Source organism: Eptesicus fuscus, chromosome 8, assembly GCF_027574615.1.
Source record: "Eptesicus fuscus isolate TK198812 chromosome 8, DD_ASM_mEF_20220401, whole genome shotgun sequence".
NCBI classification, from domain to species: Eukaryota; Metazoa; Chordata; class Mammalia; order Chiroptera; family Vespertilionidae; genus Eptesicus; species Eptesicus fuscus.
Genome location: NC_072480.1, coordinates 10000121 through 10267500, shown reverse-complemented (window position 1 = coordinate 10267500; position 267380 = coordinate 10000121). Strand labels below are relative to the sequence as shown.

The 267380-nt window shown below is 40.1% G+C and overlaps 4 protein-coding genes across 12 annotated transcripts in view; 1 reads left to right on the top strand and 3 right to left on the bottom strand.

Annotated features, from left to right (window-relative positions):
• Window positions 1–23832: 23832 nt before the first annotated feature.
• ZC3H13 (zinc finger CCCH-type containing 13) lies at window positions 23833–169015 on the bottom strand. Of its 6 annotated transcripts, none has more exons than XM_054719763.1 (20): window positions 168679–169015; window positions 164112–164237; window positions 163688–163797; window positions 159436–159492; window positions 159099–159210; window positions 134007–134115; window positions 120431–120570; window positions 119658–119818; window positions 116966–117163; window positions 95145–95455; window positions 91745–92209; window positions 64013–64204; window positions 56372–56921; window positions 50785–50888; window positions 49238–50437; window positions 47841–48353; window positions 43915–44067; window positions 42426–42626; window positions 30607–30770; window positions 23833–24668 (listed from the first exon to the last, which is right to left on the bottom strand). In XM_054719763.1, the coding sequence occupies exons 2-20, from the start codon at window positions 164226–164228 to the stop codon at window positions 24498–24500; spliced, it is 5028 nt and encodes a 1675-aa protein (XP_054575738.1). In that variant the 5' UTR covers window positions 164229–164237; window positions 168679–169015; the 3' UTR covers window positions 23833–24497. The 6 variants fall into 6 exon arrangements, with proteins under 6 accessions (XP_054575738.1, XP_028017133.2, XP_054575739.1 ...); XM_028161332.2 differs by lacking the exon at window positions 159436–159492 and adding an exon at window positions 57264–57347; XM_054719764.1 differs by lacking the exon at window positions 64013–64204.
• A 1340-nt stretch (window positions 169016–170355) lies between these two features.
• CPB2 (carboxypeptidase B2) lies at window positions 170356–234613 on the bottom strand. Its single transcript, XM_054719762.1, has 12 exons — window positions 234540–234613; window positions 203625–203700; window positions 201787–201911; window positions 198607–198715; window positions 196551–196652; window positions 194105–194209; window positions 191462–191464; window positions 191187–191297; window positions 188155–188248; window positions 177060–177262; window positions 175125–175212; window positions 170356–170540 (listed from the first exon to the last, which is right to left on the bottom strand). The coding sequence occupies exons 1-12, from the start codon at window positions 234611–234613 to the stop codon at window positions 170356–170358; spliced, it is 1275 nt and encodes a 424-aa protein (XP_054575737.1).
• A 5548-nt stretch (window positions 234614–240161) lies between these two features.
• On the top strand, window positions 240162–242445 carry LOC129150037 (vacuolar ATPase assembly integral membrane protein VMA21-like; the record flags this gene model as incomplete). Its single annotated transcript, XM_054720225.1, has 2 exons — window positions 240162–240432; window positions 242429–242445. Coding segments are annotated over exons 1-2 (288 nt in total), but the record flags the coding sequence as incomplete, so codon positions are not given.
• A 23453-nt stretch (window positions 242446–265898) lies between these two features.
• The window catches only part of LCP1 (lymphocyte cytosolic protein 1), a 69420-nt gene continuing 67938 nt past the window's right edge, over window positions 265899–267380 (bottom strand). For all 4 annotated transcript variants that reach the window (XM_008152057.3, XM_028161330.2, XM_054719760.1 and 1 more), the window contains one exon: window positions 265899–267380. This exon is cut by the window's right edge and continues 378 nt beyond it. The gene's annotated coding sequence lies outside the window, so the exon portion shown is untranslated.

Below are 267380 nucleotides of genomic sequence, written 5' to 3'. Positions count from 1 at the left end.
AACTTTGAGAGATATAAGATACAGTATCTAAGATTAAAAATCACTGATCGGAATTAACAGATTAGACACTATGTAGGACAATATCAGTAAATTCAAATACATAGCAATTGAAAATACCCAAAATGGAAAAAATACAGAAAAACTTACTGAATAATCAACGGAAACCTCACAGGAGAGAACCCTGATAATTGAGGACCGAAAGTGGAGACCACATAGAGACTGGTAGGAGGCGTGAAAGGGCTGGCCGGGCACCCACAGACAGCAGCTAAAGCTCCAGAGCGATATCTTAGCTGTGGGGGGTTGCCACTGAGAACTCTGAGTCTAATCCCCAAGCTGGGCCCCCCAGCAGAGAGCACCAGAGCTGAGAAGGGTACCCACATAATATCTGGCTGTGAAAAGCAGCGGGGTAGCTGTCTGTCAGGGAGAGATGGCTGGAAATTCAGAAAAATACCCAAAATGAAGCACAGATGAAAAGAAAAGCAGAGCCTCAGTGACTTACAGATCAGTATCAAGTTGTCTCAGATGCATGAAACTGGAATCATAATAAGAAGGTTAGAAAATGGGAACAGAAAAAAGATTTGAAAATGTAATGAATAAAAAATTTCCAGATTTGATGGCACTATAAATCTACAGATGCAAGAAATTTATTTATTTATTTTACAGACAAGATTAAAACACTATTTGACAAAACTTTTGATTTTAATAAAGAAATGGCAATCAAAATATTTTCACTGAGCACCAAGTAAATAGTTCCTAAACTTTTCACCAAGAACATCTTTATTATTGAAAGACTGCATGAAAGTTATTAAGTTTATTTAGGTTTTTAATCAAGAAATCTAAAGCTGTCAAGCAGAGCTTCTAATTAGCATGAGATGTCCAGGTTAACAGTTTTAAAGTCATATGATATGAGATAAAGACAATTTTTAAACTTTGTTTAATGTAAACATTCTTATTGAGGGGATTTGTTGGCCTCAACCTGAATGCCATACATGCACAAACATGAGTAATAAGTATTATGTTTAAAAGGTAAATAATACATGGTCTCTGTATATTCAGATGAAAATAATGCCTAATTCTCATGAGAGGCACAGAGACAGATACAAATTACTAATCCTCATGGCAGACCAAATAAGGTTCGTGGGGCTGCAGCAGAGAGCATGTGGGGACCTCAGAGACGAGGTGGCACCTGCACAAGATGGTCCTGTGAGTGGATGTCAGTGCTGTGGAGAGGTGTGGTGAAAAGAAAGTGAGCCTTAAGCGTGGAGAAAACAAAGGGAGCCACTGTTCAGAAAACAGTGGATCATTTGTTTTAGGTAAAAAGGATCTAATCTAATAAGAGAATGTAAACAACTGAGAAAAGAAATCCTCATCCAGGGAGAGCCAGACACAATGTGAGTCTGTATTTCTCAGCAGCCCATCAATAGTCTGTCACCAACAAGAGACTAAAAAGTCTTCCCAAGTACCAAAGCTCTACATGCTCTTTGTGGAGGATGGATCTCCCAGGGTGACCCTGTAGCCCACTCCCACCCAAGACCCTTGGAATCAACACCATCTCTTAGCCAGAACCTTCCTTAATAAAAAAAAAAATTCTGCTCCAAAACAGCAAAACAAAAACAACACAGCAAACAAAACTCAAAACAAAAAGAGCTAAAAATAAATAATAATAATAGAGACAAAAAGGAATCATAAAAAGCAAAACAAGTATGTATACTAATAAAAGGGTAATATGCTAATTAGACTGGACATCTTCTGGGCGTCCTTCCAGACAAAGCCGCAGTGGCTGCGAGGGCCCAGGGCAGGCAATCATGGCGACTGCTAGGGCTGAGGGCAGGCCGCCAAGGAGGGCCCATTGGCAGCAGCAGAGGAGTGATGGGGGCGTGCCTTCCCTTGATCAGCCTGGTCACCTCCCACAGAGGGAGGCCAGACTGTGGCTTCAAGGAGCGGGCCTAAGCCATCAGTAGGACATCCCCTGAGGGCTCCCGGACTGTGAAGGGGGCAGGCCTGGCTGAGGGAACCCACCCCATGTCCCGGGTGCCTGCGTGTAGGGAGCAGTTATAGAGTTAAGCCTCGGACTGACCTGTTGGCAAAGCCACAAAAGAGTCCCAGCTTAGAGGGCACAGCCCTCTTAGCATAATTAAGCTTGACCTTATGACGCTCCCTAGATCCTTCCTAGGTAGCTAATGGGCTGTGAGAGGTGCAGCAAGTGCTGCCAAAACAAGTGAAACTCACAAGAACATTGTAACTATGGTGACCACTACCTTGTTTACCTCTGACTATAAAATAAAGGCTCAGCTTGCCTTCTGGATCTTTCTCTGTGGCCTTAACCAGGCACAGGAGATCCACCTAGACCCAGCTTATTCTCTTTGTCTGTCTTTTCTTCAATCCTTTGCCGTCCACTCCCTCAGGCTCACTGAACCCTTGGCTGTACTGGCACGGCACACCTGTGGATGGACAGAGGAAGGAAAGCCCATGTCCTGGGTGCCTGCGGCCATCCAGAAGAGGGAAGCCTGGGTCCCGGGTGTGTGGGCTGAGTCAGAAGTGGTTAGGGGTGATCAGGCAGGCAGATGAGTAGTTAGGGAGATCAGGCAGGCAGGCAGGTGAATGGTTAGGATCCAGCGGTCCCAGATTGCGAGAGGGATGTCTGACTGCTGGTTTAAACCGGCAGTCAGACATCCTCCAAGGGGTCCCAGATTGGAGAGGGTGCAGGCCTGGCTGAGGGACCCCCCCCCCCAAATGCATGAATTTCATGCACCAGGCCTCTAGTCCTATATAATAAAAGCCTAATATGCTAAGTGTCTGGTCTTCCAGTCAGCTGTTCAACCAATCAAAGAGTAATATGCTAATGATATACTAAGGCCTCTCAACTGTTCCCTTTGACATGCACTGACCACCAGGGGGCAGACAGTCAACCAGTTGCACTATGACATGCACTGACCACCAGGGGGGCGAATGCTCTGACCAGTAGGTTAGCTTCCGACCAATCAGGACTGACTGAGCGAGACAGGCTGGACATGCCCTGGAGCCCTCCCATGGTCCCCTCCCAGATGGCCAACTTCCCACATCCCTCCCTGGTCCCGATCATGCACTGGTGGGGTACCTCAGCCTGGCCTGCACCCTCTCACAATCCAGGACCCCTCGGGGGATGTTGGAGAGCTGGTTTCGACCCAGTGGCGGAATGACCAGTCGCTATGATGCACACTGATCACCAGGGAGCAGACACTTAATGCAGGAACTGCCCCCTGGTAGTCAGTGTGTTCCCATAGGGAGAGTGCCGCTCAGCCAGAAGCCGGGCTCACAGCTGGCAAAACTTAATGGTCCTGGAGGAAAACTGGCTGTACCAGTTTACATACCTACCAGCAATATATGAGAGTTTCTGTTTCTCTACATCCTTGCCAAGACTTGGTATTTTCAGTATTTTTTATTTTGGTCATTCTACTCCATGTAGAGGTATATCATCATGGGTTAATATGCATTTCCCTGATGACATTTTCATCTCCAGTTGGACTACTGCTGGGTTTGCCTGATCTTATGACTGACTGGGCCTGACATGATTTATATTATAAAGGGCTCTTCAGGCCACATGGTCATTTAATGTCTCATGACCAGGTGCTCCATTTCTTCTAGAGCCCAATAGCATGCTAGGAATTGTTATTTATTTATTTACTAGTGGCCTGGTGCACAAAATTCATGCACATTAAAAGGGAATTAATTAGAGGAAATATTTTAATATTGCTATTTGCCCTTTTTCTATAATAGAAGTGTCAGAGATGAAAGAAAATTAGTAAAATGTATATGAAAATCTCCCTCCTGTCAGAGTCTGGGGTGTGCCCTGGAACCTAGAGTCAAGTCCCTGCCCACCACCCTCACGTGTTTCGAAAATGCAGGAGACCCAGACCCGGCCGGCCCCACCCCCATTGGGTGAGATCCAGACCCGGCCAACCCCACCCCCATCATGCCCCTTCGGGTGAGGGATGCAGCCTCAGGTCCCCCGGCCCTGCACCGGGTGGGGGGCACAGCCTGAGGTCCCCCATCAAGCCTTGCCAGGTGGGGGGCGTGGCCTGAGGTCCCCTGTCAAGCCCTGCAGGGCGGGGGGTGCAGCCTGAGGTCCCTTGCCCCGGCCAGGCGCCATGCAGCCTTAGGTCCCTGCTATTCAGTAATGACGTTACATCGTCCCAGATAATTTGCATATTCCTCTATTATATAGATAGATTTTTTTTTTTTTAAATCCTCACCCAAGGATATCTCTCACCTAAGGATATTTTTCCATTTATTTATTTATTTATTTTTTGTTTTAGAGAGAGACGGGAGAGGAGGGCAGAGGCAGGCCGGGGGGGAGAGAGAAACATCAATATGAGAGAGACACATTGTTTGGTTGCCTCCCATTCACACCACAACTGGAGTTGGGGACAGAACCTGCAACAGATATACATGCTCTTGACCGGGAATCAAACCCAGGACCCTTCAGTCCGAGAGCTGGACTACTGAGCCAAACCAGCTAGGGACAGGAATTGTTCTTTAAAAGAGTATGGTTCTCCACTGCAGATGACATGAACTTGCTTTAGAACCCCATTTGTGATTTTTTTTCATCTAGGCTTTCTATAAATTCCATAAGGCATCTTTTCTGACCATTGAAATATCTGTTACCATAACTCTGCCAGATCACATGGTTCAAGTGGTAGGACTGCTTACATCACCTGATGCCATACTCAAAGCTTTATTGTAAGTTATTTATATAGGTCAGAGCAATATTTCTAGATGTAGAATATGCTGCTTCCCAAACCTGAAAATGCCTATGAGGCATTATGCTTCTTTCTTCATGGAGGATAGAGTAAAATGCAATACTTAGACTCTTACTTGGAGGGGATGACTCAGCACATTCCTGACCATTAACCATCTAAATATTTTATGTAATTGGCTTGCCCCTAAATCTTCATATGGTTTATCTCTCATACCCAGGAATGCAATATTTTCCCCAGACCTCTAGTATTAGTCCTTTTTTAATCATCTAGATTAGCCAACATAATATCATTGATGTTATGGATTAATGTGAAGTTTGGCAACATGTTCAGATCTCTTTGGCTTGTATTAGAACAAAGGGCAGGAAACTTAATGGTCCTGGAGCAAAATTGTAAATGTATCCTCTTGTCCATTCCAAATGAATGTAATCTGTTTCTGGCCATCTTTTCTGAATCAGATAAAAAGAATGCATTTGCCAAATCATTGATACATAATCTAATAAAGGGTTTGGCAAACTTTTTCTGTATAGGGTAAGACAGTAAATAGATTAGGCTTGGTGGCCACAACCAGTCTGTCTCAGCAAGATGTTTAGGGCAGGATTCAGGTAAGATTTCCTGACCTTTCAGTTCCTGGTTTAATCCTCTGTGCTGCATCAAGCAGCATCCTCTATTTTGATTTTTTAATTGATAGTCCTGTTTCTTGTGTTCTCAACTCTCCTAGGGTGGAAGTCCTGTCTCATAATGAAAATCCTTCTGTGCTCAACACCCTAATTCTTATAAAGTGATGAACAAGAGTATGCAAGGATAAATTCAAAATGAATTAAAGACTTAAATGTAAGATTGAACTCAATAAAACTCCTAGAAGAAACAGCGTTAGTATTATCTCTGACATTTCTGTTAGTAATATTTTTTTCTGATATATCTCCTTCGGTAAGGGAAACAAAAGAAAAAAAAAACAAATGGCACTACATCGAACTAAAAATTTTTGCACTGCAAAGGAAACCATCAACAAAGTGAAAAAATCTACTGAATGGTAGAAAATATTTGCCAATGATACATCAAATAAACGGGTAATATCTAAAATGTATAACGCACTCAGATAACACGACACCAAAATATTACCAATCCAATAAAAAAAAATGGGCAAGAAACTGAACATACACTTCTCCAAAGAGGACATACAGATGGTCAATAGACATATGAAAAGATGCTCGATGTCACTAATCATCAGAGAGATGCAAATTAAAACCACAATGAACTATCACCTCACATCTGTTAGAATGGCTACCATCAATAAATCCAGAAATGACAAGTGTTGGCAAAGATGTGAAGAAAAGAGAACCCTTGAGTACTGTTGGTGAGAATGCAGATTGGTGCATCCACTATGGAAAACAGTATGGAGTTCCCTCAAAAAATTAAAAATGGAACTGCCTTATGACCCAGCAATTTCACTTCTGGAGATTTATCCGAAGAAACCCAAAACACTAATTCGAAAGAATATATATACCCTTATGTTTACTGCAGCATTATTTACAATAGCCAAGCTATGGAAGCAATCCAAGTACCCATCAACAGATGAATGAATAAAAAAGTTGTGATATAGCCCTGGCCAGTGTTTCTCAGTGGTTTGAGCACCAGCCCACACACCAAAGGGTCTCGGGTTTGATTCTCAGTCAAGGGCAGTGCATAGGTTGTAGGTTCGTTCGATTCCCAGCCCTGGTTAGGGTGTGTGCAGGTGCAGAAGGCAACCAATTGATGTGTCTCTCTCACATTGATGTTTGTCTCCCTCTCTCCCTGCCTCAATTTCTCCCTTCCATTCTCTCTAAAATTCTATTAAAAAAATCCTTGGGTAGCCCTAGCTGGTTTGGTTCAGTGGATAAAGCATCAGCCTGTGGACTGAAGGGTCCGGGTTTGATTTCAATCGAGGACATATGCCTGGTTGTGGACTTGATCCCCAGTAGAGGGCGTGCAGGAGGCAGCCAATCAATGATTCTCTCTCATCATTGATGTTTCTATCTCTCTTCTCCCTCTCCCTTCCTCTCTGAATCAATAAAAATATATTTTAAAAAATATCCTTGGGTGAGGATAAATAACAAAAAAAGTGGTGATATGCCGGAAGCTGCCCATTGTCCTCACTATAGAAAGATGTGGACAGGGAATCCGGAAGGGTGGTCAACCTTGAAGCTCTGAAAGGTCAGAGCCAACCACTCATTGTTTAGTTGAGACATTGGTAGCTGAAGCAGCCTCCACCTGTTAGTCTTATATAAATTCTTGCTGATTGGCTATTACTGGAATTGCCTGCCTAAAGGCTATGGGTGTATCCCATAGTCTTAATAAAAGGGATGGCAAGGCCAGAGCGGGGTGTAGTCCTCTCTTGGGCTTCCGCCTGGCCCCCATTTCCCAAATTAATATTTTTCTAGTCTCTTTCATTTGTGTGCAGCCTCCTCCAGAACCCGAACCCTGAACGTGGAAAGGGGTTTCCACAGTGGTACATACACACAATGGAATATTACTCAGCCATAAAAAAAGAATGAACTCTTACCATTTGTGACAGCAGGGATAAACCTAGAGGGCATTAGACTAAGTAAAAGACAAATACCATATGACTTCACTTATATGTGGAATCTAAAGAGCAAAATAAAGAAACAAAATAGAAACACATTCACGAATACAGAGATTATACTGATGGTTGTCAGAGAGGAGGGTCTTGGGGGCTGGGTCAAAAAGGTGAATGGATTAAGAAGTACAAATTTGTAGTTACAAAATAGTCATGGGTATGTAATGTACAGCATAAAGCATCTATACTAATGAAAGAGTAATATGCTAATTAGACCAGGAGACCTTCTGTACATCCTTCTGAACAAAGCCAGGGGCTTGGCCAGCCTGCAAACCACCTCTAAATGGCCCTCAGCCCCTCGCCCAGGCCAGCCATGCCCCTCAGCGGGGACCCTCACTCTGATGGGGGTGTGGCCAGCCTGCAAACAGCCCCTTGCCTCTCGCCCAGGCTGGCCACACCCCCCAGCGGGGACCCCCACCCTGATGGGGGCGTGGCCGGCCTGCAAACTGCTACAGCCCCTCGCACAGGCCGGCTCCACCCTCCCAAGGGGACCCCCACCCTGATCCAGGACTCCCTTCAGGGCAGACCAGCCGGCCCCCACTCATGCACCAGGCCTCTATCTATACTAACAAAAGGTTAATATGCTAATTAGACCAGGAGACCTCCAGGAGACCTTCCATATGTCCTTACGGACAAAGCCATGGTGGCAGGACTGAGGCAGAGGCGGTTAGGGGCGATCAGGGCAGGAGGGGAGGGCAGTTGGGGGTGATAAGGCTGGCAGGGGAGGGCAGTAGGGGGAGAGCAGGCCAGCAGGAGGGGGCAGTTGGGGGTGAGCAGGCCGGCAGGGGGGGCAGTTGGGGGCAAGCAGGCTCACAGGAGGGGCTGTTAGGGGCGATCAGGCCGGCAGGGGGGGCAGTTGGGGGCAAGCAGGCTCACAGGAGGGGCCGTTGGGGGCAAGCAGGCTGGCGGGGGGGGCGGTTGGGGGTGATCAGGCCTGCAGGGGGGGCAGTTGGGGGCAAGCAGGCTGGCAGGGGGGCAGTTGGGGGTGATCAGGCCTGCAGGGGGGGCAGTTGGGGGCAATCAAGCTGGCAGGGGGGGCGGTTGGGGGTGATCAGGCCGGCAGGGGGGGGGCAGTTGGGGGCAAGCAGACCGGCAGGCAGAGTGGTTAGGGGTGATCAGGCAGGCAGGCAGGTGAGCGGTTAGGAGCCAGTGGTCCCAGATTGCAAGAGGGATGTCCGACTGCTGGTTTAGGCCCGATCCCCCAGGGGTCCCAGATTGGAGAGGGTGCTGGCTGGGCTGAGGGATACACCCCCCTGTGCATGAATTTCATGCACCAGGCCACTAGTATAGTCAATAATATTGCAATAACTATGTATGGTGCCAGAAATATCAGGAGGGGAGAACCACTTTGTAAAGTATATGATTGTTTCACTACTCTGCTGTAGACCTAAAACTAAATGTAATTGAAAAATAAAATTAAAAAAGAAGAAAAATTATCTAAATGTTACTGGAAAGGGGACCTGGCCCTGAGTAGGTCTGCTTAGGCCAGCTGGTAGTATGTGGATTCTTGGCTTCATGCAGGAAAAATTTTACAGCAAAGCTAGGGACAACAAAATAAGAATGGGCTTAGCATAGAAGAAGCAGCAGGAAAGCCTGGGCTGAGCTGCACTAGTTCTATGGGAAGTCAGACAAAAGGGGCCTGGGGGACAGATTCAGGGGATTAACCTGGGATGAGCTGCTGATGCCCATTGCTCCCCTGGTTGCAAGCCTCATGGGGTCCTTTAGAGCAGCGGTTGCCAGCCGGTGGTCTGCGGACCACTAGTGGTCTGTGAGGTCCGAAAGGTTGGCCACTGCTGCTTTAGAGCAAAGCATGTCAAACTCAAAGGCTAACACGGGCCAAATAAACAAGGGTTAAGTTTATGTGGGCCGAAACAAAACAAAAGCTTCAATTTTCATAGAAATGTAGGTTTATTTCAATAGAGACATGCTGACTACAAAGGGCTGAAATAAATGAGTAATCGTTAACATCAAATAATAGAACATTTTAATAAAAATATTTTTTCTTGAACATTAACTTACCAGACACTGAATAACTCCACAAATTAATAGGCATAATACAAATAAACCTATTTTTCTTGTTCTCCAAAAGCAAAATACTTCCTGTTGCGCACACCAAACAAGTCAGTCTAGAACTAATGACATGGCAATCGGCTGCTAAAACATTCGCCGCTAGTATTAGTGGAGAGAAATGGTGCGCCTGCGCGTAAGGCAAATGAATGCAACATGATTATCAGTCATTAGCGAATGTTGTAGTTCATTATTAATAATTATGTATAGCAGGATATTGTAAAAATTAAGTTATGAAATTTTTATTAAAACGTTTCTTACATACCGTTATATTGTCTAGGTTGCAAAAATATTCGTTGTGGGCTACAAGCGGCCCATGGGCCGCAAGTTTGACATGCTTGCTTTGGAGTTTAGGAGATGCATGCCTGTGAGGAAAGAAGGGAAAGGGAACTGGCTGGGAGGGGAGGGGAGGCTGCTCCCCAGAAGGAGAGCTCTCTGAGTCCTTTGTCTTGAGGCTTTTATTTCTCTTGCAGGCAGGAATCTTTGGGGAGGTCACAGGGGAGGGTTTTTGCAGAATGTTCATCAGTTTTCCAGGTGTGCTCCTCAGGGTCATAGTCTCCACTGATCGGTCAGTGTCAGGGGAGGGGGTCGTTAGTCATTGCAGCTGGACCTGGTGTCACCCATCTGGTTTTGCCGCTTTTCTGGGTCTGGAACTGAAATACAACTGAGGCCCAGATGTGATCTCTGGGGAGGTGACCTTCTATGTCTATAAATTGCTCTGTCAGTTTGTTCAGCTATCTCTCATTTTCCCTATTCCACTTGTCCTGGCTTACTGGCCTGTCTCATAAATATTTTTCCCTACTATTTTCGCAGCAAACAGAGATACAATGGTCATAACCACCTGACTCTAGGTCCATAAAATTTTTATGATACCTTTTGTCTCCCAGTATAAAATAATTTAAAAATTAAAAAAATTTTAACTATAAATGTCTCATTGCTTTTAATATAATTAAGATTTCAATGTTGACATTGAAAAGGAAGATACATAAAAATATGTATCCAAACAAAAGCAACGTTGATAGTGTTTTTATATTTTTAAGTTAAAGTTTAAAAGATACATTTTCAATATCTATCACAGGAAGCTGTATAGTCTAGTGCTCATAAGATTCTGAAACCAGATTGTTTATGCTTGATTCCACCCTCACCACTATTAGAGTTATAAACTTGGGCAAGTTCTTCAACCTCTCAATGTTCTTATTTATAAAATATGCATAATAAAAGCACCTTAGTCATAAAAAAAGAAATCCTGGAAATAATTGACAAGTGATATGTAGCAGCCTTACAAGTAACAAGGAAATCTCTATGCTAACTGATAACTAATAAAGGTAATTAACTGACTCATTCACAATAAATTGATCAGCTTCATTCTTTGAGACTGTCTGGCCTCTACTCCATCCCCCACCAACTGTGGACGTTTTCTTGGGGCCAGGTTGGGGGTGAAGCTGACACGCAGCAGGGCCTGGTCCTCTGGAACCACCTGCTATTTTAGGAGTGAAACCAGAAGCATGGGCTGTAACCTTGGAGGTGCTGGGGTGGGGCCACCAGGAGGAGCCGACCTTTGACCTGCAATGAAGACTACATCAGAGGTGACTGTAATTGCTGGAGCAGAGGTTACAGCAGCCCCTGGTTGCTATGGCTACTGTGCTGCCCAACATGAACCTTTGACTGTGAGGCTGAGTTGAGCATGGAGGTAAATCTGCTGGGACAACGGACCAGACCGGGGCTGGGCCACCACCTCCCTGCAGAGCCTTCCCACATCTTTGCCTGTGGGTTGGACGAAAGACCGTCCTCGTATGAGGGCTCAGCAGCCTCCCCTCAGCACCCCACAGCCCTGCACTGCCCAGTCACCCCCACCTACGCCTATCTTGGTCCCTTTCAATCCTTTGAGCCACTTATATATGACTAGAGTCCTGGTGCATGACATTCGTGCACTGGGGGTTGGGGGGGTGTCCCTCAGCCCGGGACCGCTCTCATAGTCTGGGACCCCTTGGGGAGCAGGCCGAAATCAGCAGTTGGACATCCCCCGAGGGGTCCTTAGTGCTGCTGCGGAGGCGGGAGAGGCTCCCACCACCTGTGCTCGCCAGCTGTGAGCCCGGCTTCTGGCTGAGCTGCGCTCCCCCTGTGGGAGCACACTGACCACCAGGGGGCAGCTCCTGCGTTGAGCGTTTGCCCCCTGGTGGTCAGTGCACATCATAGCGACCAGTTGTTCCCCCTTGGGTCGATTTGTATTTAGCCTTTTATTATACAGGATTTGTCACAGCCACAGACCCCCTCTATCCCCAGTTCTCTTTCTTACATTAACTCCGCTTGATTTCATGAAAGGGTTTTTACTTCTCAAGGTTCTACACCTTCTGTCTGTCTGGCATTAGGAAAAAAGTTCTTCTGACCACCTGGGTGTGATTTTGTTTTGCAGGATCCTGTTCAAAATGGGGTGGCTTCTCCAGCCACCACCGGAACCGGAAATCTAGGGCAGAGACAATACTTGACTAGTAGGCCCTCCGAAGAGTAGAAAGGTGATGAATTGAAAAACGTTGGCATGGTGAGAAGAGTAGCCTATTCAAAACAAACACCCTTTCTCCAAGGAAATCTCAGTTTTAATTTACAGTCACCCATTTATTTCCTTTTTAAGTTTACTGGTATGAAAACTTGACATTTTGTGTACCTCCTACTCCTGGTTAGTGCTGCTGAGAGATTCTGCAATTTTTCAAACATGAAACAAAGCGGTCTAGTTTATGAGGATTTATACAGTGTAGTGGAAAGAGCAGACACAGGTAGGAGTTAGTGATCCTGTAGGCTTCTCTCCTAGGGTGAGGAGAGAGAGGTAGTAGAATTTTTATGGCCCTGTACAGCAGTTTCGTATTCGGTTCCCAAACAGAGTGGTTTGTTTTCTTCACGCTCAGTTTCAGGCACTTGCCTAAACACTCAGTTACTTCATCTCAGTTTCATGGTAACCATGAGATAACTACTTTTATAATTTTCTCTGATTTTTTACTTAAAGCAGAAATACAGCCTGATTCATCTTATTGCTGTGAGACTTATGCTTAACATATTGTCATGCAAAGACTTCTTTCAGCCTTAGATAGAATGAAGTAATTTTACTGCTCTAAGGAGCCTATTTATTTATATTGAATTCATTGGAGTGACAATGGTTAACAAAATTATGCAAGTTTCAGGTGCACAGTTCAACAGCGCATCATCTACACACTGTATTGTATGTTCACCACTCTAAGGCAAGTGTCCTTCCATCACCACTTATTCCCCATGTACCCTCCCCCACCTCTCCCTACCTGCCAATAAATAAATGGGACTACAACACAATAAAAATGTTTAACTCAGCAAAAGAAACCATTAACAGAGTGAAAAGACAACCCCTGAATGTGAGAAGATATTGCTGATACATCTGATAAGGGGTTAATACCCAAAATTTATAAAGAACTTATAAAACTCAAAACCAAAATATAGCAAACAATCCAATTAAAAAATGGGCAAGGGACTGGAAAAGACACTTCTCCAAAGAGGACATACAGATGGCCAACAGACATATGAAAAGATGCTTGACGACACTAATTATAGAGAGATGCAAATTAAAATCACAATGAGCTATCACCTCACACCTGTCAGAATGGCTATCATCAAAAAATCAATTCAAAAGTGTCGGTGAGGGTGTGGAGAAAAGGGAACCCTCATGCACTGCTGGTGGGAATTTAAACTGGTGCAGCTACTGTGGACAACAGTATGGAGTTTCCTCAAAAAACTAAAAATGGAACTGCCTTATGACCCATCAATTCCACTTCTGGGAATATATCCAAAGAAATCTAAGACACTAATTTGAAAGGATGTATGAATCTTTATGCTCATTGCAGTGGTATTTACAATAGCCAAGATTTGGAAGCAACCCAAGTGACAATCAGTAGATGAATGTATAAAAAAGCTGTGGTACATTTACACAATGGAATAGTACTTGACTATTTAAAAAAAAAAAAAAAAAAGGAAATTTTACCCTTTGTGACAGCATGGATTGACCTGGAGAGCATTATGCTAAGTGAAATAAGCCAGTCAGAGAAAGACAAGTACCATATGATTTCACTCATATGTGGAATATAATGAACAAAATGAGCTAACAAGCAAAATAGAGACAAACTCATAGAGAGCAGGGTGACAGCTGTCGGTGGGGAGGGCAGCTGGGAGGAGGGTTAGAGGCATAGAGCAAAAAAGGAAAAAATAAAGAAGAAGAAACTGCCGAAACCGGTTTGGCTCAGTGGATAGAGCGTCGGCCTGCGGAATCAAGGGTCCCAGGTTCGATTCCGGTCAAGGGCATGTACCTTGGTTGCAGGCATATCCCCAGTAAGGGGATGTGCAAGAGGCAGCTGATCGATGTTTCTCTCTCATCGATGTTTCTAACTCTCTATCCCTCTCTCTTCCTCTCTGTAAAAAATCAATAAAATATATTAAAAAAAAAAAAAAAAAAAAAGAAGAAGAAACTCATGGACACAGAAAATAGTGAGGTGATTGCTATACTACAAGGCCATAGTAGTCAAAACAGCATGGTACTGGCATAAAAACAGACATACAAATCAATGGAACAGAATAGAGAGCCCAGAAATAAACCCACACCTTTATAGCCAATTAATATTTGATAAAGGAGACAAAAACATACAATGGGATAAAGGTAGTCTATCCAATAAATGGTGTTGGGAATATTATACAGATATGTGCAAAAAAGGAAACTAGATCACTTTCTTATACTATACACAAGAATAAATTCAAAATGGATTAAAGACAAATTTCAGACTAGAAATCATAAAAATCCTAGAAGAAAACACAGGCAGTAAAATGTCTCAGGCATTCCTTGTGGCAATGTTTTATCTGATACATATTCTCGGTTAGGAACTTTAAGTAGAATTAGTCTCAGTCCCTTAATTTTACAATTAAAGAAATAAAAGTCTAGAAAGTGTCTTACTTAACCTCTGACAACAATTCTATATAATAATCTTATATAAGAAAGAGGTAATATGCAAATTGACCATAAATCCAACACATAAGATGGCCGCCCCCAGGTGGTCAAAGATGGCCACCACAAGATGGCCAGCAGGGGAGGGCAGTTAGGGGTGATCAGGCCTGCAGGGGAGGGCAGTTGGGGGGGACCAGGCCTGCAGGGGAGGGCAGTTGGGGGCAATCAGGCCGGCAGGGGAGGGCAGTTAGAGGCAACCAGGCCTGCAGGGGAGGGCACTTAGGGGTTACCAGGCCAGCAGGGAAGAGCAGTAAGGTGCGACCAGGCTGGCAAGGGAGGGAAGTTAGGGGTGACCAGGCCTGCAGGGGAGGGCAGTTGTGGAGGACCAGGCCGGCAGGGGAGGGCAGTTAGGGGCAATCAGGCCAGCAGGGGAATGGTTAGGGGGTGATCAGGCTGGTAGGTAGAAGCGGTTCGGGGCAATCAGGCAGGCAGGCAGGCAAGCAGTTGGGAGCCAGCAGTCCTGGATTGTGAGAGGGATGTCCCAGATTGGAGAGGGTGCAGGCTGGGCTGTAGGACACCTCCCCCCCCCCCCCCCCCCGCATGCACAAATTTCGTGCACCGGGCCTCTAGTATCTATATGTAAGAGGATATGTGTGTGTGTGTTTTTTTTACATTTCCTAGTAGTAGCTTAACTAAAAAGTGAAGTTACATTTGCTCATTTTAAAATGTGATATTTTGGTTGACATAAAGACTTATTCAGTGGGATTTTAATTTTTTGGCAGATGTAACTATTTCTTTTCTGTGGTGTAGTAGAAATGTCAATTATAATAAACTAGAGGTCCGGTGCACGAAATTCGTGCACGGAGGGGGGTTGTCCCTCAGCCCAGCCTGTACCCTCTCCAATCTGGGACCCCTCAAGAGATGTCCGACTGCCCATTTAGGCCCGATCCCAGGGATCGGGCCTAAACGGGCAGTCGGACATCCCTCTCACAATCCAGGACTGCTGGCTCCCAACTGCTTGCCTGCCTGCCTTCCTGATTGCCCCTAACCGCTTCTGCCTGCCAGCCTGATCACCCCCTAACCACTCTGCTGCCAGCCTGTTTGCCCCCAACTTCCCTCCTCTGCTGGCCTGGTTACCCCTAACTGCCCTCTCCTGCAGGGTTGATCACCTCCAACTGCCCTCCCTTGCAGGCCGGGTGCCTCCCAACTGCCCTCTCCTGCTGGCCATCTTATGGTGGCCATCTTGTGTCCACATGGGGGCAGGATCTTTGACCACATGGGGGCAGCTATATTGTGTGTTGCAGTGAAGATCAATCTGCATAGTACTCTTTTATTAGATAGGATAGAGGCCTGGTACAGGGGTGGGGGCCAGCTGGTTTGCCCTGAAGGGTGTCCCTGAGCAGGGTGGGGTTCCCTTGGGGCATGGGGCGGCCTGAGCGAGGGGCCTATGGTGGTTTGCAGGCCGGCCATGCCCCCTGGCAATGCAAGCAGAGGCCTTGGTATCTGGAATTTATTTTCCTTCTACAATTGAAACTTTGTAGCCTGGAGCAGAGCCAAGCCTGGGGCTCCCTCCGAGGCCTGAATCCATTTGTGTTGGGGTTATAATTGAAACTTTGTTGCCTTAATCGGGTGGGCCCGGCCAGGGTGTGCAGAAAGCTTTGCTTTCCCTGTTGCCGGTGGCAACCCTGGCCTGCTCTCTCAAGCTCCATTCTGCCGCCATTTGTTTGAATTTGTTTACCTTCTATAATTGAAACTTTGTAGCTTGAGTGGAGGCTTAGGCCTGCAACGGCTGGCAGAAAGCTTGGCTTCCTCTGTTACCTAGGAAACCTTGCTCTCTGTGGCTGTAGCCATCTTGGTTTGGGTTAATTTGCATACTTGCTCTGATTGGATGGTGGGCGTGGCTTGTGGGTGTGTCGGGGGTATGGTCAATTTGCATATTTGTCTATTATTAGATTAGATTGGTAATGTCATGACATCTTTCAGCTGGAATATTGCCCCAGGAAGATAGACACTTTGCCAAGAAGGAGATGATGCTAATACAGAAAGTAAATCAAGATGTATTGGGTTGAAAATATTAATCTTGAGTACAATATAATTTAATCATGGTTAATTGTTAGTTTTTTAATACATTGGCTTGTTTTATTTACTAGTGAATTTAGTAAAATCTTAGGGTAGGGAAATCTGTTATTTTTTAACATTTTAACCATTTGCGTCTGATTTTTAAAAAATTATCTCACATCTCTACACTGCACTTACCTTTGGATTATTAAAATCAGAATTATTAAAAACAGGTTGTTAAAGTTAAGCACCTTTTTTTTTTTTTTTTTTTTTACTGCATTTAGATTGTATATTCTTCTGAGTCAAGCATTTTTTCTAGAACAGTCAGTTGAATGTTAGAGACACAAGGTTGTGAGGCCAAAGAAGGAAAAAGAGGCCTAAATAAAATAACAAAATATTTCTATATACAGATTATGTGTCATAGAAATGTACACTTGAAAGCTATATAATCTTATTAACCAATATCACTCCAATAAATGTAATACAAATAAATTTCTATTTCTGGAAATTTGAATTATATTTATTTGCTGAAGTGAATTGACTACATATTTAGTTTTTCTTTTTTTAATATTCCAAAAGGATGGAGATATTACAATCCTTTTTAGTTTGTGTGGGTTAGTGTTTAAATTTCCATTTTTTTAATTGCCCAGCCTAAAGGCCAAGATTATTTTTTTTTTCTTTCTCATTTTATTTTAAATCTTTATTGTTGAGAGTATTACAGATGTCCCCCTATTTTTCCCCCCATTGCTCCTCTCTACCCTGTTCTGGCCTTCCCTAGGCCTTCACCGCCCTATTATCTGTGTTCACAGATAATGCATATATGCATATAAGATCTTTGGTGAATCTCTTCCCATCCCCCTCCCACCTTTGCTCTGAGATTCATCAGTCTGTTCCATGTTTCCATGCCTCTGATTTTGTTTTATTCATCAGTTTATTTTCTTTTATTAGACTTCTTTTTCACTTATATTGATTTTTAAATTCAATTGTTGATAGATATATATTTATTGCTATTTTATTCATATCCTTTTCTTCTCCTTTTTCTCCCTCTCCCTCTCCCTTCTTCTTTTCCTCCTCCTCCTCCTCCCTCTTCTTAAAGAATACCCTTCAATATTTCATGTAATACTGGTTTGGTGGTGATGAACTCCTTTAGCTTTTACTTTGGTGGTGATGAAGCTCTTTATCTGACCTTCAAAAATTGATGGGTAATCTTTGTTGTAGGTCCTTGCTATTCATCACTTTAAATATATCTTGCCACTCCCTTCTGGCTTTCAAAGTTTCTGGTGAGAAAGCAACTGACAATCTTATGGGTGCTCCCTTGTAGGTAATTAACTGCTTTTCTCTTGCTGCTCTTAAGATTCTCTCTTTGTCTTTAGCCCTTGGCATTTTGTTTGATTGTTTGTTTTGTTAATCCTCACCCGAGGATATTTTTCCATTGATCTTTTTAGAGAGAGTAGAAGGATAGGGACAGAGAGAAACAACAATGTAAGATAAACATGTCAATTGGTTGCCTCCTACATTTGTCCCAACCAAGATCCTGAAACCAAGATACGTGCCCATGACAGGAATAAAACCTAGGACCGTTTGGTCTGCAGGCCGACTCCCTATCCACTGAGTCAAACCAGCTAGGGCTAGCCCTTGGCATTTTAATTGTGATGTGTCTTGGTGTGGACTTCTTTGGGTTCCTCTTATTTGGGACTCTTGTGCTTCTTGGACTTGTAAGTCTATTTCTTTCACCAGGTAGGGGAAATTTTCTGTCATTATCTCTTCAAAAGGTTTTCAATATCTTACTCTCTCTCTTCTCCTTCTGGTACCCCAATAATGTGAATGTTGGTGTGATTGAAGTTGTCCCAGAGGCTCCTTACACTATCTTCATGTTTTTGGATCCAGTTTTCTTTTTGCTCTTCTGATTGTGTGTTTTTTGCTTCCTCATATTCCAAATCATTGATTGGATTCTTAGAATCCTCTACTCTACTGTTGAATCCCTGTAAATTATTCTTTATTTCAGTGAATGTATAATTTCTGACTGGTCTTTTTCATGTCTTTGAAATTCTCACTAAGATTCTTATAAGTCTCACTAAGTTCCTTGAAGCTCTCATTTAGTCCCTTGAAGCTCACATTAAGATCCTTGAGCAACCTTATAACCATTGTTTTAAACTCTGTATCCAGTAGTTTGCTTGCTTCCATTTCTTTCATTTGTGACATGTTTTATTGTCTTCACATTTTGGCTGTTTCCCTGTGTTTGTTTCTATGTATTAGGTAGAGCTGCTTTGTCTCCTGGAATTAGTAAGTGTCCTGTAGGGCCAAGTGGCTCAGCCTTCCCAGTCACCTGAGCTGGGCACTCTAGGTGCACCCCTGTGTAGGCTATGTGCACAGTCCTATTATAGATGAGCCTTAATTGCTGTTGGTGTACCTGGGAGGAGCTGACCTCCAGGCCAGCTGGATGTGAGGACCAGCTGTGACTACAGCAGAAGAGCTGCTGTGACACCCAAAGCTCCATTCTGGATTGCAACATGGGGATCCCCTTGCATCTACGATTTACAATTACACAGAAATTCCCCCTTGCTCACATGAAATCATTCCCCTAAAGGCTTATTCCATACCTCATGGGTTAGTAGTTACCAAGTGCAGGTATCCAGGGTGCTTTGAATAATGCATACTCAACCTTTTCACTTGTGTGAAAAGTGATGAGAATAAGACCTCATTTACAATGTTTATTTCTGGAAAAATGGGTCCCTCGGTTTGCAATCAGAGCAGTATTTGGCTGCCCTTGCTATAAAATAAAGAAGAAAAAGATTTTCCAACAACATACGACCCTTGGTTGCTGAAAACGGCTATGGCTATAAGCACTAACAATTTATAAAATGTGCCCCAGAAGGTTATACATGCATATATAGTTCATAGGGCCTACTATGGGCCTATAATTGCTCATTAAACAAGACCAATGTAGATGGGAGAAACCAAGATGGTGGCATAGGTAAACACCTGAACTTGTTGCCTTGAAAAACCACTTCAAAACTACAACTAAAAGACAAAACGGACATCATCCAGAACCACAGGAAGGCTGGCTGAGTGGAAATCCTACAACTAGAAGGAAAGAGAAAAGCACACTGAGACTCAGAAGAGGAGCTGCAGAAGTAAAGTGCAGAGGTACAGAGGTGCGCGCGGAGAGGGCTGGCAACTGAGTATGCAGCAGGCTTTTTAAATCCACAGGGAGATACAAGCTCCCAACTGCTCTGAACTCCAGTTCTGGGCGAGACTCTGGGGACCCAGACTCATACAGGGAGAAATTGGACTGTCTGGCAGTGGGCGGAACTCGAGGGTGGCTTTCTCTCAGAGGTGCTTGCAGCGATTACCTAGGGACACTGAGACCCGGGGGCCTCTTAGGGCAGGGCTGATAGGAAGCCATTGCTGTTTGCTCTGCCCTGAGTCTCAGCTCCACCCCAGCAGTGTGCAGAGGCTTTTGCATAGGAATGGCCTAGCCCTTTGCAATCTAAAATTACCTAACAAACTGCAGCTGAGTCAGAGAGACCCAGAACATCCAAAAGAAGGCCCAAGGCCCCACAACAGCTTGCATTGCTTCACAGCTAGGCCTCATCTGGGCACCTCCAAACCGAAAACAAAGAAGAGGAATATGCAAATCGTTCTGTAGCTCCTGCTGGGTAGCCTCAGGCAGAGGCTAAATTAGCACCTCCTTGGAAATACAAGAGCCAGTGTAACCAGGGGTCACAGTGGGACCATCCAGATTACAACTCCTCAGATCCATAAGGGACACACTCAGGGGGCAGACTCAGTGAGCACCAAAGCTCCACTGAAGCAAGTGTTGCCTCATAAAGGTGTCTCCAGCACAGAAGTTCTCCCATCGTAGACACAGCTGATCCTCACAGCCAATTGGCCTGGAGGTCAATTCCTCCCAGTGATATCAACAACAATCAAGGCTTAACTACAGCAAGACTGCACACAGCCCACAAAGGGGTGCACCAAGAGTGTCCACCTCAGGTAACTGGGGAGGCTGAGCCACTGGGCCCTATAGGACACACAAAGCTACTCTATCAACACAGGAAGCAGCCAAAATGCAGAGACAAAGAAACAGGTCATAAATGAAAGAAATGGAGGAAAGCAAACTACTGGATATAGAGTTCAAAACCATGGTTATAAGGTTTTTCAAGAATTTTCTAGAAACTGCCAATAAATTTAGTGAGACCCTTGAGGATATGAAAAAGGATCAACTAGAAATTTAGCATACACTGACTGAAATAAAAAATAATATACAGAGATCCAACAGCAGACTAGAGGATCGCAAGAATCAAGTCAAAGATTTGAAATACAAAGAAGCAAAAAACACCCAACTGGAAAAGAAAAAAAGAATCCAAAAATATGAAGATAGTGTAAGGAGCCTCTGGGACAACTTCAAAGCATACCAACATCTGAATTATGGGGGTGCCAGAAGAAGAGAGAGAGCAAGATATTGAAAACCTATTTGAAGAAATAATGACAGAAAACATCCCCCACATGGTGAAAAAAATAGACTTACAAGTCTAGGAAGCGCAGAGAACCCCAACAAAAGGAATCCAAAGAGGACCACACCAAGACACATCATAATTAAAATGCCAAGGGCAAAAGACAAAGAGAGAATCTTAAAAGCAGCAAGAGAAAACAGTTAGTTACCTACAAGGGAGTACCCATACGATTGCCAGCTGATTTCTCAACAGAAACTCTGCAGGCCAGACGGAAGTGGCAAGAATTATTCAAAGTGATGAATAGCAAGAACCTACAACCAAGATTACTCTACCCAGCAAAGCTATCTTTCAGAATTGAAGGTCAGATAAAGAGCTTCACAGATAAGAAAAAGCTAAAGGAGTTAATCACCGCCAAACCAGTATTATATGAAATGCTGAAGAGTTTTCTTTAAGAACAGGAAGAAGAAAAAGGTAAAGATAAAAATTATGAAAAACAAATACATATCTATCAACAAGTGAATCTAAAAATCAAATGAATAAAAAATCTGACGAACAGAATAAACTGGTGAATATAATAGAATCAGGGGCATAGAAAGGGAGTGGACTGACAATTCTTGGGGGGAAAGGAGTGTGGGGGGTGCAGGAAGAGACTGGATAAAAATTGTACACCTATGGATGAGAACAGTCGGGGGGGGGGGTAAGGGCATGGGTGGGGTGGGAACCGGGTGGAGGGAGCTATGGGGGGAAAAAAGAGGAACAACTGTAATAATCTGAAAAATAAAGATTTATTATTAATAAAAAAAGGTATTAAGTAACTGAGGAGACAGACATCAGGGAGGGGAAAGTCATCAGATAGGAGAAAGGTGGGTGCAGGTGGAGCTGTGATGTTTGAGGGACAGGAGCCTCTGTATTTCTGAAGGAAGAGGGTGGGAATGACCAACTTATGACTATATTGTAAACTAGAGGCCCGGCGCATGAGAATCATGCAGGGGGGAGGGGAGGAGGCGGTCCCTCAGCCCAGCCTGTGCCCTCTTGCATTCCAGGACCCCTTGGGGGATGTCTGCCTGCCGGCTTATGCCTGATTCCCCCAGGGATCTGGCCTAGGCCAGCAGTCAGACCTCCCTCTCGCAGTCTGGAACCCCTTGCTCCTTACTGCTCACCTGAAGCGGAGGCAGGAGAGGCTCCCACCATCACGCTGGTCTCACCAGCTGTAAGCCCCGCCAGCCATGAGCCCGGCTTCTGGCTGAGCGGCGCTCCCCGTGGGAGTGCACTGACCACCAGGGGCAGCTCCAGCATTAACCTTTTGCACTCAGATGTCGAGTGTGACTCGACACGGTTAGCATTAGAATAAAGGAATCGAGAAAAAGCGAGTGCAAAGGGTTAAGCATCTGCCCCCTGGTGGTTAGTGTGCGTCATAGCAAGCAGTTGTTCAGTTGCTCGGTCAATTAGCATATTAGGGTTTTATTGTATAGGGTGGTGCTGGCTTAGACTGTTATATGTTCAATCTTGTCTTTCTGGCTAAAACTAAACAATCATTGAGCACAGAGAAGGTGTCTTTTATGCTAATTATGTTCCACTCAACACCTTACATGTAATAAAACCTTGAACATAGTTTCCCAGGCACGTAAACTGATTGGTAGCATTTCATTATATAGGTGTCCCCAAAACATGTATACACACAATGTCTGTAGACTCTATTACATTTTGAAAAGGAAATGTATTTTAATAAACACTGCCTTCATAATTGGTCAAAAAAAATTCTATGACTAGGGAAACAAAGGAATGGTTCTAAAATTTTCTTTCACAACATAAAAAGATATTAAAACTGAAAAGGCAACAGATTTGAGTATAAGGCAAACTTAATAGATACTTATGAGGGCTACGTCCTGATAAATACGTCCATAGTAAGTTGAAAATGGATTTAGCCTCCCAAACATCATAGCCAATTTCTACTGAATGTGTATTGCTTTGGCACCATCATAAGGTCGAAAAATTATAAATTGAATAATTTAAGTCAGAGACCACATGTACACAATTTTTATTCTATAAATAAATAACTTGAGAAATAAAGTCAGTGGACAAAAGAGGAAAACCACTTGTTATATTTCACAATTCTGAGAACTAGAATTAGAAGTTCTAGGATTTTTAAATCTTTATATTACAGAGCACAATATTGCCCATTATAATAAGGAAGTTCCATTCTCCAGAGTCATTAAAATTTTTTTACCTTTTTTTTTCTTTACTCAAAACGTTTACTAAATGGAAAAGGAAACTAGATCTAAGAAAATAAATTATTTCCTGTTTGAAAATTTTCTTATATATGCTTTCAGAGTCATTTAAAAATAAGACCATTTCCTTTGCACAAATTAAGTTCAAATAAACGTTTCTTGAAATGAACAGAAACGCTGTTACCTTTGGAGAAGATACAAAACTCCTGACACAGGTATCACAGGCTTACAGTTTTAACAAAAAACTACGAGGCAATGACCAAATTACAATTTTTATTGGTTTGCTTTATTATTATTATTTCTATCTCCCCCAAAACTCTGCAGCGTAGAGCCTATTTCAAATTCTTCTAATGGTCTACTTCATGAGTTAAATATGTACATACTGAATAAAGCAGATATACTGTAATTTTTAAGAAGTAAATCACTTTACATATTATAGGCTAGAGGCAGTTTAATGTAATGAGGTTCTTATTCTGAAAAATCTGATGGCAGTATTTTAAAGCTCAGATTACACAGGTTTGTTAGCTCTTGGTTTGTTTCAAATATTACTGAGCTATACTTGAAATACATCTCCAACTCCACATTATTTATAGCTGTCCAATTATAAGGACTTCAGCAGTAAAATATGTGAAGAATGAAGAAGCATGTAATGTTGGTGACAAATGCTTCAGAACTCCAGGAATAAGGTTACCAAAAAGCAAAGTAAATCTAGAACAAGGAAAGGGAAGAAGGTACATTTATTTAAAATAAAAATAGCAGACAGTCTCTGATAATAAACAAAACCATTTATATTCCAAGTACATTCAATATACATTGCAACAATGCATATATATTTTAAAAAGCCAAAACCCAATAAGTAACTTTATTAGAACTTTAGAAAGAAAAAAAGTATTTTGATTCCCTTCTGCTAGAGGTGTGCCCACAAACACAACATGCTGGATCCGCATGCCCTTTCCAGTGTTCTGTACAGCACAGCATTGCACAATACGTGCATTCACTCTGTAAAGACAGTCTCTGAATATAGCTGCAGTTTCCTTAGGGATGATCCAGAACATGTGAGTGGCTCCATTTAATAAAAATCTTCGTAGGCTGGAAGAGCAGTGACAACCGTTTTCCTCGGTTTTAACAAAACGTACAAAATAAACTACTAAATCTAGATGCTTTCACATTATTTTGCATGAGTATTAAGTACAGTGTAAAATCTTGAGTTAGCCAAAACTAATGTTCTTTAAACTTTACATCAAAGTTTTTCTTCATTCTTTTAGCATGGCTGATAAATGTTTTCTGCCACTCACTACTAATGCTTGTGAAACCAAAGAACTTTGAAAAAGAATATGCACTGCTGAAGAAAGATAGTTCCAAAAATGTCACTGAACTTCAGTCTTAAGATACACACAGTTCCTGTTGGACAATGGACTGTGAGAGTTTACTATCTTCAGTCTTTTCATGTCCTGGGGCATGGCAAGTAGTCTTCCGCTTAAATAACCGCAGACTCAATCGTAATAATTCATTGTCTACCATTGGAGTACTCGTGTAAGCTTGTTTTACCGTGCCCTATTTGGAGAAAACAAAACAAAACAAAAAAATGTACATTATTAGTTGACAATAAAAAAGATTAACTTCTAACAAAAATATAGAAGTTATAAAAATTAACTGGGGATGGATATTAGCTGTATTGGGTATTTAACAGTAAAATTAGGAAATGTTTTCAGACTTGAGAAATCTTATGAAAGAAAGCAATCTTTATTTATTTATTTTTTATTGATTTCAGAGAAGGAAAGGGAGAGACAGAAACATCAATGATGAGAGAGAATCATTTATCTGCTGCCTCCTGCACATCCCCTTCTGGGGATCGAACACACAACCTGGGCAAGTGTCCTGACTGGGCTTGAACCGTGACCTCCTGGTTTACAGGCTGACGCTCAACCATCGATCCACACCAGCCAGGCAAGAAAGCAATCTTTACAGGGCACCTGGTCTAACTTCTTACCTAATGTAGGAGTCTTCTCAACAATCCCTGACAGGTAACTGACTAGTGTTTACTTCATTTCTGATGAGGAAAAAAAAAACAGAACAAAAACGCACCACACTGTACAATCTAAGTTGAACAGTACTACTACTTCTATATGTTGAAATAAAAATCTCTTTTATGGAGCTATACACTAACTCAATCTTACTTTTACATGATAATCTTTCAGTTCTCTAAAGAGAAGCACTAATTCTTCTACACTCCTTACTGATAAGTTAATGCTCCCTAAGATGTGGGCTCTAGAACTGAATAAGTCTCCCCTGAACTAAAATGTATATCTCCACTATAGTAACTTAAAGCTACATTAGCATTTTTGGAAGTTATTGTTATAAAAGTTTGTTAAATGTTCTCCAACCATGTGTATAATGAAGTAAAGTTTGAATATCTCCAGCCTTCTGCAATTTATTTTTTTGCTAGGATCCTTAAAGGAACAGTGTATTCTTTGATTACATCTGCATTTATAAAAATACAGAAAAACTGACTTTTTATGCATAGTTCTGTGAATTATTACTCATGCAAAATCATGACCACAGAGACATTTCATCACTGAAAAAAACTCCCTTTGCTGCCTCCTTGTATTCACACCCTCTTTAATCCTTAACCCTTGACAAACAATGAGTATGTTGTTATTGTTCCAGAACATCTTATAAATGGAATCTTACAGAATATATGATCTTTTAAAATTAGTTTCTTTCACTTCATCATAATGCCTTAGAAATTCTTCCATGTTGTTGATAGTACTAAAAGCTTGGTTATTTACTACCAATTAGTAAATCACTGTATGGAGGTGCTACTGTTTATGTATTAGCCAGTTCAACAACACTGGGCTTATTTCTAGTTTTGGAGATTATAAATAGAGCTGCTATCAACTTTTATGAAAAGGTTTTTAAATGAATGTAAGTTTCATTAAACACACACACACACACACACACACACACACACACACACATGTTTTTATTGATTTTTAGATAGAGAGGGAGAGAGAGACATAGAGACATTGATGAGAGAGAAACATCTATCAGCTGCCTCCTGCATGCCCCCTATTGGGGATTGAGCCTGAATCCCAGGCATGTGACTTGACTGGGAATCGAACCAGTGAACTCTTGGTGCATGTGAAGATGCTCAATCCACTGAGCAACACTGGCCAGACAAGTTTTCATTTTCTAAGGTAAATATATAGCAGTGGGATTGTTAAGTAAGTATACATTTATCCTTATAAGAAATAATGAAACTCTCTTCTAAAATAGCTCTACCATTTTGTATTGTCACCAGCAATACATTGGAGTTTCAATTGCTCTGCATACTTACCAAATTTGATTTTTTCAGTTTTTTTAAGCTATTTGTAATAGGTTGTTGATGGTATCTCATTGAAGTTGTAACTGCATTCCCTAAAGCTAATGATGTTAAACACCTTTTCATGTGCTTATCAGACATTTCATATATCCTCTCTGATGAAGTGTTTACTCAAGTCTTCTACCCACTAAAAAAATTGGGTTGCTTGTTTCTTACTGTTAATTTTTGAGTTCTTTATATATTCTAGATACAAGTTCTTTTTCAAAATGTGATTTGCAAATATTTTCTTCCAGTATACTTGTCATTACATTATCTGTCACAGAATAAAAATTTTAAACTTTGAAAATCAATTATCTCAAAATAAAAAAGTTTTAATTAAAAAACAACGGCTTTTAAAACTCTCTCCCCCCAGTTGACTGGTCATAAGTGTGTGGGTCTATTTCGGGATTCTGTTTTATTCCATTGATCTAAGTGTCTACCCCTTCACTAATACCACACCATTTTGAGTGCTGTGGCTTTATAGTAAATCTTAAAATGGGGTAGTGTGAGTCTTTCCAACTTTATTAATCTTTTGTCATCTTTAAAAATTATTTTGGCTATTCTAGTTGCTTTGACTTCCCATGTAAATTTTAGAATCAGCTTGTCTATATCTACAAAAAAACCCTGCTGTAATTTTTACTAGAACTGTGTTAAATCTGTGTATCAACTTAGGAAGAATCACAATCTTAACTATATGGAGTCTTCCAATCTATAAATACAATATCTCTCTCCATTTATTAGGTCTCCTTTGATTTTTTACATCAGTGTTTTGTAGTTTTTAGCACACAGACCCTGAACATTTTGTTAGATTTATACTTAAGCACTTCTTTTTGGGGGAGCTGTTGAAAAGGGCAATTTTGTTTTCATTTCAGTTCCTAGATACAGAATACAATTGCTTTTTGCATCCTGATTGTATCCTGTATCCTTATTATCTTACTTATACGTTCTAAGAATATTTTTTAGTAAATTACTTTAGACCTTTTATATAGGCAGTTGTCTGTGATTAAGACAGTTTTATTTTCTTTCCAATCTGTATGCTTTTATTTCTTTTTCTTGCCATACTGAACATGCTATGCCTTCCAGTACAATGTTGAATAGGGGTAGTGAGAGAGAACCTCCTTGCCTCACTCCTGATCTCTGAGGGAAATCTTTAAAAACTTTTACCATTAAATATTACTATGTTAACTAAGGTTTTTTTTTATAGATACTCTTTATAAGGTTAAGACTCCTTCTTATTCCAGCTAGTTGAGAATTTTTACTGTAAAGGAATGCTAAATTTTGTCAAATATTTTTTTCTACATCAACTGATATTGTCATGTATTTTTTCAAGTTTAAAATATTAAATCAGCCTTTCATTCAAAGATAATGCACACTAGGTTGTGGTGTCGTATTCTTTTTATACATTGCTAAATTTGATGTCTTATCATATTTGAGGATTTTTATGTCCATGTTCATGAGAGATATTGATCTACTGTTTTCCTTACTTACGATGTTTCTGACTGGTTGCAATATCAGACTTTTTCTGGCCTCATAAAATGAGTTGGAAAGTATTTCTGCCTCTTCAGTTTTCTTAAGAAATTGTACAGAACTGGTGTTAATTTTTTCCTTAATGTTTGGTAGATTTTGCCAGTGAAACCATCTGGGACTGCAGATTTCCTTCTCAGGTTTTGAACTACAAATTCAATAATAATAATAATAATAATAATAATAATAATAATAATAATAAAAAGACATAACACTCTTCAGGTTATCTATCACTTCTTGAGTAAGTTTTGATAATTTGTAGCTTTTAGAGAAATTGATTCTTTTCTTCTAAATTGTCAAATTTATGTGCATAGAGTTGTTTACAGAACTGACTGATCCTTTTAATATTTGTGAGATTTGCAGTGATATTTCCTCTTTCATTGATATCGATAATTTGTGTTTTAATTTTCACTTTATTATTATGGGTAGGGGATTGTCAATTTTATTCATCTCTTCAAAGAATCAGCTTTTGGTTTCATGAATGTTCTCTAATGTTTTTCCAGTATGAATTTTATAGATTTCTGGTATTATTTCCTTCCTTTTGCTTGCTACAGATTCTGTACATTCTTTTAATACTATGATGCAGCTAAGAATTCTTTTAGTATCCTTCACCTATCTTTTCTGCTATGAACTATAATTTAGATACTTTAAAAATCCTCCTCCTGAATATACATGCAATTTATGGGGTGTTCAATGGTTTTCTACTTTCTTTTTGTCACTTGGTACCACTTACCTCCTATTCTGTACTTTTTGTTCATAGTCAATGGTCTGTGCCCAGTATGAAGGACTATAAGGTTCTGAGCAATGGTTCTTATGCAATTTTCAGGGGCATTTTTGGTTATCAAAAAATTTGAAGCCATTATGGCATATTAGAGGAGGAAAACAGGAAATGTTACAAAATATTTTTTAATAAAAAGGGGCAGGCCCTGGCCAGGTGGCTCAGTTGGCTGGAGTGTCACCCATACACCAAAAGAGGTTGCAAGTTCAATTCCAGGTCAGAGCACATACCTAGGTTATGAGTTTGATCCTTGGTTGGGGCACGTATGGGAGGCAACCAATCGATGTCTCTCTCCCTCTATCTCTGTCTCTCTCTCTCATCAATAAAAATATACCCTCAGGTGAGAAGAAAATAATAAATAAATAAAAAGACACACAATTTTGATTAGATTAAAAACCATAGAGTCTTTCTCAAGTGGGGTTCCTTACATGGACTAAACAAAAAATAATTTGAGTGATTATTTCTCATTTAAATACCAAGGATGATATAACTATTACCATTTTAGATGCATAAGAAATTGATTCAGCCCTAGCCGGTTGCTCTGTGGTTAGAGCATTGGCCCACGGACTTAAGGGTCGAAGATTTGACTGCAACACCTCGGTTGCAAGCTCATCACCACCCTGGTTGGGGGATTACTGTTTCCTTCAATGTGTCTTTCTCACATTGATGTTCCTCTCTCTGTCTCTTCCTCTCCCTTCCACCCTCTTTAAAAATCGATGGAGCCCAGCTGGCATGGCTCAGTGGTTTAGCGTTGACCTACGAGGAGGTCACAGTTTGATTCCCAGTCAGGGCATATGCCGGTTGCCGGCTTGATCCCCAGTGTGGGGCATACAGGAGACAGCCAATCAATGATTCTTTCTCATCACTGATGTTTCTCTCCCTCTCTTTCCCCACTCTCCCTTCCTTTCTGAAATCAATAAAATATATTTTTTAAAAAATCAATGAAAATAATATCCTCGGGTGAGAATTTAAAAGAAAGAAAGAAAAAGAAGTTGATTCAGTATATACAGGTTTAGGGCACTAGTACTTGATTCTCACAGAGAAATTTCCAGTAGAGGAAGGCTGCAAGGAGAGATGAGTACTTAAGCAATGGAATAAAGAGTACTAGGGATATATTGAAATGGGAGTTCAAAGGAGAATGATTGTAGCAACTCTGTCGAAAGTAATTTTCAGTCAGGTCTTTAAGCAGAGAAGACTTTAAAATTTTCCTATTCCTTATATCTGTTTCCATTTTAATCTTTAGAGATGAGTTCATCCCTCTCTTTCTCGTAATTTAAAGTCCTCCATAAATCTGAGTATTTTCTTTAACTAAGTATCCTTTATTTAGTAATGCTTTCCTTAATGTTTCCAAGTAAAAAGTTAACAAATTAAATGTTTATCTAAATTTTTAGGATTAACTCTCTTTTGTCACACTACCCATGCCAAACAAATCACATCTCCAAATTAAATCCCAGTTTCTTAGCTTCAAAAAGTCTAAAATATTTTCAATTTCTTATGATCAGATCCCTTCTCAACCTAAACTAATTTCTATTTCTCTCATATTTCAATTCCTTTTATTCTTCTGAAGTAAATGCTTACATATAATCACTTGTATTTATTTCCCTCTCTTCCAACTTGATACACTGTCATAAATAATATTTCTATAAATATTCTCACCATATTCTGGGGAATATTTTTCCTTAACCCTCAATTTAAGTAAATTTCTAGTATGTTTTATTATCTAAAGAAACTTTTTGACAATGAAATGAAAAATATTTAAAGGAATCAAATGAAAAGTATGTAATTCATAACACTCAACAAACACTGCATTTGTACCAAAACAGTAATACCTTCTCATTTTTAACAAGCTGCTTCCGGATTGCAGAGTCCCGTCTGAAGCATAACGCTTTACAACATGGCCCGAGATTACTAAGAAGACTTGCTCTTTCTTCTTTCCGTAGTAACGCAGCCATATTGAGAGCCCCCAATTCATGTTCAAAAAGATTGTCTGCATCTTTCAAAAACCAAAAACACACATTAAGTTTTCCTAAAATATAAAAATAATCCAACTGCTTAGATGAATATTCTACAGTCTGTACTTTATCAAAGTTACCAACATTGATGAAAATTATTTTATATTAAAGGCAATACATTTTCTGTGAAAGTCATTCAATGTGTAGTTTTGTTGCTAGCCTGAAACAAAAATAAACATTCTGACAGCCACTTTAAGTTTAAGGTACAAGAAAAGCAGACTCGGGAGCAAGAATTTAGACAATGATTACAACTATAACTGGGAAGAAAAGTTCAAGTTAAGAATTAATGAAGTCAAATTCAGAATACTGCATACCATTAACTACTACTTAAAGTTCTAGATTTCAGGACCTTACTGTAGCAAGATTCAAATGTAATAATATGACTACAGTCTGTGACCTCTTAAAAAACCAGTTAGGAAGTGATTAGGTGTTAGACAATCTGCAAATTTTATCCTACATTTTGGTCACTATAAAATCCTGGACAATGTATTAAGTTAAAATACTTAGTTTTAAGTCAAAACATGCAAGATAGGGAAACATTATAATAGAGCCAGTCAATAATCAAATAAATTATAGAATAAGCAATAACTTCAAAGCTAGCAATCTAAGAATTGGCCAAGAGTGCCAAAGGTACCAGGTACTGCTATAACAAGATGATCAAATAGATTAATGTTGGAGCCCACAAAAGAAAGCAGTAAATAACACATAAGTAAAAACAAAACAGACACATTTGATTTTTCTGAACTGTAAAGCACAGTGAGATTAGATAATTAACAAAAACCTAGTCTGAGAAAATATACCTAGTAAATAAGTTATATACATAGTCAATCCTATATAATAAAGAGGGAATATGCTAATTGACCCTCATGCCACCACAAAGATGGCAGCATCCACAGCCAATAAGGAGGGAACATGTTAATTGACTGCCCCACTCTCAAAGATGGCAGCGCCCGCAGCCACAAGATGGTAGTGCCCAGTCCCCTCAGCCCTGCCGGGGCAGCAGGCACGTGGCACAGCTGGGCCCACCCCCAGGTGGGTCTAGCCACTCCACGCATCTGCCTCTGGAACCCCCAGTCCCCTCAGCCCCCCAGCTGCCCAGGGCTGGCCCGAGGCCCAGGCAAGCCTTGGATGGCGGCTGCCCAGCTTCCCAGGGCCGCCCGAGGCTCAGGTAACCAGGGCCAGCCGAGGCTTGCGCTGCTGGCAGTAGAGGTGTGATGGGGCATCACCTTACCCTGATCACTGGATCGCCTCCCACCCGAGGGCTCCTGGACTGTGAGAGGGGGCAGGCTAGGCTGAGGGGACCCCCCCTCCAGTGCATGAATTTTCATGCACCAGGCTTCTAGTAGGTATATGATATAAGAAAAGCTTAAGTAAATATAAAGAAAACTCAAAACTAATTCACAAACGCTGTTGTCTATGAGAACTATCTGAGGAACTTTCTAAAACACAGTGCCAGATCTATAGAACCTCCAGGTCTAATTGAACCTCAAGAGCTGGACCAGGATCCCTTACAGGCAAAGAAGGCAGTTCCTCAGGTGATTCAGAGATACAGATGTCTGAGCCAAACAATGACAGTCACATATGTATACCATTAAAAAAACAACACACACACAAAAAAACACCATTAACTACCATTCCATTATAGAAGAATTTGCAAGGAGACCATGCCATCCTTGAAAATTGCTCAAGACAAATTTCTTTGTATTAGAATTCTTAGCATATACTTGTAAACCTCCCTAGAATGATTAAACACATACTTAAATACAAGCAGAACATAGGAAACAAAATAAGTGGAAAGGTGTAGCTCATAAGAATTTAATCACGTTTTGTGTTTGTTTGTTTTTTGCTTCTGTTTTCCCTCAACTTGCTTGATATTAGTTGTTGTTTGTAGTTTGCATTAATCTCTAAGTACTTGTTGCTGGCATTTGTTGGGATTAGTGGCTGTTCTATTGGAGTTTTCTCCCCATATATATAGTTTTTTCCCCTCTTCTTTCTTATTATTTTTTCTCTCTTACCTTTTTTCCTTTTCCCAATTTCATTTTTGCACTCCTTTCCCCCCCCCTCTTCTTTCTCTCCTATCCTCTAATTCGCCTTTCTCTGGTGGTCACCTTTATTTGGGGTTATTAATATCGAGGACACATTTGTGTTCAGTGCCTTGTGCATTGTACCTTGTTGTGTTGTATTTCGTGCCTTTAAATCTATGCAGGAGAGAGAGAACTACATAACCAGACACCGGAGAAGAGAGATCATGGGGAGACAAAGAAACAGCCTGCATATGCAAGAAAAGAATAGGCACATTATAATTAAATTGGCAAATACCAACAACAAAGTAAGAATATTAAAAGCAGCCAGAGAGAGACAGAAAGTTACCTACAAAGGATCCCCATCAGGCTAGCATATGCATCACCAGAATAGGAAGTAAACGAAATGGAGGCAAGCAACTTGTCAGAGAAAGAATTCAGAGAAATGGTCATAAGGTGGCTGAAAAGAATGGAAGACAAATTCGACAATATGTGTAAGAACCAAGAGGAAATTAAAAATGACATCGCTGCTGTAAAGAACTCAATAGAAAGCATTAAGAGTAGACTAGAAGAAGCAGAGGACCGCATCAGTGAGCTAGAAGACAAGATGGAAAAAAATACCCAAGTAGACCAGCTTCTAGAAAAAAAATTAAAAAGCAGGAGGAGAGCCTAAGGGAACTTTGGGACAACACAAAACAAAACAACATCAGCATAACAGGGGTGCCAGAAGGAGAGGAAACTGAGCAAGGAATAGAAAACCTGTTTGAAGAAATAATGACAGAAAACTTTCCTGATATAGGAAAGAAGAAACTCACACAAACCCAAGAAGCTCACAGAGTCCCAAGCAAAATGAAACCAAAAGACTGACGCCAAGGCACATTATAATTAAATTGGCAAACACCAACAACAAAGTAAGAATATTAAAAGCAGCCAGAGAGAGACAGAAAGTTACCTACAAAGGGTCCCCATCAGGCTAGCAACTGATTTCTCAACAGAAACACATCAATAATAACTTTAAATGTAAATGGATTAAATGTCCCAAAGACACAGGGTAACGGATTGGATAAGAAAACATGACCCATATATCTGCTGTCTACAAGAAACCCATCTCAGAAAAAAAGACACACACAGACTGAGGGTGAAGGGATGGAAAAAGGTTTTTCAGGCGAATGGAAATGGATAAAAAAGCTGGGATAGCAATACTTGTATCTGACATATTAGATCTCAAAGTGAAGGACTTAAAAAGAGATAAGGAAGGCCACTACATAATACTAAAGAGAGCAATCCAACAAGAAGAAATAACTCTGGTAAACATATACACACCCAATACAGGAGCACCCAAATACATAAAAAAACTCCTGGAGGATATCAAGGGAGAGATTGACAGCAATACAGTCATAGTAGGGGACATTAATACCCCACTATCACGATTGGACAAATCCTCTAAACAAAAAATCAGCAAAGAAACATCAATCCTAAATGACTCACTAGACCAGATGGAATTAATTGACATCTTCAGATCATTTCACCCCAAAGCCACAGAATATACATTCTTCTCAAGTGCACATGGGTCATTTTCAAAGATAGACCATATGTTGGGACATAGGCAAAGTCTCTTCAAATTCAAGAAGATAGAAATCATATCAACCATCTTCTCAGATCACAGTGGCATAAAACTGGAAATCAACTACAATAAAAACAATCCAAATAATCAAACACATGGAGACTAAATAGCAAGCTATTAAACAATGACTGGGTTACCAGAGAGATCAAAAAAGAAATAAAAAACATCATGGCAACAAACGACAATGAAAACACAACAATCCAAAATCTATGGGACACAGTGAAAGCAGTCTTGAGAGGGAAGTTATAGCTCTAAGAAGCCTATTGCAAAAAAACAAGAAAAAAATGGTAATAAATTACCTAACCCTACAACTCAAAGAGTTAGAAGGAGAGCAACAAGAAAAGCCCAGTGTAAACTGAAGGAAGGAAATAATAAAGATCAGAGCAGAGATAAACGACATAGAGACCAAAAAGACAATACAAAAGATCAACAAAACCAAGAGCTGGTTCTTTGAAAGGATAAACAAGATTGATGAATCTCTAGCCAGGCTAACCAAGAAGCAAAGAGAGATGACCCAATTAAACAAAATCAGAAATGAAAGAGGAGAAATAACAACAGACCACACCAAAATACAAAGGATTGTTAAAAAAATACTATGATGCCCTAACTGGTTTGGCTCAGTGGATAGAGCGTCGGCCTGCGGACTCAAGGGTCCCAGGTTCGATTCCGGTCAAGGGCATGTACCTTGGTTGCGGGCACATCCCCAGTGGGGTGTGTACAAGAGGCAGCTGATTGATGTTTCTCTCTCATCGATGTTTCGAACTCTCTATCCCTCCCTCCCTTCCTCTCTGTAAAAAAAATCAATAAAATACATATTTAAAAAAAAATACTATGAACAACGCTATTCCAACAAACTGGACAACCTGGAGGAAATGGACATATTCCTAGAAAAATACAATCTTCCAAAACTCAGTCAGGAAGAATCTAAACATCTCAATAGGCCAATAACTATGGAAGAAATTGAAGCAGTCATCTAAAAGCTTCCAGCAAACAAAAGCCCAGGGCCAGATGGCTTCACAGGGGAGTTTTACCAAACATTCAAGGAAGAACTAAAACCTATCCTCCTCAGATTATTCCAAAATATTCAAGAGGAAGGAACACTTCCAAGCTCATTCTATGAAGCCAGCATCACCCTAATACCAAAACCAGATAAAGACAACACAATGAAAGAGAATTACAGGCCAATATCCCTCATGAATATAGATGCCAAAATCCTCAACAAAATTCTAGCAAATCAGATCCAGCACTACATCAGAAAGATCATACACCATGACCAAGTAGGATTTATCCCAGGGATGCAAGGATGATACAATATCCCCAAATCAATCAATGTGATACATCACATAAACTGAGAGATAAAAAACACATAGTCATATCAATTGATGCAGAAAAAGCATTTGACAAAATCCAACACCCTTTCTTGATAAAAACTCTCAGCAAGGTGGGAATAGAAGGATCATACCTCAACATAATAAAAGCCATATATGATAAACCCACAGCCAACATCATACTCAATGAGCAAAAACTAAAATCATTTCCCCTAAGAACAGGAACAAGACAGGGATGCCCACTCACACCATTCCTGTTCGACATAGTACTGGAAGTATTAGCCATTGGAATTAGACAAGAAGAAGAAATAAAAGGCATCCAAATTGAAAAAGAAGAAGTAAAGCTGTCCTTATTTGTAAATGACATGATATTGTACATAAAAAATCCAAAAGACTCCATCAAAAAACTAATAGACTTGATAAATGAGAATTCGGCAATGTAGCAGGATACAAAATTAACGCCAAGAAATCTATGGCCTTTCTATACACCAATAGTGAACTTACAGAAAGAGAGACTAAAAAAGCAATCCCATTTACCATCACACACAAAAAATTAAGATACCTAGGAATAAACTTAACTAAGGAGGTGAAAGACCTATATGCGGAAAACTACAGGACACTGAAAAAAGAGATAAAGGAAGACATATGAAAGAACTAGACCTAGAAAGAACTCTCCAAAAATTCATCTGGAATAAAAAAAGACCCTGAATAGCCACAGCAATCCTGAGAAAGAAGAACAAAGTAGGTGGGATCTCAATACCAGATTTCAAGCTGTATTACAAAGCCACTGTTCTTAAAACAGCCTGGTACTGGCACAAGAACAGACATATAGACCAATGGAATAGAATAGAGAACCCAGATATCGACCCAAACCAATATGCTCAATTAATATTTGACAAAGGAGGCATGAACATACAATGGAGTCAAGACGGTCTCTTCAATAAATGTTGTTGGGAAAATTGGACAGATACATGCAAAAAAATGAAACTAGATCATCAACTTACACCATACACAAAAATAAACTCAAAATGGATAAAGGACTTAAACATAAGATGGGAAACCATAAAAATACTAGAGGAATCCACAGGCAGCAAAATCTCAGACATATGCCAAAGCAATTTCTTCATCGATACCGCTCCCAGGGCAATGGAAACTAAAGAGAAAATAAACAAATGGGACTACATCAAAATAAAAAGCTTTTGCACAGCAAAAGAAACTATCAACAAAACAACAAGAAAGTCCACTGTATGGAAGAACATATCTGCAAATGTTCTCACTGATAAAGCTTTAATCTCCAACATCTACAGGGAACTTATACAACTTAATAAAAGGAAGATAAATGATCCAATAAAAAAATGGGCAATGGAGCTAAATAGAATCTTTTCGAAAGAAAACAGAAGGAAGGCCAAGAGACATATAAAAACATGCTCAGTCACTAATTATCCGAGAGATGCAAATCAAAATGACAATGCGGTACCATTTCACACCTGTCAGAATGGCAATCATCAACAAATCAACAAACGACAATTGCTAGCGAGGATGCGGAGAAAAAGGAACCCTCGTGCACTGTTGGTGGGAATGCAGACTGGTGCAGCCACTGTGGAGAACAGTATGGAGTTTCCTCAAAAAACTAAAAATGGAACTCCCATTTGACCCAGTGATCCCACTTCTAGGAATATATCCCAAGAAACTAGAAACACCAATCAGAAAGGATATACGCACCCCTATGTTCACAGCAGCACAATTCACCATAGCTAAGATTTGGAAACAGGCTAAATGCCCATCAGCAGATGAGTGGATTAGAAAACTGTGGTACATCTACACAATGGAATACTATGCTGCGGTAAAAAAGAAGGAGCTCAAACCATTTGCAGCAGCACGGATGGACCTGGAGAGCATTATGTTAAGTGAAATAAGCCAGGCAATGAAAGAAAAATACCACATGATCTCACTCATTTATGGAAAATAAAGAACATTATAACCTGATGAACAAAAAGATAGATAGAGAGGCAGTAAAGCACTGAAAAGACTGTCAAATTACAGCGGGAAGGCTGGGGAGTGTTGAGGAGTGCAGGGAGGGGAAAGAGATCAACCAAAGGACTTTTATGCATGCATATAAGCACACCAATGGACACAAGACACTGGGGGGGTGGGAGGTGGGATGAGGGCATGCGACAGGGGGTAGGGGAGGCTGGAGGAAGGTCAATGGGGGGAAAAAAGGAGATATATGTACTACTATATGTAATACTTTAAACAATAAAAAGAGAATTTATTCATACTACATGAGAAAACCTATAAAAAAGCAATTTAAATTGACCCTTGAACAAGGTGGGAGCTGGGGGCAGGGAGTGTCATTCCGCTACACAGTAAAAAATCTGCCTATAACTTTGACTCCCACAAAACTCAGTTGTTCCTTAGAATCCAGAGGGGAATTGGTTCCAGGATTCCCCACAGGTACCAAAACCCAGAGATGCTCAAGTCCCTTATATAAAACTAGAGGCCTGGTGCATGAAATTTGTGCACTCACAGGGGTCCCTCAGCACGGCTTGTGCCCTCTCACAGTCCAGGAGCCCTTGGGGTACTAAAATTAGTCCTTCAGGTTCAGTAAACTTTAGGCCTCATAAAATCTGTTAGTCCCTGACGGTTGGGGTCCCCAAAATAGTTTGGATTAATTCATTATATTTATTTGCTCCTTTTAATTCTTGTTCTAGAGGGAGAGTGAGGACAGTTTTTTACTCAGTAATTTTTATAATAAGAATTATATTCGAACCTGCTCCTTCTTTGGCTATTCACGGGTTTACCTTATTGGGAACTCAGAGACTTTAATCCCTTTGAAGATAGGGACAGAGCTGTTTTGTGTTTTATAATACAGGCACAAAATTAATACAACTTTTATAAATATCTGTTGAAGAAACAGATAAATTTCAGTGCCATGAGGCATTACTTTTCCTTCTGCTCCATATCTTTATTGAGACTTTTGTGCAAAGCATAAGGCTGAGGGGGTGAGCAGGTAGAGCGGAGTAAAGTTGCTTTTTCCAAACCCTAGATCCCATATTTTGATTTTGCATAGTAGATGCATTTCTGAATAACATTTTGAATTGTGCATATTAGATTTTGCTAATATCAACTCCTTTTATATTCATAAAGATTATTTTTAATGATGTTTAAATGTTTCGTACTATGAGGTACAAAATATTTTGCTTATTTCAAGAATCTCTGTGCATTCTTTCTGTGGTAAAGTGAATTATCAGCATGGTAAGTCTATTTGGGGGGGGGGGGGAGTCTGCTTAAAATGGGGCACACCAGTACTAAATTTGGCTTTACCAATGACTAATTCTCACACCACGTGTGGAGTTAGATGGCTGTTGGACATAACCATTTCTTTTGGTCCCTTTGCTCCCACAGCACCTGCTTCACCTGGAGGCTATGTCTTGACTCCCCCCCCCCCCCCCCATGACCTCTCTGTCATGGCGTCTGTGGGGTGTCTACTGCCTGAGGCCTTGGCAGTCAGCTGGGCATCGGCCTTCCCAAGATGGCGGCAACCCGGAAGAATGCGCATCGGGGGCAGGGACCCGTTGGCAGAGGTGGGGCTGGGAGAGCTTTTGGGCAGGCCAGCTGAACCCAGTGGACTTGCACCAGCAGCTTCCCTCCTCCTCTCCTTCTGGGCCAGCGGCCGGATGGCTGAGGGGAGTGGCAGCCGCTGGCAAGGCCAGGTGTGGGCTCGCGAGGGTGGGGAGCCTGAGGCGCCGGTTCCAACCAGGCACTTTTTCCCTGGCTTTCGGAGGGGGTTGGGGGCGGGGATGCATCCCAGCCTCTGCACTGGGCTGGGGCCTAGAAAGGAGGGAGGTTGCCCCCTCCCCCACTGCTGGGTGGGACGTTGCAGGGAGGGGCTGTGGATTCCTAGCCCAGACCCACGCTCCCAGGGGCCGGTCATGGGCTCAGGCACTGCTGAGGCCACTGGACCCTTGGGGGCAGGAAGGAGAGTCTGGGCCCGCCCTGCAGTGAGTCCCTGGCTTGGGTGTCTGAGCAGCAGGCAGGCAGTGGGTGACTAGAGTAGGAAAAGAAACTGGCCTCGGGCCTGATAGGTGAGGCCCGGTGTACAAAATTGTGCACTGGAGGGGTGTCCCTCAGCCTAGCCTGCACCCTCTCCAATATGGGACCCCTCAGGGGATGTCCGACTGGCCATTTAGTCGGACATCCCTCTCACAATCAGGGACTGCTGGCTCCTAACTGCTCTCCTGCAGACCTGATTGATGCCTAACTGTTCCCCTGCTGGCCCAGTCACCCCCAACAGCCCTCCCCTGTCGGCCATCTTGTGACAACGTGGGGGCGGTCATCTTGTGATGACGTGAGGGTGAGACGCCACCTAGGCTTCTATTAGTATAGATGGCGTAGAACAATTCATCCATGGATTCCTAACTGTGGATCAAATATACTGCTTTTTCACCCAAGGTGACTGTATGTACATTGAAAAATCGACATATAAGTGGACCCACGCAGTTTGAACCCATGTTGCTCAATAGTTAACTGTGCATACAGTAAGTTTTATACTTTAAATTAAGAATTTAGGTTCCTGGAATATTTTTAAAAGTTACATATGGTGTTGCCCAGCTGGTGTGGCTCAGTGGTTTAGCATAGACCCATGAACCAGGAGGTCAGGACTTGATTCCTGGTCAGGGCACATGCCTAGGTTTTGGGCTCAATCCCCAGTGAGGGGCATGCAAGAGGCAGACGATCAATGATTCTCTCTCCTTATTGATGTTTATGTCTGTCTGTCTTTCTCCCTCTTGCCCTTTCTCTCTGAAGTCAATAAAAATATATTTAAAAAAATTGCATATGGTGCCCTAGCCGGTTTGCTCAGTGATTAAGAGTGTCGGCCCACAGACTGAGGGTATTGGGTTTGATTCTGGCCAAGGTCACCACCTGCCTACGTTGCAGGCTCGATCCCTGCCTACGCTGCAGGGCACATGTGGGAAGCAACTAATAGATGTGATTCTCTCACATCGATGTTTCTCTTTCTGCCTCTCTCCCTCCCTTCTACTCTCTTAAAAAAAATAAATCAATGGAATATGCTCAGGTGAGGATTAACAACAACAACAAAATTACATATGGAATGTGGGGATTGGAGCACTGAAATAGACCCAGTAAAATAGAAAAATTGGTATAAATTATTTCACAAATATTTATTGAATACCTACTATGTGTCAGGTAGTTTTCTAGGACATATCATTAGACACTGGATAAAGCAGTAAACAAAACAAAGTTCCATTTCTTAGAAAACTTATATTCAGCATATGTCAGTTCTCTAACAAAGAAATCATAGCAAAATACAGGACTGACTGGTAAAGAACAGTCAAATCCCTCTCTACAGTGTGTATTTTCATTATTGAGAGTAAGCCAGGGTCAAACTGTACTAGTATATTATAGTTAGCAAAATTAAACTAGATTTTAACTTAAAATGCCATTTGCAAAAGTCACAGGAGTCAATAACATCAGAGGTGGATAAGACCTTAGGGGTTTCATTTCATCATTTTTGTCCATAGGAGTTACTTGCTTAAGATCACAGAGCAACCAAAAACAGTAGAAAGAGTAGAGCAATAACCTAAGACTTTGATCACCTGTCAGGCTATACACACTCACAATTATAATTTATATATGTTTCATAAACATACATTCTATGTTTACTGAAAAATATTAAAATCAAGAGTTTTACTGATTATGCTAGCAGCTGAAAGGACATGGATTCATGAAATTCTTAAAAGCATTTTTTATATTAATAAAAAGCTTAATTCTTTTAACTAAACTTCTTTATTCTCATGAACATTATATAAAAGTAAATAATGTTACTTTCATCTTTTACCTCCTTTCCACATGCCCTCCTCATTTTTGTCTTGATAAGGTCTACAATCAATGTGATAAAATAGTTTCAAATTAAAGAGTAGCAGTTAATATTTACTGAGTGTTACAACACATCAGAAACTGTTCTAAGTATTTTACTTCTAATAACTCATATGTTCCTCCTAACAATCATATGAAGTTGGTGGTGTCATTGTTCCCAGCTTAAGATGGTGACACTAACACAGAGAGATGAAATAATAGCTAGTAAGTGCCGTGTCTGTTGGAATCCAGACCATTTGGCCTAGAGACCCAGTTTTTAACAACTTTGTTCAAGGTTCAACCTACACAACTGTATTTGGGTATAATTCCCCATTTCCCAGAAAAAAGGGTTGCCAAGACATCCAATTTGCTTAGATATGGAAATATCTAGTCTACTTCCCTAGGCTCTGCTTCATTTAGCCCTGGTTAAACCACTGAGCATTTTGTTCAAAGTAATTTTGATATAGAAAGATAATTATGCTATTTTTACAACTTTTCTATGAGCTTAAGTTTTTCTCAAAATAAATTTTAAAAAGAAATTCTTGGGGGATAAGGACACATATGTAATACCTTAATCAATAAAGAAATTAAAATGCAAAAAAAAAGTAATTCTCACCATGAGAATTAAATAATGAGTAAGTGGTTCCTCAAAAAAAAAAAAAAAAAAGAAAAGAAAAAAGATATGTCCAATATTATTAGTGCTACGTAAGAACAGAACATAATCCTTTTCAAAGGCATCTTAGTATTTATCACACATAGTGTATAATCAAAGTAGAATAGAATTACCTTTGGGTTTTTCTAAGAGTCTCTGACATGTTTCTTTGACTTTAGTAAAGAGTTCAGAACCTGCCAGCTTTTTAGAAATCCCAACTCTCAGCATAACAGCTCCAGGTGTGAATTTTAAGAGTGCAGCCCCAGGCTCTCGTGGTTCTTTTGGATGCTTTGGCATAAGACCAGACCAATCCACATCTATCACATCTAATGGATCTGTAAAAGTTAAAGAACAGGACTATTTTTACACCAAGAAATAGTATTCTTGTTATCTAGAGAGAAATATAAATTGCAAAACATGAAAAACCATTAAATAATACTTTAAAACAAAAATGCCATATTCTTGGAAGATGAAAGCTTTCTATAAACACTCATATTTAGAATCTAAGGACCTTTACAAAAAAACAACAAAACTTTCTCACCAAAAGAAAATAGGCAAGCAAACAAAAACCCAAACAAACTCATTCCTACAAATTGCTTGAGAGATCCCAATGAAAGAACTCCATTATTTCACAAAGAATAATAGGTCTGACATTTTGAAACTTGGTATCAGAATCCTTTCACAAGTTAAATCTAGGAATCTATTTTGCATTCATGTGCACATACACATGCATGAACACAAATTTTACTTTTTAAAAACAAATAATTCATTATGAAATTACTTTATAACTCGGGCAGTTGCTCTTATAAATACTAAGAACGAATAATCCATCTATGATAAGGAGTAGTTGAGCAAATTAATAATGTTCTATTTAGAAATACACAGTAGCCAGTAATAAAGATAATAATCATACATACCTTCTACATTAGAAAAAAGAAATTGTGAAATATAAGAGCAAATTAAAAAAAATCAAATGTAATATTCTACATTCTCAGACAAAGCAAAGACCCTCACTATGATTAAAAACAAACAAACTCCAAAACTTGTTATTAACAACCAGACTAAATGGGGTGATTGATATAGTCAACAGAGTAAGCTCTGGCAAGGCATAAAGTGGTGTAAGTGGAAATAATTACTGAATTTAGAAAACTGTGGAAAGAGATATAGAAATAGTGCTCAAATATAACTTCAACTCTTATAAATTTCCGAACAGTCATTTCCAAAGTTTGTTTATGGCACCACAGTTGTGAAGCTCTGTATCATATACCTACTATCTAGAACACTGCCAGAAAATCAGGACTATTTGGCTAGATTCCAAGTTATATAAAATATGAATCTTAAACTCTGAAAAGGAAATCTTACAATTTTGCTATTTTAAATGAGGCCTTTCCCAATTCAAAGGCAAAGTCTACTTAAAAATGAATACAGCATTTTTATTGACTATAATTATTGACAATTACTTACTACAATTTTCATTTTATTGGACTGTCAATGTTACTTAAAACATAAAGGGGGAAGTTCAAACTGACTTTATTCAATTCTTATAGCATGAAAGGGAACAAAAATATCTTCATACCATAAATCACGTAATTTTTGTGATCAACCACCTCTGCAAATGATTACCTGGCATCTTCTCCTCATCCTGCTGGTCTTCCCTCTTTTCAGCATCACCTGCCAGAATTTCATCTAGTTCATCATCACTGATTGGCTCATATCCTTCTCCAGCACCTGATCCTAATGAATGTGCATCATCTAACTTGGATTCATCATCTCCTGCTAATTAGAAAAATTAATCTCATGTCAAAGAGAGTGTAAATGGGAAAGGATGTCTAAGTCAAACCAAAGATGTAGAGGCTGTGTCACTAAAAAAAACAAAACAAAACAGAAAAGTATTTTCACTAGAAAATGACATTTTTTAATTATTCAAAACACTTGAATAAAAAAACTGAAAATAGTAAAATTTAATTTTAATGGCAAGAACACCATAGGGACAGTCATATCAAAATAGGTTAAATATGTGAAATAGAAGCTAACATGTTAATGTTGATTATATAACATAATTTTATATAGTAAAACTTTAAGTAAATCCAGACAAATAGACTAACTTCAAAAGGATGCATTGAATGCTTTACTTAAACTCATATGTTTTTACTGGTTTTTAGAAAAAGCAAGGGGGAGGGAGAAACATTGATGAGAGAAACATCAACAGGCTGCCTTCCCACATGGGCCCTGACTGGGGATCGAACCTCCAATCGAGTTCTGTGCCCTGACCAGGAAATCAAACCTGCAAACTTTTGGTGACACTCAAATCAACTGAGCAACCCGACCAGGGCAAAACTCATTAGTTTTTTAAAAACTTGCAAATCTGTTAATAAAATTTAGTTCATATAAATGACTTTATAGCAGTGAAGTAAAAATGTAAAAGTGCTATTAATTCTCCCCTATATCACAATTCACCTTCCCTATCCCAACGTTATTCTTTAATGAACATAATTTTATAAAGAATGCTGTAATATAATTTTAACACATTTTTATTAGTACCACTGGTATATATTCTACTTCTTGATTTTATCAACTTTTCTCAACCACTTACACCCCTATTGAGTTAGTTGTGAACTTAAATTACATTTCATGTTTCTAATAATTATTTATCAATATACTTTATTAAGTTTACAACACTAGTTTTCAAAATGCAACAGTATGCTTTATAAATATTTGCAGCAAATAAAATATAATAAACTTTGAGATGTTTCTAAGCATTCTAATAATTTTCTATTCTATTAAATTCTGTAATAATCTCTCCATACCCTCACCAATTCACTTATAAGATAACCAATTTTACTTATTTAAAAAAATATATTTTATTGATTTTTTTGCAGAGAGGAAGGGAGAGGGATAGAGATTTAGAAACATTGATGAGAGAGAAACATCGATCAGCTTCCTCCTGCACACCCCCTACTGGGGATGTGCCTGCAACCAAGGTACATGCCCTTGACCGAAATCGAACCTGTGACCCTTCAGTCCGCAGGCTGATGCTCTATCCACTGAGCCAAACCAGTTAGGGCAAGATAACCAATTTTAATAACTTCATTATATAAATACTAGTGGCCTAATGCATGAATGAAGATTTGTGCAAGAATGGGCCTTTGTTCCCCTGGCTGCTGGCACCGCCTTTGCTCTGGCCAGAGCAGCCTTTCTGCCTTCCCATGCTGCCCAGAGGCCCCCAGTGGCTGGGGTGGTGTGGAACGTCTGTGTCGTCACCCACTGGGTGCCTGAGCATGCAGATTAACCCACCATCTTTGTTGGGTTAATTTGCATACTCACTCCTGATTGGCTGGTGGGTGTCGCGAAGGTATGGTCAATTAGCATGTTACTCTTTTATTAGGTAGATACATCTAAACAAGTGCGAATGATAGGATTTTTCAATTTTCAAGTTTATCCAACTCATTTTCCTACTATAGGTGAATAAAATGTTTCATCTCACAGTAGGTAATTCACCTATATATTTCTATGCTATGTTATCAATGACCACAACCAATGAATGATATAGTTTTAAAAAAGGGTCACAAGAGAACTATTATCATCATTAGTTTAATTATACTCAATTACATACCTCCATTAGTATTATGGCTCCCAAACTGATGCTATTTGAACTCAAAATTGAGAGGAAAATGTAATTGAAGAATGTTGAGTGTTTTTGTCAAGTAGAAAAATGTGTAACAGATGACATATTGGAATATTAATTCAGATAACCCAAAGATATAAGGATGTTTCATTTTAAAAGAATGTGAATTTTACTCTGGGCCCAATGCTACAAGATGGCCAATAAAATATTACTGTTTATATACTAAGTATACCAGAAGTTTCTTTGGGGACTTGAAGTAGACAGGTTATGAGAGAATGGTGTAAGCACTGGTATCAGAACTAGACAGTGCCATAGAGATATAATTTCCAGGAGATTTCTCAGGGGGAGTCATAACTATTGTTACCTAGGCTATAATTTACCAAAGGATAAAATGTTGGGCATGTATGTATACTCAAAATACATTTTCACTTATCTACCATTTATTGTGTCCTTGCTATAGTATCGAAGATAAAAAAATGAAAAGCTAAGGTCCTTTATAATTCTGGAGAGAAATCCAAATAATTATAAAATAATTATAGTACAGTGCAGGGATGCCATAAAAGATGTATAAATAAAGCGCCATGTCAATTTTAAAGAGTAAGACTTTAGCAGAGGAGGCTTCTTAGAATAAATAATCCACAAACTGGGACTTGCAGTTTGAGTTAAAAAGAGAAGATAAAAGGGAAAATGTCTATGAGACAATGAGAAAAGCAGGTACAAAGAAGGCTAAAGAATGCAACTCTTTCAGAGAATGCAGAGGCATGAGTCAGTCTGTATGGTAGGCTGGGTGTGAAGGACAAAGAGTGATGTTCCATACAGCGGAGGCTGGTTCTGAGTGAGCTAAAGGGCTGATGTGAACTTTTCAGGGTTTCACATTCTAGGAATGGGGAGCACAAATAGTATTCTATAGTCCATCTGTCATTAAATGCTGTTTCAGGTAGTGTTATTTTCATATATATTTCTTCTTAACTGCCATAGAAACAGAAACCACTAATAGTTTTTTTTTAATCCTTTTCAGAACCAAGAAGTCCCTTCAATTTTTATGATTTCTTCTATTTTTTTTTTAAACATCTACAGACACTGCAACTAAGTAATCTTTTATTCATTTGGGTTTATTTGAAGCAAGTCTGTCTTGATAGTATTATGAGAATAGATTTTTTTTCTTGTTATATTTTTCTGAGGGGGCGGGGAGTGGGAGAGAGAGGGAAAGACAGAGAGAAACACTGATATGAGAGAAACACATTGACTGGTTGTCTCCTGCATGAGCCCTGACCAGGGCCTAGGCCAGGGAGGAACCTGCAACCAAGGTATGTGCCCTTGACCAGAATCGAACCTGGAACCCTTTGATTCACAGGCTGACGCTCTATCCATTGAGCCAAACCAGCTAGGATGAGAACACATTTTAAAAATATGCCTTATAAAACATTATGCTAAGTGAAATAAGTAGGTCAGAGAAAGATAAATATCACATGATCTCACTCATTTGTGGATTATAATGAACAACATAAACCAATAGACAAAAACAGATCTAGAGACAAAGAAGCATCGATCAGATGCTCAAACCTCAGAGAGAAGGTAGGGGAGGGTGGGGGAGAGCTCAACAAAAGAACTTGGATGCATGCATATAAGCATAAGCAATGGACACAGACAACACGGGGTGAGGGTGAGGGCAGGATTGGGGGTGTGTGAGATGGGGGGGCAATGAGGGGATAAGGACCCATTTGTAATACCTTAATCAATAAAGGGGGGGAAAAAAGGAACATGAAAAACAAAAAAACAAAAACAAACAAAAACCCTATGTTGCCTTATGAAATATATTTTTCCTTAAAACAATGGAGTCAGTAGGTTACCTTTTAAAACAATGGTTTTCTATAAAATCTGAACAGGAATGGAGCAGTATAACAGACAATAAGGTGTGACTCACCTTCCAGACTCTCAGTTCTTCCAGCTTTATTTATATCTTCAAATCCCTGTATGGAAGCTAGATCTTTATCCATTCTTTCTTTATCCAAAGCTACAGAGTCTCGAGAAGTGCCTTCTAGGTCTCTTTCATGTTCAAGCTCCACTTTTGCTTCACTGCGTTTTACAGACTCTATTTGAGAACTATCAAAAATTTTGTCTCTGTCTCTGTCCCTTTCCACAGAATCAGAAATTAGTCTCTCTCTTTCCCTGTCCACGTCTCTCCTTTTGTCTCGGTCTCTCTCTCGTTCCCGTAATCTATCTCGGTCCCTGTTACGCGACCAGTCTTTATCAGCATCTCGATCCCATTCTCTCTGCCTTGTATCTCTCCTCTCTCTTTCTCTGTCTCTATCGTGCTCATACCGATCTCGTTCTTGAAGCCGATCTCTGCTATCAAATGACCCAGATCTTGAATGAACCTGTCGATCTGACTCAGGAGAACTTCTTCTTGAACTATGGCTTCTTGAATCTTGGCGATCTAAAATAAATATATCATACACAAAGAGTTAACATGATAAAATAGTAATAATATGCTTCATTTTAGGGTCCTTTAAAGCTTACAATTTATGTTTTTCTTTTTAAAATATATTTTATTGATTTTTCACAGAGAGGAAGGGAGAGCGATAGAGAGCTAGAAACATCGATGAGAGAGACATCGACCAGCTGCCTCCTGCACCCCCCCCCCCCCCCCGCCAACCAGGGGATGTGCCTGCAACCAATGTACATGCCCTTGACCAGAATCGAACCTGGGACCTTCCAGTCCGCAAACCGACGCTCTATCCACTGAGCCAAACCGGTTTCGGCACAATTTATGTTTTTCTATATTTATTCCCACTATCCAAAGAACTCATTTCATAAGGAAAAACTGATCTCTCAAAGTGCTAACTAATATGTAAAACACATGTTTTCTTGTCTATTATCACTATAACCACAAAATATCTTCAAAGAAATAAGTACATAAAATGATTACACATTAACAGAATCATCACTTCATTATCTGATCTCTTCCTATCCCCCTACTTTATTCTCTGTGGTCAAAAGAAAATGAACTAGCTCTTGGGAGAGCAGAAAGGTTAAAATTTTAGGCATGAAAAAATGATTTGAATACGTAAGCCCTTTCACCAAGATATACTACTAAAATCTTGATATTAAGCAGACTGACATCACTGAATGTACCTTTATTATAATATTGATATTAACGTGGTAACAGGTAACATTTTGGAGGGATGGTTAAACTTCTAAGTTCCTTGAAATTTAGGACAGTGAGTGAAGTAATAAATTTAGCATTTACTTTAAAATTATAATTTGTACAAAATATGCTAACACAGGAATCACTAGCTAAACTATATTTCAATTTATTACCTGAAGAAATACTTCGACTGGGCTCTCCACGCTTTAACTGATCAATCCTTGATTTTCTCTCTCCTGAGACTTCCAAGCTTTTGGTTTTTTCTCTGTCTCTTGAGCCACTATGCAGTACTCTCTTTCGACCACTTTGGTCATCTCCACTTCGATGGGCCGAATCACTGGACGGAGAACGTAGACGAACAGACGTATGACTCCGATTACTCCGATTGCTCCCAAGGCTGCTGCTCCTCTTTTGATCCACTGGTTTGCGATGTGATGCATCTTCCATAGTAACATGAGGTGCCTCTACTTTTTCGGCTCGTGTCTTATGGCATTTTCTATGAGAGTCTTCACTTGTATTGGTGGGGATGACAGAAGTGGAAATGGTGGTGGTACAGGGGCTGAAGGTGCTGATAGCAGTAGCAGTAGTGGCAAGAGTAGCAGAAGCAGTCATAGTAGGAGCTGTAGCCACAGGCGGAGGAGGAGGGGGGAGGGAAGATGGAGAAGAAGTCCTTCCAGGAGCAGCAGCTGTGGCAGCATGCTCTGATTCTGTCAGCTCTGCACGGTCAGGCACATCCTCATCAGACCAGTCACTAAACGCCGTATCTTCTTTTCTCTGAGGATCTTCTATAGTCAAATCCTTATCATTGGAAATTTCAACCAATCCCTCTTTGGTTGTTATAGGGGGAGTCCGGGGGCCTCTTTTCTTCTTACTCTGCTGGACTGCTTCTTCATCAGAAATATCAGAATCACCTCTGGATCTCTTATGTTTTTTTTCAACACTTTTCTTCTTCTGTCCTTTTTTTGGTGAAAATACTTGACCATCTTCAGATGCTATCTCTGTGTTAGTCCTCTCTATTCCAACATCGTCCTCTTTCTTTTTCTTAATAGGTTTCTTTTGAAATTTTGCTTTTTTCTTATTTTCATCATGAGCTCCATCAGATGTATCACGGTCTTCAGATGGGTGGTGTCCTAGCATGTCTTGTGCTCGAATTCTTGAGCTTTCTGTGATTTCTGTCTGTTCTCTCTGCTTATCTAAAGAAGAAACTTTCTCTTTGAGCTCTTGCTCTTCATAGCGCCTTGAACTCTCTTTTCTTTCTGGTTTACGATCTTCCTCTTTCCATCTACCCTGCCTGTCTTCTGGAAAGTGTGATGGACTGAGAGAATGAGATTCTTGAGGTCGTACAACCTGGCTCAAGAGTCTGTGTCTTTCATCTACTCAAACAGATAAAAGTAATTACACTTTCACCAAATTAACAAACTTTCAGGTAACATATAAGTAATAATAAGCCAATCTCTTATTTTCATTTTAAAACTTGAAAAATGGCAATCATTTTAATAAAAATTAAAATATGGCTTTTCTGCAAATGGTAGAAAATGACAGTTCCATTGTGATAAAATAACTATCTCTAACACATACTTTACTCACACTGAAGACATTCAAAGGCAGCAAAAGAAAAAAATTTATATCTGAATTCATTACTTCCTACTAATGTCAAAGAGAAGTCTTATGGTTACAAATGAATATGAATATAGAAACATAGAAAACAGACTCTGCTTACTTTTATCATCACCACTGTTGTAGTTGTCACTGTCAGGAGAATGTTCTCGTCGCCTCTTAGGTGACTGACGAGGGCTAGGACTCCCTTCATTTCTATAGCGCTTCCTAAGTTGGACAAAAAAAAAAATTCATAAAATTATAGGAATTGTAAAGAGATTACTTTAATATGTTTTTTTTAACTATTATTTCTTCATTATCTTATATAATAAAGAGCTAATACGCAAATGGTCATCACAGCCTCAAGGCTCAGACACTTAACACTGGGGAGAGAGGAATGGGGACCAGCCAGGCACAAATGAGCTCGTGAGAGAGGAATGGGGACCAGCCAGGCTGTGGCCCGGGGAAAGGGACAAGCCACCTACCCCACAGTTCTGGGAGCCAGTGGCTGCACCTGTGCCTGCGGCCCAGTCCAGGGGAGGGATAAGCCGCCTGCCCCACGGTCCCAGGCGCCAGTGCCTGTGACCCAGGAGAGGGACAAGCCGCCCGCCCACAGTCCTGGTTGCCTACAGCCGGCCAGTGGGAGGGAAGCCCAGGTCCCGGGTGCCTGCAATTGGCCAAAGGAGGGAATCCTGGTTCCCAGGTGTGGGGCGAGGCAGTTAGGGGCGATCAGGCCAGTAGGCAGAGGTGGTTAGGGGTGATCAGGCAGGCAGGCAGAGGGGTTAGGAGCAATCAGGCAGGCAGGCAAGCAAGAAGTTAGGAACCAGTAGTCCCGGACTGCGAGAGGCAGTCGGACATCCCCCTAGGGGTCCCGGATTGGAGAGGGTGCAGGCCGGGCTGAGGGATACCCCCTCCCGTGCACCGGGCCTCTAGTACTAGAATAATTGTAGGATAGCAATATTGTCAGCGTTACATCATACAGTCAGCATTTTTTTTTTCCCCCCAAAATGTATTTTATTGATTTTCTACAGAGAGGAAGGGAGAGGGACAGAGTCAGAAACATCGATGAGAGAGAAACATCAACCAGCTTCCCCCTGCACACCCTCTACTGGGGATGTGCCCGCAACCAAGGCACACGTCCCTGACCGGAACTGAACCTGGGACCCCTCAGTCCGCAGGCCGACTCTCCATCCACTGAGCCAAACCGGTCAGGGCCATACAGTCAGCATTTTTAATAAAATGAAAAACTTCATTTGCTACGATTTATAATTGTGAACTTAAAAAAATACATAGCAACACATCTTCCTTTCTTCATTATACATGTAGGATCACTCAACTGAAAATCACTAGGTATAAATACTGCAAGATGGAAAGCATACACCAGAGGAATCAAAATTTTCACAAGCCCTCTACTAAAATTTATTAATTAATTTTATACTTTTATACTGTTGGGAAGCCAAATGAAAACAATATTAGCTTTAAAGTCAAAAGACGAGTTAAACTTATAGCCATGTTACTTATTATGCATCCTTAGGTGTATTCCTTAAAGTCGTTGAATTTTAGCTTTCTCACCTGAAAATGTGGGGGGAAAACAAGGGTTCATACCATAAAATTGTAATGAGGAATAAATTGGTTATGTCATAAGTCCAGTACCAGGCATGTTATGTAAAAACTAGAGGCCCGGTGCACGAAATTCGTGCACGGAGGGGGGCTGTCCCTCAGCCCAGCCTGTACCCCCTCCAATCTGGGACCCCTCGAGGGATGTCTGACTGCCCGCTTAGTGATCGGGCCTAAACGGGCAGTCGGACATCCCTCTCACAATCCAGGACTGCTGGCTCCAAACTGCTTGCCTGCCTGCCTTCCTGATTGCCCCTAACCACTTCTGCCTGCCAGCCTGATCACCCCCTAACCACTCCCCTGCCAGCCTGTTTGCCCCCAACTTCCCTCCTCTGCCAGCCTGGTCACCCCTAACTGCCCTCTCCTGCAGGGTTGACCACTTCCAACTGCCCTCCCTTGCAGGCCTGGTCCCTCTCAACTGCCCTCCCTTGCAGGCCTGGTCCCTCTCAACTGCCCTCCCTTGCAGGCCTGGTCCTTCTCAACTGCCCTCCCTTGCAGGCCGGGTGCCTCCCAACTGCCCTCTCCTGCTGGCCATCTTGTGTCCACATGAGGGCAGGATCTTTGACCACATGGGGGCAGCTATATTGTGTGTTGCAGTGATGATCAATCTGCATATTACTCTTTTATTAGATAAGATAGAGGCCTGGTACAGGGGTGGGGGCCAGCTGGTTTGCCCTGAAGGGTGTCCCTAATCATCACCCTTGGGGTTGATCACCAATGGGGTTCCCTTGGGGCGTGGGGTGGCCTGAGCGAGGGGCCTGTGGTGGTTTGCAGGCCGGCCATGCCCCTGGCAACCCAAGCGGAGGCCCTGGTATCTGGAATTTATTTTCCTTCTACAATTGAAACTTGGTAGCCTGGAACGGAGCCAAGCCTGGGGCTCCCTCTGAGGCTGGCAGCCATTTCTGTTGGGGTTATAACTGAAACTTTGTAGCCTTAAGCGGGTGGGCCCGGCCAGGATGTGCGGAAAGCTTTGCTTCCCCTGTTGCCGGGAGCAACCCTGGCCTGCTCTCTCAAGCTCCATTCTGCCGCCATTTCTGTTTGAATTTGTTTACCTTCTGTAATTGAAACTTTGTAGCTTGAGTGGAGGCTTAGGCCTGGCAAGGGCAGGCAGAAAGCTTGGCTTCCTCTGTTACCTAGGAAACCTTGCTCTCTGTGGCTGTAGCCATCTTGGTTGGGTTAATTTGCATACTCGCTCTGATTGGATGGTGGGCGTGGCTTGTGGGGTGTCAGAGGTATGGTCAATTTGCATATTTGTCTATTATTAGGTAGGATTAGTTTCTTTCCTCTTCTTAGAACTAAAGCACTTGCTTGGTGAAAATTAATAAAATAATTCATATGTTCATTACCTTTCTTGTTCTTCCATTGAATTTTAAATGAGTAGTGATTTATATCTCTGAGTACTTAAGTAATTCTGGTGTTTTCCTATATGTTCATTAAATTTTGACCAACTATTTTTCAATAACATTGTTTGTTAATAAATTCTATGTTCAAAGTTGTGACACATATTATAGCACAGTTATTTCCTTGATAGCTCATTTTTATAAATGAGCGACCAGGTGGAGAAGGAGGCCTCAGATGTAGTATGACAATTTTCAAACCCAACCTTGTGCAATTCATTATCTGAAGTGCCTCCCATCTTCAGGCAGTATACTTTCCCATTCTTTGAATCTAGGCTGGCCCAGTGACTTACCGTGACAAGAGAATGTCGTGAAAGTGACACTGCGTAAGTTTGGAGAGATAAGACGCAAGAGGCCTTGCAGCTTCTGCTTTTGCTGGCTTGGTATGTTTCTACCATCATATGTAAAAGCAGAGTTTAGGCTATTTATGGATAAGAAGTCATATGAAGGAAAAATGAGATGGCCTAGCAATTGCCAGATATGAGAGTAAGGCCATTTTGGAGTCATTCAGACCCAAGTGAACTGCCATACTGACTGTAGAAACATGCCTGATCCTAAGTGAAACCAGCAGAACTGCTCTGCTGAGCCCAGCCAAAATTGCTAATCCACAGACTTATGAACAAAAAAGTTGTTGTTTTAAACTAAAGCAAGAGATAACTGGTACACTAGGATAAAGTGAAAATTTAAAACATGTAAAACATAGACCTTAATTTCAAAACAGTATCTACAGAAACAAAAGTAAAATAAATACTATGGCAATTCTGCAAATCTTCTATATAATAGTGGTTAAAAAAAGTGCTGGATAAAAGTTCAACTACTGAGATGACAATACAACTGATGAAGACATCAACTTATTAACTTCATATAATAAGTAGTTACTGAGGTCCTAATTAATGATTGGATTGTCTAGTCACAAAAAAACAAAAAACCACACAAGAAATTTGTGCTATTATAAGCAGAGAACAGAAGCATGGAAAAATATTAATCAAAGCATAGGACTGCATATTAAGCACAAAATACATTTCAGAATTTTAATATTAGAAAAGAGCTAAAGAGGTCAAGGAGATATGAGAAGTAATCTGTATTGTATGCTACATGTGTTAAAAGTAGTATATGAATTTTATGTTAATGTAAGATTTTTTTTAAAAAAAATGAGGGTGAATTACAGAAAATCTTGGCTGCACATTGAAGGGAAGCTAGGACCTAATGAAAGAGGCCTTCACTTCTGTGCTATGTTGTTTCTCCATAACCATAATCCATAATAGTAATGATGAAAAAGCCTAAAGCATTGAGTTGGAGTCTGTCTTTATCAAGAGGCAAATGGCTGGAGGTAGGACCAAAGAAAATAAAGATATATAAAATATTTCCAGTTTATTTTAGCAAACATAACCATACCTTTTTCTAAGTTAATACTTTTTTTTTTTTTTTTACAGAGAGGAAGAAAGAGGGATAGAGAGTTAGAAACATCGATCAGCTGCCTCCTGCACACCCCCCACCGGGGATGTGCCCGCAACCAAGGCACACGCCCTTGACCGGAATCGAACCTGGGACCCTTGAGTCCGCAGGCCGACGCTCTATCCACTGAGCCAAACCAGTCTCGGCTAAGTTAATACTTTTTACAAAGCAGTTAACTCCCAATTTGGTTTTGTGCCTCTAAAACCTCAAAAATAACCAATCAGAATCCAAAGTTCTCATGGCCAAAGTGATTCGCTTGGTTCCCTTGTCTGCTCCTCAACTAATAAAAGCCGCAATACAGAAGGTTGTTAAGCTGACTGGTATAACCGTGGGGCTGTCTTAGCCATTATTTGGAGAAAACCTTTCTGAGATTGGAATTAGCACAGAAGAAAACAGTGCAGGAATGAAGGTATACCATTCCTGATGCTTTGTTTGAGAATGTGGATACATCAGAACAAATGAAAGGTAAGCCTAGATTTCCTAGATACTTGAGCAAATAAATTCATTTTGGTTAAAAAAAAAAAAAGGGAGAGGGGAGAGAAAATGCCTTCAAGTATATTTACGAATAAGAACACATTTTTGTCCCTAATTATCTCTAGACTCCACATCTCCAAAGAGGATACCTCTCTCTCTTTTGCCTTTTTCTAGCTCTGCAGTGGTTACAGAAATGTCCTCAGTTCACTGTGAATGTTTCAGTAGCCTGGAAGTAGTGACTCCAGATTTTCAGTACGCAAATCTAATGAAGAATTATTAGGAATAGCATAGGCAATATCTCTTAGTAACTGATCAACTCCATTAACTAGTTATAAAGTGGATATGATGGGATAAAATTAAGTTAAATAATTTTATCACTTTTATATTGGTTTCCTATTAAAAACAAGTCTGAAGCTATGTGCCATCAAAAATGTAATTTAAATAAGAATAATTTAATTATAGCCCCTGGATTAAGAAGTTCAAGAATGAAAAAAAACTTATTTTTTCCAGATAACTCAAAAATTTATAAACACAAAATCATATAATTAAAATTAAAATACAGAAACATGTAGAGAGGAAAAAATTAACAAGCCATTAGGGGCACACTAAAAAGCATTAAATAAAACATTTGAAATTCTTTACTGTGATGTAACTTAAAAAACTGATTCACATCTCTCTCTCTCTCCCAATTTTTTGGGGGGAGGCAACCAAAATTTTTGGTGGCCTAAAAAGAAAAAACAAACAAAACTGATTCACAATCACTCTTACTTTGATTTTCTCTCATCGTGTCCATCTCTCAGATTCCTGTCTTCTCGGACATCTTCTCGCTTTTCTCTGCGGTCCTCTCGTCCTTTGTCTTCCCAATCCCTCTGACGCTCTCGTTCTTTATCCCTTTCTCTTACTCTTTCTCTTTCCCGCTCTCTCTCCCTCTCCCTCTCCCGTTCTCGCTCTCTCTCCCTCTCCCTTTCTTCTCTCTCTCGCTCCCGTTCTTTTTCCCTATCTCGCTCCCTCTCTCTATCTCTCTCTCGATCATGGTCACGATCTCTTTCACGGTCTCTCTCTTTCTCTCTTTCTCTTTCCCTCTCCCGTTCCCTAGCCCGCTCTCTTTCTAGTTCTCTTTCCTTTTCTCTTTCTCGATCCCGCTCTCGTTCCCGATCTCTTTCCCGCTCTCTATCTCGCTCTCGTTCCCGATCTCTTTCTCTAGCTCTTTCATCTCTTCTATCATCCACTCTATCTACTCTTCGTTCCTCTCTTCTTTCATCACGCTCAAGCTCGTCATTCCTTCCCTGATGTCGAATTGGTGAGCTTGGTCTTTGATCTACAATGAAAATCAAGTTTTGTCAGTGATTAATTTGACAGATAACCTATTGGTAAGACAGTATGGCAAATTTTAAATTTTATGTGTATACGGTCACAGTGGCAATAATATAAATCAGATACCACCTTTATATTTAATTTAATCATCCAAATAATCACCCCTAGATGTTTAAAAATATTTTTTCTTAAAGGTATTTTTTTTGCCCTCTAACTAACATGTTTTCTGCTCCCCATCAATCCCCCACCCCCCTCCCGCTGATCCACCTTTGATCTTTCTCTGCATGCTCCTTACCCTACCTCCAGCCCACTGCTCCAACCCCACTCTGCCATCTCTACCCTTCACCTCTGATCTTCTCTGTCCCCCCAGCAGGACCTGAGAACACTGGTGGCAAAGGATAGGGGCAGCAGGAGGTGTAGAACATAGGAGCTGAAGGAAAAAAAAAATTTCCCTCGTAAGTCACACCTCTAATTTCAGGCAAAAATATATACACATAAAAGTGCAGCTATTATGTGAGGAAAAAATAGTAGAACAAAACAAATATTTGTTGCTGCAATATCAATTTATCATAAACTAAAATATTAAGGGTACTGACGCTTAGCAATCTTGAAATAATCAAATATAAAAAGTGTTTCATATACGTGATATATTTACAATTAATAACTAACTACTAATTAAAGTTTTATTTAATCACATAACATTACTCAGATGAAGAGTTGTTTTCTTAAAATGAGTTAATAATCTCATTATGTTACATATATGTATGTATATTTTTTGATACATAAATCATATAAACAGAAAATTAATGCTTGATGCTCAAATGCCTAGTAAAGCAAAAAATTATTCTGGGATCAAAAAATGTATAATAAAATGGCATGCACTCTTCCATAGAGATAGCCACTTTCATATTATATAATAATATTTACAGGTTAATTATAAAGTCATACTATAATATGGCCAACAGATTTATAAGTGGCATATCTAACATCAACTTATTAAGCAGAATAATTTTAGGATATTTCTAGGGAAGGGCTCAAGATAGTAATTTAAATTTTCTTTCTTACCACATATGAAAGATAATAATTATCCATATATTCTCATTAGAAGTTATAGATTGACATAAAAGTTCATAACATTTTAAAGCTAAAACAAAACCAAACCTTGTCCTGCCCCCTTCCTCTTTTTCCTCTTAAAAACACAGAAATTATGCTCCAGAAGTTTGTCAGTCATAGAGATGGTAAATATATTAGGACAGTAGAATTAGAATTCAGTTCTCTTAAATCCTTTTTTACCTTTGCTGAAACTATTTAAAAAGGTTTTATTATATTACACTTCTGATTCCCAGAATCTATATGATTGTCTGAATTCCTGGTTTGAGGGTCATAGTAATGTCACAATGATTACAAAATGTTGAAACAAACTCAATACTGCATTTTATAGTAATAAGGGAATACCAGAGATAGGTAACCTTTTTTCTGCCAAGGGCCATTTGGATATTTATTATATTTTCGGTCTATACAAAGTTATCAACTTAAAAATTATCCTGCTCTATTTGGTCAAACACTTAATTAACTCATCCCTAATGCTTGGCAGGGCCGGACCAAAGGATTTCTCAGGCCGTATACGGACCGTGGGCTGGATGTTCCCCACCCTTGGGATAGACTATTTTACCCAGACACTATTTTGACGTATAAAAAGTATTTTACCAACAAAATGACAATCTTCCTTACTTCAGAGAAAATGGAAAAAATATAAAAACACCAGTTTAACGTCTAAACTATCTTCTCTATCTTTTCCCCTAAAATGTGTTCTTTGAAGATGTGCTTCTTGTTATATATTTCCTTTATCTTAATGAGTGACATACCCATTCATGAGAGTTGGAAATCTCTAAATCCCATCATATTCAACTACCATCAATTAATTTCACTCTCAAAATATATCTTCTATTTCCTCTCTTCAGCCCTACAGTTAATATTATTAACTCAAACTTTGATAAGCTCTTCTTAGATAGCTATGTCATCAACAGTCTAACTGGTTGGTATCCTTGGTCTTCAGTCTTTCCCCAGACTCTCATAGTTTTGATGAAAACTCTGTTCTTCCAGCTGCTTAAAGGATATATGCACCCCTATGTTCATAGCAGAAAAATTTACAATAACTAAGATTTGGAAATAGCCTAAGTGCCCATCAGCAGATGAATGGCTTAAAAAACTGTGGTACGTCTACCCAATGGAATACTATGCTGCTATAAAAAAGAAGGAGCTTTTACCATTTGCAACAGCATGGATGGAACTGGAGAGCATTATGCTAAGCGAAATAAGCCAGCCGGAGAAAGATAAAATATCACATGATCTCACTCATATGTGGGATATAATGATCAACATAATTTGATGAACAAGAATGGATCCAGAGACAAATGGCAAGGGAGGGGGCGGTTTAGAGAGCAACCAAAGGACTTTCATGCAAGCATATTAGCATAACCAATGGACACAGACACTAGGGCAGTGGGGGCTTGCCCGGGGAGGGAATGGTGGTGGGTGGTGGTGGTCAACCAGGGAAAAAGGAGACATATGTAAAACTTTAGACAATTAAAAAAAAAAAAAAAAAAAAAAAAAAAGCAGTGAAAAGGCAATTAAATACAAAAATTTCGGCCTGACTTATAAACCTGAAAACCTGGCCTATCAACTCTGATCAATCCTTTTTCCCAGTTTCTTTCCTTTTCTACCAAATACAGCATACTTCTACTCCAACCTCATACTTCTTTACTACTTCAAAACATGTTTTAGCCTTGTATGTCTGCACATGCTGCACCTTCTCCCTGCAAAGTGTTTCTTCCACCGTTACTTTAGGCCAGTGATGGTGAACCTATGACACGCATGTCAGCACTGACACGCGTAGCCATTTTTGATGACATGCGGCCGCATGCCGAGGATGAAACATTTGCTGCTCCTGAGGATGAAACATTTGCGAAATAATGTTTTTTCCTCAAAGTGACACATTACCCGAGTTATGCTCAGTTTTTTGGTGAAGTTTGACACACCAAGCTCAAAAGGTTGCCCATCACTGCTTTAGGCAAACTCTTACTATCCTTCAGACCCTACCTAGTTCAGCTGTTCCCTATTTAGGAAGCTTTCTTGGATTTCCTCAGAATTCTGTTTGCTCCTTTGTCTTCTCATAGAACTTTATATAGTAGTTGCATTTATCACACTTCAATTGTCAATTTGTACCTACTAGGTGTACTGGTTAATAATGCAAATTTTTCAATAGATGGTGTTACACATATGTTCATATATATGCGAATTGATATGTATTCTATTTTGTTGTATTGACAACAAGCTTCAAAACTTCATATGTCACCCTAACCGGTTTGGCTCAGTGGATAGAGCGTCAGCCTGTGGACTCAAGGGTCCAGGTTCGATTCTGGTCAATGGCATGTACTTTGGTTGCGGGCACATACCCAGTAGGGAGTGTGCAGTAGGCAGCTGATTGATGTTTCTCTCTCATCAATGTTTCTAACTCTCTGTCCCCCTCTCCCTTCCACTCTGTAAAAAAATCAATAAAATATATTAAAACAAAACAAACCAAAAAAAACTTCATATGTCAAATTTTCTGAAGGTGTTAACATCATAGATATTTTGACACTTGAAAATGTCGAATTTCATGCCAAAAAAAGAGCATTTGCAGAAAGTTTTAATTCATTATTTTGAAGAAAAGTGCTGAATACTTCGGGAAGTTTATGGTGAACATGCTCCATCTCAAGATTCTTGTGAACGCTGGTTTAAATGCTTTAAAGTGATGATTTCCATGTGAAAGACGAAGAACGCTCAGGTAATTGAAAAAGTTTGAAGACCAATAATTGCAAGCATTAATAGATGAAGATCCGTGTCAAACTCAAAAACAACTTGCAGAAAGATTCAACAGCCCTGACTGGTTTGGCTCAGTGGATAGAGCATTGGCCTGCGGACTCAAGGGTCCCAGGTTCGATTCTAGTCAAGGGCATGTACCTTGGTTGCCGGCACATCCCCAGTGGCGGGTGTGCAGGAGGCAGCTGATTGATGTTTCTCTCTCATAAATGTTTCTAACTCTCTCTCCCTCTCCCTTCCTCTCTGTAAAAACATAAAATATATTAAAAAAAAATTTTCCACCTTTGCTACACCATCAAAATAAATAAATAAAAATTAAAAGAAAAGATTAAATATTGCTCAGCAACCAAGTTCCAATCATTTACAAGCAATGGGAAAGATTTTAAAGGAAGGAAAATGGGTGCCACATCAACTGAACGAAAGACAAATGGAAAACAGAAAAGTCATCAGTAAAATGTTGCTTTAATGGCATGAAAGAAAGTATTTTTTTGCGTCTAATTGTGACTGGCGATGAAAAGTGGATTTATTTGGAGAATCCCAAATGCACAAAGTCCTGGGGTTGATCCATCAACATCAACAACGACTGCAAGGCCAAATTGCTTCGGAAAGAAGACAATGCTCTGTGTTTGGTGGGATCAGGAAGGTGTGGTGTATTATGAGCTTCTAAAACCAGGTGAAACCGTTAATACTGATCGCTACCGACAACAAATAATCAATTTGAACCACCCTTTGATTATGAATTGACCAGAATGGGCCAGAAGACACGGCAAAGTAATTTTGCTTCATGATAATGCACCATCACACACTTCAAAACCAGTTAAAGACACTTAAAAGATCTTGCCTGGGAAATATTAACCCACCCGCTGTATTCACCAGACCTTGCTCCTTCAGATTACCACTTGTTCCAATTCATAGCACATGCACTTTCTGAGCAGCACTTCAAAACGTACGAAGAAGTGGAAAATTGGGTCTCTGAATGGTTTGTCTCAAAACAAGAAAAGTTCTATTGGGATGGTAGCCACAAATTACCTGAAATATGGGGGAAATGTGTAGCTAGCGATGGACATTACTTTGAATAAAGCACTTTTGATGTTTCTCTTGAAATTATTGTGTTTTCTTTGATTACAAAATCCGCATTATTAACCGATACACCTAATATTTAGGCTATGAAGAACTAAAGGGAAGATTTAAATTCCTGAGCACAGAACAAGGTGCCTGGGCGCATCTCTAACCTCAACCTCCTTTAATCTCCCTACTGTCACCATACGTTAGTCACATTGATCTTCTTTCAAACTAGGACATATGAAATTTTCCCATGGCATATACTCTTCTCTCTGCACAGAACGTTTTTACCCTCAATCTGTGCAATACTAACATCTCTTGTATTTATTTCTCTGCATAAATATAACTTCTTTAAAAAATTTCATAAATACTCTAGATAAAAAAATCTCAATCTCTTAAACCTTTACTTCTATATTTGAGTCCCTTGCTTGTTTCCTTGATAGCACTGAATCATTGTTTCTTTTTATTTTTTGGGGGAGGGGTGTGGTTATCTTCACTTCTATTAAGTTTTACAAGCACAAGGACTATTGTACTGTAAGAACCTAGCAAAGTGCATGGGGACTCAGTTAACATTTGTAGAATATCATTAACCTCAAAAATATATTTCTACCTCAGTCATACGAATGATATTTGTTGAAATAGTTATAGTAAAGTAAAACAGAAAAAGAACAAGACTTGCAGTCAGAAGACCTAAGTTTGAATTCCAGCTATGGAACTTATTTCTCTGTAATATTGGAAAAATCACTACCTTTCTCTCGGTCTAAATCTCCTAAATTATAAAACATGGATTTTATATCTACACTTACAAGGATATTTTGAAAGGATTTTATGATTTTTAAAAATATACATATGTTCTTTGATTTAATATTAGAAAAGGATATTAAGTCAGAGAATACATATAAAGCAACTATCAAACTTCTTGGTAACTTAATGCATGTGGGATTGAACTAAATATAAAATTGAAACCAAATGCTACTACTGAATTCAGGCATGACATGAGGAAAACCTGAGCAAGAATATGAAACTAGAAAAAAGAAAAAAAAAAAAAGGAAAAAAAATGATATAAAAAAAGCATTACCAGGACACAGTGAGAAAGAGAGTAAAGAGAGGTGAATCAGTATTAGGAAAGAAATAATTTTAGATATAAACACAGAACATATAAACTCCAGCCTCATCTGTGACTAAAGAAATCATACACATCATCTTTTAACCTAAATATTAGGCTTACCCTAACAAACTCAACCTAACCAGCACTAATTTCATCTACACTCCCTAAAGTACATTGTGTCTTAGAGACTTCTTTCATTCTCCTCTTAGTACTTCCATATTAATATACTGTATTACCTCTTTGATTTAGCTCACTGTGAAGCATCAATATTCAATTCTCTACTCCATCAAGTTTTGTACTATACTAATCTCAGCATTACAGCAAACCTTACTTTAGTAACCAGCCAAGGTTAATAAGACCTTCATAAAATCTTAACTATTTATGGCCCTAATATGTACAGGCAATAAAAGCTTGTTAAAGAAAATACTTAATACCCTTCTTAATTGCTTTCTAGTAGCCTTGCTTCAAAATTTATTTAAGAGATCACCTAATAGAGTAACAGAAAATGTTTAGATTAAGATATATAAGAATCTAAAATTAGCTAAAGCAAGCATTACATATTCTCATGAAAGAACATAAGTAAAATGTTTCTCTAGAAAAACCCAGTCCTGTAATTATCATTTTGTTTTTCTTGTTCCTCTACCACAGTCCTTACAGAACTTTGTTTATCACTGCTAGTGAAGGAGTGGCCAGGATACTCAGATGAGAAAGTTTAAGTATCTCCTGAATCAGAAATGCCAGAATAGTACCCTAAATCTACATTTTTTAAAGGGTTATGAGCTATTTGGTTAATGTGAGAGACATACAACAGTGCACCTCAGTTCTTTGAGTGTGCAACTACCAACACTGTTACCCAACAGGTCATGGTAGCTAGTTATTTACACCCTCTCCCCTAAACTAAGTATATAAGAAAAGATTATATGAGTAAATATAATAGCTTCAAATGTGTCAACAAACAAAAATCTAAAAGACATCATTCATTAAAAAGTAAATTGATAACTACTTAAAAAATAATTTTCCCAATCAATGTTAGCCATTATTTAATAATATTCCATTTGACAAACCTCTTTCTCTGTTGTCACGACGGTCTCTTTCTCCATGTCTTCTCTCAAAGGAGGAATCTCTTGTTTGATCTCTATTGTCTCTTTCAGGATATCTGTCTCTTTCAGGATAACTACTTCGCGTTTCCCAGCTTTCATGATAGTTGCTACTACTACTGTGACTATCAATTTGAGAAGCTCTTGTGCCTCGGCTTCCTAAAAAGGATATTCACACAAATGTTTACTTACACACTTCATTCAACAAGTTTTATCAGTCACAATTTTCCCTACCAAAACCCATACAGATAAAGGTGTTTTACTTAATTCAAAAGTGTACTTATCATTGTTGAAAAGAATATTAGTTGTTAGATCAGAACACCTAAGTTATCTTATGGATATATATTATTGCTTTGATTACAGTTTATAATGAGTGAAAACATTCCAATTCAGAACCAAGGCACTTTGTCGACATTCAGTGGTACTTAAAAATTTATATTAAAAAATGTGGGAAATGAATGGTCATAGTAGCCTTATTTGTAATACCAAAAACTGGAAAGGACCCAAATGACTTTCAATGGGGGCCTGGTTAAAACAGTGGCACATCCAAACCATGGGATACTACAATAAGGAACAAACTATTGACACATGAACTTCAAGGAAATTATACTGAATGAAAAAGCCAATTTAAACAGGATACTTGCAGCATGATTCCATTTATGTAACATTTGTGAAATAACAATTATATGATAGAGGACATAGTGGTTGCCAGGGATTAGGGGCAAGGGATTTAGGCTGTGGCTATAAAGGGATAACACAGGGAGTTTTGTGATGATAAAGTTGAGTATCTAGATTGTGGTGATGGTAATGCAAGGTTACACAGTCACTAAGGAAAACAGTAGAGGCTCCTAAAAAAACTAAAAATAGAATTATCATATGATCCAGAAATTCCACCGCTGGGGATATGTCCACAGGAACTGAAATCAGGATTTGGAAGAGATATCTGAACTCCCATGTTCATTACAACATTATTCACAACCAGAGAGGCCTGGTGCATGAAATTAGTGCACTGGTGGAAGGGGGGGTGTCCCTCAGCCCAGCCTGCACCCTCTCCAATCTGGGACACCCCTCTCACAATCCGGGACTGCTGGCTCCCAACTGCTCACCTGCCTGCCAGCCTGATCACCCCCTAACCACTCCCCTGCCAGCCTGATCGATGCCTAACTGCTTCCCTGCCTGCCCGATTGCCCCCAACTGCCCTCCCCTGCCGGCCCGGGCACCCCCAACTACCCTCCCCTGCAGGCCTGGTCGCTCCTAACTGCCCTCCCCTGCTGGCCTGATCGCCCACAACTACCTTCCCCTGTTGGCCATCTTGTGGTGGCCATCTTTGACCACACTGGGGTGACCATCTTGTGCGAGGGCGTGAGGGTCAATTTGCATATTACCTCTTTATTATATAGGATAGCCAAGAAATGGAAGCAACCTAAAGAAAATGTGGTATATATACAATGTAATATTATTCAGCCTTAAATAAAAAGAAAATCCTGCCATTGGCGACAACATGAATGAACCTGGTGGACATTATGCTTAGTAAGATAAGCCAGACACAGAAAGACAAATACCACATTATACCACTTATATGTAAAATCTAAAACAGTCAAACTCATAGAAGCAGTGAGCAGAATAGTGGTTGCCAAGGACTGGAGGGAGAGGGAAACAGGGAGGTATTAGTCAAAGGGTACAAAATTTCAGTTGTACAGGATGATGAGTCCTAGATATCTACTGTATGTTATAGTGCCTATAGTTAGTAATAATGTATCAGAAACTACAAAATTTGGTAAAGAAAGAGAGTAGATCTTATGTTAAGTATTCTCATTATACACATCTATACTAATAAAAGCCTAGGTGGCCCTCATGTGCGACATCATCATAAGATGGCCACCACAAGATGGCCAGCGCACAGCGGAGGCGGGGCCTGGATGTCGCTCCATGTGGTGAGGGCTGCAAGTCCCGCGGCTCTGCGTGGTGCAGAGGAGGCCAGTCCCAGCGTCTCCGCTGCCTCGCACAGAGGAGGCAGGCCACGGCAGGGGAGGGCAGTTGTGGGGAGTCGGGCCAGCAGGGGAGGGCAGTTGTGGGCAGTTGGGCCCGCAGGGGAGGGTAGTTGTGGGTGATCGGGCTGGCAGGGGAGGAGGGTTGGGAGCAATCGGGACAACAGAGGAGGGCAGTTGGGGGCGATTGGGCTGGAAGGGGAACAGTTAGGCGTCAATCAGGCTGGCAGGGGAGCGATTAGGGGGTGATCAGGCTGGCAGACAGAAGCGGTTAGGGGAAATCAGGCAGGGAGGCAGGCGAGTGGTTAGGAGATAGCAGTTCCAGATTGTGAGAGGGATGTCTGACTGCTGGTTTAGGTCCAATCCCACAGGGCCTAAACTGGCAGTCGGACATCCCCCGAGGGGTCCCAGATAAAAGAGGGTGCAGGATGGGCTGAGGACACCCGCCTCCATGCACGAATTTCGTGCACCAGGCCACTAGTCCTATATAATAAAAGGCTAATATGTAAATCCACCGAAAGGCGGAACAAGTGGCCGCTATGATGAGCACTGACCACCAGGGGACAGACACTCAATGCAGGAGCTGCCCCCTGATGGTCAGTGTGCTCCCACAGGGGGAGTGCCGCTCAGCCAGAAGCCGGGCTCACGGCTGGCGAGCACAGCAGTGGTGGCCTCTTCTGCCTCCTCAGCAGCACTAAGGGTATCCAACTGCCAGCATAGGCCTACTCCCTCTGGGCCTCTAGTCTATATACATAAAAGCCCAGCGACCAGCATGGCCAGAATGACCGAACGACCAGAATGACCGGTGGCTATGACATGCACTGCAGCAGCCAACCAGCCTGACCCGGGTCCTGATCGCCCCCCCCCCTCCCCAGCTGGCCCAGCCCCTGATTGGCCCCCAACACCCCAACTGCGGGCAGGACCAGCCACCAACTGCCTGTGGCCCCCCACCCAGCTGGCCAACCACACGTGGCTCCTCCCTCTGGCCGGCCCCACCCCCAATTGGCCCCCAACACTCTGATTGAGGGCAGGGCCGGCTGGCCAACCGCCTGTGGCACCGCCCCCTGGCCGGCCTGATGGGCCTCCATCAGGGCAGGCCGGCCGGACCTCACCTGTGCACAAATTCATGCCGGGGCCTCTAGTACACTAATAATAAAACAATAAAGAGAGCAGGATGAAATATTTTTACAGGTGACAATTATGTTTCTGGCACAGATTATAATTGTCACCTGTAATTATATAGTATAATTCTGGTATATACTTATCTCAAAACTCATCAAGTTGTATACATTAAATGTGTATAGCTTTTTGTATGTCAATCATACCCCAATAAAATAGTTTTTAAAAAAAGTTCCTGGAGCCAAACACACACACACACACACACACACACACACACACACACACACACTACACATAACAGGCTTTAGGAGCACTGAACAAATTATAGCATAATTCTAAATACTGGAAGAGAGTATTTTAATAATCAAAATATTTATAAAGAACCTACGCTAATAAAAGAGAAATATTAAAATTGACCATTACTTCACAATGCCCACCAGCCAATCAGGAGTGAATATGCAAATTAACCTGACAAAGATGGCGCCCCCCCCCCCCCCCCGCAAGCTGCTCCGGGCCTCTGGGCAGCACACATGCAGGCACGGAGCGGCCGGGCGGGGTGGGATACCTGCTATGAGGGGGAGGGCAGGGGAGGCAGAGGGAGCTACAGGACCGGCGCTCCAGCTGGAGCAAAGACTGAAGGCGGCAGCGGCCAGAGCGAAGGCCTGGATCCCAGGTGCTGGAGGAAAACCGGTGCCGGCAGCCAGGGGAGGGAAGGCCTATTGCATGAATTTTCATGCAATGGGCCTCTAGTATTTTAATAATTAAAGACCAAAAAGAAGAAATTAAAAACATAGTTTAAAATACTACATAAAATCTCTGGGAATGAACAGGTTAAATGTTGGATTAAATGGCACTAAGAGAAAATGAGTAAAAAAAGATTACATCTGAGAATACAACCCAGAGAATGAAAGACAGACAAAAAGATGAAAAATTTGAAAGGAGAGTTAGGAGTATAAAAGATACAAGGCAAGATTCAAAATGTGTCTAACATATGTCTAACTATATACTGTTTGGAGTAATTTAAAACAAAAAGATACAGAAAGCTTGAAAGTCGTATCAAACAAATACTAACCAAAAGAAATCGGTGGAGTGACATCAGAGAAATGGCAGTGTGAGAGGTTCCACTGGTCTATTCCAACTGAAGTTACAACAATTTGAACAGCTATAATTCATCAAAGGATTCCCTGCTCAATGAACAAATACATTTGAGAGATCCATGCATTGAAAATCTGAAGGTGGGCAAGTAGGTTAGAGTAGAGAAAGAGGGAAGGGAGAAGAGTAGAGACAGGTGTCAAGGACACAGCAAGGAGCTCATTGTGGGTAACGGAAGTGGAGAGAAGTCAGGTTGCTGTCTGCACTCCCTACAGCCCAGAGGAGCAGAGATACAACGAGGCGAGCATTTTTAAAAAAATATATATTTCTTTATTGATTTCAGAGAGGAAGGAAGAGGGAGAGAGATATAAAAGCATCAATAATGAGAGAATCATTGATCGGCTGACTCCTGCACTCCCCCCACTGAGGATCGAGCCCGCAACCCTGGCATGTGCCCTTGGCCAGAATCGAACCTGGAACCCTTCAGTTCGCAGGCCGATGCTTTATCCACTGAGCCAAACTGTCTAAGGCTGAGGTGAGCATTCTTATAGGAGTAGTTGGTACGTGCTGTGGCTAAACCCAGTGAGCTGGGCAGAGATGGAGGACAGAGGTGTAGCTGTGGTTGTCAGACGGTTGCCACTGGCAGCAAAGGTCTTGCAGTTGTCATTATTGGGAGGAGAACAAACCCACAAAAGCACCAACCAGCCTCTCCCAGCTTTCCCTACCCCCACCCGTCATGGTTGGACTGCTGGCAGTGTTTGGTTGCAGGGACAGCACTGGGATTTCCCCAGCTTTGAACCCCATTGCTACCACATTCCCCCACAGGAACCATGCCCTGAGATGGAAGGAACTTTGTCACAGAGGAGATGCTCACCTCCCCAGGTAATACAGGGCATTTTCTACCACCCCACAGAGATCAGAGAAGCCAGGCAGTGCAAGAGAAATTAAAAATAAATAAATAAATAAAACCAATGAACCAAAAAAAATTCTGGACATGAAAAACTCAATAAACTAGAAGAAGAATGAACTAGTGAGCTTAGGAAACAGAGCTGAACAGATGGAGGATAGAAATCTAGAAATGACACACATGAAAAAAGAGAAATACTTTGAGATTAAAAAAAAAAAGAAAAAAATTCTACAAGAAAAATGTGACTTCATCAGAAAGAGCAATATATGAATAAGGTATAGTGGAAGAGAGGGAGAAGGAAACAGAGATCCAATTCAAGCTAATAGTTAATGAGAACTTCCCAAACCAGTTGTACAGGATAATGTAGTGTCAAGCTAGATCCTTGAATCCAAGAAGCAAACAGACACCTAATTATCCCAATCCAAAAGGCCTTTTTAAAAGCACATTAAATTAAAACTGTCAAAAATTAATGACAAAGTAAGAATTCTCAAGGCAGCCAGAAAAAAGAAGTTGGTAATCTATAAAGAAAATCCCAGTAGATTATCATCAAATTTTCAGCAGAAATTCTATAAGCGTGGCGAGAGTAGTGGAATAAAATATAAAATCTACTGAAAAACAGAAATTACCAGTCAAAAATAACATATCCAGCAAAATTATTCTTTCAATATGAAGGAGAAATTAAAACTTTTTCTGACATGTTACAAAAAGGAAATTTACCACTACAAGACCTCCAATATAGAAAATATTGAAGATGCTTAACCTCTGAAACAAAAGACAAAAGAATATAAAACTTTGAGTAAGATATCTAATAGACAAATAAAAGCAAGATATTGCCACCCATTTTCAGAATAGGGTATTATACTCTTAAATATAAAAGTTAAAGAAGGTAAAAGTATTAAAAAAGATAGAAAACAATAGCTTCTGCATTCAGAAATGAATGCACAGGGATACTTTGTGACACCACAAAATATAAAAGGGGAGAGCGTAAAGGTCTGAATTTGCAAAGGTGAAGAAAGGATGCATTCAAAAGAAAAAGGACTTATATTTACATATAAAGCTTTCTTTTGCATAAATCTAACGGTAACTAGAAAAACAATCCAGAACTGAGACACATAACATAAAAAAGAAAAAACAGAGGAAAAAATTATAAATACCACCAAACTAAAACAAAAGATAGAAACACAAGGGAAAAGAAACAATGGAGACACAGAGCTACCAGAAAACTAAAGATAAAATGGCTATACGAAATCATCCTATGTAATAAAAGTCTAATATGCTAAGTGTCTGGTCATCCATTCAACCAATCAAAATATATGCTAATGATATGCTAAGGCCGCTCAACCACTCCCTATGATGTGCCCCAACCACCAGGGGACAGACAGTCGACCGACTGACCAGTTGCTATGACGTGCACTGACTACCAGGGGCAGTCAACCGGTTGACCAGTTGCTATGACCGGTAGGTTAGCTTGCTGCTGGGGTCTGACTGATCAGGACTGAGCGAGACGAGCCAGACAGGTCCTGGAGCCCTCCTGCAGCCCCTCCCCGGCTGGTCAACCTCCTGCGTCCCTCCCCGGACCTAATCGTGCACCAGTGGTGTTCCTTGGTCTGGCCTGTGCCCTCTTGCAATCTGGGGTGAGGTCTGAGGGATCCACAAATTACCTGAAAGATGGGGAAATGTGTAGCTAGCAATGGACATACTTTGAATAAAGCATTTTTTATGTTTCTCTTGAAATTATCATGTCTTCTTTGATTACAAAATCCGCTATTATTAACCGGTACACCTAATTTATCTGACAAAACAGATTTCAAGATAAAATAGGTAACAAGTGAGATATTATAATGATAAAGGGGACAAATTGGGCCTGTCTGATACCAGAGCAATGTTTGGCTTTGTCATGGGTTTAATTGGGTTCCTTTCTCCCCCTCTTCAAAATATCCATGTTGAATTTGGAGTCCATCTCAGAATGCAACCTGATTTAGAGATAGGGTCATTACATGGTCATTAGGGTGGGTCCTAATATAGTATGGCTGGTGTCCTTATACAAAAGGGAAATCTGGATCTAGACGCTCACAGAAGGAAGACTGTGTGAAGACACGGAGAAGATGGCATCTACCTACCAAGGACAAGGCCCTAGAGCAGATCCTTTCTCATGACCTCAGGAGGAGCCAGCCCTGCTGAACCTTTGATCTTGGACTTGCAGCCTCCAGAGCTGGGAGACAATGCACGTGTGATGTTGAAGCCCCCAGCTCATGGTCCTTTGTTCTGAGAGACCATGAGTGCAAGTCCCCAAGCCCTGCAGCGCCCATCAGAAGGGTGAAAGGGGTTGTGATAAGGGCAGCAAATGAGTCCTCTCATCTCCACATGAACATCGTCTGGAACTCTGCATGGCTCTGATAACCTGTCCTGTCATCCCCACTTAGTCCTGGATGCTCAGAGCTGAGGCTCAGAGAGGTTAATGCCTCCCTAAAAGTTGCACAGCTGGCAAGCAGGAGTGTCTTGGCTCTCTCTGCAGTGTGCTCTCATGTGGTTGCCCCAAAGGATTTGACACACTCACCATACCTGTTGCCCTCCCTGCCCTGGGGTGACCCTAAAATTCTACCAAGAGCTCAGCGAGTCCTGGGAAGGAGATGCCAATAAAACAAAAAACAACCCCCCCCCCTCAAAAAGAACCACAACACTTCTCAATATATATGTACCCAATCAGGGAGCACCAAAATATGTAAAGCAACTAATAAAGAACTGAAAGGAAAAACTGACAAACCACAATTACTGTATAGTAGGAAACCTAAATAGCTCATTGACAGCTATGGATAGCCAAACAGAAAATCAATGAGGAAATTTTGGCCTTAAATGACACATTAAACCAAGTGGACATAATCAACATTTCAGAGCCTTTTATCCTAGGACATTATAACCTAGAGGCCCAGTGCATGAATTTGTGCATGGGTAGGGTCCGGCTGCCTGCCCCATATTGGGGTGAGGGGGGCTAATCGGGGGTGGGACCAGCTGGGGGGAGTTATTAGTGTCAAAGATCTTTGCGGGGTGTATACACGTTTGCTATTGGCTTTTGGATGAGTTGAAGCTTCAAAGGCGCTTAGTGTCAGGGACACTTACAGCTTTTGTTTCTAAGCCTCTCCATAGACAGGTAATGCGGTTTAGTTCCCTGCTGACAAACCCTATAAAGAGCAGCCATGGTGTGATATAGCTGCCTTCTCTGGTAGTAAGCAGTGGAGAGAGAACGCAGGAAGATCGTGGTTGTGCTGGGCATCTCTCCTGGACACCTGACTGACGATCCAGACTGTGAGCAGTTTTCCTCCTGATCACTCGTCATTCAGGTTCCTGGTCTATGAAGGCTGGAGAGCATTTACTTACTTAGAATCAACTGAAGGTCACACTTCAGTGATCAGGGTTGGGGGACCGATTGGGAGTGGGGCCAGCAAGGGGGAGGGGCCTCAGGTGGTTGGCTGGCCAGCTCTGCCCCTGGTTGGGTCGGTTGGCTGCCACAGTGCACATCATAGCCACTGGTCATTCCACCGTTCGGTTGCTTGGCTTTTATATATATAGACTAGAGGCCTGGTGCACAAAATTCGTGAACAGGGATGAGGGGGTCCCTTAGCCCAGCCTGCACCCTCCACAATCAGGGACCTCTCTGGGATGTCTGACTGCCAGATCGGGCTTAAACTGGACATCCCTCTCACAATCCAGGACCGCTGGCTCCTAACCGCTTGCCTGCCTGCCTGATCGTTCCTAACTGCTCACTTGCCTGCCTGATTGCCTCTAACCGCCTCTGCCTTGGCCCCCACCACCACGGCTTCGTCAGGATGTCCAGAATGACGTCTGGAAGGTTGTTTGGTTGTCTGGTCTAATTAGAATATTATGCTTTTATTATTATTGATTCTTCTCTATAGCACATGGAACATTCTCAAGGATAGACCATTTGATGGAATACAAAGCTAGTTTCAACAAATTTAAGAAGACTGAAATCATACCAAGCATATATTCTGTGACTTTGAAATTGGAAATCCACTGAAAAAGGAAAGTAAAACCAAATATGTAGAGTTAGAAGAACAAGCTACTAAACAATGACTGGGTCGAAGAAATAAAATGAGAGATCAAAGATACATAGAGAAAAATGAGAATAATAATACGACACATCAAAACTTTTGGAATGCAAAATTGGTAGTTAAGAGGTTCATATCATTACAGTTCTATCTTAAGAAACAAAAATCCCCAAATAAACAACCTAACATTACATCTTGAAGAACTGGAAAAAGAACAAATGCAGCCCAAAGTCAGCAGAAGGAAGGAAATAATAAAAAGTAGAACAGAACTGAATGAAATAGAGAAAGAAAAAAAAAAGACTGGCCCCCAAAATATTAATGTAGCAAAGAGCTGGTTCGTTAAAGAAATTAATAAAATTGACAACCACTTGGCTAGAATCACTAAGAAAAAAAGAGAAAAGACCCAGATAAATAAAATTAGAGAAAAGGAGCGAAAAAAAGGTAGCAGAGTAAGTGGAAACTCACAGACATGTTCCCAGTATCAAACTGGAAAAAACCCCAAAAAGAATCATCCTAAATAATCAGCTGAAGACTTGCTGGTGAGAACCCTGATAACCTAGGACAGAAACTGGAGTCTAGTGGGAAGGGCAGAGGAGTGAAAGGGTTGGCTGGGCTCCCACAGGCAGCAGCTAAAGTTCCAGAGAGATAATCTCAGCTGTGGGGGTTTGCCACTGAGAACTCTGGGGTCTAATCCCCAAGCTAGCCCCCACCCCCACCCCAGCCCAGAGCACTAGTGTTGAGAAATGTGGCCACATAACATCAGGCTGTGAAAAACAGCAGGGTTGCTAACTGCCAGGGAGAGACAGCTGGAAGTGTAGGCACCCTCTTAAAGGGCCAACATAGAATATTTTGAGTGCAGCCACTCACCTTGGGCTCCAGAAGAGGTAGGGAAGAGTGGGCTGGAGCTGTATAAACATAGGCCAAGGCTGGGGTATCTGGGGTTAGAGCTTGGAAAGCAGACAGCTTGGTTTCCTGTGCTGAGTCATTCTCTCATGCTGTGGGGGCCATCTTTCTCAGGCAAACCTTTGCTATCCTGCTGTTTTTGCTTGAGGGGAAGACAGTCGACCACGCTAATGGAAAATCCCTTGCCCTACCCTGTGGAGTTTCTGAAGTTTATTAAGAGACTGAGAATAACAATTAGCCTCCAGGCAGAAGTAACTGTCTCACCTTGTTGGAAAACCTCACCCCAACTGTAGGTGATTGAGACTGCTCCAGACTGAATCAAATCAGTCTGTAGGCAGAGGCGGTTCTCTGGAAGCTTTGAGTCTTTGCCTGATATAAGTAGTCAGAAACAGCAGTTTGGGTACCCATACACCATCCAGGACTGCTCAGCAAGGCAAAAGCCAGTGGGACCGCAAGTACCTAGAGCTGATATCTCTGGGACCAGCTCTATGGGGGAAGTACAGGGTCAACCAAAATGTAAGAATCAAGGCAGACCCAGCTTCTGGGCTAAGCAAATACTATGACCAACTATCTGGCAACAAACTGGACAACTTGAGCAAAATGGACAAATTTCCAGAAACATACAATCTTGCAGAATTCAATCAGGAAGAATGAGAAAACCTGAGACCAATAACAACTGATGAAATTGAAACAGTTATTAAAAAACTTCCAGCAAACAAAGTCCTAGACCAAATAGATTTACAGGTAAATTTCAACAAACATTCAAAAAAGAACTAACACCCATCCTCTTCAAACTATTCCAAAAAATCTAAGACGAAGGAACACTTCCAAGCTCTTTTTATGAAGCAAGCATTATCCTAATTCCAAAACCAGGTAAAGACACTACAAAGAAAGAAAATTACAGGCCAATATCACTGAGACAATAGATGCTAAAATCCTCAACAAAATGTTAGCAAACTGGATCAAGCAATATATTAAAAAGCTCATACACCATGAGCATATACCAGGTGGTTTTTATTCCAGGGATGCAAGGCTGGTACAATATTTGCAAATCAATAAATGTAATGCATCACAAACAAATTGAAAGATGAAACCACATGATCATATCAATACAAAAAAAGCATTTGACAAAATCCAGCATCCATTTTTGATAAAAACTCAGTAAAGTGGGAATACAGGGATCATACCTCAACATAATAAAGATCATATATGATAAACCTACAGCCAACATCATACTCAATGGGCAAAAAGACTAGGATGTTGTCTGCTTTCAGCACTTTTATTAAACACTAGGGGCCTGTTGCAGGAAGATTCCTGCAAAAATAGGGCTTCCGGCAGGCTTCCCTCCCGCCACCACCACCTCTCCCACCCCCCCGCGCTTTCCCTACCACTTCTGCCCCGTATCCCCCACCCTCTGCGCTTTCCCTCCCGCAGCCGCCGCCCCCCCCTGCGCTTTCCCTCTCACCACCGCTGCCCCATACTTTCCCTCCCGCCGCTGCCCAGTGCTTTCCCTTCCCTCCCGCTGTCTCTGCCCCCCACCCCACGCTTTCCCTCCCGCAGCCGCCGCCCCCGCTGCACTTTCCTTCCTGCCACAACTGCCCCGTGTTTTCCCTTCCGCTGCCGCCCTGCACTTTTCAGCCGCCGCCACAGCCTGCCCACCCCGCCCGCGCTTTCCCTCCCGCAGCCGCCTTGCTTTCCACTTTCCCTCCCTCTTCCTTCTATGCTATCTTCAGTCTTCACTCCTTCTTCCCTCAGCTTATGCAAATTAACCGCCATCTTTGTTGGGTTAATTTGCATACTTGCTCTGATTGGCTGTGGGCGTAGCGAAGGTATGGTCAATTAGCATTTTTCTCTTTTATTAGTGTAGATAGTACTGGAAGTCCTAGCCACAGCCATCAGACAACAAGAAGAGATAAAAGGCATCCAATTTGGAAAGGAGCAAGTAAAACTGTCATTATTCACAGATGACATATTCTACATATAAAACCTTAAAGACGCCACCAGGAAACTACTAGACTTAATAAATGAATTCAGCAAGATAGCAGTATACAAAAACAATATCCAGCAATCAATGGCATTTTTATACACCAATAATGAACTGTCAGAATGAGAAACTAAAAAAAAACAAACAAACAAAAAAACTAAAAAAAAAAAAAAAATCCCATTTACTATTGCAACAACAACAACAACAAAAAGACTCCTAGGAATAAACTTAACTAGGAGGTAAAAGACCTGAACTTGGAAAATTATGGGTCCCTGGAAAAAAAATAGAGGAAGATACAAACAAATGGAAGCATATACCATGTTCATGGATTGGAAGAATTAACATCATTAAAATGTCTAAACTACGCAAAGCAATCTATAGATTCAATGTATCCCCTATTAAAATATCAATGGCATAATTCACAGAGCTAGAACAAATATTCCAAATATTTATATGGAATCATAAAAGACTCTGAGTAGCTGCAGCAATCTTGAGAAAGAAGAAGAAAGTAGGAAGGATCACAATAAAGGATATCAACTATACAACAAAGCCATTATTATCTAAACAGCCTGATACTGACACAAGAACAGTCACATACACCAATTAGTAGCTCGGTGCACAAATTCGTGCACATTGAAAGGAAATTAATTAGAAGAAATATTTTAATATTGGGCTCCCTTCTCTCTGGTTCCAGGGTGCATCACCTGAGAACTGCCGCTGCCAAGTCACTACAGCTCGGCAGCTCCTGCGTTGAGCATCTGCCCTCTGGTGGTCAGTAAGTGTCATAGGTACCAGAGGGTCAGATGGTCTACTTAGCCTTTTATATATATACTAGAGGCCCCATGCATGAAAATTCGCGCACTCGGGCGGGGGGGTGGGGGGGGGAGAGGGGTCTTTCAGCCCAGCCTGCACCCTCTCACAATCTGGGACCCCTCGGGTAGGGTCCCTAGGCCTGGCCTGAGATCAGGGCCTATCGAGGCTTTCCTTCCCCAGTCTGCAGGCAGCTGGCCCCACCCCAGCTGCTGCCACTGCATGCCATCTGTGCAGCGCTGCCCCCCCCACCCCCCGCTCCTGCCACTGGTGCCTTCCTTCGGCAGGTGACAGGCTGGGGTGCAATGGCTTAGCTGGCCTGGGCCTCCCTCTTTCTTTGCTGGGGAGGGGGGGTCAACCCAGCAAGGGGCCATCTGCCTACCTGATCTCCCCTAACCACTTGCCTGCCTATCTGATCACCCCTAACCACCGGCCTGCCTACCTGATCTCCCCTAACCACTTGCCTGCCTACCTGATCACCCCTAACCACTGGCCTGCCTACCCAATCTCCCCTAACCACTTGCCTGCCTACCTGATCACCCTAACTGCTGGTCTGCCTGATTGCCCCTTACCACTTGCTTGGGGGCGGGACCAGCACTGACTACCGGTTGGTCAGCCTCCGGTCATTACGAACCAGGGTTTTTATATATTAGGACTAGTAGATGGATCAGAATGGAAAATCCAGAAATTGACCCACACCATTATGTTTAATAAACATTTGACAAAGGAAGCAAGAACATACAATGGAGTAAAGACAGTGTCTTCAACAAATGGTGCTGGGAACACTGGACAGAAACATGCAGAAAGATGAAACTAACAATATCCACAAATCAATAAATGTGATACATCATATAAGCAAATTGCGAGACAAAAATCACATAATCATATCAAAAGTGTTTGACAAAGTCCAATATCCTTTTCTGATAAAAATGCTCAGCAAAGTGGGAATAGAAGGATCATACCTCAACATAATAAAAGCCTTTTATGACAACATCATACTCAATGGGCAAAAACTTAAACCATTTCCCTTAAGAACAAGACAGGGGTGCCCGCTTTCACCACTCCTGTTCAACATAGTACTAGAAGTGCTAGCCAATGCAATAAAAAAGAAGAAGAAATAAAAGGCGTCCAAATTGGAAAAGAAGTAAAATTGTCATTATTCACAGATGACAGTTCGAATGATACTGTACACAGAAAACCCTAAAGAATCCATCAAAAAAATTATTAGACTTAATACATGAATTTGGTAATGTAGCAGGATACACAATTAATGCCAAGAAATCGATGGCATTTTTATACACCAAAAGTGAACTTACAGAAAAATTAAAAAAACAATTGCATTTACCATTGCACAAAAAAAATTAAGATACTTAGTAATAAACTTAACTAAGGAGGTAAAAGACCTCTACTCAGAAAACTAGAGGATGTTGAAAAAAAAGATAGAGGAAGACATAAACAGAAGGAAGAACATACCGTGTTCATGGGTTGGTAGAATCAACATCATCAAAATGTCCATACTATCCAAAGCAATCTATAAATTCAATGCACTCCCCATTAAAATACCAACGGCATATTTCACAGACCTAGAAAGAACTCTCCAAAAATTCATCTGGAATTAAAAAAGACCCCGAATAGCTGCAGCAATCCTGAGAAAGAAGAACAAAGTAGGTGGGATCTCAATACCAGATATCAAGCTGTATTACAAAGCCACTGTTCTCCAAACTGCCTGGTACTTGCACAAGAACAAACATATAGATCAATGGAATAGAATAGAGAACCCAGAAATTGAGCCGAACCACTATGCTCAATTAATATTTGACAAAGGAAGCAAGAACATACAATGGAGTCAAGACAGTCTCTTTAATAAATGGTGTTGGGAAAATTGGACAGATACATGCAAAAAATGAAACTAGACCACCAACTTACACCATACACATAAATAAACTCAAAATTGATAAAGGACTAAATGTAAGACGGGAAATTATAAAAATACTAGAGGAATCCAAAGGAAACAAAATCTCAGACATATGCTGAAGCAATTTCTTCACTGATACAGCTCCTAGGGCATTGGAAATTAAAGAGAAAATAAACAAATGTGACTACATCAAAATAAAAAGCTTTTGTACAGCAAAAGAAACCATCAACAAAGCAACAAGAAAGCCCACTGCATGGGAGAACATATTTGCCAATGTTATCACCGATAAGGGTTTAATCTCCAAAATTTACAGGGAACTCATACAACTTAACAAAAGGAAGATAAACAATCCAATCAAAAAATGGGCAATGGACCTAAATAGATACTTTTTGAAAGAAGACATAAGGAAGGCCAAGAGACATATGAAAACATGCTCAAAGTCACTAATCATCTGAGAAATGCAAATCAAAATGACAATGAGGTACTATCTCACACCTATCAGAATGGCTATCATCAACAAATCACCAAATGACAAGTGCTGGTGAGGATGCAGAAAAAAAGGAACCCTCGTGCACTGCTGGTGGGAATGCAGACTGGTGCAGCCACTGTGGAGAACAGTATGGAGTTTCCTCAAAAAACTAAAATGGAACTCCCATTTGACTCAGTGATTCCATATCTAGGAATATATCCCAAGAAACTAGAAACACCAATCAGAAAGGATATATGCACCCCTATGTTCATAGCAGCACAATTCACCATAGCTACGATTTGGAAACAGCCTAAATGCTCATCAGCAGAAAAATGGATTAAAAAACTGTGGTACATCTACACAATGGAATACTATGCTGCTGTAAAAAGGAAGGAACTCCTACCATTTGCAACAGCATGGATGGAGCTGGAGAGCATTATGCTAAGTGAAATAAGTCAGTCAGAGAAAGATAAATATCACATGATCTCACTCATTTGTGGAATATAATGAACAACATAAACTCATGAACAAAAACAGATCCAGAGACAGAGAAACAACGATCAGAAGCTCAAACCTGAGGGAAGGTAGGGGAGGGTGGGGGTAAGGGAGAGAGATCAACCAAGAGACTTGTATGCATGCATATAAGCATAACCAATGGATACAGACAACAGAGGGTGAGGGTGAGGGCAGGATTGGGGGTTGGGGGGCAATGGGGTAATAACCACACATTTGTAATACCTTAATAAAAAAAAAAAGATGAAACTAGATTACCAATTTACACCATACACAAGAATAAACTCAAGGTGGATAAAAGACTTAAATGTAAGGCATGAAACCATAAAAATTTTAGAAGAAAACATAGGCAGTAAAATTTGAGACCTCTCTTGTAGCAATATGTTTGCAGATACATCTCTTAGAAGAGCTCCTTTATTTTCTCTGCAAAGGAAACTAAGGAGAAAATAAACAAATGGGACTATATCAAAATTGAAAGCTTCTGCACAGCAAAAGAATGCACTGTCAAATTGAAAAGGGAACCCACTGAATGGAAGAACATACACTGAGTGGCCAGATTATTATGATCTCTGAACACATAATAATCTGACCACTCAGTGTGTATCCTATATAATAAAAGGCTAATAGCAAATTGTCCCCTTGAATAGCAGGCAGGCCGGCCAACCGTGCATGTCCCCTCCCCCTGGCCAGACTGGCTGGACCCCACCCATGTACAAATTCATGCACCGGGCCTCTAACACACACACACACACACACACACACACACACACACACACACACACACACACACACACTGAGTGGCCAGATTATTATGCATTCAGAGATCATAATAATCTGGCCACTCTGTGTATTTGCCAATGACACATTTGATAAGGGCTTAATATGCAAAATATATAAAGTAACAAATATATATATAAACATATATATAAAGTAACAAGATATATATAAAGTATACAGCTCAACAAAAGGAAGACAAATAATCCAATTAAGAAATGGGCAGAAGCCCTGAATAGACATTTCTCCAAAGAGGACATACAAATGGCCAAGAGACACAAGAAAAGATGCTCAAACTCAATAATCATCAGAGAAATGCAAATTAAAACCACAATGAGATATCACCTCACCTGTCAGAATGGCTATCATAAAAAAATTAACAAACAAAAAGTGCTCGCAAGGATGTGAGAAAAGGGAACATAATTCACTACTGTGGGGATGAAGGTTGGTGTAGCCACTATGTAAAACAGTATGGAGTTTCCTCAAAAAATTGGAAATGGAACTTCTGTTTGACCCAGTGATCCCACTTCTGGGAGTATAACCTAACAACCCCAAAACACCAATCAGAAAGAATATATGATCCCCTATGTTCATAGCAGCATATTTACAATAGCTAAGATTTGGAAACAGCTCAAGTGCCCATCAGTAGATGAGAGGATAAAAAAGCTTTGCGACATTTACACTATAGAATACCATGCAGTTGTAAAAAAAAAAAAAAAAAAAAAAGATCTCTTACCCTTTGGGACAGCATGGATAGACCTGGAAGATATTATCTAAGTGAATTAAACCAATCTGAGAAAGACAAATATCACATGATCTCACTTATTTGTGGAATCTAATGAACAAAATGAAGTGACCAAGGAAATAAGACCCGAAGCAGGGAGGCATGGAACACACTGATATACCTCGATGTGGCATTATGGGGATGAGAAGAGATAAACCAAAGAACTTACATAATTATATGCATAGCTCATGGATAAGGGCAATATGGTAGTGAAGACCTGGAGGGATGGGGGTGGGTATGGGCTGGTGGGTATGGAGGTGTGGGAGATATCTGTAATACTATCAATAATCAAAAATATATTTAAAAAGGAAAAAAAATTAAGCCTAAAGAAAAAAAAACACAAAACAAAATTAGAAACAACATGGAAGTTACGCCAGATAGTTCAGAAATACAAAGATTATACAAGAATACTATGAAAGACTATATGCCACCAAATTCAATAACCTAGAAGAAGTAGATGAGTTATTAGAAATATATAACATTCCTAGACTGAATCATAAAGAACTGAAAAATCTAAGGAAAATGAAACAGCAATCAGAAACTATCCAACAAGTAGAAGTCCAGGATTGAAGGGCTTCACTAGTGAATTCTACCAAACATTCAAAGACGACTTACTACAGAACCTTCACAAACTTCACCAAAAAATTGGAGAAGAGGCAATATTTGTTAACACATTTTATGAGGCCAACATTACCCTGGTACCAAAACCTGGCAAGAATATCACACAAAAAGAAAACTACAGACCAGTATTTCTGACAAATACAGATGCAAAAGTCCTAAACAAAATACTAGCAAATCGAATACAACAATTCATTAAAAAGATAATACATCATGAACAAGTAAAGTTCATTCCAAGGTCACAAGGATGGTTCAACATATGCAAACCAATCAATGTGATACATCACATCACCAAAATAAAAGATAGAAATCATATGATCATATTAATTAGATGCAGGAAAAACATTTGACAGGATACAACACCCACTTTATAATTGAAATACTCAATAAAATGGGTATGGGAAGAAAGTACCTCAAGATAATAAAGGCCATATATGACAAAATTCAGCTAATATCATACTCAATGGTGAAAACCTGAAAAGTTTTCCTGTAAGATCAAGTACAACACAAGAATGCCCACTCTTACCACTGTTATTCAATAGAATACTAGAAGTCCTAGCCAGAGCAATCAGGTCAGAGAAAGAAATAAAAGGCAGGCAAGATCGGGAATAAAAAAGGAAAAGTGTCACTTTTTGAAAATGACAGGATTCTTTATATTGAAAACCCTAAAGACTCATCTAAAAAACTATTAGAAACAATAAACAAATACGGTAAAGTTGCAGGATACAAAATCAATGTACAAATATCAATTGTGTTTTTATATACTAACAATGACATTTTAGAAAAAGAAATGAAAAATAATTCCTTTTGTAATTGCAACAAAAAAGATTAGAATATCTAGAAAAAAACCTTTAAAAAGGATGTTAGCCCTGGACCATTTGGCTCCGTGGAAAGAATGTCGGCCTGTAGACTGAAGGGTCCCAAGTTCGATTCAGGTCAAGGGCACATTCAGGCCAAGGTTTCAGGCTTGATCCCCAATAGGGGGTGTTCAGGAGGCAGCCAATCAATGATTCTCTCTCATCAATGATGCTTTTATCTTTCTCTCTCTCTCCCTTCCTCTCTGAAATCAATAAAAAGAAAAAAAGATGATGTTAAATTTTATGAAACCAACCTTAAAGGCAATGGAAGCACAACAAAGAATAAGTCAATGGAGCTATATCAAATTAAAAAGTTTTTTTTTTTTTTTTAAAAAGTATTTTATTGATTTTTTACAGAGAGGAAGGGAGAGGAATAGAGAGTCAGAAACATCGATGACAGAGAAACATCGATCAGCTGCCCTCCTGCACACCCCCACTGGGGATGTGCCCTTGATTGGAATCGAACCTGGGACCCTTCAGTCCGCAGGCCAAGGCTCCACCCACTGAGCCAAACAGGTTAGGGCTAAAAAGTTTCTTCACAGCAAAAGAAACCTTCAACAAAACAATAAGGAAACCAACAAAATGGGAGAAGATATTTGCTAACACATCAGATAAGGGGTTAATATCCAAAATATATAAAGAACTTACATACTTCAACAAGAAAAATACAAACAATCCAATTAATAAATGGGAAGAGGACCTGAACAGATACTTCTCTCAATAAGACATACAGAAAGATGTTCAACTTCCCTAGCTATTAGGGAAATGCAAATCAAAACTACAATGAGTCCTAATTGGTTTGGCTCAGTGGATAGAATGTTGGCCTACAGACTGAAGGGACCCCGGTTTGATTCGAATCAAGGGCACATTCCAGGGTTGTGGGCTCAATCCCCAGTAGGGGGCGTGCAGGAGGCAGCCAATCAATGAGTCTCTCTCATCATTGATGTTTCTCTCTCTCTCTCTCTCCCTCTCCCTTCCTCTCTGAAGTCAATAATATATATATATATTTTAAAAAATAACAAAAACCTACAATGAGCCAGCCAGCATGGCTCAGTGGTTGAGTGTCAACCTATGAACCAGGAGGTCACAGTTTGATTGCCGGTCAGGGCACATGCCTGGGTTGTGGGCTTGATCCTCAGCATGGGGCATACAGGAGGAAAACAATCAATGATTCTCTCTCCTTCTTTCTTCCTCTCTAGAATCAACAAAACTATATTAAAAAAAATACTACAATTAGTTACCACTACATACCCATTAGAATGGCTATTAGCAACAAGACAAGTAATAAACAAATGTTGGAGAGGTTGTGGAGAAAAAGGTACCCTTATTCACTGCTGGTGGGAATGCAAACTAGTATAGTCACTATGGAAAACAATATGGAGGTTCCTCAAAAAATTTAGAATAGACCCAGCAATCCCTATTCTGGGTATCTACCTGAAAAATTTGAAAACATTTATTTGCAAAGATATATGCAACTCTATGTTCATTACACCATTATTCACGGTGTACAAGTAATGGAAACTACTGAAGTGTACTCTGACAGATGATTAGATAAAGAAGAGTTTGTACATATATATACAATGAAATACTCCTCAACCAGTAAGAAAAGATAAAAACTGCCTTCTGCGACAACATGGATAGATTTTGAGAATATCATGCTAAGTGAAATAAGTCAGATGGAAAAAGTAAAAAACCATGATTTCACTCATATGTAGGATATAAAACTGAAACCAACAAAAGAACAAAAAAGATTAACAGACAAACAAAAACTCACAGACACAGACATGGACATAGTATGGTGGCTACCTGAGTAAAAGGAAGGTGGGGGGAAGTAGTAAAAGGTAAAGGATATAAAATATATGATGATGGAAATATATTTGACTTTGGGTGGTAAACACACAATGCAATATATAGATGTTAGATTATAGAATTGTACAGTTGAAACCTATATGATTAACCAGTGTTACCCCAATAATGTAATTTAAAAAAGTAATGGATCAAATTATACACATTCACAATGATAGTGCAATGTTAGATAAAGCACACTAAAAAAAATTTAAATGTAGATTTGAAAGCATAGTTAACAAACCGCATCCAACTATTAAAAGCATACAAAGAACATTTATAAAAACAGACTGCTACACCACAAAATAAATCTTAACAAATACAACTGCTAAAGATATGACTTGAGAAAGTATAGTATTCTCTGACAATAATTAAAACTGGGGGAGAACATGATAAAATTTAAAATCTTATTTCTATATAACTCATGAGTCCAAGAAAAAAATTGCATTAAAACTTAGAAAGTATTTAGAATGTTTATGAATACAAATAACACACATTTCACAACAAAGTAAAACATAAGAGAAGTTAATAAAATCGAACAAATTAGATACAAAGGTAAATTAAGATAACGAAAGATTAGTTCTTTAAAAAGACTCAAAATGGACAAACCTCTGGAAAGATGGAGCAAGAAATAGAAAAGGGAACATAATTGTTAGGTCTGATAGAGTAATTGAAGGGACACCTTCTCCCCTGGGATCTGACCTTTAGACCACTTCACAGTGGACATTCCCTTTTGCTTAGACCACATTCCACTTACTAAGACCATTATCTTTCCCCTTAGGACCCACCCAGAGAATTCTCTGCCCAGAAAAAGCCTGCCTAGAGTCTTTTAAAATCTTGGGACTCCCTGTCCCTGTGTGCTGGCACCATTTTTGGGGCTCAGCCCATCTGTTATCCAGATGACCTAACAAATTCATAATTCTTTACCTCCTTTGGCCTCATGCGTTCCTCCTTCTGTGACCCTAACAATTATTACAGATTTAAAAAAGGAATTTAGAATCAGTTTTGTATTGATTGGCAGGCAGCATGGGCAAGGGCCACCCACATTGTAATCTATCTATATAAAAGGCTAATATGCTAAGTGTCCTTGCCACCTTCCTACCAGTTGCTATGATGACTTGCTTTATAGCCAGGTGGAAACACTTTACACTGTAACCAAATGTCTGTGAAGCATTTTCCCATGCCTCATCTCATTTGATCCTCACAGAAGTCCTGGAGATAGGAGACTCGATGGAATTCTATTTTCTTTTCATTAGTCAGAAAACGGAGACTTAGAAAGCTTAGAAACTTGACCCGACTGAAAAGAAGTAAGAAATGGTGGACCTTGAAAATGACTTCAGGTTTTCTCACTGCGCAGAATATAGTCAAACACTGCTGCAGTTAAATATTTGTTCTCCCTGCGTGATCTACAATAATAATCTGCTCGTGTTGATATTTACTGCTGTGTTGCTGACAATTACATGAAAGAGAAGTTGGGGTGCTTCACTGGGCTGGAAAAAGTTTAGCTAAATCAGAAAGCAGGTCTAATTAAGCAAGTTTATCCTATACATATATACACACTGAGTGGCCAGATTATTATGATCTCTGAATGCATAATAATCTGGGCCACTATATATTAGAGGCCCGGTGCATGAGTGGGAACTGGCTAGCCTGGCCAGGGGGAGGGGACATGGGTGGTTGGCCAGCTGGCCTGCTGGTTGAACTCTTGGTCGAGGGGACAATTGCATATTAGCCTTTTATTATATAGAATATACACTGAGTGGTCAGATTATTATTTGTTCATAGATCATAATAATCTGGCCACTCAGTGTATATAAAAGGCTAAGTTGACTTGTTTATGCATGATACATATAAAGCTCTCGCTGGTGCCAATCGCATGCGTGTGTTTCGATCTGTCATTGTTGATTGTGAATTTGGTTGACACTTCTATTATGAAGGGCGAATAGCGATATTAAAATATTTCTTCCAATTAATTTCCTTTTAATGTGCACAACTTCATGCACTGGGCCACTAGTTTGCAATAAATTACAAAAAGCTCTCCTTGGGTATTAATAAATGGTAAAATCTCTACCTGGGGGTTGGCGGGGAGAGGGGAAAGAAACAGCTTTGTATAAAAACTTAAAAACAATTTCCTCGAAAAATTTAACTTAATACACTGCTTCAAGAAAAAACAGAAATCTATAATTACTACAATAATCTAAATATTTAACTTAGAGAATGTCAATTAGTAGTAAAAGCTCTAAACACCAGAAAAATAATAAACAAGGTTTAACAGAGAAATGTTATCAAATTGTCAAAGAACAGATATAATCTACAAATTGTGCCAGAGAAGAGAAAAAAAGAAGCAACACTTTTAATGACTAGTATAACTTTGATCCCTAACCCAAAGAAGGACAATAAAATAAAACAAACTATGCAGTAAGTGGTATTGTAGAACTGGTTCACACTGGCTTGAAAGAGTCAATTGTGCACATCTCTTCCCAATTCCACATCAAGTGACATGTTAGTGAGTCAGGTTGTTTTCCTGAGCAAGAACTAGGGAAAGGGTTTTTCTGGACAAGAACTGGGGAAAGGGTGATTTCTTTCCCCAGTTCTTGTCCAGATGGATTCGAAGAATGAAGACAAGACAAAAGGTGGTAGATGAAAAGGGTGGAAATTTATTGGAAGCAAATATAGACTCCATGTAGGGAGGAGATCCCAAGGGGGGTAACCCACTAAGCTCCTTTTTTCTAAGGTTTATCTTTGTCTTTTCACACTATCTTCCAATTGGTAGAATATCAGTTTCAAAGCTCAAAGCCCATATGGTGTGCCCCTCTTTTTCTCCCCCTTCAATGGTAGAATACTCTTATCTCCTGTGAAAATCTGTTTTCCTCTTTCTCCCATTTGTCAGAATTTCTCTTTCCTCTGTGAAAGTTTTTTTTTTTTTAAATTTCTTTATTGATTAAGGTGTCACATATTTGTCCTCATCCCCCCATTCCCATCCCACCCCTCTCCCCACGCATGCCCCAATCCCCTGTTGAACTTAACCGTTGGATAGGCTTATATGCATGCATACAGGTCCTTTGGTTGAACTCTCCCCCTCCCCCCACCCTCCCCCTACCCTCCCCTATCCTCCCTCTGAGGCCCGATAGTCCGATCGATGCCTCCTTGCTTCTGGTTCTGTTCTTGTTCCTCAGTCTATGTTGTTCATCATTTCCCCTAGATGAGCGAGATCATATGTCACTAGATATATACTAATAAGAACTGAATGTGAGACGAGCAATAATAGTTATGCTGACAGGCAAATGAATCAATCTGTAGCGAGCTTCCCCCTGGACCAACAGTTCTTTTGAGACCCAATTTCAATGTCCAGTAGTTCCTTATGTGTACATGTCAGCACTGACCCCTCAGCTCTGGATGGTGGACAAATGGTGGTAATGGAGGTCCGACTCCCTCTGGTTTGGTCTCGGCCGAACCCAGGGGCACGGCGTCACCCGGACTAAGGGGCACGTGGCCTCACCCATACCCAAGGGGCGCGTGGTCTCACCCGGGCCTGGGACCCAGCCTCACCCGGATGGATCCAGGGGCGCACGGCCTCACCCGGACCCAGGATCTGGCTTCACCCGTACCCAGGGACGCTTGGCCTCTCCCAGACCCAGGGGCACGTGGCCTCACCCGGGCTTAGTTGCACAAGGCCTCACCTGGTTCCAGGGACACATGGTCTCTCCCGGACCCAGGGACGCTTGGCCTCTCCCAGACCCAGGGCCACTTGGGCTCACCCGGGCCTAGGTGCACGAGGCCTCATCCGGATCCTCCTCTGTGAAAGTTTGTTTCCTTTTTCTCCCCATATCCTGTGGCATTTCCCTATCTTCTATGAATGGATGTTTTCCTTTCCCCTTATCCTTTGGCACCTCCAAGCCCTTACCTATGCAGTCCCCCCATGGACGCTCTTTATTCCTAAAACTCCTTAAACCTGCCAATTTTATCCCTAAAACTCCTTTGCTATGGCAGGAATATTTATACCATGGTATTGGTAAAAGCTACAAGTGAGGACTTTTTTTCTGAAGTGTTAGTTATAAATATTTACCATAAATAAAAACACTAATTTTATGCCAATCTCAATTAAAACCATGGAAATTTAAAAGAAAATTAAAAGTTTAATAAACCTATTCTAAAACTTAAAAAATTTTTTTAAATGCCATTTATCTTAGTAATTTAAGCATAGTTCTAAATTTTAAAAAATTAACATAGGTAACAAAGCTAAAGAGACATACTCTATGAACTTCTCAGATACAGAAAAATCAGTCATGATAAAAGATGTTAGCTAAAATGGGAAAATTAATTAGGAGACATCTTTAACACAATAAAAAGCATCTGCTAAAAAAAAAAAAAAAATCTATAAACACCAAGCTTTCCTTCCGATATATCAACATGATAAAAAGTGTCTGTCAGGCCAAAAACAAAGAAGAGAAATCACCTGTATGAGTCAGTCTATGGCTAAACCTCACCTTGATAACACCTCGGGAAACTGTACAGTGAATGTTTTTGTGTCATTTTTTTTCTTTTGTTGCTGGCAAATGGACGATTAGCACAATTTTAAATAATAAAGAGTGCTATTGTTGCTAAGGGCGTAAAAGAAAATATGATCACAGGCAACTGAAGAGGTAGAAAAACTGCAGTTGAATTGGGTAAACAAAAAGCAGTTAGCCAGCGACAGCATTTCAGAGACAGTGATACGTGAAAAACCAAAAATGCTGCTACTGACCTCCTGAAAGACACTTCTGGAACGAATGCTGAAAGTGACTTAAGGATAGTAGGGGATGGTTCAATAAATTTAAGAAAAGAAGTGCTGTACTGTATCTAACTAAGGTTAAATCAGGAAATCATTTGGGGGTCTTGAATGAATTAATTCCATTTACTTTATTTCTAATGGGAAAACATGATTTGGTTTTCAAACAAATCACTTGTCAAACAGCTTTCTGGAATGAATTAAATTAGAGAACTGAGATACCACTGTGTATTACAAAAGCTGCCCGGCAGGTTATTGACAGGAAGTAAATAAAAACCAGAAAAGAAGAGTCAAATTGGTCTGTTCCCAGACATAGATGTTTAAGATCATCTAATTAGCTCTACAAGGAAAATAAAGCAGTATCACAATGTAAGATTAAAATACAAATTTTAATTATCATTTCTATATACATGCAATAAGCGTAAGAAAATGAAATGCTTTTGAAGACATCAGTTAGTGACACCTATACATAGTTATTCATTTAAGGATTGAAACATCTAAATATCCACCAATGTAGGGTTTATTACTTTTACCAGAGGCCCAGTGCACAAAATTCGTCCACGAATAGGGTCCCTAAGCCTGGGCAGCAATCACGGCCGATTTGGTTGCCCACTTCCCCCTTCCCTCACCACCCACGCACCGGCACCACACAGTTCCCCCTGCCTCCTTCTTCCCTCACTCCCTCAGTGCCCTGCCGTTGCCACTGATCACCCACCATGTTCTGCACCACCCCCTGGTGGTCACACGTCATAGCGAGCAATTGAATCTGTTTTCCTGGTCGAAGGCCTGAGGGGACACTTTGAATATTAGCCTTTTATATATATACTAGTAGCCCATTTGCAGGAAGAATCCTGCAAGCGGCTGCTGCTGCCGCCGTTGCGGCCGCTGCGCCTGCACCCCCGCGCCGCTGCCACCCGCCCTGCTCTGCCTGGGCTTTATCTCTGGCAGCCACCTTGCTTTCCGCTTTTCCTCCCTCTTCCTTCTAAGTTGTCTTCAGTCTTCACTCCTCCCTCCCTCAGCATATGCAAATTAACTGCCATCTTTGTTGGGTAATTTGCATACTCACCCTGATTGGCTGTTGGGCGTGGCTTTGGCGTAGCGAAGGTGAGGTCAATTTGCATATTACTATTTTATTAGGACTAGAGGCCCGATGCACAAAATTTGTGCACTGGGGTGTGGGGTTCCCTCAGCACAGCCCACACCCTCTCCAATCTGGGACATCCCTCTCACAATTCGGGATGACTGGCTCCTAACTGCTCACCTGCCTGCCTGCCTGATCGCCCCTAATTACTCCCCCCCACCCCCCCGCCAGCCTGGTTGCCCCACACAGCCTGTTCGGTTGCGATAGTCACTTAGGCTTTTATTATTATAGAAATACTATATAGATAGATGGTCTATCCTAATAAATAAACACTATGCACCAGAAAAAGACAGTGGCTGTTTACCAAACTGAGTAATATGGAATTATTTCCAATATATTTTTAAAGTGAAAACAGCAGGATATAGAGCAGTATATAGTTAGTTGTTTTTTTTAAATAAAAGGGTATATTTTATTTACATTTATGAAATGTAAATAAAAAAGCAAAGGGCTAAGAAAACCCAAGACAACTATGAAGAAGAAGGTGAGGGGCCTTCAGCTTAATGTGAAGCTGTAATATTGACCAAGAGACCAATGAAAAGAATGAGTAATCAGGCTGAGCAGCAGTGTTTTGGGGAAGGGAGAAAGGATGGTGGAAGAAGACAAAGTTAATTCATTCCAAGCAGTTTGGAGATAGTCAAATACATCTTAGTTAGTAGTTTTATGATAAGACAAATGCTTTATTAGGGAAAGATTAGAAAAATGGCTCAAAATCCTGATATGTGATGATCTGAGGTGTTTTGAAGCAAGTACAAATACTGAAGAATACACAAATTAGTCATTTCTGACACCACCAATTTTGAAAGCCCACCATTTAATCCTATTTTAATGATAATTTTGAAATGAAATGTAGTATAGAAATTATTTCCTTTTCCCTTTTTTTCTCCTGAGAGCAATTTTCTTAGTGTTTCACATTAATCGAGATTTTAGGCATGATATAATTCAAACTGGGGGTCTAGTTCAGGCCCAACTTACCTTTTGCTACTTTAGCTCACAATTCCTATTCAGAGTTAAGAGTTAATTAACTGAAAATTACTTTGACAAAATAATGACAATAGATGTAGAAATAATATATTTAGAAATCTTAGGAGATTTAATAATTTCTATATAAATATACAAGATACAGTTAACTGACAAGTCAGAAATCTTACCCTTTTCAGGTAACTCTGGACCTCTTCCCCTACTTCTGCCCATCCGGTCATTCCTAATTTCACCTCGAGACTCACTTCTGGAATCATTCCTTAATTCAGTACGAGAACTTTCTTCTCTCAAATGGTTTCTGCCATAACTTCGGGATTCTTCTGGATATGTATCCTCCTTTCGATGAGCATCTCGACTTTCACGGTCCCTGTAGTCATGGGCATCACGAGTAGACCGAGAATCTCTGGGATCACGGCTCTCCTTGTTATCTCTGCTATACTCTCTCATCTCCCTGGAGTCCCGAATGTCTCTGGAGTCTCTTAGCTCCCTCCGGTCTCTAGTATCTCTGGCATCTCTTCGATCCCGAACATCTCGAGGTTCTCTGTCTTCTCTGTGGTCTCTAGAAGAGCTCTGATCCTGTTCATACTCTCGTTCATCTCTTGTGTCCTTTTCTCTATCCCTTTTGCCTCTAGTCTCTGTAACGCAATTTTGGAAATAAAAAACCCCAATATATTTAATATGGAGCTTTAAAAATTTTATTACAATGGTAATTCATGTTCTTTGAAAAAAATAAAAGGAGAAAATATGGTCAAGTAAGAAAATTAAATCCATCCAAACTTAAAATTCCAAAGGTAATTTTTACTAATGCTTAGGTAATTGTTTTTTATTGAATAAACTCTAAAGATCTTCCCCTGCCCCAATTTACCCATACTTATTTCTTTTTTTTTTTAAAATAAATTTTATTGATTTTTTTCCAGAGAGGAATAGAGAGTTAGAAACATCGAAGAGAGAAACATCGATCAGCTGCCTCCTGAACACCTCCTACTGGTTATGTGCCCGCAACCAAGGTACATGCCCTTGACTGGAATCGAACCTGGGACCCTTGAGTCCACAGGCCGATGCTCTATCCACTGAGCCAAACCAGTTAAGGTCATACTGATTTCTGAAACAATTGAAACAAATAGACCACATGTGACCACCTCAAATGGCATTAAAGACTTTATAGTGGCCTACAGTGAATAAGCTGGATGGCAAAGGCAAGGATTTGATATGTCTCCATCCCTTCTTGTAAACATCGATTACTTCTAGTCCTCTTCCAATATCAACTGGCCTAAATAATGTTCACTTAATAGTATTTTTTTTTCATGATGCCCCCATCTGTCTGTAGAAATACATCTAATTATTATATTTTGTTTTTGTTATTTTTTAGTCTAAAGTTTTACATGTCTCCTTTTTCCCCCAAATGACCCCACCCCCCTCAGCCATTCCCACCCCGGGTAAATCCCCACCGCCCAAGTGTCTGTGTCTATTGGTTATGCTAATATGCATGCATACAAGTCCTTTGGTTGCTCTCTAACCAACCCCCTCCACCCCACTTGCCATTTGTCTCTGGATCCATTCTTGTTCGTCAAATTATGTTGCTCATTATATCCCACATATGAGTGAGGTCATGTGATATTTATCTCTGACTGGATTATTTCACTTAGCATAATGCTCTCCAGTTCCATCCATGCTGTTGCAAATGATAAAAGTTCCTTCTTTTTTATAGGAGCATAGTATTCCATTGTGTAGATGTACTACAGTTTTCTAATCCATTCATCTGCTGATGGGCACTTCGGCTGTTTCCAAATCTTAGCTGTTGTAAACTGTGCTGCTATGAACATAGGGGTGCATATATCCTTTCTGATTGGTGTTTCTGGTTTCTTGGGATATATTCCTAGGAGTGGGATTACTGGGTCAAATGGGAGTTCCATTTTTAGTATTTAAGGAAACTCCATACTGTCTTCCACAGTGGCTGAACCAGTCTGCTTTCCCACCAGCAGTGCAGGAGGGTTCCTTTTTCTCCACATCCTTGCCAACACTTGTCGTTTGCTGATTATATTTTTTTCTTTACCTCCCTTTTCATTCTTCCACTAAAATTATTCTTATTTCAGAAAATGACATCTAGAGAGGAACAAACATCTTGCTACACTCTTGTATGGGAGGTTAAAGAAATGTCCTCCTTATAAAGAACCTAAACACATATGGATTCTTCCTATAACATAAGCCACTCTTATCACAAAAAAAGCAATCTCCCAAATACTCAACTGTATACTATTCCTCTTCATTAGTGTGTTTAATAATTATGTTTTGAAATAAAGAGTTTTCATTCAGTAGTCACTAAAGAAATAGATTTCTAATCAATTCTAGTTGTTAAATATCTTATTAAAATACTAATGTACTGATCTTATTCCAAAAATCATGTACACAGGGGTAATTCTATAAAATAGATGCTCTCTCCAGTCTCTACTTATGTATCCATTATTTTTGTGAATAAAAAAATTTGATTAATTATTGCTTGCACTGTTGATAGGAAGAGAACAACTAAATTAAACATGTTTCATGGGAGACTGCTATACTATTCTCATAAACAGCCTTCTAAAATGCATATTAAACAGAAATGTTATTGCAAGTAAGCAAGTATTTTCTGAGTACTCATTATGTTAAAACTAACTGAGGAGAAGTTAGGGAAAAACTTGTCAAGGTAAATAAACAAGGACAACAAGCTTATACAAGTATAGAGATATTAGAGATATTATACTGTATTGTCAGGTAATGATAGCAACTCAGCTTGAACAGGGTGTAACAAATTCAAAGCTAACTTAATTCTCAGGGATCTAAGAAAGGAAACTACTTTGTTTACTTTACTTCTTTCTTGAGTTATACCTGGAAAACTATCACTTGGTTTGCACTGACCCTTTGAATGCTCCCCCTACTCTCACCTCTTTATCAAAACACTTCTGATGCTTTCAAACTCTGCCCTCTGGTTGGCTGCTTCTCATTCCTTCACCTCGTTATTTTTTAGAAGAATTAACTCAGCAATTAGGAGGGTGCGCTAAAAATAAGATGACCAAAAATTTCTAGAACTCGAGAGTACTCAAATAAAAAAATTTTAAAAAATATATATTTTATTGATTTTTTTTACAGAGAGGAAGGGAGAGGGATAAAGTTAGAAACATCGATGAGAGAGAAACATCGATCAACTGCCTCCTGCACACCCCCTATTAGGTATGTGCCCGCAACCAAGGTACATGCTCTTGACCAGAATCGAACCTGGGACCCTTGAGTCTGCAGGCCGACACTCTAGACACTGAGATAAAACGGTTAGAGCTCAAATAAAACTTCTTAAAGAAAGCATCAACTTAGTATACATATAATAACTAATACACATGCTAACAGCTTACATGCCCATGCCATTAAGCACCTCCTATTGTCCTCAAGACTTCTCCTCTGTGTGTTACAGAAGGCTTAGTATAACAGAGTTCTCTTCTATCCCTTATTATAATAAATCTGAATGTCCAAGTCTTAAGTTAAAAAAAAAAAAATCTACTTAAATGACTTTTAAAAATCCAGATAAAATACAGTGCATACCTTCCCTCTTTTCATGACGCCGATCATGAGACTGTGAAGTTCGTTCATGATCATGCCTTCCTTTCTCTCGCATTGGAGAGCGATGTCTTGAAGGACTTTGCTTTCTCTGAGGAGAAGATAGGGAATGTGAAGGATAAGGCGAAGTAGAACATCGTAAAGGTGGAGTTACTGTCCTCTGATAAGATGGTGAAGGAGTTCTTTTTCGATGAGGAGAAAGAGAATGTCTTTGAATAGATGATCCTGACTGTGAGGAAGATGAGTGATGTCTAGAAGACATAGGAGAATGGTGCTGTCCTGCAGGGGAAGTAGACCTATAAGGAAAAATAACATTAGTAAATAATAGTTTAAGAGCCTTCATTTCTAGCCAAAAGAAAATACATTTTTTTTTCAAAATAAAACAAAAATAACTGCATGTAAAAAAGCTAAAATTGTGAATAATTCTAGAATAAATTTTAATTCACACTGCTATAAAATAATAAGTTGACTTTTAACAATTTGACGGATTTTTAAATCAGCTCAAAGGAACAGTTCTAGAGATTTGCACTGCCTTTCTCCTAAGCTGTGGCTGCAAGGTAACATTCTCCCTGAACACAGATGGTCTAACCCTTACTTAAAATATGGAATTCACTTTCATTACAGGTAATCTCTGATAGAGTGACTAGGTACTTGGAGGTGGGGACCCACAAAGAGCTAAAGAAAAAACATACTGGTAAAAGCTAGATAGAAAGCAGCTGCGAGAATGCCTACACTTCAAGGTTGTGGGAAAGGGAAAAACTTAAGTCAAACCTAGTCTGCCCTGCCTGAGTTGACATCTAGAATAGGGAAAAATTACTAAGGTTAAGAAAAGAATGTACTGTCTATATAGTTTCATCTATATTAATAAAAGGGTAATATGCGAATTAGACCGGACGTCTTCCAGACAAAGCCACCATGGCAGGGGCTGAGGCAGAGGCGGTTAGGGGCGATCAGGCCAGCAGGGGAGCAGTTAGGGGGAGACCAGGCTGGTAGGGGGGCAGTTTGGGGTGACCAGGCCAGCAGGGGGCCAGTTAGGGGGCAACCAGGCTGGCAGGCAGGCGAGCAGTTAGGAGCCAGTGGTCCTGGATTGTGAGAGGTATGTCCGACTGCCGGTTTAGGCCCGATCCCTGTGGATTAGGCCTAAACCGGCAGTTGGACATCCCCTGAGGGATCCGGGATTGGAGAGGGTACAGGCCGGGCTGAGGCCACCCCCACACCCCCGTGCATGAATTTCGTGCATCGGGCCTCTAGTATCAAATAATCTGCTTTCAGTCTTGGACAGCACAAAATGAGATTTAGTCTGTAAGTCTTGGTTTAACTAAGGCATTCTATACACCTTTAAAATCATCTTCTTTCACTGATGCCAAGGAAATAACATACTGAATCACTCCTACAATCTATTATGACCTGGGCCCTGTCTACAATGAATATGCAAAATGTGTGCATAATGAAGAGCTGGAATACAAACATTTGTGCAATAATTAAAAACAGGACTAATATTTAAAAGTTAACATTCCAGATATCACATACCCAGATAAATATCATATTCTTCAAATCATTTTGAGGGCTAGATGTTTACTCAAATCATTTAGAGGGCTAGAAGTTCTAGTTAAAGTATTTTAGAATTACCTTCAATGCTTACAATAATTATTACTCAGATTTGGTGGAAACAAATTTTTCAGTTCAAGCTTTGAATAATCGAGCAATTGCATTAAGGTCAGAGCACCAATGTGTTGTCAAGTTATGGTTTCAGCTTTTAATCTTTTGCACTTGAATGTTGAGTGTGACTCGACATGGTTAGCATCGGTAGCCCTTCTCTTCCCTCCCTCCTCCTTTAATTGGGCTTTTCTTACATTAAATAAATAAGTTTGTATGAAAAGAAACTCCAGTTTTTTATTCTACTGCCGCGCTTTGTAAAATCTGGGGTATTTAAAAAATTAAATCCCGAGTAGAATAAAGGAATCGAGAAAAAAGCAAGCGAGTGCAAAGGGTTAATCGTATTTTTCTTCTTACCAATCTTTTAGAGGAAAATATTTTATGAAAATTGTTGATTTAATTTAAGCATTTGTCACAGACTGAATGTTTGTGTGGAAATGTTTGTGTTATAGACTCAATGTTTGTGTTATACACTCAATTTTTACGTGGAAACACCAACCCCCAATATGATGGTATTTGGAGGTGGAGCCTTCGGGAATAATTAGGTTTAGATGAGGTCCTAAGGATGGGGTTCCCACAACTGGATTAGTGTCCTTATTGGAAAAGGAAGAGACCAGAGTGCTCCTCTCTATCTCTCTCTTTCATGAGAGGACACAATGAAAAGACAGCCATTTAGGAGTCCTGAAGTGGGCCCTCACCAGGAACCCAATCTGCCTGGCACCTAGACCTTGGATTCTAGTCTCTAGATCTATGAAAAATAAATGTCTATTTTAAATCCACTTAGCCCATCGTATTTTGTAATACTAGCCCAGGTTGGTTAAGACAGCATCTTTACATTCTCACTCTGTTACTATTGTTTTAATTTGAGGACTGAAGAACAGTGAAAAGAGAGGATCTGCTATCGAAACAAGATGGATCAAATTATTGATGTGAGCCTGCCTATACCAAGAACTATGTTCATTTTGCAAATATAAAAGGTGTGACTTTAATAAAATCATCTTGAAATATGATAAAATTATCAGTACGGTGGCTTCTAGACTACTGTGGAGATATACAGTATTAAATTACTTTCCCCTTAGAATAGCAGTAATTTCAGATTAACTAGTTTTATGCTCTAGAATTGGCTGGTTTCTTATCTGAGGGATAAGTGAAACTTGAAATTCAAATAAAGAAAAGGGGAAAGGAGAAACCAAGATAGTGGCATAGGTAAGCACCTAAACTGCTGCCTTGCACAACAATTTCAAAACTACAACTAAAAGACAGAATGGACATCATCCAGAACCACAGGAAAGCTGGCTGAGTGGAAATTCTACAACTAGAAGGAAAGAGAAAAGCTCACGGAGAATCAGTGGAGCCGCAAAGGGCTGAGGTATGAAGACACGCGTGCAGAGAGGAAGAGCGGCTGAGTGCCTGGCTGGCTTTCTCTAGCGGGAGGGAGAAGGAAGCTCCCAACTGCACTGAACCCCAGTTCCAGGCGAGACCCTGTGGACCCAGGCTCATACCGGGGGAGTCTGGACTGTCAGGTAGAGAGAAAGGCACACAGAGACTTGGGGGAGCCACGAAGGGCAGGGGTCTGGAGGCACGTGTGCGAGTGCGCACAGAGAGGATTGACTGCTGAGATTGCCGCTGACTTTCCCTAGCAGGAGGGAGTCGAAAGCTCCCGACTGCACTGAACCCCAGTTCTGGGCGAGCCCCTGGGAACCCAGGCTCTTACGGGGGGAATCTGGACGGTCAGGCGGAAACTCAGGGGAGCCGCGAAAGATAGAGGTCTGGAGCGCGTGCGCAAGTGCGCGCAGAGAGGTCTGACTGCTGAGTGTGCCGCTGGCTTTCTCTAGCTAGAGGAAACTGGAAGCTCCCGACTGTGCTGAACTCCAGTTCTGGGCAAGAATCTGGGAATCCAGATTCATTGGGGGAGAAACTGGACCGTCTGGCAGCGGGCGAAACTTGAGGGCGGCTTACTCTTAGAGGTGCTTGCAACGATTACCAAGGGATACTGAAACCCAGGGGCCTCATAGGGCAGGGCTGACAGGAAGCCAAGACTGTCTGCTCAGCCCTGAGACACCGCCCCATCCAAGCTGAGCACAGAGGCTTTTGCAATTTTGCAGGTCTTCTCTCATAAGGCTGAATCCAGCACAGAAGTTCTCCCGGAGTAGACAAAACTGATCCTCACAGCCAACTGGCCTAGAGGTCAATTCCTCCCAGTGATACCAACAACAATCAAGACTTAACTACAACAAGGCTGTACACACAGTCCGTATCATGAGTGTCCACCTCAGGTAACTGGGGAAGTCGACCCACTGGGCCCTATAGGACACCTAGCATACAAAGCTACCCTACCAACTCAGGGAAGCAGCAAAAATGCGGAGACAAAAAACAGATCACAAACGAAAGAAATGGAGGAAAACAAACGACTGGATATAGAGTTCAAAACCATGGTTATAAGGTTCTCCAAGAATTTCCTAGGAAAGGCCAATAAATTTAGCGAGACCCTCAAGGATATGAAAAAGGACCAACTAGAAATTAAGCATACACTGACTGAAATAAAAAATAATATACAGGGATCCAACAGCATACTAGAGGATTGCAAGAATCAAGTCAAAGATGTGGAATACAAAGAAGCAAAAAGCACTCAACCAGAAAAGCAAAAAGAAAAAAGAATCCAAAAAGTTGAAGACAGTGTAAGAAGCCTCTGGGACAGTGTACCAACATCAGAATTATGGGGGTGCCAGAAGAAGAGAGAGAGAGCAAGATACTGAAAACCTATTTGAAGAAATAATGACTGAAAACTTCCCCCACCTGGTGAAATAGACTTACAAGTCCAGGAAGTGCACAGAACCCCAAACAAGAGGAATCCAAAGAGGACCACCCCAAGACATATCATAATTAAAATGCCAAGAGCAAAAGACAAAGAGAGAATCTTAAAAGCAGCAAGAGAAAACAGTTAGTTACCTACAAGGGAGCACCCACATGATTGTCAGCTGATTTCTCAACAGAAACTATGCAGGCCAGAAGGGAGTGGCAAGAAATATTCAAAGTGATTAATAGAAAGAACCTACAACCAAGATGACTCTACCCAGCAAAGTTATCATTCAAACAAGTGAATTAAAAATCTGAGAAATAGAATATACTGGTAAATATAATAGAATCAGGGGCATAAAAAGGGAGTGGACTGATAATTCTCAGGGGAAAAGTGGTGTGGGGGGTGCGGGAAGAGACTGGACAAAAATCGTACACCTATGGATGAGGACAGCGGGGGGGGGGGGAGGTAAGGGCAGAGAGTGGGGTGGAGGGGAGCTATGGGGGGGAAAAGGAGAAACAATTGTAATAATCTGAACAATAAAGATTTATTAAATTTTAAAAATAAATAAATATAAAGAAAAAGGGAAAGTCTGGTGCACCATGAGAAGCTTAACACCTTAAAACAGTTATCTGTACACTGTCAGCAAGGGAACTGTAACTTATAGCACAAAGGGAAAGATGATCTTTAGCCTGACTTGGTTCCCATCAAAAGATTTTTAATGTTGCTATAATTAAGACATGATGTGTAATGAGAATATTCAGAGTAAATTTTATTTGGGAAAAAATGTAAAAGGTTAAGAAATTAAAAAGAAAAACTCCTCATATTCAAGATGCAAGTAATTTCACTTACAAACCAACATGTTTACAACAGAGTTTATTTTAAAAAATTTTAATTATTGATTTTTAGAGAGCGCGAGAAAAGGGGAGATTAAGGAAGAGAAGGAGGGAGGGAGAGGAAAACCTCAATTTGTTGTTCCACTTATTTATGCATTCATTGGACCTACCAGGAATCAAAACTGTAATCATAGCATATCAGGATGATGCTCTAACCAACTGGGCTACCGGCTAAGGCCAACCATAGACATTCTTAAAATTAATAACAATGACTTTTCAGTCAGTAGTTTCTATTTTTCAAATATGAAAATATGCTTATATAATGTAACTAACATTCATAATTCAACCTTTAAAATCATCATGCAAAAAAGGTATACTTTGAAAAATATGGACACTACAAAAAATTCAACTTTATTTCCAATAGTAAAATACAACACAATATTACACACAGATATATTTAGGCTTTAAATCATTTTAATTCACTGAAGAAATACTAAGTGAGCACCTTTTATGCTCCAAGGATTATTTTTGGCACTGAAAATACCAAAGTGAAGATGGACAAAACCACTAACATAATCGTGATGTTAATACTAACAACAGCAGGTAATAAATATATTGCTACTATGTGCATGACACTGTTAACTAATTTCATCTTTATGATAACAACCCTATGAGGTAACTGAAGCAGAGGGATGAAAACCAGTCTGTCTTAATTACAGGATCTAGGAGTAGACAACCTAGAATAAAGCAAGGCAATTTCAGCTAATTAACACAACAAAGTCTACAAAACAGGGTAATGAAATAGAAACTGTTAGGTCCAAAAAACAGTTTGTCAAGTTGCTTACTAAGGAGCAAGCCTTTAATAAGATGATGGAATTCGAGTCAAGAGTTGAAAATTTAAGGGCAGAACTTTCTGTGCAGAGGGCTCAGCAACCACCCATGAGGCAGGAGAGATTATCCTATATAATAAAATCCTAATATGCAAATCGACCGAATGGCAGAAAGACTGGTTGCTATGATGTGCACTGACCACCAGGGTGCAGACGCTCAATGCAGGAGCTGCCCCCTGGTGGTCAGTGTGCTCCCACAGGGGGAGCGCCGCTCAGCCAGAAGCCAGGCTTATGGCTGGCTGGCGAGTGCAATGGCGGTGGCGGAAGCCTCTCCGCCTTTGCTGCAGATGGGTGGACATCACCCAAGGGGTTCTGGACTGTGAGAGAGCGCAGGCTGGGCTGAGGGACTTCTCCCTCTCCAGTGCACGAATTTCGTGCACCGGGTCTCTAGTCATATATAATTTTAACAGAAAGAAGATCAGTGTTAAATACAATTTATGAGAAAGTAAAAAGACTTATGAGAGAGTCACAGAGAAGGCAGGGGCCAGATGATATAAAATCTTCTAGGTCGAGATGAAAGTCTGGTTGTATTTTAAACATGAAGGAAATCACTTCATAGTTTTAGTCAGAGAAGTGTCATTCAAAATCTAATAAGATCTTACTTGCCTAAATATGAATATGGAGAAAGAAAATGTTTCTGTGTAATAATTTGTTTTAGGCCTAGTAACTTGCTGTCCCTTTGGATCATGATAAATACTCCCTGGAAGGAGATCAATTCTAATTAAATGATCTAAAGAAGCAGTCGCCAACCGGTGGTCCGCAAACCACTGGTGGTCTGCGAGGTCCAAAAGGCTGGCGACTGCTGATCTAGAGAAATAGAAGAATACTTATCTTTTGAAAGATATCTCCTTCATCATCCCATCTAATAAAAGAGTAATATGCAAATTAACAATCACCCCTCTACACCCACTAGCCATGCCCACCAACCAATCAGGAGTGAATATGCAAATAAACCCAACCAAGATGGCTACGGTCACAGAGAGCAGGAGGGAGGCTTGGGTTTCCCCGGCAATGGAGTAAGCCAAGCTTTCTGCCTGCCCTTGTGACCTAGGCCTCCACTCAAGGCTACAAAGTTTCAATGATAGAAGATACATAAATCCAAACAGAAATGGCGGCAGCCACAGAGCTGGAAAGAGCAGGAGGCTAGGGTTGCCCCTGGCGATGGAGGAAGTCAAGCGTTCTGCACACCCTGGCAGGCCCAGGCCTCCGCTTAAGGCTACTAAGTTTCAATTATAGAAGATACATAAATCCCAACAGAAATGGCTGCCGCCACGGAGCAAGCAGAAAGCTCGGCTCCACTCCAGGTTACAAAGTTCAATTGTAGAAGATAAATAAACGCCAGATACCAGGGCCTCCGCTTGGGTCGCCAGGGGGTGTGGCCGGCCTGCAAACCACCACAGGCCCCTCGCTGAGGCCGCCGCACACCCCAAGGGAACCCCCACCCTGATCTGAGACATCCTTCAGGGAAAACCAGCCGGCCCCCACCCGTGCACCAGGCCTCTATCCTATCTAATAAAAGAGTAATATGCAGATTGACCATCACTACATGGTCAAAGATCCTGCCCCCATGTGGACACAAGATGGCCACCACAAGATGGCCAGCAGGAGAGGGCAATTAGGGATGACCAAGCCAGCAGAGGAGGGAAGTTGGGGGTGACCAGGCCTGCAGGGAAGGGCAGTTGGGAGGGACCCAGGCCTGCAGGGGAGAGCAGTTGGGGGGGACCAGGCCTTCAGGGGAGGGCAGTTAGGGGTGACCAGGCCTGCAGGGGAGGGCAGTTAGGGGCAAACAGGCTGGCAGGGGAATGGTTAGGGGTGATCAGGCTGGCAGGCAGAAGCGGTTAGGGGCAATCAGGAAGGCAGGCAGGCGAGCAGTTGGGAGCCAGCAGTCCTGGATTGTGAGAGGGATGTCTGACTACCCGTTCAGGCCCGATCCCACTGGGGTCCCAGATTGCAGAGGGTGCAGGCTGGGTTGAAGGACACCCCCCCACCCGCCCCGTGCATGAATTTCGTGCACCAGGCCTCTAGTAAACATATATAATGATACTTGTAAAACATTTGATTCAAACAAACTAATAAGAAGTTCTAGATAATACAAGTAAATCTAAGCTAAGTAGTAATAATTTTAGTTAGATTTCACTTTTGCATTTATGTAGAATGAAGTAATTTAAAGAAATCTCAATTTAAGAATGAAGACTGTTAAGATAATCGCTAAATCAACATATCCTTCAATGATATTCAGAATTTGGTTTAGGAACCTTACACCGACTTGTTCAATCACATGACTTAGCTGGTAACTGTACCTACCATTGTGACCCATAGTCAAAAGTGACAAGTACCTGGTATTCCTGGCACATGAGATTGTTTTTATGCTCTAGGAGTAAGAGAGTAAATATTCCAAATGCAATAAAATTCAGAAACAACATGCACAAGTATAACATGAATTAAGACAACTGGCTCCTATCCTGTGCCTTGTTTAATCCTCAAGAAACATTGTTATATGTTTCTTGAGAACAGCTTTCTTTCCAAGTCTCTAATTCTACCAAGCTTGTTGGATAAACGTACAACTTTTAGGGGCATAAATGCCAATGTTTTTGGCATTCTTCAGGGATGGGGTGGGCAGGATGGTGAGATGATGAAGAGAAGCAGACCATGCCAAAAACAATACACAATCCAGTCCTGGGAAAGAGGGTTCTCAAGTTTTGGTCCCATTTCCCAGACCCATTATTTCCTCAGCTCAGACCAACAAAATGGGTACCAAATAAGGGAAATTCTTGAAATCCCTGCCACTGTCCTAGAAGTTCTATCCAGACACAGGTCAGAACTGCCAGTGAAAAAATTACCATCATACACTACTAAACCACAGCCAGATTGGAATGGATGTCTGTTACTTAATTAATCTTATCACATACAACACAACCCCACACTTTTACCAAAATGAGTTTTTGGCATTTACCATGTTTTCCATTTCTGATTGGACCAATTACTGGAACAGGACTAAACATCCCAACCACCTCATGCTACTGAAAACCTCTCTGAAATTTCTTGAGAACAGCTTTCTTTCCAAGTCTCTAATTCTACCAAGCTTGTTGGATAAACGTACAACTTTTAGGGGCATAAATGCCACTCTAGATTTTGTCTTGACAAGTTTTCCCAATATCACACCTACAAATGAGAGCCTAAGCCTTGACCAATTGGACGAAATGAAAAGGTTTTCTTTTTTCCCAATGCAATTAAGTTATTCTGGTATGTACAAAACTCATGTTTAACAAAAGTCTATCATAAACTTAGTATATAATTACGTTCAGCTATATCACACATTTCTTTACGTACCTTAATATTATATACCCAGCTTAAATTAGCATTCAAATGAAAAAACTTTTTAAATTGATAGACAGGGCTCAATTAAATGTAGAAAAAAGGACGATGCTTTAGAAAAACAATTTCCAACCTGAACACACAGGGTCCATTCGATTACTAAAAGGTTTGCATATTCTTCATGATATTTCTGTTAATATCCATTAATTGGGAAAATGATATAAAAGATATGACAAATAAATGTTATAAAAGATATGACAAAAAGTGCTTGTAAAATTTGTGTTTTAAAATTACATTATTCTTTTTTTCTTTTAAGTGTGATACTGGTATGATGATTATATTTTTTTGAGTGTTCTTTCTTGGAGAGATATACTAAAATGTATACAAAAGAAATGGTAAAATGGCAAGAATCTGCTTCAAAATATTACTGGGGTTGGGGAGGTGAACAGGGGTACTAATGAAACAAGAAGGATATAAGGACCCTTATACTATTCTATTTTTATGTGTGTGAATAGTCCATAATAATGTAAATGTAATACTTTTTTCTACCCACTGTATATAACCAAGCAGCATTAGTATACAGTTACTCAAGAAACTATCAATTTAGTCTACAGAATATGCTTGTTACTCACGGATTCCTTCCTGTCCTGTGGGTCATGGTCACAGGATGAGATTTACCAGTCCAGAGCCTGGTGTTTGAACATGAATGATAAATAGTGAAGAAATCAAATAATGAATTCAACAGATATTATTCTTTGTCAAATGTCTGAAATTTATTTTAATTATTTTAATAAATAGGTGCAATCCCTAAAAGGAAATAACACTGCCAATTTGGTGGTAATTTGCTGATTCTAAGTTGAAGTAAAAACCAATTAGCTTTAAATGACCACATCTGTTTTTCAATCTGAGCAAGGTTCACGAGTACATTTGTACTTCTATCAAGAAGTAACGTAACAACCACATAAAAATTACAACTAAAATACAGAACCATCATTCAGAACTGCCTGAAATCTAGCTAAATGGAAGTCCTACAACTACGGATTCAAAGAATAAGCCACATTGAGACTGGCAGTAGGGTCAGAGATCTAGAATGGGCTGGTCTCCATACCCAAGTGTGGTGGGTAAATATTGGGAGAACTACCTCAGCTGTGAAGGTATCCCTTGTGAAGCAAGGGGTCCCAGCCCCACAACAGCCTCCCAACCTCCCTACCGAGGGTTCCAGTGCCAGGAAGAGACGTCCCTATAACTTCTGGTTATAAAAATCAGTAAGGATTGTGGCTGAGTAATATGAGGTTGTTGGAGTTCCAAGCAGTTCCTTTTAAAGGGGCTATGCATTCACTTACTCAAACTCACTCTCTCCAAGCTCTAGTGCTGGGGAAATACATCAAAAGGCACCTGGGACATATGTAGAGGAAGTGAATTGTCTGGCATCGGGAGAGAACTGAGGGTATAGCTTTCTACTAAACAAAATTGCTTGCAGAGGACACTGAACATTTTCTGAGACTACCCCTCCCCCACAATAGAGTCAGCAGGTAGGTGCTCTATCTGAATCTCCATCAACCTGAGTAACACTATTAACCCTGCCCTGGTGATTCCCTGAAATCCTGCTCCACCAAACTGGCAGGCACACCCAAGCTATTTCCATACAAATGGCCTGTCCTGGCTCATGCTTCACTTTCCTAAAATTTCTCAAACAAGCAGCATCTGGCCTCAGTGTGCCCTTTACCATTCGCTAAATGGCCCCAGGCTTGGTAGTAGCAGCAGCTGGCCGTAGTTTCCAGCTTGGCCTTGCCTGGGCACCTCTAATGCTAGCTCAAGTAGCAACCACCTGCCATTATTTTGTAGCTCATGTTGGGTGGCCCCAGACAGGTGGTAGCTGACCTTGGCTGCACTTCCCAGGAAGCCCCAGAGCCAGTGCACCTAGTGGACAGCTTCAGATCACATAGAAGGACTAGCTAACCACCTCCAAAAGTGACACACTCTGGGGCGGATTCAGCAGGCACTAGCGCCCCACCAATGCAGGCTCATCTCTGTGGGGTGGGCCCTGTACAGCTCATTCTCCACAGTGGCTGGTGGTCACAGCTAGTCCTTGCAGCCCATCAGCCTGGGAGTAAATCCCTCCCATTGATGTGCCAACAGCAATCAAGGATCAATTACAATAGAAGGGTGTATACAGTCCACACAAGATTGTGGAGGGGGATAAGCTGGAGTGCCTAGTGCATGTGACCGTGGAAGCTAAGCCACTAGATTATACAGAACACCTTCTACATTAGGCCACTTAACCAAGCCCAGGAGATGTAACAGCTCTACCTTGTACATAGAAACAAACATAGGGAGGCTGAGAAAAGGAGGAGACAAAGAAACATGTCCGAAATGAAATAACAGAACAAAACTATAGGAAAAGAACTAAACAAAATAGAGACAAGCAATCTACTAGATGCAGAGTTCAAAATACTGGTTATACTAGTGATGGCGAACCTATGACACACGTGTCGGCACTGACACGCATAGCCATTTCTGATGACACGCGGCCGCTGAGGATGAAACATTTGCTGCTCCTGAGGATGAAACATTTGCGAAATAATGTTTTTTCCTCAAAGTGACACACTACCCGAGTTATGCTCAGTTTTTTGGTGAAGTTTGACACACCAAGCTTAAAAGGTTGCCCATCACTGGGTTATACTAATGCTCAAGGAACTTAGTAAGAATTTCAACAGCATAAAAAAGGACATTGGAACTATAAAAAAGAAATACTCAGAAATGCAGGATACGCTAACTGAAATGAAGAATAATTTGCAGAAAATCAACAGTAGAGAAGATGAAGCAGAGAACCAAAAAAATGATTTTGAATATAAGGAAGCCAAAAAACATCATATAAGGAAGGCCAAGAGACATATGAAAACATGCTCAAAGTCACTAATCATCCAAGAGATGCAAATCAAAATGACAATGAGGTACCATCTCACACCTGTCAGAATGGCTATCATCAACAAATGACAAGTGCTGGTAAGGATGCGGAGAAAAAGGAACCCTCTACTGGTGGAAATGCAGACTGGTGCAGCCACTGTAGAAGACAGTATGGAGTTTCCTCAAAAAGTTAAAAATGGAACTGCCATTTGACCCAGTGATCCCACTTCTAGGAATATATCCCAAGAAACTAGAAACACCAATCAGAAAGGATATATGCACCCCTATGTTCATAGCAGCACAGTTTACAATAGCTACGATTTGGAATCAGCCTAAGTGCCCATCAGCAGATGAGTGGATTAGAAAACTGTGGTACATCTACACAATGGAATACTACACTGCGGTAAAAAAGATGGAACTCTTACCATTTGCAACTGCATGGATGGAGCTGGAGAGCATTATGCTAAGTGAAATAAGTCAGTCAGAGAAAGATAAATATCACATGATCTCACTCATTTGTGGAATATAATGAACAACATAAACTCATGAACAAAAACAGATTCAAAGACAGAGAAACATCGCTCAGATGCTCAAACCTGAGGGAAGGTAGGGGAGGGTGGGGGTTAGGAGGAGAGACCAACCAAAGGACTTGTATGCATGCATGCATATAAGCATAAGCAATGGATGCAGACAACAGGGGGTGAGGGTGAGGGCAGGATTGGGGGTGGGGGACAATAGGGGGATAAGGACACATTTGTAATACCTTAATCAATAAAGGAAAAAAACAAAACATCAAATCAGAATAGCAAAAATAAGAACACAAAAAATGAGGATAGTGTAAGGAGCCTCTGCAATAACTTCAAGCTTATCAACATATGCATCATGGGAGTGGCAGAAGAACAAGAGAGAGTAAGAAATTGAAAACCTATTTGGAAAAATAATAACAGAAAACTCCCCTACTCTGGTGAAGGAAATAGACACACAAGTCCAGGAAGCACAGAGATTCCCAAATAAGATGAATCCAAAAAAAAGATCACACAAACACACATTAGAATTAAAATGCAAAAGGTTAAAGACAAAGAAAGAATTTTAAAAGCAGCAACAGAAAAATAGTTATCTACAAGGCAGCTCCCATAAGAGTTTCAGCTGATTTCTCATCAGAAACTTTGCAGTCCAGAAGGGACTGGCAAAATATATTTAAAGTGATGAAAAGCAAGGACCTACAAATATGATTACTCTAATCAGCAAAGCTATCACTTAGAATCAAAGGACATATAAAGAGCTTTCTAGACAAGAAAAAGCTAAAGGAGTTCATCATCACCAAACCAATATTACATGAAATGTTAAAAGGTCTTCTTTAAGAAGAAAAAAATTGTCAAAAATATGAACAATAAATACATATCTATCAACAACTGAATCTAAAACCCTCCCCAAAACAAAAAAAAAACACACACAAAACACCACCAAACAGAAATACACTCAAGGATACAGAGAATATTTTGAAGGTTGCCAAATGGAAGGGGGTTTGGGGGAAAAGGGTAAAAAGGTGAAGGGATTAAGAATTATAAGTAGGTTGTTACAGAATAGTCATGGGTATGTAAAGTACAGTACAGGGAATATAGTCAATAATAATGTAATAACTATGTAAGGTATCAGATGGGTATGAGATTTATTAGGATGATCACTTAGTAAGTTATGTCTAACCACTGGGCTGTACACCAGAAAATAATATAACATTGAAAAAAAAGTGAGAAAATGTGAGTTTACAAAAGCTTTTAGTGCAGTTTAGAAATAAAAGTCAACTGCCCGAATGGCATGGCTCAGCGGTTGAGCATTAAATATGAACCAGGAGACCTCAGTTCGATTCTTGGTCAGGGCACATGCCCAGATTGTAGGCTTGATCCCCAGTAGGGAGCATGCAGAAGGCAGCTGATGAATGATTCTCTCTCATCACTGATGTTTCTCTCTCTCTCTCCCTCTTCCTTCCTCTCTGAAATCAATAAAAATATATTTAAAAACATAAGTCACCCTTTGGCACTTTTACAAGGAAAGTAGGTTTCGATATTCAGGTAATTATAATGAAGTGATTAAAAGATAAATTAGCTACGCTGTTAACAGTATCACCTCATTTAACCACAAAATCCTGCTACCTACCATTTAGACTAAAATGTATTACCAGTCATCAATGAAATCATATTTAATCAAATGTCCAGCAGAATGAGGTAACTTCTCTGATTAACTAATACCCATAAAGTTTTCCTTTGTTAAAGCCCTTGATATATGATTATATATCTGATAACTTTCCTGATTCAGCAAAGTATATAGAATACAGATTTTCACTGATAAAGAAAATATTACAGGTATACTAAACCATCAGTGTAACATCTACAATAGGATTATCTAGATGTAATAGGTTAAGTTAGGGATATTGAGACACAATATTCCCTTCACAAGTAATATTTCTGACTAAGTATTCAATTTGAACTTTCCTGCGAGTTATCTCTCTTCTAAAGCAAATTACAGAATAGAAATGATGAGGGAGAGGGGAGGGGGGAGAGGGAGAGAAAAGAAACAGCACTGTCAAATGACTCACTAGATCAGATGGAAATAATTGTCATCTTCAGAACATTTCACCCCAAAGCTTCAGAATATACATTTTTCTCAAGTGCACACAGGACATTTTCAAAGACAAACCACATATTGTGACAAAGGCAAAGTCTCTTCAAATTTAAGAAGATAGATATCAAATCAAGCAACTTCTAGAATCACAAAAGCATAAAATTCAAAAGCAACTACAATAAAAACAATGAAAAACAAAAATCAAGCACTTGGAGGCTATTAAATAATGATTGGGTTACCAAAGATATCAAAGAAGAAATAAAAAGCATCCTGAAAACAAATGACAACGAAAACACAACAATCCAAAATCTATGGGACACAGTGAAAGCAGTCCTGAAAGACACGTTTATAACCTACAGGCCTACCTCAAAAAAACAAAACAAAACAAACCAAACCACAACAACAATGTCCAGGTCAACCGAAAAAGTTTGAAGACCAACAATTACAAGCATTATTGGATGAAGATGCGTGTCAAAGTCAAAAACAACTTGCAGAAAGATTAAACGTTGCTCAGCAAACCATTTCCGATCGTTTACAAACAATGGGAAAGATTTTAAAGGAAGGAAAATGGGTGCCACATCAACTGAACGAAAGACAAATGGAAAACCGAAAAGTTATCAGTAAAATGTTGCTTCAACAGCATGAAAGAAAGTCTTTTTTACATCGAATTGTGACTGTCGATGAAAAGTGGATTTATTTGGAGAATCCCAAATGCAAAAAATCATCGGTTGATCCAGGTCAACAGCGACTGCAAGGCCAAATCACTTCGGAAAGAACAAAATGCTCTGCGTTTGGTGGGATCAGGAAGGTGTGGTATATTATGAGCTTCTAAAACCAGGTGAAACCGTTAATACTGATTGCTACCGACAACAAATAATCAATTTTAAGCACACTTTGATAATGAATTGACCAGAATGGGCCAGAAGACACAGCAAAGTAATTTTGCTTCATGATAATGCACCATCACACACTTCAAAACCAGTTAAAGACACATAAAAGATCTTGCCTGGGAGGTATTAACCCACCCGCTGTATTCACCAGACCTTGCTCCTTCAGATTACCACTTGTTCTGATCGATGGCACACGCACTTTCTGAGCAGCACTTCAAAATGCATGAAGAACTGGAAAATTGGGTCTCTGAATGGTTTGCTTCAAAACAAGTAAAGTTCTATTGGGGCGGTAGCCACAAATTACCTGAAAGATGGGGGAAATGTGTAGCTAGCAATGGACATTACTTTGAATAAAGCACTTTTGATGTTTCTCTTGAAATTATTGTATTACAAAATCCGTATTACTAACTGATACACCTAGTAGAATCATCAAACAGTCCGTCCAACCTCAAAGGGAAGGTGGGTGTGGGGGAGGTGTAAAAGATCAACCAAAGGACTTATATGTATGCATATAACCATATCCCATGGACACAAACAGTAGGGGGGCCAGGGTTTGTGCTGGGGGGTGGGTGTGGCCAGGGAGAGGTCAATGGGGAAAAAGGAAATGTATGTAATACTTTAAACAATAAATAATTTAAATTAAAAACAAAGAAAGAACATAATAATCTCCACAAATAATGATTCAGGTGAGTTCTAGGTAATCAAGATTTTACTATTTTCTACTCAGATTAGGTTATGAAAAGTTTATTTTTAAAAATTATGGGAAACTGCTACATTTTCTAAAAGCAAAGTAACAAAGTAAGTCCATTCGTCTTTTATTTTATAAAACAGTAGTATTCAGGTTTTAATCAATGTTAGATAAATAATCCAGTGAAAAAATTCTACTGTTCAAACTGAAAGACATTAATAAACATTTGTTTAATAACTGTGGCCTCCAAGCTATTCACTTCAAAAGCAACTACACGACAGATTTCAGTGTTATTCTAGTTAATAAATGTTCTGGGAACAGAATATATTCTTTTTTTATTTTTAAATTTGTATTTATTATTTAATCCCCACTCAGTATTTTTTCAATTGATTTTTTTTTTTAGAGAGTGGAGGAGAGAAAAGAGGGGTGGGTTGGGGGGGAAGAGAGACTAATATGAGACACATTGATTGTTTGCCCCCAGCATGGGCCCAACTGGGGCCAGGGATGGAGCCTCCAATGGAGGTACATGTCCTTGAGTAGAATCAAATCTGCAACTCTTTGATCCCTGGTACATGCTCTAACCACTACTACTGAGGAACCCCAGCCAGGGCCAGAATATATTTTTAACAAAGTTAATGTGGCCAATGTAGATTTCTGAGGATAATACTCAAATCTTGGATGGCAGATCAGTGACAGAGGCCTAAGGAATGTTTAAGAATTCTTTAAAAAATTTGAGGGGGAAATCATAAATTTTGCTTGGAAACTTATGGGTACTCTCCCTCACCAAAACACAGGGGCAAAATCTTACCCAAGTATCAAGAAATTTGCAGACTACTAAAATCCACCAATGGATCTCAGGTTATCAGCCCCTGATCTAAAAGGGTGTAGAACTGAGACACAGAAGACAGGGACTTAATTGGTCATGTGGTTTTATTGCAGCATTTTCCCATATGAATGCATACTTTTCTAGTAATTCAATAGGAAACCACTGAAACCCCCCCCCCCCCCCCCCAATATGAAATAGGCCTATTAAGTCTTACTTGGAAGGAAAGGAAAAAATCCATATTCAAAAAGATATTATTTTACACACACATTATTACTGTTATTACTTCCACCCCATAGTAACAAAGCTTCTGACAACATTTCACTGCTGCATCATCAGCTTTTAGAACAGAACCTATAACACATATTAGGTATTCAATTACTATTGGACAAATATATAAATTAGAACACAGTAAGTCCTCACTTAACATCATTGACAGGTTCCTTAAGTAAAACAATGTATAACAAGACGAATTTTACCACAGGCTAAATGATATAAACAAGAGTTAAGTTCCTATGGCACCTCATCAATATTATAACAAAATGATGTTGAGAATCTGCTGTACTTTTATTTGAAAACTCATCTAGATATAATAACATCTAAATTAATTTTAATGGGCAATTATTGGACAGCCAGAAAGAAAAACTGGAAAATGAACAATCAACCTCAATTTCTCCTAATACAAAATATGTTATCATTTCAATGATGAACTATGTAGGGACATATGCTAAGAACCACCTCTCAGAAATTTCTGGGTCACAATAACAAAATAAGAACACCAAGAACCATCAGAGAAGAATAAAAACTTCTTAAACTGTAAGTCAATAAGAACATTTAACATAACTTATATCTGATTTATATGTCATTTTCAAAATATAGCTATTTGATTGAATAAAATACAATGTATATTTTAGGAAATTATGTTCAGGAATTGTGAATGTGCCAGTTAACCACTTTCTTATTGCTCCAGAAAAACACAATGTTGCCAGATCCTAGCAACAGCTGAGAGAATCATTCTGGTTCTTCTAAGTCACCACAGGGGAGAGGGAAAAAAAAAATTTGATCTACCTAAATAAGTTAGATAAGATCTCTTATGAAGACAAAGAAAGGACTAAGCTTACCACCAAAATATATTTTTGGGAAATTACTGGGTTTTGGTAAACTTACAAAGTTACAATAACTGCTTATTAGGTAGATCATTTATTCTTAATAATATTACAAATACCATTTCACAGAGCTTTCCAGATAAAGGGCCAGATAATACTGGTTTTACTCTAATGATCTTATTACTTAATAACATGAGAAATGGCCATCTCACAGGTGTAGCAGAGACTGCAATGTCCTATCCCCGTGGTCGGCAAATTGCGGCTCACGAGCCACATGCGGCTCTTTGGCCCCTTGAGTGTGGCTCTTCCACAAAATACCACGGCCTGGGCGAGCCTATTTTGAAGTGGCGTTAGAAGAAGTTTAAGTTTAAAAAAATTTGGCTCTCAAAAGAAATTTCAATCATTGTACTGTTGATATTTGCCTCTGTTAACTAATGATTTTGCCGACCACTGTCCTATCCCAACACCTATTCTCTCCTTGCTGTTAGTAACCCCAATTTTACTTGCTTGAGATATATGCGCAGCTAAAGGATTACATTCCCAAGATGCCTTCATAGCTAGATGTAGCCATGTGACTAAATTCGGGCCAATAGGATGTAAGGGGAAATAGTGTGTGAGACTTCTTGGAAGGTTAAGGCTTTCTTCCTTTAATTTTTCCTATTGCGTGGAATATGGATGTAAAGGCTACAGCATTAGCAGTCAAATTTAACCATGAGATATCTAACCTTTTGCTTGAAAAGTGAGCATGCACAAGGAATCCAGTGTCATGACACTGAGGACTAGTGTATCAGTCTCAGACCCACCTCCCTCTGACCTTCTTTAAATGAGAGAATAAATCACAATTTATGATTCCCAACCTTTGCTGAACACTGGAATTCTAGTGAGCTTTTAAAATTTTGGATACCAAGGTAGCAACCCATACTAAATAAATCAGAATACCTGGGGACTGGAATTAGGTATCAATACATTTTAAAGACACTCAGGTGATTCCAATGTGCAGCAAAGTTTGGGCATGAATCCTTATTTCTAACAGCTGATTCTAAATCTAACAATACTGCATCAGTAACAGAAAAAAAAAAAAAACTAGAAAAACTAAATAACTTTATGGCAACATTCGATTAAGTATTAATTTAAGTGAAAACCTGCAAATGGAGAGGCATATTTAAATATTACTATGTGGTAAATTATTACTGAAGTAGAAAGATAAAGAGTATATTTATTGAGCACTTTGCTCATATTTTTAAGCTTTACCTCATTTAATCCTCACCTCAATCCTATGAGGCAGTATCATGCATATTTTACAGTGGAATAAACAGAGGCTCTGAGAAAACAAATACCTTACTCAGGGTCTCACATCAAGTAACTGGCAGAGCCAAGATACAAGTTCCTGTTTGTGCAAATTCAAGGTTTGTGTATTTTCTATTACATTGTAATTCAAAAAGAAAAGAGACTAAGAGATCTCTAGAGTTATATATTTTCTTGAGGAAATATTAGTTTCATGAAAGAATTTCAAAATGAATTTAAAATATTAACAAGGACAAAACATCCCTATTCAATCTGTAAACATTTCATAAATCTTGTGAACCAAAAGATCAACATACTAAACCCATGTTTATAATAGCACTATTCACTATAGCCAGGAGACAGAAGCAATCCATATGTCCATCCTCTCTAATAAAAGAACAATATGCAAATTAACCATCACTCCACTACATAAGCCACGCCCACCAGCCAATCAGGGCGAGTATGCAAATTAACCCCAACCAAGATGGCTGCCAGAAGGGAGGCTTGAGTTTCCCCGGCAACAGAGTAAGCCAAGCTTTCCACACACTCTAGCGGGCTCAGGCCTCCACTCAAGGATACAAAGTTTCAATTATAGAAGGTAAAAAAATCCAAACAGAAATGGCAGCAGCCACGGATCGAGCAGGAGGCTTGACTCCGCTCCAGGATTCAAAGTTTCAATTGTAGAAGGTAAATAAATTCCAGATACCAGGGCCTCTGCTTGGGTCGCCAAGGGGCGTGGCTGGCCTGCAAACCACCACAGGCCCCTCGCCCAGGCCTCTCCACGTCCCAAGGGAACCCCACCCTGATCCAGGACACCCTTCAGGGCAAACCAGCTGGTCCCCACCTGTGCACCAGGCCTCTATCCCATCTAATAAAAGAGTAATATGCAGATTGACCATCACTCCAACACACAAGATCAAGATAGCTTTACCTATGTGGTCAAAGATCCTGCCCCCATGTGGACACAAGATGGCCACCACAAGATGGCCAGCAGGGGAGGGCAATTGGGAGGGTCAGGCCTGCAACGGAAGGCAGTTGAGAGGGACCAGGCCTGCAAGGGAGGGCAGTTGGAGGCGATCAACCCTGCAGTGGAGGGCAGTTAGGGGTGACCAGGCTGGCAGAAGAGGGAAGTTGGGGGCATACAGGCTGGCAGGGGAGCAGTTAGACATGAATCAGGCTGGCATGGGAGTGGTTAGGGGGTGATCAGGCTGGCAGGCAGAAATGGTTAGGGGAAATCAGGAAGGCAGGCAGGCGAGCAGTTGGGAGCCAGCAGTCCTGGATTGTCAGAGGGATGTCCGGTGGGATCGGGCCTAAACAGACAGTTGAACATCCCTCGAGGGGTTCCAGATTGGAGAGGGTGCAAGCTGGGCTGAGGGACACCCCCCCACTCCCGTGCACGAATTTCATGCACTGGGCCTCTAGTTGAGAGATAAATGGATAAACAAATGTGGTATATACAGACAATGAAATATCACTCAGCTTAAAAAAGGAAGGCAATCCTGTCACACACTTCAACATAGATGAACTCCTAAGACATTATGCTAAGTCAGTCACAAAAAGACAAAATTATTCCATTTATATGAAGTATCTAACGTGGTTAAGTTAATAGAAATAGAAAGTAGAACAGTGGTTACTAGGGGCTGAGACGTTGGGAGCAAGGGGAGAGGGGAAGGGAATTTTTTAATGGGTCTAGAGTTTCAGATTTGCAAGATGAAAAAGTTCTGGAGATGTGTTTCATGACAATGTGAATATAGTTAACACTACTGAACTGTACACTTAAAAATGAAGATAGGAAATTTTGTTTTTTAATCACAATAAAAAAATGTTAAGTTAATATTTACTGAATTATCCATAACTAAATATGGGAATTATTAAGTATACATAAACAGTTTAATACCACTAAAAAATCCATTACAGTAATGCCTAAGAGCTCCTGAATAAGTATTTTAGATTCTACAAAAAGCAATATTGTCAACAACTCAGAATCCTCCTTACCTGGGCTTGTCTCTTTTTTCTCTTTGTCTTTCAAAATCCCGTCCTCTGTCCTTTCCATCTCTTGGTTTTTCTTCTATCCTATCTTTTACTTTATACTTTTCTTTATATTTTTTTCCCAGAGCAATATCTTCCTGTAAAGGAGGAGGTGGACTAGGAGTTCGAGGTCCTTTCTTTTTACTTTGGTTGCTTTTTGAATTCCTGAAGATAACACAAAGTTATCATTAGAGGTCCAAATACTTTTAGAAGGTCTAATGGATATTTTTCTCATTTTAACAAACAACATTTAACAAACAAAATGGTGGCATTCCTTTGAATAGCTTGCCTTTGAATATTTTTTATACTAGTAATCAATATCTAGGAAAAAAACAGAAATGAGCAAAGAAATAATTTACTTGCCTATAATGTACTGTTTTCCAGATCCTTCTGCTTCTATTATTAACCCTTTGCACTCGCTTGCTTTTTTCTCGATTCCTTTATTCTACTCGGGATTTAATTTTTTTAAGTACCCCAGATTTTACAAAGCGCGGCAGTAGAATAAAAAACTGGAGTTTCTTTTCATACAAACTTATTTATTTCGATATTTTTATATTTCAAATACATACGAGCTGCTACCGATGCTAACCGTGTCGAGTCACACTCGACATCTGAGTGCAAAAGGTTAAATTAATGGTAAATCTTAAAGTCAACAACATTGTAGAATACAGGAAATATCACAGTTAAGTCAATAAGTAATTACTCATGCTAAATATTTATCACAAGATAAGTGAGCTACTAAAAAGCAGTAAGAGATGATTACATGAAAAAGAACAGGATACAACTAACCACTCATCTAAAGTTATGATTTCTATGAAAAGATTAAATTTCAAAGATTCTATTTTCTTGCATCAAAGATTTTATAAATAGAAAGAATAAGAAAATAAAAAGAATATTTCTGGTATGCTGTTTTTTGAGAGGAAAATGAATGGAAGTGAGGAAAAGTCAATAATTGGTTAGCCAAGTGGATATAGAGCAAGTAGGGGTAAATCACATCACTCTATGTTTAACCTCTTCCATATCACTTGCCATATTTACTCAATCCCAGGAGCAAAGGAAAGGATCAAGCCAACTCTACAAAGTGCCTTATTAAAATACAAAACTCTATGCAAACTAGGTACTTTGCAGAGATAGAACAATGAACCATCAAGATCCCAATATAGCTTGGCCAGTGTCACTCAGTGGTTGAGCATTGACTTATGAACCTGGAGGTCAGTGCACATGCCCAGGTTGCAGGTTTGGTCTCCAGTAAGGGGCAAACAGGAGGCAGCCAATCAATGTTTCTCTTTCACATCGATGTTTCTCCCCTTCCCTACCCCTCTCTCCAAAATCAATAAAAATATGTATTAAAAAAAATCCCAATCTACAAGGAGCTTAAATTTAATAGAGGTTGTAAAGCATGTATGCCACAGCTAAAATATAATACAAACAATAATTAATATTACAAGGGGGATATAAGTAAAATTTGATACACACAAAAGGAATACAAATTATGTTCAGTAAAGAAAAATGGAAAAACTTAGCAGAAAGATAAAAATTGAGTTAGACATCGAAGGATTAAAGATGGGAGACTATAGAAGGATGTTTGGATAAAAATATGGCAATACTGAAAGATCAAAGGAAAACGTCATTTTAAAAAACCTGAATTTCACTAAAGAGAATGGAAACCACTGCGTTTTTCAATGATATAATTAATTAGAATTGTTCTCAAGATTTCTCTTATAACATCTGTAAAATAAAAGGGTTGGGGTATCTGATTCTTTATATGTGTGGGGAATAGATACTAGATAAAGGCGATATAATTAGTGAGATGATATAATAACCTAGGCAAAAAAGTAACCAGAATCTGAAATAGAATTAGAGCCTCTGGAAACTAGAAGGAAGGAGTAAAATATGAGTTTCATTATGGGTTCAGATAGAGAGGGTTTCCAACTGGTCAAGAGTTCAGAAGAGATTTTTATTTAGCATTTTCCTTCAACAAAATCAGTGTATGTACTTTAATTAAAATTTAAATAGTACACCATGTCTTATGCGTTATTCTCAGTCCTGCAATGTAACAATATTCAATCACATCTGTTTTTATTTCTTCAACTGGCTACTATAATAAAACTAAATAATATATTATTACTGCTACATATATACTGTAAAGAATTTAATCTCTTGACTATGTACACAAGACAAAAATTAAGTTCATCATGTATCATTTCTAATAGCTAAAAACTAGAAACAACTTAAATATTCAACAAGGTAGATTAATATATACTATAAATATGAAAAAACTAAAGTTACATATATCAATACATATAAATGTAAAAAATGTTAAATGAAAAAGTTATAATGTATCTGTATTAAGATTAAATTGATGAAAATACTATATATTGCAAAATAATACATACTATGAAAGTACAAAGACATGCACAAGTATAAAACAAAATTCAAAAGGGGAAAAACAGGAAATACTATGTTTCATTTCTTAAAAAATAAAAAGTTCTAAAGCATATGTAGATGTGACAGATATTTGTTTTATTGTTCTGTATCTTTATCTGTTACATTAAATACTGAATGTATTAAAAGTACCCTTCTGCAATCTACTAATTCCTTAAGAGTATGATTTCAGAAAAAGCTATTTCTTTCCAGCACTATTTATCACCTTACTAACCTTTGCTGGTCCAACATGGGAGAGGATACTGTAGTTGTCTTCCTGTCCTTCTTGCTGGTTGAAGATGATGACTTAGGGCTTGATTTTCGCTTTGGAGATTTGCTAGACTTTCTTAGAGAAGGTGATGGAGATAATTTTGATCTAACCATTTCTGGTGAAACCTTTCAAAAAATTTAGTAAGTCAATTCAGAAACTCCTCCAGTCATGGTTATAATAATCAGGCAGCAAAGCACTGGTTTTTAAACCATACCAAAATTAAGATGAAATATTAAATGTTATTACGATAGCCATGTATTGATAGTAGTCAGACTTATGAACCTATGCTTTTAAACAAAATGCTAATTAACTCCCTTAAATAATACTAATACCAACAAAACAAAATGAAGTTATGAAATTTCAAAATCTCCTAAAAAAAAATCACAAATTATATTCGAATAAATTCTCTCTCTACTCTTTAGTAATGAAACAATTATTCTGGAAATAGCATGGGCCTAAACAACAGACATATATATATTCAAATCCCATTTTACATTAGCTGGTGACTCTGGGCAATAGAACTTCAGTTTTGTTCACCTGTTTATTATCTATTTAACTAATAGAGTAATGTGAAGATTAAATGATTAACACATATGAAATGACTGATATAGAGCAAGTTGACCAATATGTGTATCAATAGCCCAATACAATTTAAGATGTGCCAAGAAGCTAATGAGTTCTCTGGTCAATATTCATGTTGATGTTAATCAACTAACATATTTCAATAAATAGCATACCTCTTTTTTAATAATAATTTCTTCTCTCTTTTCCATGTTTTCTTGTTCCAGCTTCATTAATTCCCTCTGTATTTTCTGACGCTTCATTTCCAATGACAACTCATGAACATAATCATAATTAATATCTCCATTGTCAGAATCTTTAAACAAAAAAATCTCATTACTTTTAAGAAACTATCATAATAATCTCTATAAAGTCTAGAGAATCTTTTCAAATAATTTTTATACAAATCAAAATAGTAAAGCCTTTATTAGATTAACATACTTCTAAGAGATAAAAGAAATATACTGTTTCTATAAAGGATTAAAATCAATATGGCTGATTTATGAAAAGCCAAATATTTTTAAGGCTTCTGGATTTGCTGGAAGTAATTTTGGGTTGTTGGGAATTGCAGTTTTGATTAAGAGATGGGATTTTTAAAAGATAAAATAAAACAATTATAAATCCTAAGCATTAAACATACCAAAGCCTTCAATATTACACACTGCATATAAAATTAATCATTACCTCCTTAATTTTCTTAAAGACTCATTAGTACTAAATAAAGGTTACATTAGTTGGGCAATATTGCTTCTATAGTTTTTTTTTATTTTTATTAGTGGCACAATTGATTTGTAACTAAATACGGTTAACTATTTTTAATACTAATGTGTACATGAGCTAATTTCTGAAGGATCTGTAACATTTTCATTAAAAGTGATTTGTACTAGTTCCTTAGATTGGAACTGTACATCTCCTCAGTGGATCAGATACTATGTTTCTATTTCCATTCATCTCTTCCAATGGAGGTGGGTAGCAAGGAAGAAACTTGGTTAAGGAAAAGAAAAGTAAGAGTGGTGTGCAGAGCTATTTCATTATAATACAGACAAGTTTTCAATGGTTATTGGCACCGCCACCCAATATCTCATTCTCATTTGCTATAAATGCCAAGAAGCGTGGAGGTGGGGATTTTACTGACTTCTAACCTAACACATGACTAGTTGGGCTTGATGGATTACAAAATGAGGTACCTTCTCAAACTATATTTTTAGCACTTAAGAACACTATTTCTTAACCTGGAGTAAAGAAATAAAATGAACTAAAAAACAAAGATATCTAGTTCTACTAGACTGCTTAAAGCACAAGAAAATGGACATCATTGTCATGTATGGATAAAATACAATAAAATGTCAACTATCCACTTATGCATGGGGACCGAGTGTAGCAAACCAGGTGCACTGGTTATATATCTGTTATCTTTGTGATTAAACTTGATTACTCATGTTATATTAGAATATGACAACTTCTCAGTAAATATATAAACTAGACTAATACATGTTTATCAGTCACAAAACAATCATTAAGTGGCATATAACATTTACTAGGTAAATTAATTAGAGATGGTGAATTAAATTAAAAATGGATCTATCTAGTTACTATTTTACTTCCCATTGACATAGATCAGTAAATAATAGGGTTGAAAGACATGGTTTGATTGTATTCTTAAATTATTAATAGACAGATGAAATTTTATAACTACATATTAAGGGTAAAACAAGGAGTATTAACAATAATACTGTGCCCATCAAAAAGCTGCTATGTGGAAATATCACCAATACAGAATACATGTAAGAACTGAGAAGTTGGCTTTCAGACTTCATTCCCAACCACCCAACCAAGGAAGTAGGCCTGAACAGTTAAAACACATATCAAAGACAATGTATGTACTACAGCTAATGTAATTTGCTTAAAGGGAAGTTTGAGTCTTTAATCAGAAACTATTTTTATAATCAAAAGAAAGATGCCTTTCTAGTCCATAAGAAATGGGCTACAAAGTAGGCATGTTGTTAATAAACGTATTTTTCCCCATTACCATTTTTCCCCTCTATGCCCTCTTCCAGCTCCACCACCGCTGCACAATCACATTGTTTGCTGTCCATGTCCATGAGTTCTCTTTTTTGCTCAACCCTTCCACCTACCCCCAAATGCTCCTTCCCATTGATAGTGACTGCAAATGAGTCTCCTGACCAAAATAGCAACAAAATAATTACAATTGCCTTATTAAAATTAATTCATATAGAAGATTCTGTCATCAGAAAAACTAATTAAAATGGCATATTTAAGAAGGCAACTTAAAAATATATATATAACAAAAACACATGTAATACATAAGGTTGACTTTCTTTATATATAAAGAATTCTTACCAATTAAAAAAAGAATGGGTAAAGGACATAAACAGACAACTTACAAAAAGAAATGTAAATGATATATAAATATGCTATTTTCATGTATTAAAGAGCCATTTTTTTCTAATTAGAATATTAGGTATTGGCAAAGGTACATATAAAAAATGTTCATTCTCTAGTGACAGCAATATGAACTAGTACATCTATCCTGGAAAATAATTTGGCAATATGGGTAAAGCTATAAGAACATTCTAAACTTTTAGCAATTTTACTTTTAGTAATTGTATATAAATAATCATATATATATATATATATATATATATATATATATATACAAATATATATATGTATAAAAAAAGCCAAGTGACTGGAACGACCAGTTGCTATGATGAGCACTGCAATGACCAACCTGCCCAACGGGGCCCGATCGGCCTGACCAACCTCCTGCAGCCCCTCCCCCTGGGTGACCCTTCCCCAATTGGGGGCGGGGTTGGCCAGCCAACCTCCCATGTACCACCCCCCCACCAGATCCACCCCCCCATCAGCCCCCATTGGGGCAGGTGGCAGGACCCCACCTGTGCACGAATTTGTGCACCAGGCCTCTAGTCTAGACCAATAAAAGGGTAATATGCAAATTGGTCAGGATGCCCTCACAATAACATCTGGCTGCATGGGGCCACAAGGCCAGCAGGGAGGTTAAAGAGGGACAACCAAATGACTGAACAAGCAGGCTGTGTGGGGCGACCAGGCAGTTGGGGGGGGGGGCAGTTGCGGACGATTAGGCTGGCAGGAGGGGGAGCAGTGAGGGGTGACTAGGACAGTGTGTGTGGGGGGATTGGGGGTAACCAGGCCAGCAAGGGGGGTAAGTTGGGTGTGACCAGGCAAGCAGGCCGAGGAGGGGGCAGTGAGGGGCGACCAGGTCAGCAGAGGGGGCAGTGAGGGGCGACCAGGCTGGCTGGGAGGGAGGGGAGTTAGGGTCGATTAGGCTGGCAGGCAGAGATGGTTAGGGGTTATCAGGCTGGCAGGGCAGTTAGGAGCGATTAGGCAGGCAGGTAGGTGAGCAGTTAGGAGCCAGCGGTCCCGGATTGTGAGAGGGACGTCCAACTGCCAGTTTAGGCCTGCGGATCAGACCTCTAGTAGATATAAAAAGTATAACAATTAACATGTCAAGCGCCCAGCCTGTTTTGTCTTCCAGACGGGAAGTATAGTGTCAGTCACTGGTGACTGACATGGGGCTTAACGTGTTAAAGACTACATATCAGGTACACCGGTTAATAACGCGGATTTTGTAATCAAAGAAAACACGGTAATTTCAAGAGAAACATCAAAAGTGCTTTATTCAAAGTAATGTCCATTGCTAGCTACACATTTCCCCCATCTTTCAGGTAATTTGTGGATACCGTCCCAATAAAAGTTTTGTTTTGAGGCAAACCATTCAGAGACCCAATTTTCCACTTCTTCATATCTTCTGAAGTGCTGCTCAGAAAGTGTGTGTTCCATCGATCAGAACAAGTGGTAATCTGAAGGAGCAAGGTCTGGTGAATATAGCGGGTGGGTTAATACCTCCCAGGCAAGATCTTTTAATGTATCTTTAACTGGTTTTGAAGTGTGTGATGGTGCATTATCATGAAGCAAAATTACTTTGCTGTGTCTTCTGGCCCATTCTGGTCAATTCATTATCAAAGTGTGTTTAAAATTGGTTATTTGTTGTCGGTAGCAATCAGTATTAACGGTTTCACCTGGTTTTAGAAGCTCATAATACACCACACCTTCCTGATCCCACCAAATGCAGAGCATTGTCTTCTTTCCGAAGCGATTTGGCCTTGCAGTCGATGTTGATGGTTGGCCTGGATCAACCGATGATTTTTTGCATTTGGGATTCTCCAAATAAATCCACTTTTCTTTGCCAGTCACAATGCTATGCAAAAAAGACTTTCTTTCATGCTGTTGAAGCAACATTTTACTGATGACTTTTCGGTTTTCCATTTGTCTTTCATTCAGTTGATGTGGCACCCATTTTCCTTCCTTTAAAATCTTTCCCACTGCTTGTAAATGATTGGAAATTGTTTGCTGAGCAACGTTTAATCTTTCTGCAAGTTGTTTTTGAGTTTGACACACATCTTCATCCAATAATGCTTGTAACTGTTGGTCTTCAAACTTTTTCGGTTGACCTCGATGTTCTTTGTCTTTCACATTGAAATCATCACTTTTAAACATGAGATGGAGCATCTTTACCATAAGTTTCCCGAAGTATACGATAACTTTCAGCAGCACTTTTCTTCAAAATAAAGTAATGAATTAAAACTTCCCGCAAATGCTCTTTTCTTGACATGAAATTCAACATTTTTAATGTAAAAATATCTATGATGTTAACAACTTCAGAAAATTTGACATAATGAAGTTTTAAAGCTTACTGTCAATACAACAAAATAGCACACCTATCAAATCACATATATATCAACATATGTGTAACTCCATCTATTGAAAAAAAAATCCCATTATTAACCGGTACACCTGGTATATATTTAAGTACTTCTTTTTGTCTTTTATTTCTGGGCAATTTGATTTTATTCTTTTTCACGTGTAAAACATAGTGATTAGACATTTCTAGAACATATGAAGTGATAACATGATAAGCCTAGTAGTAGCAACCTGGCATCATACATAATTATTACAATATTATTGACTATTGTTCCTTATTGACATTACATTCCAAGGGCTATTTTATAACTGTCAATTTACACTTCTTAATCCGTTCACCTTTTTCAGCAGGTTTCCCAAAGCCCCACCCATCTAGCAATAATCAGTATGTTCTCCATATCTATCAGCCTCTTTCTGTTTTGTTTGTTCATTTTTTTTTAGATTCCACAAAAAAATGAAATCATGTATTTGTCTTCTCTGTCTGACTTATTTTCCTTAGCATAATACATTCTAGGTCCATCCATGTTGTCTCAAATGGTAAGATTTCATTCTTTTTTATAGCCAAGTATTATTACATTGTATATATTTACCACATCTTCTTTATCCAGTCATTTATGGACAGGCATTTAGGTTGCTTCCATATATTGGCTATTGTAAATGCTGCTGCAATAAACATAGGGATGCACATATCATTTCAAATTAGTGTTTTGGACTTCTTTGGCTTGATACCCTAGAAGTGCAATTGCTGGGTCATAAGGTATTTCTATTTTTAATTACTAAGGAATCTCCATGTTTTCTATAGTGGCTGCACCAATTTGCAATCCCACCAACAGTGGATGAGGGCTCCTTTTTCTCCACATCCTTGACAACACTTGTTTATTCTGACAGGTGTGATATCTCATTGTGTGTTAATTTGCATTTCTCTAATAATTAGTGACACTGAACATCATTTCATATATTGACTGACCATATATATGTATGTCCTCTATGTATTTATTTTTCAGTTTTTTTTCTTGTAATTGATGCCTAGTTTCATAGCATTGTGGTAAAAAAAAACATGCTTGATATGATTTCAATCTTCTTAAATTTATTGGGACTTGTTTTGTGGACTACTATGTGGTCTAATGTGGAAGAATGTTCTATGTACATTTAAAAACAATGTATATTCTGTTGCTTTTGGGGTGAAATGGTTTAAGCATGTGTTCCAATGTGTTTTTGAAGGCTGTTGTTTCCTTATTGATTTTCAGTCTAGATAGCTATCCATTAACGTCATTGGGGTGCTAAGTCCCCTACTATGACTATATTACTGTCAATCTCTCCCTTTATGTCTGTCCATTTGTGCTTTACAGTTAGGCGCTCCTATGTTGTTTCATAAAAGTTTACAAGTGTTATGCTACCCCAGATAATTTTTGTTTCCATTTGCATGAAATAATCTTTTTCCATCTCTTTACTTTCAGTCTGTGTCTATTGATCTGAAATTGGTCTCTATGTATGAGTGGTGTTTTCTTTTCTATTCAGCTACCTTATATCTTTTGATTGGAACATTTAATCCACTTACATTTAAAATGATTACTAAAAGGTATGTAGTTATTGCCATTTTATTATTTGTATTTATGACTCCTCTTCCTCCTTCCCTCCCCCCGCTCCTTTTGCTGCTTCTTCTTGCTTCTTCAAGAAGTCCCTTTAACATCTCTTGTAATACTGGTTTGGTGGTGACTAACTCCTTTAGCTTTTTCTTGTCTGGAAAGCTCTTTATCTCTCCTTTAATTTTTAATGATAGCCTTGCTAGGTAGAGTAGTCTTGATTGTAGGTCCTTGTATTTCTTCACTTTTAATATTTCATGCCAATCCCTTCTGGACTTCTAAGTTTCTGTTGAGAATAAAGTTGACAGTCTTATGAAAGCTCCCTTGTAGTAACTAATGGAATTATTGATTAGTATGTACATTCCTTTTGCCAGGTTAGGGAAATGTTCAGTCATTATTTCTTCAAATAGGTTCTCAATTCCTTGCTCTCTCTTGTCCTTCTGGGACACGTGATGTGAAAGTTGTTACGCTTGGTGTTATTCCAGAGGTCCTTTAAATTATCCTCATTTTAAAAAATTCTTTTTGCTTTTTGATGATCTGATTGGGTGTTTTCTGCTATCTTGTCTTCCAAATTGCTGATTCGATCCCCTGCTTCATCTTATCTACTGGATTCCTTCTAGTGTAGTCTTCAATTCAGTTACTGTATTCTTATTTCTGACTGGTCCTTTTTTTATGGTTTCTATGTCCTTTTAAATGCTTACTATCTCTGTTTGAGTTTACACTGAGATCATCCATTCTTCCCCTAAAGTCCCTGAGCAGCCTTATAACTATTGTTTTCAACTCTGCATCTGGTATTTGGTTGCTTCCATTTCATATCATTATTTTTCTGGGGATTTCTCTTGTTCTTTCATTTAGGACATATTTCTTTGTGTCCTCATTTTGGCTTCCTCTCTGTGTTTGCTTCTATGTACTAGGTAGATCTGCTATGTCTTCCAGTCTTGGCAGTATGGTCTTTTGATATAAGTGACCCAGGAGGCCCAGTGGTGCAATCACCCTGATCACCTGAGCTAGATGTTCCAGGAGAATCCCTTGTGTGAATTGTAATGTGCCCCCCTACTGTAGTTGAACCTTGATTGCTATTGGCACATCAGGGAATAGTGTTGACCTGTAGGCTAACTGGCTGTGAGGACTAACCACAACCACAGAGTACAAACTGCTTTGTGGTGGCTCTCCCCATGGAACAGATTCACCCCAGCAGGGCTCTGGTGCCTGCCAAGACCACCCATTGTGTGTGCTGCTAGAGGAGTTAATTGGGTGGTACTCTGTTATGGTCTCAAATTAGCTACAAGGTGTATTGGTTCTGGGGCCTTTGGGTAAGTTTCTGGTGTAGGCCAAGGTCAGCTGCTCCCTATGATAATCTGGGGTTACCTGGTAGAACATACAAAGTGATCTATAGTTGGCTGCTGCCTGTGCTGGGCCTGGAGGCATGTGGGAGAGGCCATGATGCTAAAATCAAGGCTGGCGGTACCAGTACCAGGCTTGGGGCCAGAGAAAAATGCACAGGATACCCTGAGGCCAGCTGCCAGCTGCCCATAAGGCTCAGTCACTGAAAGAGTTGTGGGCTATACACAAGTTGGGTGAGACAGAGTCTCAGAAAGAGCAGAATGGGGAGAGTGGTGTTCACCAGGTTAATACAGATTCAGATTTGGTACCAGTGCCAACCCTAAGGCCACTCAGCAAGAGGGACAGGTCACAGTTGCTGCCTGCCTGGTGCCTATGGACTTCCAAGAGTTTTGAAGAAAAGACTGTAGCTGATTACTTGATCAAGTCTGGCTGCCCACTGCTGAAAGAGCCTGTGGTGGTGCATGTACGGGATTCCTCTGCAATGAGATATTCCTCCCAATTCTCAATTACCTGTGGGACCAACCCGTTTTGCATCTCTGTCCCCCTACCAGTCTTGACATGGCTACTTTATAACTTTAGTTATAAGACTACTATTCACCTAGTCTTCAGATGGTTATCCAGACTGACTGTTCTATAATTTAGCTACAGTGCCCATGTGGTCATAAGAAAAGGCAAGCACAGAGTTTACCTCTTCTGGCTTCCTGACTGGACATTAAAAAAGATTTGGAAAAACATGTAAAGCATGCCACCACCTCACAATTTTTATTTTTGTTTTGCAAAGCATAGTTATTTTCCACATAATTTTATGTTGGGCTTATTACTGTTATTGTAAAATGAATTAATGAGTAAATATTTTTAAAAATTTCTCATATTCAATTTCTAATGTGGGGTCCTTAAAAAGAATGTAAATTTTTAGACATACCAATACAGACCAATTTCTTTTACATTTAGCTAAAATTGCATTCACTCTGAAAATGCAGAAGGAATGGTAAGTCTATAAAACCAGTTCAGTGTCACTATCTGGGGACAGGCATGACTGTCTAAATCCATGATTCAATATTTTTTCAAACAGATAACTGTAAATCATAAAGATACACTATTTCCAAAACCTGCCAGTTTCAATCAAGAGAAAACATAAATAGCCATGTGAATACTTTGTAAGTGAAATCACCGTAAAAGACATTTACTCATCTTTTAAAATAATCCACAATAATAAAAGAGTAAGATGCAAACTGACCATACCTTCGCGACGCCCACCAGCCAATCAGGAGTGAGTATTCAAATTAACCCAATAAAGATGGTGGGTTAATTTGCATACGCAGGCGCCGGGAGGCTGGGGGCGGGACAGGATGCTTGCGTTGTCGCCATGGCGACAATGCAGGCGTTCCACACTGCCCCAGCTGCTCCCGGCTTCTGGGCAGCATGGGAAGGCAGAAAGGCGGCTCTGGGCCGGAGCGAAGGCAGTGCCGGCAGCCAGGGTAAGGAAGGCCCATTCTTGCATGAATCTTCGTGCATTGGGCCTCTAGTTGCATATATAAAAGGTTCTTGTAATAAAGTCACTTTAGTATTTTTTTTTTAGAGGAAAGTCTAGAATATAGCATTGGCAATCAACAGTTAAGGAAGAGATAGACTATAAGGAGTCTATATAAAAACAAAGAGCCTGAACAGAAAGACAGAAAATCTGAAAAGTGATAGATGGAAGCCAAGGGGAAAAGTACTTCAGGAAGGCAGAGGTTCCTGAATGTGTTATGTGCTGCACTAAGGTTATAAAAGATGGAGACAAGAATGTCTCCATTTATTTAGCAAAGAGAGGGTTATTGGGGACCTTGAAAACCAATTGTAGTGAAGACATGGGTCAGAAGACTGAATAAATATGAGGTGAAAAAGTAGAGACAGTAAGGTATAGAACCATTTTAAGAATTTAATTACAAAGTGGGAACGAACAGGGTGATGGCTAAAAGTATCATGGGGAGAAGAAAAAAATGTGTCAAGATGAATGTTAAAAGATATAAGAGAATGCATCCTTTATAATAAAAGCCTAATATGCAAATCAACTGAACAGCAGAACGACTGGCCGCTATGATGCAAACTGACCACCAGGGGGCAGACGCTCAACACAGGAGCTGCCCCCAGTCTGCAGGCCCCAGGCCAGCCAAGGCAGGTGCCAGCGGGAGGCCCCCCTATCAGCCCGCCAGTTGCCCTGCAGATCAGCCCTGATCGCCGGCCAGGCCTAGGGACTCTACCCATGCATAAATTTCTTGCATCAGGCCTCTAGTATTAAATAAACAAGATTGTAAAGGTGGGAGGAATTTAGATCCAGAATACAGGGGAATATAACCTTATACAGCAGGGGAAGGCCTCTTCCACAGAACAAAAGGGAAATAACGTTTAGGCGTACATAAAAAACTAGTTTGTATGTGTTTATTTTCAGGAAGTTGAGACAGCTTGTGGATGAAAAGTTCTATCACCTTTGTGTAGTAAAGAGCAAGCAGGACAAATAAAGGAATTAGAAATTTAAGTAGAAGTTTTTGAAATAGGTACTATGAAAACATGGAGAAAAATGACAGGTTTTTCTGAACCTTTTAAATTTTTAATAAAATGTATGCATTATTGTAATAGAGAAATTTTTACTTTTAAAGATAGGAAGTTTTTAAGAAGTTTCAGAAAAATTTTAATCCCAAAACAAGTAAAATAAAAAGAAAAGAATGTTGGGTATGTTGAGTTAATTCCTTACTATTCCAGAAAAGTTAGCTATCCAATTTTGAAGAGTCAAGGTTTCTAATATTTTATTTTCAACAACATTCGTGCACGGGGTGGGAGGGTGGGGGTCTCAGCCTGGCCTGCACCCTCTGCAATTTGGGATCCCTACCCTTCTTCTTATCTAGCTAACCTCTTCACATTTAAAAAAAATTAACTGAAATACCACCTACTCTAGGAAATCCTCTTCGAACAAATCTCTTTACAATCTATATTGTTTTCATAGTATACCATTCTTTTTCTTTAGCAGCAACTTAGAGTGGATGCAGTGTGCTGCTCATTCTCGAGTCTGAAATTTTTCTTGTTGTTCTTGTAATAGTGAAGCTTATCCAATTTACATTTGCCCTTCAAGGGCTTATATTTGGTTCAGTTTCTAGTTGGCTCCCTGCTTTTTTTTTTTTAAGCAATAAATTTGGGTTGTGATAGTAAGCCTCACTTGTAATCAAGCCTGTAGGTCTCCCTATCTGACCATTTCTATAATACCTTTCACTTTAGCATACCAGAGATTGTGTTCATTTATAGAAAATAACAATAAATGTCACCTGATCATTTGATCTAGTAATATTTTATAGCAAGATGTATTATTCTGGTAATTTAACTATTACAAAACTGAGGCATACAGAAATAAATCACATTGAACAATAAAGAATGACTCAAATATTAAAGCATAGTACACTTAGGGCCTCCCTTGTCTTGTGCCTCAGATATAACATAGCACACAGTTCACACGGAATTCAGCTTCCTTTAAAATAGGAAGGGATGCCATACTCATGAAGCAGCTACTTCCACACATTTTTTTATTTATTTAACTCACAGCACATATTCTTTGTACTAATTGTTGGAAAATCATCCTAGCAATTACCTCTGCTCCTCTCTGTATTGTTGCCTTACATTCTGATGTCATTACTGGGCTTTTATCATCCACTTGCTCTAATAAGATTATGAATTATTTAAGGACAGAGATCATGACTTGAGCTTGTGTTTCTCTGTCATGGTGCCTAGATAAATACTCAAATGCCATCCAGTCCAAATGACAGTGATGAGAGAGGCCCACCGTTGCTGGAGACCTCTGACTTTTATTTAAGAGCCTCACTTGTTCTTCACCTGTACAGAGGGTGAGTAGGGGCTGAGGGAATTTGGGGAAACCCAGATAGAATTCTCCTCCTGAAAGATTTTGCTAAGCTGGCGCCCGGGACCTCGGGTGGCTTTTTCGCCCAAGACCACCGGGCAGCTTCTTCCCCCGGGACTGCCAGGCATTTGTCCAATTAAAACCCAAACACACAGCAACAACAAAGGCACTGGTCTCCTACTGCTAATGCATGGGGATCAAACCCCAGCCTGCAGGAACTCACCCACACAGTCAGGACTAGGCTGATGGGTGGACCTGGGCTGGTGCTCCTAACTCTGGGGAGAGGGAGACTTCCTGTGACTCCAGGCTAGAGGCCCCGGACTTTGCGCCATGCGCCAAACAGGTCCATAGCACAGGCTGGTCAGCGGAGCAGCTTCTTTGCCTGGGACCGCCAGGTGGCTTGGCTTGGCCTCTTCACCCCGGGACCGCAGGACGGCTTGGCTTGGCTTCTTCGCCCCGGGACCGCCGGACGGCTTGGCTTGGCCTGGCCCCCTTGGGTTTGTGTCTCCACTCCAGCCCCCCTGCATGTTGTTCTCTACGGCTCTGGGACCGGGTGTGGGCCACCCTGGGTTGTTCCCTCAGGGGCCCCTCCTCCTGAGCTGGTTGTGATTGTTGCGGCGTCCCGGCCTAATTTGCATATTACCTCTTTATATATACAGATTGGCCAAACACAATGGAACATTACAGCTGCCTTTACAACTACAGGGTGTCTCCCCCAAATGTATTCATACACTTTGAATAATTACAAAGGGAGTGTTTATTAAAATACATTTCACTTTCAAAATTGAGCTATTAGCTGTTAAAGTGTGTATACATTTTGGGGGGACACACTATATTTTCTAAGCGATATTAGTTTGGCTTATGAAATCCCAATGACCTAATCATAGGAGAGTTTCCTGTTTGTTCTTAGAAGCACTCTTCAACAGACAATGCTGTTCAAAGATGGAATAAATTCCCTTAAAAAGTACTGATGTTCAAATTACTGAAGAGGCATTTAGGGTACAATTCAAGTATTATACTAGGTAAGTTTTCAGAGATTGTTCTTAGTTATAAGCGTAACTATTTTAGGTTTGCAGGCTCTTGGCTTTCCACAAAGATTCAACTCACCCATGGGAGCTTAAAAACAGCTACAAAAAATATGTAACCAAATGGATATGGCTATGTTCCAACCAAGTTTTTTTGCAAAGAGGTGCCTGGTCCACAATTTTAATTTTATAACCCCTGGTCTAAGGTTTCAGCTTATGCTGAGAAGTTGCTTAAGTTCTTAAACTCTTTAGTTATATATAAGAAATAGCAAAGCTATTAAATTGAGAAAACTATATAAATTTTATTAAAATGCCTAGCACACCCAACACATTCAACAAATGAGTTCCCTTTCTCTATATTTAGATCTCTAAGAAGATCATAAAAGTAAACATTTGTGCCCTAACCAGTTTGGTTCAGTGGATAGAGTGTCGGCCTGCGGACTGAAAGGTCCCAGGTTCGATTCTGGTCAAGGGCATGTACCTTGGTTGCGGGCATATCCCCAGTGGGAGGTGTGCATGAGGCAGCTGATCGATGTTTCTCTCTCATCGATGTTTCTGACTCTCTATCCCTCTCCCTTCCTCTCTGTAAAAAATCAATAAATTAAAAAAAAAAAAGTGAATATTTGTAGTATGGAAAATAAATCCTTATTTGTTAAGTCAATGACTCAAAGATGATTTTGCTAATTTTTCATGAAAAAAATCCCAGATCATGCTTATTATTGGATTTGGATCTCTTTTGAAAAATGAAAGTCAACAATACCTTTTAAATAATTTTCCCAGGTCTTTAAAATTTTTTAATCTTTTAATCTTTTATGAAAAACAACAAATACAAATTTAGATTTAATTTTTTAACCCTGATGTTGAGGAACTGAAAATCTACAAAAGTAATAAAATTCCAAAGGACTGTGATGGTGCACAATAAAGTTCTAGGAAGAAAACAAGGAAGGGGAAGTTGAAAAATGCAGTGTAAACAGCTTTTTCTGCCTTTGTTCTTCAATTATATGCCATTTTCTACTGATAGGGAGATCACAGTTGAAAAGTGTTTTGAACCTACTCATTTACTGATGGGCACTTGGGCTGAAGCCCCCAAAAAGTGTCTGTTAAAGTGAATAATCAATAAATTGACTATATAAAGATTTTTGAAACTCACCATCTCTATTAGTCTCCCACTCTACATTTTCTTCTTCACTTTCTGGAGTTCTCTCCTTGGTGATTTTTATGTCTTCCTTTTCTCTATGTCTCCCCCTTGAAGATTCTTTCTAAAAAGTACATAAATACACAGAAATTACTGTCATTTTTTAAAAAAATTGAATGAGATAGTTATTGTAATACAAAATATTTCTAACTTCATTCATCTTTGTTTTAACAAAGAATCAGTTTTGCAAATAATCACTTATCCACTAAGTAGAGGATGTGACAAGTTCTAGTGTAGCACCACAATGAAAAGACATTATAGAACACCTATTTCACTAAAGAACAGCGATGTAGTACATATAAGGAGTAACTAAGATTTTAAAATATACAAAGAAATCTATTATTTTAAACTTTGATAGTGTGCTACATACTTTTTTGTGTGAAATTCACAGAGTAAAAGACAGTTTAAGATGGATAATATACACAAGGGTTTGTGATTTTAACATAACAGCATTTCCTATACACACTAAAGATAAATCCAAACTCATTACAAATGCTTACAAAAAGAGAGACTTGCCCTATTTTGATGAAAACAAAAATGGTAGCCAAAATAGTTAGAAATCAGTGCATACTAGTATACTGCGCATAAAAAAAGGTTTTACACTTTATTCTAGGTGTAATAGCAGCCTACTGACAAAATAGGATAATAGTAATTAGCTTATAAAATTTAATGAACATATATCACATAACAGAAAGACTTCAAACCACAATTAACTAAGTGGTAAAAAAATAAAGTAACCAGTATCATATAATTATCTTCCCACCCACAGTGTATCACTTTTTTTAACACTAAATCCTGACTATGAAAGACACTAACACACAAGGACAATAAAGGGTAAAAGTTCTTTTGGGGCATTACCAGACATAAAATTTGGCTGCTTAAAACACAAATTAATTTATCCTTGAAGACTTCTTTTATTTTTTCAATTTTATTTCTTTATTTATGTATTTGTTTATTTATCTTATCTAATAAAAGAGTAATATGCAAATTGACCATCACTCCAACACACAAGATGGCTGCCCCCATGTGGTCACAAGATGGCCACATGAGATGGCCAGCAGGGGAGGGCAGTTGGGAGGGACCAGGCCTGCAAGGGAGGGCAGTTCGGGGCGATCAAGCTTGCAGGGCAGTTATGGGTAACCAGGCTGGCAGAGTAGGGAAGTTGGGGGTGACCGGGCCTGCAGGGAAGGGCAGTTGGGGGGGGACCCAGGCTTGCAGGGGAGGCAATTGGTGGGGACCAGACCTGCTGGGGAGGGCAGTTAGGGGTGACCAGGCCTGCAGGGGAGGGCAGTTAGGGGTGACCAGGCCTGCAGGGCAGGGCAGTTAGGGGTGACCAGGCCTGCAGGGGAGGGCAGTTAGGGGCAATCAGGCTGGCAGGGGAGAGGTTCGGGGGTGATCAAGCTGGCCGGCAGAAGTGGTTAGGGGCAATCAGGAAGGCAAGCAGGCGAGCTGTTGGGAGCCAGCAGTTCTGGATCGGGCCTAAATGGGCAGTCGGACATCCCTCGAGGGGTCCCAGATTGGAGAGGGTGCAGGCTGGGCTGAGGGACACACACACCGTGCATGAATTTCGTGCACCAGGACTCTAGTATTATATATTGATTTTGGTGTACAGTTTAGTGGTTAGACTATTGAAACTAGTAAATTTTATATTTTTAGTTATGTAGTCATGTTGTACTACTTGCTCAATGAAATGACATATGATTGCTGGTAAGACAACAGAAGCTGACATAAATCGTAAAAATTTCTGGTTGAACCCGACATGAAAAAATGGTAAAAGTCTAAAAACAAAAAGCAAAACAAAAACAACTCCTATTTATAGAGACAAGAGGAAAAAAGTAACATTATTCTTAAAATATATTCTATGGACTATCAGAAACTATTCTATATACCACATAACTTTTGAATGTTCTGTGGATTAAATCCACTATAAATATATATTAGTATGTATTCCAGGAGCTAGCTAGCTTTCTTTCTTCTTTCTTTCTTTCTTTCTTTCTTTCTTTCTTTCTTTCTTTCTTCTTTCTTTCTTTAAAATATTCTTTATTGATTTCAGAGAGGAAGGGAGAGGGATAGAGAGATAGAAACATCAATGATGAGAGAGAATCATTGATCGGCTGCCTCCTGCACGCCCCCTACTGGGGATCGAGCCCACAACCTGGGCATGTGCCCTTGGCCAGAATCGAACCTGGGACCCTTCAGTCTGCAGGCCCATGCTCTATCCACTGAGCCAAACCAGCTAGGGCTATGTTATGGTTTTTGTCTAAAGTATTATATAATATCCAACTACAGATTACTTGAAAGGAGTTTCTGAGCAATAGTAGTGCTTATACTATAAAATAAATATTCTGTGAAATTATAACAGAACTAGAGGCCCATTGCATGAAGATTCATGCAATAGGCCTTCCTTCCCCTGGCTGCCGGCTCTGGTTTTCCTCCAGTACCCGGGACCCAGGCCTTCGTTCTGGCCGCTGCTGCCTTCCATCTTCGCTTTGGCCGGAGCGCTGCTCCTGTAGCTCCCTCTACCCCCCGCTCTCCCTCTCATAGCAGGCACCCCGCCCAGCCACTCCGTGTATGCAAATTAACCTGCCATCTTTGTTGAGTTAATTTGCATACTCACTCCTGATTGGCTGGTGGGTGTCGTGGAGGTATGGTCGATCTGCATATTTCTTTTATTAGTGTAGATATTTTTAACAGATTTAGAACCAGAAATGTAATCTCATTGAATTTCATTAACAATTTATATATATTATAATGACTTCTCTATTGTTTTTCAATATAACTCTGATACTATTCCCAAAGACCGTATATATTCAGTAAGTAATAAAGACTGAACGCAGTCTTCAATATTTGGAGAAATTTCAAGTTAGGAAATATGTTTTATTCTAATACTTTTGTCAATATCCCACCTCAAATCATAATATAGAAAATTATTTTAGAGCAGTGATGGCGAACCTATGACATGCGTGTTAGCACTGACATGTGTAGCCATTTTTGATGACATGCGGCCACTGAGGCAGCCGCGTGCCGAGGATGAAACATTTGCCGCTCCTGAGGATGAAACATTTGCGAAATAATGTTTTTTCCTGAAAGTGACACACTACCCGAGTCATGCTCAGTTTTTTGGCGAAGTTTGACACACCAAGCTCAAAAGGTTGCCCATCATTGTTTTAGAGAGTAAGGGGGAAGGAGGAGGGAGGGAGAGAGAAACATGGATGAGAGAGAAACATCAATCAGTTTTCTCCTGCAAGAACCCTACTGGGGATTGAGCCTGCAACCCGGGCATGTGCCCTGACCAGGAATCGAACTAGTGACCTCTTGGTGCATGAGACAATGCTCAATCCACTGAACCACACTGGCTGGGCAAGTATACATTTAACCTTATAAGAAATAACTGGCTGGACTAGAAAATTATTTTGATAACACTTATTAAGGAGGCTAAGATCAGTAAAAAAAAAATATTGTATATCCTCATTTCTCCAGTTCACCAGTATAGAACTTGTTTAGGCATGTTATTGTCAAATAAAGTTATTTCCCCCTTCTCTGATATTCTAATAAACAGGGCCTGATATAACCTGTCCCATGTAGTACAGCATAGTCTGTTCTTTCACCTTCCTGTATTTCTGGAACAGAATGGCTTGTCCTCTTCTCATAAGTGCAAACATTAATTGAAAGGGCGACCATTTAATTTTATTATCCTATCTAATAAAGAGGGAACATGCTAATTGATATCTAATAAAGAGGGAACATGCTAATTGACCCTCACGCCGTCCCAAAGATGGCAGCACTCACAGCCAATAAGGAGGGAATATGCTAATTGACTGCCCCTCCCTCAAAGATGGTGGCACCCACAGCCAATGAGGGAATATGCTAATTGATGCCCCTCCCTCAAAGATGGCGGCACCCACAGCCAATAAGGAGGTAATATGCTAATTGACTGACTGTCCCTCAAAGATGGCAGTACCCACAGCCAATAAGGAGGGAATATGCTAATTGATGCCCCTCCCTCAAAGATGGCAGCACCCACAGCCACAAGATGCCCAGTCTCCTCAGCCCCGCCAGGGCCGCAGGCACGCAGCAAAGCCGGGCCTGCCTGCAGGTGTCCCGGCCGCTCCTCGAGCCTGCCTCTGGAGTACCTTAGTCCCCTCAGCTCCCCAGCCCCCCAGGGCTGGCCCGAGGCGCAGGCAAGCCTTGGATGGCAGCTGCCCAGTCGCTCAGGGCCGCCCGAGGCTCAGGTAACCAGGGCTGGCTGAGGCTTGTGCTGCTGGCAGTGGCAGCAGCAGAGGTGTGATGGGGCGTCGCCTTCTCCTGCTTGCCAGGTCGCCTCCTGCCCCTGAGGGCTCCCGGACTGTGAGAGGGGGCAGGCCGGGCTGAGGGACCCCCCCACCTACCAGTGCATAAGTTTTCATACACCGGGCCTCTAGTATGTTATAAATTAGTCACCCTGCAACATGTACATGTTAAAATATTTGTTAAAGACACACACAATATTTTAGCAGTGCCCTTGGAAGGCGATATTTTAAGAATTCAGAATTTACTTGGATTTCTAAATATATTATGTAATACTGACAGTAGATCCTGGAGCAACAACCTGTGATCAAACTTGTTAATAATTTTTGCAGCAAAACAAACTTCACCCATTGGGTTAAAACTATAGTTTTATGCCAATTAAGATCAGATTTTGCTGACAAGACTATGCCTAACTTCCATTAAAACCCAAAATTTCTTACTGTTTTTTTCCTTTCCCACAGATTACTATTCCTAGTTTTCACTCCACATTAAGGCATATTTCTTTTACCATAATAACAACCAACCAATTTAGGTTTCCCCAGGGTGCCTCTCGCCTCCTACAACATAAGAATTCTTTACTTCTGGCCACATCTGAATCAATAATTGATAACAAGGTAATAGCTATTCACTTGATTGCTGAATCAAGTGAATTAGCAACAAGGAGAATGGGGTTATTATGACTAGATTACACTAACCAAGGCCCAGCTGTTAACTTTGGGTCAATTCCCCAAACCATAGTGCAGGTACAAAATGAAAAGGTGATAGAATGGATTCTGGGGAGTGTAAAAAATTTACCTTCTATACTTTTGATACTATACTTCACCTTCTCCAAGTTCCATGCTACATTTTTGATAACTGCATATACAATAACAAAAGTCTTTCCCAATCTAGTAAACATTTTCATCTTTACATTTTAGAAGAAACATCTTCCTGATGTACATAACCTTTTTTACATTCCTATTTAGTGAAAGTCTCCTAGTAACCACCACTTTCATATTATCCGAACACCTCTTTATATCTTCTTGAAAAACTGTTTGCTAGGTATATATCTATGGGTTTACAGATGTTATTTCAACAGTTGGAGAATATTATTCCACTGTGTTTTGGCTTCCATTGTCATTCTGTCATTCTGCTGCTTCTCTGTAGGAGGATTTGCCGTTTTTTTCCCTCAGGACATTTATGTATTTTGTCTGTTTCTGGAGTTTTGCAGTTTCAATATAATACTCTACTTGACATGTATTGTCCTTTCTGTATCTGTAAATTTATATCTCATCAATTATGGAAAATGCCTAGTCACTACTTCTTTTAAATGTTGTCATTCTCACATTCTAATTTTCCTGGGATTACAAGTAGATGTACATTAGATTTTCTAAGTATTTTCCCCACATTTTTGAACCTCTTCAATATTTTCTATAACCCTGTCTCTATGTGCAGCATTCAGGATAAAATTTCAGCTTCATCTTTCAGTTCACCAATTCTCTCCTAAGTAAGGCTTAATTAGTCTATAACCAGCTCTAATATTTGTAAAAATTTCAAGGCCATCACCAGCTTTCAGATTTGTTGCTCAATCCTTGGTTTCAATTGTTTTTACTTCCTTGTCTTTACTGCTCTTTTGTGTTCTTCGGAAAGCAGCACTGCATTAAAAATGTACTTGCTGTCTCTTATCCAGGATCCAGTTTTGTTGTAACGGGAGGAAGGAACATCAGAGTATATAACCCATAATAATGATGAAAGAGGAATTAAGACTTACACTTTTATAGAAATCATGTCAGTTTGCCTGTTGCTTAAAGCAGGGATGGGGAACCTTTTTTCTGCCAAAGGCCATTTGTATTTGTATAAATAACATAATTAGCAGGCCATACAAAATTATCAACTTAAAATCAGCCTGCTATATTTGGTCAAACATTTAATTAACTCAGCCCTAATGTGATGGCTGGAACTGCTTCTCTTTGGTAAGGCGTGTGATGTTAACTGGTATTGACAATGCTGCTACTTGCAACTGCTTTTCCATGGAGCGCAGTTGACTCTTTGTGATGTTAAGTTTTGAAAAGAACGGCTCACAGCAATAAGTTGTACATACACAGATGTATATTTCAATGCATTCTCCTCAAAGTGGGGAATTCATCTTTGCTTATGTAACATTTATAGAACACAAGCAGTGGGAGGTTGTACGTGGCTTTCAGCTCAGTTGAATGATTTCGTGTTGTAGGTTATTAGGCATATCAGCTGTTTCAACATTGAACAGTGTAGCAAAGATGTTCAATTCCATTTGTTTACTTTTCCCGTCTGAATCTTACATTAAATGCCTCAATTAGTTTTTGCACATTCACCAGCACATTCAAGTGTCGTAGAAGGCTTTTGTCCTTCTAGAGTGGGAAAATGCACACCATGTTATTCAAGTTGTACTTTTCACTGCCTTAATTTAGCTTCGAATGATTTCACTTTTGAAAGCAGGGAGCCGAGAAGCTGGTTGGGGCCCTGCAGCTTGAGGTTCAGCCCTGAGAGGTACTTAGTAATGTCCGCCATGAACGCTAGATCACACAGCCACTTGCTATCACTGAGTTCCCTGACTGATTTTCCCTTCAGCTCCATGAACTGCTTGACTTCATCCTGCAGTTAGTAAAACCTCATGAACATGTTCCTGTGACTCAGACACCACACTTCACAGTGATAAATAAGATCACTGTACTCAGCATCAAGATCCTTCAGCAACTCCTTAAGCTGGTGGCTGTTAAACCCTCTGCTTTTAACAAAATCTATGCATGACACTACAGTTGACATTACATTGTTGGGTCGTAACCACTGTTCACAGAGACATTCTTGGTGTAAGATGCAGTGGCATATAATTAAATCACTTGGATCAAGACTGAGACGATTTAGTTCTTTCTTGATAAATGCACAATTATAACCCTTTTTGCAAGCCAACCATAGCTGGAGCTCCACCTGTAATCAGGTCTTTTCAAATGTTAGCTCAAATTTTTTCATTGATAAAACAAGTCTCTAATAAATCTTCACCTTCTGTAATACCATGCCTGGCTTCCAGTGACAGCAGTTCCTCTCGCATGTCAAACTCTGCAGTTATCCCATGAACAAAAAAGGTCAAATGGGCAGTATTTGTTATGTCCATTGTCTCGTCATAAGCCAGAGAGAAAAATTGGAAATCTCCTGCAGAATCCTTCAGTGTTTTCATACCTTGTATTAAATCATTACTCTGATCTGAGATAGTTCTCTGAGAAAAACCAATACTCTGAAACAATTTTACTTTGTCTGGTGCCAACAACTCTCCAGCAGCGACCACACACTGTTTCACAAACTCCCCATCTACATGAAGCCTCAGCTTCTTTGTGATGAACTCACTCACTACATAACTGGTCTGAATAACATTGTCTCTGTCCTAAGTCCTAATGAAAGCGGCCTGTTGTGATTCCAAACTCTGCTGCAGAACATTGATTTTATCCAGACACATTTGGCCTCCCAATTCATTGAGGTTAGCCTGTTTTGAGCTGTAATGATGCTCCAGGTTGGCTTTATTACTGCTAATGCATCGCCACAAACTAGGCACCTAGGTTTGCCTTTGACTTCAACAACAACAAAATAATCATTTGTCCATTTTTCTTGGAAAGATTGACACCCTGCATCAACTTTTATTTTTCTGTGGTTGTCATTTGTAGAATATCACACCACGTATGTTTTAATAACTATCCAGTATGTGTGTTGCCAGAGTTTTGCTTTGATTACTGTTCTAATCCTGCATCTTGGATTTGGAAGATATCCAACGTTTGACTCTTGAGGTCTTTTCTATGTAGTGCAAGTTCCACAATATTCATAAGATTCCGTTTTTGTGAAGACTGTTGATCATAGACATGTGGATAAAGGTTAGATTGGAGTTATTGTCTGTGTCAAGAAGGAAGTCAACAACATCATGTCAATCATTGGAGGCAAGGTCATTAACGCCTTGAGGAATTATCTCATTGCATCTCATCTCATCTCATCATCACCAGATCACTGTGGTTTCACCAATGTGCTAACACTTCCACACTGTGTACACTCACAGCCTACCTGGCACTGACTGTCCTGAGTCCCTGTAATATAGGCAGATGGGCCTGGAGCACGAGAAGCAAATGTGTGTGTCCTGTCATGTACTCATACATGTGCTGTCTATTCCGCAATGGACGTTCTTTGTTTTTCCCTAAAAATTTACGTTATGATTCACTTAATACAAATTTGTGTTGCTATGAAAAAAGTTCCTAGATTTATTGAATTTCTGGTTTCACCTGCGGTTGCTATGGCAGGGGCAGACCAAGTGATTTTTCGGGCCTTATATGGACTGCAAGCCGGACATTCCCCACCCCTGGTTTAAAACACAGTCAACTAGTCACCCTTGGATTTCTCAAAAACTACTGTCAGGTCATGCCACCCTATGCTATATTACTACAATTGACATTTTGTAACTAGAATCAAGTCTATGTTTCTTAATTTCTCTTTCTGATAGTTCATTATTGTACAAAAATGCAATCCATTTCAGAATATTGTGTATCCTACTCTGCTGAATTTATCAGTTCTAATAATTTAGTGTGTCTTTGTAATCTCTGGGGTTCTCTATGCAGAGAATCATGTTAGCTGCAAATAATGACAATTTTACTTCTACTTTTCAATTTGGATCATTCTAGGTCATTTTTATTTGCCTCAAGGTATCTTTTGATTTCTTCCTTGAATTTGTTGTTAACTCATCCATTTTTTAGTAGAATGTTATTTAGCCCCATGTGTTGCCATGTTTTCCAGTTTCTTCTTGTAAATAATTTCTAGTTTCATACCATTGTGGTTGGAGAAGATACTTGATTTGATTTCAATCGTCTTCAATTTACTGATATTTGTTTTGTGAACATGTGGTCTAGCCCGAAAAATGTTCCATGTGCACTTGAAAAGAATTTAGGGTGAAATGCTTTAAAATATCAAATCCATCTGGACTAATGTGTTATTTAAGGCTGCTGTTTCCTTGATCAATGGATGATCTATCCATTGATGTCAATTGTCATTGACATCAATAACCGCATTACTATCAATCTCTACATTTATATCCATCAAAATATATTTAGGTGCTCCTACATTGGGTGCAATAATGTTTACAAGGGTTATATCGTCTCATCAGATTGATCGCTTTATCATTATGTAATGCTTTTCTTTGTTTCTTGTTACAGCCTCTGTCCCAAGTCTATATTGTCTAATATAAGTACTGCTACCCCAGCTTTTATTTATCATTTCCATTTGCATGATATATCCTTTTCCATTTGAAATGGGTATCTTGTAGACAGCACATGTATGGATCTTATTGTCCTATCCATTCAGCAACCTTATCTTTTAAATGGAGCACTTAATCCATTTACACTTAAGGTGATTATTAGCAGGTATGTAGTTTTTGTCATTTTATTATTCCTATTTTGGATCTCTCTCTCTCTCTCCCCCTTCTTTAAGAAGTCCCTTTAACATTTCTTGTAATACTGGTTTGGTGGTGATGAACACTTAGCTTGTAAATATATATATATATATATTTTAATTGGTTTTTTACAAAGAGGAAGGAAGAAGGATAGAGAGTTAGAAACATTGATGAGAGAGAAACACCAATCAGCCGCCTCCTGCACACCTCCCACTGGGGATGTGCCCGCAACCAAGGTACATGCCTTTGACTGGAACCGAACCTGGGACCTTTCAGTCTGCAGGCCGACACTCTATCCACTGAGCCAAACCGGTTAGGGCAGCACTTAGCTTTTTATAGTCTGGGATAGAATTATATTTAACGTTAATCCAAATTTTTCTTTTTAATATCTCTGTATCTATGTACCCAATGATACAGTAGTAAAGAGTGGAAAACACAGGAGGTGGGGAGAGAACTAGACAGAAACCTTCTACTAATAAAATACTTTAAAAAAAAAATCCTCAACTCTGGTTGGATGGAGTTTAATCCCATATACCAAAAGGTGATGGGTTAGGTCACGGTCAGGAAACATATCTGCATTGCGGATTTGATCTCTGGTTGGGGTGCATAAGGGAGGCACAGTCGACATTTCTTTCTCACATCAATGCTTTTTTTCTCTACCTCTCTCCTCCCATCTCTATAAAATCAGAAATATATATCCTTGGATGAATATTCAAAAACAAAACCTAGACCACATTCCGGAACATAAAACACTTACAAAAAACAGAAATCATATACTGTCTCCTCTCAGACCACAATGGAATTAAACTAGAATTAGTAACAAGGTAGCTGGTAATCCCAAAACATATGGAGATTAAATAGCCCACTTCTAATTAACACATGAATAAAAAAATTTTTAAGAGAAATGTTTACATAGTTCATACTAAATAAAAATGAAACAAACCTTATCAAAATTTGTGGAATGCAGTGAAAGCAGTGCTTAGAAATTTATAGCATTAAATGCATATGGTAGAACAGAAGATCTAAAATCAATAATCTAAGTTTCCACCTTAGACAACTAGAAAAATAAGAGCAAACTAAATCTAAAGCAATCAGAATAAATAATAAAAATTAGAGCAAAAAATCAATGAAATAAAAAATGGGCAATTGACAGAGAAAATTCAATAAAGTCAAAAGCTTGTTTTTTAAAAAGATAAATAAAATCAATATGCCTACACCCAGGCTAAGAAGAAAATGAGAGAAAGATAAGTTATCAATATTAGAAGCAAAACAGAAAACATCACTATAGATCCCAAGAACAGTAAAAGAATACTATTAACAATACTATACCCACAAATTTGATAATGTAGATCATTGATTTTCAACTGGTGTGCTGCAAAAATTGTTTTTTTTTTTTGCAAATATATTTTATTGTTTTTTTACAGAGAAGAAGGGAAAGGGATAGAGAGTTAGAAACATCAATGAGAGAGAAACATCGATCAGCTGCCTCCTGCACACCTCCTACTGGTGACGTGCCCGCAACCAAGGTACATGCCCTTGACTGGAATCGAACCTGGGGCCCTTCAGTCTGCAGGCCAATGCTCTAACCACTGAGCCAAACTGGCCAGGGCGTGCAAGAATTTTTACAACTTGCAATACTTGCTAATAATTAGTGGTGGAGACCTCTTTTCCTTTAGATTGTCAAATTAAAAAAATGACAACAGCCAATGCAACAATAGCCATCTAATCTTGAATCATAAATACACAGGTCATACAATAGAGTTGCATCTTATCAGTCCTGTTGCATAATAAAATTATGTCTGATTGGTTAACTCTTGGTACCAGAATTTACATACAAGAATAGGCACATGATTTTTTTAAAGGTTACTTTGGAGTAAGAGTGACTAATTACTATTATTTTTTGTGTAAATCAAAATTATACCTATTCTTTTCAGTTCAACAAAAATATATATTGTTTGGTGTGCCACAGAATAGTGGCACACCAAACAATATATAGAAGAAAACACAATTCAGTTACTGCATTTGAAAAGTCCTATAGTTTAAAAGTATCTAATGCCATAAAAATGTAATATATTATTTCATAAATGTTTCAAAATAGCCTATTAGTGTCAGCACAAGTACTGTAAATAGTGCTAAAAATTAGTTGTCCATGATCATATGATTCTAGTATAAAAAAGGGACCAAAACCCAATCCGTCTCCTCGTTAAATCCTATTGACTCTACCTCAAATAAGCCTCTGACTGTGTTAAATTCAGTTTCATTGTCTTAAGTCTGGTTCAAATACCTAGACCAGCTCTTTCCAATATAAATATAATGCAAACCACATGTGTACTTTTAAGACTTTCTTCTTGTCACATTTGAAAGAAAAAAGAAACAGGTAAAATTAAAATGTTGATAGTATATTTTATTTAACCCAATATATAAACAATATTGTCAATATAATACATAATCAACATAAAACTTAATAATGAGATTTTTAACTTTTTTTTATATCAATTTTTGAAATTCAGGATGTATTTTACACTTACAGTATAAATGTATCACAGAAATGATCAGCAGCTGTTACCCTGTCATCACTCAAAATAATGAATATCCTAATACACTAGCTTATTAACAGTATATTTTCTTAAGTTTGGATAGCAAATTCCCTGAAAACTGACCATTCTAGAATCTTATGACTCTATCCCTTAGGTGTGCATGAAGCTCAGTGCCTTTGAGGGCTTTCTCATCTAGGGAAAGCACAAATCAGGCTTTAAAGTTCTTAATCAAATGCCAACCTTTACTAAGGTGGTATGATAAATATGTAAACTGTTATGATGCTAAGCATATAAATCTTTATGATCAACAACACACTTAAACTTAGATACCCGTTAAGTACCTATATCTCTACTGCTGATGTTCATCTCCTGTTAAAAAACCCAAAACCAATTTATTTTAGAAAGAAAACTCAACTAGTATTAAATAATTCCTAAAGTAATGTGTTCAGAATATAAAATTGAGATGTCTGTCCTTTTCATTAACTATTATCCATGAGTAGTGTGCTAGAACCAGTTTACACTGACACATTAAGAGCCAACTGTTAAAATTTTTTAAATGTTTTTAAATTGATTTTAGAAAGAGAGGAAGGGAAAGGGCTAGAGAGATAGAAACATCAATGATGAGAGAGAATACTAGATCAGCTACCTCCTGCATGCCCCCTACTGAGGATTGAGCTCAAAACCCAGGCATATGCCCTTACTGGGAATCAAACCGGTAACTCTTGGTTAATGGGTTGACACTCAATCACTAAGCCACACCGGCTAGGCCCAACTGCTAAATTTTAAGAACTGTTCAAGTTATTGTTAAATAAAACTATGATTAAAAATTAAATTATATCAAGTAAAAATTAAACAAATAATATGACAAAGGTAATAATTACTCAAAACTCACTTCCTAAATATTCAGCACATTTTACTCTTGTGGTTAATTACACTTACTATATGTATATATGTATGTATGTATGTACATATGTATGTATGTATGTTTGTGTGTGAGAATAATATAGAATTGTATGAAACAGTATCTTTTCCCAGCTTTGTATTCAGTAACAATACTTTGGTAGCTTGAAACTGATCATGATAAGAGTATTTACACCAAAGAAATTGGCAAATCCTTCAAAGCATGGCTTTCTCTTTTTCCCCCAAGTAACTGTTAAACATTTACCAGCAAAAAAACAAAGTCCATTCATTATTCTGAATCAACAGGTTATTTCAAAATGCAATACACATGCTCAGGCCCTACCCAGAAATTAAAATTCAGTAGAACAGGAGTAGAGTATCTATATGTGTATTTTTTTTTACATGTGTATTTTAAAAAAAGACCATCTCTCTTCCAAAAAAAATTTTGATACACACCTCCACCTAAGAACAACTATTTGAGGTATCTAAAACAATATTATGTATCTACCATATTAGATCCTAGAGAGATACAGAAAACTGCATTACATTAAGTTCCCAAAAAAAGTCTTTGCAAACTATACGTAAAACTGTGACACAGCATTTTTTTAAATCAAGGATCAAAAAATAGCCATAGGAAAGCTTCTATAGGTTTTGAATTATTAACTCTTTGCACTCGCTTGCTTTTTTCTCGATTCCTTTATTCTACTCGGGATTTAATTTTTTAAATACCCCAGATTTTACAAAGCGCGGCAGTAGAATAAAAAACTGGAGTTTCTTTTCAGACAAACTTATTTATTTGGATTTTTTTATATTTCAAATTATTGATACATTCAAAGAGTATAAAAAGAGCTGCTACCGATGCTAACTGTGTCGAGTCACACTCGACATCCGAGTGCAAAAGGTTAAAGAGGTTGCTGCTTATACTAATTAATAACTTTCATACGAAGACTATAATAAGATAACTAGATATCCACATGCAAAAAATGAGGTTGGATCCTTACCTAATCCTATCTAATAAAAGAGTAATAAGCAAATTGACCGTACCTCCACTACACCCATTAGCCACGCCAACCAGCCAATCAGGAGTATGCAAATGAACCCAACCAAGATGGCTGCAGCCACGGAGTGAGCAGGAGGCTTTGGTTTTCCCAGGAATGGAGGAAGCCAAGCTTCCTGCACATCCTGGCCAGCCCAGGCCTCTGCTGAAGGCTACAAAGTTTCAATTATAGAAGATAAATAAATCCCAACAAAAATGGCGGCAGCCACAGAGCTAGAGAGAGCAGGAGGCTTGAATTGCCCCCTGTGATGGAGGAAGCCAAGTTTCCGCAGCCCTGGCCTGCCTTGGTCTCCACTTAAGGCTACAAAGTTTCAATTATAGAAGACAAATAAATCCCAACAAAAATGGTTGCAGCCACGGAGCAAGCAGGAAGCTTGGCTCCACTCAAGGCTACAAAGTTTCAATTATAGAAGACAAATAAATCCCAGATACCAGGGCCTCCGCTTGGGTCGCCAGGGGGTGTGGACAGCCTGCAAACCACTATAGGCCCCTCGCCCAGGCTGCCCCACGCCCCAAGGGAACACCCACCCTGATCCGGGACTCCCTTCAGGGCAAACCAGCTGGCCCCCACCCATGCAACAGCCTCTATCCTATCTAATAAAAGAGCAATATGCAAATTGACCATCACTCCAACACACAAGATGGCTGCCATGTGGTCAAAGATGGCTGCCCCCATGTGGACACAAGATGGCCACCAGGGGAGGGCAGTTGGGGGCGATCAAGCCTGCAGAGGAGGGCAGTTGGGGGGGGGACCCAGGCCTGCAGGGGAGAGCAGTTAAGGGTGACCAGGCCTGCAGGGGAGGGCAGTTAGGGGCAAACAAGCTGGCAGGGGAGCAGTTAGGCATCAATCAGGCTGGCAGGGGAGTGGTTAGGGGGTAATCAGGCTGGCAGGCAGAAGCGGTTAGGGGCAATCAGGAAGGCAGGCAGGTGAGCAGTTGGGAGCCAGCAGTCCTGGATTGTGAGAGGGATCCCAGATTGGAGAGGGTGCAGGCTGGGCTGAGGGAAACCCCCGGCCCCCGTGCACGAATTTCGTGCACCGGGCCTCTAGTACTATCTATAATAATGTATATATATAAAAGCCTAAGTGACCATCGCAACCAGACAACTGAACAGCAGGCTGCATGGGGCGACCAGGCTGGCAGGGGGGTTAGTGAGGGGCGACCAAAGGATTGAGCAGCAGGCTGCATGGGGTGAGCAGGCTGGCAGGGGGATTAGTGAGGGGCGACCAAACGACCAAGCCGCGGGCTGCATGGGGCAACCAGGACGCCAGAGGGGGCAGTTGGGGGCGACCAGGCTGGCGGGGGGGCGGAGGGGCTGTTGCAGGTGACCAGGCGGGCAGAGGGGGGCAGTTAGGGTCAACCAGGTCAGTGGGGGGGGGGGAGGATTTGGGGGTGACCAGGCCGGCAAGTAGGGCAGTAAGGGGCGACCAGGCTGGGGGAGGGGCAGTTAGGAGTGACCAGGCCGGTGGGTGGTAGCAGCTGGGGGCAACTAGGACGGCAGGGGGGCAGTTTGGGGTGACCAGGTGATGAGGCAGGCAGGCAGGCAGGGAGGCAGGTGAGCAGTTAGGAGCCAGTGGTCCCAGATTGTGAGAGGGATGTCCTAAATTGGCATTTGGACATCCCTCGAGGGATTCCGGATTGGAGGGTGCAGACTGGGCTGAGGGTACCCATCCCCGTGCATGAATTTCATGCACCGGGCTTCTAGTCCTATATAATAAAGAGCTAATGTGCAAATGGTTTTTGTGCCTTCGCACTGGGGCCGGGGAACCTGAGGCCGTGACCCCCGTCCAGTGGGCCTTGACGAGGAACCTGAGGCTGCGCCTCTCGCCCAGTGGGGCTTGATGGGGGACCTAGGCTGCGCACCCCCCACCCGGCGGGGCTGATGAGGAACTTGAGGCTGTGCCCTCGCCCAGTGAGGTTTGACGGGGGACCTGAGGCTGTGCCCCATGCCCGTTGGGGCTTGACAGGGGGAAGGCTGGCAGCGTCTGGCTATTGCGCGATTTTGAGGCACAAGGGTGAGCCCCAGACTCTTACAGGAGGGAGATTTTCATATACATTTTACTAATTTTCTTTCAACTCTGGTACTTCTATTATAGAGAAAGAACAAATAGCGATATTAAAATATTTCCTCTAATTAATTCCCTTTTAATGTGCATGAATTTCATGCACCGGCCACTAGTCTTTTATAATAAAAGGGCAATATGCAAATTGACCCCAACAGCGGAACTACCAGGAACGACTGGTTGCTATGACGCGCACTGACTACCAGGGGGCAGATGCTCAACACAGAAGCTGCCCCTGGTGGTGAATGCGCTCCCAAAGGGGAAGCTTCGCTTAGCCACAAGCCAGGCTGACAACTGTGAGCGCAGCGGCAGTGACAGGAGCCTCTCCCGCCTTCTCTGCAGAACTAAGGATGTCCAACTGCGGCTTAAGGCCCACTCTCTACGTTGTCAGTCGGATATCCCCCTAGGGCTCCTGGGCTGCCAGAGGGATGTCTGACTAACAGCTTAGGCCCGATCTCCTGGGGAGTGGGCCTAAGGCAGAAGATGGACATCCCTCAAGGGGTCCCGGACTGCAAGAGGGCACAGGCCAGGCTGAGGGACCCTCCTAAGTGCATGAATTTTCATGCATTGGGCCTCTAGTAAATAATAATAGAAAAGCCTAGTTTTCAAAGTGTCCCCTCGGGATTTCAACCAACTGGAAGTTTGAATGCTTGCTATGATGTGTGCTGACCACTAGGGCAGCACAGAATGAAGGAAGGCCTCGGCCAGCAGCTGGCAACCACTAGGGACCCTACCCGTGTCCAAATTTTGTGCACTGGGCCTCTAGTACTATAAATAATGAGTAACTCAAAATAGATCAAAGATTTAAATGTAAGAGCTAAAGCTCTAATATTTTTTGAAGAAAACATAGGCATTAATCTTTGTGTACTTGAATTAGACAATGGTTTCTTAAACAACAAACATTTAAATAAATTGGATTTCAAGAGACCATGCCATCTTGAGAAACAGAGCTGCTTGAGACTAGGATCCTGGCCTCAGCACCACCCAGTCTGGTCTCAGACACAAATCAGGACCCTGCAGTCACTGGGGACAGAGACCTGCGACCATAGCTGCAGACCCACAGATACCAAGAATCCACACATCCTGGTCGCAGATTTCTGTGAATCACAGAGCCTATCCCCTCTCCCCACAGGCTTGCAGGCAGCGCCACAGTAACTGACAGATCCATCCCTTGCATGGGCCGCAGCGCCGCTACAGGAATTTGAGCCTGGAAGAGTGCGGACACTAGGAATCTGTTCCCCGCAATGCAATCGGGCAACCAAAACCAAAGCCCACGCAGGGCAGCAGTGCCACCTGACTTCGATTCTGGGCAAGCGCACACGGAAGTCTGTTTTCCGCAGCACAGGAGCAGACCTCCTGCCGACACAGTGCTACCATGCAACCCAGTCCCCCAAGCTGACCAGGACCTCGATTCTCCAGGTGGGAGGCAGCACTGAGCACCACTGACTTGACTCTATTTCTTATCACATGCACCTGGGATCCCTGACTCCCAGTGCATTCACACTAAGATCCAGTGACTCCAATTCTTGGTGCATGCGCACACAGGGACCCTGATTCTCAGCAAGAGGCCACATGAAGCAACAGAGACGCTGATACTCGACTCTTGGTGCAGACACTGGGGAACTCTGACTCCTGGCACGCGCTAGGGGACTCTGATTTTTTGCACACGCCAACAGGGTCTCTGTTTCAGCATGGTGCAGGCGGGGTCCCTGATTCTAGGTGTGTACACAAGACCACACTGAGCACTGGTAACACTGACCCTGGAGAGCCTGGTTCCCACCAACCCACGGCAGCCACACCTCTTAGGGTCGGAGCACTTCAGTGACACTCGGGTGGTGTGAAGCTCCCACTGCACAGAGCCCAGGTCCATGCAACTCTACGTTTGATCCTTCTGGTGATAATCAGAATGGGGAGATGACACAATCCCCAGAGGAAAGAAAATGAGGAGTTGCCAAAGAAGAAAATTAGTGAAATTGAAGCATGCAACATGACAGAAAAAGAATTCAGAGTAATGGTTGTAACAATTCATATACCGGATGGATGAGAAAATCAACAAGTTATGCAAGAATCAGGAAGAAATGAAAAGTGATATAGCTACAATCAAAAACACCATGGAAGGTTTCAACAGTAGACTAGAAGAAGCAGAGGGCCGATTTAGTGAGTTAGAAGATAAGGTAGAGAAACAAGCTCCATCTGAACAGCAACTGGAGAAAAAAATTAAAAAGCAGGAGGAGAGCTTAAGGAAGCTTTGGGACAACAGGAAACGAAGTAACATACATATAATAGGGCTGCCAGAAGGACAAGAAGAGCAGCAGGGATTAGAAAATCTATTTGAAGAAATAATAACAGAAAACTTCCCAGATATGGGGAAGAAAAAAGTTACACAAGTACAGAGAGACCCAAGCAATATGAATCCCAAAAGACCCACACCAAGACACGTCATAATTACAATGGCAAATGTTCACGACAAAGAGAGAATCTTAAAGGCTGCAAGAGAGAGACAGAGAGTTACCTACAAAGGATCCCCCATTAGATTATCAAATGATTTCTCAACAGAAACATATCAAGCTAGAAGGGAATGGAAAGAGGTATACAAAGTGTTGCAAAGTACTAAATCCAAGAATACTCTATCCAGCAAGACTATCAATCAAAATTGAAGGGGAAATCAGGAGATTCACAGACAAAAAAAAGGCTAAGGGAGTTTATCACTACCAAGCCAGCAATGCAAGAAATGCTAAAGGGAATGCTGTAAAAAGGAGAAATAAAAAGGTAAGAAAGTAAACAGGCACAAAAATAGAAATGACTACAAACAAGTACCTTTCAATAATAACTTTAAACATAAACGGACTAAATGCTCCAATCAAAAGATATTGAGTGGCCGAATGGATAAAAAAACACGACCCATATATATGCTGTCTACAAGAGACCTACCTCAGCATAAGGGACTCACACAGACTGCAAGTGAAGGGATGAAAAATATCTTTCAGGCAAATGGAAATGAAAAAAAAAAGCTGGGGTAGCAATATTTATATCTGACAAAATAGACCTCAAAGTGAAGGCCATAACAAGAGATAAGGAAGGCCACTTCATAATACTAAAGGGATTTATACAACAAGAGGATGTAACCCTGATAAACATATATGCACCCAATGCAGGAGCACCCAAATACATTAAAAAAAACACTCCTGGAAGATATCAAGGGAGAGCGACAAAAATACAATCATAGCAGGGGACTTTAATACACCACTGAAATCACTGGTTAAATCCTCTAGACAAAAAATCAGCAAAGAAGCAGCAATCCTAAATGACAAACTAGATCAGATGGACATAATTGACATCTTCAGAACATTTCACCCCAAAGCCATGGAATATACGTTCTTCTCAAGAGCACATGGGATATTTTCAAAAATAGACCACATATTGGGTCACAAGCAAAGTCTCCCCAAATTCAAGAAGACTGAAATCATATAAAGCATCTTCTCAGACCATAATGGCATAATATTAGAAATAAACTACAATAAAAACAATCCCCAAAACTCCAACACTTGGAAGCTGAATAGCATGCTATTAAATAATTACTGGGTTACCAATGAGATCAAAGAAGAAATTAAAAACACCCTGGAAACTAATGACAATAAAAACACAACAATCCAACATCTATGCAACACAATGAAAGCAGTCATGAAAGGGAAGTTCATAGCTCTATAGGCATACCTAAAAAAAAAAAAAAAAAATGGTAAGAAATCATCTAGCTCTACAACTCAAAGAATTAGAAAGAGAGCAACAAGAAAAGCCCAGAGTGAGCAGAAGGAAGGAGATAATAAAGATCAGAGCAGAAATAAATGACATAGAGCCAAAAAAACAATACAAAAGATAAATGAAACCAAAAGCTGGTTCTTTGAAAGGATAAACAAGATTGATGAACCTCTAGCCAGGATCACCAAGAAGCAAAGAGAGAAGACCCAAATAAAAATCAGAAATGAAAGAGGTGAAATAACAACAGACCCCACAGAAATACAAAGGATTGTTAAAAAAAATACTATGAACAACTCTACTCCAACAAACTAGACAACCTGGAGGAAATGGACATATTTCTATAAAAATACAACATTCCAAAACTCAATCAGGAAGATTCTAAAAATCTCAATAGGCCAATAACCATGGAAGAAATTGAAGCAGTCATCAAAAAGTTCCCAGCATACCACAGTCCAGGGCCAGACGGCTTCACAGGGGAGTAATACCAAACATTCAAGGAAGAACTAAAACCTATCCTCCTCAGACTATTCCAAAAAACTCAAGAGGAAGGAACACTTCCAAGCTCATTCTATGAAGCCCACATCACCCTAATACCAAAACCAGATAAAGACAACACAATGAAAGAGAATTACAGGCCAATATCCCTCATGAACATAGATGCCAAAATCCTCAACAAAATTCTAGCAAATCGACTCCAGCAGTACATCAGAAAGATCATACACCATGACCAAGTAGGATTTATCCCAGGGATGTAAGGATGGTACAATATCCGCAAATGAATGAACGTGATACATCACATAAACAAATTGAGAGATAAAAATCACACAGTCATATCAATTGATGCAGAAAAAGCATTTGATAAAATCCAACACCCTTTCTTGATAAAAACTCTCAGCAAAGTAGGAATAGAAGGATCATACCTCAACATAATAAAAGTCATATATGACAAACCCACAGCCAACATCATACTCAATGGACAAAAACTAAAACCATTTCCCCTAAGAACAGGAAAAATACAGGGATGCCCACTCTCACCACTCCTGTTTGACATAGTACTAGCCATTTTGATCAGTTAGGAAGAAGAAATAAAAGGCATCCAAATTGGAAAAAAAGAAGTAAAACTGTCCTTATTCGCAGAGGACATGATACTGTACATAGAAAACCCTAAAGAATCCATAAAAAAATTATTAGACTTAATAAATGAATTCGGCAATGTAGCAGGATACAAAATTAATGCTAAGAAATCTATGGCATTTCTTTTCACCAATAGTGAACTTACAGAGACTAAAAAAGCAATCCCATTTAGCATCACACCAAAAAAATTAAGATACCTAGGAATAAACTAACTAAGGAGGTAAAAGACCTATATGCAAAAAACTACAGGACACTGAAAAAAGAGATAGAGGAAGACATAAACAGATGGAAGAACATACCGTGTTCATGGATTGGTAGAATCAACATCATCAAAATGTCTATACTACCCAAAGCAATCTATAGATTCAATGCACTCCCCATTAAAATACCAACGGCATATTTCACAGACCTAGAAAGAACTCTCCAAAAATTCATGGGGAATAAAAAAAGACCCCAAATAGCTGTACCAATCCTGAAAAAGAAGAACAAAGTAGGAGGGATCTCAATACCAGATATCTATCTGTATTACAAAGCCACTGTTCTTAAAACAGCCTGGTACCAGCACAAGAACAGGCATATAGATCAATGAAATAGAATAGAGAACCCAGAAATCGACCCAAACCACTATGCCCAATTAATATTTGACAAAGGAGGCAAGAGCATACAATGGAGTCAAGACAGTCTCTTCAATAAATGGTGTTGGGAAAATTGGACAGATACATGCAAAAAAATGAAACTAGACCACCAACTTACACCATACACAAAAATAAACTCAAAATGGATAAAGGACTTAAACATAAGACAGGAAACCATAAAAATACTAGAGCCGTGGTCAGCAAACTGCGGCTCCCAAGCCACATGCGGCTCTTTGGCCCCTGGAGTGTGGCTCTTCCACAAAATACCACGGCCTGGGCGAGTCTATTTTGAAGAAGTGGCGTTAGAAGAAGTTTAACCCTTTGCAATCGCTTGCTTTTTTCTCGATTCCTTTATTCTAATGCTAACCGTGTCAAGTCACACTCGACATCCGAGTGCAAAAGGTTAAGTTTTAAAAATTTGGCTCTTCAAACAAATTTAATGGTTGTACTGTTGATATTTGGCTCTGTTGACTAATGAGTTTGCAACCACTGTACTAGAGGAATCCACAGGCAGTGCAATCTCAGATATATGTCAAAGCAATTTCTTCACTGATACTGCTTCTAGGGCAATGGAAACTAAAGAGAAAATAAACAAATGGGACTACATCAAAATAAAAAGCTTTTTCACAGCAAAGGAAACCATCAACAAAACAACAAGAAAGCCCACTGCATGGGAGAACATATATGCAAATGTTATCACCAATAAGGGTTTAATCTCCAACATTTACAGGGAACTCATACAACTTAACAAAAGGAAGATAAACAATCCAATAAAAAAATGGGCAATGGAACTAAATAGATACTTTTCGAAAGAAGACAGAAGGCCAAGAGACATATGAAAACATGCTCAAAGTCACTAATTATACGAGAGATGCAAATCAAAATGACAATGCGGTATGATCTCACACCTGTCAGAATGGCTATCATCAACAAATGACAAGTGTTGGCGAGGTTTTGGAGAAAAAGGAACCCTTTTGCACTGTTGGTGGGAATGCAGACTGCTGCAGCCACTGTGGAGAACAGTATGGAGTTTCCTCAAAAACTAAAAATGGAATTCCCATTTGACCCTGCAATCCCACTTCAAGGAATATATCCCAAGAAGCTAGAAACTCCAATCAGAAAGGATATATGCACCCCTATGTTCATAGCAGCACAATTCACCATAGCTAAGATTTGGAAACAGCCTAAGTGCCCATCACCAGATGAGTGGATTAAAAAACTGTGGTACATCTACACAATGGAATACTATGCTGTGGTGAAAAAGAAGGAATTCTTACCATTTGCAACAGCATGAATGGAACTGGGAGACCATTATGCTTATTGAATAAGCCACTCAGAGAAAGATAAATACCACATGATCTCACTGTTTTATGGAATATAATGAACAACATAAACTGATGAACAAAAACAGATCCAGACAGAGAAGCAGCCTCAGAGGGAAGGTAGCGGAGGGTGGGGATAAGGGGGAGAGATCAACCAAAGGACTTGTATGCATGCATATAAGCCCAACCAATGGATACAGACAACAGGGGGGTGAGGGCCTGAGTGGGGGGGGGGGGGGGGGCGCGTTGGGGAATAATGGGGGGATTAGGACACATATGTAATGCCTTAATCAATAAATAAATTAAATATTGAAAAAAATAAAATAAATTAGATTTCACTAAATTAAAAACATTTGTGCTTTAAAGGATACCATTAAGAACATGAAGACAACCCACAGTATAAAGGAAATTTTTGCAAATCATATATAAAAAACTTATATCCAAAATAAGGAACTGTTATAAATCAATAATAGACAATTCAATTTTAAAAAATGGGTAAAAGATCTAAACAGACATTTCTTTGAACAAGATATACAAATGGCCAATAAGCCCATGAAAAGATGATCAACATTATTTAGCCATCAGGAAATCAAAACTACAATGAGATTACCACTTCACACCCACTTAAGATGGCTATAATCAAAAAGTTAGATAATAACAACTGTTGGCAAGGATGTAGAGAATTGGAAACATTGTACACTGTTGGCAAGAATGTAAAATGGTACAGCTGCTTTGGAAAACGATCTAGCAGTTCTTCCAAAGGTTAAACATAGAGATTAAAAAAGGTTTAAGCCATGACACAGCAATTCTACTTCTAGATATAAACCCAAGAGAAATGAAAAATATGTCCACTCAAAATCTTGTATATGAATGTTCATAATTCATAACTGCATTATTCATAAGAGTCAGAAAGTTGAAACAACCCAATTGATCATCAACTGATGAATGAATAAACAAAATGTGATATGTTAATACAATGGAATATTTGGCAAAAACAAGGAATAAAATATGAATACACACTATAATCTTTCATGAACTTGAAAACACTATGCTAAGTGAAAGAAGCTAGTCACACAAAAAATATATTGTATGAAATATCTGAAACAGGCAAATATGCAGTGATAGTAAGTCAAACAGTGGTTGCCTAGGGTTTCAGGTACGTTGGAGGGATAAGGGGATGACTGCTAAAGGGCATGGGGTTTCTTTTGGAAGTAATGACAATGTTCTAAAATTAATGGTGGTGATGGTTGCAAGACTGAATATACAAAAAAATCACGAAAGTGTATACTTTAAATGGGTGAATTATACAGTATTTTAATTCTATCTCAATAAATCTGTTACAGTTCTTGTGGGGGGGGGGGGGGAGCTCTGGAAAAGACTTCCATTCCCAACAAATACCTGTGTCCTTCTATCCAATAAACTACATCATAAATTATGCTTCTCTTTAGCTTAACTGCCAGGAATTCATCACTAAATTTTGTGGTCACATGTCCTTTACCTAAGTTTTCTAGTTCAGTTTCTGTTACCACCATGCCTTACTTTCATTGTTTTAAGTGTTCTATTTTAAGCCACTTCATTCTTGGAAGCAGGCAGAATATGATGGTTGGCTTAAACTCTGAAAACTTAAGAATATGTTTAGGTATTCATGACCCCTACCAAGGTAAAGAAACCTTAAGAAGTTCAGCTTGAGCTCTATCAATGAATTCTCTTCACCTTAACTACCACCAAGAAGTGAAAGAATCAGAATTATGAGTTTTGCCAGAGGACTATTTTTTTCCTCTAAATTACATTATCTATACAGAACATTATAATGCAATAGTACACATTTACCATATATTTACCACACAAGATAATATTTAAAATAGAACATAAATGACAGGTCACTACTGAAATTTAACTTTACTTTGGGAAATTTATTCCTACCCTAACAGGTGAGGATGACTCCTCTATATTTCGTTTCTGGGACTCAGTGTCCATATCTTGGCGCTTGTTCTTCATTCTTTCTCTAAGATCCCCTGTAGGTCTTTCTGGTGACCTTTAAAAACAAAACAAAAGCAAAACAGCAAAAATCTATATTTATATATAATTTTATAAGAATATATTTGCAGAAATAAACTCACAAATCTCAACATAATTTTTCTAACTGCCCATGGCTCCTAAATTTCAGAAAAAATAATTAATTTGTTTCAGTTTAATATTAACATAAAAAATATGAGCATCACTTAACAAATTTTCTCCCAATACCAATCAAAATGTATACCTTAAGATTCCATGGGGTGGCAGGTACTGGTAACATGAATAAGAAACTATGTCTGAGCTGAGAAAAAAACAATTAGTAATTAACAATTTAATCACATAAATATACAAGGTGTAACAAGAGTAAGTTTATAGTTGTTCATATGGAAAATACAATAACTAATAAATAATAAAACAAGAGTAAACTCTGTGTTTTGAGTACTCACAACCATAAACCTACTTTTGCCCCACCCTGTATTAGTTATATTTGAAAACAAAAGTAGGAAGATAAAGTTTTAAACCATGACATTGCAAAATTAATCTAAAAGCAACAGTATAATCATCTACACAAGTATTTAGTTTGATACAACATCAACAATGGAGAAAATACTTTATGCCTCTTAAGAATCAAAGTTAAATAGCGAAGTTTTGTGTAACTCTTATAACTTTTCTTAAATTTAAAATGATTTCATAATAAAAATAAAGGATTCATAGCAATATTTTAGACAGAGATTTTATATTCTGCTATAGATTTTTTAAAAAAATACACATATTTATATTCAACACTGGTAATGCTTTATAATTTAAACTAGAGGCCCGGTGCACGAAATTCGTGCATGGGGGGCGGGGGATGTCCCTCAGCCCAGCCTGCACCCTCTCCAATCTAGGACCCTTCGAGGGATGTCCGACTGCCCGTTTAGGCCCGATCCGGTGGGATCGGGCCTAAACGGGCAGTCGGACATCCCTCTCACAATCCAGGACTGCTGGCTCCCAACTGCTCACCTGCCTGCCTTCCTGATTGCCCCTAACCACTTCTGCCTGCCAGACTGATCACTCCCTAACCACTCCCCTGCCAGCCTGTTTGCCCCCAACTTCCCTCCTCTGCCGGCCTGGTCACCCCTAACTGCCCTCCCCTGCAGGCTTGATCACCCTCAACTGCCCTCCCTTGCAGGCCTGGTCCCTCCCAACTGCCCTCCCTTGCTGGCCTGATCACCCACAACTGGCCTCCCTTGCAGGCCTGGTCCCTCCCAACTGCCCTCCCCTACTGGCCATCTTGTGGTGGCCATCTTGCGTCCACATGGGGGAAGGATCTTTGATCACATGGGGGCAGCCATCTTGTGTGTTGGAGTGATGGTCAATCTGCATATTACTCTTTTATTAGATAGGACTAGTAGCCCGTGTGCACGAAGATTCGTGCAATAGATCTTCATTCACCTGGCTGCCTGCACCAGTTTTCTGCCGGCACCGGGGACCCAGGCCTTGGCTGTGGCCACCGTCTTCTGCCTTCTTTCAGGGTCCGGGCTTGGCCCCGGGCAGTGGCCTTGGGCTCCGCTGCACCCAGCGTCCCTGCTACCGATCGCAGGAGCCGACCCCCAGTGGTCTCCTGCAATGGCGTAGGCTCTCCGCTGGCGCCCAAGGCCGGGAAAGACTCGGGCGGCTTTCCCGGCCTTGGGCTCCGCCACACCCCAACGTCCCTGCAATGGTTTCCTGGCGGGCGTGGTTGATGGGCGTGGCTTGTTTGGTGGGCGTGGCTTGGGCGTAGCGAAAGGTGCGGTCAATTTGCATATTTGTCTATTATAAGGTAAGATAGAGGCCTGGTGCACAGGTGGGGGCCAGCTGGTTTGCCCTGAAGGGTGTCCCGGATCAGGGTGGGGCTTCCCTTGGGGCGTGCGCAGCCTGGGCAAGGGGCCTGTAGTGGTTTGAAGGCTGGCCACACCCCCTGGCAACCCAAGCATAGACCCTGGTATCTGGGATTTATTTATCTTCTACAATTGAAACTTTGTAGCCTTAATCGGAGGCCTGGACCGGCCAGAGTGTGCGGTAAGCTTGGCTTCCTCCATCGCCGGGGAAACCCAAGTCTCCCTCCTGCTCTCTCTGTGGCCGCAGCCATCTTGGTTGGGTTAATTTGCATACCCACTCCTGATTGGCTTGTGGGTGTAGCGGAGTGATGGTTAATTTGCATATTACTCTTTTATTAGATAGGGTTGGAAATTTGATAAATGGCTGTTCAATTATTTCACACCATTACTAAGTAAGAAAAACAAAACAGAGATAGAAAACATATTGCCTTTAAAGAACATTCCCAGAACATCTTAAAAAAGGCAATATAAATTAAAGAATATGTCCCTCTTTAGGCATCAAAAAATATTATATATAATATTTTCAAATGATAAATACAAATCACATAAATATTCACATCTATTTCAAGTAACAATTGATCAATCATATCAATTCCTTTAATGTATCAATCATTACTACAGATCACATAGTGAATTAGTAATTTGTTAACTCACTTTAAAGGATCTAATTAACATTTACATGCTTATTTTATAGATCTATATTAAATGTTTTAACAGCTAAAGCTGAACTTAAAAATGCAACTCTTTAGTCCTAACCAATTTGGCTCAGTGGAATGAGCACTGGCCTGCAGACTGAAGGGTCCCAGGTTCTACTCCAGTCAAGGGCACATGCACAGGTTGCAGGCTCGATCCCCAATAGGGGACATGCAGGAGGCAGCCAATCAATGGTTATCTCTCATCATTGGTGTTTCTATCTCTCCCTCTCCCTTCTTCTCTGAAATCAATTAAAAAATATGAAAAAACGGAATTCTTATTATAAACCAGTACATAAACCTTTTAAATTATAATTATGATGTACATGTAAATTTTGTCTTAGTTTTCTGTATATAACAAAAATTTATTGTAAACCTGTTTCTATCCTAAACAGCATCTAACAGAGTACTCTATATACCATGAATGCTCAATAAATGACTTAAATGTCTTTTGACTAAATAAGCATATCTGAAATACATGGCTTTTCTTTCCTTCTTTGAATTCCATTATGACTATCTTTCTTCCCTACAAAAAAGGTAAATTACACAAATATAAGAGAAGTTATCAGATAAAAGAAAAAATACACAAAAGGCAAAATTGTAACAAAAATTCCTTTATGCTAAGTCTAGTATGATACTATTTTTTTCTACTTTAGATAAATTTCTTTGCCATTTTCCCCAAAACTGTCTCCTGAATAAAAATCGACTCAGTTAATAATAAATTTCAAAGATGAATTAAAACATTATTAAAAGTGTAGTAATAATACAAACAAAACATTAATATTACTGAAATTGTTTACCAGGTATGTGTTTATACAGGTAATTAAAATTATTAAGATTAATCTCCCCTCATTAAGAGAAAAGACAAATGACAATCTAAACACAAATAAGACAAGATTCAGCATCACAAGTAAACAAAAATATGCAACATTTAAGTGAACAGAAAGTTTGAATTTTAAATTCAATTAAACTTGAGCCCTAGCCAGTTTGACTCAGTGGATAGAGTGTCAGTCTGTGGACTGAAGGGTCCTGGGTTTGATTTCAGTCAAGGGCACATGCCCGGACTGTGGGCTCGATCCCCAGTAGGGGCTGTGCAGGAGGCAGCCAATCAATGATTCTCATCACTGATGTTTCTCTCTCTCTTCCTCTCCCTTCCTCTCTGAAATCAATAAAATATATTAAATTCAATTAAACTTTAAAACCTATATACACACACACAAAATCTCCAAATCCTAATGTTCAATTTTTATACTATTCCTATAGCCAAAACAATCAGTATATCCAATTTTAAAACTAGATAAATTATTTCTTTACCAATAAAGTTTAAACTTTACTTAAGCTACATCTTTAAACACCAACCATAATAAAATCATCATAAGGAAACCAAAAGAAAAATAAAAGGTCTTTATTAGGAAAAATTAATTTAGTTCTGCCTTTATTAAAGGCATATGATGTCCAAAATTGCTCCATTTATCCTCATATAAATACATATTTTCATTTACATTAATACACTGCGATAAGGATTTGGCAAATGCATTTTAACCTTCAGAGTTTGCATTAGATTGTCTTTTGTCATTAAGATTCAAATTTAGAACATCTTAAAAAGCTAAAATGATGTCCTATTTAAACTGCAATAAAATTCTGCCTTAACAGCAGTTTAATACAAAATTGGAAGGTGTAAGTAAGCCACACATATATCATAAAAAAGATCTATTGTCAAAACAAGTAAATATTGAACAAAAAAGTTAACTTGAAAGCAAACATTTTATTAACATTGAATTTAAAACTAAAAAGATCTTATCTTTGATTACATATCAACAAGACTACTACCAAGATAAAAAAAAAATCTGACCAAATATATGGTTTTATTTCAGATTTTTATACTAGATAAACTATAAAAACCATCTTCTAATTGTATATGAACAATTCAAAGTTCTCAATTTACCTTCTGTAATTGCTGCTATAACCTTTACCACGGGGTGAAAGGCCATGTACGAATCTACATGTGTTTCCATAGAGGCAGTTGCCAGTCTTCAGCCAGTTACGGCACTGTGTCTAAGAGACAGATATTACTATGTAAATTTCATATTTATTTCTGGACAAAAGATGCTAGTGGAAAATTAAAACAAATGCTATCAAAATTGCAGATAACCTGAGATATACATTACTCCCCAAATAATAAAACATCAGAGAAAAAAACAACCCACAAACCCTATCACCCTTTTCAAGTCTTTTAATGAAACATTTTTAAAAATGTACTGAACCAACATACCTACAACCAGTTCACCTTTACGATACAATTCGGTATTTAAAAAAAAAAAAAAAAGGATTGCAAGAGAACCCCTGAGACTGTACAAGTGACAACTCACCTCTGCTGTACTGCCAGTGCTGGGTCCAAGCCTCTCAAAGACACTGGGTCTTCGGGATGTGCTTTCAGATATGGTCTTCGTATTTTCCACTGTGACTTTCCTTCTAATTTTTGACATTTTGTACTACTTTAACAAAAAACGAGAGAGAAAGAGAGAGAGAGAGAGAGAGAGAGAGAGAGAGAGGAGACTAAACAGTAAAATTCTTCAATTTAAAATAACTGAGCACATAGCACATAACTTGCAAGTAGATAAAACTGTAGATAACACTGTAAAAGTATAAGGGATTTTTCTCAGGACAAAAATAAAGGAATAGGAGGTCACAAGTAAATATAGGTATACAGAAGTTATCTTCTAAGACACAGGTCAGGGCACATGCCCAGGTTTTGGGCTTGATCACCAGTGGGGAGCGTGCAAGAGGCAGCCGACCAATGATTCTCTCTCTTCATTGATATTTCTCTCTCTCTCCCTCTCCTTTCCTCTCTGTTTTCCAAGTAAAATACTATACAGTGAACCCTACATAATGTAGTCAGTATTATAAGACAATCTTTGATTTAACTTTTCTTGAGCTTATTCTCAGTCCAAATGTGAATTTACAAAGGAAAAGTTGGTAAAATTTCAAATGCCCATTTGTTTTAACTAAACAAAAAGAACTAAAGCCAATGAGTGGAGATGATGAAGAGGTAGAAAATGTAGAGCTTTGATTAACTGAGAAAACCACTATTTTATAATTTAAAAATGAGCAGAATTTGAAAAGCAAATATGTAATAAAACATATAGGAAAAGTTACAACAAAAACACATTTTAAAGTTTCAGTTTGTTATTATAAATATTAACATATAGATTACATTGTAATGCTCACTAATTTTAAAAACATTTGTTAATAAACTTCAAATCAAATGAGTTTTAAAAGTTCCCTATTCGCTATTATTAGTTATGTGGAATGTGGAAAAGAGGCACCCATCCCACCACATTGTCTCAGAAAAACCAACCCTAACCTTATAATTTTTTCTCTCTAACCTTATAATTTTATCCATTGAAATGGTTCTGTCCTCACATGCCTATTCCCAACACGCCCTCATTCCCAATACACCCTCCTCCAAGAGTCAATGGTAGTGTTTTCCACAGTTGGGGCAACAGCTATTATTATTATACTTGTAACACTGGTCATCTGTCAGCTTCTTTCGTGTTTTTCTGAGGGCTCCAGGTATTAACTCTTGTTTCTCTTCTTGCTCTGTAACCTGCGGGTTGGATCAGCACTGTTCTCCTTCCCTGTATAGTCTCACAGCTTCTCTTCAATTCCAGATCCCTAACATAAGCTTTAAAGATTTCAAAGGGTTTGGACTGCTATGTCAGACTATCAAGTGAGGACTAATAATTCCATATTGCCCCTCTCCTTGTATTCTTGCCACTAAAAAAGTTCCTTCACACAGAGACAAAGTTGCTTTTACAGGTGACATAAGAACTTCTCAAGATTCACCTACATAGTGCTTATCCCGGGGCTACTGTTGAGTCTACCAACTTAAGGAAGAACAGCAATGAAGTAAAGGTGTGTTCTCCTCTTTTCTCAAGAGAGTCCAACAGTGTCAGACCTTGTCCCAATGAGTTTGAGTACCAGGTCTAGGTTACAGGAAGACCCTAACTAAAAAAATAAAATAAAATAAATCTGAAGCAAAAGGGAAAAAGTAGGAACTGGAGTTTTCTAAATGAAAGAAAGAGGAATTCTTCTGATCATCTATCTATCTAAGAACTTTCATCGGTAGTCATCTAAATATTACTGAAACATTCATGATTTTGCATAGATAAATGCTTTATGCTTGCACAGAATACAAAAAATAATACTTTATATCCTGTTTGTCTAAATATGTACACATAATCTAAAGTACACCAGAAAAGCATTTACTCATATACAGTAATTAAGGAACTTAAACTGTTATCAACTAATGTGACTTAATTAGAATTTTCAATCTAAAAATTTGGGCCTACAAAGGAAGGTAAATACCGCAACAGAATAAAATGCAAATTTGACTGGGGAAGAGGGGCTTTTTTAATTACTATCTACAGAGGCTTCAATAAGAAGTAAATGTTTCAGAGTAAATGAGAAAAATTAGAAACAATAAGTTTTTTAAAAATGCAAATATTAAAGTCTTCCTTAGCTCAGAGTCTTTGAAGGTTTTCTTTCTAGTTTTGTTTTCAAATTTTTCTTTGGTTTTAAGTTGCCACCACACTTCACATTATGTCTTTCCCAAACAGCAGCATTATTAAAATCAGAGTGACACTGGTGAGTCTATGGTTACAGTATTTTCCTATTTTTCCTCTTCATTTTCAGAGTTAATGAAAGATCAGAGGTTATTATATTTTTTCAATTGAAAAAGAAAAATAGGGGATAAAGTTTGAATCATTAAGACACAATAAAACACAGTCTCAATAAATGGAACTGTCCGCCCCCTCAAAAAACATACAAACATCATGTTTGTAATTCATGCTATAAATTTGACTGAGAAAGAAAAAACATACAGCAGCCTCTTTGTAAACAATTATTTCTGAGGTCTAATGACTGAAATCTTGTCAATAAAACATGTATCAGTTCTAGTATGCTCTCTTCAATCCTTAACCACAACTTTTTGAGGTCTCATCTTCCAGTAGCAAAAATGAAAGCATAATCTGATGAGCAGCAGCATAATATTAGTAAATTGTCAAATAATTAAACAATTAAGATGACATAAATGTACTAACTTGTAGTAGAATAAATCCCTATCCACTGCAGTTCTAAAATAAAAAGGGTTATGTTAAATATTAGGTCTCTTCATATTTATATTTCATAATTTTGAAAGAAAAAAATTAGGTTTATTTGATGCAGTCTGGGAGAATTTTTTAAAAAGAACTTTCTAAAACAATCTTGCACATCACTTATATGTAAATAGACTAAAACAATTCCAAACTGAATTGTGAACTGAAGTGACCAAACTAACCTGACTACACAAGTATGAACAAGGCAATAATACTGCTGCACTGTGCAGAAAAAAATAATTTGTTAAAAAGACTATGCACAGAAAAATCCCATGCTGGTCACTAAAGAGAAGTAAACAGAACTGCAAAAGACAAACTACAAAAAAAAAAAAGAATAAAAGACACTTTATATATCAACACAAGTTAGCGTTTCAACTGCTACTAAATATCTGCTGAAACAGTTCTAACTCTATATGACAAGGAGAGAGGTTTGGGGGAGATGGGGAAACCAAGGAGCACTGAAAACCATTTCTTCAAATACCAGTTGGTAAGTTAAACAACTTTGCTTTCTATATGTAAATACAATGCATATTATAATACAAATTAACACTGATAATTTGTACGGGGGTAGTTAAAATAACATCTGCCCGAAGATTTACAGATATGGAAATTGGATGAATCTGCATATCTTAAAATATGCAATCAATGTTCATTTCAAATCACCAATAATTAGGAAGCCAGCAAAAGTCATGTATTTGATAAAACTGGATCCTACCAGATCCAGTCTTAGTTTCACCCTGCAACTATTTTCACAGAACAATTTGTTAAGTACCTGCATCAACATTCAGCATCTTGTTGAAATTGTCATGTTACAATCTAAATACTTCACTAAGAAATTGGAAATTATTTTAAAATCTATAGATTTTGTTCACAAAACTCCAAAATACTTTCGCTTAGGTACTAAAGGCAGTAATTTCAAATATTACAGAACGAGACTAACTATGCCTGGACTGTACTGCATAAACATATTAAGATTTACTGCAAAGTATCATGAACTTTGAAAATTTGAGGTGTGAAGATCTTTTCTAAACTTTGTAAATTATTCTTTCACAAAACGAAAAACCTGAAGAGATTGCATACGTCCATAGTTTTCAAAGTAGTTCAAATTATCGGAAAACCTCGCAAAATAACTAAATAGCTTGACACTCGACTCCACAGACAAGATCCTACCAATACATGTACTAGTTAGTAATATCAACTCCGAGTAATTCTGCGGCCACAAGAATCATCCTGTCACACATCAGACAAAGCCAAACCTCAGGACCCTCCGTTCCCTCTCCCCGGTCTCTGCCCGACAGCGGCCACACCGCCTAACTCGGGAGTGTGAGGATGATCGAGTGGCACTCCTCAACTCCGAGGCCCTACATCGTCAAGGTGTCAGTGCCAGGAAATAGGACCAAATAAACCAAAAGTAAGATACTTTCCCCCAAAGGTCTGGAATGCGTAAAAAAAAAGGGGGGGGGGAGCTTCTAAATCTAAAACTATATTCCCACAGCCTTTCATTGCATTCAAAAGCGAATACCACGCAAGGGTTCCCAAGCCCACCTCAGATCCAGCCCTGTTCATCCGCACCCGCCCGCCCCCTCAGACAAACTCACCGGAACCAGAAGGAGGGCGAGAAGGGAGACCTGAGCCCGGGAGCCTTTGCAGAACTAAGAGGAGGAGCTCGACATCGCGGCGTGTCCCAGGTGGGTAAGGAGACTCCTGCGGGCCTTCCCAGCCCGGGGCCGCCCCACGCCTCCCCCCGAGACCCGCACCGAAGCACACACTTCAAGCTCACCTCCTCCCCGCGCTCCCTTCGCAAGCACAGTCGGGAGGCGTCGCCGCCGCCACCGCTCGGAGGAGCCGGGGATGCGACTCCCTGTCCCCGCGCCTGGCCCCGGGAGGACACCAACAAGGAGGAGGTGCGCGCGCGGCTCCCGGGAACCGGCCCTCGGCAGGCGAGGGGAGCCGGCGGCGGCTGAGAAGCGGAACTCGCCAGCCGCTTCGCCAGTATCAAGCGAGACTGGGACGTAGAGAGAAAAACAACGAGGAGACGCTGGAAAGTAAGAAAAGCCAACGAAAACACTTTCAGGGAACCAGAAGGGTCGCCTCAAAATGCCGCCGGAAGTCGAGGGTTTGCCCTGTTCCCCTATAGGCCTAGGCAGCTTCCGGCTGCCAAATTAGACGTCAGCACGCAGGCACCGCCCCCCGTGGGCACGCCCCCCACAGCCCCCGGAGGCGGCAGTGGGAATTGGCTTGTCTCTGTGAGAGTTCCCTGGAGAGGATCCTTCAAGTTCCCAATTAAAAATAAGTTTAAGCCCAGACGGCCTGGCTCAGTGATTGAGCGTCAAACTGTGAACCAGGAAGTCAGGGTCGATTCACGGTCAGGGAAGAGTTTTGTTCTTTTATTACATTAATTCTTAGTTCTTGCAATAAGCTGTTGTAAATGTGGTAAAGGCCACATTTGTTGTCGGAAGTAAGTGCATGCATTGGCTCTACAGTTTAATGAACGATGAGCTTGAGCGACAGGAAATATTTATTCTGTTATTGACACTGCACTTTCTGGGCCTTGGTCTATTCCTGTGGAACGAACAGACTCACTCACGGCTGTGTTTTTAAAGGCACAGGCAGAATTTGTTGAAAATTAAAGCAAAAATATTTAATGTATTTCTGGCAACCTTCTCCCCCCCCCCCCCCCCCCTTGTTTAGGGTCTAATGGTTTGCATTAAACTAGTTAAAATTGCTTGAGATGGTTATGTTAGGAGGAGAAACAGACTATTGGGGACTAGCTATAATTATAAGAAATATTAATCATGCTCTGTTAACCATGATTTTTCTATTCTGATTAGAGAAAGCACATTTTAACCTGGCTGAAAGATGTAGGCCCCGGAATATGAGAACCTACATCAGAATGCAGTCCATCTTCCTTTTTTCCAGAACTACCTATTATGGAAAGATTAAACGATTTAGTCCTAGTCCCGGGGCGACCCCCAAACCCACATGGCCTGTAACCATTATACCTTGCCTACTTTCCCACGTAATCTTTGTCCCTCTACCCAATATAAGCAGCCGGCTTGTGGGGAGGGGCAGAGCAGATTTTTGTGGATGACCTACTGCTCTCCCTCTCCCATGCTGCCGGCTTTATTGGAATAAACACTCATATATGATTCAATCCTGTCTCCTCTCAATTAGCTCAAGTAGTGACAGGCAGCCAGGACCCATTGGTTGTCCAGTTACAGTTAGTCAAACATCACGAATCAAAGAAAAAAAAAAAATCATTACCTAGCTTCTTACAAGTAAAACAAAAAGGGGAAAAATGTGTATTTATTTATTATATTTATTTTGTTCTCTGACAAAACCAAGGAGTAAGAAAACCTTTTACCAAAACTAAAACTTAAAAAAGAAACTGGTACAATGATTTGGTCTTGGAATCAGTAAATTAAAATGTGAGAACAGAGTGAAAAAATCAAGAGCATTAAACATTCCTGATGGCATGCCAAGCTATTTTAGAGAGAGCAGCAAGAGCTTCTCTGCAAGTAGGTTTGATGAAATGCTTTGGCAGCAAGAATCCATATTTGCCTGTATCTCGAAGTTCAATTGTAAAGGCATATTTGATGCCCAAGTCATAGATCCAGTCATCCGGACCTCCAGGAGCTAGATCTATAAGAAGAAAAAGAAATTACTTTTCAAAATACAGATGTTTCAAATTAACTAACAAAATGTGTTCTTTCCCCCTAAAAATGAAAATTGCTTTGCATTTTTCTGATTAGTAAGTAATATACATTGCTGATAAAACAATGGAGATTGGTGGAAAACAGGTTAAGGAAGAAAATCAGAATTATCCATAACTTTACCAAGAAGTGATAATCACCATTAACGTCTTAGTGCCTTTTATTTTGTAGTGAAGGCTTTAACAACAATAACAAAAATTTAACTTAATTTTTAAAACTTTCTAAGTTAATATTTTTCCTACATACTAAGATCATTCTATACATTCTGTTTTTTTAACATTTCTAAACATGATATCTGTCATGACCAGTTTTATGTATCAATGAGTTCAAATAATGTTTAACTCATAGCATTGCACTATAAAGCTGGATGTAAATTAATTTAAATATCTATTTGAGGCCTTTTTATTTTTCTAATTTCCAGGTAATATAAACATCATTACAATGAACAACCTTGTTTATACATAACTGCTTCTTTATTCCTTTAGAATATTATTTCCTAGAAGTAGATTGTTAGCATAAGGGTATGTACTTTTTACAATTATTCTACACTAGAGGCCCAGTGCACAAAAGTCGTGCACAGGAGGTGGGTCCCTCAGCCCGGCCTGCACCCTCTCCATTCCGGACCCCTTGGGGGATGTCCTACTTGCCTCTCACAATCGAAGACCACTGGCTCCTAACTGCTCGCCTGTCTGCCTGCCTGATCACCCCTAACCCCTCTACCTGCCTGCCTGATCGCACCTAACAACCTCTGCCTGCCTGATTGCCACTAACTGCTCCCCTGCTTGCCTGATCACCCCTAACTGCCTCTGCCTCACCCTGAACCCAGGACCCAGGATTCCCTCCTCCGGCTGGTCGCAGGCATCTAGGACCTGGCTGGCTTCGCCTGGGCTGGCCGCAGCTTCAGAGTAGTATGGTCAGGTGGCTTCGCTCGGGCTGCAGCTGCAGGTGCCCAGGCAGGCGGCTTGTCCCTCTCCGGGGGCCACAGCCTGGCTGGTCCCCATTTTGAGTGTCTGAGCCATTACAATGTGATGGTGTGAGGGCATGACAACCATTTGCATATTAGCTCTTTATTATATAGGATGTTGCCAAATGGTTTCAAAAGATTCACCAATTTATGCCTGCAGTAGCAAGGTATGAATATGCCCACTTCTCCCTCCCACATTATCCATGAAATTTTGCATTTATGGCAATTTTATGGGTGAAAAAATAATATCAAATTGTCTAGCTTTATGTTTCTTTTATTACCAGTGAATTGAATGTTTTGTTTGATATATTTATTGTCTACGTTTATATTTTTTTTATTGATTGTCTTACTCATTTCTATTTTGTCCAATTTATAGATTGCTTATAAAAGCAACATTGGTGTTATCCTTGTGTAATATGGGGGGAAGTTTTTCTTCTTATTTGGTTATTTAGCTTTCAACTTGGTTTATGACTGGACTTTTATATAAAAACTAGAGGCCCGGTGCACAAAATTTGTATATGAGAGGGGGAGAGTCCCCTCAGCCCAGCCTGCACCTTCTCCAATCCAGGACCCCTCGGGGGATGTCCGATGGCCGGTTTAGGGATTGGGCCTAAACCGGCCATTGGACATCCCTCACAATCCTGGACTGTTGGCTCCTAACCACTCACCTGCCTGCCTGCCTGATTGCCCCTAACTTCCCCCCTTGCCAACCTGATCACCCCTAACGACCTCTGCATGCTGGCCTGATCGCCCCTCACTGCCCTCACTGCCGGCCTGGTCTCCCTTAACTGCCCCCCTGCCAGCCTGATCACCTCTAACTGCCTCTGCTTGCTGGCCTGATCGTCTCCAACTGCCCCCCCTTTGCCGGCCTGGTTTCCCCCAACTACCCCCCCTACCAGCCAGGTCGCCCCATGCAGCCTGCTGCTCAGTCGTTTGGTCACCCCTCACTAACCCCCCTGCCGGCCTGGTTGCCCCACATAGCCTGCGGCTCAGTTGTTTGGTCACCCCTCACTGACCCCCCTGCCGGCCTGGTCACCCCATGCAGCCTGTTCGGTCATCTGTTTGGTTGTGATGGTCGCTTAGGCTTTTATATATATAGATATTTTCTCTATCTGGAATTTATTTTGGAGAAAGATATGTTAGTAATCCAATTATTTTTTTCTAAGTAACATCAGGGTCCTCAACCCTATTAATTAAATAATCTAACATTCTTAACTGGTTAGAAATGCTTTATTTATGAGGTACTACATCTTGTATATTTGAGGTTTCTAATGTATTTTAATATTTGGTTGGGGTGAATTCTCTCTTATTAGTCTTATTTTTCATAATTCTACAAGCTCTTCTACTAAATGTATTTTTTCAAATGAAGTTCAAAATCATTTAAGTGTTCATTGGGATTTATGCACTAATTACTTTAGAACAACTGACACATTTTCACATTGATTTCCCACTCAAACATGGCAGATTTCTCCTTTTGTTCATCTTCTTTTATCACACCAGTAAATTTTTTTAGGTTTTTAACATATATAGATTATATGGATTTGTGTGTGTATATGCATATATACATTTAACAATGAATTCACATATATGTATGTATCTATATGTAATATGTGTGCATATATATATGTACATATATAGAGGAAGTAGGATCTTTTTTTCACTTTATTTCTATCTGATTATTTTTGGTATATAAGAAAGTTATAGAGTTGTGGATATTTAGTTCATAGTCGGCCACCTTACTCAACTTTTTAATTGTTACTAATATTTTTTGTGAATTTTCTACTGTTTTCCATGTAGACAACCATATAATATACAAAGTAATCATTTTTGCTTCTTTCTAATACACTTGAATTAATACAAAGGTGTTTACTGAAACATTGAAAAATATTCATCAACAGTAGATTAGTTGTTATTTATTCAGCAAATATTTCTGACAAACATTATCAATATTTGCTCTTTATTCTAACCATTCTCCTATGCTTACACACACATACACATAAATGTGTCCTGAATGAATGAATATGAGTGGAGATGGACTGATTTCATCATAACAGGAAGTTTGCTCTATAAGTTCCTCCAGTCCTGAGGCACTATGGTCATGCTTTGGGGAACATTAGTAAAGAAGAGGATAGGAATCAAGAAAGGAAGTTGTGGGATTTTTCTGTGACAGTGCAGGGACCCTAGTCAGATAAAGCAGAAATAAATGGATCAGTGACACAAGAGACAGAGATACCATGTGACCTCAGTTTTTTTCTGAGACAATTTTGGGTTGGTGAGAAGGAAGAGGAAAGTTCCTGTCTGGACTTTTTATTAATAAAAATATAATAGGGCATCTGGTGTGATTATTGTTATGAATGTGTTTTTTATAACCCTGTAGATCATACCTAATTAAATGCTATTTCCTCTACCTGGTTTTCCCTCACATATTTGTTTGGCAGCCATGTACCAGGTAGGTCTCCCAGAAATGTCAGCTACAGAGAGAGACCTTCCAGAGAACTTTAAATAGCCTCTCTCTCCTGCGGTCATTCTCAAACCCATAAGCCTATTTTATTGTCTTTACTTATCAGTGGAATTATACTTTATTTTACTATTTAATTGCTTATATCAGCAATGGAAAACTTTTTATATAAAGGACAAGATAGTAAATATTTTAGGCATTATGGCCAGCATAGTCTATGTCATAACTATTCAACTCTACTGTCATGAAACTATCATAGACCACAGACAAATGCATGATTGTAGCTCTGTCCTCAAATTTTATTTGAGGACACTGAAATTTGAATTTCATATAATTTTCATGGTCATAAAATCTTACTCTTCTTTTGTTTTTTTGTTTTTTAACCATTTAAAAAACCTGGAAAATCATTTTTAGCTTTCCGGCTATACAAAAACAAGCAGTGGGCTGATATGACCTGTGGGTCATGATTTGCTGATAGTTGGTTACATGTTTATTTTCTGTTCCTCTTCTCTCATCTCCCCCTCCAGCTTCAAAAAAGTAAAATCATTGTCTGTTATCCCACTGTACCTACAAAGGAATCCCTCAACAAATATTTGTTAAGAGTTTGCCACATACATATTCTCATCACTGTGATAGAAACCAAAGACATTCAGCTATAGTGTGCTATACTCTAGGGCACAGGCCGTCACTGAAAGACAACTAATGTAATGGTTATACACTAGATGTGTATAGTGTTCAAACTATACAACCTTACAGGGTGGCCTTGGACAGCTTCCATTTTCTTTTCACCCTTTATGACCTTTTCTGCTTCACTCAACTAGTGTGATGCCATTTCTAGAACCCCTACTCTATAGCAATGAGCATATTTCCTAAATAGAATTTTGTCTTCTTTTTAAGTATTCACTTGTTAATATAGCTTGTTCAGTGCTGTCATAGCTATTATGCTTCCATTTGTAATGGTTATAATCCAATTGTTTTACAAGTGACTTTGCTTAAAGATTCCATTTAGAAAAATTAAATTTATATAGAAAAACCAAACACAGATTTTTAAAAAATAGCTCACAGTTTTCTGGATCTTAAGAAATACTTACATAAACTTTCTGAGCCACTGCCATAGGTATATCTGGTATCTTTACTAATATTCTCAATAGCCTGGGCTGCTTCACTGGCCAGTAGAGACTGAAATCAATAGAATATGAAATTTCAGTTAATGTAAAACTTTAAAACAGGACAGGTGGAAATTTCTAAAAAATTCAATCATATATTAATTGACTCAGACTATATACATGAATAAATATAGAGTAGGATGGTGGTGGTCAGGAGCTGAGGGTGGGAGGAATGGGGAGATGTTGGTCAAATGATACAAATTTCCAATTACAAGATGAAATAGTCCTGGGGAATCTAATATACAGCATGGTGACTATAGTTAGCAATATTATCTATATGCAATATTGTCTATATACTCGAAAGTTGCTTAAAGAGTAGATCTTACATGTTCTCACCACAAAAGAAAAAAATGTAGTTATCTGAGATGATAGATGTATTAACTCTATTGTGGTAATCATTTTACAACATGTATGTGTGTCAAATCATCACATTTTACACCTTAAACTTACATAATTTTATATGTCAGTTATATCTCAATAAATTTGGAAAAAACTGTACATATGAAAAATCTGCATTTACCCAAAGGTAAATCAAGAAGAATAAATTAACTTCAAAAAATCTGTTTTGTTTTATGGAAATCACAATTGAGTAACTCTAGCCATAAACTCTTCTAATACCTTGAACATTTTATTTAATTTGAAGAAAAAATAATTCTCATCAGCCTTTTATAGGAATTTATTAACTTTGTAAAATGAAGTATAATGATATTTCAAAGGCAAACAACTTGAGGTTACCCCATTCCTAGATAAAATTATCACCAAACTTTAAATCCAAGTTCTCTAAACAATATTATACCTAAGTGTCCCTGATTCCCTTCTCATCCTTCTCAGAAATTCTATTTTAGTCTTGAGTAAAATGTCAGGTAACTCCCTAAGAGTCATCCAATAAAAAAGATATTGTTTTGGTTACGAAGCAAGATAATAAACCCCATGTTCTACTATATTTGTTTCTAGTGTACCCAGATACCCAGATCTTTTCTGCAGTTGGATGTTGTTCACTGTCACTCTCTTGAATAACCCAGAGGAATATCAGTGGGTATGATGCTGTGCTATTCCTTTATTCAAAATAAAGATTTGAATGGAACCCTGTTGTCTACAGAATGAAATGTAAATTTATTCTGACATTCAAATAAGCTGACCTTATCTTCACAAGCTGACCTCATCTACTTTCTGATGGTATCACCTTCACTTTGGCACTCTCACAATCCCCTGAACATACTTCTTGTGGGAAACACCATCTTCTCAGCTTGGACTGTCTTCTCTTCCCTGTCCATATATAGAAATTCCATCTTTCAATGTTTGGCTGAAATTGTGTCTGTTCCTTGGCATCATAGCATGTTATCATTCCCTTTACTTTTACTGTATTCCAAAAAAGGGGGGAGGGGCTGCTCTTGCCTCAACACTGCAATTGGAAATGCTTTTAATAGGACCCTTTGGAGTTAGAGATGTCAGCATGCAACCAATTCCTAATGCTGATATCAAATTGGTGAGTGTTGTGCTGAGACTTGATCTGTGGTGGCTATTGTTGAAAGCTAGTGACCACAAAGCAGATGCATAGTTCCAGAGACTCTTGTCCTGGTCCTTGCTCATATGGCTTCACATGCAGAAAACATCCAGGTGGAATGGTTCCCCCCTGACCTTTTAAGGAGTGTGATATTTTTCTTAGAGAGCCCATCTGCTGGACTGAAGGTTGTGTCCTCAGTGTAAGGGCCCCATGTTTTACAGTCCTGCATTGAACTTTCCCCTGGGGTTACTCCCGGTAGAGTTAGGCCAAAACCCTAGATGAGTTTTTAATTCTTGAAACTAAATATTAATTTATTTCTGAGAGGCTAATAATAAAAATAATTAAACAGCACTTACCAGTTCCTCATGGTCTTTGCTTCTGCTTCTGTTGTAGGAATATGGAAACACTATCATCTGGGAGTATGAATGCATTGTGATGTAAGCTTTAATATGGTTGATATTTCTTCTCAAGAAATTAGCCACTGCCTTCACTTCTGGTTCTGACTCAGGGAAAAGGCCACAGTAGATTTCCGAGCACGAGAAACTTGATGCACCCTTCTCTGTTGTGAAATTGATAGACCGAAATTATATTACATTCTATTGTAACTTGTGATTTCCCTTACAATGTATTCTCCTAATATCTATGGTGTAACATTTTTAGAAATGGGTTAGATAGAGCTCTGTAAAGAGTATATTTATATTTATATTTTTTAAATATATTTTATTGACTTTTTACAGTGAGGAAAGGAGAGGGACAGAGAGCTAGAAACATCGATGAGAGAGACATCGACCAGCTGCCTCTTGCACACCCCCCTACCGGGGATGTGCCCGCAACCAATGCACATGCCCTTGACCGGAATCGAACCCGGGACCCTTCAGTCCGCAGACGGACGCTCCATCCACTGAGCCAAACCGGCCTCGGCTAAAGAGTATATTTATGATATCCACTAAGTTGTTGATGTCCCATTTGAAGTTGATCATTCACACGCCCTCACAGCAGACCTCTGACAGTTGCTGCCTGGGGGGCAACCATCTTGCAACCTCGAGAAAGTCTACTCGAGTCTCAGAAATGCTCACCCTGTCTCCCACTCCTGTTTATGGGAGAACAATGAACCCCATTTTCTTTAATCCATTGTAAGTTTGTTTCTTATGTTGTTCAAAAATTGCTAATTAACAGAACCCATAAAAGAAAAGACTCATTTGGGAACTCAGAATATACAAGTCTGCTTTCAGTGTTACTTCTAACTTGCTAAAGCGGCTTAGTAAATAAAATGTGATGGTGATATTTGGTGCCAGAGTAATGTTTACTCATTCCGTTGAAAGAGTAATAGCGTATATTACTTCGAATGGTAGCCTGCCCCCCAACACTTTTCCTTCCGGTCCCTAATTCATAGCGATGGATCCCCAGGGAGCCACCCCTTCTGGAAATAGCTGATTAGATCTGAATTGGGTCCTTAACTTGTGTCCTAAAAATCTGAATCCCTCCATGATAAGTTGAAATCAAGATGAAGATACTGGTTTCGGTATAGTTGCTCTTTTGAACAAAGAAGATAATAACACCGCCAGCTGACGCCCACAGAACACATGCTGTACATCAGGAACTCTACAAAGATCTACACAAAATATTTTATTTAATCCTCAGAGCAACCCTATGAAATAAATGCTGTTGTTTCAGTAGATGCAATATGGGCACTCTAGTTGGTAACCATCCTTTACAATAAGATCTGTTACATATTGTTAATCACCCAATCACTTGATTCTAATCTTGGCTTTGGGTAATTTTTTTTAACCTATCCATACTTCAATTTCCTTATCTGCTTAATGAAAAAAAAATACATTAAATGACTATTTAATGAAGATCCGATGAGTTAATGCATATAACGTGCTTTACACAGTGCCTGGCAAATACTAAGTATTTACTGTTTGTTTCTTGTCCTAGTCATCATCATTATCATTATCTTCATTTGTATTGGGACCCAAAACAGCCGGTCTGCGTCACAGAGATGAGATGGGGAGAGAAAGGACTCATTGAGCCCCTACACTGCTCCAGGCCCAGTTCTAGTCTGTTTCTGAGTCCCAGCTGCATTCTTGTCCTCAGGTTCCTTGGGCCACTCCATTATCCTCGCAGAGCTTGTCTTTCTTATTTAAGCTTGTATTGTCCACTACATTCCAAAAAAGGGGGGAGGGGCAGCTCTTGCCTCAACACTGCAATTGGAGATGCTTTTAATAGGACCTTGTCTTTCTTACAGAGCTTGTCTTTCTTATTTAAGCTTTCTTCCTGTTACTTGCAACAGAAACAACCTTAATGTTCTTTTTCCCATAAGGAAATGTTGTACTAAACATCCGATGACTTTCCAAGTATTTTATTTGTTTTAATTTTTAACCAATAATGTGAATGGACAAACCAGTTTTGAGAGTTTGGTCAACTTTGAATACTCCTGGTCTTTTTTTCCTGATATATAGTTCTAAAGAATAGAGATTGTACAGGGTGGGTAAAAAGTTAATTTACAGCTGTTTGTATGGAAAATAACACAATAATAGGTAAATAATAATATAAGAATAAACTCTGTTTTGTGTATTCACATAATCTATTTTAAAAAATTATCTTTATTGTTGAAAATGTTACAGATGTTCCTTTTACCCCATTGACCCCCTCTACCCTGCCTCCGCTCCCTACCCCACCATGTATATTGGGGGTAGATGAAGCGAGGACATGAAAGAATTGGAGAGGCTTGTCCTTATATAAATCCTCAGACCAGAGAGGTTTAATAGAAATATAATGTGAGTCACATATTTAAGTTTTCAAGTAATCACTTTTAAAAAGTAAACAGGTGAAACTGATTTTAATAGTACAGTTAATTTAACACAATATATACAAAGCATTATCATTCTACCTAATAAAAAGGTAATATGCAAATTGACTGTACCATCGACACACCCACAAACCACGCCCACCAGCCAATCAGAGCAAGTATGCAAATTAACCCAACCAAGATGACTACAGCCACAGAGAGCAAGGTTTCCCAGGTAACAGAGCAAGCCAAGCTTTCCGCAAGCCGTTGCAGGCCTAAGCCTCCACTCAAGCTACAAAGTTTCAATTATAGAAGGTAAACAAATTCAAACAGAAATGGTGGCAGAATGGAGCTTGAGAGAGCAGGCCAGGGTTGCCGCAAGCAACAGGGGAAACAAAGCTTTCCGCACACCCTGGCCGGGCCCAGGTCTCCGCTTAAGGCTACAAAGTTTCAATTATAGAAGGTGAATTAACTGCAACACAAATGGCTGCTGGCCGGAGGGAGCAGCAGGCTTGGCTCCGCTGCAGGCTACAAAGTTTCAATTGTAGAAGGAAAATAAATTCCAGATACCAGGGCCTCCGCTTGGGTTGCCAGGGGACGTGGCCGGCCTGCAAACCACCACAGGCCCCTCGCTCAGGCTGCCCCACGCCCCAAGGGAACCCCCACCTTATCCGGGACACCCTTCAGGGCAAACCAGCTGGCCCCCACCTGTGCACCAGGCCTCTATCCTATCTAATAAAAGAGTAATATGCAGATTGACCATCACTCCAACACACAATATGGCTGCCCCCATGTGGTCAAAGATCCTGCCCCCAAGTGGACACAAGATGGCCACCACAAGATGGCCAGCAGGAGAGGGCAGTTGGGAGGCACCGGGCCTGCAAGGGAGGGCAGTTGAGAGGGACCAGGCCTGCAAGGGAGAGCAGTTGAGAAGGACCAGGCCTGCAAGGGAGGGCAGCTGAGAGGGACCAGGCTTGCAAGGGAGGGCAGTTGGAGGTGATCAACCCTGCAGGAGAGGGCAGTTAGGGGTGACCAGGCCAGCAGAGGAGAGAAGTTGGGGGCAAACAGGCTGGCAGGGGAGCAGTTAAGCATCAACCAGGCTGGCAGCGGAGTGGTTAGGGGGTGATCAGGCTGGCAGGCAGAAACGGTTAGGGGCAATCAGGAAGGCAGGCAGGTGAGCAGTTGGGAGCCAGCAGTCCTGGATTGTGAGAGGGATGTTCGACTGCCCGTTTAGGCCCGATCCCGGGATTGGGCCTAAACGGGCAGTCGGACATCCCTCCAGGGGTCCCAGATTGGAGAGGGTGCAGGCTGGGCTAAGGGACAACCCCCCTCCGTGCACGAATTTCATGCATCGGGCTTCTAGTTTCAAATATAACCAATATAAATATTATTCATGAGATATTTTGTCACTTTTTTCACACTAAGACTTCAAAATCTGGTGTACATGTTACATTCACTGCACATCTCAATTAAAACAAGCCACATTTTAAGTGCTCAATGGCCTCACGTGACTAGTGGCTGCTGTAATGGACAGTGCAGCTTCAGATTCTCATTCTGGGACTCATTCTAGAGATGTCAAACATTTTAATGGAAAGAGACAGTCAGTCAGGAAATTTGACTTTGAGACTGTTTTTCCATTAAGCAGGCATGTCAATCTGAACAAGCTTCGTCTTCATGCTTCATCTGTGCCAAGAGGTCTACCAGGTCTCTTCAAGTTCAAACATTATTTGCTCTGTAGGCAAGGAATTAAGAAATACCAGGAGAGGCAAATTCATAGAAACATAAAATAGATTAGAAATACCAGGAGCTGAGAGAGCAGGGAATGAGGAGATATTGCTTATTGATTACAGAGTTTTTGTTTGGGATGATGAAAGTTTTGAAATAAATATAGGTGATGGTTCAACTAGATTGTGAATGTACTTAATGTTGCTGAATTGTACACTTAAATGTTAAAATGACAAATTTTATGTTACATATATTTTACTACAATAAAAAATAAGAGACACCACCATCTCATAGAAAGAGAAATAATGGATTTTTAAAAAGTGCATACCCATTGCAAAAACTTGGTAATTTAACTTACCATTTTAGAAAATGAGTGTATCTGTCTTAGGAAGTTTGAGAACAGAGGTTTTCACAAAATTCTTCATGTTATAGACTGAATTCTGCCTCCCTCCCCCGCCCCGCTGCCAATTTATGTCTGAGTTCTATTCCACAATGTGCTGTGTTTGCAAATAGGGCCTTTAAGGAGGTAATTAAGTTTTAATGAAGTCATAGAGGTAAGGTCTTGATCTAATATGGTTGGTGTCCTTATAAGAAGAGAGAGAGAGAGAGAGAGAGAGAGAGAGAGAGAGAGAGACCAATGATGCATAACACAGATAAAAGGCCATGGGAGAACATAATGAGAAGGTAGCCATCTGCAAGCCAAGAGGGAGAGGTCTTGGGAAAAACTCATCCTTCTGATATCTTGATCTTGAACTTCCAGTCTTTCTCTTGTTTAAGCCACCCAGTCTGTGACATTTTGCTATGACAGCCCTAGCAGAATATGATATCCTCAACCTCATTCGCATCTCTAACATATGGACAATTTTAGTACAGAGGAAGGGTAAAATAAACATAAAATGAATAAGTAGGCTTGATATGTCATTTCCTATTAATAAGTGAGGTGCTCTAATAGATCCTTTAGAAAGTATCATAAAGGCACATTCTAGTTGTAGGGACAAGGAACACAGAAGATTGAATTCTTCTTTCTCACTGGCTTACTTGGAACTCTCTCTTGTCTATATGCATGCTGCTTCTGTTTCTGTTTTTAATTCTTGTGATATGTAATAATATATGACAACATAATATAATATAGCACCATGCCTAAGAAGGGCCTGAGATATTTCTTTTTGGCAATAACAATATATTTTGACCACTTTGCCACTCAAATTAGGTAATATTGGTTTCACCATGGAAGTATTAAGTAAAACAGAGCACCAAAAGAGCTTAAAGATAAAATAAGAAGTTCCAAAAGGGAATTTATAACTGAAGGGTTATTGTCAGACATCCAAGAATTTCAATCAGCCCTGGCTGGTGTGGCTCAGTTGGTTGAGTGTCATCCCATGCACCAAAAGGTTGTGGGCTCCATCCCCAAGCCCCAGTAGGGGGTGTGCAGGAGGCAGCCCATTGGTGTTAAGCTCTACATCCATGTTTCTCTCTCTCTCCCTCTCCCTTCCTCTCTCAGTCTCTGAAAATCAATAAACTATAAAGCCTGGTTTTATATCCCATATCTGCCACTTTTTAGCTCCATGATCTCCAGCAAGGGACTTAACTTTTTAAAGTCTGGGATTCTCCATTCATGATATTTTGATAATGAAATCTAGGAGATACACTATGTAATCTGCTCTGTACTAAGTAACTGTCAGCCCTATTTATTCAGCTTTATTTTATACTAGAGGCCTGGTGCATGACATTCATGCATATGGGCGGGGGGTGGGGGGTTGTCCCTCAGCCCAGCCTCTGCCTTCTTGCAGTCCAGGACCTCTCAGAGGATGTCCGACTGCTGTGGAGGTGGGAGAGGCTCCTGCCACCACCATTGCGCTGGTCAGCTGTGAGCCTAGCTTCTGGTTGACCACCAGGGGGCGCGTCATAGCGACCAGTCGTTCCACCATTCAGTCTATTTGTATATTAGGGTTTTATTATATAGGATTAGCTACTATTTCTCTGACTCCCTGCCAACTAATTACTGCCTCAGCAGTCTTTGGGCCTCAGCAGGCACTTCTATTGAATAATCTTAAGCATGGCTCTTACAGAGAAACAACTATATAATTCCCTTGAGCCTGAAGTAGGATTAACAGCTCTTTCCTCTCCTTACTAAGTACAACTCTAGCTCTCATAGAACAACTAAATCCATTTACATGATCATTGAATTATGGTTTTTGGAGAACCCTCCATGTTTCAGGGACTGGACTAGGTCATGGATAATGATCCTTACCCTCATGGAGCTTCTAACCTGGAGGGGGAAGGAAATAAGCAAATAAGGTAAGTATTCTGTTGCGGGGTTTTCCTATGTGCCTTGGGATAATGATGAAATTGTTCAAAAGCACAAATTTAAAGAAAAATGTAAGATCATTATCATAGGATTGTGTAGGACAAAGGAGTAAGAAAAAGAGAGTGTTTCTGTGGTTACAATAGCTTTGTTCTCTTGTAGTCTCCAAGGATCCACGTGTGCCCACTTCCCAAAATATAGTTGATTCAAACTTATTGTTCAGTGTAATTTTTTAAAAATTAAATGGACTGGAGGGACATTGGTCAACATGAACATATAGGTCTTAGGTGTGGGTTTCTATGTTACAAGATCTGTATATTGCACCATGTGCCCACCACCCAAATTCAAATCTTCTGTCACCTTATATTAGGACCCTCTTCTCCTCCCACCCCCTTCCTCTAGCAGCCACCACGCTGTTGTTCGTGTTCATGAGTTTCAGGTTTATATCCCACATATGAGTGAAATCATATGGTCCTTAGTTTTTTCTTACTGACTTATTTCACTTAGCATGACATTCTCAAGGTTCATCGATGTTGTCACAAATGGCAGTATTTTATTCTTTCTTATGTCTGAGTAGTATTCCATTGTGTATATATACCACCTCTTTTTTATCTAGTCCTCTGTCTCAGGACACTTCATTTGTTTCCAGGTCTTGGCCACCATGAATAGTGCTACAATGAACATAGGGGTGCATATATCTTTGCAAAAACATGATTTTGAGGTTTTTTTTTTTTTTTTTTTTTATATACCCAGGAGAGGGACTTCTGGGTAGTATGGTAGCTCTATTCTGAATTTTTGGAGGAATCACCAGGTTGCTTTCCATAGTGGCTGTACCAGTCTATATTCTCAATAGCAGTAAATGAAGGTTCCTTTTTTCCCACAACCTCTCCAACACTTGTTATTGTTTGTCTTATTGATAATGGCCACTCTAATAGGTGTGAGGTGGTTTCTCATTGTAGTTTTGATTTGCATTTCCATAATTGTTAGTGAAGTTGAACATATTTTCATATATCTATTGGCTGTTTGTATGTCTTCTTGGGAAAAGTATATTTTGAGATCCTCTGCCTACTTTTTGATTAGATTGTTTGGTGTTGAGTTTTATGAGCTCTTTATATATTTTGGAAATTAAACCTTTCCCAGAAATACTGTTTGCAAATATCATCTCTCATCTGGTTAGCTGCCTCTTTGTTTTGTTGTTAGTTTCTTTTGCTGTGCAGAAGCCTTTTAGTTTGATATGGTCCCATTCATTTATTTTTGCCTTTTCTCCCTTGCCTTTGGGGTCAAGTTCATAAAATGTTCTCCATGACCAAGGTACATAAGTTTAGTACCTATATTTTCTCCTATGTAACTTATTGTTTCAGGTCTTTGATCCATTTTGAATTAATTTTTGTATATAGGGACAAATTGTAATCCAGTTTCATTTGTTTGCATGTGGCTTTCCAGTTTTCTCAGAACAATTTATTGAAGAGACTATGTTTACTCCAGTGTGTGTTTTTGGCCTCTTTTTAAAAAATTATCTGTCCATATATATGTGATTTTATAGCTGGGCTCTCTATTCTGTTCCATTGATCTGTGTGTCTGTTTCTCTGCTAATACCATACTGTTTTGATTACCATAGCTCTGTAATATAATTTGAAGTCAGATAGTGTGATACCTCCAGCTTTGTTCTTTTTCCTCAGGATTGCTTTGGCTATTTGGGGTTTTTTGGTCTCATACAAATCTGATGATTTCTTGTTCTATCTTTAAAAAATGACATTGGGATTTTGATAAGGAGTGCCTTAAATCTGTATATTGCTTTGGGCAATATGGCAATTTTAACTATGCTGATTCTTTCAATTCATGAACGCAGGATATTTTTCCATTTTGTGTTCTTTTTTTCTATCCCTTTTAATAATGCTTTGTAATTTTCAGTATATAGATCTTTCACATTCTTTGTTAAGTTTATTCCTAGGCATTTTATTCATTTGGTTGCAATTACAAAAGGAATTGTTTGTTTATTTCTTTTTCTGAAGTTTTGTTGTCAGTATACAGGAAGGCAATAGGTTTTTGCACATTGATTTGGTATCCTGCAACTTGACTGTATTTATTTATTGTTTCTAATAGTGGTTTTTTTTTTGTGGAGTCTTTAGGGTTTTCTGTATACAGAATTATGTCATCCACAAAAAGTGACAGTTTTACTTCTTCCTTCCCTATTTGGATGCTTTTTATTTCTTTCTCTTGTCTTATTGCTCTGGCTTGGACATCCAGCACTATGTTGAATAAGAATGGTGAAAGTGGACATCCTTGTCTTGTTCCTGATCTTAGAGGAAAAGCTTTCAGTTTTCCACCATTGAGTATGATATTAGCTGAGGGTTTATCATATATGTCCTTTATTATGTTGAGGTACTTTCGTTCTATTCCTAATATATATATATATATATATATATATATACATATATATATATATATTTCTTTTCTTTTTTAAAAAAGAATTCTTTATTATTGAAAGTATTACATATGTCCCATTCCCCCCCCGCATTGACCCTATCCAGCCCACCCCTGCCCCCCAACCCAGGTCCTCACCATCCCATTGTCTGTGTCCATGGGCCATGCCTATATGCATACAAGGTCCTTCGTTCATTACCTCCCACCCACCCACCCTTCCCCACCTTCCCTCTGGGATTCCACACTCTGTTCTGTGCTTCCATGTCTCTGGATCTACTCTGTTCATCAGTTTATTTTGTTACTGAGGTTTCATGTATGAGTGAGATTATGTGATACTTGTCTTTCTCTGACTGCCTTATTTCACTTAGCATGATACTCTACAGGTCCCTCCATGCTGTCTCAAAGGGTATGAGTCTTCTTTTTTATGGCTACATAGTATTCCATGGTATAAATGTACCACAGCTTTTTTATCCACTCATCTACTGGTGGGCAATTGGGCTGTTTCCAGATATTAGCTATTGTAAATTGTGCTGCTATGAACATAGCGGTGCATACATTCTTTCTGATCGGTGTTTTGAGTTTCTTAGGGTATATTCCTAGAAGTGGGATCTCTGGGTCAAATGGCAGTTCCATATTTAATTTTTTGAGGAAACTCCATACTGTTTTCCATAATGACTACACCAGTCTGCATTCTAGTATATTTGATTTGCAGTATTTTGGTTAGGATTTTGCATCCGTATAAATCAGAGATACTGGTCTGTAGTTTTCTTTTTTTTGTGTTATGTTTGCAAGGTTTTGGTATTAGGGTTATATTTGTCTGAAACAGCACTGTCTAGCCTGACAGTGGAGAGCCACATGGCAGAACCCTGTGCTCTGTCAGGCATCTGCTGGCTCAGTCACTGTCCCCTCCACTCACTGCTTGTCCTGCTGAACTGCCCCCTACAGCTCTTTGTTCCTCCTGGCCGAAGAAAGTGCCTGCTACTGCTGTTTTCCTCTTCTCTCCAGGCCCAGCCTTGAGGTCCAGCTACAGGGCTGCATCTGTGGGCCATCAGTGCTTTCCTCCCTGCTCATATCCCTGTTTATTCCTAGTTGCCCACCTTTAGATGTTTCAATGTGTGAATCTCTCAGGCATGCCTCTGTATTGAGCAGGGAATTCTTTGTTGAGTTATAGTTGGTTAACTTGTTATAATTTCAGGGGAAGAGGCCAAGGGGATCTCTCATGCTACCATTCCTCTGACATCTATCTGGTTGTTTTATTTTGTAACAGTTTCTTAAATGTAGTGTCTATGAAATATAATAGGAGTCTGGAGGGTGAACTAACACCTACTTCCTGAGAGCAGACAATATTCTTGAATACCTAAATCAGTATTCACTGAGTTCCTTAACTCATTCTTGAATACCTAAATCAGTATTCACTGAGTTCCTTAACTCATTCAAATCAAGGAATGATAAACTCCCACTGTGCTAGACATAAGTTTATTTATTTATTTATTTTTTATTTTTTAAATATATTTTATTGATTCTTTACAGAGAGGAAGAGAAAGGGATAGAGAGTTAGAAACATTGATGAGAGAGAATCATCGATCAGCTGCCTCTTGCACACCCCCTACTAGGGATGTGCCCGCAACCAAGGTACATGCCCTTGACCGGAATCGAACCTGGGACCTTTCAGTCCGCAGGCCGACGCTCTATCCACTGAGCCAAACCGGTTTTGGCCATAAGTTTATTTTTATAATATTCATGAAAGTAAGAATATGCTAAGACAGTGAATAGTTAACACAAAAGAAAATGCTTTCAAACACTATAGAGGTAAACATTTAACTATGCAATTAAAAATTAGAGATACCCACCTGACCCTGGTCTCTGCTATCCTAGGGGTGAAATTATTTGTTTATTACAGCAGGAAATTTAATAGTCACTTCCTTATTATTCTAGAAAAAATAGGATTTTAAAATTTTGAAACTAGATGGGACTTAAAGAACTGGTCTAACTTCCTTCTTTTACAGACGAGGAAACAGCAGGAAGGAGAGGTTAAGGTAACTTGCTGACTCTAGTTAATATTCACAGCACTACTCTTAACTAAAATGTTTATTTAAATTATTTGCTGATTCAGAAAGACCCACTATATTTGAATTAATGCACGTTTATTTATGAATATCACCTTTTTAATGAAGAAACATTACCCAAAATGAAACAAACAACCTACCACACCAGTGTTTGGATGCAAAGTTCCTGTTCAGATCTGTTCCAGTGCAACGATTGTTTTCATGAACAGAACGGTTCTTTCTCCACATTCGATTCTAAGTAAACAAGATACAGATAACCAGTGTGGCCATGTTTGTGGTTTAAGGAAAGACATGACTTTTCAAAAAATATACACTGAGTGGCCAGATTATTATGATCTCTGAATATTATATTAGGGGCTTGGTGCATGAATTCGTGCATGGGTGAGGTCCAGCCAGCCTGGCCAGGGAGAGGGGACATGGGCGGTTGGCCGGCCTGCCTGCTGATCGAACTCCTGGTTGAGGGGGCAATTTGCATATTAGCCTTTTATTATATAGGATATACACCGAGTGGCCAGATTATTATGTGTTCAGAGATCATAATAATCTGGCCACTCAGTGTATATTTTTTATTGATTTCAGAGAGGAAGGGAGAAGGAGAGAGAGCTAGAAACATCAATAATGAGAGAGAATCATTGATTGGCTGTCTCATGCATGTCCAACACTGGGAATTGAGCCCAAAACCTGGGTGTGTGCCTGGGTTGTGGGAATCAAACCATAACCTCCTGGTTCAAAGATCATGCCCAACCACTGAGATACGCTGGCCGGGCAAAACATGACTTTTAATGCCTAAGTGGCCAGGGTATATTTCTCTCGGGCAATCCCATCACTTCATCCTGTCCCTTTCTTACAGCATTCTTTTTGCACAGCTCCTGTTTCTATCCAGGTCTCAATCACATTAACTCAAACTATTTTAGTTTAAACCGAAAAAAATAATAATATTTGATTAACTTTGACCTAGAGAATTAATATTGTCACTTGGTTTTGGTAGGCTGCTTATTGGCCTTTTTGTTTGGTCTTATTCCTTTAAAGTAATTTTATTCATTACTGAGTTCCTTGTAAGAAAAGTAAAATAACTTTGTGTTCCAACTCAAATTAAAACTATGAGTCATGAGTTTCTTTTTTTTTTAATTGAAATATATTTGACATTTCACATTGCATAAATTTAAGGTGTACAGCATGTTGATTTGATACATTTATATATTATAATATGATTACCTTGTAGGGATAGTTAGTACCTCTATCACACCATGTTATTTCTTTTTTGTGGTGGGAATAATCAATATTTAGTCTCTCAGCAAGTTTGAAGATTATAATACAATACTGTTGAGTCTTGACTTTCAGTGCTTTTTAAAACTAAATTCAACATTTTCTAAAAGCTACAGGAGCTAGAGCTGGGAAGACTTCTGTAGCCTGATGGCTCCTTTGGTTGTACTGATCTGACTCTGGTTGTAAACATAAAGCAAACCCCCCACTGTATTCTTGAGGTAAACTAGAAAATTTGATCATGTAAATAGGTGCACAGCCTTTAGGTCTAAGGTTGGGGTGATGTGGCACTCTTTCCCCCTATCCTCACCAACCCTTCTACCAAGCCTCTCATTCTGCCTCCAAACCGTGGCCTGTGGTTTGGTAGCAACACTTTCTGTGGAGAAATTAGGTTCTTGAACTGCAGGGACTACTAGTTGGCAGAGTTCAGACACAAAGGACAGCTGAAAAGTAGAAACATCTAAAGGGTGGTTAAATTCCACTGTGATTCTGGTGAAGGCATACATTTATTATAACATCAACATCTAGATGTGATCACTTATTGAACACTAAATTAGTATTATGTGCTATGCTAGGTATTTCTCATTTACTTAGTTTAGGATTTGCCTACCCCCACCTGAAAACTTTTATTCATAGTATTCCTCTTACTTGAGATGATTTTTTCATCAATCTCCATTCTGATCTCTTCTGCACAAATTAACTCCAACATGAAATTATTCCTGTGCAATCCCATATGTTTCTAATCTCTGCACTTTTCTCATTCCCTGTAGTGTTTACATGTGCTACTCAAGTAGATTTCTCTTAACCGATATATGCTCAGTTATGTTTTATGTGCCCCTCACTAAATTAGAAAAGAATGTATTTCATAGTGCTTGAGTAATTTTGATACTTATAGATTAGAAAAATTATTGATCATGGTTTCCAATAGAGGTGAGATTGATCAGGATACTCATGCTCATGATTGAGTTAAAGTGTACTAAGGTTTAAATTCACATATCATTAGAATAAAAGTTCAATTAATTCTGTTTTAAGTCTTGCAATTTATGATTTTACAAATAAAAAATTCTATTTAAAGGATTCCTAGTAAGAATAAATGGATCTAGGCATTGTGCATCAGTGGTAACTAATATCTCAAAAAGAGTCACAACTAGATATTATGCACATCCTGATCTGAGAACACACTATCACAATGAAATATTCTTGCTAAAAAAGTTAATTCTAAATCTGATTAAGCTCACAGAATCCAAACAGCAATTTTTAGAAAATACAGGAGACAGAGGAATAGGTTAAATTGCAACATGGCAAAATGCAACTAGCAAATTCAGACAATGGGAAACTTTTTTTGTTCAATGAATAAATTGCAAGGAAGAGTGAGAGCATGACCATTTATGGATTACAATAGGATTAAAAGACATATAAATTAATCACAGCATATTAGCCTTATTTGGATCCTGAATCAAAGAAACTTATTTAAAAGTTATTATGTAATTGGAATTTTAAATATTGATTGAACCTTTTATTTTAAGTAATTATTTTTAATTTTTAGATATATTTCTACTGTGGTTATTTTTTAAAGAGCTTTTTTAGAGATGCATACTGAAATATTTATTGTTGAAATGATATGATGTCTGAGATCTGCTTTAAAATAATATGGGTAAGGCAGAAAAAGGTTGAGTATATAGATGAAAATAGATTGGCTTAAGGTGATTATTTCTGAAGCTGTCTGACAGGTAATAGGAGTGAACTATAAAATTATTTCTACTCTCATAAGGTTGATCTTTTCCGTAATGAGAATTATTATTTTTTTCATAATGAAACGATTGTGTCAAGATCCAGGATTTTATAAATAATTAATCCAGTGTATCATGTATCCCCAATGGGGGCAAGTTTTTTCTTTGCCTTCACCTACCGTTTTCCAAGTGTAGTCATAACCATCCACATTAACTACCGGCATAACATAGAAATCCACCTGCCTCAGAAGATTGGTAAACAGATTTTCTTCCCCAGATAATTGAGTTACCTACAAATAAAACCAAGTGTGTTAAATAATATCTCTTTTAAGTTCTTCTAAACTTAGTCTGTTTCTTTTTCCTTTTTTAAAAATAGTTTTTATTGATTTCAAAGAGGAAGCGAGAGGGAGAGAGAAATAGAAACATCAATGATGAGAGAGAATCATCTATTGACTGCCTCCTGCATGCCCTCTACTGAGGATGGAGCCAGCAACTCGGGCATGTGCCCTGACCTGGAATCAAACCATGACCTCCTGGTTCACGGGTCGAAGCTCAACCATTAAGTCACACCAGTCAGGCTAGTCTGTTTCTTTTATGTGTCCCCCCTCCCTTTTTAAAAATCATTTAGCATGTTTAGATTTACAAATTTAACTTTTAGGAAGAGTATCAATTCCTAGAAAAACTAGGATACTTAGAATACTTAGCTGCAATGGTGGTAAACTCCTTGGAAATGAGACAAATGGTCTTCCTATTAAATGGAGGCAGAAAACAGAACCATACATTTTATAAAATTTCCTTTGAGAAACAAAAAGAATTATTTATTAAATCCATAAAGCCCACTACAAAGATTTAAGGAAGCAAAAGCCTAGATATAGTTTTTTTCAGTAACCCATATCAATCAGAGCTTTAACTTTGTCTTATATCCAGGTAGGACTACTGTAGTGATATTTTCTACATTGTCTTTGTAGCTTTTGGAGCTAAATTTTTGCTATAGTAGCAGTATGTTTTCCAAGCATCAGATCATTTGGCTTTAAAATCAGTGGTAGCTTTTCCTAAGTACTGGCTATGAGTTTCCTAATAGGCATTACCTGACACCGCTCATTTGCTTTAGACCCACACCTACCTTAGGGTCACATTTTCCAACATGATCCAATGACATCCTCATTCTGATGACTGAGAAGTGCACCCCCAAAATAACCAAATATAAAGGCAGGATAACCACAAAGACAACTTTCAGCTGGTTAAAGCATTGCTTCTAGGACTAAGCTTGGGTATAAACACACTATCACAATGAAGTAGTGGCAACATTGCTATACTTTCATTTGTGGATTAGTTTACAATTATTTGTTGCTTTAAACTTTACTCAAAAACAACTCAAAAGATGCTTTTAAAATATTTTTTTATTATTGACAAAAGAAAATGCCTCAGATCCTACCTTAGCTATAGCAAAAGCTTTACCATTTTCTCTTTTTAAATATTTAAAATATTATTTTCATATTCTGCTAAAATAATCATGAGTCATGTTAAAAATTTTTGCAATGGACAACCACTTATGAAATATGGGAGAAAGGAAAGCTAAAGTACAAGTTTTTTTAAAATCTACTATGGGTCAGAAATGAAAGCTTAATGAGAAGGAAGCAAATTTTAGAGAATAAAAGAAGAGATCTTTTCAAGAGTTGAGCAACTAGTAAAATACATTTTTATGCACTAAATTTGTAAATTTATGTTGAAGTCATGTTTCAGTATTATCATGTTTCAGTATTAACATAGCAGTTAATTATCAGAAAAAGATTAGAGACCTCATTTATTTTAAAGTAATAAAGCATTTATCATTTTAATTTCTACAAAGTTTGTTGAAGTTTTAATATATGCGGCACAGTAGGTTTCTTTGTCTGCCTCTCTCTCTATCTCTTTCTTTGGCTTAAAATTTATTCCCTCACAATTTTGTAGGCCAGAGGTCCAAAATCAAGGTGTTAGCAGGAATGGTTCCTTCTTGAGGTTCTGAGGGAGAATCTGTTCCCTGACTCTCTCTTAGTTTCTGGTGGTTGTTTGGCATTACTTGGCTCATAGCTACTTCACTAAATCTCTGCCTCCATTGTCACATGGCCTTCTTTTTAAAAATTTTATCTTTATTGTTGAGAGTGTTACAGATGTCTCCCCTTTCCCCCCATTGACCCCCTCTACCAGGTTCCCACCCTGCCCCAGGCCTTCACCGCCCTATTGTCTATGTCTATGGGCAATGCATATGTGCATATAAGTTCTATCACATCACATACCATTTCTTTTTTTTTGTGGTTGGAATAATCAATATTTAGTCTCTCAGCACATAAGAAGATTATAATACAATACTGTTGAGTCTTGAGTTTCAGTGCTTCTTAAAACTGAATTCAACATTTCTAAAAGCTACAGGGGCTAGAGCGGGGAAGACTCCTCTAGCTTGATGGCTCCTTTGGTTGTACTGATCCGACTCTGGATTGTAAACATAAAGCAAATTCCCCACTGTATTCTTGAGGTAAACTAGAAAATTTGGTCACTGTGGCTAAGACTTCCAGTACTATGTTGAATGGGAGTGGTAAAAGAGAAATTGCTGTCTTGTTCCTATTCTTAGGGAAAATGGTTTTAATTTTCGTCCATTGAGTATGATGGGTTGTAGGTTAGTCATATATGACCTTTATTATGTTAAGGTATGCTCCCTTTAAACCCCCCCTCTGCTTTGTTGAGAGTTTTTTATAAAAAATGGGTGCTGGCCCTAGCCAGTTTGGCTCAATAAATGGAGCTTTAGCCTGCGTATCAAAGGGTCCCAGGTTTGATTCCGGTCAAGGGCACGTACCTTGGTTGCAGGCTCCTCTCTAGCCCAGGCCCTGGTCAGGGACACGCAGGAGGCAACCAGTTGATGTGTTTCTCTCACATTGATATTTCTCTCTGTCTTTCCCTCTATTCTACGCTCTTTCTAAAAATAAAAAATGGTACGGGATTCAGTCAAATGTTTTTTCTGTGTCTATTAATATGATCATGTGATTATTATCTTTCAGGTTTTTTTATGTGATGTATCACATTTATTGATTTGCGTTTAAGAGAATGTGAATAATGTACTTACATAGCCTATGAACCACAAGCAGAAAGCAGGAGAGATCCATTCTCTGGCATGGATTCCACAGTCAATCCAAACAGCATTTTTGGCTGCTTGTTGCTTTTCAGAAACCTGCCCAAAGAAAATAAAAAATAATAACAAGGATCCTCAGGATAATTTCCATTTATTTAGGGCTTATATTTTAACTAGAGGCCCAATGTACGAAATTTGTGCAAGAGTAGGCCTTCCTTCCCCTGGCTGCCAGCACCGGCTTCCCTCTGTCACCTGGGGCCCGGGCTTAACTCGAAGCCCTGGCTTCCTCCGGAAGGTTGTCCGGTTTAATTAGCATATTATGCTTTTATTATTATAGATCCTTTTAACAAATATATGACATATGCACTAGTCTCTGAATTACTTTGAGAAGTCTGAAGGAAAATTTAAAGCTGGTGAGATTAAAAGTGAAGAGATAAAATTATTAAGATCATATAGCTGGTAAGTGTCAGAATTAAGGATTGAAGCCAGGACTTTTGACTTAAAGCTCTTTTATTCCCCAGACATTTAACTAGTTATAACTAGTGGGAATGTAGAAGTAGAGACCAGAGAACTAGTGCTTTAGGCACTTTCCTCACACATCATTAGAAGTAAACGGGTACGTGTTGGGTAGGCAGCTTTCTGTGGGAGGAGTGGAACAAAGAAAGGCTTGAGAAAGGGGAGCCAGTAGGCTATTTCCCCATTTCACACAAAAAGAATCACACATCTAACTTCACACAAACTTATCACCAATATATCTGTGGACAGTAGGCTTGTTCTGATTCACAGTATTGGGGGGTGGGGAGGGCTCTGGATGTCAAGTCTCTGGAAAAAGAGACATTTTTCCAACCTTTCTTTCCTCAGTGATAGCCTTTGATGTCTTCAGCAGAATTCTCAAAATCATCTCCAAAAAAAAATGAATTATATTTCACTTGCTTTTAAAAAATAGTTACAACCCAATTTTAGAGTATGGAGAGAAGGGAGAAGAGTGTTATAAAATCAAACAAATATGTGGGGTTGAAATTTCAAAATAAGTAAAGAGAGAGTTAGATTTTTAAATTGCCATCTGCACCACCCAAGTAGGATTTTCTTGACTAACTTGGAGATAGCAATATTCAATGAGAAAGCAAGTGAGAAATTCACATTCACTGTCTGTGAAAGGTTAAATTACTCAAGGAAGAGAACTGCCTGGCTGATTTAATCTATTCAATTTAATAGAAAACCCTGAGTTGTCTGAATTAGTTGTCTTCTGTCCATACTAAGCAAGCTCTGCTGGTACTGGTCCTGACACTGGCAAGCAGGAGGAACTCTAGAGACCTACATTATGTCCTTATGTGGGCCTCCTTGGCCAAGGAAGAGTGAGACTAAAGCATGCAAGAAGCATGGTTTTCCCACATGTACATCTAAGTACCAGAAACACAAGTTCCAATGAGTACACACGACATGCTGAAAGCAAATGTCATGGATGGGAAGCCATGATTACAAGGATCCAATCTGAGCAACTCAGTCACCAAGAAGACCCAATGTTTCATGTCTGTCTTGAGTCTGCACTGCAAGTTTCTTCAGAACAGATTAAAACCTAGAAATCCTGACTCCAAATCTTATCTTTGAAGGATCAAAAAGGCTCACCTATAACAATTTAGATAATGTTGGGAAACTAAACATAAATTAAATGGTAAATAAATGATTTTTCCAATGATTAATTTTTTCCAGAGCTTCTTTTTAAATATATATATATTCAGGGTGGGAAAGTGGTGCAAAACAGAAGCACATAATTATAAATTATCGAGAAAGAATTAGTTTGGTTTTATGGCTCCCCCAAATTCTTCTTTGGCCACATTTACTCACCTTTACTAAGGCCAATTTATTCAACTGAAAATAAATAACCAAATGAACTGTGATTGGAGCAGAAGCTATCATATCAACCCTATTGCCAGGACCCCAGCATTTCCCTGGTTCTTATCCTTCCCTGGGTTTGGTTGTTCAGCTTTTTGTTTCGTTTTGTTTTGTTTTGTTCTAAAAACTGCGCCAGTGTCAGTGTTTGTCCAATAACAGATTATCTCTCTCTTTTCTTCTTCCTTCGTAAGGCAGTCAGAGGTGGTGGTGGTGGTATAAATAAAACAAGGATTTGAAAAATAATCCAGACCACACTCCTCACCCTTTATTTTATGACAGTAGGTCTTGAAGGTCGGGAATTTACCTATGTCACATAAAAGAGACAGAGTAGATTCTAAAATTGCGGTTTCCACTCATAGACTAACAGTGCATTAGTAAAGCGGGGGAAAAAAATCAACCCTAAGTAGCTGAGTATTAAAGTGGAGGAATAATAGTAATACAAATACTTACAGAACTCAAAGAAAAAAAATCCAAATTATAACAAGTACCACTGGAGAATTAACACATTCCCTGGAGTCGACAGATCAATGACTCCCCCATGACATACCTTTAAAACATAAAGTGGACGCTTCTCATATGAGGATCCAATGTGGATTTTTTCAATCATATCAGGATACTGCTCAGTTACAACATCTATCCAAGAATAGATCTATCAAAATGGACATAAGCAGTCAGTCATAGAGTAAGTTCAAAGCATTTCCCTGACCAAAGGAAGCAGATAACATCTTCAAGGGAAGGAGAGCTCTCTAAAACCTGTGTATGTAGAAAGAATGAGGAACTAAAATACTTGGGGCAGGTGTTTCTTCTGTTGTTTAGGGAAAATCAATAAAAGTAAAGTTTTGAAAATTATCAAAGTTTAGAGAAAGAGTAGAAAAGTACTGAGAACCATATGACAAAGTAGGAAAAGTTCATCTTTAAAGTATGTCCCCTAAGAGTTATTTTTAAAGGCTCATCACATCAAATCCCTGCCTCTGTGTATGAAATCCTCTTTATCATTCATTCACAAGTTCACTGTTATATTAAATTTTTTTTAAAAAAATTCACTTTTTAAGAGTAACCTAAGGAAGCCCTGGACACCGTCTTTGCACAGGATAAATGATAGTGCCATTATTTCCCACTAGAAACCTGTGACTTCACAAGAAGGTCTGTGAAATGATGAGAGGCAAAGGTGTAAACAATCTGGAGGGGAAAACAGTTCTCTTCTACCCTGAGAAGGTGTTTGATTCTGGACCTGTCTCCTAGATGACAGTCCAGTGGTACTTGTGATTCCATCAAGATTATAGTGGAAGGACAAATAAAAATTCCAGGCCTGACTTTAGGCTAGTGTCCAAAGATGCTCCTGGGAGGCCTACCTGCTGCCAAACACCAGCGCTGTCTATGTCTGAGGTGCTGGAGATTTAGCCATCAGGGATTTCCTCAGTGGGCCTCTGTTTACCGTGCTACTCTTCTAAGGAATGACTACATCTGAAAGAACAACTACACACAACTGTTTTGTGTTCCAGTGATGGTTCAGTAGAATTCCTCCCACAGGGGAGGCTGTATTATATGAAGGCAATTTCATAGAAGACTCTTTTTTCACAATCTAATTGAGGTAATGAAGACAACATCCTTTGAATAACTGTCTTGTTTTGCTATTTGTTTTAAAAAGTATTTTTATGGCTATTTGTTTTTCTCCCCACAGTGGATTACTTACGTCTTCTTAGTGAGAGTCAATGACAAAAGAATACCTCCTGCCCACCTTGTGGTGAGGACTGAAAAAGAGATCAGTGCTGAAGGGGGAGGGGGATTTGGAGGAATTTTCTGAGAGCAAGATTACGATGGTTCCTATGAACCTCCTAGAAAGGATTGGGGGTGGAAGGGAGGAGAGTTCCAAGGCATTTTCTGGAATGTCATTATTAAATTGTGTTCCTCCCAAATTCATATGTTCAAGCCCATAACTTCTAGTATCTTAGAATGTGACTATATTTGGAGATAGGGCCTTTAAAGAGGTAATTAAGTTAAAATGAGGCTGTTAGTATGGGTCCTAATCCATTCTAACTGTCCTTATAAGAAGTAAAGACTGAGACATATAGAAGCACCAGGGATGTGTACATACAGAGAAAAGGCCAGGTAAGGACATAGTGAGAAGGCAGCCATCTGCAAGTCAAGGAGAGATGCCTCAGGAGAAGCTAACCCTACTGATACATCCATTGTTGACTTTTAGCCTCCAGAACTATGAGAGAATAATGTTCTGCTGTCCAATCTGTGGTAATTTGTTATGGCAGACTAACACAGTGGACTGTTAAATTTTTGTGTGGCAGTGTCAATAAAAAGGCCCTATTTACTATTTCCTGCTGTTCCTTAGCATGTAGTATTACTCCCAGCAGGTAGAGATACTCTTAGTCATGGACAAAATCCTGCTTAGAGGCAGTTTACCAAATATGATGGCAATTTTCCCAGTGAAAATATCTACAAAAGGATGAGTTACTACCATATGATCAACCTAATTGTAATACTTTTTACCCTCTTCCATTAATTATGATATTTTAATAATTTCCCATCATTGAAGTGAAAATGCTGGTTAAATGAAAATAGTAATTTTGGAGAGAAATGTGATGGCTTACTTCATTTAGTGGGTGATAATTTTCATAGAATGAGGAGGAGGCCCGGGGGCGGATGGTATCGTTGGCAGTCTGCTGGCGGATAAGATCTTCCACATCTTCCATCAAGATACTAGATGATAAAACAGAGGGTGAGCTGGTTTTCAAAAAGGGCTCTGACTTCCCCACATGGCCCGTTGTAGCCACAACAGGTGAGCATGGGGAAAAATCACTAAGAAATCTAACAAGCAAAAGTTCATCAAGGTGAAAACTATACCACCTAACCTTATGGTGAGCTGAAATTCACAAACCTTCTTGGTAGAGCACATATGGACACTGGAGAGAAAGTGATTTCTATATGGTCTGTTTTCAAGGCCTCCAAAATCTCACCCTTTCCCTATTATTATCAACATTTCTCAATTGTGCTTCATCAGTGTCTTTTATGTGAACATATAGGTTAGTGGACAGCTTTCTTTAATCCAGAGTAATATTGTATTATTCTATTTTCAGTTAAAAGCCAAGGAGAAGAAGAAAGCTTTTTGTCTTTATTTTTCATTGTGACAATTGTTGAACTATACCACATGTTCTGCATAGCCAAAGATGATCAGATCTCTAGAGAAATAGAAGCACAGGAACAGGGTAGGTATGGTAAAGTCATCTTATTTAATGTCTCTTGAGAAGTGCCACACTGTTAACGAGGCAAACATTTTAACTGAATCAGCCATTTAATTACCTGAGATGAACAAGTTGAAAGTTAGCTATCATTTTAATAACATTTCTTTACTTTTATTGAGGCCAATAGATAAAAATCAAGGCTTTGACATCAGAAAGATCTGGGTTCAACTCCTAGCTCTGCCATGTTCTAGCCAATTGACCTAGAGAAATTCATTTGTAAGTTTGAAAAACATTTTCATCTGCAAAATGAGGAGAGTATTTACCTCACAGAGTTAAATAAAGAGTAAATGATACAATGTATAAAAACGCCCAGCACAGTTTCTAGAAAGCAGTAAACACCTATAACAAACATCTATACTAATAATAGAGAAATATGCAAATTATCTGTTACAGCATCACGTCATGACCTGATAAGCAGGCTGCGTCCCTGCCCTCTGCTCAGGCAGCTACAAGGCCGGGGTAGGATAGGATACGATAGGAGGGAATAAGAAAGGAGAGGGAGAGGAAGGCAGGACTGCATGCAGACAGGCTGGGAGGAGAAACAGAAACACAGAGAGGGAACAAGAAAAAGACGCAGGAACAGAAAAGGGAAGGAAATTCAGGGCTGCACATGGGAGGGGGTGGCGACCGTGGAGGGGAGCAGGTGCGCCCAGCGAGGGGCAGGAGGGGAGCCCCGCCCAGATGTGGGAGGAGGGTGGTGGCCCCTGGTGCGGGCTGTTGGTGGGGAGGTGCCCACAGGTCTGGGACGGAATGGTGGACGGTCCGAGGCCTTCTGGGCAGAGGTGCTCCTGCTTTGCGGCGGCAGCGGCAGTGCCCAGGCCGCGTGGGCCTCGGCTACCCTCGCTGGATGGGGTGTCCTGGGCAGGGAATGGGAGCAGGTTGGTGGCGGGGAGGCCGGGGAAGGGGGGGCGGTGAACACCTGTCGGGGCTGAGCCCTGGGCTGGGGTTAACACCCCTCCCCCCCTTGAACGGAAGCTTTAAGAAGGGAGGGAAGGAAGAACTTTATAAAGGAGTCAGTAGAGAGCAGAGTTAAAGAAGGAAAGAGGATGTGTGAGTGAACTGTAGGAGCTATAATGAAAATCAAGTATAGTTGTGTACTGGGAACAGATTTTAAAAGTAGGAGTCAGAAAAGAAAAAAGATAAATGATAGTGAATAATTAGGCAGGTAGATAGATAGATATTAAAAGAGTGGAAGTAAGTAGAGAAGAGTGTATGGGAAAGGTAGGATGAGAGAGAAAGAGGGAGGGAAGAAAAGTTTTAAAGGGGAGCTGGTAGAGCTTAAAAGGAGAATGGGAAGAAGGAAGAAATGGGGCAGGGAGCAAAGCAGGTCTGAGGGAGGAAGTGAAGAAAAAAATTAAGGTGGGAAGGAAGGAAAAGGAGGGCAGGGGTAAAGATAAAGGAAAGAAGGAATGTGGGAAGGGAGGGAGGGTAGGAGAAAGATGGGAAGAAGGATGATGGAACAGAAGTAGGAAATAAGGAGGAAAGAAAAGTTTATAAATGATGAGTCAGTAGGACAAAGTGTTACATAAAGGAGAGAGACAAATTGTGTGAGAGGGAGAAGCCAATAAGGAAGTCAAATACAATTGTGTGTGAAGGGGATAAGATTAAAAAAAAGTTAATAGGGGCAACCAGGCAGGCAGGGGAGGGCAGTTAGGGGTGACCAGGCTGGCAGGGGAGGGCAGTTAGGGGGATCAGACAGGCAGGCAGAGTGGTTAAGGCAGGCAGGCAGGCAGGCGAGCAGTTAGGAGCCAGAGGTCCTGGATTGCGAGAGGGATGTCCAACTGCCAGTTTAGGCCCGAACCCACAGGGATCGGGCCTAAACTGACAGTTGGACATCCCCCGAGGGCTCCCGGATTGGAGAGGGTGCAGGTCGGCCTGAGGGACACCCCCCCCAAGCATGATTTCATGTACTGGGCTTCTAGTTATTAATAATCATCATAGAGTATTCTCCAAAGGTTGCCCTCTGGTGCAGAGAAGAGAGCATGGCCTTCATGAAGTGCTAGGGCAACAAGAGGACACTGGCATTTGAACAATGGACAGAGAGAGCAGATGTTGGATAGGAGATTTCAAAAGAAAGGGCATGAACTCTGAGCAAAAACTGCATTTGATACACTTTAGTCTAGAGGCAGACATTCAGGGATGTTCAATGACCTAGTGAAAGAAGCAAAATCTTCTTTACCAGCTGCTTTTTGAGAGGTACCACCAAGTCTACTCAAGCGAATGACAATTTTGCTCGCCAAGTCTGGGTATACATTAGAAGAACTATAAGAAGGAAGGAATTAGGAGGACCCATAAGAAACTACACAGATCATTGAGTCTAACAATCATTTTGAGATAAGGGAGTGAGGTCATGAGAGGTTAAACCACTTGTTCAAGGTCACAGAGCCAGCTACTTGGGCTTTATCACCAGTCTATTTTGGAGATCTAACATAAGTATTTATTTTTCCAAGAAGCAATTGTACCGTCTGCTAGTCAAATGCCTCATGGGTGCTTATAATAACTATTCATTAAAAATTAAATGATGCTTACCTGAATGGAATTCTGCTCTCATGTAAATGGGATTTCACATTGATTATATCAACTGCATTCACAAAAAAATGGACTTCTTTTGCTTTTGCAATAAAGTCAGCTGTTACTGGCTGCCACAGAACAATCTGCAGTTTTAAGTGGAAAAATTGATAAAACAAAAATGTTGTTCATGTTATTCTCATCTGCAGCTAATCTCATAAAAGTGTATCTATAAGGAGAATCCTATCTAATAAAAGGGTAATAAGCAAATTAACCATCACTCCATCACAAAGATGGCAGCACCCATAACGGCCAGGGTGCTGGACGCTGGCGTCATTGCAGGCTGGGCTGAGGGACCCCCCCTGCCCGTGCACAAATTTCATGCACCGGGCCTCTAGTCTTATATAATAAAAGCCTAATATGCAAATTGACCAAATGGCAGAACGATCCATGGAACGACTGGTTGCTATGACGTGCACTGACCACCAGGGGGCAGATGCTCAATGCAGGAGCTTCCCCCAGCCACAGGTGTCAGAGCTGCATGGTCTAAGGGTGCTCCCAGTCATCTCCAGCTCCCCCCTCTTCATGCTACACAAGTATTTCTCTTGAAACTTTAATCTGGTCTAACTGAAAAACATGGAGCTGTCAATTTTTTACCCTGATATTTTGAAGCCCTTATCAGGCATTCTGGGGAGATGGGTGCCAGGCATGAAAATGTTAGTAAATTTTCCCTTGTCTTTTTGATGTTTGCTTCTTGGTTAAAAACCATTGTTTTATAAGCAAAGTCCTATTGAACTTCTTTTTATCATAGTATCTTTATAAGTACACACTTTCAATCCCAAGGTACGATTATGTGGTTAGCTAAAAAGCCAATAGTACAAATGAAGAAGGTTTGATTTTGGGAACCAGTAAAATCATGTAATTATGGGAAGGGGAAAAAGAGTATACGAAGAGGGGTTTATACCAGCTATATGTAAGTTAGAAAACATATAGGAGAGAGCATGGCATACAATACTTCCACAAAATGAAATAATCCTATATAATAAAAGCCTAATATGCAAATTAACTGAACAGCAGAACAACCAGTGGAACGACCAGTCACTCTGACAAGCACTGACCACCAGGGGGCAGACGCTCAATGCAGGAGCTTCCCCCAGCTCATAGGCCCCAGGTCAGCCAAGGCAGGTGCCAGCGGGCCCCCCCAATCGCCCTGCCGGGTGCTCTTCAGAGGGAGGTGACCAGTGGTGGCAGCGGGGGGCGGGGCTGGCGAATGGATGGCTCCAGGCCAGCCAAGGCAGGTGCCAGTGGGGGCCCCCTCGATCACCCCATCAGTCGCCCTGCAGATCAGCCCTGATCACCGGCCAGGCCTAGGGACCCTACCCATGCAGGAATTTTGTCCATTGGGCCTCTAGTCTATATATATAAAAGCTTAAGCGTCCAAACGACCAGAACAACCAGCCGACCAGTTGTTATGATACACACTGACCACCAGGGGGCAGACGCTCAATGCAGGAGCTGCCCCCTGGGGGTCAGTGTGCTCCCACAGACAACCTCCCGCAGCCCCTCTCCCCTGCTGGCTGGCCCCCCAGATCAGCCCCAATGGGGGGCCAGCTGGCCAACCTCCCACAGTCCCTCCCCCCAGGTGGCCAACCTCTCGCGGCCCCTCCCCCTGGCCAGCCAACCTCCCGTGGCCCCTCTCCCCCCAGCTGGCCAACCTGCCACGGGCCTTCTTCCTGGTTGGCCGCCCCCCCCCCCCCCGCCCCCATAGGCCTTGATCGCCAGCCAGGCTGAGGGACCCCACCCATGCACGAATTCGTGCACTGAGCCTCTAATATACAAATAAATAAGGGAACAATTACCTCATATGTTGTAGTAAGATTCTGCAGAATTTGAACTTGCCTAGAGGTTCTAGGAAGAGCAGATAAAACCTGGCCACTGGGGAAAAATGAAACAGAATTTTGATGTTAAATAACAAGTAAAAATGTAATAAATTATACTGTTAGGGGCTTTGAGATAATTACAAAAAGGAAACAAACTTTAAATGTTAGAAGAAAAGAGGGTCTTGCTACAGACTATGTGGTATTAAAAAAAACACATACACTCACTCATTCTTTCTGCTTCCATGCAATTGCAAAATCAACAGCTCTCTTAAATGGGAGTCAGTTTGCAGAGTGCTTACTCTTTTCCTTGTGTGTGTGTGTGTGTGTGTGTGTGTGTGTGTGTGAGTTGATTTTAAAAATTAAATATTTGGTGCAAAGGGAATATTTATGCCAACACTAGCTTATCCTATATAATAAAAGGCTAATATGCAAATTGCCCCCTTGGGAATTCGACCAGGAGTTAGATTGCTTGCTATGATGTATGCTGACCATCAGGGGGCAGCGTGGAACATGGTGGGTGACCAGTGACGACGGTGGGGCGCTGAGGGAGTGAGGGAAGGAAGGTAGGGAGGGTGGGAGGCGGGGAACCTGATTGGGCCCTGATCACCAGGCAGGCCTAGGGGACCCTACCTGTGCATAAATTTTATGCACCAGGCCTCTAGTTACATAATAAAATTAATGCCTGTGAAGCCATTACCCCACTTAAGAAATCCAACTTTATTGGTGTCCTTGAAGTTCCCCACCCCTGCTCCCCAGCCACATCCCCAACACTATCCACTACCCTAAATTTTCACTTTGCTTATTCCCTTGCTTTTCTTTATAGAATGGATTCTTAAACACATGTATGGATTCTTGTATGTGTGGATTCTCAAAATACTCTTACATTTGCTTGATTTAACTATATAAAATGGCACACAATATGTCTTCTTCTGTATCTTGTTTTTTCACTCAACATTGTATTTTCAAGATTACTATTTGTGTTGAAGTACCTAATCATAGTTCATTCATAATTGCAAGAATTTGTCTACAAATGGAATTGCTATCTCTTCAGGGTATGCACAATTTTAATTTTGTGAGATAGTGTCAAATTATTCCTCAAACTTTTTGTATCCATTTGTATTCTCACAAGTAGTGGAAAGGATTTCCCATAGCTCCTCCTCCTTGCTAACATTGATGCTGTATGACTACCTTTTTCAGTCTAATGGTTGTGAAATGGAATCTTCTTGTGATTTTAATTTTAACTTTCTGACTTGCAATGAAGTATAGTTATTTCCAGTAGATTATTCTTTTGTGGCAATAGGCTCATATAATTTCTTCCTACAGTCTAAATACTAATATTTTTTTAGTTGTATGTATTGAAAATATATTCTACCAGGTTGTCTTTTCTCTCTTTATGATGTATTTTTATCCATCATTTCCTATGGGTTTGTATTTTTATCCATCATTTCCTATGGGTTTGAGTTCTTAACACACACACACACACACACACACACACACACACACACACACACACATATGTGTGTGTGTGTGTGTTTGTATGTGTGTGTGTGTTAAGAACTCTTTCCCCATCCCTGGGTCATATTCTCCTTTTGTCTTTCTCATTTAAGCTTAATCCATTTGAAAGTTATTTGTTTTGGTGCAATGTAAAGAAGAAATTGAGTTCTTTTTTTTATTCTTAGCATAATTTATTAATTGTTAATACTTTCCCCAGGCTTCCGCTATGCCAATTCTGCCTTATATAAGTTTTCTTTTTTTTTTTTTTAACAGAGATAATTCTGGTTCATCACACCATTTCCTCTTCCTGGACACACAGAAAAACTGCCTTTCCCAGCCTCTCCTGTGTTTGCATTGAGACCATGTGCCTTAGTTCTTGACAATGGGAATGTGTGTGGGAGTAGCAGGTGGGAGTCTTCAATGCTTATGTTCCCTCTCACCCTGTGGCTAGAAGCAAAGAATCCCAAGATATGGAGTTGCAAAATGGAAGCAGCTCAGATCTCCAAGTTGCAAGAGAGCACCAGGGAGAGTCCTGGTGACCTTCAATAACTGATGATATGAATGAGAAATAAACCTGTGTTGTGGCAAGTGAAACTATTTCAGGGTGAACTAGTTATCCATATATAATAAAAGCCTAATATGCTAAGTGTCCGACCGTTTGTTCGACTGTTCGACCAGTTGCTATGATGTGCACTGACCATCAAGGGGCAGATGCTCCAACCAGTAGGTTAGCTTGCTGCTGGGGTCCAGCCAATCAGTACTGGCCACGATGGGCCCAACATGCCCTAGAGCCCTCCCATGGTCTCTCCCCGGCCCCAATCGTGCACCAGTGGGGTCCCTCAGCCTGGCCTGTACCCTCTCACAATCTGGGACCCCTCAGGGGATGTCAGAGAGCCAGTTTCGGCTCGATCCCCACAGGCCAGGCTGAGGGACCCCACCAGTGCACAGATCTGTGCACCAGGCCTCTAGTTATAGTATACTCAAAGATTTCCCTTGCCAATCTATTGTGGTCTCTTTCTTGGCTTTTTATTATGTTCCATTGGTTTACTTGTCTATCCTTGTGCCAGAACCACTCATCTTTGTGACTATAGCCTCATATTAATTCTTAACATCCTATAAAACAGGCTCCTACTTCTCCTCTTCCATGCCTAATGCTTTTTAAAGAGCCTTTTGATTTGATCCTTTGCTTTTCTGCATAATTTTTAAAAATCTGCTTGTTATGTTCCAGGAAAATTTTGAATTTTGATTAGAATTTTACTCAATTACTAGAGGCCTGGTGTACAGAATTTGTGCATGGAGGGGTGGTCCCCTCAGCCCAGCCTGTACCCTCTCCAATCCTGGACCCCTCAGGGTATGTCCGACTGCTGGTTTAGGCCCCATCACGGGGACTGGGCTTAAACTGGCAGTCGGACATCCCTCTCACCATCTGGGACCACTGGCTCCTAACTGCTCACCTGCCCACCTGCCTGATAATCCCTAACTGCCCCCTTGCCAGCCTGATCACCCCTAATCGCCTCTGCCAGCTAGCCTGATCGCCCATAACTGCCCCACCTGCTGGCCTGGTCACCCCTAACTTCTTCCCGTGGGCCTGGTCACCCTTTACTGGGCCCCCCCCACTGGCCTGGTCGCTCCAATTGCCCCCCCCCCCCCCCCCCCCGTTCTGGCCTGGTCACCCCAGGCAGCCTGTTGTTCAGTCATTTGGTTGTCACTCACTAACCCCTCTGCTGGCCTGGTTGCCCCACGCAGCCTGCTGTTCGGTTGTCCATCCGGTTGTTTCGGTCGTGATGGCCCCTGGCTTTTTATATATTAGGATATGTAGATCAACAACTTGGGGAGAACTGACATCCTAATGATTATGCTTATAAGTAAATACAGTTGATTTGTCTGTTGGTTTAAGCCTTCTTTAATAGCCTTCAAAAAGTTTTATAATTTTATCAATAAGGATGTTGCACATTTTCATTATATTTATTCAGTATGTTTTTTTTTCTCTTGTAAATGCTGTAAATACTTTTAATAGTAAATTCTTGCTGAGGTGTTGGAATGATATTGATTTTTCTCTCCAGCTCCCTTGGCAATTTTGATCATTTTATTTTATTTATTTATTTTTAAAAAATATATTTTATTGATTTTTTACAGAGAGGAAGGGAGAGGGATAGAGAGTTAGAAACATCGATGAGAGAGAAGCACCGATCAACTGCCTGCTGCACACCTCCTACTGGGGATGTGCCTACAACCAAGGTACATGCCCTTGACTGGAATCGAACCTCGGACCTTTCAGTCCACAGGCCAACACTCTATCCACTGAGCAAACCAGTTAGGGCCAATTTTGATCATTTTAAAGTAGATATTTTATTTTGTTTTTTTCTTTGTAAAAAATAATTACAAATCCACATGCTAAGTTTTTTGTTTTGTTTTGTTTCTCCTTGTCTTACTGTAGTGGCTAGGACCTACAGTACAGTGTTGAATAGAAGTATAAATAAAATGCATGATTCATAATTTTTTAAGGAAAACTTACTAATGCTTCACCATTAGAATGCTTATTGTAGGGTTTTGGTAGGTGCCTCTTAGCAGTGTAAAGAAGTTTCCTTTTACTCTTTTATGAGTTTTTATCATAAATGAGTGTGGATTTTATCATATTTTTTTATGAGAAGAGCATAGGGGCTTTCTGGTTTAATCTCTGAATGAGGTGGGTTACATTAACAGTTTTTTTTTTAACTTAACACTTGATTCAATTTGTTCTTTCACCTTTGCTTTGTTATATTTCTTTCTGCCTTGTAATGCTTACTAGAGCTATGAGGAATGCTTAGTTATTCTTGCAAAGCCAAGGTAATACATCAGTGTGAATCAACATGGATCAATACTGGTTACACATGTCACTTAATCAGGAAGGAAAGACTTGTTTAGTAAATTTTCTCATACTTGCAGCTCTCTTGCCAGTGAGGGAGATTTGGGTAAAGAGAGAATAGAATGACCATGACAAATAAATTGACAAGAAATAACTAAAATATTTGAAATGGTTGCATGAGGATTATTTGTCATGGTCATTGCTAATCTTTTTTTTAAAATCACAATTTCTGTTTGGACTTTCTCCCAATTTTCTTGACATATTTAGTTTATAGTTCTGTTTTCTGAGAATAATTGTATTTACCATTGAATGAGTGTTAGTAGTCTTTATATGCATGGGATTCAATGTTTTCATGCTTCTTCTATTGTTTCTAATTTATAAAGCAAAGTATCTTTGTGGATAAGAAAAAAAGGAGAGAGAATGGAAGCAGTGAGGTGAAAAATTGCAGATATATGTGGGATTTGTTAACAGCAACAGCATTCTCAAGTTTCTAGCATATTTTTAAGTAACTATTTTATTTAAATTAAAATTACGCTATGTTGGTGGAATTTGCCAGAGGGGGCCTCATTAATTAACTTGAAGAGTGTTTTATTTTTGGATAAATACTGGTCTTGAAGTGTGAGGGTAAATAATTTTTAAATCAGAAGGGAAATGTTTTGCTCTTGCTTTACTTAAAACTAATTTTAGACTTTGAATCCAGTCAAGATGGGGAAATAGGAACCAAGTTTACTCTCCTGCCTGAAACAACTAAAAAAAAAATTGATTATGTATAAAAATGCACTTAATAAATTGAATACCAACAACTAATGCAACATTTTATCCAGGATTGGATCTTAGGACAGAAAAAGAACATTTGTGGAAAAACTGGTGTTTACTAGTAATAATGTACAATGTTGTTTTTTTATTTTTGACAAATATATTATCTTATATAATAAAAGGCTAATATGCAAATCGACTGAATGGTGGAACAACCAGTTGCTATGACGTGCACTGAGGACCAGGCGGCAGACGCTCAATGCAGGAGCTGCCCCTTGGTTGTCAGTGCACTCCCACAGGGGGAGCGCCACTTAGCCAGAAGCCAGGCTCATGGCTGGCAAGCACAGCAGTGGTGGTGGGAGCCTCTTCTGCCTCTGCAGCAGTCGGACATCCCCTGAGGGCTCCTGGACTGCCAGAGGGTGCAGGCCTGGCTGAGGGACCCCCCCCCCCTGAGTGCACGAATTTTGTGCACCGGGCCTCTAGTGGTAATATAAAATGCTAATGTAAGGAAAACTGGGTAAAGAGTATACAGAAACTCTGGATGACAGCTGGGGCCTTCCTTCATTCTGCGCCACCCCCTGGTGGTCAGCGCATGTCATAGTGAGTGATCAAACTCCCAGTCTCCCGGTTGAACTCCCAAGGGGACACTTTGCATATTAGGCTTTTATATATATATAGATTATTCATAATAACAATAGCTGGAAATCATATGAATGCTTATCAGTAATAGAATATTGGTAGTGCTTCCACATCCTAGAATGTTTTCTAGCCATTATAAAGAATGAGATAGATTTATAATAGTTAACTTGGGGAAGATTTACATCATGTACTAAGGGAGATAAGCAAGAATCAAGTGGAAAACTCTATGAAATATTACCCCATTTTTGTAATATAAATAAATTAGAAAGAACAAGGAAAATTGTATGTGTTAAAAGCAGGAGAAAAGTTATAAATGAATAAACAGCACATTGTTAACATTGATTTGGATAGTGGAGAATGGCAACTGATGGACTGGGTAGATGAGGGAAGGGAGGAGCAAATAAGGTTGTTTTAAAAAGAAAACAGGGGTGAGGGCATGAGTGGGGGGTTTGGGGGGTAATGGGGGATAAGGACACATATGTAATACCTTATTCAATAAATAAATTAAAAAAAGAAAGGTCTCTATAGTTCTGATAGGAGAGATGACATTCAACTAATGTAAAACTATACATGGGTATATACAAATATATAACGAAATGCATGAAAGAATGATCACTAAAATGTTAACTATGTTTTCTCAAGGTGATGAAATTTTAGTGTTATTTTTTTCTCCCTAATATTATACTTTTCCATATTATTTACTTTCTAAAATTTACTTTTTTAACCAAAAAGGTCTCTTATTGTATTTAGTCAGGAAAAAATACTATTATAAAGCTACTCTGACTATGAAAAAGCCATTCTTGAGCTTCTCATGATACTGGTGACCTTCTCCTTAAGCATAATCTTTATGGTTTTCAAATGTTCTCTGAGCCCATCAGTGGAGCATAGCCTTTTATTGTACTAGTATTTTCACTCTAGCATGCCCTATTCTAGGAATTTTTTGATCCCCTTTCTTGCCATCTGCTGCAAGAGTTCTGACACTTGTAGTCCACTTAGTGCAGGCCATTGTTTTCTCCAAGCTTCCAAAAACCATTGAACAGCAGTTAACACCACCTACCTCTCAAGGATCTAATTAGAATGTTAAATCTTGTGTGATGGGTGAGTGCACCTCCTTAGGATTATAGCCTCAATTCTTTATTAACATACTCAACACTTTCACAGCTATATTATATCAAGACTTAACCCTAGCTGTTGGTTTGGAGATTGGATAGGGAAGTTGGAGTAGATCCTGAGGGCTGACAGTAGGAAATGACATTACAGAACTGAGCTCCCCAATAGCATCAGAGGTAACAAGATTGCTACATAATAGAAGCCAGGTGGCAGTGCTTAACTGCCAGTTAACAAATTGGGCACAATTATTGTAATGAGCAGCAAGGTAAGAGTGGCAGCCAGAGAGGGATGTGATATATAGAAGGCTATAGTTAAAGAGAACACAGAGTTCTTAGGGGCAAGATAGATGGGAAGCCAACAAAAGCATTGCTCAACCTTTACAATAAAAATAAATCAATAATGGATAATGAGGAAGCTAAGGATAGCTATTCCTATCCATTGCCTAGTTTCCAGACCTGATCCAGAATCTGTTGCCTGAAGGAGGAGTCAGGTCTCCACCAGGGAAGACCCTGCAACAGCATAGAAAGGATATATGATCATGACTTCCTCAGTATTTTCCCAAAGGGACCTATGGCAATTTACTCAGGAAAATGCACATTGGGAAAAGGGGATTACTCAAGCATTTTGAGGTCTTTTGGATTCAGGGTCTAAGCTGACACTGAAACATGGAGACCTGGAGCCATAGTCTAAGTCCAGCTGATAGTAGAATCACTGGGTCCATGGATTCCCCTCATGATCATTTCTCTGGTCTCTAAATGTGTACTTGAAATGGCCATACTTGGTAGTTGGAAACAACCCCATATTGGGTTCTTGCCTATGAAGCAAGAGCTATCATAGTTAGAAAAGCCTAAAGGTGAAACTGTCCAACCCCACCCCTGCCAGAAGTCAATTCCAGCATGTCATAATTGCAAGAATTTCATCAAAAGGTTGATGGAACTTGGGGACTCAACAAGGGCTGAGTCACATATGTTGTCACCTGTTGGGAATGGCTGAAGGCATTTTCCCAAACCTGAAAAGGATGCATTAAATGGATTGTTTGCTGCCAGACAGCTCAGGGCATCTTAATCTACATATTATTGCCTCCTACTGGCCAAACACTTAAACAGCCGTAGGCTATTTCCCAATCTGACAATGGATTCTGTAGACAAAACCCTACCCTTTGAAGTGTATATCTCCACCTTGCCTTAGGACAATTTGTGTTAATAAAAAGCAAGGGGTCCTGAGACAAGGAGAACTTAGTTTCTTTAGCTAGGCTCCTCTGATCCCCAATGCCTTTCAAAATTATCTTTCATCTCTGGACTCTTACTTAAGTTACACACAGCCTTTCTCCAGATTGCTGAACCCTTCTTAATGACGGAACAAGAACCCCAGCACACCCCCACCCCCACCCCTTCACAGCCAAGATAGCAAATTATAAAAAAAATGCATCTGGAGGAAATGGCAGGTATAAGTACCACTCTTAAAGACCTAAAGATATAGTGATGGTGGTTCCCATCAAATTCACTTTCAATTCACCAATCTGGCTCCCACAAAAACCAAATGGATCCTAGAGGATGACAATGAATAATCAAACTCAACCAAGTAGGAATCCCAGTTATAGTGACTGTACTTAATGTGGTATCTTTGCTGAACAGGGCCTCAGGTGTATGGTATTTAGCTGTTGAACTGGCCATCCCTTTCAGAAAAAAAAAAGCATCAGAACAGTTCACACCCACTTGGGACAGACACCAATATATATTTACAGTCTTGCTTCAAACTTAGATTAACTTTCCCACTAGATGTAATAATATAGTCAAAGAGAACTAGCCTTTATGTATATATCAGTCTACTATATCAGTGTCATCATATGAATCATGGATCAGATGAGCAAGAAGTGGCAAGTGCATTGGAGGTCTTAGTAACACACATTTTCAAGAGTGGGCAAAAAATACCATAAAGATTCAAGGTCTGCCACACCAGAAACATTATAGGGTCTAGTCTCCTGGGATAGGATGGGAAATCCCTTTCAAAATAATGAATAGACTCTTCTCCAAAGAGGACATACAGATGGCCAATATATATATGTAAAAATGCTCAATGCCACTAATCAGAGAGGTGAAAATTAAAATGACAATGAGGTATCACCTCACACCTGCCAGAATGGCTACCATCAATAAATCAACAAACAACAACTGCTGTTGAGGATGTGGAGAAAAGGGAACCCTAGTGCATTGCTGGTGGGAATTCAGACTGGTGCAGCTACTATGGAAAACAGTATGGAGTTTCCTGAAAAAATAAAAAATGGAATTGCTGTTTGATCCAGTGATACCACTTCTGGGAATATATACTAAGAATCCCAAAATACAAATCAGAAAGAATATATGCACCCTATGTTCATAGCAGCATTATTTACAATAGCTAATATCTGGAAACAGCCCAATGTCCATCAGTAGATAAGTGGATAAAAGAGCTATGGTACATTTATGCAATGGAATACTATGTGGCTAAAAAAGGGAGGATCTCTTACTTTTTGAGACAGCATGGAGGGACCTGGAGAGTATTATACTAAGTAAAATAATCCAGTCAGAGAAAGACAAGTATCCTCATGCCCTCACTTACATGTGGAATCTAATCAACAATATAAACTGATGAACAAAACAGGTCCAGAGGCATGTATACATGGGACAGACTGACAGATCTCAGAGGGAAGGGTAGTAGGTGGGATGGTAAGCGATTAACTGAATAAGTTATATCCATATATGCATAACCCATGAACACAGACAAGAGTGTGGGGAAGGCCTAAGGTGGAGTGGGGAGGATGAATGGGGGCAAAGAGGGGGATAGGGGATAGCTGTAATAATATAAATAAAAAAATAACAGATGGATGATTGCATCTCAACCTCCCATGCTAAAGAAGGGATCACAATTCTTGGTAGGTATCTTGGGTTCTGAATATAGCTCACTTGGAAATACTGCTTCAAGACATATATTGGATGACAAAAAAGATTACCATTTTGTGAGAGGCCCAGAACAGAAAAGTTCAGACTGTGGTGCAAGAGCCCTCATACCATATGGGATCAGAGGCATCTGTGGTGGGAAAATATGCCATTTGGAGGTTTTGGCATGTCTTAATAGAAGAATCACAATGTAGGCACCTAGAGCAAGGCCATGACATCTACAGTGGAGAATCATATATTTTTTCAAAAATAATTCCTGGCAGCTATTGGGCCATAATATAGACAGAATGCCTAACCAGGGGACAACAAATGGTCATGGGACCAGTCTCACCCACCATGATCTGGGCTTTGTCATATTTATTGTGGTAGGTAGTCTAATGTTCATGCCCTATTCCCTAGAATAATTGAATTTGTTACCTTACATGACAAAAGTGACTTTGCAAAGGTGACTAAGGTAAGGATTTTAAAATGGCAAGATTATGTTGGATTATCAATGGTTTCACAAAGATCCTTAAAAGTGGAAAAGGGAGACAGAAGGAGATTTGATCTATGAAGAGGTCAAAGTGAACCTTCAATAAGCACCATTCCTCGAGGAGACCAGGCAACCACATGGTGACAAAGTGACTACATCAGTTGCCTTCCACTATGGGTCTAGGTTTGCCTCTTCTGCCTTCAAAACCTCAGTCAGCATCACCATATAAGGGCTTACATAGTGTATGATCCATGGACACAGCATCCCACATAATATTTTATCAGGTCAAGAGATCCTCTTTTCAAAATATTGTGCACATTACCATGGAATCCACTGTGCATATCACATACCACATAACTCAGAAACTACTAGCTTGATACAGCATTTAGAATAGCTTATTGAAAGATCAGCTGAGGTGCTAGCTTGGAAAGGGGCAACATCCTCTAGGATACAGTATATACTTGAAATCAATAACATATAGTTCTGTGTCTGCACTAGGTAGAATACATGGTTCCAGGAATCAAGTTGGATTTACCATCATTCCGAGTTGACCCATGTAGGGAAATTTTACTTTCAATTTACAAATATCCTATCTAATAAAAGAGTAATATGAAAATTGACCGTCACTCCAACACACAAGATGGCTGCCCCCATGTGGACACAAGATGGCCACCACAAGATGGCCAGCAGGGGAGGGCAGTTGGGAGGGACCAGGCCTGCAGGGGAGGGCAGTTGGGAGGGACCAGGCCTGCAAGGGAGGGCAGTTGGGGGTGATCAAGCCTGCAGGGGAGGGCAGTTAGGGGTGATCAGGCCAGCAGAGGAGGGAAGTTGGGGACGACAGGGCCTGCAGGGAAGGGCAGTTGGGAAGGACCCAGGCCTGCAGGGGAGGGCAGTTAGGGGCAAACAGGCTGGCAGGGGAGCAGTTAGGCATCAATCAGGCTGGCAGGGGAGTGGTTAGGTGGTGATCAGGCTGGCAGGCAGAAGCGGTTAGGGGCAATCAGGAAGGCAGGCAGGTGAGCAGTTGGGAGCCAGCAGTCCTGGATTGTGAGAAGGATGTCCGATGGCCCATTTAGGCCCAATCCTATTGGAGGGACGAGGCCTGTCCCAAGAGAAGAATCACAATGTAGGCACTTATTGGGATCGGGCCTAAATGGGCTGTCGGACATCCCTTGAGGGGTCCCAGATTGGAGAGGGTACAGGCTGGGCTGAGGGACACCCCCCACCCCGTGCATGAATTTCATGCACTGGGCCTCTAGTGTGTTCTATAAGTTTAAAAGTCCTGGTTCCCAGAGGAAAAATCTTTCCACAAGACATATAGAGTTCTATTAAACTGAAAGCTCTTGCTGCTACACAATATTTCTGTCTCCATGTGCCAAGAGATGATCAGAAAGGAGAGGAGTTACCTTGCTGGAAGGGGCAATTGACCTTGGTCATCAGGAGGATATTAAGGGTTGCATTCACACAGTGAAGGTGGCAGGCAAGAATATGTTTGGCTATCAGATAATAAACTTAGACATTCTGTGATATTCCCTTGTCCAATTTCTTTATATGTTGACAAATGCAGCAGCCATGGACCAAGAGGGCATGGTGATTGGGGCCTCAAACCCTGGAGAGCTGCAGGCCTGTGTTATCTCACCAGGTAGGCCACCTAGACCAGGATAGGTACTGACAATGAGAAAACAGAATGGGTGGTAGAAAAGGGGAATGATGAGTATTGGCTAGTCTCTCAAGACTTGCTATAGCTGTAGGGACTATAGTTAATTCCACTAATGTTTCTCTTCTATGTTTCTTTCAGGAAAAGAGACCAACCAGAATCCAAAAGTGTATTTTATTAAACAGATTGTTCTGAGTAACACAAGGTGTGACTATATAGTAGATGCCATGTGTGCTTCCCTGGATGGGTACCTGGGAAGGATAGGTGCTAGTTCTTCTTTGAATGTTTAGTAAAATTTACTTGTGGAGCCATCTGGTCCAGGACTTTTGTTTGTTGGGAGTTTTCTGATTACTGCTTCAATTTCACTAGTTGTAATCTGTTTATTAGATTCTCTGATTATTCTTGATTCAGTTTGGAAGATTTTATGTTTCTAGGAATGTATTCATTTCATTCAGATTGCACAATTTGTTGGTCTATAGTTGTGTATAATATCCTATCTAATAAAAGAGTAATATGCAAATTAATCATCACTCTGCTACACCCACAAACCACACCCACTAGCCAATCAGGAGCAAATATGCAAATAAACCCAACCAAGATGGCTATGGCCACAGAGAGCAGGAGGGAGGCTTGGGTTTCCCCATCAATGGAGGAAGCCAAGCTTTCTGCCTGCCCTTGCTGGCCTAGGCCTCCACTCAAGGCTACAAAGTTTCAATTATAGAAGATACATAAATCCCAACAGAAATGGCTGCTGCCACGGAGCAAGCAGAAGGCTTGGCTCTGCTCCAGGCTACAAAGTTTCAGTTGTAGAAGATAAATAAACCCCAGATACCAGGGCCTCCACTTGGGTCGCCAAGGGGCGTGGTTGGCCTGCAAACCACCACAGGCCCCTCGCCCAGGCTGCCCCACACCCCAAGGGAACCCCCACCCTGATCCGGGACATCCTTCAGGGCAAACCAGCCGACCTCCACCCGTGCACCAGGCCTCTATCCTATCTAATAAAAGGGTAATATGCAGATTGACCATCACTCCAACACACAAGATGGCTGCCCTCATGTGGTCAAAGATGGCTTCCCCCATGTGGACACAAGATGGCTGCCACAAGATGGCCAGCAGGGGAGGGCAGTTGGGAGGGACCAGGCCTGCAAGGGAGGGCAGTTGGGGGCGATCAAGCCTGCAGGGGAGGGTAGTTAGGGGTGACCAAGCCGGCAGAGGAGGGAAGTTGGGGGTGACCAGGCCTGCAGGGAAGGGCAGTTGGGAGGGACCCAGGCCTGCAGGGGAGAGCAGTTGGGGGGTACCAGGCTTGCAGGGGAGTGCAATTAGGTGTGACCAGGCCTGCAGGGGAGGGCAGTTAGGGGCAAACAGGCTGGCAGGGGAGCAGTTAGGCATCAATTAGGCTGGCCGGGGAGTGGTTAGGGGATGATCAGGCTGGCAGGCAGAAGCAGTTAGGGGCAATCAGGAAGGCAGGCAGGCGAGCAGTTGGGAGCCAGCAGTCCTGGATTGTGAGAGGGATGTGGGTTCAGGCTGGGCTGAAGGACACCACCCCCTCACCCCCCTGTGCACGAATTTCATGCACCGGGCCTCTAGTTTTCTCATAATTCTTTGTATTGTTTTAGTGTCAATTGTTACTTCTTCCCTTTCATTTATTTAGGTCCTTTTTTTTTACTTGATGAGTATGGTTAAAGGTATGCCAATCTTGTTTATATTTCCAAAGAACAAGCTCTTGGTTTCAATGATATTTTATGTTACTATTTTAAAAATATATTTTTATTGATTTCAGAGAGGAAGGAAGAGGGAGAGAGAGAGAGAGACAGAGATAGAAACATCAATGATGAGAGAGAATTATTGATCAGCTGCCTCCTGCATGCCCCCTATTGGGGATTGAGCCACTCCCTTCTAGCTTGAAGTGTTTCTGTTGAGAAATCAGCTGACAGTCTTATGAGAGATCCTTTATAGGTAACTAACTGTCTTTCTCTTGATGCTTTTAAGATTCTCTCTTTGTCTTTAACCTGTACCATTTTAATGATGATGTCTTGATGTGGGGCTCTTTGGGTTCATCTTGTTTGGGACTCCTTGTACTTCCTGGATTTGTGTGTCTTTTTCCTTCACTAGATCAGCGAAGTTTTTGATCATTATTTCTTCAAATAGATTTTCAATCCCTTGCACTCTTTCTTCTCCTTGTACCCCTTTGATGAAGGTGTTGTTATACTTCATGTTGTCCTAAAGGTCCCTTAAACTATCCTCATTTAATATTTTTTTTATTTTTGCAGCTCTGATTAGGTGTTTGTTTCTCATTTGTGTTCCAAATTGCTGATTTGATCATCTGCTACATCCAACCTATAGTTTATTCCTTCCAGTGTATTCTTTATTTTAGATATTGTGTTCTCCATTTCTGACTGGTCTTTTCTATATGGTTTCTATGTTCGTTTTTATGCTGTTGAAAAAGCATCACTTTGATCTCTATATTTGATAAATTGCTTGCCTCCATTTCATTTATTTATTTATTTTTCCTCTGGAGCTTTCTCCTCTTCTTTCATTTGGGGCATATTTCTTTGTCTCCCCATTTTGACTGCCTTTTTGTTTCTATGTAATAGGTAAATTTGCTCTGATTCCCAGCCTTTGTGTGGCAGTCTTATGTGGTAAGTGTCCTTTGAGGTCCAGTGGTGCAGTCTCCTTGATCTCCTGAGCTGGGTGCTCCAGGAATGTGCCTTGTGTGGGTTATGTGGGCCCTCCTGTTGTGATTGAGTCTCATTGTTATTGGCCCATTCATGTGTCAAGTTGACCTTCATGCTAACTGTGGCACTCAACCCCAATCACGGCATCCATGCTGCTTTGTAGGTGCTGACCACACAAAACAGAATTCAGCTCAGCAGTGTTTGGTGCTTGCCAAGATCTCCAATTGGATATGCTGCTTGTGAAGCGTATTGGATCCTGTTCTGATGTTGTCTGAAGCTGGCCACTGGTGTGTTGATTCTGGCCCTTTGGGAAGGAACTCTGGTACAGGCCACAGTCAGATGCTGTCTGTGACAGGCCCCCGGCAACTTGTTTGGAGCTACAAGTTTTCCATAGTTTGTGGTTGCCTCTGCTGGGCCTGTGTGCTCCCAGGAAGGACCAAGCTGTGCACCAAGACTGTTTTTTACTAGCACTGGACCCAGGGTCAGTTCAGCAAAAATCCCAAGGCACCCCAATATCCTCCTTTGCCTGCCAGCTGCCTGTTAGTTTCAGTCACTGAAAGAGCCTCTGACAGTACTTGAGTTGCCTGAGGGAGTTCACAGTGAGTCACCAGGTAGGGGTGAGTAGTGTTCAGCAGACTGAAAGAGATTAAAATACAGTTTCAGTTCTGGTCTAAGGCCACTCAGCAAATGTCCCAGGTATACCAAGTTTAGCTGCCACCTGCTGGGTGCTCTCACACCTTTGTGTTGGGGTGGGGTCTCAGGGAGTCATCAGAGTGAGGCCAGCAGAGTTTTTCAGGCCCAAACAGACCAATATTTGGTGATGTGAAGGCAGGGCTCTGCTCCGGTTGGGCTTGCAAGGGAATAATGGTCCCTGTCCTTGAGCTGCTCTACTCAGTCTGTCTCATATTCTGCGGAGAGCCCAAGCTCAGCAGGGTGGGGCCTCTAGGAGTTGGGAGGATGAGGCTAGTGAATCTCCCATGAGGGGGAGGTGCTGGTCAGGCTTCAGAGAAAGTGGGGATTGTGTTCCTCACCAGAGATCCACACAACTCAATCTGTCCCAGATTTTGCCCAGCCTTCAGCAGGGTGGAACCACCAAATGTTGGGTAAGTGGGTCTGCTAAGAGCCCAGAGGGTGAGGCTAGCAGATCACCCATGAGGGAAAAATGCTAGTCAGGTTCACAGGAAAATGGAGGAAATGGCTCCTGCCCCAATGCCACACAACCCAGCTACTGATACCCCTTGAGTCTGCCCAAACCTCTACACCCCATCCAAGGCAGCAGACTCCTCAGCAGAGCATTAGCTCTGTAGGGTGGGGCTATTGCTTTCCCCCAGGCTGATGGCCTATGTGCTCCACCCAAGAAAGATGACATCTGTGGTATGGGAGAGGGACTCAGCACAGGGTCCTGGCAGCTGTCCCTTCAGCTCTCTCCTCAGAGACACAAACACCAGTCTCTGCTCACACAGCTCTAGTCCACTCTGCCCTCCCTCTGCTGGAGCCCAGGGTGAGTGAAAAAATTTTGTGTGTTGGCCCTTTAAGAGATTGCCTGTGTCTTTAGTGGACTCCTGTCTCTCCCTGGTGGACAGAAACCCTGCTGATTTTTACAGCCAAATGTTATGTGGGTGCTTCTTTCTGGCTCTGGTGCTCTGGACTGGAAAGCCCAGCTTGGTTTTGAGACCCCATACTTCTCAGGGGAACTCCCCCCCAACCCCACAGCTGAGCTATCCCTCCATAACCTAGGCTGCCCATGGAGCAGGGCCAGCCTCTTTCTCATCTCCACCCTTTCTACAAGTCTAGATGTGGCTTTCTCTGTAAATCCTTGGTTATAAGAATTCTCTGCAGGCCTTCACCAGGTAACTCAGTTGGTTAAAGTGTTGTCCTGATATGCTAAGGTTGTGGGTTCAATCCCTGTTAAAGGTATATAAAAAAATCAATCAATGAATGCATAAATAAGTGGAACAACAAATTGATGTTTTCCTTTCTTTCCCCCCTTCCTCTCTCTCCCTTTAAAAAAAAAAAAGAAGAAGAAGAAATAAAATAAATAAAAAAAGAAGAGAGAGATTTCTTTTCAGCTTTTCTACAGTTGGTTATTCAGGATGATTCATCTATAATTTTAGTTGTAATTCCAGTTTGGTCCTGGGAAGAGGTGAGTGTACCTTCCACCTACTTCACCACTATCTTGGATCCCCCTTTTTAATGACTCCTCTCCCCACTCCCTACTTTTTTTTTCTCATTTTTTTATTAAGGTATTATATGTGTACATATCTTACCATTGACCCCCCCCCCCACTCCAATACATGCCCTCACCCCCCAGAATTTTGTGTCCATTGATTATGCTTATATACATGCATACAAGTCCTTCAGTTGATCTCTTATCTCCCCCACCTCTCCCTAACCTTCCCGCTGTAATTTGACATTCTGTTTGATGCTTTACTGTCTCTGTATCTATCTTTTTGTTCAACAGTTTATAATGTTCTTTATTATCCATAAATGAGTGAGATCATGTGGTATTTTTCTTTCATTGACTGGCTTATTTCACTTAGCATAATGTTCTCCAATTCTATCCAGGTTGCTGCAAATGGTAAGAATTCCTTATTTTTTATGGCAGCATAGTATTCCATTGTGTAGATGTACCACAGTTTTCTGATCCAGTCATCTGCTGATGGGCACCTAGGCTGTTTCCAGATCTTAGCTATTGTAAATTGTGCTGCTATGAACATAGGGGTGCATATATCCTTTCTTATTGGTGTTTCCAGTTTCTTAGGATATATTCCTAGGTGTGGGATTACTGGGTCAAATGGGAGTTCCATTTTCTGTTTTTTGAGGAAACTCCATACTGTTCTCCACAGTGGCTGCACCAGTCTGCATTCCCACCAGCAGTGCACGAGGCTTCCTTTTTCTCCGCATCCTCGCCAACACTTGTCATTTGTTGATTTGTTGATGATAGTCATTCTGACAGGTGTGAGATGGTACCGCATTGTCATTTTGATTTGCATCTCTCGGATAATTAGTGACTTTGAGCATGTTTTCATGTGTCTCTTGACCCTCTTTCTGTCTTCTTTTGAAAAGATTCTATTTAGGTCCATTGCCCATTTTTTTTATTGGATCATTTATCTTCCTTTTATTAAGTTGTATAAGCTGCCTGTAGATGTTGGAGATTAAACCTTTATCAGTGATAACATTTGCAAATATGTTCTCCCATACAGTGGGATTTCTTGTTGTTTTGTTGTTAGTTTCTTTTGCTGTAAAAAAGCTTTTTATTTTGATGTAGTCCCATTTGTTTATTTTCTCTTTAGCTTCCACTGCCCTAGGGGCAGTATCAGTGAAGAAGTTCTTGTGGCATATGTCTGAGATTTTGCTGCCTGTGGATTCCTCTAGTATTTTTATGGTTTCCCGTCTTATGTTTAAGTCTTATATCCATTTTGAGCTTATTTTTGTGTATGGTGTAAGTTGGTGATCTAGTTTCATTTTTTGCATGTATCTGTCCAATTTTCCCAACACCATTTATTGAAGAGACTGTCTTGACTCTATTGTATGTTCATGCCTCTTTTGTCAAATATTAATTTAGCATAGTGGTTTGGGTCAATATCTGGATTCTCTATTCTATTCCATTGATCTATATGTGTGTTCTTGTGCCAGTACCATGCTGTTTTGAGAACAATGGCTTTGTAATACAGCTTGAAATCTGGTATTGAGATCCCTCCTACTTTATTCTTCTTTCTCAGGATTGCTGTGGCTATTCGGGATCTTTTTTTATTCCAGATAAATTTTTGGAGAGTTCTTTCTAGGTCTGTGAAATATGCCGCTGGTATTTTAATGGGGAGTGCATTGAATCTATAGATTTTTTTGGGTAGTATGGACATTTTAATGATGTTGATTCTACCAACCCATGAACATGGTATGTTCTTTCATCTGTTTACATCTTCCTCTATCACTTTTTTCAGTGTCCTGTAGTTTTCCTTGTATAGGTCTTTTACCTCCTTAGTAAAGTTTATTCCTAGGTATCTTAATTATTTTTGGTGCGATGGTAAATGGGATTGCTTTTTTAGTCTCTCTTTCTGTAAATTCACTATTGGTGTATAGAAATGCCATAGATTTCTTGGCATTAATTTTGTATCCTGCTACATTGCCTAATTCATTTATTAAGTCTATTAGTTTTTTGATGGAGTCTTTCAGGTTTTTTATGTACAATATCATGTCATCTGCAAATAAGGACAGCTTTACTTCTTCTTTTCCAATTTGGATGCCTTTTATTTCTTCTTCTCGTCTAATTGCAATGGCTAATACTTCCAGTACTATGTCAAACAGGAGTGGTGAGAGTGGGCATCCCTGTCTTGTTCCTGTTCTTAGGGGAAATGTTTTTAGTTTTTGCCCATTGAGTATGATGTTTGCTGTGGGTTTATCATATATAGCTTTTATTATGTTGAGGTATGATCCTTCTAGTCCCACCTTGCTGAGAGTTTTTATCAAGAAAGATTGTTGGATTTTGTCAAATGCTTTTTCTGCATCAATTGATATGACTATGTGATTTTTATCTCTCAGTTTGTTTATGTGATGTATCACGTTGATTGATTTGGGGATATTTTACCATCCTTGCATTCCTGGATAAATCCTACTTGGTCATGGTGTATGATCTTTCTGATGTACTGCTGGATCCAATTTTCTAGAATTTTGTTGAGGATTTTGGCATCTATGTTCATGAGGGATATTGGCTTGTAATTCTCTTTCATTGTGTTATCTTTATCTGGTTTTAGTATTAGGGTGATGCTGGCTTCATAGAAGGAGCTTGGGAGTGTTTCTTCCTCTTGGATTTTTTGGAATAGTCTGAGGAGGATAGGTTTTATTTCTTCCTTAAATGTTTGGTAAAACTCTCCTGTGAAGCTGTCTGGCCCCAGGCTTTTGTTTGCTGGAAGCTTTTTGATGACTGCTTCAATTTCTTCCATAGTTACTGGCCTATTGAGCTGTTTAGATTCTTCCTGATTGAGTTTTGGATGGTTATATTTTTCTAGGAATATGTCTATTTCCTCCAGGTTGTCCAGTTTGTTGGAATAGAGTTATTCATAGTATTTTGAAACAATCCTTTGTATTTCGGCGGAGTCTGTTGTTATTTCACCTCTTTCATTTCTGATTTTGTTTATTTGTGTCCTCTCTCTTTGCTTCTTGGTGAGCCTGGCTAGAGGTTCATCAATCTTGTTTATCCTTTCAAAGAACCAGCTCTTGGTTTTTTTGATCTTTTGTATTGTTTCTTTGGTCTCTATGTTGTTTATCTCCGCTCTGATCTTTATTATTTCCTTCCTTCTGCTTACACTGGGCTTTTCTTGTTGCTCTTTTTCTAACTCTTTGAGTTGTAGGGTTAGGTAATTTATTACCATTGTTTCTTTTTTTTTTTGCAGTAGGCTTGTAGAGCTATGAACTTCCCTCTCAAGACTGCTTTTGCTGTGTCCCATAGATTTTGGATTGTTGTGTTTTCATTGTCATTTGTTGCCATGATGTTTTTTATTTTTTCCTTGATCTCTCTGGTAACCCAGTCATTGTTTAATAGCATGCTGTTTAGTCTCCATGTGTTTGATTTCTTTGGATTGTTTTTATTATAGTTGATTTCCAGTTTTATGCCACTGTGATCTGAGAAGAAGCTTGATATGATTTCTATCTTCTTGAATTTGAAGAGACTTTGCCTATGTCCCAACATATGGTCTATCTTTGAAAATGACCCATGTGCACTTCAGAAGAATGTATATTCTGTGGCTTTGGGGTGAAATGTTCTGAAGATGTCGATTAATTCAATCTGGTCTAGTGAGTCATTTAGGATTGATGTTTCTTTGCTGATTTTTTGTTTAGAGGATTTGTCCAATGGTGATAGTGGGTTATTAAAGTCTCCTACTATGATTGTATTGCTGTTAATCTCTCCCAGGAGTTCTTTTATGTATTTGGGTGCTCCTGTATTGGGTGCGTGTATGTTTACCAGAGTTATTTCTTCTTGTTGGATTGCTCCCTTTAGTATTATGAAGTGGCCTTCCTTATCTCTTGTTATGTCCTTCACTTTGAGATCTAATTTGTCAGACATAAGTATTGCTACCCCAGCTGTTTTTTCATTTCCATTCGCTTGGAAAACCTTTTTCCATCCCTTAACCCTCAGTCTGTGTGCGTCTTTTTTTCTGAGGTGGGTTTCTTGTAGACAGCAGATATATGGGTCTTGTTTTCTTATCCAATCTGTTACCCTATGTCTTTTGATTGGGGCAATTAATCCATTTACATTTAAAGTTATTATTGATAGGTACTTATTTGTTGCCATTTTTATTCTATACCCCTCCCACTCCCTACTTTCTGATTGTAAATAAATAGCCTCACCTGACAGGCTATACTTAGGTAATCATAGCACAGTGCAATTATTGGTTGTGTTTATCATATACTTGCCAGTATTTTAGATGTACTCTTTATTGTGTTTGACCTTTGAAAGCGAGTGAATATGGAGACTTCTTTGTTGTTGTTGCCTTTCTCCTAGGCATATGGTATTTATGCCTTTAAAACCTTTTTTGTCTTCATTTTAGGGCATTTCACTGATGAGATTTGTCTCAATACAACTACAAATCTGCCACTAAGGGATTGCCTGAATACAAAACATTATTCGGAAAATGATTATGACAAGAAAACAATAACAAAGAACCACTTTAGAAAAAGCCACATCATTAGCTATTCCAAGAAGAAATTATATTCTTTCCCTCAGAGATAATTAATCAATGTCACCATGAATGAAATTAGATTTCTCTTTTAGCTTCAGTAATTGGCCATTCCTGGAAAAACAGCATGCAGAATTATTTGGTACAAAAAATTTTTTTTTTTCTCCCAGAAAGAAGAGTTTGTGTTTTTTTCTAGTGGAGATATGGGACTGAGAAATCAGATATGCTTCTGCTCACACAACATAGAGGCCATCACCATAGACACAAAGTATTAAATATTTTTGATATTATTTGGTTAAAATATAGTCATTGTCTAATTTCTCTCCTTAAGCACAGGTCTCAGCCAGACTTCAAAGTATATGTTGAAGCAAAAAATAGTAAGAAAATGTCCGGAGCCAAGAGTTGATTAAAGGGTTAACTCTGACCTTACTTTAGCAAGTTATCTAAACAGAAACTCACAGAAACCAGGCCCACCTCCTCTCTCTGAGAACAAAGCATTCTTTCCTTAGCCTTTAACTGCCAAATTCTTTATCTAGTCACCTCCCTTTACAACCTTAGTTAATTGCCTAAGTCCACATGATCCCTTCAGCCCCCATCTCCCCTAAGACATCCCCCCTTCTAGAAACCACATATAAGGAACGCTGTAAAAATAAAATTTTGAGGCTTGATCAGAAACCCGTTTGTCTTGCCTCCTTTCTCTGCGTCCCTTGTCTGTTTTCATTCCCTTAGGTGCGCTGCCTCGGTACCCCCGTTAGAAGACCCCGCAGGTCGGGGAAATATTGGCGCCCTAGACGTGGGGCACGAGAGTCGGCTCTCCGGGGAACATCTGCACATCGGTCCGGCCGGACACCCTCTTGAGTCGCCGTGGAACGCCACGAGTGAAGACTCTGTCACTTGATCGCCGCGGAGCTGCCCGTCCGTGAGTATGATCTGATTGTAGTTGAGTTTTGCAGATGATCTTTTCAGACAAGATTTAAGAGTGAATTCCTTGTGAGAATGAGTTTTTGTGCCCTTTGACGGATTTCCTACACTTTGAGCTTCTCGATTCAACCTCCAGTCCGCTAATAAGCACTCTCGCCGATCCGGGAAGGGTTAAAGGTACCGAGATCTGGCCGAGCGAGATCTCTGAATCACCCTGAGGAGTAACTTGTCTCTGGTTGGTTCCTAGTCACGTCTCTCGCAAACCCTGAGCTCACTTTATCTTAGTGGTCGCTAACCTGGCATGGGGCTTATACATCCCGACCTATGATACGTGAGCAGGGGCCTTTGGGCAAACAGAGATTGTTGACGAGACAACTGTCCTAGGCATCGGAAACTCAGGGCTGACCTGGCACGGGGTTTATACGTCCCAGAGGCTTACGCGGAGGAGGCAAAAAATTGAGAAGCTCCCACATCAACATGGGTACCTCTCTGTTCTCACAAGGAATTCCTCGGTGGGCTCAAGGAGTCCCTCAGGACGCAAGGAGTAAGGGTAAAAAGAAAGGCATGTCCCTGGTTTCCACTAGTGGGCACCATCGATTCAAAGCGATGGAAAAGAGTAGACTTTTGACCCAGAGAAAATCCCTAAAGGTTTAATAAGATCCCCTTAGATGATAAACTCTCCCCGGAAGATCAGCAACTGCCAATCTTTTTCTTTCCTTAATAATAAATAAAGAAATAAAAATAAAAATTACAAAATAAATAAAATAAAAACAGATGCCAGACCATTACTGAATCTTCCCCCTAAGAAGGTGGTGGGGGAAGGGAGACACGTGGCGATCCAATATGGACGCCACTCCCCAAGAAAGCCACTTTGAAAGGCCTCATCTTCGCCATCTTTATTTATTTTCCAGCTAATGGCTTAAAGCTTTTACAAATTCATAAATGCATCCGGGATTTCTGTGCACATGTAGAGGGAAAAGGCCAGTTTAAAAACGAGTGCGCATAGTTTTGAGCTGAACTTAACTCTTTGCTGTGTACAGAATAAAAACCCGAGACTGTTTTGGCCTTGAGAATGGCGGAGATGAACCGGAGAAAGAAATACAGACTAGTTCCCCAAGGCCATCTAAGATAGCTCTTTTGAAGTTTCCCGCCCGAGGCAGGTAACCAGCAAGTAAATAGTCAAGTTTACATATGAATGGCTGAGAATTTGCTTCTTGACTTCCCCAGCAGGAAAATTGTGACCTTTTGAAATTTAGTGGCTGGGCCAAGCCTATCGGCTGGAAATTTAAAATAACTTGGAAGTTTACTAAAGCAAATGATAAATTTAAATTAAATGTATTAAAAGTAATAATACTGAAATGTTGATCTAAGTATGCCTAGTATGAAGTCTAGATGTTATAAGTTAATCTATTAATTGAATATGCCTTATATTTTATGTGAAATGTATCCTTGACAATGTAAAAGTATTATTGATTTGAGAAATGCTAAGTATTTAATTTTGCTAAGATTTAAAACTCTGAAAGTTTAAGGTCTCTTTTTTCTTCATTACAAGGTTTTAAAGCTACACCCTTTTTTATGGAGGGAGGGATGGACACGCCCTTCCCCTAGCATGCAGGTAGGCTGGTTTCCGCCAGCGTCCATTTTTAAAGAATGTTTATTTGCATTTCAATGGCTACACCTTTTGCTAGCTGACCTTCCCAGAAAAGGTCAAATGGTTTTTCCTGAAAAGGTGGCTCATTTAAAATCAGCTTTCCACCAGTAGTCATTTTTTAATACTTATAAGTTTGCTTCTCAGTTTCCCTAGGCAGAAATAACATGGTTTAAAGTTGACTATTAGATTTTAAAATTTATTCTTAAAGCTATAAAGGTGTTATTAATCTAAGAACTGCAGATATTTGACTTGCAGGCTCTGAAAGTTTAAGATTCAGATTGAATTGTGAGAAATTATAGAATTGTGGTAACTAAATGCCTAGAGTATTGCAACTTAATTTTTGAGAAAATAAAATGTTTTCTCTTAAATAATTAGAAATTCAAAATATGTTACTTCTTGGTCTGATTTTAAAAAGGAAATTCTGTGATATAGTTTAAATTTAATTGACATTCTTTAAGATAATTTAAGTATATAATCTTTAAATCATATATATTATATGTTTGATCTTTCCAAGGTATTTCAAGGTTTTGAGAGTAGCTTTTGGGACATTTCATTGGGCCCTTGAAATGTATTTCAAAAGTCTATTCTCTCTTAAAATATATATATATATATATATATTTTTTTTTAATTAAACTGATTGATACTTGAAATTGCATGGAAAGCTTTATCAAATAAAAATTAATTGATATATTTTACTTATATACATATATATTAAGTGTTATGAAAGTTTTCACCTGTAAGAAAGGCAAAAACAATATATTCCTTAAATATAGCCAAAATTTTTCAACAGCAATAAAATTTCAAGACAAAAGCCTCAAGCAGCCTGCATTTTTGAATCGGCTGGAGGTGGGACACTGTTTATGCTTTTGGATCAGACCAATAAAGTATCGAACCTATAAGTTTTACTGAATAAGTTTCTTTGCTTTTTAAATTAAAGATACCTACTTAAGTTACCTTATAAATTAGATTTTTAAAATATAATCAATGTCTCATATAAATTAAGTTACATGAGAAGCCAATGTTTTTATAAATAATTGAATCCTGACTCGTAGTAGCCTGCATTCTTAATTAAGCTAGAGGAGGAGCAACATTTGCGGCTTGTGAGGCAGCCGCCATCTTGCCTACCCCTCTGGCCATGTGGTTACTGCCCGCCATCTTGAAATAACAAAGGCCAACCCCTTTCTTTAAATAAGCCAATGTCTTTATAAGCAATTTAAATAAATCTTCTAAGAAAGTTACTGAAACCTTCCCATGATCCCTCTGTATATGCAAATAAGCCTAAGAGGATACTTTAAAAATATAATTATAAATTTAATAAAAATAAAAAATTAAAAATTTTAAATTCTCTTTCACTAGTATTTCCAGTGTAAACTAAGATTATTGTTAAAATGTTAAATCTAAAAATAAATTAGTAGTCAGCCTTACTGTAAGAATAGCTAGCTAGTCACTTGAGGCTTACCTTTTAAGCTATAACATACATATTGCTTGTTATAAAAAAAAAAAAAAAAAAGACAAAGATTCTTAGGTGAAACTCTGTAGCCTGAAAATTATTTTGGAAGGAAATAAAGAGAGGTTTTCTTCAAATATCATAGAGATTGTAATTGATAACCAATGCATTAGGCCTCAGAAGGTGGAGATAAGAAAAGATTAAATGACTTTTAGAAATTATTAGGAGACTTTAACTGGTTAAAACCTTTTCTATACAAAAAGAAATTGATAGCCAGTTTGAGATTGAATTGCCATGGCCTAGAACAAAGAATATTCTTACATGATATTTTACAATTTCATTATAATTTTTGATATTTTACAACAGCATATTGTACAATTATCCCAAACTTACAAATTAATTCTTTGAATGTTTGGCAGCAATTTATAAGGACATGAAAGGATTTAATCCCTTCCACTGTGTGGAAGGCCCCCTAGGAAAGCATTTGAGCATTCTATATTGGCCCTTCTTGCTCCTTTTGCCAAGAGGACCCTCTTCTCACAATCCAATTGCCCACAGCTGTTGCCTGAGTTTTCAGTTCATGCTGAGGTTGAAGCCTCATAGTGGCTGGTACCATGAATCTGTCTCTTGCACAATGGCGTGAGCTGGGTACCCCAAGATCTGTGATCAATGCCGGGGCCCCACCAGCAGGCAAGGGGATCCCAAGGCAGGTGCTGGGCATGGAGGCCATAGGGGCATAGGATACCAAGGAGACAAAACTGAACCTCACATCACCCTGTTTGGCCCCGGAGGATGGCTGGTTAGTCAAAGACGGGTAAGATTCCTCAAGGGAGGAACAACCTAAGACAGGCACAGTCGCAGAGGGGCCATCAGGAGAGAACTTGGGGGTCAACAGAGGTGGGGCACAGAACCTCACCCCCCAACATTGCAGAGGCTTGAACACTCGCCCCTTCTGAGGGAGTTCTCCTGCCCCGTGGCTGCTTCGCGCTTCCCATGCCCAGCTCAGATCGGGACCCAGGGAACATACAGAGACTTGGCCCAGCTCAGATCTGGAAGAGACCCAGATAACAAGAGACTTGGCCTAGCTTGGATTGGGACCCAGGCAACAGAGAGTTGGCCAATGGCAGCTACCCGATGTCTAAATCTAGCCTAGCACCAGAAATGCTCAGGGCTTTCTCAAGGATGCAAAATAATCTTTTCCATTAATTACAGGGTAAACTAAAATTTTTGTTAAGAGTATTAAATTTGACAGTAAAATAGTCAAGTTTTCAGATTAATTTAAATTGGCTAATTGAAAATAAGTAAATATTCAAGAAAATGTAATTGTACAAAAGCTGTTCCTAAAGTATTAACTAAAATTTCTATTGATAGTTCATTTCATGGTAAAATTACTTAACATGCAATGAACCTAAAGCAGTCACATTTTTGTGCAAAAAATTAAAATTTAAAGTTATCAAGACTGCATTATAAAAATCTTCCAAAGCCTCCTAATAATTAAATAAAAATAAGGGGGGATAGTGGAGTAATATTCTGTAAGGAAAAATATCCTGAAAGTAAATTACATCTAGAAAATTTTTTACTTTGAAAATTAATTTTTATTTGTAATGCAAACAGCAAGACACCCATTAAAAACACACATGGTGTCAAAAATATACCAAAGGAAAATTGTTTGGGCAAAAATCAAAGTCTAATTTATAGAAAAGAATTCTTTATTAACCTTTGGTTGAGAATATGTTTATATTTCCAGAAAACTCCAAAGCCCATATGGATTCCTGCAACAACAGATCTCAGAGAGGACCTGATAGGACTACTGCAGCCACAGAAGAAGCAGTGGCCCCCGAAAACAGAGGAGAAATAGTCCAGAAATAAAAATAGTGAAGATGCCTTGCCATGCTAGCAGTCAGCACCTGTGCATTGCTGCAGGTTGACCAAGGGCAAGGAAGGTCGGTGTGCATGCTTACAGACCATGTGTGCACACCCTTCTGCATATAAGTCAATGTTTGATGTTTTGTGTTTTTACCAGGACCCCTGACTTGAGGGTCTTGCTTTATTTCTAACACAGGGAATAGTATTAACTGCCACATTAAAAGAAATTGTTATACCTCAGGCATTAACCATTTTTATAGATGGATCCAGTTCTAGAAAGGCTGGATCTACTGCAGCAGGAGAGCAAATATCTTTCAAGCTTTTTATATTTCAGTAGAAATACAAGCTCTTATTTGTGCCTTAACAGATTTTGCTACAGAGCCCATCAACCTATAGTAATAGTGCTTATGTGGTAAGTATGGCAAAAATTATTGTAACAGCTACTATAGGGCACACTAATTCAGAGGAAACTTTTCATTTAATTTTCAGCCTTTAAAATGTTATTAGAGAAGGACAATGTCCATGTTTTATTGGAAGCAATGTCCTCAATGTGTTTATCCACCTCTCTGTGCCAACTTTAGGGGGTAAATCCCCGAGGACTTAAACCTAATCAAATTGACAAAATAGATGTTACTCAATTGTGAAAAGAGCCAATCGTACTCTTAAAATCATTTATTAAAACAAAAAGGGGGAGATAGGTGTTATGTGTCACCTCTAAAGAGGCTCAGTCAAACCTTTTATACTTTAAAAAAAAAAAAAAAAATTTTTTTAATGCAAAGGATTGTAAAGCAGGTGAAAGGCATCAGGCCTCCTGTACAATAGCCTCCACTGAGTCAGCTAGGTGAAAGGAAGCATAAACCAGATAAGAGTTTTATCAGATTCAGTAATAATGTGGGGAAGAGGTTGTGTTTTATATCTTTTCAGAAGGAGCAATGCAGCCAATTCGGGTGCCAGAGCATTACGTCTGTCACCACAATGGACCCAGAGAAGCCCCTATGTCCTGCCCCCAGGAACGATGCTGCTTCTACGCCAACAAGTCTAGCATCGTCCGAGACAAGAACAAGAAGACCTTGTCAAGAGACGAAAAGAGCTATTTGAGAACCCGCTCTGGAGTGGACTTAATGGACTCCTCCCCTACCTCCTCCCCATCCTTGGTCCCCTTGTTGGTTTTCTCCTTATTCTTACATTTGGCCCTTGGGCATTTAGAAAAATAACTGACCTCGTAAAACAGCAAATAGATTCAGCTTTAGCAAAACCCATTCAGATTCATTATCAACGCCTGGAAATGGCCGATAGGTGGGACTCGGATTGCCAAGAGCACGAGCACCTCCGGACCCAGACTCGCTCCTTCCCTACGGGGACAGCATCTTAACCAGAGGGATGCTTACCTACGCTCTAGCCAGAGCCAGAGGTATGGGTATCGAACCGGGTGCAGAGCAAAGCATTGCAAGGGAAGGTTGGGATATTTTCCAACCTCCTCTGGATTTCCCTGAGAGTATACCTGGTTTGCATAGAGGTTGACATCGATAAAATAATGGCTCTGCCTCTCCTCCCCAAAAAGGTGTCAAGAGCCACACACAGTGGGTATGCAAAGCCCACGGGAGGAACCAGGTCAATATCTCCTCGGTCGATTAATGCCCACTCCCGTTTCTTAAACAGAGAGGGAGGAGATGTCCGGAGCCAAGAGTTGATTAAAGGGTTAACTCTGACCTTACTTTAGCAAGTTATCTAAACAGAAACTCACAGAAACCAGGCCCACCTCCTCTCTCTGAGAACAAAGCATTCTTTCCTTAGCCTTTAACTGCCAAATTCTTTATCTAGTCACCTCCCTTTACAACCTTAGTTAATTGCCTAAGTCCACATGATCCCTTCAGCCCCCATCTCCCCTAAGACATCCCCCCTTCTAGAAACCACATATAAGGAACGCTGTAAAAATAAAATTTTGAGGCTTGATCAGAAACCCGTTTGTCTTGCCTCCTTTCTCTGCGTCCCTTGTCTGTTTTCATTCCCTTAGGTGCGCTGCCTCGGTACCCCCGTTAGAAGACCCCGCAGGTCGGGGAAAAGAAAAGCCATGTATGAAGGTGTTTTCTCATTTATTTCTTCCTTTCTGTCCATTTTCTTTGTTTGCGGTGACAGTGCTTATGCTGGGCTGGCACTGAGGCCACTTTTAGATCTGCAATAGGTGAGGACCAGCTGAATGGACCTCCAGCTCCGGCTTCTCTCTACCCTGCATTCCAGACTGACTGTCTTCTCCACAAACGTGCAAATCTGATATCCCTTCAAATTGGTTCTTTTCATATTTTCTAGATTTTTTAAAGAGGCAATGGTGTGCAATGAATAGAATGGAAATGAAGCTAAAGTGGGTTTGAATACAAACTCTACACTTACTGTTTGATTTGGGGCAAATGATTTTTTCTTCCCAAGGCTCAGTTTTCTCCTTGGTAAAATGTCAACAGAGATTCCTAGAGTGTAGGATTGCAGGCATCTGAAGAGGTCACACTTCTAAGTGCCTAGTCTGATGAATGGGACAACCCGGGTGCTAAATAACCATGCATTTCCTCTTTCCCCTCTCTGTCAGTGACAGTGTCACTGTATATAATACCAGCTTGGATATGTTGTATCAGTTTTCCTCCTTCCCTCTCCCTTACCCTTAATTAAAGCCAATCACCAATTTATGGGATATTAGAACTGGGAAGGACCTTAGAAATCATAGTCATCTGAGTTATTGATCAAACATGGAGACATAAATCACTGATTTTTCTAGCAATTTGACTCCTGTGTAACTTCAATAACAGCAACTATTTGGTGATAAAATTTGTGCTTGACAATTGACAATCACATTGAGCAAAAAAGAATCAACCAACTATAGTTAGTTCAGTGATGATGTGCAAACATAGCTTCAGGCTTACCAGTAAAACTCTATTATCTTAAATGCTCTTTATAATGCAGAAAATGTTTTTCTGGTATAATTTTTTCTGTCCCTTCTCTCTTTGCCAATCACTAACATGGGGAGAGAAATCTGTCCCAGAAGAAATTGGAGAAGAAAAGGATCATAGAAGCAAAACAAAGAATAAAATAATTCCAAAGTAAACAATATCAATAAAAAACCCTAAATATTAGCTAGTGAATAAATTACAATGTTACACATAGCCATGAACTACAAACTACTTTCACCTCATATAATATATGCCAGAGCATGTGTTCATTTGTGTTCTTCTAAGTGATTTATAGTAGAAAACCCTAAAGGAATCACTCTACTAAGCAAAATAAGAATTAGATATGTACATATAACTGTTCTTATGACACAACTATTCTTCCTTTTATATTCCATGCTTGAATACTTGTGCACAACCTAACCTCCTATTTGTTACTTTGACTTTGTTCTCCCTTCTATGTTTCACATACAAGAAGAAAATAAATTATATATAATTAATATATTTTACATGTGTTAGGGTGTAAATAATTACTTTTTATAAAAGTTTATTTTTTTTAATCTCCATAGACACTGAATATACATATAATCCAGAGTTCTCCTGATAATAAAACTAGAACCAGATAAGAAAAAAGTCAGGCCCTAGATCTAGTGAGATCCTTTTCTTGAAATTTAATATCTGTGAGGGCAACATGGAAAGTTTCAGAAAGAGCTGACCTTCAAACTTTAACAATTGCTCCCCATTCCAGTGCACTTACCACATTCTATGGGGAATGCAAGTGGAAAAATGGCCAACCATCCTCTAGGATTCCATTAGGTTACCTTTGAAATGCGAAGACATGCTGTTCACAAAAGAGGAGAGTGGCTACCAGGACTCCAAAGCTATAAAACTTCATCCTAACAGTTCTTTGCAGAAAAACAAATTTCTCTGAAGAAAAGGGCCCTGATAACTGGTTACATAAGAGGTTTCTTTACACACTGGTTAAACTATAATGCTGTTTCCTCCCATTTTTGTAATCAATCAACTTAGCTTGCATTTCTACTCTCAAAAAGGAAGTATAATGAGAGTTGTTGTTCTTAGTTGAGACTATCTAGAAAATATTTAACTTCTCAGGGAAGATGAGGCCAAGAATAAATGGGCAGTAATATAGCAGGAACGTAGGAACATGTTGGGCTTATTGGAGAGCCATAGCCATAGAGTATTGACTAATGGATCATAAGCCAGGCAGAGGGAGGTCTCCAGTGGAGTACTACAAAGGTCTTCCCTTGCCTCTGCCTTTTCCACATTTTTAACTTAGATAAAGGCATAGAAGGCGAGTTCCTCAAATTTGTGGCTAATAAAAAAATGAGGAGAGGTTATATGGAGGATTACAGAAATTCATTCAGAAAGATGTTTTGGTGTCCATATGAAATGATGGGCTCACCCCTAAGAGGATACGGATACTACATTGTGGGAAGCTCTTTGGAGCAGCAACTAAATCAGATTGCTTTGAATCATGTTTATTTAGGGAAGACCATCCTATCTAACAGTCATTATCTAAATTAAGGTACATGTAGTGCAACCCCTGAACTTGTTCCCCTTTTTCATAATGCAAATACCTTACTTAAAACTTGATTGCCAAAGAATCCACTTCAAAGACGACTCTCTCAAATAGGCAATGTATCTCACCAGATACAGAATTATGTAAAGACCTAGGCCACCTACTGAGTCTCCCTTGTTCTAGAAATCTTGGTTGACTTCAATAACTGACCATTTGGGCTACTTGTTTTCTTTCTTTAAATCACTCTCTTATATTTTAAATTTACCAAGAAAGAGTGGGCCTGAGAGTTCTGGTAAAGATGGTGGAATAGATAAGTGCTGTGCTCACCTCCTTCCATGACCACATCAAAATTATAACTGAACTAGAGGCCTGGTGCATGAAATTCATGCATGGGTGGGGTCCCTTGGCCTGGTCAGTGATCAGGACCAATCGAGGTGTCTCGCCCAGTCCTGATCTGGGACAGCTGGCCAGGGGGAGGGACCATGGGAGGTTGGCTGTTTGTGGGAGGTCAGCTGTGGAAGTGCACTGACCACCAGGGGGCAGCTCCTGAGTTGAGCATCTGCCCCCTGGTGGTCAGTGCACATCACAGCTACCGGCCGATATGGTCGACCGGTCCTAAAGGTCGCTTAGGCTGTTATTTATATAGATTCTAGAATAATCTATAGAATTATAAAATGATCTGAAGAATAGCTGGACAGAAGTACTATAACTTAAAGATATAAAGGAAAAGCCATGTTGAAACTGGTAGGAGGGATGGAGAGGCAATATGGGCTGTCCCTGCACCCACTTGTGGTGGTTGAGAATCAGGAGTGATAGATCAACTGCACAGGTCTTTCCTCAGGAGGAAGGGGTCCAGCCTCACACAGGCTCCTCAACCCAGAGCACCTGGGCATCAAAAGGAACCCCCACAACACCTGGCTATGAAAATCTGTGGAGATTCCATCCATCCTAGTGAGAAGGAAGGTGGCTGGAAACCCAGGTGTTCTTTTAAAAAGCATGTGAGTGCTGGTGGGAATGCAGACTGGTGCAGCCACTGTGGAGAACAGTATGGAGTTTCCTCAAAAAACTGAAAATGGAACTCCCATTTGACCCAGTAATCCCACTCCTAGGAATATATCCTAAGAAACTGGGAACACCAATAAGAAAGGATATATGCACCCCTATGTTCATAGAAGTACAATTTACAATAGCTAAGATTTGGAAACAGCCTAGGTGCCCATCAGCTGATGACTGGATCAGAAAACTATGGTACATCTACACAATGGAATACTATGCTGCCACAAAAAAGAAGGAATTCTTACCATTTGCAGCAACCTGGATGGAATTGGAGAACATTATGCTGAGTGAAATAAGCCAGTCAATGAAAGAAAAATACCACATGATCTCACTCATTTGTGGATAATAAAGAACATTATAAACTGTTGAACAAAAAGGTAGATACAGAGGCAGTCAAGCATCAAACAGTCTGTCAAATTACAGCAGGAAGGTTAGGGAGAGGTGGGGAAGATAAGAGATCAACCGAAGGACTTGTATGCATGCATATAAGCATAACCAATGGACACAAAACTCTGGGGGGTGAGGGCATGTATGGGTGTGGAGTGGGGGGGGGACAATGGTAAGATATGTACACATATAATACCTTAATAAAAAAATAAAAATAAATAAAAAGCATGTGCGCAGATTTACTGGCTCACAGGCACTTGCACTGGGCTCTGGAAAAGGAACAATGGCTTTTGGGGACAGTGGGGAGGAGGGTAGAGTGCCAGAGATATGCAGGATGCAGGGAGAAACTGAGTTGTATGGATTCAGGGCCAGTTTGGAGGGCCAGCTGCCATTGTCTCTCCTTCCACAAACCTCACAGGTGGTATCACCTTTATTGAGCTCTCCTTCCACATGACAAAATCTACATCTGCATTATCCTGGTGAACACCACTTGCCTCTTCCGGACCACTCCCTGAGATCCTACTCATCCAAGTTGTTCACCACTAGAGGCTCTTTAAGCAGGCCTCAGTTCTCACTGTAGTCTTTCTTAAAAATTATCAAAGGTCCTCAGTCCCTGGGCAGGTGGCAGCTGGCCTTGGTGTTCCCTGTGCCTTTGCTGAGTGGCCCCTGACTTTGTACTGGCACCAAATCTGAATATGCATTAACAAGGTGAATACCACTTGCTCCACTCTGGTCACTTCCTGGGATCCTGCCTCACCCAACTCCCATACCGCCCAAGATTCATTCAGCTGAGACTTATGGATAGACTGAAAGCAGCAGCAGGCCACAGGGTGCCCTCTGTTTTCTGCTGAGTGGCCCCAGGCCTGGTACTGGAAGAAGCAGGCCTCAGTTAGCAGAATGGCCTCTCCCACATGTCTCTAGGCTCAGTATAGGCAGCTACCAACAGTGATGGCTTTGTAGCTTCTAACAGGTAGCCCTGGACCTGTCAAAGATAGGAGCTGACCTTGGCCAGTACTGGAGCCTCTCCCAAGAGGTCCCAGAACCAACACACCCAGTGTCCCACTTCAGACCATAGCAGAGCACTACCTAATTAGCTCCAAAAGCAGCATACACAAAGGGTGGTCTTGGCAGGCACTAGAGCCGACTGGAGCAAATCCCACTTCATGGGATCAGCTGCTACACAACAACTTGTATGCTGTGATTGTGGCCAATCCTCACAGCCAGTTAGCCTGAGGGTCAACCCTACCCACTAATGTGCCAACAGCAATCAAGGCTCAATTACTACAGGAAGGCACACACAACCCACACAAGGACACTTCTAAAGCACCCAGCTCAGATGATCAGGGAGACTGTGCCAATGAGACACACATAAGGCCATCCTGACAAGATTGGAAGACATAGCAGATCTGCCTAATACATAGAAGCAAACACAGAGGAGACAAAGAAATGTCCTAAATAAAAGAACAGGACAAAACTCCAGAAAAAGTACTAAATAAAATGAAGGCAAGCAATCTACCTGATAGAGTTCAAAACACTGGTTGTAAGGATGCTCAAGGAACTTAGTGAGAAATTTAACAAAGAGACAGTAAGCATAAAAAAGACATAAAAACCATAAAAAGAACTAGTCATAAATGAAGAATATAATAACTGGAATGAAGAATACACTAGAAGGAATCAATAGCAGATCAGATGAAGCAGAGGACAGAATCAGCACTTTAGAAGACCAAGTAGTAGACACACCCAGTTGGAACAACAAAAAGAAAAAAAGAATTAAAAAAAAATGAGGAGACTTCAAAGGACCTCTGGGACATTATCAAGTACTAGTGGCCCTATGCACGAAAATTCTTGAAAGAGTAGGCCTTCCTTCCCCCAGCTGCCGGCACTGGCTTCCCTCTGGCACCCAGGACCTGGGCTTTCCTACTCTTGTTGCAGCCAGGCACCCGGGACCCAGGCTGCTTCCCTCTGGCTGCTGGCAGGCACCTGGGACCCAGGCTTCGCTCCGGCCCTGGCTTCTCATCTGGAAGGATGTCTGGTCTAATTAGCATATTATCCTTTTATCCATTAATCCAGTGCATGGATTCATGGTGGGTTCCCTCAGCCTTGCATGCACTCTCTGGCAATCCGGGACCTCTCAGGGGATGTTGGACTGCTGGTTTGGGCCCAATCCACACAGACCAGGTCAAGGGACTCCACCCGTGCATGAATCCATGCACCGGGACTCTAGTATATATATAAGATCTTTGGTTAATCTCTTCCTCCCCTCCCCTTCCCCCTGACCTCTGAGATTCATCAGTCTGTTCCATTTTTCCATGCCTGTGCATTGAGCATCTGCCCCCTGGTGGTCATTGTGCATCATAGCTACCAGCTGGTTGGCTGGTTGGCTAGTCACTTAGGCTTTTACATATATAGATATGCATCATAGGGGCACCAGAAGGAGAAGGGCGAGAGCAAGGAATTGAGAACCTATTTGAAGAAATGATTGAAAACTTCCCTAGCTGGAGAAGGGAATAGACATACAAGGCCAGGAAGTGCAGAGAGTCCCAAACAAGATGACCTAAAGAGGCCCACACCGCCCTATCAGGTTTGGCTCAGTGGATAGAGCGTCGGCCTGTGGACTGAAGGGTCCTAGGTTCAATTCCAGTCAAGGGCACATGCCTGGGTTGTGGGCTTGATCCCCAGTAGGGGGCGTGCAGGAGTCAACTGATCAATGATTTTCTCTCATCATTGATGTTTCTATCTCTCTCTCCCTCTCCCTTCCTCTCTGAAATCAATAAAAATATATTAAAAAAATAAAACTCCACACTGTTTGCAATTTTAAAAAGTTTTAAAAAAAGAGACCCACACCAAGACATATCATAAGTAAAATGCCAAAGTTTAAAGACAAAGACATAATCTTAAAAGTAGCAAGAGGAAAGCAGTTAGTTACCTAAAGGGCATCTCCCATCAGACTGTCAGCTGATTTCTCAACAGAAACTTTGCAGGTCAGAAGAAATTGGCACAAAATACTCAAAATGATGAAAAGCAAGGACCTAAAACCAAGATTATTCTACCCAGAAAAGCTATCATTTAGAATTAAATAACACACAAAGAGCTTCCCAGACAAGAAAAAGCTGGAGTCCATCACCACCAAACCAGGATTATAAGAAATGTTAAGGGGACTTTTTTAAGACAAAAATGAAAAAACTATTAAAAATATGAATAATAAAATGGCAATAACTATGTATCTGTCAATAATCATTTTAAATGTAAAAGAATTAAATGCTATAATTAAAAGATATAGGGTAGTTGAATGGATAAGGAAACAAGGCCTATACATAAGCTGCCTATAAGAGACGCACTTCAGAGCGAAGAACTTACATAGAGCCTCCACTCCTGCCTCCACTGGTGGCCAGTGGAGCCAACTCAGCATGGCTGCATAACCAAGCCCTCCTCTGGGGATTTGCTGCAGGCCCGTGCCACCATGGAACACCTTAACAAAGCTCTGCTAAAGGCACTGCAGCTGCGCAATATTGAAAATGAAGGTTCATTATCATCTAACCTGAACACGCCCTTGTTCTTTACTGCTTTAATGATCACTATTGGGTTATATTTTACCACTAAATCTTATGTTTTTGAAGGTGCCTTTGAAATTTGCAATAGGGACAGCTATTTTTATACTGCAATTGTTATAGTGGTCACCATTTACTTGGTGCTGTCTCCCTTAGTCTATGTGACCTGGAATAAAGACAGTAGTGTGAAAACAAAGAGGATTAGAGTGAACATCACTTTTGATAACATTAAATTGATTTTTTTAAATGGTAAATGCAGGCAGTGGTCAGTGTGGCTCAATTGGTGAGGCATCATCCTGTGCCCCGAAAGGTTACTGGTTTGATTCCTAGTGAGGGCACGATCTCTTGTCGGGATGTGCAAGAGGCAGCCAATTGATGATACCCTCTCACATCAATGTTTCTCTCTCCACCTCTCCCTTTTTCTCTCTCTAAAAATGAATGAAAATATTTTTCAAAAATTTCATTAAAAATGGTAAATGTGTCTGGAATACTGATGTTTTCAATAAAGTTGAAAAATTATTAAAATTTCTCTTTTTACTACAATTGTTTGCATCATCAAATTAACTTTTTGAGCCTTTCATTTGCAAATAAGAATTTGGAAATATTAAATTGGTTACAAATAAGTCTGTTTAATTATACATTATTCTGAGAAAAATTGTTTATTTTACAGCAAAAATGTTTCATAGCATTTTGTCTTTTGGTTATTTTTGAGTTTTACTTTTCTGGATATGTTAAGATGTACACAGTGCAGCAAACCTAATCTATATTTCTCACTGGAATACTTTTCATAACTATCATGAAAGTACCAAGTCATTAGATTTTGGGTTGTAAATTCCTATAAAAAATTGCTTAAATTGTGGATGCTGAAATTCATCGGAATGTCACTGAGAAATTTCAAATAAAGTGTAATGCCTACTTAATAGGAATCTTTCATTTTATTATTGCATGGGAAAAGTAAGCTGAATTTCATCCATTTAATACAAACTCATTTATTGAAGAATTTTGATAGCAAAGCAAATCTAGCTGCCCGGACACGGGCCTGTTCCCTAAAAGCCCCTTGCAGACCAGCCTGTGCTTTCTGAGCAACTCTTTCAACAGCACGCTTTGCTCTGTGTTCAACAATAAAGTTATACTTTAACTGAAATGTTTGTGTAAATTCTCTTTAAATTTGTTTTTACTACTGTTTTATAAAATGTGTATGATAGGAATTTACATCTAAATGTTCATTTTTACACACTTAGGGAGTATAAACAATCCTGGAAATAGATTATTTTTATCACCCGGAAAGTTTTCTAGCCTAGTCTTTTTAATCAGAGCAGTTACATCCCAGATATATATATTGCTGGGTCCAATTTGTTCAGATTTTGTTGAGGATTTTAGCATCTGTGTTCAGCAGGGATATTGGCCTGTAATTTTCTATCTTTGTAGTGTTTTTCTCTCGTTTTGAAATTACAATAATGCTGGCCTCCTAAAAAGAGCCCGGAAGGCTTCCTTCCTCTTTACTTATTTGAAATACTTCGAGGAGAATAGGTGTTAGCTCTTCTTTGAATGTTTGGTAAAACTCCCTTGTGAAGCCACTTGTTCCAGGACTTAATGTTTGCTTTGAGTTTTTTGATTACTGCTTCAATTTCATTAGTTGTTTTTGGTTTATTCAGATTTCCTGACGCTTCCTGACTCAGTTTGAAAGATTATATGTTTCTAGGAATTTGTCCAATTTGCCCAGGTTGTTCAATTTGTTGGCATATAGTTGTTTGTAATATTTTTCTACAATCGTTAGCATTTCTGTGGTATCAGTTATTATTTCACCTTTTTCATTTCTGATTTTATCTATTTGTGTCCTCTCTTTTTGTTTCCTGATGAATCTGACTAAAGGTTCATCAATCTTATTTATTTTTTCAAAGAACCAGCTCTTTGCTTCATTGATGTTTTGTATTTCTTTTTTAGTCTCTATGTCATTTATTTCCCTGCTGATCTTTATTGATTCCTTCCTTCTACTTATTCTGGGCTTTTCTTGTTCTCTTTCTAATTCTTTTAGTTGTAGGGTTAAATTGTTTATTGGACCTCTTTCTTTTTCTTGTTTCTGGAGGTAGGTGTGTAGTGCTATGAACTTACCTCTCAGGACTGCTTTTGCAGTTATTTTATTTATTTATTTTTATATATTTTTATTGATTCCAAAGAGGAAGGGAGAGGGAGGGAGAGAAACATCAATGATGAGAGCAAATCATTGATTGGCTGCCTCCTGCATGACTCCTACTGGGGATACAGCCCACAACCCGGGCATGTACCCTTGATTGGAATTGAACCCGGCACCCTTCTGTCCACAGGCGGATGCTCTATCCACTGAGCAAAACCAGCTAGGGCCAGACTCAGCTTATATTTACCATAAATTTTGCAAGAGCTGGGTGAAACAGCACATTAATAACTGAGCAAGTTTTTTATTTTATTTTTGCAGGGGAAAACACCATTTGAGAAAATAAGTTATTTTCAGGGGCTTTAGGAACCTAATGATAAATATTACATGTAATCTACGAATAGCTTAAAACCTTATATATTTATTAAAATAGTCTAGTATTTCTTGCCCTTGCCAGTGTTGCTCAGTGGTTAGAGTGTTGGCCCACAACCAAAGGATCGCAGGTTTGATTCCCGAACAAAAGGCATGTACCTGGGTTGCAGGTTCAAGCCTGGCCCTGGTCGGGGCTTGTGTGGGAGTCAACTAATGGATGTGTCTCTCTTATATAGATATTTCTCTCTCTCTCTCTCTCTCTCTCTCTCTCTCTCTCTTCTCCCCTCCCTCCATTCTCTCTAAAAATTAATGGGAAAAATATCCTCGGGTGAGGATTAACAACAACAACAACAACAACAACAACAACAACAAAATAGTCTAGAATTCCTAAAATTACCATCACTCCTAGCCATGCTTTTCTTGTCTGTTTTGTTGCTATGCGTACTTAAAAGTAATTCCCGCATTCATTTTAAGATATTCTACAAGTCATACTGGTCAGTTGGTCAGTTACACAGACTAGTGTTTGTTTTTCTCAAGTTCAGTAAAATCTTACTGAATATTAGTAATAGCAATAGTTAACAACATCTGCACAGCGCCTTACAGTTTGCAAAAACATTCACATATTCTTGTTTGAGTTTTGCATTGTGAACCTGTTATCACTAATAAGGGTTTAATCTCCAACATCTACAGGGAACTAATACAACTTAACAAAAGGAAGATAAACAACCCAATAAAAAAAATGGGCAACAGACCTAAATAGATACTTTTTGAAAGAAGACATAAGGAAGGTCAAGAGGCATATGAAAACATGCTCAAAGTCACTAATCATCCGAGAGATGCAAATCAAAACGACAATGCGGTACCATCTCACACCTGTCAGAATGGCTATCATCAACAAATCAACAAACAAGTGTTGGCGAGGATGCTGAGAAAAAGGAACCCTCGTGCGCTGCTGGTGGGAATGCAGACTGGTGCAGCCACTGTGGAGAACAGTATGGAGTTTCCTCAAAAAACTGAAAATGGAACTCCCATTTGACCCAGTAATCCCACTTCTAGGAATATATCCCAAGAAACCAGAAACACCAATCAGAAAGGATATATGCACCCCTATGTTCATAGCAGCACAATTAAGCATAGCTAAGATTTGGAAACAGCCTAGGTGCCCATCAGCAGATGAGCGGATTAAAAAACTGTGGTACATCTACCCAATAGAATACTACGCTATGGTAAAAAAGAAGGAATTCTTACCATTTGCAACAGCATGGATGGAACTGGAGAGCATTATGCTAAGTGAAATAAGCCAGTCAGAGAAAGATAAATATTACATGATCTCACTCATTTATGGAATGTAATGAACAACATAAACTGATGAACAAAAACAGATCCAGAGACAGAGAAGCATTGATCAGACCGTCAAACCTCAGAGGGAAGGTAGGGGAGGGTGGGGATAAGGGGGAGAGATCAACCAAAGGACTTGTATGCATGTATATAAGTATAACCAATGGACACAGACACCAGGGGGGTGAGGGCATGAGGGGAGGTTGGGTGGGGTGGCAATGGGGGGATAAGAACACATATGTAATACCTTAATCAATAAAGAAAAAAAAAAAGAAAAAAAGAACCTGTTAGAATTAGATGTCTCTTGACATCATGCTTAAAAGTGTCAAAATCTTTAAATCACTAAATTCATTGGATATGCTGTCATCTTGAATAGTGCCCTGAATATGTGTGGTCTTTAGATATGATACACTGAAAGCTGTGTGTTATTATCACCATGGAAGGCTTGAGTTCATTAGTAACTTGAATCAGATCTCCTTTTATTAAGTGATGCTTTTTTAACCATTATCTGGATGGATTTTTATATTAATTACATTCTAACCTGTAATTTGTATAAATTTACATAATGTTGTCATTAAAGAAAAGTGTTTGTAATGCCAAAAGTAAATAAATAAATAAATAAATAAATAAAGACACAGACTGAAAGTAAAGGGATGGAAAAAATATTTTATGTAAATGGAAATGAAAAAATACTGGGGTAGCAATACTTTTATCAGACAAAATATACTTTAAAACAAAGGTTATAATAAGAGACAAAGAAAAATAGTTCATAATGATAAAGAAATCAATCCAACAATAAGATATAATCTTTGTAAACATTTATGTACCCAACATAGGAGAAGCTAAATATATAAAACAAATGTTGAGAGGCATAAAAGGAGAGATTAACAGTAGTACAGTACTAATAGGGTACTTTAACACCCATTGATATCAATGGATAGATCTTCCAGACAGAAAATCAATAAGGAAACAATGGCCTTAAATGACATATTATTCCAGATGAGTTTAATTGACACCTTTAGAACATTTTACTCCAAAGAAGCAGAATATACATTTTTTTAAAGTCCACATGAAACATTTTTCACATAGACCACATGTTAGACCACAAAACAAGTCTCAGTACATTTTAGAAGACTGAAATCATATCAAGCATGTTCTCTGACCACAATGGATGAAACTAGAGATCAATTATGAGAAAAAACAAAGGACACAAATAAATGCAGGCATCCTACTAAACAATGAAAGAGTTAACAATGAGACCAAGGAACAAATCAAAATATACTTTGAGACAAATAAAAATGAAAATATAATGACTGGAACACTATGGGTCACAGAGAAAGTGGTCCTAAGAGGGAAATTTATAGCAATATAGACTTACCAAAAAAAAAAAAAAAAAAAAAAAAAAGCCACAAGGAAAACCTCAAATAAATACTCTACCCTTACACCTAAGGGAACTGGAAGAAGAACAACAAACAAAGTCAAATATGAGTAGAAGAAAGAAATAATAAAGATCAGAGTGGAAATAAATGACATCGAGACTAAAAAAATACAAAAGATCAATGAAAGCAAGATCTGTTTCCTTGAAAAGATAAACAAAATTGAAAAACTTTAACTAGACTTACCAAGAAAAAGAGAGAGGCAACCCATATAAATAAAATCAGAAATAAAAGAGAAGTGACAACTGACACCACAGAAATACAAAAGAGTATAAGAAAATACTATGAACAATTATATGCTAACAAATTGGACAATTTGGAAGAAATGGAGGAATTCCTAGGAACATACAATCTTCCAAGACTGAATCAAGAAGAAACAGACAATCTAAACAGGTAGATTATTACTAACAAAATCAAATCAGTAATAAAAAAAAAAACCTCCCAACAAACAAAAGTTCTGGACCAGATGGCTTCAAAGGTAAATTTTACCAAATATTCAAAGATGAACTAACACCTCTCTTACTCAAACTATTCCAAGGAAGAATTAGCATCATTAAAGTGTCCATACTACTCAAAGAAATCTGTAGATTTAATACAATCCCTGCCAATGGCAATTTTCATAAAACTGGAACAAATAATTCTAAAATTTATATGGAACCACAAAAGTTCTTGAATAGCCACAGCAATCTTGAAAAAGAACAAAGTTGGAGGTATTATGCTACCTGATATCAAGCTATATGATAAAGCTACAGTAAACAAAACAGTATGGTACTGGCATAAAAACAGATGCATAGATCAATGGAACAGAATAGAGAGCCCAGAAATAAACCTACTTCTATATCGTCAATGAATTTACACTAACAAAAGAAAAGCATGCAAATTGACCGCCCCGCTGCTACACCCACCAGCAAATCAGGAGTGAGTATGCAAATTAACTCAACAAAGATGGCGGCAGCCATGGAGCTGGAGAGAGCAGGAGGCTTGGGTTGCCCCTGGTGATGGAGGAAGCCAAGCTTCCTGCCAGCGCTGGCTGCCTGCTGAAGGAGTGGCTGGGGGCCTGGGTCACCGGGGCAACCCAGGCTTCCAGCTGGCCCTGGCTTCTGCTCAAAGAGTGGCTGGGGGCCTGGGTCACCAGGGCGCGTGGCCAGCCTGCAAAAAGCCATCAGCCCCTCACCCAGGCTGGCTGGGCACCCCAGTGGGGACCCCCACCCTGAAGGGGGAGTGGCCATCCTGAAAACAGCCTTCAGCTCCTCACCCAGGCTGGCCATACCTCCATGGGGTAAGGGTCCCCGCTGGGGAGCTTGGCCAGCCTGCAAACAGCCATCAGCCCCTCACCCATGCTGGCCAGGCACCCCAGGGGGAACCCCCACCCTGAAGGGGGTGTGGCCAGTTTGAAAACAGCCATCAGCCCCTCACCCAGGCTGGCCAGGCACCCCAGGGGGAACCCCCACCCTGAAGGGGGTGTGGCCAGCTTGAAAACAGCCATCAGCCCCTCACCCAGGCTGGCCACACCCCCCCAGTGGGGACCCTCACCCCATGGGGGTGTGGCCAGCCTGCAAACCACCATAGGCCCCTCGCCCAGGCCGCCCCACGCCCCAAGGGAATCCCCACCCTGATCCAGGACACCCTTCAGGGAAAACCAGCTGGACCCCACCCGTGCACCAGGCCTCTATCTATACTAATAAAAGGGTAATGTGCTAATTAGACTGGGAGAACTTCCAGGAGACCTTCTGGATGTTCTTCTGGACAAAGCCATGGTGACGGGGCTGAGGTGTAGAGGTGGTTAGAGGCCAAGAGGGGAGGGCAATTGTAGGTGATCAGGCCAGGATGGGACGGCAGTTGTGGGTGATCAGGCCGGTGGGAGGGGCAGTTGGGGGTGAGCAGACCAGCAGGGGGGCCAGTTGGGGGTGAGCAGGCCAGTGGGGAAAGAAGGTGGGGACGAGCAGGCCAGCGGGGGGGCGGGGGGGAGTTGGGGGTGAGCACACTGGCACGGGGGGCAGTTGGGGATGAGCAGGCTGGCAGGCAGAGTGGTTAGGGCAATCAGGCAGGCAGCCAGGTGAGCGTTTAGGAGCCAGCAGTCTTGGATTGCGAGAGGGATGTCTGACTACCGGTTTAGGCCCGATCCCATAAACCAGCAGTTGGACATCCTCGAGGGGTCCCAGATTGGAGAGGGTGCAGGCTGGGCTGAGGGATACCCCACCCCCCCATGCACGAATTTCGTGCACTGGGCCACTAGTCTATAATAAAGGAAGCAAGAATATACAGTGGGATAAAGACAGTCTCTTCAATAAATGGTGTTGGGAAAACTGGACAGATAGATGCAAAACAATGAAACTAGAGCACCTTCTTACAGCATATATAAGAATTAACTCAAAACGGATTAAAAACTACCTCTGAGGGCTGTTGTGAGAATTCAGTGAGATAACATTTGAAAGTGACAAAACAGGTGCTCAGTGTCCCATTGACCAGTACATTAAAAAGATACTCCTGGGAGGGAGCTGATGGGCGACATCTTCTGTGCCTGGAGCCTTATCCAGCTCACTGTGACTGTGGAGACAGCTGGACCTCTTTCTCTGCTGCTCCCAGAGAGGTAGGTGATGAATCGGTGCCCCAGAAGGCCTGGAGATCTATCTGATTGAAGTATGCCACCTGGAACTCAGATAATTTGTACATTTGTTCTCCAGCCAACTTGGAGTATTAGGTGGCAAAAACATTATGGCAAGTGTTTCTTCAAGAGCCTTTCATAAGACTGCCTGAGAAGATAACCTCCCCTCTGAGGAGTTCTCTGCTTTACCTTTCTCTCAAATGGAGGGGCTCAAGGATAAAGGCCAATGCCATTGCCATCTTGGCTGGTCTGACTTGGACATGCAGTGCAGGCTTATTGTTAGGTAAGCACTGAGAGAGGCAACTCATTTAATGGCATTTTATTATGAGTTTAGGTGCAGCTCAATTTACAAGTTTTCCTTTAAAAACCATTCAGCCATTAAAGCTGCATAATCTTGGGAGGTTCCGAAGACACATAATTATACATGATTTCCCCTCCAAACATTATCTCTCATGTTATTCATGAAGAGTGAAGCAGTGTTCTAATTTGCACAAAGGTCTGGCATATTGGTCCCCCTTATGTTTTCCTCTCTGAGAAGGATGATGATATCTCAGAAGCCACTGAGGAGGGGAATTTGAAGCTTGAGGGCAGAAAACGCTGTCCCAGGTTCTGATTCCTTTGCTTTGGCTTCTAAGATGGAGCCTGAGACTTGGGGCATGAAGTGGGTTACTTGGCACCCAGGCAGGCAAATGTGTGTTGACTAGCTAGTTACATTGTGAAGAAAGCAAGGTTTGTCTTTGGAAACTTCCATCCCTTCATTTCCCTTTTGTAAATCACCTCTCCCTTTTACTAGTCTCTCCACTTTCAAAGATGCTCCGCCCAGCCCTGCCCCTTGAAGAGCACTCCAGGCCTTGGGCCACTGTTCTCAAATTTGACTGCATATTAGAGTCATTTGGGGATCCTAAATATCAGCTGCCCTGGTGGAACATCAGATCAATTATAACAGAATCAAGAGGGAGGAGTATAGGCATCAGCAGTTTTTAAAGCTCCCGAGATGATTCCAATGTGCAGCCAGCATCTAGAACATCTGGTCAGGACCACTGTTTCTCTAAGGGTGGTCTGTGAGTCACAGAATCACTTAGGGTGTTTGTGGAAATTCTTGAGCACTCCATACCTATAGACATTGAGTCTCAAGAGGGAATCAGGAAATTCTGTATTTTAACAAGTTCCCCAGTGATTCCTAAGCACCCTAACATCTGAGAATCACTCAAACCTTTCACTAGTTCACCTGTTTCTCATATGACACTTCTCACTCCCCATCAGTCATACTAGTGTTTCAGTTCCTCAAATATAACAAACTTCTTCCATCCTCTGGACCTTTGAATATTAGAGTTGTTCCCTTGGAAAACACTCTCCTCTTTCTCTCTTTGCCATTAGGGAATTGGCAAAGAGAACAATGATCAAGCTGCACTCCCAGAAAATCATTGCGAAGTGCATGTGTTGGGGCAGAAAAGAGTAGACACTAGAGGACCATGAACCCCAACCTCTGGGACAATTTGGTTTACTAAGTTTCCTAGCTGACACTGGAAGTCATAGAGAGATTGCTCCAGAGACTGTGGGAGTAAAAGCCAGTAGTTTTGATGTAGGTAGTGAAAGAATAGGAGGGAAGACTTAAGTGATATGGCATCAGGTCAGATGCATTAAAGTGGCTGTCCTAGGCAGCCAGCAAGAGAAAGTGGTGCTAAGAAACACCTTAATTGTACCCCGCAGGACCAGGAAGATGTAGCACTTCCTGGGAATGGGTGCTACCAGGAAGAGAGGGACTAAGGGGGAGGGAGACAGCCAAGGGCAAGGCTGGGTGCACCCAAATGGAAGGAGAGCCACTCTATTTCAAATGAATATTGCGGATGGGAAAACAGGGAAAAGTTATTTAATCTCTTAAGTCTAGTAATTGAGAAAGTGTAATTTAATTTACCGCTAATTAATGTAACTATCAACTGAAAATCTTTTAAGACAACTTCTATTCTTTTAGGACAGTGTTTTTCAAACTTTAATGTGCATACAAATTAATTGGGGATCTTATTGAAATGCAGGTTCTGATTTAGTAGGACTGGGGTGGGGGCTGGGATTGCATTTCAAATCAGCCTCAAGGTGCTTCTGGTCTGAGAATCACACTTAGAGCAAGGAAGTTTAAACATTTGGGACTAGTAACAGTGGACTCATGGGACAGCCAAGTCCAGAAATGACTACTGAGTCATCAACTTTCATGTTAGGTTACACATAGCTTCAGAATTAAGTATGTGCATGCATTCTAATCCTCTGTTTTTAAAAGTTCATTTTTCATTGTTGATGGTATTACATATGTCTCCTATTTTACCCCCAATTCCTCCCTCCACCCAGCCCTGGTTCCACCATAGAACTTCGATACACTATTGTCTGTGTCCATGGGTTATACATATCCTATATAATAAAGAGGTAATATACAAATTGACCCTCATGCCCTCAAAAGATGGCTGTCTATAACCAGGCTGGCAGGGGGGTTAGTGAGGGGTGACCAGGCAGGCAGGCAGGTGAGCGATTAGGAGCCAGAGGTCCAGGATTGTGAGAGGGATGTCTGACTGCCATTTTAGGCCCGATTGACTGCCAGTTTAGGCCCAATCCCGGGCTGGCAGTCAGACATCCCCCAAGTGGTCCCAGATTGGAGAGGGCGCAGGCTGGGCTGAGGGGACCTTCCTCTGTGAACGAATTTTGTGCACCGGGCCTCTAGTATGCATATAAGCTCTTTGGTTGATCTCTTCTGTCTTTCCCACAACCCTCCCCTCTGAGATCTGTCAGTCTGTTCCATGCCTCTAGACTTTGTCAATTTTTTTCATTAATTTCACATATAAGTGAGATCCTGAGATACTTGTCTTTCTCTGCCTGGTTTATTTCACGTAGCATAATACTCTCCAGGTCCCTCCATACTGTCTCAAAGAGTAAGAGATCCTTCCTTTTAACAGCCGCATAGTATGCCATTGTGTGAATGTGCCATAGCATTTTTTATCCACTCATCTACTGATGGGCACATGGGCTATTCCCAGATTTTAGTTTTTGTAAATAACATTGCTATAAACATAGGGGTGCATATATTCTTTCTGATTGGTGTTTCAGTTTTCTTAGGATCTATTCCCAAAAGTGGGATGGCAGGGTCAAAAGGCAATTCAATTTTTAATTTTGAAGAGACTTAATACTGTTTACCACAGTGTCTGTACCAGTCTGTATTCCCAACAGCAGTGTATTAGGGTTCCCTTTTCTCTATATCCTTGCCAGCAGTTGTTGTTTATTGATTTATTGATGGTAGCTATTCTGGCAGGTGTGAGGTGATACCTCATTGTCATTTTAATTTGCATCTCTCGGATGCTTAGTGACATTGAACATTTTTACATATGTCTATTGGCCACCTGTATGTCCTCTTTGGGCTGGTTCTGTAGGAGTATCCCGGTCCTGGTCAGGATGGTTTAAACAGACTCATATTGGGGATGGTGCCCATAGCTTATAGGAGGGGTGGGTGGGCACTTCTTCTCTTTCAAATGCCTCAGCTTTGCCTGGGTCACTGGCACCCCATTGTCTCATTCTAATTCTCTTGATGTATGATAGCTCTGTATTAACCAAAATACTTGTATAGATGGAACTCCTCAATTTTGACAAACCAGATAAAAGAAATGTTACTGCCATTTTGCTGAGTTAATGGTGAGATAGTAAATATTTACTAGACTATGTTTTTGTGCTTCACATACGGTGAGTTATTAAATACATATAGACTTTAGACATGAGAAAATATTTACACGATTTTTTTTTTCTGTCACTCATGCACAGACTCAGTTGGTGAACTGTCAGAAATGAAGGGAAAGAACACTGAGTAAAGAGCAGTCTTTGGCAGCTGAGAGTTTAATTACTGGAATTTTATTAGGAAACCATCAGTGACTAGATTTTGCAAGAGAATCAGTCTGGGCTGCTAACTGGTTCTGAGCATCTGCTCTGGTCTCTGGATCATGAGGCAGGGAGGGATGGGTTGGACAAAACAATGCCAAGTTCACAAAGAGAACACTGCCAGCGTTTACTAGTAATCTACGTGAACAAAGGTTAGAACTCCTGCAAATCCTTCATTCAGAGCTAATTTTCCAAGAGCTCCCAAACTTTATTTACAACTTGGTTATAGCATTTATCACATTCTGCTTTTTATTATGTTTTGTGTGTATGCATGCACACATGCACATTATCTCTTGCTGGATTAACATGCCTCCTTAGACATAAAGTGGAGAAGTTGGAATCAGCTTGAGGGGCCATCTCAATTCATGGTTCTTTGTCAAATAATTTGAGGAAACTTAAGAGGAGAATCTATGTTTCTATGTTTCGCTGTCCAATGTTCAATACCTTTACTAGAGTAGAAACTTGATAAGTACCTATCAAGTTAAAATTAACATTGTGTGCACAAGAAGTAGGTATAATATTATTGTGGCCTTATGCGCTAAGGCAAACTATTTAACTATTATGCACTTAGGCAAAGCTTAAATATCTCTTTATGAGCCACTAAGACTACTAAGCATCTGTTGAAAAGACTGAGGCAGATTGACATATATCAATATAGCACAGTCTCCAACATACAATAAGTGAAAAAAGTGAGACACAGAATGATGTGTAATAATATAGTTTGTAATTTAAAAAGGTGTGCATGTATAAATAATGTGCAGAGACTATTTCTAGGAGGATACAAAAGAAGTGGTAACAGTAGTTGTTGACTAGGAGGGGAACTGGAGGACTAGGACAGAGATACTGGTGGGTTGATAAACTAACTCTCTGGAGATTTAAGAAAACCTCCTATTTATAGAGAAAGATTATATCTGTGGTGTAACTACCCCCGTCATGGGCAATTTCAAGCACACAATGGTTTAACAACAGGCTCACAAAATTGGCTTCAAAGCACACCACTAGACATGGGGGTGGGAAGGTGGCTTACTTTCCATTGTAGACCTTTGGTACAAATTTAATTTTTGATGACATACTTGGGCTGACTAGTTATTTATTTTATTATTATTATTTTATTTATTTATTTTTATTTTTTTAAATCTTTATTGTTCAGATTATTACAGTTGTTCCTCTTTCCCCACCCCCCCCCCCCCAGCTCCTCTCTACCTGGCTCGCACCCCACCCCATGCCCTTACCACCCCCCCCGCCACTGTCCTCATCCATAGGTGTATGATTTTTGTCCAGTCTCTTCCCGTACCCCCCACACCCCTTTCCCTCCGAGGATTGTCAGTCCACTCCCTTTCTATGCCCCTGATTCTATTATATTCACCAGATTATTCTGTTCATCAGATTTTTTATTCACTTGATTTTTATTTTATTTTATTTTTTGACTGGATACTTCTTTTATTTTATTTTATTATGATAAACACATATAACATACAATTTTCTATCTTTTTTTCCAATTATAGTTCACATTCAACAAATTATTCTATATTAGTTTCAGGTGCACAACATAGTGGTTAGACAATCATATACTTTACAGAGTGGTCCCCCTGATATTTCAAGTACCCCCCTGGCCCATACATAGCTATTACAATATTATTATTTTTTCCTCCATTGACCTCTCCCCAGCCACTCCCACCCCCCAGCACATGCCCTCACCCCCCTAGTGACTGTGTCCATTGGTAATGCTTATATGCAACATACAAGTCCTTTGGTTGATCTCTTACCGCTCCCCCTCCCCAGCCCCTGCCTTCCCTCTGAAGTTTGACAGTAATTTTGATGCTTCTCTGTCTCTGGATATATTTTTGTTCATCGGTTTATGTTCACTGTATTCCATAAATGAGTGAGATCATGTGGTATTTATCCTTCTCCAATTGGCTTATTTTGCTTAGCATAATGCTCTCCAGGTCTATCAATGCTGTTGCAAATGGTTAAGAGTTTCTTCTTTTTTATAGCAACATAGTATTTCATTGTGTAGATGTACCACAGGTTTTTAATTCACTCATCTACTGATGGGCACTTAGGCTGTTTCCAAATCTTAGCTATGGTAAATTGTGCTGCTATGACATAGGGGTGCATATATCCTTTCTGATAGGTGTTTCTGATTTCTTGGGGTATATCCTAAAACTGGGATTACTGGGTCAAATGGGATTTCCATTTTCAGTTTTTTGAGGAAACTCCATACTGTTGTCCACAGTGGCTGCACAAGTCTGCATTCCCACCAGCAGTGCACGAGGGTTTCCTTTTCTCCACATCCTCACCAGCACTTGTCGTTTGTTGATTTGTTGATGATAGCCATTCTGACAGGTGTGAGATGGTACCTCATTGTTGTTTTGATTTGCATCTCTCGGATAATTAGTGACTTTGAGCATGTTTTCATATGTCTCTTGGCCTTCTGTATGTCCTCTTTCAGAAAGTGTCTATTTAAGTCCTTTGCCCACTTTTTGATTGGGTTGTTTATCTTCCTTTTTTAAGTTGTATGAGTTCCCTTGTAAATTTTGGAGATTAAACTCTTATCGGATATAACATTGGCAAATAATAATGTTTTTTTCTAAAGATCCTTCTTCATTGTTGTGCTTTGGTCAGAAAAAATTATATTATTTAAGAAAAGCAATTTTGATTACCCACAGTTGCAGCATTAACTATATCTTACTAGTCTTTTTGTCCTGTATTTACCATTCTGAATTTCTAACAAATATTTTATCCATACTATTTAATGGGCATTTATTTCCCCCATTTTCTTATTAACACTTTATGAATATTATTTTTATTTTTATTTTTTAAAATATTTTTATTAAGGTATTATATGTGTACATATCTTACCATTGCCCCTCCACCCCACTCCCATATATGCCCTCACCCCCCAGAGTTTTGCGTCCATTGGTTATGCTTATATGCATGCATACAAGTCCTTTGGTTGAACTCTTATCTTCCCCACCTCTCCCTAACCTTCCTGCTGTAATTTGACAGACTGTTTGATGCTTTACTGCCTCTGTATCTATCTTTTTGTTCAACAGTTTATAATGTTCTTTATTATCCATAAATGAGTGAGATCATGTGGTATTTTTCTTTCATTGACTGGCTTATTTCACTCAGCATAATGTTCTCCAATTCCATCCAGGTTGCTGCAAATGGTAAGAATTCCTTCTTTTTTATGGCAGCATAGTATTCCATTGTGTAGATGTACCATAGTTTTCTGATCCAGTCATCTGCTGATGGGCACCTAGGCTATTTCCAAATCTTAGCTATTGTAAATTGTGCTGCTATGAACATAGGGGTGCATATATCCTTTCTGATTGGTGTTCCCAGTTTCTTAGGATATATTCCTAGGAGTGGGATTACTGGGTCAAATGGAAGTTCCATTTTCAGTTTTTTGAGGAAAATCCATACTGTTCTCCACAGTGGCTGCACCAGTCTGCATTCCCACCAGCAGTGCACGAGGCTTCCTTTTTCTCCGCATCCTCGCCAACACTTGTCGTTTGTTGATTTGTTGATGATAGCCATTCTGACAGGTGTGAGATGGTACCGCATTGTTGTTTTGATTTGCATCTCTCGGATAATTAGTGATGTTGAGCATGTTTTCATGTGTCTCTTGGCCTTCCTTCTGTCTTCTTTTGAAAAGATTCTATTTAGGTCTGTTGCCCATTTTTTTATTGGATCATTTATCTTCCTTTTATTAAGTTGTATAAGCTGCCTGTAGATGTTGGAGATTAGACCTTTATCAGTGATACCATTTGCAAATATGTTCTCCCATACAGTGGGCTTTCTTGTTGTTTTGTTGATAGTTTCTTTTGCTGTAAAAAAGCTTTTTATTTTGATGTAGTCCCATTTGTTTATTTTCTCTTTAGCTTCCATTGCCCTAGGGGCAGTATCAGTGAAGAAGTTCTTTTGGCATATGTCTGAGATTTTGCTGCCTGTGGATTCCTCTAGTATTTTTAGGGTTTCCCGTCTTATGTTTAAGTCCTGTATCCATTTTGAGTTTATTTTTGTGTATGGTGTAAGTTGGTGATCTAGTTTCATTTTTTGCATGTATTTGTCCAATTTTCCCAACACCATTTATTGAAGAGACTGTCTTGACTCCATTGTATGTCCATGCCTCCTTTGTCAAATATTAATTGAGCATAGTGGTTTGGGTCAATATCTGGATTCTCTATTCTGTTCCATTGATCTATATGTCTGTTCTTGGGCCAGTACCATGCTGTTTTCAGAACAGTGGCTTTGTAATACAGCTTGAAATCTGGTATTGAGATCCCTCCTACTTTTCTCTTCTTTCTCAGGATTGCTGTGGCTTATTTGGGGTCTTTTTTTATTCCAGATGAATTTTTGGAGCGTTCTTTCAAGGTCTGTGAAATAAGCCATTGGTATTTTAATGGGGAGTGCATTGAATCTATAGATCGCTTTGGGTAGTATGGACATTTTAATGATGTTGATTCTGCCAATCCATGAACATGGTATGTTCTTTCATCTGTTTACGTCTTCCTCTATCTCTTTGTTCAGTGTCCTGTAGTTTTCCACATATAGGTCTTTTACCTCCTTAGTTAAGTTTATTCCTAGGTACCTTAATTTTTTTGGTGTGATGGTAAATGGGATTGCATTTTTAGTCTCTCTTTCTGTAAGTACACTATTGGTGTATAGAAATGCCATAGATTTCTTGGGGTTAATTTTGTATCCTGCTACATTGCCGAATTCATTTATTAAGTCTATTAGTTTTTTGACGGAGTCTTTCGGATTTTTTATGTACAATATCATGTCATCTGCAAATAAGGACAGCTTTACTTGTTCTTTTCCAATTTGGATGCCTTTTATTTCTTCTTCTTGTCTAATTGCAATGGCTAATACTTCCAGTACTATGTCAAATAGGAGTGGTGAGAGTGGGCATCCCTGTCTTGTTCCTGTTCTTAGGGGAAATGTTTTTAGTTTTTGTCCATTGAGTATGATGTTTGCTGTGGGTTTATCAAATATAGCTTTTATTATGTTGAGGTATGAGCCTTCTATTCCCACCTTGTTGAGAGTTTTTACCAAAAAAGGGTGTTGGATTTTGTCAAATGCTTTTTCTGCATCAATTGATATGACTATGCGATTTTTATCTCTCAGTTTGTTTATGTGATGTATCACTTTTATTGATTTGTGGATATTGTACTATCCTTGCATTCCTTGGATAAATCCTACTTGGTCATGGTGTATGATCTTTCTGATGTACTGTTGGATCTGATTTGCTAGAATTTTTTTGAGGATTTTGGCATCTATGTTCATGAGGGATATTGGTCTGTAATTCTCTTTCATTGTGTTGTCTTTATCTGGTTTTGGTATTAGGGTGGTGCTGGCTTCATAGAAAGAGCTTGGAGTGTTCCTTCCTCTTGAATTTTTGGAATAGTCTGAGGAGGATAGGTTTTAGTACTTCCTTGAATGTTTGGTAAAACTCTCCTGTGAAGCCATCTGGCCCTGGGCTTTTGTTTGACGGAAGCTTTTTGATGACTGCTTCAATTTCTTCCATAGTTACTGGCCTATTGAGCTGTTTAGATTCTTCCTGATTGAGTTTTGGAAGGTTATATTTTTCTAGGAATATGTCCATTTCCTCCAGGTTGTCCAGTTTGTTGGAATAGAGTTGTTCGTAGTATTTAGTAACAATCCTTTGTATTTCAGCAGGTCTGTTGTTATTTCACCTCTTTCATTTCTGATTTTGTTTATTTGGGTCCTCTCTCTCTGCTTCTTGGTGAGCCTGGCTAGAGGTTCATCAATCTTGTTTATCCTTTCAAAGAACCAGCTCTTGGTTTTGTTGATCTTTTGTATTGTTTCTTTGGTCTCTATGTCGTTTATCTCCGCGCTGATCTTTATTATTTCTTCCTTCTGCTTACACTGGGCTTTTCTTGTTCCTCTCTTTATAACTCTTTGATTTGTAGGGTTAGGTAATTTATTACCATTGTTTCTTGTTTTTTGCAGTAGGCTTGTAGAGCTATGAACTTCCCTCTCAAGACTGCTTTCGCTGTGTCCCATAGATTTTGGATTGTTGTGTTTTCATTGTCATTTGTTGCCATGATGTTTTTTATTTCTTCCTTGATCTCTCTGGTAACCCAGTCCTTGTTTAATAGCATGCTGTTTAGTCTCCATGTGTTTGATTTCTTTGGATTGTATTTATTGTAGTTGATTTCCAGTTTTATGCCACTGTGATCTGAGAAGATGCTTGATATGATTTCTATCTTCTTGAATTTGAAGAGACTTTGCCTGTGTCCCAGCATATGGTCTATCTTTGAAAATGACCCATGTGCACTTGAGAAGAATGTATATCCTGTGTCTTTGGGGTGAAATGTTCTGAAGATGTCAATTAATTCCATCTGGTCTAGTGAGTCATTTAGGATTGATGTTTCTTTGCTGATGTTTTGTTTAGAGGATTTGTCCAATAGTGATAGTGGGGTATTAAAGTCTCCTATTATGATTGTATTGCTATTAATCTCTCCCTTGATATCCTCCAGGAGTTTTTTTTATGTATTTGGGTGCTCCTATATTGGGTGCATATATGTTTACCAGAATTATTTCTTCTTGTTGGATTGCTCCCTTCAGTATTATTAAGTGGCCTTCCTTATCTCTTGTTATTGCATTTAATTTGAGGTCTATTTTGTCAGATATAAGTATTGCTACCCCAGCTTTTTTTTCATTTCCATTTGCCTGAAAGATATTTTTCCATCCCTTCACTTTCAATCTGTGTGAGTCTCTTGTTCTAAGGTGGGTCTCTTGTAGACAGCATATATATGGGTCCTGTTTTTTTTATCCATTCAGCCACTCGATGTCTTTTGATTGGAGCATTTAGTCCATTTACATATAAAGTTATTACTGAAAGGTATTTGTTTGTAGTCATATCTATTTTTGTGTCTGTGTTCCTTCTTACCTTTTTATTTCTTCTTTTTACAGTTTTCCCTTTAGCATTTCTTGCATTGCTGGTTTGGTGGTGATAAACTCCCTTAGCCTTTTTTTGTCTTTGAAGCACCTGATTTCCCCTTCAATTTTGATTGATAGCCTCGCTGGATAGAGTATTCTTGGATTCAGTCCTTTACTTTGCAACACTTTGTATACCTCCTTCCATTCCCTTCTAGCTTGATGTGTTTTTGTTGAGTAATCATTTGACAATCTGATGGGTGTTCCTTTGTAGGTAACTCTCTGTCTCTCTCTTGCCTCCTTTAAGATTCTCTCTTTATCATTTATATTTGCCATTGAAATTATGACATGTCTTGATGTGGGTCTTTTGGGGTTGATCCTGCTTGGGACTCTCTGTACTTGTGTAATTTTTATCTTTCCCATATCCAGAAAGTTTTCTGTCATTAATTCTTCAAATAGATTTTCTAATCCCTGCTGCCCTTGTCCTTCTGGCAGCCCTATTATATGCATGTTACTTCATTTCATGTTGTCCCGAAGCTCCCTTAGGCTTTCCTCCTGCTTTTTAATCTTTTTCTCCAATTGCTGTTCATATTGAGCTTGTTTCTGTACCTGATCTTCTAACTCACTAATTCGGTCCTCTGCTTCTTGTAGTCTACTGTTGAAACTTTCCATGGTGTTTTTGATTGTAGCTATATCACTTTTCATTTCTTCCTGATTCATGCATAAGTTGTTGATTTTCTCATCCATCCAATGTATAAATTCCATGACCATTACTCTGAACTCTTTTTTGGTCATGTTGCAAGCTTCAGTTTCACTAATTTCCTTTCTTGACAACTCCTCATTTTCATTCTTCTGTGAATTGTTTCATCTCCCCATTCTGACTATCTCCAGAAAGCTCAAACTTCAGTTTGTGTGGACCTGGGACGTATGCTGTGGGAACTTCGCACCACCCAAGTTTCACTGAAGTGCTCTGACACTAGGACGTGTGGCTGCCGTTGGTTGGTGGGAACCAGGCTTGCCCAGGGTCAGTGTCCCCAGTGTTCTGTGTGGTCTCATGTGCACACTTAGAATCAGGGGCCCTGTCTGCACCACACTGTTGGTATGTGCCAAAAATGAGATCCTTAGCATGTGCCAGGAGTCAGAGTTTCCTTGTGTCTGCACCAAGAATCAAGTGTCAGAGTCTCTGTTGCCTCGGGCGGCTTCTCGTTGAGAATCAGGGTCCCTATGTGTGCATGCACCAACAATTGGAGTCACTGGCTCTTAGTGTGAATCTGCTGTGAGTCAGGGATCCCAGGCAGCTGTGTCCGGCGTGCCAAATTCCCTGAAGTGGAGCTGCGTCCTGTGTGTGCTCTCTCTACTGAGCCAAACCGGCTAGGGCTTCACACACTCTCAAATTCCTGAAGGGGAGCTGCCTCCGTGTGCCAAGCTCTCAGATTCCCCTAAGGGAAGCCCTCCGTGCACTCTCCCAGATTCCCCGAAGGGGAGCAGAGTCCATCCTGTTCGCCAAAGTCCCTGAAGGGGAACCCTCTGTGCCTGCTCTCAGATTCCCCGAAGGGGAGGTGCGTCTGGCCCGTGGGCCAAATTCCCTAAAGAGGCGTGCCTTGTGCGCCGGTGCTCTGCAGCTTGGGTGAGGGGTGGGTCTATCAGTTACTATGGTGCTGTCCGTGCGCCTGTAGGTGGGGGGTAGGCTCTTTGACTCACGGAAATCTGCCGGGAAGTCTGGATTCTTATTGTCTGTTGGTCTGAAGCTGTGATAGCAGTTCTCTGTCCCCAGTGGTTGCAGGGTGCTGGTTTGTGTCTGAAGCCAGGATCCTAGTCTCAGGCAGCTCTGTTTCTCAAGATGGCGTGATCTCCGTGCCCGCACCAGCCGCTGAGAAGTGTCTGCTTTGTGCGCAGGGCTCGGCCGTCTAAGATTGCCTGGTTAGGCAGCCCCTTGGAAGACCTGCAGAATCTAACTGACCCTAGCTCATACACACACACACACACACCCCACACACGTCTACACTCTCCTCTATGGGTTCCTCACTCTCTCACACTCTCTCCCTCCCTACCTTCCTGCTGGTCGCCATCTTTTTCATGAACCTTCACTTGATTTTTAGATTCACTTGTTGATAGATATGTATTTGTTGTTCATAATTTTTATCTTTACCTTTTTCTTCTTCTTCCTCTTCTTATAGAATACCTTTCAGCATTTCATATAATACTGGTTTGGTGGTGATGAACTCCTTTAGCTTTTTCTTATCTGTGAAGCTCTTTATCTGACCTTCAATTCTGAATGATAGCTTTGCTGGGTAGAGTAATCTTGGTTGTAGGTTCTTGCTATTCATCATTTTGAATGTTTCTTGCCACTCCCTTCTGGCCTGCATAGTTTCTGTTGAGAAATCAGCTGACAATCGTATGGGTGCTCCCCTGTAGGTAATTAACTGTTTTTCTCTTGCTGCTTTTAATATTCTCTCTTTGTCTTTTGCTCTTGGCATTTTAATTATGATGTGTCTTGGTGTGATCCCCTTTGGATTGCTTTTGTTTGGGGTTCTGTGCACTTCCTGGACTTGTAAGTCTATTTCTTTCACCAGGTGGGGGAAGTTTTCTGTCATTATTTCTTCAAATAGGTTTTCAGTATCTTGCTCTCTCTCTTCTTCTGGCACCCCCATAATTCTGATGTTGGTACGCTTGAAGTTGTCCCAGAGGCTCCTTACACTATCTTCATATTTTTGGATTCTTTTTTTTTTTTTTTTTTTTGCTTTTCTGGGTGGGTGTTTTTTGTTTCTTTGTATTTCAAGTCTTTGACTTGGTTCTTGCGATCCTCTAGTCTGCTGTTGGATCTCTGTATATTATTTTTTATTTCAGTCAGTGTATGTTTAATTTCTAGTTGGTCCTTTTTCATATCCTCGAGGGTCTCACTAAATTTATCAGCCTTTTCTAGGAAATTCTTGAAAAATCTTATAACCATGGTTTTGAACTCTATATCCAGTCGTTTGCTTTCCTCCATTTCTTTCATTTGTGACCTGTTTCTTTGTCTCTGCATTTTGGCTGCTTCCCTGAGTTGATAGAGTGGCTTTCTGTGCTAGGTGTCTTATAGGGCCCAGTGGCTCAGCCTCCCCAGTTACCTGAGGTGGACACTTTTGGTGCACCCCTTTGTGGGCTGTATTCACAGTCTTGTTGTAGTTAAGCCTTGATTGTTGTTGGTATCACTGGGGGGAATTGACCTCCAGGCCAATTGGCTGTAAGGATCAGCTGTGTCTACGCTGGGAGAACTTCTGTGCTGGAGACACCCTTATGAGGCAAGACTTGCTTCAGTGGGGCTTTGGCGCTCACTGAGTCTGCCCCCTGAGTGTGTCCCTTATGGATCTGAGGAGTTGTAGTCTGGATGGTCCTACTCTGACCCCTAGGTACACTGGCTCTTGGATCTCCAAGGAGGTGCTAATTTAGCCTCTGCCTGAGGCCACCCAGTAGGAGCTATGGAGAGATCTGCAGATTCCTCTTCTTTGTTTTTTTTTTTTTTAAATTTTAATGAATCTTTATTGTTCAGATTACAATTGTTTCTCCTTTTCCCCCCATATCTCCCCACCACCCAGTTCCCACCCCCCTTCTGCCCTTACCTCCCCACCGCTGTCCTTATCCATAGGTGTATGATTTTTGTCCAGTCTCTTCCCATACTCCCCACCCAGACACCCCTTTCCCCCTGAGAATTATCAATCCACTCCCATTCTATGCCTCTGATTCTATTAAGTTCACCAATTTATTCTGTTCCTCAGATTTTTAATTCACTTGACTTTTAGATTCACTTGTTGATAGATATGTATTTGTTGTTCATAATTTTTATCTTTCTTCTTCTTTTTCCTCTTTTTAAAGAATACCTTTCAGCATTTCATATAATACTTGTTTGGTGGTGATGAACTCCTTTAGCTTTTTCTTATCTGTGAAGCTCTTTATCTGCCCTTCAATTCTGAATGATAACTTTGCTGGGTAGAGTAGTCTTGGTTGTAAGTTCCTGCTATTCATCACTTTGAATATTTCTTGCCACTCCCGTCTGGCCTGCATGGTTTCTGTTGAGAAATTAGCTGATAATCGTATGGGAGTTACCTTGTAGGTAACTAACTGTTTTTCTCTTGCTGCTTGTAAGATTCTCTCTTTGTCTTTTGCCCTTGGCATTTTAATTATGATGTGTCTTGGTGTGGTCCTCTTTGGATTCCTTTTGTTTGGGGTTCTGTGCGCTTCCTGGACTTGTAAGTCTATTTCTTTCATCAAGTGGGGGAAGTTTTCATTCATTATTTCTTCAAATAGGTTTTCAGCATCTTGCTCTCTCTCTTCTTCTGGTACCCCCATAATTCTGATGTTGGTTCGCTTGAAGTTGTCCCAGAGGCTTCTTACACTATGTTCAACTTTCTGAATTCTCTTCTCTTCATGCTTCTCAGGAGGAGTGTCCTTGGCCTCTTTGTATTCCAAATGTTTGAGTTGATTCTTGCGATCCTCTAGTCTGCTGTTGGGTCTCTGTATAATATTTTTTATCTCAGTCAGTGTATGTTTAATTTCTAGTTGGTCCTTTTTCATATCCTCGAGGGTCTCATTGAATTTATCGGCTTTTTCCATGAAATTCTTGAAAAACCTTATAACCGTGGTTTTGAACTCTATGTCCAGTCGCTTGTTCTCCTCCATTTCTTTGGTTTGTGATCTTTTTCCTTGCCTCCTCATTTTATCTGCTTCCCTGAATTGGTAGGGTATTTTTGTGTACTAGATGTCCTATTGGTTCAATGGGTCAGCCTCCCAGTTACTTGAGGTGGACACTTTTGGTGTACCCTTGTGTACTGTGTGTCCCCCAGCAAGAGCTACAGCAAGAACTACAGTTTTCTCCTCTTTGCTTGGATGGTTTTGGAGCAGTCTGACTGGAGCTGCAGTTAATTTGGTTAAGCTGCCACAGAACAGGCCATTTATATGCAAAAGCCGCTGTGTGGAGCCTGGGCGGGTTTGTAGAATGTGCGGGGCGGGGCCTCAGGGCGGGGCGGGGTCTCAGGGCGTCACTAGGCTAGGGCGTGGCCAACGGCGATGGCTGGCGTCAGCCGTCTCTGCCTTTCCACGTTTCCAAGTCCCTGTGCCCCGCGCTCCAGCGCAGTAAACAATGATTGCTGGGCACACCACTGCAAAAAAGTCACTCTCACTTTCCGACCCGATGGCTGAGAGTCCAGCTTCTCCCCGTAGGTGTCTGGGTCCCCCAAGTGTCCCCAGAAACTGGATTTCAGAGTGATCGGGAGCTTGTCTCCCTGCGGGTTGAAGAAAAGCCGCACACCCAGTCGCCGCCGCCAGCCCGATTCGCGCGCTTCCGTACCTCAGCTTTTCAGCATTTGTGCTCCTTTCTCTTCTTAGTTGTAAATCTTTTTGTTTGGGTTTTGGAGGTGCCCTGATGAGGCCCAGCTGTGAAGCAATGCAAGCTGCTGTGGGACCTTGGGCCTTCTTTTGGATGTTCTGGGTCTCTCTGACGCAGCTGCAGTTTGTTAGGTAAGTTTAGATTTCAAAGGAACGGGCCGTTCATATGCAAAAGCCTCTGTGCACAGCTTGGATGGAGTGGAGTCTCAGCGGGGAGGAAACAGCAATGTCTTTCCATCAGCCCTGCCCTAAGAGGCCCCCGGGTCTCAGTGTCCCGCAGTAATCACTGCAAGCACCTCTGAGAGAAAGCTGCCCTCGAGTTTCGCCTGCTGCTAGACAGTCCAGTTTCTCCCCATATGAGTCTGGGTCCTCAGAGTCTTGCCCAGAACTGGAGTTCAGAGCAGTTGGGAGCTTGTGTCTCCCTTCTGATTGAAAAAGCCAGGCGTGTACTAAGTTGCCAGCCCTCTCCACGCATGCGCACGCCTCCGTACCTCTGCACTTTACTTCCGCAGCTCCACTGAGTCTCAGTGTGCTTTTCTCTTCCCCTCTAGTTGTAGAATTTCCATTAAGCCAGCTTTCCTGTGGTTCTGGATGATGTCCGTTTTGTCTTTTAATTGTAGTTTTGAAGTGGTTGTGTGAAGCAGCAAGTTCAGGTGTTTACCTGTGCCGCCATCTTGGTTTCTCTTGGACTGACTATTTAAAATGTAACAATAAACTTTAAATTTGAAAAATGATCATGCTTAGATTGCTGCATTCCTTCGTCCTTTTCTTCTTCAGGAGAGTCTTGGTTTTCCTTTCTTGAGAGTACTTATTCTTCTATCCAGAACTCATTCAGGAAACCTATCAGTGCAATCTTGTACAAAAAACAGTTAATATTTGTAACCCCTTTATTTGTAGGAAAGTGCAGAGCTGAAGGAATGTTCTGGCCAGGAATGAGCCATCGCCAAAAAGCTGCTGCTAGTGCAGCCAGGACACACAGCTTAGGCACAAAAGCCCAGCTTCCTAGAAGCTGTGTGGGTGTGTGGTGCCTCCTGGTAAGGAAGTGACCATGCTATATAGATGCTTTTCTGTCACAGCAGCCCACCTGGCAGGGAGCCACTGCAGTAGAATAGCTCAGCAACATCCCTTCCCTCAGCCTGCCAAAGTGAGGCCTAGTCAGGCTTGGGAGGAGACCCCTGGCACTGCCAATCAAAAAGATTCCTTCTCAAATTATGCTAAAAGCTGTGTAGCATCAATATCCAAGTCTGGCTTTTGTTCACGACTGGGTTCAGTGTGTTTCTGAGAATTTGTGTCTCTACTCTAATTTTAGCCTCTGCTTTGTCAAACTATCTCCAACCCATTCTTCAGTTTTCAACCAAAATATTTCTTAGACTATTTCCTCTAAGCTCGTCTCACCCTGCCCTTATTAATCACTTACTGCACCTGCCAGTTTATTTAACATCTTTCCTGATCAACATACTGCAATGACTGTCTCATTTATAGGTATATTCCTAAAACTTTGCACAGTGTCTGGCACTCAATTAGGCACTCAATGAGTGCTGGCTGAATGAACGAATGAATGAATAAGTTATAAAACCATCAAAGGAGATGCAATATAAGGAACATTTTATTTGGAGAGATTTTGAACATTAGCTTCATTTTCAGTTAAGGAGGTAACATTCTTCCTGGATGCAGATGGAAAAGAATTACCTGAGGCTACATTAAGTGCAGAGTAAAACAAAACCAACCTCTTTGCATTCAGATGCCAGAGAAGCCACACATTGGCTTCCTGATCCCACTGCCAAGGAACAGATTTGGGGTGATATTTCAATTGCTTTGAAAAATAGCTAAGTTCCATGACATACCACTGCTAAAGAAGATACTCATTGATGAGCCCTTTCAGCACTATAGAAAAAGTCTAGTGTTGGTTCACAATGTCCTGTTGTTTTTTAGCTTTCAGTAGCTTTACATGAAATTGTATAACCTATTGGGTTTGCTCAAATTCACACTTTCCCTTTGTTTTTATTTAGAAATTCTTTAAATACCCAATAAATTAGGTCTTTGTAAAGCAACTTAGCCAGTTCTTATCTAGTTTGACATATGACTAGGTATGGGTAGATGTGTGTGTGTGTGTGTGTGTGTGTGTGTGTGTGTGTGTGTGTGTGTGTCGGTGTTGAGGGGTAAGCTGTGGTCCCTGCTCATTGGCACATATTGTCCTCTGGGAGTTTGGGGGCTGCAAAAAGCTTTTACAGTACCAAAAAAGTAAACATTGATAATATGGTCTGGCAGCAATCAGATACATTAAGATCTCAGAGCAAATTAAAGCAGAGCAGGATGGTTCCCACTCACCAGATATTTAGCCATACCATGCTAACTAGGCCTAACATGCAGGGCTTAGGACATGGAGAGGCAGCACCGAAGGCTAGATGCTTTTTTGTGGCTTCATGCTGGCTCCTGGTGGTTTGCTGCTCAATTACATCCTGCTTGGATCTAACCAAGAGTATAATATTAAAGATGTTAGAAACAAAATAAAACAAAACAAAAATAAAAAAAATAAAAATGTTAGATTTGGTATGAGCACAAATCCTAGGGTTAAAAACAGAGGGCTTTCTATTGGCTGAAAAGAAAACTAAAAACTGGTAACAAATGGGACCCTAGTTCTGAGGAAAAGCTCTGATGATGAGTCTTACTTTTACAGGTTCCCGGAGACTATTGGGACCCCAGTAGCCTGACTGATTTGTCAGATGCTCCAAACGGCCCAGAGGCAGGAATGGCCTACAGCGGTGGGTCATGGAAAAGGCACAGTTCTGAGAGGGGGGATAGCAAAGTCACAGGGAGGTAGAGTGAAGGAGAAGGGGGACAGAAAGAAAGGCTTGTCACAGGCCAAATGCTGGCCTCCAGAAACAGGTTTTGGGGTTGGTTTGATGATTCCCTCTGCTGATCCTCAACTTAAACAAAAACACAGCCACATTAAACTGGTTGAAAGATTATATTAAAATTAATAACACTGCAGCTTCTATACTTGACTAATGGCAGGAAGCAGAAATGGTACCAGGAAAATAAGTTCTTTTTTTTTTTCCTCTAGATTTTC

What these genes read in the sequence shown, in the direction of transcription:
- ZC3H13 (XM_028161332.2), bottom strand. Translation starts at nt 164,228, where the DNA reads ATGTCAAAAATTAGAAGGAAAGTCACAGTGGAAAATACGAAGACCATA. An exon ending in GTGGGAGACTAATAGAGATG is followed by an intron (nt 120,571 to 134,006) that starts GTGAGTTTCAAA and finishes TTTTGTTTAAAG; the next exon opens with ATTCTGACAATGGAGATATT. An exon ending in AAATTATTATTAAAAAAGAG is followed by an intron (nt 119,819 to 120,430) that starts GTATGCTATTTA and finishes ATTTTTTGAAAG; the next exon opens with GTTTCACCAGAAATGGTTAG.
- CPB2 (XM_054719762.1), bottom strand. Translation starts at nt 234,613, where the DNA reads ATGAAGTTTTATAGCTTTGGAGTCCTGGTAGCCACTCTCCTCTTTTGT. An exon ending in GAGAGCAGAATTCCATTCAG is followed by an intron (nt 198,716 to 201,786) that starts GTAAGCATCATT and finishes TTTATCATCTAG; the next exon opens with TATCTTGATGGAAGATGTGG. An exon ending in GCAAAGACCATGAGGAACTG is followed by an intron (nt 175,213 to 177,059) that starts GTAAGTGCTGTT and finishes TATTGATTTCAG; the next exon opens with TCTCTACTGGCCAGTGAAGC.